Source organism: Vidua chalybeata, chromosome 9 (genome assembly GCF_026979565.1).
Source record: "Vidua chalybeata isolate OUT-0048 chromosome 9, bVidCha1 merged haplotype, whole genome shotgun sequence".
Lineage (NCBI taxonomy): Eukaryota > Metazoa > Chordata > Aves > Passeriformes > Viduidae > Vidua > Vidua chalybeata.
The window spans coordinates 18532508-18789049 of record NC_071538.1 but is presented as its reverse complement, the minus strand read 5'-3'; the positions used below and the strand labels follow the sequence as shown (position 1 = coordinate 18789049).

The 256542-nt window shown below is 38.5% G+C and overlaps 5 protein-coding genes and 2 long non-coding RNA genes across 18 annotated transcripts; 2 read left to right on the top strand and 5 right to left on the bottom strand.

The window, feature by feature from the left end:
- Positions 1–19947: 19947 nt before the first annotated feature.
- On the bottom strand, positions 19948–50959 carry DNASE2B (deoxyribonuclease 2 beta). 4 transcript variants are annotated; one of them, XM_053950588.1, is made up of 9 exons: positions 50895–50914; positions 45659–45715; positions 31828–31971; positions 29158–29473; positions 25292–25469; positions 23952–24033; positions 22788–22949; positions 21087–21284; positions 19948–20532 (listed from the first exon to the last, which is right to left on the bottom strand). In XM_053950588.1, the coding sequence occupies exons 4-9, from the start codon at positions 29268–29270 to the stop codon at positions 20177–20179; spliced, it is 1089 nt and encodes a 362-aa protein (XP_053806563.1). In that variant the 5' UTR covers positions 29271–29473; positions 31828–31971; positions 45659–45715; positions 50895–50914; the 3' UTR covers positions 19948–20176. The 4 variants fall into 4 exon arrangements, with proteins under 4 accessions (XP_053806563.1, XP_053806564.1, XP_053806565.1 ...); XM_053950589.1 differs by lacking the exon at positions 45659–45715 and having other exon boundaries at positions 50895–50949; XM_053950590.1 differs by lacking the exons at positions 29158–29473; positions 31828–31971; positions 45659–45715 and having other exon boundaries at positions 50895–50959.
- LOC128791967 (uricase-like) lies at positions 30216–38706 on the top strand. The gene is made up of 8 exons (XM_053949946.1): positions 30216–30248; positions 30510–30839; positions 31603–31719; positions 31848–31926; positions 35111–35297; positions 35786–35909; positions 36237–36320; positions 37071–38706. The coding sequence occupies exons 1-8, from the start codon at positions 30216–30218 to the stop codon at positions 37206–37208; spliced, it is 1092 nt and encodes a 363-aa protein (XP_053805921.1). The 3' UTR covers positions 37209–38706.
- Positions 44923–55035, bottom strand: SAMD13 (sterile alpha motif domain containing 13). Its single transcript, XM_053950592.1, has 3 exons — positions 54953–55035; positions 50895–51006; positions 44923–46080 (listed from the first exon to the last, which is right to left on the bottom strand). Exons 1-3 carry the CDS (start codon positions 55003–55005, stop codon positions 45937–45939), a joined length of 309 nt encoding a protein of 102 aa, XP_053806567.1. The 5' UTR covers positions 55006–55035; the 3' UTR covers positions 44923–45936.
- Positions 55036–67354: 12319 nt separating this feature from the next.
- Positions 67355–134808, bottom strand: PRKACB (protein kinase cAMP-activated catalytic subunit beta). Of its 4 annotated transcripts, XM_053950167.1 has the most exons (11): positions 104059–104171; positions 102472–102563; positions 85697–85758; positions 84639–84767; positions 81044–81142; positions 79955–80037; positions 79317–79443; positions 77063–77158; positions 75466–75588; positions 73304–73468; positions 67355–69646 (listed from the first exon to the last, which is right to left on the bottom strand). In XM_053950167.1, the coding sequence occupies exons 1-11, from the start codon at positions 104091–104093 to the stop codon at positions 69521–69523; spliced, it is 1137 nt and encodes a 378-aa protein (XP_053806142.1). In that variant the 5' UTR covers positions 104094–104171; the 3' UTR covers positions 67355–69520. The 4 variants fall into 4 exon arrangements, with proteins under 4 accessions (XP_053806142.1, XP_053806144.1, XP_053806145.1 ...); XM_053950169.1 differs by lacking the exons at positions 102472–102563; positions 104059–104171 and adding an exon at positions 134701–134808; XM_053950170.1 differs by lacking the exon at positions 102472–102563.
- LOC128792068 (uncharacterized) lies at positions 94844–97342 on the bottom strand. Its single transcript, XR_008432294.1, has 3 exons — positions 97220–97342; positions 96513–96659; positions 94844–95108 (listed from the first exon to the last, which is right to left on the bottom strand). It is a non-coding gene; the product is annotated as an uncharacterized LOC128792068 (long non-coding RNA).
- Positions 134809–140211: 5403 nt separating the features above from the next.
- LOC128792375 (uncharacterized) lies at positions 140212–152978 on the bottom strand. Of its 2 annotated transcripts, XR_008432389.1 has the most exons (4): positions 152915–152978; positions 143830–143971; positions 141494–141724; positions 140212–140808 (listed from the first exon to the last, which is right to left on the bottom strand). It is a non-coding gene; the product is annotated as an uncharacterized LOC128792375 (long non-coding RNA). The 2 variants fall into 2 exon arrangements; XR_008432388.1 differs by lacking the exon at positions 140212–140808 and having other exon boundaries at positions 141334–141724.
- On the top strand, positions 152868–218561 carry TTLL7 (tubulin tyrosine ligase like 7). Of its 5 annotated transcripts, none has more exons than XR_008432387.1 (22): positions 152868–153155; positions 172236–172411; positions 172566–172697; positions 173609–173730; positions 174422–174489; positions 179495–179653; positions 181169–181385; positions 183815–183979; positions 184772–184930; positions 189594–189688; positions 190335–190482; positions 190565–190638; positions 193532–193667; positions 194478–194564; positions 198875–199070; positions 199776–200056; positions 202988–203122; positions 204795–204875; positions 208599–208759; positions 212855–213028; positions 213399–213517; positions 216276–216363. XR_008432387.1 is itself a non-coding variant. In XM_053950728.1 (22 exons), the coding sequence occupies exons 2-22, from the start codon at positions 172387–172389 to the stop codon at positions 216330–216332; spliced, it is 2712 nt and encodes a 903-aa protein (XP_053806703.1). In that variant the 5' UTR covers positions 152868–153155; positions 172236–172386; the 3' UTR covers positions 216333–218561. The 5 variants fall into 5 exon arrangements, 4 of the variants coding, with proteins under 4 accessions (XP_053806703.1, XP_053806700.1, XP_053806699.1 ...); XM_053950728.1 differs by having other exon boundaries at positions 213399–213438; positions 216276–218561; XM_053950725.1 differs by lacking the exon at positions 213399–213517 and adding an exon at positions 154615–154738 and having other exon boundaries at positions 216276–218561.
- The last annotated feature ends 37981 nt before the right edge of the window (positions 218562–256542 follow it).

Sequence of the window (256542 nt, the reverse complement as noted above, 5' to 3'; positions counted from 1 at the left end):
TCTTTCTTGCACGCAATACTCAAGGCTGAGCGCAGAGCACAGTCACTTCTCTCGACCCACGACATGTCAGGGCTCATTGCTCAGCAGACAGCGAACCAGGAGATAAAACCAGTGTATTTCATGGGGATTATTGCTGCAGTGTTTTTTATAAACCGAGTTAGCTGTCAAAGTGGGAAGCTTAGAGCAAACATGACACATCGGTGGGTTTACATTAATGTAGGTAACATCGTGGCCCAGCAGTGCCCGCCCATGTGCACACTTCCAAATTCAGACCTTTGCTTACAGTGACTTAAGTTTTGGGGAGCACCTGTTTATTAGGAACCATAGGGGTTTTGATGATAATGCTCCCAAAAGTTATTTTTATTCCATTAAAGTCTGTTAAAACTTGATGTTAAAATCAAATTCAGGAACTCCTACTGCAAATTAGAGATCCAATTTACATAAAGTCAGAAATGAGGTTTTTCTGTTCCTGAGCTGATTTTCATGCTTAGAGGTGTGCAAATGTTTCTGCGCAGCAAAGACTACACAGTGTTTTATAGAAATTGAGTACTCAGGGATCTGGGGGGACCTGGTCTAAATTGGAGACATTTTTAGTCTCAGACTGCAAAATTCTGAGCCTCCATGGGACTGCTTTGTTCCATCTGTCCCAAGCATTTTTTCAAAGCTTGTAATTTTATATACAAGTACTATTTGTCCTTACTATGTTTCTCTCACTAGAAAAGGGAAAAGGAAATCTGTTAACATAAACATAGGAAGATAATGAAAAAATACCTAGAAATAACCAGAATAATAGAGAGTGTCTTAAACCTTGTTCTGTCCTATAAACAAATTTTGTTCTGCAACTTAACTTGCTTCACTGAGATTACTTCTGCTTAACACAGAAATGAAAGATCAAAGGCCTCATTATGCACAATCCCATATATTTCTGGCCTCGCTCCCGTTTTTGTCAAGAGAAAATATTTCAGCTATCCTTACTGCCTTAAGGATAAGCAGTTTCCATGGTAATTGAGGTTTAGAGGATTTTGTTGAGAATATGTTAACCAAGGACTGCTGTAACTTTATCTCTCTAGCTGATGCAGATGTCAGAGATTGCAAGGTTGTTTCTCAAAGTCATTAGCAGAGTTTTTCATCACTGCCATTAGCAGAGCATACAGGGAGTTCTGTGCTGCTTGTAGTTCCACTTTGCAATGCTGTTTTTGTTGGGATCACTGAGTGCTTGCATGAGGAAAAAACACATTATCTTCCTCCCTCCTAGCAAGAGGGATGACAACCTCCTAATATTATTCAAATACCTTTCTTCCAAGGACTCGGAGGAACAAAGTAATGATACACAATAATACAAGAACTTCCTAGGGCAGGGAGGGACAACAACAAGACACCAGAAACACACTGAGGATTTGGTAGAGATCACTGACAAGGTACAATTATAACTTCAATAGAAGGCCTAACTAATAAATGCATGCATAGTATTACTTTAATTTTTTCATAGAAGTTCCAAGGTCTTTTTCTTGTTTTATCTACGAACTCGGTTCTGTGCAAATAACTTTTTTACCAGGATACTCCTACTCCTATTTTACAAGTTAAGTAGCATTGTCAAGAAACCATCTTTTGGAAGAAGCTGCCTGGTTAAAAACAAAACAACTGAGAAAAAACCACCAAAACCCAAACAACCCCCCACCCACCCACCCAAAACCCCTCAAACAAGCAAGTTCTCTAGTGAATAGTGACAAATGAAGACATTCCTTCCATGTCAGCACTTAAAAATTTTGGAGGAAAACTTTCTGTAAATTAACCCATCTCAGTAGTGAAGCATCATTTTGAGTTGATCAACAAAGCACTGTTTTGGTTTTTTCTGTTCTGTCATTTCAAACAATTGAAAAAACACTTTTTGATTAAGTCAAAAGGACAAAAATTCATCTAGGGAAAGGAAATTAAGTAAGAAATGATAGAGGTGAGAAAAGCATAAGGTACGTCTGGATTCAGAGAATTATTTTGGAGGTGTGAGGTTTTCCTCTTTTTCCTTTTTGTTGTTTTTTTCTGTTGGATTTTTGGTGTGTTTTGGGGTTTTTGGTTTTGTTTTTTTTTTTTTTTTTTTTTTTGGGTTTTTTTTTTTTTTTGGGGTTTTTTTTTTTTTTTAGTTTGGGTTTTATTTGTTTGTTTTTATGTAATAACCAGCATTTTGCTATTTTCCTGTTTTGGTATTTTTTAAATTTCATTACCTGAAGGTTGAGAGCACATACTACTTGTCTCCTTCCCTTCACAGTGCTGTGTAGATAATGAAGTGGTACCCCAAAGGTCTGGTTTTGTTATGCCTGTAAACACCTCAGCCATGAGACTGCAGAGCAGTTGTACAGCTTTGATCACATCTGAACCCTTAGCAGGCCCCTCATGCTCTCAGCTTCTCCCTGGTAGGTGTTCCCAGGGGCTGCTGAACATGGAATGTGTAGCAAAGTTAGTGATAGTGGCTTTGCTTAACTGGTAGTTGAAAAGTTGAAGAAGGATACAGAAGACAGGACTTTCCAGGCTCTGGAGATTGTCATCTTACCTGTCAGTGGAACAGTTAAACCACAAGCCTGCAGGTTTTTCTGACACGAGAACTGAAGCTACTGTTGTGTGTCAAATAAGATCTAGAAAATGCTGAATCAAATAGCTAGGCTGGGCACTCTCCTTCTGAAGGGAAACAAGATCTGACTACTGGCCAGGTCTCAATATTCTCCCTGTAGTTTACTTTAAAAGTTACACAGCAGAAAACAAGTTATGGAGAATGGATTGTAATCAGCTTCAGTTTCTCTTTGTATGCTCTCATCTCTGGGCTGAAGAGTCTGGTTCCTTCTACACTCCTGGCCTGATGCTGGGCTTTTTGCACAGTGAAAAATGGACAGCGTGGCCTCACCAGTCCGAATGGTGGAAGATGCTCCTGTGGCAGGAGAATCTGTCTTTGAGCCCACTTCTCTTCAGCTGAGGAAAGAGTTGGGCATGGGCCCACCACAATATGCTGTCCTTATGAAAAATGGACATCCACAGCATCATTTTCTGAGAGAAAGCCTGCAATTGTGTTTTGTAGAGAGCCTAAGCCAGTGGTGCTTGGTGTGTATTATTGTACCAAGCCATCTGGGGCCTCCACTGTAGAATAGTCTCTTGTTTACCCAGCTAGGCATAAGCACAAAATAAATGCTGAACTGCTTAGCTCTTTCCACATTGTTCCCAGTCTCAGGCATACCAGAGCTGTTTCTCCAGAGGTGCATTTCATTAAATTACCAGGTGACTATGCAGGAAGTGTGTGGGTAGTTTTTCAGGATCATCTGTTTGAGACTTACAGGCTTGCATTCCTTAGTGGATCTTGTCTACAGTCTTTTAATTTCAGTGTTTTCAGTCACCCAGGGCAATCTCTCTAATGGATAAAATGGGTATCATCCACAATAAAGTTGGGTATTATTTAATATTTCAGGATGAACACTAGATCTTACTATATGCTCTCAATGCCCTGTCCTCATCCCATAACACAACACCAAAAAAAAATTTACTTTCGTATGCTTTTCTGGGTTGCTTTTCTTTACAGTACCTGAGCTGTGTACAAACACTAAGATGCTTATTGGAAAGAAGCCGTGATGTCCATTATACAGATGGGAAAATTAAACTAGTCTGTCAAAATAAAATTTATCAAACATGCTTAGAATGCCCAGTGTAAGACACCTAAAGGTTATTTTACAAATATTTAGCACCATGCACTCAAACCACAACTATATTCAATTATATTCACAATTAATGTCTGCATGCTCAGGATCATTCTAGATACCAGATTCCAGGTACATCACCAGCAAATGAGGAATGCAGACTGAGTGTTTAAAAAAGTTTGGTGTACTATGGGTCAATAAGGAGACCAAATGATTTTTTTCTTAGTTTTTATTTTGTAGTGCTCTTGCTTTTTGAAGTTTCTTTACAATCTTCACACTTTTGTTTAAAAAGCCCTAGGTTTAAGAAAGCAAACAATGGTAAAAAAGAGCAAAGAGCCCTCTGAATAGCAGCTTTATCTTCCTGAGTATTGACTCCCCTGCCCACAAAAAGTATCACATCTGAACATGCTGAGAATGCCATTAAAAAGGACATTAAGAGTTTTAGCTCCTGTATGAGTCCCTGAGGAACAGGATTAGTAACCAGCCTCCTTTTTATGTGGGGTTAGCACTGCTGATCAACAGCCATTTCACTGCACAGCCCAGCTGATTATCCATCCACCTTGCACATTTTTCACTCCCTGTTTCACCCATTTGACTGCAGGGACACTGTGGGAGTCTACTCCAAAGTCCTCTCTAAAGTCAAGGTAAACAGCAAGCACTACTCTTCCTCCTCTGTTGAGCCAGTCTTCCCATCAAAGGTTGGCCCTTGGTAAAGTCACATTGCACCATCTGTTCTCAGTTACCTTTGTGCCCCTCAAGTGCTAGGAAATGTGTTCCAGTAATATTTGCTCCAGACTCCTGCTGGGGACAGAGCTCCCTGGCTCTCCCCTGCTGCTCTTCTTGAAGCTGCAGCAGCTCATAGTGCAACCTTCTTGCTGAAACACTGTGCAAAGAGTAGTGATGTGTTCAAGTGGTCTGTGTCAAATGGCTCAGAGCGTGTGTGTGGTTATGTGCATGTGAGAAAGAAAAAGATGCAAAGCTTTTGGAAGCCTGACTGAGCAAGATTTACATAATCTAAGGAAGAATTAAGCACAGGAGAGGATTTAAAAAAGAAGGCATTTTATAAGGAATTCTTGCAAAAAAAATTGCAAAATGCATTATTTAAAAATTATGGAAATTCCATAGTCTGCTGCATATGAGTGTCCAGTTTTCAATTTGAGTTTAAAAAAATGACTTTATGTATGGATGTCAACACAGTAGTAAACATGTGGTTATAACCAACATTGTAATAATTTCTTCCCACAGGATTTATCAAGATGGCATAGCTGGCCATTATCTTAATCTGGACAGATTGGCCTGGCAAGTACTGGGTGTTTGATTTACTACAAGTGTGTCAGCACTTCTGGTTAGTAGATTAGAAATATTTGATAATGCATTAATTGTATATAAACTGAAAAAAAAAAAAAAAAAAACGATAATGGTGGTTGCTAGAGTTTCAAGTATCTAGTGTAGAAAACTGGAATACTTCCCCAAATAGAAATTCTGTGGACAGTAAAGTTGTGTTTTGAGACATTTAGACTTTTTTAAAAGTTTATCCAATAGTTACCCATGGCAAAGTACTGAAGAAGCATCTACTTTTCAAACCTGGTATTTTGCTGAATTCATTGTGCTGCTTCTGGAGATCCCTACCCTTTTCTAAAGAATTATCCTATAAAAGGGAAGATAGTCAATGGCAACATTTCATCAACCTTGTGGGTATGTAGAAAAACTTGTGTTTCTTGGGAGGTGTGGTTCTCTTTGTAGAAAGTGATGCTTATATCTTTCTGCTGGTGCAATTACACATAGCTTGGGCTGCCTTAATAAAACACTCCTTCATGTATGGAAAAAGAAGGAGTTTATCCAAGATTAGAGTATGACTTATTTCTAGGCAGCTGTTTTTCAGAATATGCTACCTTGTGTTTTTATTTTATTTACTAAATTCCTGTTATTTTATATTAAGGCATATTTGTGCAGTATAATTTTGCTGAATAAATAGAACTTGGTATAACCAATAATTTTGCTTCTTTTCTACATGCAGTTTGCATGTTTGCAGATAGAGAAGAATTTTCTCCTTGTTCAAAATTATTGCAACATAATTTGTAGGTGCTACTACAGAAACAAGGTGATTATTTTATTACAAAGTAAAAGGTGTCAAGTGAAACTGTCATTCCCTTCCCCTTGAGGACTGCTCTTAACCCCATGGTATCAACACACATTTTATCAAGAATAAGCAAAATATTGCTTAAATATTCCTCTGTTTTAATACATTTCAGTCTCTGGCTATATTACATTTGGCTCTTAGTATATACTTCACTTTTTAAATTGAGAAAAAAAGGATCATTTTTTACTTGACATTATTAATACGTGAGAAGTATTTATAAATAGCTAGTGACAGATACTAGTTGTTTTACAAATTTTAAGATAATCTTGTGTAAGAAACAGAAATTGTAAAGTGATACATGATAAGAAATTAGTCCACAATGCTCCCAGAATCTTTAGTAAGGTGAGCTAACTTGAACAGTGTGCATTTTAGTATAGTTAAGTGCAGGCTAATATTGTTAGGAAAGAAAAATGTAATTTAGTTACCTGAGGGAAGCTGCATCATGAAAAGGAGTGATGCAGAAATGCAGTTAGGGGCACACAGAAATGCCATCCTTGTGAATAAATGTGGGGAGCACTGGAGCAATAGGGAGTTTGTTGGTGGAACAGTAGGTCTTGGCCTGATCCCAAGACAAAAACTGAGAAACTGGTTAAGCAGAACTATGTGATTGCTTTGGGACCTAGAAACCCTTTTTACAGCAGAGACTTAAAAAGCTTCATCTCTTTGGCCCATCAATGAATCAGGGAAGAACTAACTCACCTGAAATGACACAAATAATCATAGAAATCTTCAGTTTAACAGACAAATATTTTAGAAGATGCAATGTTTGAAAACTGAGTCAAGAGATATTTTTTGATTAAAAAACAAAATCAAAACAAGCAGAAAACACCTTGGATTAACTAAGCCCTGGGAAACAAATTGATAGATAGGACTGTGAAGTATTCTTTTCCACATGAAATCTTTTAACCAGGGTGGTGGATTTTTTCCTGAAGGACACATCTCTCAATCTAATTACCACCTGTACCATGCAAAAGGTCAGGCTGGAGACTTGTGGTGCTTTCTTCTGGCCTGAAAACCTACGATGCTATGAAACCTCAAAATGAAGTAAAAAACACCCTTTCAAATATTTTATAAGAATTGTAGAATATCTTCCATAATATTCATATGGTAGGGGGTTAGACACTGCAATGAATGGACTTTTAAAGTAATTTAACAGGCTACATTTTAGCTACATTGAAGTTGGGGTTTCTTCCTGTTTGTATTGCTAAATTTTGATGAATAGCCATTAGAATTGCAGTATTTCTTTTATTTAAGCTACCAAACCCCTTTCCCCTGATAAGATTTTCTTTCTTCATTGGTTTATCAAATCTTTTAAGACTGATATCTCAATGTTGTCCATTCACCTCAGGATAACTTTCTGGAAAGCATATTCTCTATTTGGCAGTGATCATAAAAAACATCAAAAGCAAAATTATTGAAGCTAATAAAAACAAATGCTAGTGCAAGAAGTAGTTCCAAAATGTTAGGTGGGCTAATATGAAGGTTTACAAGATTACTTTGTCTTTTATGTTATAAACTCTCAGTAACTGTATTTTTTTCTTATGTGTTGATAAAATATGAGCATGCTTTTGGACATTTAAAAGTGCTAATCACAAAATAACAAAGATAAAAGCAATGTAAGATATTTATCTTGGAACGTATAATCTCATGCTCTTTTTTTTCCAGCATGCATATGTAGCTGTGATTACTGCAACTCAAGCTGCACATAATTATTGGTAACAGAAGAACACTGGCGTTTACCTCCCACACACAAAGCCACACCTTACCCTCCAGGAAATCCAGAGAGCTTCCTAAGAATTATTTCTAGCTGTGGCCTAGATTTCAGCCTCTTTTGTATAATTTTACAGTGGAAGCTTGTCAGGGCCAATCCTGACTGGTGTATAGGATTTGACTGAACAAAGAAATTAAACTCATAATGAAATTTGGTCTCACATTGGACCTTTTATCACAGGTTCTCTTCTGCTTTGTCTCCATGGTTCAACAAGTTGGATGCTTTACCCAACACAGACAATCTCTGTTCTCTGCAGTAGGAGACAGAGGACAGAATTAGAAGCACATTTCAGTAAAAGTTACATACAAATTGACAAGAAGGAATTAGCTAAAATAATATTTCCTTTGTCTGTATTTCCAAATTGATCACATTTTCCTCCTGTTTGGAAAAATACTTTATTTCCTAAGCTTGCATAGAATTATTTAAGGAAGAGAAGGCATGGCATGGTTACCTTTGGCATGAGAGAGTTAGGCTCAGTGGTTCAAACCCCATTTTTTTATTTCACCAGGGACTTTTAGATATATCTGGAAAGAAATGGCAGCATTCAATGTGATCCCGGGATTGTATCCATCAGCTGACAATGCAACTGGCCATGGCCTCTGTCATTCAGCCTCACATGGAATTGTGCAGTACAGTAGTGCCAGTACTGCTGAATTCAGGAAATCTATCCTGCCCTCAGTCTCCCTCTTCACAAATATTTTGTGCTAACCTCTGATACATACCTTTGAACCTTATTCTTCTACAAAATCACTGTGAAAGCATTTTTGTCTTATACAAATAAAGAAGCAGAATATATATTCCAGAAAGAACAAGGGCCCAGCAAATCTCCTAGGAAGTCCTCTGCTGGGAATCAAAGTCACTGAAAAGGAATTCTATCAGATCACAATTGCTACTTCTCTGCCATGGTGACCTGAATATGGAAAGTAACTCTTGATTGCCCAAGCAAGTAAATATTGAGAGAGGATAAAGAGATTTATACTGCATCTTTATCTGGTACTGATGCAAGGAAAGGTGGAATGTTGTTCAGGATCTGTGTCCTAAATTCAAAAGAGTGATGAAAAATTAGAAGGACTTCATAGAATACAGATAAGACATGATTAGAGGATACTCTCCTTCTAATGTGGGGTTCAAGGAGTTCCACCTATTTAGCTTATCAAAGAGAAAGCTAATGGGGGCCCTTTATGTACCATTCTATGGTGTAAATATTCATTTAAAAATCCATGCCTTAGCTCAGGCAGACAAAGATCCAAGACCTATCATCTTAATTTATAGTTACCCATAATTAATCATTGAGAGGGTCACCAAGAATGATGGTAAATTTTCTCTTAATATTTATATCAAGATACATGTGTCCCCCTTAAGATGATACAATCTAGTTTGGAGAGGATGAGTTCAGGAAAATCTGCTCTCCATTATGCCAGAAGTCAGACTAGAAGATCACACAGGTCATATCAGGCTTTCTAATCTGTTAATTAGATAGTTTATATAAATTCAGTTTAGTTGGGTCTGTGTTTCTAATAAACAGTATTTTAATGGGTCATGTTTGACTGCAGCCTCACGTAATCTCAGTTGGTTCTTGTGGTGGGACTTTGTCATTCTACCAGCACCTCCACCTTCCTCCTTAAGTGTTGCATCATGAGCTTGTTACACAGCCTGCAGGGTTGATACTGTTGATATGACCCCAACCTCAAAATCACTTAGAGATGGAGTGATGGCATTGCTGGAGATCCCAACAAAACTGCTCTAGATCCTGCACACCAGTTATTTATCAAGACCAAATTCTGTTGTACATTTTTAAAATCTTAAGTAGAATATACTGTTCAGATGACTGTAGTCTCTTCACACATCTTTGTTGAGGATATTTAGCATGTCATTCCATTTTTTTTTTTTTACAACTAACTGTATCATTTTCCAAGTTTTTATCCAGGCTAAGGCTAATATTTTAAAAAAAGTTTTGTTCTCACTTGTTCTTTCAGTCGTATTTTGCTCAGTAGTCCTGGGAGCAGCCTTCTACCCTGACAAGGATTAACCACACCCGTTGGACATGCTGTTGTTTCTCTGGGCACTCCTTCAGCTTTGCATGGAGAGCAGCATGTCCTTAGCACCTTCTCATCAGGAAGCAGTTCATCCTTTAGGGGACACAATATTTCCTGTCCTTTGGGCTCAAGATCTTTCATTCTTTCAAGCCTGTTGGCAGAAATTAAAAGGGATGCTTCTGCTGTTTCAGGTGAGATGTCAGTGCAATGCCCTCACCTACTGGCTGAGTTTCTAGGTATTATTCTGCCTTAGGAAGAAGCAGGCACTCTACAACTCTGCAGTTTAAAACTCTTTGAAAAGTGCTGTTCCCTTCCTGTTTGCATTCATAAATTGTTTCCATTTTTCTCATTTCAAAAAGCAAGCTGCAGAAGATAACCCTCTTCACTCTTTTTGTTGTGCCATGTTTTGATGCCAGTTAAGCTCCTGCTAACTTCCTGAACCCTCTGGCCTTTAAGTACTTCTTGCTCTTCCAAGAACTTTTAACAGCCACTACCTAAAATGCCAATGCTACTGGATGTTCCAGTGTAGTCTCAAACCAGGCTTCCACCTGCTGTGATTTGGAAAAGACATTGCATATGTGCATTACATATCCACTAGCAGAACACTGTGTGCAGAAACCAAGCCATGTACGGAGGGTGAAAAGCATTTCACCAGGTTTTGAGAAAACCCTTATAACTAAGCCTAAGTAAAGGCTTAGCATGAAGCCGGGATTATCTTGTGACTAATAATAGATCAAACTCAGAAAAATTGTTCAGCAGCAGAATTGCTGCAGTGCACTGGAAGGGCACCCACAGAAGGAAGGAAATGAACCACTTGAGTCTGTTAATATAAAACACTATTTTTCCCTCCATCCATAGGCATACATCTTATCTGTACCACTCCTGCATATCCTAGATCAGATGGGAGAGCCATCATACTTCAGGGAGCTAAGCACTTTTGAATGCTGCATTTAACAAGACCAGAGCACTGCAGGTATAAATTTCTTTTTATATATAGTGTGTTCATACATCCATGTACAAGACTTACTGGAACCCTTTTCAGTATTAAGCTATGTGGGACAGGGTGCTATAGGAATCTGAAGTACTCCTTTTGGGAGTATCCAAATAAGGAAATTCAAAGCACTAACAGATACAAACCTGTATCAGCAGTGAAAGAAATAGCATGGGGGGTTTTTCTTTAAGAATTGAGAATATTGGCTAACTGTCTGTGTGTGAAATACTTTAAAGGCTTGTGCCTTTGAATATATTAGGTCCAATTTCCAAGGCTGTTGAGAATTTGCCAACTGCATAATTTTCATCTGTAATTATGAAAGATTACTGTCAGAAAAGCTGACTTTCATTTTTGAAGGCAATTCTTGAGAAGATACTGAAAAAAACAGCCTCAGTGTTTCTGATGAACCTTTCACAGATTCTTCTGACAAAGTAATGCTGGTAAGATAATAGCTTTGCTAGAGAGCTTTTGAAAACTGGTCTCTCAAGCTTAGAAAATCTGTGTGAAGAAAGTAATAGTTATCATTCAAACTTGACGCCAGACTCTAATTAATACTTCAAACACAACACAACAACAGGATTTTTTTTCATCTCCTTGGTACACTGCAGTAGCCACACCTACATCCTTTTAGAGGAAACATATTTCTCTTCTCCTGGATACTTTGTACAAATATGTATTAATTTGTACAGTGCACTCATAATTTTGTTTAGAGTTTGGCTCTTCTAATTTTTACTCTGTTTATCTTATTGTAATACTTTATGCAGTACTACATTTAAATTAAACTGAACTTACTTCAAATGCTGCAAGCCCTTGAAACTTCCCTTGCTTAAGAAAGACACCTTGTTTATGGTAAAAGTGGTAAGGGCCACAAAGCTGCTTAGTTTCACTTTGCCTTTACCACACTGGTCTAACTGAGCCAATCAGACCAGTTGGGCTCAACAGTGTCATGTTTAGGAGAGTCACTCGATCCCACAAAGTGCTGGGCTCATGTTCCCAGAGAAGATGGGGACCATGAAATACAGATTAGTTTCTTATCTGAAATACAGTGTTTCACCTTTCCTGTACTATCTGTCTAGCTGACAGTCATTTCAGTTGGACTACCAAGCTAAACCCACAGACCCAAATAGCATTATTATATGATTTTCAAAGCAGCCAAACCACATGCTCTGTTCCTCCTTTTTTAGACTGATTATATACGTGCTGGTAGTTAACAATAAAGGCACTGAAAACCAGAGGAATTTAGCATTAAAGACATACTCTATTTTATTACAAAAAAGTATTGAAATCCCAAGTTCTCTGTACCTGCAGGGTCCTGAGCAGTGCTTGCTCTTTCAAAAAACTCCAGCTGTATATTTTGACATACAATATGGGTCTGACCTGTAAAAAGCACAGGTTTTGAAATATTCTTATAGTTTTCCAGGAGAGGCTTTGGATTCCTTAAGAACATTAATGTATGGAAAACATGCATGAACTTGTATTTTGTAGTCATATTTGTGGTTTATTAAAGGCTGTCCACAGAACTCTTTACACCCAGCAACAGAAAATCATTGCTGTATAGAACACAGACATACAAACGTGTGTTAAACACACTTCTTTTAAAGGGGCTTTTCTGAAAGCTCTTGCCATTGCTTTTCTGATATGGCTGCAGTGGTCTGGAGGTGCAGACACCATACCAAATATATGAAATCAATGGAGAGGCCTTAGTTAGGGTACACACTCCCATGGAATGTTTTCCTACTGTTCTTTGGAATCTGGTTTATTTGAAAGAGTCTATGTTGTCAGACTTATTTTGGTGACCAATAAATAATGAAGGACAGAGGGGGACTTTTTCTCACAGAGCTAAAATAGGACTATGAGGAGCAAATAAACTCATCAAGAGTGTAGCAACCTCCCCAGGTTCTACATTATACATATTTTCATCCAGCGACTTGATACCATGTCATATTATACATTCCCAGGAATGGAAGAAGCACAAGGATCACCCAAAGGAAGGACAGGAAAACTAATTCTGCTGCCAGTACCTCTGTTCTTTGAATTTCTGTTTGCTGTATGGTGTGAGTACCAAAATAAGACCTGCAGAGATACCCGGGAAGGAGTTCCTTCATCCTGGTTTTCCCATATTCCCAGCATTTAGCAGGCTGTGTGCACCTAAAATATGTTCTTAGTCTTCAAGGGAGATCTTAAATCTTCCTAGAGAAAAAACTGTTCTTTATATCCACACCACTCATCTTCCTCAGTTCTAACAACACAAATCACAACTGAGGAGACAAAGCTTTCATTCTGCCAGAGACAGACTTTGAAAGAATATCTTAAGCTACTGATATGTAAAAAAATGTACCTGTACAGGTGGGGATATCACTTCTTCCTGATTTGGGCACTGAAAGTACAGCCATGAACAAAGAGAGACAGGAGCTTCACCTGTGCCCAGCTCATGCACCTCAGAGAGGTTCTTCTGTCAAGGCATGAGGCCTCTCTGAGGTCTGTCCTACCACCTGCCAGGGACAAGGTCATGGTCAGGCCAAGGTCATGCAACTCCTGCTGGGGACATTTTCATCGCGTTGGGACTGCCCTACCACCCTCAAACACCGTTTGTGTCAGAGGCTACGGAAGGTTCCGATTTTACCCTTCAGGTTGTATGGGTGATTCCCGTGTCTTTGAAGTTCTGTTCCCACTGAAGATGAAGGCAAATTCCCGCTGATATTAATGGGGTTAGGATGTGTCCTTGTCTCTGTTTTTTGCTGTTGTTTCCTTTGTTGCAGTAGACTTATTCCTTTATTAAAGTTTTTGCCTGGGGGAAAAGCAAAGCCATGTTGCTAAATAAATTATGAAATATTTACATTTGTGAAGCCAACCCCTTATGCCTAGCTCCTCCTCTGATATTAAGATGACACTTTTTATAGAGCTTCAGCTTCTATGCTGCCATTATTCCTCTGTGGGATCCGAGACCAGGAGGTGACAAAACAGCCACCATGAGCCAAGTGACAGTAAGTAATATCCAGGAATGATTGTGATTTTGACTCAGTGCAGTGAGAAACTACTATAGTAGACCAGTGATGGTTTGTTTAGTGCAGGAGAGCAAAGTAGGATTAGAGATGAAACTGAAAAAAACCATAAAACTGGGGAGGTTTCTAAACAAAGCTTGATTTTTAACCTGACAATAAAAGGCCATATGTTGTACAAAATACCCATAATAATAATCATCCCAGGAGCAAAGTGTTAAAGGCAGAAGTTTGCTAATCCCTATGCATGTTCTTTTTACTTTCTTTTGTATTTGTATTTATTTCTTTTTGCCTGTGGTACTCTCAGTGCTACAAGAATGAATGCAGCTCTTGTTAGTGTCACCAGCTGTAATGAAATGACCTGCAGTTACTCTTGTGAATGTTTTGCATCTCTTGTTTTTACTGTATTTGTACATTGGCTTTAAACCTTAATAGAAGCTTCCTTCTTTTTAAAAAAATGGTTTAGCATGCTGTTCAAATATGTATGGTTCAAACTGGTCAGCCTAGCTTATGAATTTCTCCCTCCTACTTTTACCTGTTTAATGCATTTGACTTCACCTTACCCCAGCTCTTGTAGGTTTGGAAACAGAGTGGTAATGACTTTCTCGGGTGTTGGTTTGCACTGTGGTTTTTTACCACTTGGCTAAGTCACTTCAGTTTATGCCTTTTGCTTTTATCTCTGTGGAGTAGCCTCTGGAGACTGTATCTGTAAAATGGTTAAATGTTAGGTAACTACCATGGCAAATGAAACATCCTGTTAACTGGATTTTTGCACAGCTAACTCCAAAAGTTTCTCTGTCACAACACACAAGGCCTCTGACTCCCTTGTTGACCATTATAAAGTTCCTTCTGCTCTTCCCTTGCTTCCCCTTTCTTGCTTGCCTTCAGTTGTCTTGTTCTCTCTTCTTCCTTTGTCCTGCAAACTGTTTTTGCTGCCATTTCTCTGTTTCTTTCCATCTTTTGACAGGTGGGTGAGCAGCTGGGAATACAACTGCACAAATTGTCCCTATCTGCTGTGAAGAGTTTCTTTCTTTGCAAAATGTTCTGTGCAAAATTTTCAGTACCTTCATTCTCACCTTGACCTTCCTGAAAAAAATATTTGGAGTAGTTAGAAAGCAAGAGATTAAAAGATGAGATTTTCCTTGCACAGTGCCTAGGATTTACAAGGTCAGGATGTGAAATGGAGCAGCTTTCAGAGCAGGGAAGAGTTTCTGAAATTGTGCTGAAGTGGAGGACAGTGGTGCTTACCATGTTCCTACTAGTGAAAAAATACATTTTTAAACTGCGTTATAGCAAGAGAAATATTGATATTTGGCTGACAGAACATTACCCCAAAAAAAGAACCCTGGAAAATGGCAGACACAAAAGTGCCCTGGAGCTAAATACTCTCACTCTTTAGAAAGTCATAAGTAAGCAACAAAAAGAAAACACTCGGTGACACAGCTTTTAGTGAGCTTTTGGCAGGTTTTGGAATGTAATAGAGAAACCATGCAGGGCTATAATGTGATACATTTGTGGGCATTAATACATGTGAAGACAGATTTTTGGATTACTGTATTATGATGCACAACTCTCTGGCTAATTTGCATGCAACATTTCTATGATTAATAAATGAGGCAATGCTGGAAACTACTGTACTACAGTGAACCACTTGTAGCAATTGCCAGCACTCCAGCATGCAACATTAAATACTACGCTCTGCTCCTGTAAGCTTTGAGTATTTGAACATCAGTTTGCAGTTCCCAGGCTGCAAAGTGATCAAAGGAGGGGAAGAATGTTCCTTACTTTTATCCCTCTTACAGAGAACCAGAATAGTCAGCAGATACCTTGTGTAGAAATGTCAAGCAAACGCAAATGGAAAATATAAAATCAAAAGGACTTACCAAAATAACTTGAGTAAAAGTGTAACACAGCTCTTTATAAAAAGCAAGATATATTTTTCAAGTCTTAATGTTTCATAGTTAACGATTTTAGTAAAATGAACATATGATATTTGCATAGAATAGCATACTCTCAATACTGGGATAAATCATTTAAAGACCATAAAGATAAACATACAATGGGTCTGCATTAAAAAAAAATATTATGCTGTCTGAATCCAAGGTCTAAAAGTGCTACAACTGATTTCTTCGTTCAAACACAACTTCTTTTACGGCATTCATGCCAAATTTGTGAGGATTATGAGAAAATTCAGAAGATTAGATCTATAATCTGGTATATTCAGTCTAAATAAAAACGTGTCAGATATGTGACACATATGAGTAGCAACTCAGGGTATCCGGATATCTAGAATACACTGATATTGCTATCCTAGCTTGGAATTTCAGATCAGGCTCTCTGCCTTTCACTATGAAGATTTTTTTCCCTGCTACAAAGGGTTTTTCCTCACACTAACACAAATTTTTTCAGCCTAACACAAATTTGTTCATCTCCATTCTCATTTTTAATTCTTGTCTTTTTAAGAAACCTCTTGTGAAATTCAAGAGGTGCATCATATTCTTGCATCACACCCTGAGCACAGTTAGGCTTTGGCTTACTGAGCTTTCAGATGACGCTGCCAGCACCACTCTGCCTCCTGAACGTTTTACTGCAGGCATGGGCAGCTTACACGTTCTGAAGCAATGACTATATTAAGTACCCAGTGATGTATCCTTCCCAGAAACTGAAAATAAAGGTATAAAAGAAATCTGCACAATAATTTATGGGCGTTAACATATGGGTGTAAGTTTCTCTGTGGGTAATTATGTGGCTATGCTAATAACGCCAAGGATGCTTTGATACATTAAAAAAATTTCTCACAGTGATGTTATTGAGCATTTCATTAGTCAGAAATACGCCTGCAGACCCCTGTGACAAGACAAAGCACCGGGCTACATTAGCATGCCTTGAAGAAGATTCCCAGCTCTTAGAAATTGCTCCCAAAGCTTCCTTTGACTTGCTGGCAGGCAGCTGGCATGGAGCCCCAGAGTCCTTGAGAAATTCTCCAATACATTGCTCATCTCTTCCATCATGAGAGCTTCAGTTGCTGTGGAGACACCAGAAGCAATTCCACCACAAAGGCTGCCCTGTGAAGTGGGCTCAGGCTGCCGTGCCTCTGCCTGTTTTCCAGTATTGTAATTGCTCAGCTGGAATTAAACTTCACAGAGTTTAAATTTTTAAGCCTTCAAGGTTTTTTTCTATTTTTAGCTTTTCTTCAATGTCTAATCCTTTCACTTCTTGCATTAGCTTTGTGTAAAACTGCACTGTTCTAACACAACGAACCACTGACACACAATTACCAGCATTAGGGAAGCATCCTCAGGGATACAGGGGTTTACAGAAGAAACAGCCAGGTTTTTTGAGCAGTGTCAGGGAGGCAGAGTCCTGCCCTTGCTCTGGCTGTGGGGAGGGCAGGAGATGCCCTGGTGTAGGGGGGTTGGATTTGGAGAGGCTGTGTCTGCATTTCCTGCGCCCTGCCAGTGTGCCAGGCGTGCTGGGACCCAGCCTCGGCTTGTGGAAATGATTGCAGGGCAATTTATACCAAACAACCACCCCTACTGCTGTGTTTGTTACAAACTTGGCTGCACTACAGTAATGTTTAGTGGATTAATAATGTTTGCTTTTGGCCTCTCCTACTCCCTTGGCAAACAATTTTCATGTATAATAAATGTTCTCATTTAGTCTAACTAGAACAGAGCCCAAGGGTCAGAATAGCCAAACCTGCATGCTGAGAAGAGATTCCAGGTTTCCACACAAGGCAGCAGCTTTCTTCCCTCTCCAAGCCAGGTCCAGTGTTTGGGCCTTCTGCAGGGTCAGTTTTGCTGAGCAGGTCCCCCTGGAACTGCAGAGAGGCCACACCACACATCCCCTTTTGCAGGAACAGTCTGTCCAGTCAAAAGGGTCACAGTGGGCAGCAGAGGCAGCACAGAATCACTGGGACAGGCAGATATTTCTTGAGTGTTTGGTGACTTAAAATAGAACAGCATATTTTAAATTTAAAACCTTATTAATATATCTATAAAATAGGCAAAAAGTAAACATTTCACACAGGGCATGCTGTGAGGGCACACGAGGGTGAGTAAGTGGCTTATGGTTTTGCATTTTTGAAGAAAGCCCTAAGGCTTTTCGAGTTACAAACCCTTTAAAAATCTATACTGTTTATTTTGTTGATTATTAGCCTCTTTTGGGAAACAAAGAGTCTGCCCATATTTCATAACATGAAAATACGAGGATATGCAAATAGAGAAGTTACACAACAAAAGCAAAACTGAATTAAAGCTGTTTACAGTCAAAAAATGAGAGAACCAGATCTGCAGCCTTTTTATTGCTACACCACTGAAATGAGTGTGTGCACAGCCAGGCTGCTGAGGTGCTTACAGTGCTGGATGGTACAGCTGCTTCTCTGCATCTTCTCGCTGCTCTTTATGCCTCCTCAGTTACAGCTAAAACGGAGGCAGTCTTGGGTATAATGTAAGAGGAATGTTTAAGTAGTCTTGTAAAACATTATGACAGCTATTAATCGACCAAGTAATTAAGTACAGCAATCAGCACTTATTTCAAGTGATGCAGTGGTGATTTCTGGCCTGGGGAGCAGGAGGCTGGCAACACTGCTGTGACAACCAGTGGGACAGAGACTCTTTGCTATTGAACCCTGTGACCGAGTATTTGAAAATACTACAAGAAATACAGGTTGTTACACAGATTCAGGTGCTCTCTGACATACATGGTGAGCTTTGCCAGCACTGTCTCCAGCAGAGGATTTCTTGCCAGTCCTATACACTGAAGCTTGCTTACACAAAGCTGTGGGCAAGATACAAGAGCTCAGACAGGCAGGTTAGGTCAGTGTCTGCCCTGAAAAGATAGGCAAGAGAAATTAATTTGGTCTTGGCTTATCTGAGCGATGCCCTACCACGCCATGGCGCAGTGTTCTGTGTCACTGGCAATTTTCACTGCCACAAAAGGTGCTGCTTGACCACAGCTAGCTAAACAAGAAGTAAATATGTAAAACAGTTTGACAGGCATCAGAGAAAGAACATTACATTATCAAACAAATTATTTATCAAATGTTATTGGGTCATATGGAGGGAAAATAAAATAAAAAAATTCTTGCAGGATATCTAAGCAACAAAACTATTTTCACTGAGCCATGAGCTACAAGCTACCTTCAATCCAGACTGGCTAATTATGAAACCTATTCCTGTACAATTCCCTTTGTTATGGAGGCCACATAGATTATTTCTATCTTTTCAAGAAATATGCACAAGTGTTTTCTGAAATGATATAGTTTGACACTTTTTACACTTCATTGTTTGGCTGATTGTTCAGGGTGAAAAGGGAAAGAAATCTTTGGCAACCTCTTGTAGTTGTGGGGCATTTCTTTATACCTGCTTCTGTGGAGGATGAGTGGTGGGGACTACAAACACAGCAAAGCAGGAATATCAGTGGGACAGCCAGATCTTCAGGCTGGAGTTTATATTAGCAATTCAGGAAAAATAAAGATATAAATAGGAACATATTAAACACAAGTAGACTGTTGAAATCTGAACACAAGAGTGTATTGGGATTTTGCAAATCAACTTTGTTTTTACAGCAAGACCATACAAACTTCAGGTCCTAAGCCTGAGACTGGAGATATTAAAAATTTCAGCCACATTTGTTGTAATGTGAAAATGTAGGTTAAATAATATCTTTCTTCAAATACATTCTTCTCTTTGTATTTTTTCCTTATTGTCTCCATTTTTCCTTTGGCAGCTATAAAACATTGTAACCAACCACAAATAACTATACAGATGGAAGAGGGAGAATGTAAACAGACCATTGTTACTCCTTGTTTTGTTTATTCATATTTTGGACATGTTTATTTGCTTATAAAATTGCTGTACATGAATAAAAGCACTAGAAATATTCCCAAGCTCTTGATTACAGATAATTTAAAGATTATTTAAAGTTCATTAATTCTCTAAAAATGAATCATGTAAAAATGAGGCCTTCCTGTCCTCAGATCTACTAATCTCCCTGCCTGGATCTAATTTTCTCAGCTCTTTTATAGATTCAGCCCAAGCTGAGCAGAAATGCTGTGATTTAGCTCAACAGTGTCAGAAATCCAGGGCAATTTTGAACTATTTGGGGGTACTTATCCCTTGCTACCTGCCCAGTGCTGACAGCCCAGCTCATGAGAGAGGTTTCTGTTGTCCCTCCCATCCCAGGTTCAGCTCCACTCCCAAGGTGCCCAGGGATGCCCGTGCAGGGTGTTCACAGAGATGTGCTTTGGTGCAGCCCCGTGCATCAGCATCCCTCCCATCCCATCCCATCCCATCCCATCCCATCCCATCCCATCCCATCCCATCCCATCCCAGATGGTCAGGGAGCAGAGCAGGGCCCAGCACACACCCCCTGAGGGCCCCACACCACAGGAAAACAGCTGCCCTTCACCTGCACAGCACCCGCTCCTACAGCTAACAAGGGCATGGCTCAGCACATCTGGAAACTCACAGGGCTGCTTTTCAGAGTGAAAATACAGTTCAAGGGAGGTATTTCCTACACTTCCCATGTAATAAGGGCTGTGCTGGTTGGGAGGAATGGTTTGTTACAGCTCTCTGGGAGCAGAAGTGCAGCTTTCATACTGGATTACCAAATGCCTGAAGGCTTTGTAGATCTGTTCGTTCTGGGTACAGATGAACCCACCACTTCTCCAAGCCTGCTCAGCAGCACGGTTCAAGTCCCCAATGCATGTCCACTGATCTTTGTATTTCCTTGAAACAGCCCATTTGGAATGATCATTAATGGAATGAAAGGTGGAGTTCAATGGCGTCCCTATTATGTTTATGTTGTAGACGTGGTAGTCAAGAGAGCAATTTGAGTAAAGTTTTTCGCCAGAACGCTGCCAGGATTCAGCCAACAAATCAGTCTTCAGCTCCTGAGCCATCCAGGCCACATAGATATCTGTGGAATAACACAGGGTGTGGGTAATCAGTGTTTCATGTTCCTTCATTTAAGAACAGACTGAAAAGCAGGATCTAAACTGTGCTAGTTTCATTGTAATGCATGAAGTCGGCCAGAGGGAATTTTGCCCTCTCCCCTTATTTTGACTTTTCCAGAAGTTTGTTTCTACTTTTTCTCCTTCTAGAAAACCCATTACAAACAAACAGCAGGAAAAAAGGGAAAGGGCAAAAAAATTGCAAGTCCTCTTCACAAGAAAAAAACCCCAGATGATTCAACCCCCCTATTCTTTGTTGCTGCTGTTGGATAATGGAACATAATTTTCGTGAAAATCTAATTGTTGAATACCTTAGGATGGACCAGACAGCTTTTTACTTTGTGGGGCTGAGAGAACATTAGGATGGGACAGCACACCTTACCCTCTGTTACATTTATTTCTGAAGCTGAACTTCTTTTTTTTTCCCTCAGAGAGAATATGAATTTTAAAATAATTTATTAATTCATATTTTAAGAATTAATTGAGAATGTGTTATATGGAGAGCAAAAGGTTCTCTTACCATCTATGAACAAGTGTGACTTTGCAAAGTGGAGAAAGGTTTCCCCATGAGCTGACTGGAGCTTGGAGAGGTGGTACAAGGGGACTGAGGGCAGCCTGGACTTTGCACAGAGTTTCTGGAGATTTGGGAGATCAGCCTGGAAGATGTCAGGGATGGAACAGCTGTAGATTCCTGGATTATAAATCAGCATCTGTTGGTCTGAGAAAAACCCACAGAAATCAACACATGCAGAATTAAAATGGGTTAAAGAAAAGCAACCAAGAGAGCAAAGTTCTGTCTTGGACAGAAAACCTAAATCCTTCTTAATCTTCACAGCCTATCTCCTGGATGAGTTAAGTGTCAAAGTGTCGTATTTTGGCAACCAAGAATTTGTGTATTGCTTTGTATTCTGACTGGCCCTGCAGCACAAAGACTGGCTGTGAGAGTACACTCAGGCTTTCCACTTACACCTCATTATTTCTAGCAGAACTGTTAACTGGTGGCTTTGGTCCACTGCCACTTCCACCCATACTCATCTTCAAGCCTCTCTGCAGCCATGGAGCACTCAGACATCACGTGTAAATCCAAACCTGTCTGTATTTACAGTTTCCAGTCAGTTACTGCTGCCAAGCCAAATGCAAACAGAGGAGCTGCCAAAGGGTTTTAGGGAGAACAGAACTTTCAGCATCTGGCTTGAATTTGCAGAAGAAATCTCCTTTTCTGAACAGTGCACAGCACAACTGTAGGAAGTCCTTCCATGGATAGCATAAACAGCTAGGGAACAAATGGGCTCATTAGGTGAGTTAATGGAAAACCAGTCCATCAGAAACATTCCAGTCTTTCTGGAAATCCCTGAACCACAGATTAGCAGAAGCTGGAAGGATGAGGCAGTAACAGCATTAGCATATGCATCTCAATATTTGTCCTCTTCTGCTAAACACATGCATAGATGTGTTTCCACAAACAGGAACCTGGGTTAGATAGCTCTGAGGTGTGGCCAGCCTGGCAATTTGCACAGCATGTGTCATTCATTAATTTGATTTGAGGTTTGTAAGTGAGAGAAGAGTGAAAAAACAGTGTGAAAAGAGTTGAAGAACATGCCAATATGACTTCTGGTGATGTCTTTCAATAATCCCTTTTCATGATTCCAGTACCAGTTATCACTGCCAGATAGTTCTGAATCTTGCAGCTATATTTTGTTGGGTTTTGGGGTTTTTTATATATTTAGTATCGGCAATTTTTGTGGCAAATAAATACCTGGGAAAATTCTAGGCGATATTTATTCCATACTTCATACTTCTGATGAGTCAAGGCTACTACTCCAGCTCAAGCAGTGGTTGCCTTACATTTTTAGAACTGCAGATGACTGTTGCTGACTGAGCTATTACTATTAAAGGTGATTAATCATCCTACTTTTTATTTCCAAAGCATTTTGTTTGCGTGGACTGAGTTTAATCTTGATATGCACTTGTGACTATTATTATCCTGATAGTCCCCACAGGGAGATGAAAACAGAGCAGAAGAGTGAATTTCCCACATTCACACAGGAAATCATTGGATAAACACAACTGAAGCCAAGAATGCTCTTTCCAGGCCCCAATTGTTTCCCAATGTCACAAAAAAAAAGGTCAAGAATAAGGAATTTTTGAGGTGAAACCTCAAGGAAAGCAATCAGAGAGGTGTGGTGGGACAAAGGCTTTCTAAGGGAGAAGCTTTTCATACCTATTGCTGTGAACTGATCATATCTGAAGGTTATACAGATGGCTGTCTGTCCAAAGGACTCCCCAGTAGATGGATATCCATAACCATCCTCAGGGATGGGAGGGAACAGGGGCACACTGTGAATCACCCAGAAGCCTTGTGATTTATCCAAGAGCAGAAATCCTGTCAAAATAAAAGTTACTGCAAATAAATAAAGGAGGAAAAAAACCCTGAGAGGATAGAGCTGTGCCCTACTTTGGTTTTGCTGCTGCAGATACCACATTTAAATGTGCTAATGTCTACAGTAAGCTGTTCTAGAGTAGATTAATAAACCATAGGAGACACTAATTTTGTATTAAAATTGCATCAATTCTTTCCTGCATAACTCAAACTGTCATCATGTTTTATTTGAAAAAAAAAATCCATTCACACCCCCTTCCTCTGCTCAAATATTGTCCTCAAGAGTTCCAACAATTTAGTGGTTGTGACCCTCTCTCCATTGCTCATCTTTCTTCACTTCAAATATTTACTGGCTAAGGGGAAACAGATTCTCTCAACACTGTTTCTTCTTTCCCAGACCAAATTGTCCTCCATGGGGAAGCAGCAGAGAGACAGGCTATGCTTCTCCCCTCCAAGGTGGATCATGGCTCCTGAGCTGTGCCCATTGCTGCAGTCTGAAAATACAGCCCTGCAAAATGTGCTCATTTCCACATCGGGCTGGGCAAACCCCATCTGCTTCCTCAGGGGAACATTTAAACTCCACTGAAGTTTACACTCATTTAAAGTCTCGATTTGTGATAACTACATCCTACAGTGCTTCCATGATCTTGGCAGCAGTTTCTTGCCCCAGAAAGTTTGGAGGGGTTTCTGTTGAGGGAATGTTTCCCTTCACATCTTGTACTGTTTTGCCATCAGGCACAGGATGGTGCTAAAAGGATTTGTATTAGGTTCAACTCTTGAAACAAAGAGTCCATAAGCCCCAAGATCCTTCACACAGCACAGGCATAACAAAACCAAAACAGAAGCTGCAGCATAGGTATCTATACAAAAACCACACACCATGCAAATCACTCTTCAGTTTTGCTTTAGGCAGGAATTTTAGATATGCTGATAGACAGACAGACAAGTAGATACTATCTGCAACTTTAGAAAGGAGAAAATAATAGTTTGGGACTCTCCCTGTACCTTTGGTGTGTCCGTGTTTTGACCCTTTGGAGTCTGATTCAGGGATCTCATCGTTGTATATGGCATATGCAGTGGTGTTCTTCTGCAGGGAAACACACATTTCTGAAACATGACATTCAGTAAGAGAAAGGCATTTAAGCAAAAATCTGCTGGGAACAGAAGAAAGGATTCAGGATTCCTCTGTGTGAACATCACGAGCCTAATCCTACTCCCAGTTCAGCTGACACAGTCTCCACAGACATTACAGCAAAATAAACCTGAAGATTCAGCCATAGGGCCTCAGCTGACATGAAGTGGAAGCGCTCCCAATCACTGCAGTAGCCCTTTCCCAAGGGTTGAATATTAAATATGCTTGCTAAGCCAGTTTGCATGGGTTTAGTGGGCACTTGCTTGCAAAGAAGTTCCACTCTCTGTTTTTTGTGCCTCTCTCTGATTTAGCAATCAGATCTGGTAAAAAATATTTGCTGAGTAAAAATGACAACTGTTGTTATTAAGGGCAAGCAATTAAAGCTTTTTTGCAAAATATTTGCATACGGCCACACCTTTTTTCCCCTGAATAGAGAACTTCAAAGGAGTTGGGACATGCCTCTTCTCTCAATGTACTATGAGTTTGTAAACAGTTTATTACAGCTGCACTAAGACCTGGGATTTGACAGGTTTCTGGACTGCCAACATTTGAGTGACTTTTGGGAGTCTCTTCTACATACAAATTAATTGCACCCTACTACAAATCCACAGGAGAAATGCAAAGACACAACCAGACTCCCAACAATACTATATATATGGGAAAAAATAATTACAGGGAAATCTTGTGATATTTTACAAACACTTCACACAAATATAAGTGAGGTGTCTGAGGGTGGGAGCAAAAAAGAAGGTCAACAAGCAGTGTATCACTGCTGGAGCAGTCACAGTGATTTCAGGGGGACAGTGAAAGCCTAGATTTGATTTGAGTCAGAGTATGAAACACATGCATATAGGAGGGCTTAGGACAAGTGTCTGTAACAATTACCACTGACCTTGGTTTGAGTTTACAACTTCAGGTATTGCTTAACATGAATTACAGAAAAGAAGCCAAAGGGAGAATGCATGAACACTCTTTTTTTTCATGGACAATACTCTAACTATATGAAAAGCTTGACTAGAAATCAGAAGTTTGAGGATTATCCCCAATTGTAGCCAAAACTGCAAATAATCTGCCCAGCTGTCAAGGTGCTCCTCCCCTATGTTTTAGCAGATCCATTGGTCAGGCCTGGCCTTATATGCTTATTTTGGCTGCTTTCATGTCATCTGCATATAATATCAAGTAACCACACTAACAAAAATGAAATGTCACTTGCCTTGGATTCATATGTCTCATACAGCTGCTGCAGTGTTTGGCCCAGAGCACCCTGTGTCATGTTGATGAGGTATTTACCAAGCTGCCACTGTGGAGCCAGGGCATCCATGTACAGGTATTCCAGTCCCAGCATGGGAATCTGTCCTTTGGCATGTTTTGGCAGCTTGTAAAGAGCAAACCTGCAAGAGTGAAGAGCAATTGCTTTTTTTTTTATCACCACCCTGTTTGAATGTGTAAATGAGTTTCTCCTTCCCTGAGAAAAAGAAGGGTGAATCCAGGGATGCCTGGGCTGGAGGGGGAGCAGTGTGAACATCTCAGCCTCAAAACAATGATCCAGCCCAGGAACCAGCTGCAGTTTGGCAGCACAGTCCCTGCTGCAGACAAATTTGTTCTGCTTTTTAGCAAGCAAGGGATGCTGATTCAGCACCAAACTCCTGTTGCTGTGGCCAGACTGCTGTTGGTACCCCTGAAGAATTTGAGGTAGCCTTGGTTAAGTCCATGAAATCCCTATTGCTCCTGGTTCTGGTAAAGAACCTCAGGTCCCAAACCCAGACTAACATTCCCCCCAGGTCAAACAATTTCTGCATTATATAAATATGGTTTTATATGAAATAGATAAAATTAGGTATTGAAATAAAAATGCATTATATTATGTTTATATGTATCACAATCACAAAATAAGTATACAGCAAAGTGATAAAATGTAGTTCCAGTCATACTTTCCATAACAGACTTGCACTCTGATGAACTGCTGCAGACTGGAAATTTTCAAACCATTAGCCAGGAATACAAATCTCTTCAAAATTGTGAAGTACTCAATATTGTCAGTAAATGGCTCAGTTCATACTATGGTTCCTGATAAAGTAAACAAGTTTTCCCAGTGTGCAAGTCCATGGGATTAATCACAATGTAATTAACTCAGCCACTTTCTCTGAGGGCTCTAATTGAGTAATTTGCTATTCATGTCAACAGTAAGGACCGAGTGGCATTATTTTCAATCTACACTATTTAACAAAAATGCAGCCTGTGCTTAACCCCTCAAGTATATCAGGAGGAGTAAACCTTGCTCAGGTGACCTACAGGCTTGAGTTGGTCACAAAAGACATCTCCAAACACAGATAAGAAGTGGCAGGAAAACATTTTGCTAGAGAAGAACATTTAATCCATTGGAAACATACATGTACAGGCAGAAGAAAAACACACACCAGTGGTGGTCCTGGTAATCCACCTGCATTGCCACTGACTGAATGATCTCCTAAAGTATCTCAGGAGAAATAATTTCTGATGACAGATCACAGAGAAGAAAGTGATTTATATAACTCGGCTGGGGAGAGTGGTCTGTGCCTATACATGCACCAAGAGTCATACCAATCCCTTCATTTGAAAAAAAGATTTGAAATGAAGATTTGGAAAGGAGAGGAATAGCAGTAGTTACAGTAGTAAGAGCTGATCCAGGAATTAGTAGATGAAGCCTTTCCAAACTACTTTGAAACCTACTGAAAGATTTATGCTCTGGAAGTGTTTACAGCCTTGCATCTGACAAACCCACCTTAGCAGATATGCTTACGAAATGCTAGTCATTGAGCTATCAGGAAATTGCCTGCCAATTCCCAGTAGATACATGTTTTGCCTCTTTCCAGAAAGCCAGCTGAGTGTATTACCAATTAAAGTTGTATAAAATCTTTGGTGCTATTCGTGCACAGGAAATTTCTCAAGAACTTAGGCATTTGTGGGAGCAGAGTAAAAGTTATTTTTCTGAGAACCAAGAAAGAGAAGATTCGCTTAAACCAGATTAGCATTGTCACATTGTTTGCTCCTGACTGAACACAAATTACAAGCAAGAATCACATCTTTACTTCTTCCCTTCCTCCCCACCCCCTCAAAAAAACAAACAATGTGCATGGTGGCTCCAGTCCTTGACTCAGCATTTCTCAGAAAGCATAGTTCTGGCTTTTATTTGCAGGGAAGGCTTCCCACAGAATACAGTGAGTTTAGATGAATAAAGGAAAGACTCTGCCCTCCTCAGAGAGCCGATCCTACGGCTATTTGCCTGGGTGGCCCCTGTGGGAGGTGCAGGAGGACTTGGGACGAGGTCCCAAGAGAAATGAAAACACAGGAGAGATTTCTGGCCGCCCAGGTACTGTGTGCAGGGAGGAGCGGCCAGCCCAGCTGGGGAGCACAGATGGGATCAGGTCAGACAAAGCAAGTGATCCCTCTGGTTCAGTGGCAAATGAAAGGGCGTGTGAATACTGAGTAGTTATGGAATACTGCAGGATGAAACCACTGCATAGCAGGAACACACACAACTGAAAATAATGCAGTGTTGTTTGTTTAAGAGGACATTGACATCTTCTGTTTAAGAGGAGGCTCATCTCAGCAGTTTCAGTTCTGCTTCTCCTGTCAGCTTCATAGCAACCAAATCCAGAATCCAAAGGCTGACTCTTCTCAGTAAATCAGAATGACCCCAGCAGACAGGCAAGTTTCTCTTCTTTTGATCAGGGCATATTCAAAAGGTAATCCCCCTGTCCTACCTGCTAAATTTGTGAAAGGGAACATGGATTTGCCTGTGCAGACCCCCAAGTTCCCTCCTGGATCAGGCCCCACATCACTGGCATTGACACAGAGGCACAGGTGAATTACTCCTAGCCACAGCCTTCAAAGAATTTCTCAGAAACTTTCAATACAAAAATTGTCTTAATCTAAGAAATTGACAGTTTGTATATATATTGATCTGTGGGTTTTGTTTGTTTCGTTTTTGTTTGTTCGGGTTTTCGTGTTCATTTGTTTTTCACTAAAAACCTCATTCTGCAAGGGATGAATCCAGTTTAGGGAGAAATAAAATATCTCATACCTTTAAGTTCCTAGGTAGCTGCACCAACTAAGAGTCTGATTCCTGAAAGAATGACATTATCCAGAAGGGCTTTGGCAAAGGTGACAAGTCACAGGGATGGATTAGACCCTCATACATTTGATGCTATGCCAACAGAGAGCAAAGCCAGCTTTGTGCTCCTGCCTGTGGTAGGAGCACCTGCCTTCCCTGCAATTAGCTCTGAGTGCAAGGAAAGGGATGGGCCTACTTCTTTAGCACTTGTATCCAAACTAATCGTTGTTCACAAGAAAAACATTTTTCTTTTGAAATTGGTTGATATTTATCTTCAGGAAGCACTTTTTAAAGGGCCCTCATTTCACTTTTAAAATCTGGGCTGAATATTATGCAACTGTATTTTGCATCTTTTCATCTTGAAAGCTCATTAATCCAATTAATCATTTAATACCCTAAGTTGAGCTCGCTGCTGGCAGTGGGATGGCACGGGCGGTACCGCGACGGCAGCTCCGGGCACGGAGCGACTTCTGCTCCAGTCACAGGCCCGGGGCGGGCCGGCCTCCGCTGCCCCTCAGCGCCCCTCAGCAAGGGCCCGGGGCCCCGCGCTGCTGCTCAGAACGAGCCGAAGGGACTCGCGGGGCTCTCCCCGCCCGTGGTGCCCGGGCCAGCCGAGCCGTGCGCTGGAGCCCGGGCCCGGCCGTGGCCCCGGGGCTGCCGCTGGCGAGCGCAGCCTTGGCACCCCAACACAGGTTACGCTCCCTTTGATCATGAGACATGAACGCTGCGTAAAACCGTGATTATTTGATTGTTCTGCAGTTAGTCATGATGCAGCACAGTGGTTGATTCAGGAAAATGAAATCAGATTTCAGAAACTTATCCTAGGTTTTTCAAACGCAGCATTCCGCCACTACTCTCATGCCAACAGCGCTGAACCAGCGATTGCCTTTGCGTTGCTTCTCGGTGACCCACCCACTTCCCGCGGTTTAATCTCAATGTATTTATTTACTCTCCCAGCGTTTCTCCCCTGCACGGTATTTACTCACCAATCCACCGTCTCCCCGTCTTCATTCCTGCAGGAAAGCTCGGCGGCCCACAGGGGCACGAGGGAGAGAAGTAAGAGCAGAGCAGGGTGGCTCCAAGCAGATCCCGCAGGCATTTTGGTTTCCCGGCTGCGCAGGGCGAGCCGCGAGCGGCTCTAAAAGGAGAAGTTGTGCTGCGAGAGCTGTCAGCTCCTGCCCACGGAGCAGGGAGCACACCCCGGGACGGCGCAGCCGGCCTGGGCAAGCGGGTTCCACAGCAGGCAGGCCATGGCCAGCGGGGCAAGAGCTCCTGGGAGCCGCCGGAAAATGCTCGCGATTTCTTTGGGCAACAAAATGACAGTTGACAAGTTATGTTTTTGACAAAAAACAGAAAAAAATGTTTTGGCTGTTTAGAACATTCATTATATTCTGCTTTAAAAAAGCTCCAACCTGCAGATACCGAAACCCTTTTTGTTTTCTTTTCAGTTCTCCGTGACTGCCGTACAATTTTTTCACAACTATCTGAAAAAACCCCTGGTGTTCAGACAAGCAAAACATCATTTCCCCCTCACTACTTCTCCGCCCAGCCCTTGCCCCGCGGCCGCAGAAAGGGTTCCCGGTCAGCGCCGCACCCTGCCCGATGCGCTGGGCACCTTCAGTCACCCCTGGGGACTGAGCCCTTAGGGACTGAGCTGGAGAAATGCTCTGATCTCTGAACCAAATTAATTTACTTACAATTAGCTAAAACTTTCTTCAACTATTTTTAAAGTGCATTTACATTTCTCTTAGGAACAAACATGTCTGAATTAAGCGATTTCACATCTGATAATCTTTTAGCAACTCACACATAAAAAGCTTCAATTTATATTTTGGTGTGGAAAATGGTCTTTCTCTATTCTCATTATGTCTACATGAAAAGGGGCTGATTTGCATTAAAAGTTGTTGATATGGAGTATGGGATATTTCAGCCTCATGGAAAGTCTAGTGCAATGAGCTCTGGATGTTTTAGCACAACAGAAATCCTCACACCCTTTGCAACATTTTGTGACCTTGCTATTACAGCCTCTCCAACACTGTAAGAGATGTGTAAATGGGGTGTGTTCGACAGAAGCAGGGTAAAACTTAGTAATAGGGCTTAATGCAAACAAAACAAATGATCCCAGAGAAGAGACTCAGTGAAAGTCTACATAGTCAGGACTAATCCACAGATGACAAATGAGAGACTAGTTCACTGTGACTTCTGTTCTATAATCTCTCTCCCAGAAATTTTTAAAATTTTATCACAGCTGCTACTAATACAATAACAGTCTCCTAAAGCATTTTTTCTTCCCATCAAGACTCTGAAATTTATAATGAAAATATTCTCATTATCACAGGTAACTACAAAAATAAAGGCCATAAGCCCTGTTTCACTGACACTGTGGCATGACAGCATAACTCAGGCTTCCACTGCATTTCTTTACTACTGGTATGTGTTTTCTTCGCAGATCAAGGACCTTGAAGTCCTCAACTGTGAATATGGCAAAAATTCAATTAAGTTCCTTCGCCTCCATAGAGAGGGAAAGAAGCATTTCGTTAAAGAAGTGGAAGTGTGTACGCATCTCCGGCTGACTTCTCCTCAGGAGTACCTGGAAGGAAACAATTCTCTTGTGATACCTACAGACACCATAAAGAATATTGTCCTTGTGTTGGCCAAAAAAAATGGGGTATTTTTAAAATTTTTTTTAACTAGCCTTGCTGTTTCTTACAACTTCATTTGGAAGTATTGGTTATACTAACTTTTTATTTTCAAATTTGCATATCAGATCAGTACCAAAGTAATTTTCAGTGATTTTAGTTTTCCTCCTCCACTGCTTGTGCTGTGAACTCTTTCTTATTTTTTCAAAGCCTTTTTTTCTTAAGAGCTAGCACTGTTTTGTGTCGATTTGTCATATAAAAGCCATCTTTTTTTTTAATTTAATAGCCCATAATCCCACATTATTCCTATATAGTATTTTTAAACAGAAGGTCTCAAAGTGTGAGACTCCTCTTAATTCTTCTGTGTTTTTACTGCCATCAATTGCATGTATCATAATGACAATCCGTAGCACTAAATTTCTCCATAGTGAAATCCCATCTTTAGCCTGTAAAACTTAATTAGAATATCACCATATCAATCAGAATAATCGTGTAAATTATCATTTCAGCATTATATCCTCAAAGCATAAGACTCCTGTAGCAGTTTCTGTCAGTCCAAGGACTACAGCTCACTGTACCACAGAATGGAAGATTTTTGACACAACTGTAGCTGCTATTTGCAGCATATGCTCCAAGCTGGTCAAATGACTGGGCACAGAGAGCCAAGCTAGCTATAAGAGAAATGTGTTTTTAATCACTCTGATTCTTCCCAAATACTTACAACAACCAGAAAGATCTACTTTTGTACATGAGGTAATTGCTTCTTTCTAATAATACTGTTTGCTGCCTTAGATCTCAAGTTTAGAACAATTTGCTATAGATATCTGCAATCACTTCATGACAACATTTTGCCAAGTGGCGTACGTCAAAACCTACGTTCAAGAAGTACCATGGCAACGTCTGCATGAGGTATCTAAAATACTAATACATTCCATTTGTTTATGCTGTAGTCATGCCTCACTCTCTTAGCTCCTGTTTTCAAATTAACATAATAATATTTACGGCACTTTTACTTACATGCCTGCTCTAAATTGCAGGATGGTGTTCCCCACATCCACTCATTCATATGTGTTCCTGATGGGATCCGCTTTTGTGAAGCTGAGCAGTGCCGGAATGGTGAGAAAAGAATTGGCAATATCCCCTACTTCTCTGTAAATATTTCTGCCAATGAGAGATGAAGATGGCTTTAGAGATAGCTACAGGTGTTACAGGGCTTAGGGCACAGCCAGACTACTCCAGAGGTCTAAACCAAAGAATGTTTTTATAGTGTAATTTTGAAGTTCTTGATCTCTGAGACATGGCTGAAGAACTGACACAGCTCACATTTGTATGTATAGCCCAAACATGGAATAGTTACAACAGCACATCCAGCAGAACTGTTACATCGTGCCACAGGATTTAACAGCCTTCCGAGAACAGGCTTTTCTCCCTTATACTTTATGCTTATACCTTATACTACAACCTGCAGTCTCCTATGATCCTTACCTGATACCATACTGCTGCAGGCTAATTGCCTTGTTTGCAGTAATTTTCAAACTCCCATCTACATGCTCTGATTTTATTTCTAAGAAAACAATTTCATTGCTGCAAGCCAGACTAGCTTGAACATGGCGTGCACTCTGGTCTATATGTGAACCATTTTGCACATGAAAATACTTCAGTATGCTCAGTGTTTTTGCACACCATGCATAAACAAAGCAGAATTTGGCTTGACCAAGAGTTCTGTGATACTTAAAAGACAGGCTTTCAAGTTCAGCTGTCTGTCCATGAATTGACATTCCAAAGGGAGTGTAAAGATTATCTCTACTGTTGTGAGCTATAGCTCACAACAAAGGCCCGAGTTCAGTCTCACTGTGATGGTGTTTTGTTTAATGCATCTCCCTGATTACTGGGAACCAAGCTGAGGCCACTGTATCATTTCACACAATGGCTTTAGAGGGTTTAGGCATTAGTTCAGTACCTATCTATACTACATTAATGTAACTTAGAACTATTTCCCATCCTATCCAGAACCAGTAGCAAGACCAGTTTCACTTGCAGACAGGACACAAGTTTTGAAAGGTGCATCTGAGTGCTGTTCCTGTGTTCCTGCTGAAAGAACACAGAAAGCCTGTACAAGTCTCCAGTGCCTCTTGGCCTCCTCATCTTTTTTTCATGTTTCTAGTATTGTTAACTACTGCTGTACTTTTGGCAGCCTCAGTAGTATTGACTGTATTTTCTTGAAAATGTTAAAAAAGACACCTGAATTAAAAAAAAAAAAAAAGAAACAAACAAAAAGAGTCTATACTTTTTTTTGAAAGCTGCTGCTCTTAATGTAGATTGTATTAAATTTTTCATCATCATGAAAATTTAACAAGCAATTCTGCAACTTCAGATTCTACACAAACAGAAAGCTTTTATGGCTTACTGAAGAAACCACCTTTCCTTCTTAGACATCCCTTCATGTTGCCCTTTAGTTGTTTCTTTAGAATTCCCTGCCTAGGTGAATAATAACCAAAGTGAAGATTTTCAAATCACTATTATTTTTCTTCTAAGAGAATGCTCTGTATATTTAGCATCCTCCTATGCACCTATTAGCCAGACATGGGAGTTAATTTCTCAGTTAATCCTATTGTTTAACAATTTTCTTATAATGAAAAAAAAAAAAAACCACCCTAGTGAGGTTTAATAGAATTATGTTTTGCCATTGTATCAGCTGATAAAAGGCTCAGAGTTTTTTGGAAACTCAAAACATTGTAAGTAACTTAACAGAATTAAAATTTGTCAACTGAAGACAGCACGAGCACAAAGCCTCCTGAAAGCACAGCATGAGCTGTTCACCTTGGAAACTCTCCCTGGGTGCTGTCTCCTTTGGAGCGAGTCTCAGGTTGATTGCTGCACAGTCAGCCAGCCTTTCAGTCAATCTTTTGTTGCAAGGAGCTCTTTCAAATAAGGCTAAGTATTTGAATATAAGATAAATATCTCTCCAGGTACACTGAGAGTACCTGCACTACATTAATACCTGTGTGTCACAGTCTTATACCCAAGTAATGAATTATTCAAGATCAGTACAAACTCCAGAATATCCTGTCCAAGGTCAGTCTCTTCTTTAGATTTTTTTACAGCTTTAGTAAATAACAGGGGGACATAGGCAAAATGATAGATACACCTCCTTAGACTCATTCAAAAACAATAATGAATGTAAACAAGAAAATAAATAGATAAGATACAGTGTCAATAATATCCGCTCAGAGAGCAGTTTAAAAACACCCAAACCTATAAATAACCATGCAATATAGAAATGCTTACCACAGTAGAATTATTTCCAGTATAAATTCCTTCAAAGACATCATTTAAAGACAAAATTTGTCAGTCTTCCAAATTAAAGGCAGGATTACTAAGCACTTGACATATTCAAGGATGAATTTTGAACTAGCTAGTGTGAGCACCAAGAGCAGCACAAAACCAGCAGCTTGGGCTTCAGCCCCTGACTATTTGCACAGGCCCTGAATAAGCCTGCATGCCATGAAGTTTCTCTTTTCTGAATAAACTTTTTTGGCAGCTCTGGTCAGTGAAATTTTCAGTTACCATCTTAGTGTGCTCTAAATGACTGCTTGAAATTGAAATAGCTGCTGTTCAAAAGGTGTCAGCAGAAAAAATTCAGGTCACAACTGCTTGGTGTTTAGAAGACAATGATCCACCCATGCAGCAGTGATCCTCGACAGCTCATTTTATAAATAGTGGCTAAGAGCAAAGCCACTGACAGTTTGAACCTGTGGGTGGCATCTGTATCAGTGCCAGCTCCTGCTCATTAGCTGAACTGCAGGGATTTGCATTGGCTCCTGGCTCTCATTCTCAGAGATGCAAAACTCCCAATAGGATGGGTATCTAAAGCAAATTACTGACTGAGGCTCTGTCTTTATACAGAGAATTTTTATATTTGTCTGTGTTCTTGGAAAAGGCCCCACACCTCTCGCTGTGCATCACAGCACTGGTAGCCTATTTCATTTCCCTTTAGAGCCATTCCTAAATTGACATCTGCCATGAGCCAACCCAACACGTCCCAGTTCCAAGAGAGATAAAAAAGTCTATCCTCAGTTCTCCTTAACTGCAGATCACTTGATGGGATTCTCCATTTTCTAGATTGAGCCTGACTTCAGTAGTTTCTGTCTTGTTTCTTACCTTTCTGCCATTATCAGTGTGCAGAAAGTTATTGTCTGCTTTCTGGCTCTGGAGCTATCAATGCAAGTGTGCAACAACCCAAAGGTTTCCTTCTTTGTGTGAAAAGAAGCTCATATTTTCTTGTAATTTTCAATCACAGGTCCTCTGATTGTCTTTGCTGGAATTAAGGACCTGAAACTTATGAAGACAACACAATCTGGATTTGAAGGCTTCTATAAGAATGAACACACCACACTTCCTGAAAGGCATGACAGGATTCTTTGTGGAGAGCTCTTCTGCAAATGGTCATACGGCGAATGCAAGGATTTTGACTTTGACTGCATATGGTATATGTTATATCAAGTAATATTAATTTCCCAATCTATACTCACCAAGTCCCTCTATACAAGACAGAAGGTCTAAGGGCCAGATCCACAGCTGCTGTGCACCAGCCACTCACAGGTCTCAGTGGCAGCACTAAGCTCTTGTTATGAGGGGTGAGAGGCATGTCTTAGGAGTACTTCTCTCTCGAAGGGTACATCATTGAACAGGATTCAAACAAACAGTTCAGTTAAAGTGTTCAGGAGAATAAAATAACTGATCTGTTAAATAGTTTTAACAAAACCTATTTGTGAATTATATATCTGGCAGGGATGGGGAGAGGAAACAGAATTTGGGTGAAAGGACAAATTGCTCTTCCATGAAATGCCATGGGCTATATATTTGTCAGAAAAGACATGCAAAATATGAACAAAATCCACCCCACAGCAGAGCATTACAGATCTAAGCAGAGACAGCTGATACAAGGTTTTGTAAGAACCTGTGTTACCTCTAGGAAGAAAATCCGTGAATGCATCCTTGAAGCCTTTGCCGGACCACCTGACTGTGGGGAATATTCACCCTCTTACCAGAAAACTATCAACTGTATCCAGATGCTTGTCCTTTCCAGAGTGTCACAGGTATCTTCTTTCCTCCTAATGATATTTTACTTCAACAATAGTGAATGTCAATTGCACCACTGAGAAGACCAACATGAGACTGTTATTTCCTTTGTCAGGTCTAAGACTGGAAGCTCCCCAGCTGGGAACACAATGGGGGAGAACATCACTCAGTTCTTGGCAGCACTTGAATAAAAGTGGAAGGCGTACACATGTTCACTAGATTGCCTTTGATCAACTGTATTGGGGGGGTGGCATTGCTCTTTTTTACACAGAGTGAAAAGCCTGCCAGGCTGTTGACTGAAAAGGTGCCCTAATTCATTGTCTCATCCATTTTCATGGTTTCAGGTACAGGTCATAGAAGTCGTCTTGAACAACACTTTTTATAACGTTGTAGACATGAAGAATCTAGGCTTGACCAATGACAAAGAAGTAAGTAAATGCTTCAAATACAACTTGACTGCCCTCTTTAGAAATACTCAGCCTCAAAGCATAGCAGCAGTTCTACATAAAACAGAGTTAAAGCAACCAAACTTTCTCCCAGCCCCAGTAAAAACTCCACATTACCTCTAAAAAATGCTTAAACTGATTGCAAAAGGAGGATAAATAATTGTCTTCTTGTGTTATTGATAAAAGCTAAAGGTCAAGTGGAATATTTTGGACATCAAAAGGATCTGTAACAGAAACTGTCTGAAAAATTCTTCCTGTTTTCTCCACTGAATTTGACTCTCGATTATAATGTCAACCTGTGCATTTTACCCAAGCAGAATGCACTGTGGCATCCCAGATTGGTCCAACAGTGGATGAGGTACAAGCCTGGGATCAGGCAGAGGGCAAGACATAGCTGCCAGCTAGGTCCAGCTGAAAGTCTGTTATGTTATGCTCACATGAAAGAGAAAAACTGGGCTATTCCATTGACATTAATGGTCTGTAGTCTGTTTATGCTCTAGTCTCTCTCCAAAGTCTTGTGATTCTGCTACTGTGCTCTCCTATCCTTTCCCTCCTTCAGGTAGACATTATAGATCCACTTTTACTTGTGATAATGTTAGCATCTACCACTGATGTTCATAAGAGAGAAAAAGGGTCTGGGCATGATTTTATTAAGGAGGTGAATAGCCAGATTTTTTGCTGGCATCTCCCTGTCTCAAACATAACCTTTGTGTTTGTGCTCATCTCCCTCAGGTTTTGATTCCAGTGGAAGCTCCTTATGGCTCCTGTGCTTGCACACTTGGCCGGAAGAAGTTTTTTGAAGCACAAGGCCACATGCTGAGAGATGAGAGGAGATCTCAGTTTGGAGTGGCAGCTGCCCAGGGAAACTAAACCTCTTGGCTCTACTCAACCTTCCTGATAAACTTAATGGCATGGCTTTCCTATCAATGTTTACTCCTTATTGTCCTCTCCCATTGCTGACTACTTTTCCCTCTGTGAACTCCTGAACATGGGATTTATGAAGGACCCTCAGGAAATCAGAAATCAAAGTCTGTCCCTGAATTTCAGTGTGATTTGCAGACTGAAGTGCCCTAAGCTCTTTGGAAAATCCCAGCTGGAAACATTAGAGTAAATTAATTTTTAAACTAGCTATTCCCAGACCTTTTAATGAAACAATTAATTTGATGTCTGTAATATGTTTTTGACATGTAAAATCAGGAAATCTCTATATTCTCTTTATTTGTATTTCTTCAGTAAAATGAATATACAGGCATAAGACCTCTTACTTCATTGACATAACCTGTCATGACCCCTTGATGCCACACTGATCTACAGAGCTGAGGTTCTGACCCAGTGACTGAACAGGGAATCGGTCAGAAACAGGATTTCTTTAAGCAGGAAATGAGAAACAGAAAGAAAAAAAAAAACCTATCTCTTGTATCTCCTTTGTGGTGTGAATAGTTATAGCTGTTGACTACTTTCTCTGCATGTGTTCTGACTGAATGACTGCTTCTGCTACTCATCAGACTACAGTTACTATAGTACTTTTACATTAATTACTGAGGTGATTTGAGGGTTTGGGCTATCTCTGTCGGCTTAATTAAATAGTTTTCTTTAGTCTAATAATCTTATCATGACTTCTGAGCACGCAGGAGTCAACCAACGTAGTCCTATTACATTTGGGAGGGGTAGGGAGACTAGACAGACAGGTAATGCATATTTTACTTTATTTACCCCAGGTGATAGCTTTGAACATTGAGATAAAACAATACAGTCAATGACTCTCATCTCACAAACCGTGGCTACCACATGTGCAACAGGAATCCTGCTCAGCTTCCAACAGCTTCTAACCCTTTCTCTTGTTTTCTCTGAGCGTCATTTTCACAGACTCCATATGACAGAGTACAAATCGAATAGAAGTGCCCAAAGTAACCTCTAAAAACTGCAGTTAAGTTGCTTTTGTGCTTCCTGAGTTTGGCAGACATGCAGCACTGCTCTGGGTACAATTATTAAATTCATAGGCACCAAAAATGGGGGAGATGTCCTGCTTTGTGTGACATTTGATGTGCTTTGCAAGATAGAAAATTGCCTTGATGAACAGATGCAAGAGAAGAACACTCCACCAGCCTGAGCTATCCCCTGAACAACAGGAAAATTGAGACCATGGAGTGAGGCTGTCCCAGCTATGATGGTCTCTGGTCACCAGCCAATTCTGAAAGCTTTATTTACAACACTTCTAGCTTTTCCTGGGGACATTCTTGCTTACCTTCTTAGACTGTGTTGTATTGTACTTGCAGGCTTATGTTTTGCTACTTCTGTCACTTCTAGGTGCTTTTAATTTATTAATGTATCTTTTAAAGGCAAATAAAGAGCAACATCAAAAAACAAACTAGCTTTTGACTATATACTACTTATATATAAATGTGAACATTGTAAGTAAAAGAACTATTTTAATTCATCCAATTTCACCTCAAAAAGTGACCAATCTTCCAAATGACACTTCACTACCAATAGATGAAAAATAATCTTACTGAACATTTCAGCATTTACCTCTTTCTGAAACAAAGCAGATCTGCACAACCAACTTCCTTTCTACCTTATAAGAAATTTACTGCATTAGGCACAAGGTTTCTTTAATTACTGTTTGTGCTTCATTTGTAGCCCTGCAAGGTAGTGGTAGACTAACCTCCATGGCAGAATGAGGAGAGAATGAGCAGTGAGCAGTTGTTTACTGAGCCTTTCCTGTGGTAACAAGCACACACATACACTTGTTCAGTGTGGTTTGTATAAACCCCCACAAACAGGCAGACATTCACTGTCTTTGGAGCATCCCAGTGCAGCTCCATGCAGCACTGCAATCCTGAGTCACTTACGTGGGCAGATTGCTTCTAAAGAAAGCACTTAGGCAATCGGAAGCAGCCCCAATGTCCCATATGGCAACAAGATTAAGGTAACAGTGGCATAAATCATCCTTGAAAATGTGAGGTAGCCAGGCTTACTTGGGAATCTGACCAGATTCCCATTGGCTTCATTAGATTCAGTCTCCATGCCGGACTTGTATTAATTTCATTAAGACAGATGTTTTTTTTAGTTCCTGTCCTAAGGAGCTATTCAAGTTGCTTACTGTGTTTTACTCAGAAGCAGCTGCAATGCTTTGCTGACGCCATCACACGATGGAAAATGAGCAGCAGCTAGCAGGCTGTAAAACTGCTGTTTAAAATATACCTTCTTGCTGATAACATGAACCTTGCTGGTCCTGGGCTACATCCCAGTAGTTCATAGGGGATGAAGTCTCTTACCAAGAAACAGTGCATTTCAAGTGTACAAACATATTATCTTTTTAGTCTTTGATTCTCTCCCATTTTGTTTCTGTTCAATTCTGATAACTGCCCAGGACAGTCCAACACAGCCTGCCTCAGCTGCTCATCATGCTCCACGCACAACCAACGTCACACAGATAAAATGTACCAGCTAAACTCATCAGCCAGTATCTAAGACAGAGAACAGATGTCACTGTCAGGGTCAGGACAAGTCATCTGTCTTCCCTGACTGTATTATTCTATATATATTGCTACATACTTTCCAATATATATTTAAACCTGCCAGTTTTTATTAACTATTACAGCTACTTTTTTTTCTTCCTTAAAGTTGTCTATTTCCTTTCTTATTTTAATCTTGCTTTTATCAAGAGTACATAATCCTGACCCTAAATTAAGCTGAGCTACTTAAAGTAACCAAAAAACTGTTTCTGGCTAAAAATCTCAAAATAAATACTTCTGAATTTAGAATTCCGCTATTTTTATATATACAGCAGCCAACCATATCCCTCCTGGAAAGTACACAGCTGTATCTAGAAAGGAAACATATGAAATGTTTCCAGTTAGTGGATCAAAAATGTCAACTCACATGTCAACTATAATATAAAATGTTTTCTGAGAGCTTCACCATTCATAGCAGCCTGAGAAAGACACACACAAGTACCTGAGTGCATGTATACACACACACACACACACGTGTATAAAATATGTGTATAAATTACACTTACTAGATCAGCTGATGTATGATTAATCTATGGCAATCACATCAGAAGAAAACATGATCTGGGGTTAGTTCTTACTAAAACAAAAAACAACTCAAGCAATACTGGAGAGACTCAAAATTAGATAAATCAGGGGGTAAAGAAACCTTTGATTCAGAGGCAAATACAACAGAAACCAGAGTGCCTGAGTACAGTGGAGGGCTTCTGCCACTTCTCAAATGTGGCATTAAGAATGAATTTCTATATTACATCCAACTGAAAAAGACAAGAGTTCAAGCTTTAATGACCTCATACTCCTGCAATGTTTTCAAATCCTCTAGACACACATATTTCCAGGTAGGAAAGCCCAGGCAAACTGGCGTGTGTTATTTGTGTAGAAGGGAGGAGGAAATTTGAAGAGTGTCCTTGTGAAACAGGGTTGCTACACCCAGGCACACACCCATTTCCACATTTCTCTCCCCACAGTTTGGCCACCAGCTTGTGAACAACTCAGCCACAAGTTCCTTACTTTGACTTCCTCCTTCCACCATCCACTAAGACAAGACAAAGCAATGTTACTCTTGAATCTGAAAGATCAGTGCAAATGATGAGCTTTCTCTCCCTTTTCTGATAAAATTTAGCTGCTAAAATCAGAGGCATCCTTAATATAGTAAGTACCAAAGAGTGTACTCTATAGAGGGGCAGCTGGATTATAGCAATCATCCAAAAAAGGGAAGAGAACATCCTGAGATGAATGCAAGTCTGCCAATGCCAAGACATTTGCTGCTGCCTTATCAGCAGATCAGCTGATAATAGAGCAGTTGTAACTGCTGACTGCTCCTTCAGCAAGGATGCTCACGAGTGCAGCATATAAATACAACAGTGGTCTCCAGGACTCACCAGCAGCCTTTAGCAGCAATGAAACTCTCACATGGAGACCAAGAACCACTTACAGTCTTCAAAGTGCTCCCCTGGGGCTCTGCAGGTGCCTGAGGTTGTGTTTCCCAAATTTTCAGTGACTACTGACCAGTGTTATTCTGGGAATTAGACACACATTGAAGATCCAAATGAACATCACTAAATCAACTCCCTAATTATAGGGGCTAAGTAAAAAGTAATTTAATGACCCCGTTACATTATTAAAAAGAACACAGACTTTCCCAATAGGAATGAAAGTTACTTATTAAATCAGTCTGCCCATTCTTCCAATAGAGACTGCCCCAGCTAGTGGGCTAATGACAGCCACTGTCCTCAGTACTTCCCCTGGGGAAAGTGCTGTCCAAACTGAGCAACACAGAGGTGATGGAATGGGACATGGGTGAGATCTCTTGGATGCCATCTCCAAGATGTCAATCCAAGAGATTGATCCAAGAATCTTCAAGTCCTCTCGTTTGATGAAGAAGCCAATCCATTGCCTGTGTAAATTGCCCAAGGTGAAGGAGAGAGTAAAGCAGACCCTCCTCTACAGTGCTCCACTCACCCTGCTGCTTATGAGCCAGTGATTGTTACACCCTCCAACATGCACATTTACAGTCATTTCATTTCCCACATGACTTTTGGGCCAAAAGCCATTCCTAGAAGAGAAGGAACTGCTGCTTTGACTTTGAAGTAAAAAAACAGAATGAAGACAAAGTAAGGTAGTATTTTTCTGGTCCTACTCAGACTCAGCCTTTAAATGTTCTACAACATTGCCATTTAAAAAAAGAGAAATAAATTTGCAGTGTCTGTCAGACTCACAGAAAATAAGGCACTCTGATTTTAAAACAACTGTCACTGTAACATAAGTGTGATGGTGGAAAGAGGATTGTTGAAGACAAAAGATCAATTAAATGCTGATTTTTTTAAAAAAGGAAGAGTGAGAGGATTTGGTAGAATTTGAACATGCTGGAAAAAGCAGGGAAAAGAAGGAAGAGTTCATTTAGCAATTAATCCCTGACATTGACAGCCTAATGAGACATTTTGCCAGGGCCATTTCTAACCAGGAGTCATGCATGGGGGCCTACTCCCTTTGTTACAGCTGTTGAATCTTGTCTTGTAATTATACGGGCAAATAATCTTCTACAACCTGATCAAGTGCAGCACATTAAAACAAACTGTGACCAATAACATGTAGGGATGGGAGACAGCAGCAACAAGTCAGAACAATTTTTTCTGGGTTGAGAAAGTGATCTTGGTGGACAGGTACTGCCACAGATCCCCTACTTTGCTGACAGGTGCCTTACATGTGCTTCATGTGTGGTACTTGGCTCTGTCTGGATGCAAAGAGAACAAGCCATGTTGTGTATCCAAAGCTTGAGAGGAGAGCGACCAGAGCTGATGAACAATTCCTATATATTTCACACCCATCATACCAGAACAGACATATTGTAATGCTTTAAAATCATTTTAAAAGCGTATGAAAGATTTTGATAGATATGCACTTCTGACATTAGGAGAGAGGAAGGACAGGGAAGACCTTGGCTGCAGCATGACTGTTCTTGTGCTGACTGACAGCAGGGCAGGGGAGCTCAGTGCTGCTTTATTCCTTAAAGCTGCCTCCAGGAGAAGGGCACTCTCTAAATTGTGATTCAGTGTGAAAGCCAAGACCTTCATCACACTCACCCCCTGGATCAGCTGAGCAGTCAGATGCTGGCAGCTTAACCATCACCCAGGGCACAGGCAGGGCTTTTAAGGAAGAGGGACTCTCCCAGCTGCAGGCACATAAAAGGGCATGATTTAAATTGGATTCCTGCATAGCTCTGCAACTCAGAGCTGCAGTACTGACATGGTATCCAGTAATGCCTATCAGTTGCTTCTTCATCTCAACAGCAGCTGTGTTTTCTGCAAGAGGAATGGTAGCTAAAAATAATCTGGCTTTGACTTCCTCTTTTAAACCCTTCAGTCTCTTAGGAAGATTTTTTTGTTCTTCCAGAAACAGCAAAAAGAAGGTAAGAGACAAAACCAGAACAGTTAACTGCACAAAGAGAACAGCAGCATTAGAAAGCTCAGAGAACTGTAGGAAACTACAATAAAAATCAGAGACAGTAAAAAAAATTGTCACCATTTTGACCAATATTTTCCGAATTCCCTTTTGCACTTGCTACGAGATTTCTGTTAGGCCTTTACTTGTATGACTCAGTGGTGCTGAGCAAAGGGGAAATAAAATCTGGATGTTTCTGAATCCAATTCATTTGCTCATTAAACATATTAACTGAAAGAACTTTGTTCAATAGTCATCAAATGCACTCTCATGTCTGCACAATGGAGATTTTTACTCCCTCTTGGAATAAGTATGTTTTACTTCAAATTCTGTCTTCCATAGGACCACAAAATGCCCATACCAAACACGCAAATGGAGAAAAAAAAGAATATTCCATTAATCCTTCAGTAACACAGCACTATGTATTCTCATCCAAAATAATTCAACAAATACAGTGCTGGTTAGCATGTCCAGACTGCTTTCATGATCATTTTCAAAAACATACCTAATTCTCTATTAAAATATTTAGGAATTTCATGTATAATTTTTAAACTGCAGTCCAAAATTAGCAGATATAGACTATAGCTCAAAATTCCCCAAGGCAGGGTTGATGATCTCTATTTGAATCTAGTCTTCCAGCAGAGCCCTACTCCCAGCAGGTATCTCTGGACATGACCAAACTATAAATAAAATCATAAACAGAATTCAGACCATGACTTACAAACCTACTGCTACCAATACCTGAAGTAAGCTCAGTACAAGGGACATACAAAGAAATGATGAATGCATCTCTGTCCTATTGTCTCAAATTCCAAATAAATACATTGTACCATGTAAAGGTTAAGAAGAATTCAAGAAAACACGCTGCTGTATATATTTATATAATTTAGCTTATACCATGAGCTTCACCTATGGCATAGCTATTAGCATGGCTTTGTCCCTTCTCTCTCCTTCCTCCCTTTAACACCAGTAACAGCCACCTCACTCTTGGCCAAGTCCAAGTGAAGATAGGGCCACTACCCAGGCAGGAGACAGCAGGAGTTTCTCATTCCTCTCCCTGAATCGTGGCCACACTTGGCAGAAAGCAGCACCCTTCTCCCTTCCCAGCGGCACTCCCTCACCATTTCCTCCCACACCATCTCCACTTTCACCACATTCTCCTGCTTATTTCCTCCTTCCTTGTTCCTCTGCTCAGCATCACTGATGCAACCCCACATTCCCCATTTCAGGGGTCATGACACAGCTGTCTGGGCCAGAGATGATGGTGAGCCCAGACAGGGTTCAGCACCATCCGTGTGCTGTGTCCCAGCGTTCTGGGGTAAATGGACCCACCCTGTGTACCAGGGCCAGCACAGCAGCTCCGCACCACTGACAGCTCCGGACAGGGCTAAGGGAAACACAGATGTTACTGGTGAGCTGTGGCCAGGGCTTCTCCTTCAACAGTATGTAACATCAGAGAAGAAAGAGCAAAAAATAATTAAATCTTTAAATATCATGGTAGGTGACGTTAAAAGTAATCACAACAACATAGAATATTAAGTAGATTTTGGTACCTTTTTAATAGGAAAATGGAGAAAAGGAGCTCCAGTATACCACAACAAAGTAAAAGATCTGTAAAGTAAACTGAATCCAAACATAAGCAATGTTTTATTGGGATATAGCAAGCAACCTATCAAATAGGGAACCAGTACAAACAGATTGAACATGACTCTCTTTTAACAGAGATGTATGGTGACAAGACAGCTTCTTTCAGTTCTTAAAACAAGTATTCAAAGTGTTAAGTAAAGCATAAAAAAAAAATCAATCATTACAACACCAAAGACAGACAATATTAAAAATGTGCAGAATTTTACTTTTTACAAATTTCTGCATAATGTTAGAAAACAATCATAAATTAAAAAAGGAATAAAATGAAGCTTTTTTGTTTGCAAAGCAACACAAACCCTTAAAAACCAACTATATTTTACATAGGACTACTATTAAAAACAGGTGAAAAGCTGAAAATTTAAAGGACAGCAAAAAATACACAAATCAGTTTCACCTGTCGGCAACACCTTCTGCTATCGAAGGCCTTATGTTAATTCTATGTACAGCTTTAAACATTGCAGCATACCACGAGTAAACCTTAATAAGGTCAAAATAGGACCCTCTGCAAAAAAGGGTGACTTGGCAAGTGTCAGTCCCATCCTGAAATTATAAGTAGTAATAATTTTAGTAGGTCTTATAGTGTAAACCAAAACCTACTTTAATTGGTTCCTCTCTCTAAAGATGCATGTAAACTTTGGGATTGTTTTTGTTTAATTTTTTGGTATCGTAATTAATGAAATCAAGAACATGTCTGGCGCAAAAATGAGAATGACGTACCTCCCTTTTGTTCTGGATACAGTGATGTAGCTATCTCAACATGCTCATTGACACTTCCTAAAAGAGAAAATCATTATGTACTATGTAAAAAATACACACCACCTCTCTCAGTTCAGATTCAGCATATAGTATATTGCCAGCTCTATCCAATAGGATATATATTCTAATTTGGTTTAAACTCTTAATAGATATATTCTCTCTTTACAAAGTTCCATCACATGAAACCAAATTGCTTATTTTTCCTTTGAGGCACAGCATGACCCCAATTAGACAATTAGCTATAAAGAGTTGTTCTTTAGATGTTGTGTCTGTAGAGGTTTTACGTGATATTCATAGATTTTCAGCGCAGGCCCCAGTTTTAATGAAAGTCCAGTCAGTACATCATTTCTTGTCATCAACAGTAATGATTTGCCATCAATTTCCTATAAGAAGAATTAAAGAGTTGATGAAGACAAATATACAAATCTAACAGAGGAGAACAGTCATGCAACAAATGGAATACCACTATAGAGGATCAGTGAGGAAAATAGTAGCCTTGATTTTCCTGAAACCATGTTCACAGCTGCTAAATTCTGCTTGCTGTCTGCTTTTCAAGTGCTCACCTGTGCTGACTAAGGCATAAATACTATTTAGTCAAGCACAAAATCCAAATGAGCCTAATTTCAAAATTCCCTCCTTGTAAACCTTTTTCTAATTAATAGGTACAAGTGAAGAATGCCTAATTATCAGCCATTTAGGGAAGGATACTCCTAAGAATGCAGCTTATGAAGTGCATTTCAGAAGAATTACTATTGACAGCAATATGCAAGTTTAAACTAGTGAATATCTGCTAATAACTTCAGGTGCCTTCTTTAAAAGGCCATGCATCCTGTGGGAGAAAAAAAAGGAAAAGACTCTTGCAATCAGAAAGTTTGGAAGGGCCTAACTGGAGCTTGACACACTGAGAGAACTTATCTTCCTCTACTTTCAAGGGAAGACAAGAAAAGCAGCAACTTGCCAGCTTAGGGCTCAACAACCCCTATGCTTTCCTGCTTAAAATACCTCTTGTAAATCACAGATATGGTAGGATTTTTTTTTCCTTTCTGACCTTGACTTTCTGACCTGTTTAGGTTAGAAATCCTGTAGGCTTTGGATTTTTTTTTTCCATCTCAAAACCTTGACATATGCTTGAAAACTCCCTCCAAATAATTTTTAAAGTCAAAATGGAAGAGAAAGAATACACATCTCTCCACTCCCTTTTATGATCTTGTAAAAATCAGAGATCCCTTCCTTGAGTACAATGCAACATGAAAAGAAGATTTCTATTAGAGCTCAGCAGGAATTTGTCAAGACTGATCTCTCTTAAAATTTGATAAAGTTTATAAATACAAAATACATGGACAAACCACAACATAGTCAAAGATCAGCTGAAAGTGGTATTTTTAAAAAATATTCCCAAGACGTATACAACTACTAATCCCTCAGGGGAGTACAAAGTAACAGTAATTCTAAAAGAAAAGAAGTTTCCAATAACTTTTTACCCAATTATAGCAGGTGCCTCTTTCCAATTACTGTTGAGAATGTTAATGGTTAAAACCAGTTTCTATCCTCTCTTTTCCATTCGTCACAATTCTTTCTGTGGGAATTTTGACACCAGTGAGTGTTTTGCTCATTGCTATGACCGATCTGAAGTTGCCTTTTCTGCTGCTGTTCAACGATGCTATGGAGGAAGAACAGCCTCCAGCTTGGTAGGATCCAAATGGAGTAAATCCAGTACCTGGAATAGGAGAAACTCCAAGAATAGGAAAAAAGCATCTATTCCTTTCCTTTCTTCTTCCACAGGGTTCCCTGTGTTTTCTAGAAATGCTGGTAACTACTAAGACTTCCACTGAATAGAAAACTGATTCTTTAAACACATCTGTATAGGAATGAGTGATTACATATTCTGAGTTCAAGCGTTTTATATCTTTGTGTGAATTGTAAGCTTTACCTCTTTCACTTCCTTTAAGTTTTCCACATTAACCTGCTTCTGCAGAATTGCTACACCCTTTTTTTGCACCAGGTAAGATTTTGTATGCTCTGGTGACTTCTCTGATCTTTTTTCTGCTACCTCTCTATTTTCTGGATTTTTTTCAGGATGCAATTTCAATGCTAGCTCTCAGTATGTCTTTTTAATGTTAACTGCAGAGAAACTTCTCTGCACAACTCAAGCTAACAGTAATTCCCCACTGTGCCAGGATGACCTCAACACCAGTATCACGCTGTCTTCAGCAAATAACCAGGGGACTGGTTAAGCTTCAAGTCCTCCCACCACCTCTTCTGCACTAAGTGACTGAGAAGTGCAAAGTTTTATGGTAAGCCAACACGAGAGCACAGCAGCCAGCACACTCACGTGCTCCTCCCTACCATGGCTCTGCCAGAAAGCAGCAGTGGACACCAGCTGATGTCAAACCCCAGTTTCCCTTCTGGTAAAGCATTGCAGTGAGGCCACCAAACCAGCCCTGGGTCACCTGGGCGTATCTGGCTATCACAACATCATGGTCAAGAAGCCACATGGGCCATAACAAAGGTCAAAGCATGAGCACATCTTGAGACTTTGTAAACAACTTCAGTCTTGGAGTGAGCCACAGTCCCCTGTGCTTCCAGGGCTCCTACAGACAGCTCACAAACTGGCAGGCTGTACTTCTCTGAGGGTGTTCACACCCTTGTCCTGCAACTGCTACTCCTCCCTCTTCAGGTATCCTGTGTCCCCAACTTCTTGGCTTGCCTGATTTGCTTGCTGGCATTATGGATTTTTGTTATTGGGCAATATCCTTCAGTTGAATCTGTTTTCATCAGTGAGCTCTTTTGATTTGCTGACATCAGTGGAACTCCAAGAAGGAATAACAGATAATCGTCATACAAGCATCACTTCTTACCAGCACTTACAATAGAGTTTTAATAAAACATTCTGCAGCCCTTAAAATGTCTTCTAATGATCCCTAAAGTATTGTACAAAAAATTCAGGTCTTAAAGATTTTTAGAGTCACTTGTTTTAGGTGAGTCCAGACGTATTCAGATTCATCAAAAGAAAGTGGGAACTCAGTTATTGCTGTGTAAAAGCTCAGTGTAATAATAGATGCCGTGATTACATTCTGGGCTAAGGATATTTTGTAAGGAAAACATTGTGCTACCCCTACTGAAGCAGTTCAGTGGAAAACAATTTCCCAGTGTTGTAGGTGAAACTGAATACTTTCCTTTACTGCTTACAATCTCATTCCTCTTCCAGTACATATACAGGGCAGTAGATCAAATGAAACTAGGTTTCTGGGGCCCAGGTGACTGCAAATGACAGAGATGACCAGAACTGCAGCTGCTGCCTGGTGCTCTACAGACAGAGGATGGCTAAGGGTTCCAAATGAACCTGTCTGCACTGCCATACCTGGGAGATCCTGACAACAAATACTGTAAGAACACAGTTAAAGTTAGTAGCAGCAAATAGCGTAGAAGAAACTGAACAGCACCACTGATAAGAAGTTAGGGACAGGATTGTTTATGGGGCTATTTTTGGTGCAGACAGGGAAAAGGCTGGCAAACCTGGCATGTGGAACCAGGCACTTGCTGCTCCTCATGCTGCTAATGGAAAGGAGAGGGAAGGAAGTGGCAATGACTTTTGCTGTGATTATCCATCCCTCAGCTCCTGGACACATCCTGGTGGCAGCTGCCAGCCTCTCTTTCCAAGGTTTTAGCATAAGGTGAAGTTGGCAGTGGAATCACAGCCACATTTCAGCACATGGCTGTCCCAGCAGAGTCCTCGGTACCCTACTGAAACCACTTAACCTCATTGCAGAATACTAATAAAGCCTATAAGGCTGTTGCAAACTGATTTGCCAAAACTGAAAAATTAGCCTCACCTTTCTGCTGCAAAATCAGTAGTAATTACTTCAATATTATTGACAAGCCAGCTGTGAGGCAAAGAGGTGAAGATATTTGATGGAAGTCAGAGGTATCTGTCAGTATAAGGAAAAGACTCCCAGAGACCACAATTACTTTGCCTATGTTTTTTTAAGCCACATTTCCAGGGCTGGTGACATGGATGCTGGTATTAAGGAATGGACACACTCATTTTCTTTTTTAGCCTATTCACTCATCTTCAAATTCTGAAAAATGAGCAGCAGCTGCAGAAAGAACCTCTGTCTGCAACTTGCAAGAGAATCACCCAACACCAGGCTTTTCACCCTCAAGAACAAAGAACTAATATTAGATACTTTGTTATATGCACCAGTTACAATCAGATTGGATTTCACAGACGTGGTGCTGAAGGTCAGCAACATTAACCTGACCAACCATGATGTTATTTCATGTGCAATGTACAGTCTCCCTGCAAAGCTGCCATCAACTTGCACCAGCTCGGTACCTTTGAAGGCCGAGCCATCTATTTTGATAACTAATTACAGCTGTGGGTGACTAATTTCCTGGCAGTCACACACAAACCTACAGACTTATCTGGGGAGGTGCTGAGCTGCCAATCTGATGTAAGTTACTTCTCTATGGAACGGGTGAGCTTAGGCCAAATTAGCTGACTTCCCAATTCTGCCCCACTAACACACAGCCCCAGCTGCTGGCAGGTGAGTTACAATGGGCACCCCTGACTGTTGAGCTCTTTGCTGATCTAATCTACCAAAAGAAGCCTTCCATTAGTATCAGCAGTTACAAGGCCTAGAAACAAAGATCCAACCTGTTTCTCAGGCTGAGTCCTACAAACACACTGCTCCTCTGCCAACTTTGTGCCAACTTGTCCTTTCCATATTCACTTGTACTGCCAAGTTCAATGCAACACAGCAGCCCCTTTTTCACCCTATGCCTTCACAATCCCATTGCTGTTTAGAGGCCCCGGGTTTCGTAAGTACTCATTAGTGTAATTACACAATACACTAAGAAAGAAGGAAATTCACATTTTAAACACCATTCACATTTTAAATAACGAGACAGTGAAACTGAGTGGGTTGTGTAGAGAGACTAAGTTCAAGCCAGAAAATTTATTTACATTTCTCACCTTTCCGAATCCTATCTTAAACAAACTTCAACTCATTATCCACAGCTTGCAGAGCAATATTATTACTCAGAGATCATAGTCCCATGCATTGTCACCCAATAACAAATTCAAATCCTGCCATTAATGTGGGATTTTCTCTCCCATTTTACAGTATATAACCAGGCCCACACAGCAAAAATGTGCAATGTGAGAAACTGGTGGCAGTCAAAAGGTAAGATTTACCTGTTCCTGGAAAGCATTGGCTTGTTCTTCAAATCCAGCTGTTCTGAAATAATTCACAACATCAGTAACAGCCCAGTCAGCAGGATCCAGAGGTCTTCCATTCTCTAGTGAACTGCAAAGTGCAAATGTAGACAAGTAATCACTAAAGGTGTGCAGAACATTTGCTGCTGCTTTGTGCACACCTCCTTCCTTGTTTCTCCAGGAAAAGTGTTCTTTGATACATCTCCCCCACTCCAATACAGAACGGTGTCTCCTGTTCTTTTACATTCCAAAGACCTGATTCTGGGGAAAACTGAGACCCCTCTCCTTTCAGAAAACAAGAAAGTATATGAATCTTCACATCAGCTAAAGGTAATCAGTTAGGATCTTCCCACAGGAGTGCTGTCTTTGCTGCTGGAGAATGAGAACTGCCACAACTGGGGCACCAAACTCCTGCCTTTCAAGCCTGCAGCTTGTTTTCAGCTACCAAATACTTTAAGAATTATATGTGGATTATTCTTTACACAGATGAGACTGTCCTTGTAACATGGGTAGAAATTACTAGTAGCCATCTTTACCTTGCTAAACAACAACAAATCAATTACAAACAAACAGAACTCCCCAATCAAAACAAAAAAGAAGCACCAAATGATTGCACTAATTCTCAATATAGAAAATTTCCCAAAACTGTTGTCAGACTCATCTTTGGACCAATCTATGGACTTTTTAAATAGCTGTGCATCTAAGAAAACATCTGTTAAACACAATCAGAATTAATTCCTTCTGTGATTAACCTCAGGCAATTGTTTTCCACAATGGCAAAAACAACAAAACATTCATATTACTATCCTGATCCTGCATTTCTTTTCCTCAAACTGTAATCACCCTACCACAAAGATAACCTTGGTGTATCCAAAAATTTTTGGTAAAAAAAGATACACAGTGAGCTTGACTGCCTTTTCTACTGCAATTTATGAGGATGAAGAGTAAGATATCAAAGAGCTTCTTTTACATGTTTCCCCAACCAGAAGTCCTGAAGTTCATGCCAAATATTTTCCATTGTTATACCTGCTTAACTGTAATGCTAATGAAGCAATATCGAAAATGTACAGATTAGGGCAGGTGTCAGAATCCTGTCCATTTTTTGGTCTGAAGCTTAGAGGCAAGACTTTTCAACAGCACCAGCTGGAAAAGAAACACAGATTATACTCTCCTGACAGTATTTTTTTCTGTCCTTCAATTTTTTCTTTTCCAACTGTCAGCATAGCATCTCTGCCTTGCCTGGACTTGTATGTTTTCCAGCAAAATAACTGGGTGAATCAAGGGCAGACCATTTTTCAAAGCATCAAAGACTGTCTCCCATCATTGTTTCTACAACATTCTTATTTCTACAACTATTTGAGTCCTGTGAAGGAGGACTCATGAAAACAATGATTTTTGCATGTCCCCAAACTCTTGAAATGTGTCTGTCAATATGGCAACAAAATCTGTACACAGGGATTACCTGCAGCCTGTGTTACACTGGACTTTCTAGAAGCAATTTCTTTAATTTATCACGGATCTCTGAGCAATGAGAAACAGTTTCTTACTTTTGCTCATCACATGATGACTTACTTCATGAATTGCTTTACTGATTGTGATTACACAGAGAGCAACACTCAGCAAAATTGAAAATGAGACTATCTGGCCATATCAGAGCTGCACTTTTTTCCTGTGTATTTTTTTTTAATTAAAGAATGCCTTTCAAATAAGATTTTTTGGCGTTGTGCACATTCTGAGGCTTAAGAAGTAAAATGTGAAAACTGTCACACAAAATCTGCATGTATTTATAAAAGCAGCATTTGAGGAATAATTATATTTAAATCTTTGCATTTTCCTTAAGACACAGACTGACACTTTCAATTACTCATTTTTAATAAAAAATAAACAAAATGCCAATCACTCAGTTAAACTAAAAAACACAACTGAATTTAACCCTTCTTAAACAGCAAATAAAAGGTTCAGTCTGTAAAAATATCACCTAATTGTCATTTCCTTACTTCTCCAAACACTTTATTTTCAAATTAACTATGGCCCCAAACCCTCCTTCCACAATTTTTTATCTCAGCCCAGGTGCTTTAGCTTGTAGCTCGTCTTTTATCACTAGGGAACTACAGCTTGGTCCAGGTCCAGCCCCATCCAGGGCTCAACTGCAATGACTTCAGGGGCTCTACCTCACTCATAAATTAATCACAGGAATTAATTGCAAGTTCCTGCCTTAAGGAATAGCATCATGCTGGACCTCAAGTGGAGCCAATTTCCACAGCTACAGCTGCAGAAGACTGGAAGGCATGTGGCAGACTGCTGGAGGCTGGCTGGATTTTAACCCATCTACCCACACAGATGCTCATTTTGCTTGTAGACTTTGTTAGTCTCCTCCTCACACTGCTGCTGACATTGCTTTAGTCAAGACAAGGGAATATATAGCATCCATGGCTTAACCCATACACTGGCTTATGCCTCACATCCTGGATGCTTTAAAATCTTATGAGGACTGGCATTTTAGGCTTTGAAACTAAATACTAGATGCACTGACACTGAATAAGAATTAGGCTTGTCTGTTTTTCACCACTGTCCCTGTGCCTTTATTGCCATCATGTGGCAGAAGCAGCAAGGTCTGAAAGGATATAGCTGAGAACAAACAGATTTTATCCAACCTATTTATAAGCACTTCAAGAAAGTGTCAAATACTTCCTTTGTAGACATGCCCACATACATACAATATACATTCATCTAGAAATCATAGCCCCACAGTTTAAATACAATTTCCATCCACTCTAAAAAGCCACCTTAGCAATCAGTGGTTGAGTCTTTATCACCCAAGCCTTGGGGAAAATGATTAAACGTAAACTGTCCCTGCTTTGACTGTCTCCTTTCTCCTCCCACCCCAGAGTGCTCATTGTAGAAACCAGACTGTGAAAAGGGAAGGTGGTTTCTGAGGGACACACGATAATTATTCAGAGCCACTGAATAGGAAAATGCTCTTTATGCTGGTGTGGTGTAGCCAGTGTCTCAAGTGAAGGGGGAGGATGCTGATTTTAATGGCTGCCATCAGATCTTTTGATGCTTTTCATAATCAGGTGTTTTATCAGTAGCCTGAAGTGGCCATCATTATTTACCTTACTCTAGTGCCTGGTAGCCTACGCATTGTCACATTTTCTTGGACAGCTTATGTAAGAGAGATCTGAAAGAGAATAATGAGGTGCAGCTGCATAAAGTGTTGCAGCTTGACAGAACAGACTAAGAGCTTACTCTAGTACCTTTCCTTATGGTCTTTTTTTTCCTTTAATATATATACATATGTGTACCTCTCTCTCACCATGGCTTCTGTAATCCTAAAGCAGCAAGGTCAGGTTTTTCCACACAGAATTTCACTTCTCAGACCATAATGTCATTCAGAAATGCTAGTCCTAATTAAAGAATTTCTGATCTTAAATAAATGCCTACAAAAACTTCCTATGCCTTAGCCTGTAGTTTACCACACAAAAGAAAGGTGTAGAGCAGTACACACGTCTCTGCCTTATTCCCACTCTAGGTCTTGAAATAAAACCCCAGCAACTTCAGGCTTCTCCAATAAACAGCTTAAAGTATCTGTTTCAGAAGGGAACTGACACCTAAGTGATGTGCTGCTACTACTAGACAGCCTTAGACAGGGTCAGCAGAGAAGGACACAGAGAGGTAACTTCCACACAGACATTTCTCTCATTAGGCACTGCTACTGCAAAAGCCACTAACAGACAGGTGAGCAGAGGCACAATATTGGCTACAGTGCTACCACTTGCTTTAGCTTCTGGTTGAGAGGAAAAGAAAAAAACATTCCCCTAACTTAAGTTACTATCTTCTACATCTCTTCATTGCTATACAGTCCTACCACATAATCAGCTCAGTGCCCTGGACTCTTCTATTTCAAAGCTGAAATACAACAGAAGTCATTAAGAACAGGGAGTGTTTGAAATGAGCAAAGATGGAGATGGCCACTATAGTTCAAAAGAAAACTACATTCAAAATCCATGTGCTGTTTACATAAAAGGAACACTTACTTTTTGACATCCAGAGAGCCATTTTCCTTGTTTTCCATGTCAACAATTAGCATGGGGAGGATAGAAGTTTTACTTCAGCAACTGATCAATAGGGAGGAAAAAAAGAGCTGTGTTTAATAACTGGTAGTATGACCAGCGCAGTGTAACGTAACAGAAACAAGCATTCTACAGGGACACATCCATGTTACCACTTGAGAGCAACAGTGCTGTCAAAGACTGATTTCCTTGGAAGCCTGGCAAAGGTGATAGTAGCTAATGAACTAGAAAATAAAGTTGATCTCTGCTTCAAACACAAGAAATAATTCTTGCCTGAAAATCAAGGAAAGTAATACTATATTTAATCCTTTTCACAAGTGTTAAAAATTTGATCAAACAGTATGTATTCATATACATGGAGCCTGACGTGCAATATATAGCTGTGTATCAAGAGAGCTTGATAGGCCTTCAGTCATCCTGTGACACAGAAGATCCAAACAGATGGGAGATCTTTAGAAAGGTTTGGAAATCCATAGCCTTGTTTTACAAATGTGGACTTGGATACAGATGAACATGTCACTTATGCTCATTGTGCAAATAAAGCTGGTAAAGCAGAGTTACTAATTAAGCCCCAAACTCCTGAGGCCTAAATCGGTATGTTATCCATAAGACCTCCCATCCTGCACTAGAGCAGCTTCTTCTATAGTATGCTACACTGAACTCCAAAACGGAACACAGCACATGAAGGACACAGGAGAAAATCCAGTTCATTTCCTTCCTTGCAGCACGCTGGAGCACTTGCACCACAAAGCTTTTTTCCATCGCTCCACAGAACATGCAGAAATAACCCAAGCCTTTCCTTTCTGTTCTCAAGTAAGCCATTTCTATTTCAGAGAGCACCAGAGAACGGACCAAGGACTCAGGATGTTCTTGCTGTAGCATTAATGGATGCCAGTGAAATGTCTCAAAGCTCTGGGATACAGAATAGGGAAATCATGCTCTTCAGCTAAAACTTTGCAAAAATAGAGAATAGCAATTAATATTGCTGTGAGGAAAAAAGAAAAAAAAATTAAAAAAAAAAAAGAAGAAGATCCTTTATTATACACGTAGAAACGTGCAAAGCACCAAGAACACAGTAACAAACTAATAGAAAAGATGATTCTTCCTGACCAAACAACTCCACGCATTCCCTGGAATCACTTCTCGGTTCACCTGAGGTGACTGCAGACGACACCCGCACCAGCTTACCTGCGGAACGCCCCGCGCCGCGGCCGCGCACGGCCCGGAGCCCCCGGGCTCGGGGCGGGCACCTCCCGCGGAGCCCAAGGGCCCGGGCGGCGGGGGCTCCCGGGGCTCCGCTTCCCGCGGCTGCGCCGGGGCTGTGACACGCGTTCAGCATCTCACGGGCACCCCCGAGCCCGCTCGCACTGCACCACATTGTCAGTTCTGACTGGGGGCGAGGGAAGCAAGGCAGAAAAACCTACCTACGAGCAACTAAACCAGCGCATGGCTACCGGCTGCTGCGGAGCGGCGGAGCCCGCGGCCCCCGCCCCCCGGCGGCAGCGGGCGCTCCGCGGCGGCTCCGAGTGACACCGGGAGCGGCCCCGCCCGGCCCCGTGACGCGCCCGCCACACACGGACCGCCCGCGTCATGGCCGCCGCGTTAAAGGCGCCGCGCCGCGGCACCCCCGCCGCGCCCGGCCCCGCCCGGCGCGGGAGGGCACTCGGGGGGCCGTCGGGCTGGGGCCGGCAGCGCGGCGGGGCACGGAGCGGCGCCGCCGCCGAGCGGCTTACCCCGGCAGAGCTTACCTGCTGGGGAGCCGCGGGCAGCGCCGGGGCCGGGGGGACCGCTATGGGCGGGCGCGGACCTGCGGGCGGCACACGGCCGGAGAGCAGCACTCGGAGCTCGGTTCATGGCTTGAGGTTCTTGGGGCCTCCTTGTGGACATTTCTGCTCCTCCTAACAAGCGGGGTGTAACAGGTAACGGAAAGGAAACAAATCCCTGGTTGTTGAAGGATCCAGTACCAAGCCGAGGAAGAAAGTAGGCGTCGCCAGATGTTGGCAAATTGATAAAGTTACAAAAATTAATTCCTAGAGTGAGTTCGTCAACTCATTCTACACTACGTATGTGTATAGCAGACGCTTGGCTTTCTGTGGAACTCTTGCAGCTGCAGGCTCGGGGTGATGGGAAGGAGGAGTGACCCAGGACAGCAGAACCGAATCACCCCCACCGTGCCACCGCCGGCACTGGGGAAAGAGAGGAGATGGAGGCTCTGAGTCTGCAAGTCTTACTCGTCCAAGCTCCAGACTTCATTTCACAAGGAGACCATACCCACGGGGTGAAGAAAGAATAAACTCAAAGAGCTTACAAATTACTAAGTGTCCCACTGGCAATTAAATCTCACCCACAGAGTTTTATACAAAAGTTGTCAAGTTCTTCTGGCAACAAAACTACTTTTTTTCTTCTTACACTATTTTTTTATCACTTCAGTATTTCCTTGACTGCTGATGTTTTCTAATGGCATATAGGCATTACCTGGATGCACTGTCAGTGCAAGGGAAATCAAGCAAGGACTAACACCCTGTTTCCCGACACACGGGCTTTATAGCCAGGGCTGCATCCCAGCCACTGACGTGAGGCAAATGAAAAAGCACAACAGGGTGATGCACTCAGAAAAACAGTTACAGACAGAAATGTGTCAACAAAACACAAGCAGAAATCTCAACTATAAATCTCAGCTATACTCAGATGCTGTGACTTTTTGATTATCCTTAACAGTCTGGGTTACTTCAAATTTGTGGGATGTTTTACTTGAAAATTTTCCTTCTGAGACAAGCCACTCAAATGACGCTCCTGCTCTTTGCTGCAAGACAAGTGGGACATGACAAATTACCTGGGGATTTGCACAGAACCTACTGATGACTCTGGCCTGATTTCTGCAGAGCTCTGACACGAGTGCCCAGCTGGCACAGACAGACAGAGCCTGCTTGGCCACCAGAGTGGGCACCTGGGGCTGTCCCAGGCATGCTGCACCCATCTTACTCCCAGACAAAGCTTACTGCACCCTGGCTGCATGGAGATCCAGGTCACCTAACTGCTAACTGGACACAGTTACAAGCACTAAAATTACCAGCAAAGTGGACTTTTGGGCAAAGGACTGTGGACATGACTTCCCAAACCACTTCATTTTGTCTTATTTGCTGCCAGATAAATAACCAGAGCTTGCAGGAGCTTTGCAAGTAATGGCACTCAAATATCGACGGAAGCATTGAGAACAGAGGGCAGTAACAGTTCTCACTGCTTTGGGATTTAAATAAATGCAGATAAACAAAATAAATAGAGGATTACGTGTACTGTGCCCTAAACAAAACCCTCTTTACTTCCCATCCCAAAGTGTACTGTAAAACGTGGCATATTTGTGTTGGACAAGAGAGCCAAGCAAGGCAATTCTTTTCTGTCTCTAAAGAAATAAACATTCTAAATGAAGCCATAATGAGTTTTCTGCATCAGCTGGTTTCTAACTTTGGTAATGACTGACATATGAGGATACAAATATAAAAGAGCTATTTTACTCACACCCTCCCTTTCATCATGTTCTTCAGTTAATCCTTTGAGTATTCGAAGTGAGGCTCACACAGTGCATGCATTCCTTCTAGAGGACCTTGAACAGCAAAGAGGAATTTTAAGGAAATGGGTTGTGGAAAAATTCAGTGTGGAATATGATCTGTGGCTTTGATTTTCATTACTGGGGTAAGGTAATTTAATTATAATGAAATTACATCTGGAGGGAGATAAAGCAGAAAAGTGAATTAGCCTTTTATTTGACTATTTGCATCCCGCTTCTGGCCAAAAAAAAAAGTTTCCAAGCCGTGGAGGGAACTAAATGAGACCACGGTTGGTAGATCCAGGGGTCTATCCTGTGTGTGTGTCTGAACTTCTGCTATCACAAGAGAGGAAACACGCAAAGGTCAGCGCAGGTATCAGACACCAGTGGACCCTGTTTTCTGGGTATTGAAAAATGCCAGTTTCCTCCTGCAAAGCTGTCCTTTTGTTTTATCCCTGGCAGTTAAAGAGTAGAAGACAAAATGCACCGCACGTGGCAAAGGAGAGCGTAGCACCCTGCTAGCTGTGCAGAGGGTACTGAATTTCAGCTCCTCAGGGCTAAATAAAACCCTTTGAACCCTCTTTATTCCAATGCCCTGAGTAAAAAAAAACATGGTTAAACACAGGCATTGGGGAAGCTGAGTGAGAAAATAACCCAGGACCTGCGTGGTATTGAGAGGAAGCCCCTCTCAATAAGGTGGCATTATGCAGAGTAGAATGGATCTAGCCCTGTGCAAAACAAGTATTTCTTTGCCAACAACGACCGAACGTTTCAGAGCCCTCGGGGCCCGAGGGAAAGCCGCCCGGCGGCGCGGGGGCTGCTGGGAGTTGTAGTCCCGCGGGGCCCGCGGCGGGCGCGCCTTCCCCTCACGGCCGCGGCGGGGGCGGCTCTGCGAACTGCTGGTGCCGCCGGTGCCTGAACCGCGGCGTGGAACAAGCGCTGGACGGTGTTTGCTTCTCCTCTGGGTTTCCAGGGAGACATTTCGGGGCTGGCCGCGATCGTTTGTGGTTCCTGCTGCTCATTGTGAGGAAGAAAGTAAACCAAAGAGATTTCATCCAGATGTGGCTGGCGGCCAAAAAATCATCAATTCCTTGTAATGCCCAGCACAGGCAGCATGGGAATCCAACGGGGGCACAGGCTGTTTCTAAGTAACTTGTCATGAGTGTGGAAGGGACATGGGTGTAAGATGCCAGCTTGCCCAGCAAACTGAATTAACGTATAGCTATGTTCAGTCAATTACTAACAACAGTCTAAAAATCCCTTTTGCATAATTTCCTTCCTTTCAAAACAAGACCGAAAAGGGACCGTGCAGGCCATGGGGTTTGATCTCCTGGCATCACAGCCAAGCTCTCACACAAGGCCGTTCACACCCAGCGCTGATTTGGAGCCCATGAGGAATCTCAGCCACTCTGCTTGGCAGAAAGGCTCTGTCCAGCTCCTATTTGCTGAGGATTAAGAAATTTTAATCTACAATTTAAAAATATATATAAACAGTTTATCCCTGTTTGTTCCTGTAGTGATAATCTTTAGTTTAATATTGTTTAGTGTAATATTTGACTTCTCTGTTTCTCTGGTATTTACATTCTTTTATAGACTCAAACATCTGAATGACCACAGCCCTTTTGTGGTGCGCCTTCTCTAATCTTGTTCCCCTTTCTGTAAATTCACCTTCCAGGAGAGGACACTTGGAGCTGCACTCTGGGCTGCACTAGGGTCTTAGCAATACCTTCTCCCTTTCCAGTCTGCTCTGAATGGTCCCGTACCCCACACTACACACATCACACCTATATGGTACTGATGATTTGAGACATCCCAAGGGTCTTTTCCATAGTTCCTGGCAGCTCCTACCTGAAGAAAAGAGGAAAAAAATCCCTGTTTCTGGTCCAGTTGCACCTTATCAGCACTTTACTCTCAGAAAACTGTCTTTCCTCTCTTAAGGTCTTTTCCACCCCTATCCATAGTATTTTTAGTTTGCTTGAATGGAATTTTGCCACCTACCTTTCTCCACAATATCAACAGCTTAATACCTTTTGTCCTGCTGTCCCTTTCCTACTTCAGCACTCCACAGAGGAATGAGAGACCGTTCCCAGGCCACGAAGTCCAGCGGTGAAATGTCTCTCTTCAATTTCTGTCTTGGCCAGGAATGTCCTTCAATGAGACCATGCTGTGTCTTCTTCACAGTCCCCTTCTGACCTGCCAGGGTGTTCTGCATGGCTGGGTATTGTCAAATTGCTCTGAAGTTCTGCATAAAGCCTAGACAAAAGCCTAAAGATTGCAGTGGTGTTAAGCAAGTGAGGAGGGAAGGGAAGCAGAAAACCCGTGGCCAGAATGCAGCAGAGCGACAATGCCTTATTCAGCAGGGCGGCTTGGTTCCAGCCTGGCATTCATTTTTGAGGTAGTTTTGTTACAGTGTGTGTTAAACACAAAATCAGAGCACAGCAGCCAGTGGGCCTGAATTTACCTTCCATACAGTTCCCTGGGTACACTCCTCCAAGGTAAAGAAGAGGTCTGTAGGTGTGCACAACCTTTTGTGAAAGCTCTGGCTGCCAGGCTGAGAGCTCTGCAGGTGACCAGTGCTGGATCAGTGACAGCTCCTGGCTGCCAGGCTGAGGGGAGCAGCACTGCTCAGACTCACTGACCAGGCAGGGGGGCAAACATCTGGCTTTTGTCCTGGTGGGGAGGGCCTGAAACCTTTGCTTTAGTATCCTATAAGGTACTTTTGATACAATATGCATTACCTGACCTTTTTCTCATAACCATATGAATCTCCAGTAAGATGACTAGAGTAGCACCCTCTTCATACCAGCAGCTGACTACAATGCAAGGCCAGTGATACCTTTATGCTTTTGCTTCCTCTTTTTTCCAAGACTGAATTGCTTAAATAAATCTTCCTGTACCTGAATTATATCCACTTCACTGAGAATTTCCTGCCCTACTTATTTTGTTGTGCAACTCCTTATTGTGCTAGTTGCTCAAATTTAATAAAGCTTCTGTCTAGACTTAAACCTTTGTTATTTTAAAGCTTATACTTCATATTAAAAAATCATTGTATAAACCACAGCTCATTGTCCCCATACTAGCAGTATTACCTGCCACTTGCCCAGCTTGTAATAATGTAGCAAGAAGCTTATAAAAACTATTCATATGAAATACCAACACTGTTAAAAGGAATACAGCCTGATAAAAACATTTTATATAAACATGGCTCAGACATCTCAGTAAAATAGCTACTACCTCTCTGGGAAATCTAAAATGTAGCACTTGGTTGTAGGAAGTGAGGCAAATGAAAAAGCCCAACATGGTGATGCACTCAGAAAAACAGTTACAGACAGAAACGTGTCAACAAAACACAAGCAGGAAACTATATTTCAAACAGTACATTGAAAAATTAGTGCTAGTTTTTTTCGCCTACTTTGCTGGGAAGCTCTTCTCCTGGGAGTGAAGAACCTGACTGTCAGAAATATCCAGATTTTTAAGATTTGTAAAGGGACTATGTCTCAGTAAATACTGGCATCTTCTCTCCATGTTGTTATTTTGCTGTAACTGCCAGAAGTGATGCTGGTGTGGAAGACCAGAGTCTGGCATTTCATTCTTTGCTCAGCCTTGGAGGATGCTGCTCCTCAGCCCTCTGAAAGCACCCCAGACGCAGGGAAGGGCATTTTCTGCACTCTCACTTACTGGTTCTGTTGGGGGGACTTACAGGTGCACTGTCTGCTCTGAACTGTGAGCAGAGCAGAAGAAATGGCATCCCTATGATTTGTGCATCAATATGCAAGCTCAAAGCATGCACACATTGCTTTGGTAGGACAGTGGTTGCCAAAATAGACTGCAAGAAAGGAAGCACTGTTACAGGGGGGCAAATGTTCCAGTCACACATTGGATCACCCCTCTACTCTCTCCTTTGATATAAACCAAACACAGATGCATCTGAACATGAGCAGACATGACATGCAACAGTTCTGCATTAAGACTGTAACAGTTTAACTGATAATTTAAAAACTTACTCAGCTCTTAAATTGGTTGATGAGGCTCTGATCACGGGTGCTCTCAAGAGCACATTTGCTGTAACTTGTTCTCCAACTGCTCTGGTGATCACATAATTCAGAAAAATATGAACAGTTGTTCTTTTGCCTGTAAACATAATTAGTAGAGATATATCTAAATTTGATTACCATCCAACTCAAAATTTTATATCCACTCTACTATAAATACTATTTACTTAACAAATCAGCATAGGAATACTTTTCAATTTTTATTGGAGACCAGCTTTGGTTAAAAACAGTGTATTTCTGAACTTTCAATTGCACATAAAATAGAAATGTTATTGTGGGCTATTAGTACAGACACTCCCCTCTGGTTCTAGCTTCAAATGAAAACAGGAACTATCAATCAGGGATTTTTAGTGAAATTTTTGTATAGTCCATGCAATAATATGTATTATGAAAAAAAATCTTTCCTTCAAATTAGTGTCAAACCCTCCTTTTTTGCTCATGCTGATATGAAAACCAGTCAAAAATATTGCAACTATTAACTCAAAAAGGATTTAAAGGCAAAATCTACTAATACACGAAGACCAAATACTCATGGTTGGTATAGCATGTATTAATCCCTGACATATTACATGACTGGTACAATCTAAATTTTTCATTCCCTACTGCTCTTAAATATTTTCCAAGTCTCTTGTTCTTACTGTGCTCTGCAGCTGACATTTCTTACACAGCATTCCACACCATGTAAATGTGACATCTACTAACAAATAAATGTAACTAGAGCAGTTGGTTATGGAAAGCTCCTGAAGATGCAATCATAGAATACTTTGAGTTGGAAGGGACATTAAAGATGGTCTACTTTTATGATTTTAGTTGACAGGATTTTGCAGTAACCTCAAACATTAAAAAAAACTTCAAGAAAAGTTAGAGTTGAGTTCTGTTAGTCAATATATAGTAGCAGAATTAAGACGAGTTTAATAACTTCAGACATAATACTAGGTATGCCCTAAAGCAGAGGTTTGTGTTGTACAAATCCCAAGTGAAAAAGCATTTGTGCTGATATTTCAAGTTTCCTTGAGTGGCTTTAAAAAAGACCAAATCAGTTTATGAGACTTTAGGGAGTTATTTTCCTCCCAGCATTCCCTGCAATACTTCTCTTGGCAGGAAACATCCCTTGCAGCAAACTCAGTCCTGCTCTGAAATTCCTTTCCAGAATCCATGAGCTGTGGGTGCTGTGTCCTTGGGAGGTGGCTCTCTGGAGTAGATGTCCTCCTGGAGCCAAGGCCCTGTTTGTGTCCTAAACACAGAGTAGACACTTCTGTGGAAGTAGAACCACTGTGGAGATGAATTCATGTGCTTGCACTAACAATCTGCTAGTGCATGTTACACCACACGTTCCACCACTGTGGTCCTCTTTTCGGCTGCAATGGGATGTTCTTACTAAGGCTGCCTGCTCAGTTCCTCTCTTAGTTTTTCCCACTGGTAAGCAAGTCTGCCAGATGCACACTTCCCAGTGCATATGGCCAGAAAAAAAGGGAAATAAAGATAATGTATTAACTGAGGACACACTGCCTTTTTTTAGAGGGGCAGTTGAAAACAGATACTTTATAAACTGGGCATTTATAACATGATTACATGCTGGTTGCTTAACCTGAATTAACATGCCTGTGAGATAGGTGAATCATGTTTTACTTATCCAAGGTGTTACCTATCATTAATAGAGTCCTGACACTCAGATCCGCAGTTCATGCAAACATCAAGTAGAAGGATGGCAAAGATGGGAGAAAGTGAAAGGACATCCCAATCAAGCATTCATTTTGTTGAACTGTTATTTAGATAACTGCATACACATTCAAAGTAGCAATGTAGATACAATTCAAAAACAATACTTCTGGTATTCTTGTGATATTGCTGTGTAGACCAAAGCATTAACACACCACTAAATCTAAGTGAGGTCTTGGATGTATTTTTTTTTCCCTTCAACTGAATCAAATTACCTTGGTGGGGGAAGAATTTCAGTTAACCAAGCCTTTCCAGCACTCCAATTTTCTCTTTGTTGCCCTAGGCAGCAGTAATTTTTCCTGGAACTGAACACACTTAGAACATACCACACTGCTTGCCAGGCTGAGACCTTGCTCCATTTGTGTCAACATAGCTACAGCTGTGTCCTCTCTAATCTTCCACAGCACTTTGGAAGCAAAGGCAAAGGAAGAAGTCTCTGATAACAACCTCCCAGCAAAGGAAAACACCTGTTACTGTGGTTGCATACAGATGGAACAGATCACTGATCTCCCTCCTCAGACTCCAACAACCTTTCATCCTGAAGAGTTTTTGTGCTGCAGCCTTGCCATCAGACATTAGATTGCCACTGTGTGTTCCATCACAGTCTAGACCTGTAAGCTAAGCAGCAGTAAGAAATGTACAAGTTTGTCACTGGCTCTTCCATTCGTGCTTCACTGACAGCAGCTCATGTCAATGAACACCACAACTATGTTTCTTTAAAGCTTCAAAGCAAAGAGCCATACATACACAATTCTTAGGAATATATTTTTGCAAAGACACTGCTACTTGACCTTCCAAGGGAGGGAACAGCACAATGAAGCTGTGAGGATTCTAAAGGAATTTTTACTGGCTTTGAAACACTGTTGGGAACTGATCCTAATGATGTCATAGAAACCTCGAGCTGTTTTTATCCCTCTGAGGTACTAGACTTTTTATACTAGTCAATTATAAAAATAAAATACATTTTCAGTATATGCAAGTTTCCTTCAGGCATCCCTTTTTTATCACACGATACCCTTTCCCAAATCCAAACAATAAAAAGAGGTAAAAATGTGACTAGATCACAGATTTAATTAATACTTTTATTCACCATCAAATTCAGAAGTTAGAAAGGGAAGATATCTTGAGATCCTGTCTTGCCTCTAGGTATCCCTCTTACACTTCTAAAAAAATCCAACACTTCACATAATCCCTATGTTAGATGACAAACATTTACTATCTATAAGGCATTTAAACATCCTTGTGGAGTTCTAACCCTTTTACTGCCCAGCTTGAAGTTATGTGCTCATATTTTACCTTTTTGTTAAATAACTTAAATCAGTCAATACTTCATGAAAATACCTCTCAATGAAAAACATTTTTAAAATGTATGCAAGACCCACACTTGTAAAACTGTGGTGGTTCAAACTCGCTCTCTTGTTTTTTAAATATCATTAAACAGATCCAGATCAGCTATATGCACCTCAGCTAGAGAATGGAATTGGTTTTTACCAGTTTCTTATGGAATGGTTCTTCAATTTTGATCTGGGATAAGTCTTCCTTCTGCAGCAAATCAGAACAGATTTGAATGACACCTTCAAATCTGTGGCTCAGCATGCTGTGTTTGTTTAGGCGCTGTAGTAAAAGCAGAAGACAGTAATTTTGCAGGTTTTTAACTCAGCTTTAGAAAAAGTACAAAGGTCTTTAAAATGTAATGTAGGAGTAGTACCAGGAAACCAAGAACACAAGACCGCAGTCGCAAGCGTACAGCAGCAGAAGCACAGAGGCCACAGCTTGGCTCAGACAGTGGGAAGAGGAGGAGCTGCATTACAGAGCAGGCACTAGAGCCTCTCCAAACACCACTTGCAGAAAAAGCCTCAAGACAGACAATGCCAAGACCATGAACAGTCTTTACTTCTATCAGTTGTTTCACAGCACAATGAGACACAGCACAAAGTTTGTACAGCGGGATCTGCAGACAGTTTAAAAACAGGCAATTATCTTTAATAAAAAGCATCGAGTCTGAATGAAAATAAAATGAAGACAAACAATACTGAAGCTGATGATCACCTTGCTTGCTTTTGATTGTCTAGGAAGTCCAAGACTTCTCATAGTGCCTTCCTTTAATGTTCTCCACGCCACCTTCTCCAGACACCCTAGTTAGTGTAAAGCTTACTGTGCCCCAACTCATATGTGTAGTAGGTTTCACAACCTTTTCCTCTTTCTCTCAAACCTTGCTCACATGTGGGGAGGTGCAACAACTGTCATCATACAACATTCTGATTCACAAAGAAGCAGCACAAGTGTTGTACATAATTTAATTTGCACTTCTGTATATAAATGTTTACTATTGCACACTATTGCAGCACTTAAAAACATCTAATTATTTGCAAAAATTAGTAAAATACTTTAAAGGATTTAAAAATAAGGGTTTTAATGCAACTGACAAGATAATAAAAAAAGCAATTTACTTAATGAGATACAATCCTTTATGTTGGAAATGAAAGTTACATACAACTAGAGTACAATTAAAATATACCATATAGTTCAACACTTAATTCCTCAAATGTGTAAAATTAACAAGCTTCTACTGTCATAGATATACAATTTTTCCATATTGTGAAAAGGATTTTTCAAATTAAATACAGGTAACATAATATTCTGTAGTTATATTTCATGACTGTGTTTAAATGAGAGGGTTGTATAATACTCACATTGTCAAATGTACTCACTAATGCCTTGGAAATTGCACATTTCCCCTCCTTTTCCAAAATAGAATCTCATTTCCATACTGAAGTCTATTATGCCATATTGGAAAAGTGTTGTACTTTCTAACAGGATTTTCATAAAATTAAAAAATAGCATAATATCATGGCATTATGATGACTTTTCTACTTATGCCAGTGTAGAATTTAATCTGGATATCAGACAGACATGTCAGAACCAATTTCCTAGACTTTTGTCTTATTGTACACGCAAGATGAATGATTACAGTATTTTACAGAACAGAAAAATCTTTGAACCATTCTAGAACTATAAATGTAATGATTAAAAATTAAAATCATAACAGAATCAAATTGTGATCTTCAACATTTATTAAAATCTTTTAAAGTTCATAAACGACAACAAAGTTACTGTAGAATTTATCGCATACAGCTAGCATACAGCAGCATGTCCTTGGTCTAAATGAAATACAAAAGATTTTAACATTTTCATACAAAGGATTTCTTTAAATTTATTAATGTGACGATATATCTTTGTTACATAAAATTTGCTACAGCAAAGTATCTTATACTTTTCTTGCATGTATGTAAATATGGGTGGACAAAGACTGCATTCGGTGTCAGCCTCCTAATGACGTTGTGCAAAAATGCTCAACAACCTAAAGAGACAGAACATTGGGTGGTATGTTTCATACTCTTTTGTAAAATGTCTACAAAGGCCTTTCTTTTAGGAGCGTCGTACAGATTAAAAGGAAGGAACGCCAGCTGTTTATTTGCACTGGCATTCAAACAAATCCAATGGCTATGTATCAATATAGCTCATTTTTTAAAAAAACAATTCATCCTTGTATGCATGTAATTTTATCATAAAACATGAGTCTAGTTTAAACTTTTAGATGTGCTGTTTTAAGACAGGTCACTGAGACAGCCAGAACCAAGTGTTCAAATAAAACTACTATGAATAAGTTTAAAAGCAACCCTGAAAAAAGTGCTGAGCCACTGATTATTAACATTGAAATAAATGTGTAAAAGTGCCCAAAGCTAGCACATGGTAGCAATACCTTTTAAGTCAGTTGGTGAGAGTATACAAAACATAATTAAACCCAAATACTTGTATCTGTGTGACCATACATTCTGATTGATTGAAAGAAAGTAGGTTAGAAATGAAGACACAATGCAACTAAAATAAACTCAGCTGTTGCAGTTTTTAAACTTGATCTCTTTTCTTCATGAATGAAGTGCTGTAATTAAAAAGAAAACGATTGTAGCAGTACTCCATCCTCAGTTTACTAATATAGTATACCAGAATAAAAACTTGGCAATAACCTCTTATTCTTAACAGCTAACAAAAAATAACCGTGTTCATCCAGCGATGCATTTAGAACATTATTTTGCAGTTGCTAAACCATTTGTTTTTCATAGCTAATGGCAGAGCGCATTTTGCTTTCTGTGGCATGATGGTTTTTATTCTAATGGATGCCTTTTGTAATCAAAAAAGGCTTGAAGCAAGGAATACTTTTGGAGCCAAAACATTGGCTACTTAAAAAAAATAAGAAAAAAAATGAAGAAGAAAAAGTGAATCAAAATGAATTCTCTACAGTACTGACCAAAACTTCCTTTAAGAGTTTAGGGTTCTTGATCTTAAACAAGCAATTTCACACCTGCCAACTGAAATGCTGGTAAGTTGACTTGGTTTAACATGGTCCAAAGTCCAGACCAGATGGAATTACTCCCTCTCATGAGACTGTAAGCTCTCCATGGTACAGTCTGCTTATGGCAACTTGCCTACTGCCTAGGTGGGAAACAGAAAGGAAGGAGGCAGTGATGAAAACTGCAGGGATGTAGAAAACCAAGGCACGGGGTCTAGCTACTGTCCCCTACTTAAGCCATCCAATTGATTCTACTGAATTTTGGTCAGCCCCCAGGAAGAAATGTTTTTAAGTTAATTTAGCAGACATTTATATGGCGATAAATACTACCTTCAAAAATGCTAAAAATGTTGGCTAGGTTTAGTCTGAGCTACTAAAAAATTATTATAAATTGTAGCATCAGACACAAGACAGACATGAATTATTGGCTGGCACAGACTAGAAGCAACATTTATCTTTCACTTCAGTCTAAATCACACTAGCCGCAACACCTTCCATTTCACTCACACAAATAATACATTATTCAAAATAAAATGGAGCATTCTTGGGTAAAAAACTACTTCATTTCAAAGGGGGAAAATGAACAATACACAGAAACAAAGAACGACAGAAACCAAAGTTAAGTAGGAAAGTGGTCTATTATTCTGTGTTACTGCACAAACAGTGCTTGCTTAATTGTGCCTAGTTAGAAGGGTTGGTGCAAACTGCACACATGGAAGATGGCAATAAAGACCTCAGTCAGCTTTGTGGAATGAAGTAACTAGGTAACTGTTTTGACATATGATGGTCTCAGCTCCACCTCATCTGTTAACAGAGTGCAAAGATCCCAATGTGAGCCCTGATGTCATCTTGTCCTCTTACTCCTACTAAAAATCAGCAAATTCTTTTGCACATTTTTCTGTTAGAGAAGCACGAATATCTTCTTCTTCATAGTCATCAAAGTTGCTGGTATCTCCAGGACCTCTGCACTTTGGTATGAATGGAGCTTCTACCTGTATTGGTAGGAAACACAAAAAGGCACATGAAATGTTACTGGCCAAATACCAATAGATTTAACATTGTAATAATGAGCACAGCAATACTCATTACTTCTCAGATCCTGCAAGAAATCAGGTATTACAGGTTTAAGTTGTGGTACATAAAACCAATCTAAGAAGGTACAGGCCTAGATGTGTGAATCTAAATTGAAAAAGACTAATCTCTTGTTGACAGACCTCATTAAAAAATTATTTCCACTTCAAAACAAAGATTAGTCCTTTCCTTGCAGAGGCGATCCTGCTCCTTCCAGCTCATTAGCACATTGACTGCCACCACCACTACACAAAAATCTTAGGAAAGTTTCGAATGCCTCTCCCTCCTACTTAATAACAATCTTCTATTTTCAAATAAAAACTAACCTAATACAAGTGGAAAAGAATTTGTTCTGCATCTTTTACGAAGTTCCTCCTAGGACCTAAGTGAGAAGTGAAAGCCTTCTAAAAACTAGGCCACAATGAGACACAAGCAATGACTTGAAGGAGTCACTCAAAGACTGTACCGTAAGGTAAGCAAAATGACAACAAAATTATGCAGGTGATGCAAATTTAAACCTGGAAACACAAAGTAATCAGACAAGTATCTCTCTCCCAAACATCTTAAGGAGTAGGTGTGCCAGAGGCAGAATGGTGGGGAGACAACAAAACGGGCCAGGCACAGCTCCAGCTGAGGCAGAGGATCACACCACACTGTGCCCCCAGGTAGACTGCAGATAGTCAGGGTGTCTTGCATGTGTAGATCAGTAAATTAAAGAGGTACAGAACAGAGTAACAAAACTAAACTCCAGACTGTGGGTAATACTATTATACACTGCCAAGAAATAACAGTAACTTGTGCTTTTGTGTGTGCAGTTGTCAGGTGTATATTCTCTTATTCTTAAAACAAGATTTGTGTTTCAGTGATTTAATCTGAGTGAACAGTGTCTATGTACATACCTAGCCTACAAAGCCACACATTACCAGTATCTGAATTCTGTCTCTGTGTCTTCTTAAACTAATTTTCAGTTACTTTCTTACAACAAAACTCAGAGCACAGAAAATATCTCATTTACTGCTTGACCTTTAGAACACTTTCAAATGAGACACATCAGACCTTTTCCTATTATCTTCATGATGGAAATTGCTAAAAAGAGATTGCAGAAGATAACACTGGTTTTTAGTGGAAATACCTGTTTGGACCCAAGTACAATCATCTTATCAGGCAGTGTGTTAATACATACGGAAACACACAAAGAAAGGAAGACTTGATGGCATATCCTGCAATGGGTGAGCAACTGGCTCACAGGTGGGGCACAGAAGGTTACAGTGAATGGGATGACATAAGACTGGTGAGCTGTCACTAGTTGGGCTCTGTAGGGCTCAATTCTTGGACTTGTGCTCTTGAACATCTTCATGAATGATTCGGGCACAGGAGTGGAAGGGATACTAAGTAACTTCATAGACCATAGAACACTGGGAGATGTTGACTCCATGGAGGGCAGGGAGGCTCTGCAGAAAGACTTTGACAAATTAGAAGACTGGACAATCAGCAAGTGTATGAAGTTCAACATTGGGAAGTGCCAGATTCTGCACCTGGGATGAAGCTACCTGAGGATGTATACACAGACTGGGAAACAAGAGGATGGAGAGCAGCTGTGGAAAGGAACCTGGGGGTCCTGGTAGATGGCAAGTTGAGCCAGCAGTGCCCTGGCAGCCAGCAGGGGCAACCATGTCTTGGGGACATCAGGCCCAGCATCCCCAGCCAGGCAAGGGAGGGGATTGTCCTGCTCTGCTCTGCACTGGGGCAGCCTCACCTCGAGTGCTGGGGGCAGTTTTGGGTGCCACAGTGTAAGAAAGACATTAAACTATTAGAGAGTGTCCAGAGGAGGGCAAAGATGGTGAAGGGCCTTGAGGAGAAGCTGTGAGGAGCAGCTGAGGGCACTGGCTCTGTTCAGCCTGGAGGAGATGAGGGCAGACCTCAGTGCAGTCACAACTTCCTCGTGAGGGGAAGAGGAGCGGCAGGCACTGATCTCTGCTCAGTGAGCAGTGACAGGACCCAGGGAATGGCCTGGAGCTGAGGCACAGCAGGGTTAGGTCGGATATCAGAAGTCTTCACCCTGAGGGTGTTTGGGCACTGGAACAGCTCCCCAGGACAGTGGTCACTGCATCAGCCTGAGAGGTTCAAGATGTGTTTGGACAATGCTCTCAGGCACACGGTGTGACTCCTGGGGTCCTGTGCAGGGCCAGGAATTAGACTGGATTATCCTTGTGGGTCCCTTCCAAATCAGCATATTTTGTGATTCTGTATCCGAAATATTAAGTAATTGACTGATTTACTTATGACTGTAGCATTTACACCCCCCCCCAAAAAAAACAAACCCAAAAAAACCCACCCAAAAAACCCCATTCACATGACATTAGCTGCCAAGGAACACTATGCTTATTCAGGAGAATACATGCTGTGGTAACAGCCACTGTGAAAAACTAGTATAAGTCTAAGGTTTATTGCTGTATTTCTGTGACTACTTGAATGATATTACAATCCACGCTGTTGTTTCAGACCCTCAGTATTTATTCTTTATAATTAGAAGCTTCAAACTTACTCGGTATCAGTTTTCACAACCCTTTAAATCTAGTAATAGCTATTCTGACTCTACTACTTCTTAACATTTAAAAATATTTCTTATTTATGTGAAAGTAATTCACTATAGCAGTACACTAGCAATGCTAAGAGTATGTAGCACAGTATTAAAACACTGTTAATATTATGGGGCCAGGGTGTTCCCAAACAGCATACTGGCAAATGAATCTTGGTGCATAGAAATCTGCCTTGCAAAGAGGCATTAAGAAAGTGAAGAACAGATAATTAGAATTCCACAATGGGGAATATTTTCTTAAAAATATCTATTCTTAATGCAAGGAATACAGGATGCATTAATTGTACCCTGTCTTCTAGTAATTAATACATTAGTGAATAATTCAACAACTGCACTGTCAGTTTGTGTAGCCAAACAACCAGTTTCTTTTTATAAACTATTGTTAGTATTTAGGTTTGGCCCTTAAAATACTGCTGTTACAGCAGCAAGTTCATGCCTCTATAGTCAAGACTGTTAGCATTTCAAATTCAAACCAATTTCTTTAAATATTATCACTTATCTCTAGCTTTTTTTACAGAGGGAGCAGGTTGCTTTAGGAGAAAAAAGAAAAGCTCTAGCTTTGGCATGAGCTTCTCCACACTGAAGCACAGTCTGAGTGCTAAGAGCTGGCTGGAAAGGAAAACAAATTCATTTCTGCTGTGGAGGAGTATTTATAGATGCCACTATAGCAGGGGTTAAATAAAAAGTGAGAGAGGCAGGAGATGCCTTGTCCTGAGATAATCCAGAAATAGACTAATGCACAACATGTGTGTTAAAGAGAACGTGAATGTACACACAGGTCCAGGCTAAAATACCCAGAAGAAACAAACATAATTAAATCTCTACATATCCTTTGGAACCTTAAAAGATTAAACTACTTTCACCCTTTCTCAATTTAAAGTCACAGATCTAGGAAATAAAAATTAAACACAGTAAGTATTAGAAATTTTACTTCAATCCCTTAAAGACCTGTAATAGTTTTGATCAGGAAGGGTCTTACCTTTCTCTGATAAATGGCAATCCAATCTGTAGTTGCAAACCACTTGTGATTCTTTATGTCATTTACACCATTCTTGAGATTTCCATATCGTTTGGTCAAATCTACCTGCAGTAAATTTCTTAGAAGATCCTTTAGGTCTGAACTGAAGTGTGATGGGAACCTCACCTAAAATTACACAGCCGCAACATTAACAAACATTATACAAATTTGATTCTTTCCCCTGTGAAGGGAAATAACTTGACACAAAGGGAAACAATAGGGCAATTTTCTATCTTTCTTCTAAAATCAAATCAAGCAGGAATGCATGAAGAGAGAGATGATTATTGTTGCACATGTATTTCTGTTTCACAAAGCCTTTATCAGTAGCATTACACTGCCCATCTACAATTTCTTGAACTGGAAGTTTCTAGGGGGCAAGATATTAATTTAATGTAACAGTGATCTAAAATTAAGTTTATCTTGGTGTTTTAACAACACATCATCTCAAGACATTCTCAGCTATTTTCTAGGTATAAATTGTTATATATATACACACACAGATGAGACACAGTATATAGCATATATACAGCATATGAATACATAGATATGATCTGAAATAAGTGTACATTCAGCAATCATATATGAAAAGTCAATCTGGAACTTTATGCTGTACTGCAATCTGTTTCTCATAACTAAATGCACCAACATCAGAAGCCTTACATAACAGCACTTTTTGAAGACAGCACACTACTGACTTGCAATTCATTCAAACCTGGCTAAAGGATATTTGAAGATGATTTGTGGGATGTAATTACAAAGGGTTTCTCTAACAAATGATCTACTGACACCATTTGAGTTGGCAGAGAGAAGGAAGGGGAAAAGAACAGGCAGAAAGCTGTATTTGTCATCCTCAGTCTCAGTGTTTGACACTCCCAATATTGAGCTGATCAGTTATGATGTAAATACAGATCATGGAATTAATTAACATAAAAACATTTCAAAAAATCAAGAAGTCCAGTTATCAAGGACCCTGCTTGAGTTTACCTACCAATATGGTTCTATTGTAGATTACGAGAAATTCACAGGTTTAATGACAATAATATATAGACCACTGAGAAGTAAGGAAATATTAACTCAAATGTTTAAGTAGAGAACTAAGCAATGGGGTAGAATAAATGGAAGACCTCAGGTTATAAAAAACTGCCAGACTGAGGACTGAATTGCAGTTTCCAGAGTTGATCTCCAGTGCTGTTTCTGCTGTAGTCCATCCATGGACTCAGTAAAAAAGGTAGATGACCTTTTACAGATGTCAAGCCAATTAGATAAAAAACTACAAAAAACACCCAACATTTTGTTTTTTAGAAGAAAAAGATTTTAGAAGAAAAAGATTTCTTTAAAAATATGTCTTTGTAAAATCATTCCCATATATTCATGGACACAGCTGAAGGTTCACAAGATTAAAACCTTTCAAAGAGGAACCACCAATCACCTTCTTTATTAAATAAGAGTCAGCCTCAGTGCAGTGCATCACAGGCCTGCTGAGCTACTGTCCTTGACTGGAATTACAGAGGCACCTGAGATGCAAGCACAGCATGAGCCTATGCAGGGGCAAGGAAGAGAACAACTGTAACAAATCAAGTGAGCACAAAGAATCAACACTGGCTGGCAGGGAAATAACAGAATGACTACATTTTGCTGCTATCCAGCACACTAAGAGATATCAATGAAAAGTAAAAGGGAAACATTGGAAACACTTTTCAAAAATTTTATATAACAATGAAAGCCAAACAACTTTACACATGTCTACCTATAAGACCATGGAAGTAAAGAGACCTAGGAATGATGGAAACTCTTTAGGGCTTCTCAAAAATTGCATAAACAATTATAGAAAATAGCTAGGCAAATTAAGCACACAGCTAAGTAGTTGTTAATTGTCATTGGATCACTTTAATCGAAGCATAAAATTTAGTAACTTTAATTTTAAAATTGAAGGCAGGGAAGAGATTTTTATAACTTTGGTTTTCAAGTAACAATGTCTGTACTTATGAAATGTACATTACAAACTTCTCCTAGGTCCTTTTCAAATTTCTCATTGTCTAGTGGCCAGTGAATTCTGCATCTCCACCAAAAACCAGGTTCTATAAAAAGAACTGCATTTGAAAACACCCAGAGCCTTAACCCACCTTGCCAGACACAATCTTCTCGTAAATTTGAATGGGCTGATCTGCAAAGAATGGGGGATATCCAGCTGCCATTTCATAGATTAACACTCCTAGTGCCCACCAATCCACTGCCTTGTTGTAACCCTGAATGAAATGAAACATGCCATTAGTACAGTTTCTAACACAGGGTAGGATTTTCAGTACAAATTTATATATTTATGGAATACGAAGAAAGCAAATAGATTATTGTTCATTTAATGCAGAACTTACAACCTGACTCCAACCAAACTGGCATTCACTGATTCCAAAAGCAATACACTTAAAAGCTAATACAGCAATAACAGTGAAACAATGATGGAAATAAAGCATTCTGTACACATTCCTGTGATGAGTGTCAGTGATTTCTTTACACTCCTGTGTAAATGGGCACAACTTATTTATTTAAAATCAAAATAATTTTGTTACAGACTGATAATTCTTCAAAGCTTAAGGAAATTTCTTTATAACAACATACATAACAACACTTCCTATATTGTACACTGTCACCATTTCACTTGATTATCTGCATTTTGGAACATTCAGTTTCACATGTAGTTAACCAGCTACAAGAGCTTAAAAGTTTAGTTAATTAGCTGTTAGAGTCGTTTATGATCTGATCTTAAAAGCCTGAACCTTAAACCATCAGTAGGTCCTATTCAATGTCACGAAAGACAAAGAAACCATCAAACTCCTCCATTTCATATATATTCTCTGAGATTTTTTACAAAGCTCAGGGCTCAGACTCAGTCTTTCAGGAAAATCTATTTTGAAGACATTGTAGTAGGTGCATTGCAATTTCTTCTGCTGCACAGGGAAAAAAACCATGCAAACAACAAACATTTTTTCCCCCAAACAGAAGTATTTTTTTGTTCACTTTTGACGATCTGCAAAGGGTGTTTAATTAAAGCACATGTTAAGGGTGTACTTTAACGTTATGCACTACTATTGTTTTATAGTGTAAGCAGTTCTGTATTTTCCATTTGCAAATCATACAGTGCTACAGTTAAACAGCTATAGGATGAATACTTTTTTATGTTGGAACACTTAATGCAAGTAATAGACAAACAGATCTACAGTCAGCTTAGACTGCATGTGCTTTACGTGTAAAACCAGTGGCTTGTCATGTTTGATTTGATGTCAGCTGCCTTAAACCTGAAACCCTGCAACTAATTATGTAATGACTACTGATTCATCCCATACACAGTTCTTGTTACCTCTAGGGTTCTTGTTCTAGTGTGTTAACACTTCAGAATGTAATCACTCAGATCTGTTCTTCTGATAAGGATGTTAGCTAAATAACTTAATTACAGGTTCTTTAAATCTCTTTGCCCTTCACAAGTTACGTGGCAAGCATATGTAGAAAGTTTGGTACAGTTATGTGAAAATTCCTTATCTGGCATAAGTTTTGGCATACTAAACAAAGCAATGACTGCATTTTGTGTCATTTGTCAATTTGTCAATTGACTAGTCAAGATTTAATTTTTGGAAGTATCAGCAGCTGTTTATCCCTCAGAGCTTGAAAACTGGGTGAGAAGATTTAACTATATCAAATGCATGGCTGAGTAACAAGACAAAGTACCTTGCTGAGAATTATTTCAGGTGCCAGGTATTCTGGAGTCCCACATAACGTCCAAGTTCTGCCTTTTACTCTTTTTGCAAAGCCAAAGTCCGTGACCTGTCATCAGAAGAAATAAATTGATTGTAAGTGCATTGCTACAAAGAAATTTAAAATTAAGTACTTTAGAAATATTTTGGAAAGCTGTTTTTTACAGGGGAAAAATTTATTTCTCAAATCATGTAGTATCATATAGCCAGATGTACCATTGTTAGTCAGTCTTCTTAGTACTTCTAATTCAGATAAATAGGTCTCATGATAAAATTAATAAAGAACAAAAAATATGTATTATTACCCTGACACTAGCTTCTATTTATAATATTAAAAATCACTGGAAACTGTGGCTTACTAATCTTCCACATGTACTGCAATTACATTATTGGTTTTTCTTGTATTTTAACATCAGACTGTTCGTAATGCTGGAAATTTGAAGAATATAAACAAGATATTTATCTTTTCCTTTACTTAACAAATAAGTGAATCACAAAAAGGGTCACTATATCCCCCAGTCTTGTAAATTTAGAATTTTATTGCATAAGCGTACAAAGGTCATATGCAAAATTAGTGTGGGAATAAGACAACATAGAAGAGGTCTTCCAGTAACTTCTGATTTTGAGTATCTTTGAAAGCATCACCAGAGTCAAGTTTGTTTATTTGAGGCCTGGGGGGGGGGGAAATGTAGCAATAACTGTATTCACAAATGGCAAGTACTGGGACATTATAAATTCCTCATTTCACTTGTCATGTTTTCTACAGTAAGTTTTCAGAACTCTGTATGCAATATCTCACTGTCTGTATTTTTTCCTGGACCGTATTGTGGAATACATACAGAACCCAGGTAATTACATGTGGAATTCTGGGATCAGTTTCAAGCTACCAAGTCTATGCTGGTTTCTTTTGTTTCCTCCTTCTTAGTTTCAATTTCAACCCATTCCTTGAGAAACCATACTGTACCAAATGAGAATCACTGCTAATTGTACAATAACCCGTGCTGATGTTGCTGTACATTAATGTCACAACTGAAGAAGCCAAACTATCAATGCAGCTTTACTTCATTTTTGGTAGAAACAACAGCATCAGCAGCTGGAACTGAATGGAGTGGGTGACATGCTGACTGGAGAGACCTGCTTCAGTCAGCAAAGAATCATTTCTGTGTTTGGGAATGCACATCAGTCTATGTAAGAAGAATACGCTGCAGACACAGAACAAACAGTAATGGCTTTAAAATACAAAAAGAAAATTAAGCTGGAGCTGTAGCATCAACAAATGAACACAAACCTCCCTCTGCCACCATCACAAAAACATGCTGCTGCACAGAGAGAGCTGCCAGGGCTGGAGTAAAGCACTCACAGCAAATGGAGTAAACCAGCCGTACATTAATGGTGCTCCCCAACTATGTTAAAGGGACTTGTATTGATCTTCTCCCTACAGTGTTATCTTAGACCCCATGCAAAGTTATTTTACAGTTATAAACAACGGAAGATATTAATCCTTTACACTTCTCTCGAACATTTTTATTATGTATTTTCTTGTTTTGATTCTGCTGTGGCAAAAGGTGACACAATGAGGGAAGAACTTCCTTTTAAGTTTAAGGACCGCACAGCATTGCAGAGTGCTTGTTGCTGCACTCTGCCTTCCCATTTGCCATTTAGCTAAAAACATAAGAGATAGAGGAAGATGAGAAGGTGCCATGAGAGGCTGTTGTAAAACCAAAGCTGTCATTTAAGCACTGCAGTGCTGACCTCAACTCAGCTCCCCCCGAGCTGTGCTGGGAAGGCTAGGACTCTCCAAGGGTGGGATTCATGTGAGGGACATTAAGTATTATCATGCCAGGGCTAATATCTGAGCTGGTTTTCCTAAACTACTGAGACAGACAGTGCAGAGAATCAGACAGTTTAGGGCATCTTTCATCTTGTTCTAGGGCAGATGTATAAAATAGGTCATATGAACGGAGCCATGTAATCACCTACTTCTCACCACAGACCCCAAGGGAAATCCTGACAACTGGCTCAACTGCAGACAGCTCTACTGTGCATACTTAATTTCAGTCAGAGGAAGTACAACCCAAGGGTTTTAACCATTACTAGACAGTACAGCATTTGAATGCTCCACACAAACATGCTAATAGACCATTTATTCTAAACACATTTTCTCAAATTACCTAAATCTACACTGCAAGACAAAACTTCACTCCCTAAATATATGAAGAGTATCATACCTGGATGTATCCTTGCTGATCAATTAAAAGATTTTCAGGCTTTAGATCTCTGTAGATGAGGTCTAATGAATGGAGGTACTCAAATGTTAGCACTATCTGAGCTGCATAAAACCGTGCATGTGGTTCACTGTGAAGAATGAAAAGAATATTAAGTACCCCAATCTTATGCTAAGGTACCAAAACAACCACCTAACTGTCAGGGATAGATAAAGTATCTTTTAACTGGTTCTTTTACTGTGCAACAAGAAAAAGCAAAACCAAACAGTTTCAGAATGGATATATACATTCCCTAAATTAAAATATTACAGCTAAAATACACATACAAATCAAGATGAACATATCCCACAGTGCAGAACTTTGACTTCAAATTTTACTTTTAGAAACTACCATGAATTTCAGTGACAATATGCATAGGAATTCCAAGATTTATCATGCACAGATCACAAATGCCTGTATTAACTAAATGAAAAATAATTAGGAGTTCTTCACTGCCTGACTAATTTAAGTTCACTGAACAAGAGGTAAATGCACTTAACCCTTCAGAATTTTTTCTTCAATGCTAAAAAATTTTACAAAACCCTCTTACCAAATCAGTAAATTAAGCCTTTTTACAGGAATGGTGTCATTAATACTCTTACCTGAACCTTCCGATTCTTCTTAGATGTGAAAACATTTCTCCACCAGGAACATACTCCATTACCATGTATAAATTAGAATTGTCCTAAGGAAATTAAGGAGACAAGTAAACACACACAAATACACATTAGGCATGCTATAGTCTCTATAACTCCTACATGGAGTACATTTTATTAATGAATAAAAATGAAAAATTGTAGCCATCCAATGACATTGACAAATAGAATGCAACATAGGCAGAAATTCTTGAAAAACTGCAAAAGAAGCATCACATATCTCAAAAAATATATTTTAAAGCAAATCTGATAAAGATAATTAGTGAGGTCCAGACGCAGACTGGTGTGAAAGAGACCTGACAGAGAGAGGGTAAGATGCCTACTGCAAGGCAAGGCCTTGAACCCTTCAATACTTCTTCTGATAACCTGAGGTATTCTTGCCTCCACAGCCCCTACCCCAAACCTCAAACCTCTAAAGATTAAGGTAGAACATGTCTGCTTATTTAAAATTTAAAAAAAAAAAAAAAAAGAAGAAAAAAAAAGAAAAAAGAAGGCACATATCACTCCATAAACTAGAAAGCTTCTCAATTTCTTCACAGACTAACTAGTACATACTGTCATGAAATTAGAAGCTAAGCTCAATCTTCATGGTTAAAACTGTCAATAAGACCTGCCTCAGTTATAAATCTCAAGCAAAAAGATCTGCAGAACAATTATAAATTTACCATTCTATATAGTGGTACAGAAGACATGCTTTGGTATCTCTCAAAGGTAAAATGATGCCTTAAAGCTCCCTTGCTGTACAATCCAACTGCCCTCCAAGAGAAGAGAAAACTCTGAGGATTTTAACTTAATTTAATTTTTATTTTTTTATTTGGAGATAGCCTCTCAAACATTACCTGATGAACCGGGGTATATGAAGTGTACACGAGTGCACTCCACTCCTACTCAAGCCCTGGCAACAGTGCCAAATGAAGCATCTTTGAAAACAAAAATACTTGAACTATTGTACAGTAAAAGTTATATATGTTAATATCTAAAGTGTAAGCATACACTTCCCTGAAACCCAACAACTACTTTGAAAGTAATGATTACCTTAAAAGAATACTCCAGTTTAACAAGGAAAGGAAAGTTCACTGCTTGTAATATCCTCTTCTCATTCAGTGTGTGTTCTATCTGCTTCAGTTTGACGACCTAGGACAGAAAAAACAATCTTCAGCTTAAGTGTGATATTTTATCATTCCCGATAAACTTTTCAGTGTTAAACAATTAGTTGAAAGCAAATTTGTAACTTTACAGAAAATGAAAAACCTTATGGATTCCTAGTACAATAACAGAACCAAGAAAGGATTAAAAACTGTAATAACATTTTAAAGAGTAACACTTGTGTAATATGGTTGGCAGACAACTCTACAGTGTTTCTTCCTACTTGCTGAGTGTAAGTGTCAGTAAGGAAAACCTCCGTGCATTTTCTATGAATTACTTATGTTTATTATGGTCATACTTCCTCAGCACTTCAATAAAATCAATTGATCTTTGGACCCTTTGCTACGAAGGCAGGAAACTGTGTAGGACACAATTATGAATTTTGTTACCTATGAACAGAAGTAAACAGGCTTATGTTATACAGCTCACACATTAGTGACAAAACTAAGGAGAATACAAATTCAAAATCTCCATTTTTATAAACAAGTTACTTCTTATAATCCATTAAAATGTTAGGCTGCTAACAAGGCAGCAACTGGCAGGTTTCTGATCATTATTCTTTCTCAGCAGTTAATAATCAATTTCCTTGTGTTAGACCCCAACATTGCATAATGAATTATATCCATTTTATTTAATCCCTATTGCACAATTTACCTATAACCCATTTGCAGAATGGCATGATTTCCAAGTAAAATTAGGTTTTATCCCTTGCTCCATAGGAAAAGAGAAGAAAATGTACATGAGTGATCAAAACAAGTCTGTTTTTATGTTTGGTAATCAAATTTAACTGCTATAAATAAGAGATAATCAAGATATTCCAACTCTGACTGAAATAGTATTTAAATTTAACTTTTAGAAGCAAAATGTAGTAGCTATAAAAACTCACTACTGTTTTGAAATAAACATCATACAAAGGAAATAATGATTTTTAAAAATTAAGCCTCTTTTGAATTCCAGTTCTTTAGGGTACAAATAAAGTTTTGCTGCAATCAATTCATTTGTGGGAAGTATCTCCTTCTTCCCTAAAAAGCTACAGTGCTGGAATGATCTTGTCCATCCAAGCAAGAAAGCCCAGGCTCTTTCTTGTCTGTGAGGTGTTCAGCTGCAGTGCCAGACCAGACTTCCCTCCTGTTCCTGCATCTCCTCCCAGTGAAGTACTGGAGGGGGATGGAGCAACACCTCAGGCTGAAGCTGCTTTTAACACTTCAGAATGTCCAGCTGGGGCTTCAGACACAGCTTTGTTCACACTTCAGCCCAGGCTCAGGGCATGGCCAGTGTCAGCCTCCCATATACCAAATAGTGTCTGGTAATGGCAGATTCTCCAACAGCTTGTTGGTACCCAGGCTCTTGCTCATGATTCTTTCTTTCCAAAAACAATTACACAATTAAACTAGCCAAGCAGTGGCATGTTACAGCCTTCCTAACTCAAAGCAGACAGAGGAATAACATCCTTACACAGAAAACTCCTGGCTGCATTAACATCTATTACATATTCTTCATGTTCCATGAATCAAGCATGAGATTGGATAACAAAGACATACACTGGATGCTTTCCCTTTCTTTCAAGTAAAATGGAAATGAAAAATTATAGGCAGCCTGCCCATTGTCCAATTTCAGACATCTGTATGTTTTCTGTCATAAACAAAGAGATGGAAATGTGTTCTCACCAAACCATCTCCTATTTTTTTAACATTTAATGGAAACTACTACATATTTCTAAAAAAATACATAAATAAATAATTATGCTAAGTTAAGTTAAAAAAGCAGATATTTCATAAAGGAACACATCAAGACTTCTTATTATAGACAGAACCATCGAATTTATGAACAGAAAACTGATGTCTGGATGCAAACATCTTTATAATCCTGTGAATCATTTACTGCAAGTCCACTGCAGTTGTTAAAAATGTAACCTTTTTGCTTTTTCCAGATAACTTTCTATTTTTGATAGGTAGTAATGAATTTAATTAACTTTTTCAAAAAAACTCTTTGAGTATTTTTATGGCAGCTTTCTGCCATAAAATAATAAGATGTTATTTCCAAAACTGCTCCAGTGATCATAACTCAGCCATTCACAAAAAAGGGTTCAAAGTAAAAACCAGCTGAGAATCTGAAGTTTGGTGGTGGGCTCTTTGTGCAGCTCTGCCTGCAGGATGCCACCAGCCATACTGAGGTGATGCTGAGGGCACATTCCACATGGGTGGAAATGTCTTTATTTGTACTATACTGGAATGTCATTTTAACTTAATTGGATTTTTTTTTAAAATACAAGTTAGACACCATTATAAGAGGAGAATGCTTTAAATGCAAAAAATCGTATTTTTCTATGTAAAAAAAAAAAAAATCCTGTCAGGTTTGACACTAAAAGGTAAGTTTGTTTTAATTTCTGTTTGTGAGACCATTATAAAGCAGTCCTTCATTAAATGACCCATTATTCAAGGTCCAGGACTGCAACCACATGTAAAGAGTACTGGAACTGTAACTCAGGAAAAAACTCAGTGACTATGTCACTGCCACAGTCCCATTACATAAAATTACTCAGAAATGTAATAATGCCTAAGTGCAGAAGTCCACACTGAGGCAACGCTGACTTTGAGTTTGTTAGTTGCTGATTATTAAGTTCTTTTTGCCAGATCATATTGTCTTAATATGATCTTTGTTACACAGCAGTGAAGTTATGTAGAGTGTCTTACAAAATCCACTAACCTAAATAATGCACTTTCGAAAAACTTGTCAAATCCATTAAAAACCACTTGTATTGATAAATTCTGTTAAAATACTTCTTTGGATTCTGGAATTCTGTACTGTAAAATTTAAAATTTAAATTTTATCAGATGACATTGCTAAAAAAAATTATCGGGCTGGAGCAGCAACACAGGTTCAGACTACAGCACTGAAGTTTACAACACAGAAAATGTTCATTATGTGACAGCTGCTCTGAGACTCCTGTTCTACCTACAATGTTACTACAGATGCAACAGGACTATTACACAAATAAACATACAGAAAGTAATACCTCATAGGATCAAGAATAGAAAATAAGTTATTTGTGCAGACAATTTTAATTTCAATTATGGTGCACAAATGAAAATTTTGAGAATTTCTGATCTAGGTATTTTTGAACTATCCCGCAAAAGTTTATCTGTTTATTTGAACTACAGCACTACATTTAGCTTTTGCCAAAAAACATACAGGCCACGTTACAAAACCTAAGCAAAGAATATACCCAAAAATATTTTATTACTGCCTTGGACTTGGAGCCTCTTTAATCTCTCAATGTTACTGGCCATTGTACAAAAGTCTACACAATCCCAACAACAGAACCTACTGACTAAAAGAGAAAATAAAGCATTTAAATTATCACTGGTATCCAAGTGTTATAAGAATAAGCACAGTGTGTGCAACTCAGTTCAGCCAGAGCTACCAGATCTTCATCTACATCAAACTCTTCTGTAGCACAAAACCTACTATAAATTATACCAACCTTCTGTTTGTCCAGTATCTTCATAGCATAATACTGTTCTGTGGATTTATGTTTCACCATCATTACTCTCCCAAATGATCCTGTTCCAAGGGTTTTTTGCCGCTCAAAATCATCTAGGCCAGCAGTATTCTATATGTAGGATATAATCACATTGTTTACAATAATACCAAAGACAATTTTACCTGTATGAATTCAGTTATGAAAAAAAGCTGAGAAATACTACATTTAACAAAGACTACTATAGCCAACTATACTGTTATAATTTGATACCTGTCGAATTTTAAAAAGAGATTTTACACTGCACTCATTAAAACAGAAGAAGACTTAACTGAATTATATCAACATTTCTGTAATTTGTCCATACAGCTGTCCATAAATGCTTAGCAAGGAACATCTAGCAGTAAACAGATTATGAATATAACATGCAGATAAATAACCCCTTCATGCTTCACAGTTAAGAATATTAGAATATGCAGAAAACCCCAAGCACTATAGACAGTTCTACATGAGAGTTGTCCAAAGAGCACATCCCTGAGTACAATTTCTCAGACATTCATTGCCATAGCATCTCAAATATTGCATTAGAACAAGAATGAACATTCCCCAAAATCCCAAATTTTACAAGATTTCTCTCTAACAAGCTCTTTAACTTGCTCCCAAGCCCTATACACTAGTCTTAATAGTCTTAATTCTACTTACTATCATGGCAGAAATTATTAACATGGTAAATTACAGATGTGCTAATGCTTCTGGTTATTAAAAAACTCAACTAAAACCATGCCAATAGATTTGGAGTCTTGTCATGTTGATTGTGAACATCATTCTCATAAGAGAAAATGTTCAGTGGGAGTATTTTATCAGCTCAAATCTGGAGAAAACCTGAGAATCTTTGTTGATAAACTTCAATGAAAAGTGACAAAACTGGCATTAAAAAAACCTGAAACTCCTTTACAAATTGTACGAAAATAATTTCTGTTTTCTGCACTACTCGTGACAGACTGATAACATTATCCAAAAATGCAATACAGAAAATTACTGAATGCTTATATGAGTGATACCTGAGGGGGGCTTTCCCATTTTCTTAAAAAGTCTTCTTTGGCTTTGGCTAGGAACTCTTTCACTGAAAACACACAAAAAAAGTACATTTCAATTAATATAATTCATCATGAGTGTAATTGAGATGCCTTGTTAACAAAATACATGAACTTCATTATCAACTTCTTTCTTCAATTGATAATATGCTATTTTCACCATGGATGAAAGCAAGCATCGATGTCTCTAGAACTTCTACTGTATCTCCAGGTGATATCTAAGCCTTCTGGAGTAACTACATCATTCTACACAAATTACTTAAACTTTACCAGCTCTAATAGCTGAAATACTCTACAGGCAAGCAGGCTTTAAGGTGATGTTTAGACATTCTTAATTCAGCTGGGAAAAAACCAAACACCTGACATTTAAAAATAGCCATTCCACAAAGATTGACTTCTTATCTCTTTAATTAAATGCATTTTCTTTCAGCTGCTTGAGTGTAATGTCAATCTCATTGCTTTTTCCCCTCATCACCTTTGTTTAAAGGCTGTTTGCAAGCTCAAGGACCAAATGGACAGCATTACTGCAAGCAAAGACAAAGCACAGGGCTACAACAACACTGCACATTAGGCATGCCCACAGTCAGAGAATATGCAGTTTTAATATTGATTTTCCATTGAAATTGAAAAAATGTACAATGGCAAAAATCTGGATGACTGTTTAAAATGTGCACCAAAATATTTTGTTCAGATCATCTCTCAGCTGTTCTCTTTTTTTGAATATCAATGCTCAGCCAGATCAATGTGGATTACTTCATGCACAGTCATTAATGGGAGGTGTTTCAGACATTGCTGTGATTCTGAAAGAGTCACAGAATCAATAAAATATCATACTGGTTGTGTGTTCTCTGAATCATTTCACATAATACAACATTAATAACAGTGTTTTTCCTGTACTGTGACATTCTGCCACAAGCATTTGCTAAAAATACACAGCAATATGCCAAGATTATTCTGGTCAATATCTAGCACTCTGTGTTTTAGCAACTGTATTTTACATTCTGACAGTCAAAAAATTAGGTTTATAACAGGTTGTAAACAGATCACTTGATGAATCAGAACTTCCTTGTACTTTTCAGTGAATACTAATGTTGACAAAGAAAACTTCAAAAATTCTCTTATTGTACTGGTACATTTCCAGCAGCAGTAAAAACAACATCAGCCCTGGAGAAGGCTGGTTGTATTTTTTTTTCCCTTTTTCCCCCCTTCTTGGGTGTGCTATAGGACTTGATTATCACAAAACACTCAAAGGAGGTTTATGGCTTCCACTACTACTGGCTCTGATAGAGCACCAATAAAATGGTAATTTCATAGAACTTGTCAAAAGTTCTGTCTGACCTCAACATTAGAAAAGTGTTTAAAGCATGATATCCACTCAGCAATTTTATTTTAAGAGAAACAAGCAATATCACAGAGGAGGAACATATTCAGTATTCTAAACTTATGGTTAAGAAGAGCAATAAAAACACAGTTTATACTGAAGAAACTGGTAAAATCGTATTAAAACTGAGAGTTTAACATATTTTAGTGGCTAATCAGCAAAAAATGCTAACATATTTACCCTGTGTGTAGAAGATATTTCCTTTGTTTATAAGTTATTGAGGTTATTCATGTAATGACTTTTAATTATTCTAATTTGAAGATAGGACAGGATTTCCTGTGGCATGAAATAATTTTCAACACAAAAACCGGAAACTAGCAATGTCCAAATTCATGTTTGATGATCCTTCTTCCATTAGGAGAACAGAGATGACTTGATCAAGTGAGGAATACCGATATAGTTTTTCAAACATCAATTTACATCAAAACAGCACAAATATTTTCTCTTAATGACAAGAAAAAACTCAGGAAAATCATTAAGATTACCAAAAAGCTGAGCCTTCCAACTTTAGTGGCTGTAGCTTAGAAGTGAACATTACCACTACATAGCACAACCAAAGCACAAAGTAATTGGTGTTGTTTTTTCATGTTATTACAGTACATATGTTAAATATCCCTCCTGCCATCTCTGTTCATATAAATAAATATTCTAAGTTTCCACTTATTTCACACTGAAGTATGACTATTCAGTATTTATAAAAATATACAATGACATTTACAGTCATTTTTGTCTCTGTTCTACTTATGGAATAAAGAATGCTGTTTATGAACTAAATGTGATCCAGCTGGAAATATTCAAATTGTGGATTCATGAGAAAAATCTCTCATTTCTAGAATACCACTAAGCCACAAGCTCTCCTGCAACAAAACTCCTACCTTGTTCTACTTTACTTTGGCCCTCTTTTCATAGAAAGCAGCATTGAACATACATTTTCAAAATAAAGCTACCAAAGGATAATAACTTATCTGAAAATCACTGTCTTTTAAAAACAGTTTCATGTTTTGTGCTCAGTTTTACTAAAATCAGTTTCTTTCCAATGAGAGAGCACACTGAATTATGCCTGGTTCTCACTTTCAGAGGTCACCTGGGCTCCTACACCTCAACACAATTCTGCAGGTGCTTTCAAACAGAACTTAGGCAATTGAAGTGCATGCACTTCAGTCATTTCTCAAAACACAACTTGGAATTTGAACTTTTGAAAATTATCTCTCAAGCACAAAACAGCAGCTCTTGCTACAGGAGAACACATTTAATTTCTACTTTCAAGTGCAGAATCAAAATTTACACCAACTGGGTAGCAGTGGCCATTGGTATTACTGTGATGATGCAAATAGGTGTAATAGATGATGACTTAGAGGTTTTCCTCAAGTGCACATTTTTAGCCACCTTACATTGTGATGATGTGGCTCTTTGCTTTTCTAGTCTAAACTGTACCTAGCATCTGTGACTTTGGGCACTAATGAAGGAATGAGCATACCAAACGTCTCTATAGGTTCCCCAAGGGTTTGCAGGAACATTCACCCACACAGATGAGATGATGAAGAGAGGAAAGAAAGAGAAGAAGAAAAAAAAGTTTTATGCATTTCCACAACAAACACATAGAAAACACAAATACATTCCACCCTTTCCCCTCCCCACTCAAGAACAGACCCTGTAATAAACCAGCCCTTTCCCACACAGACAGAATGACTCATGTTAAATCACAGAATGTTTGAGCAAAGAAAGAAAAAAAATCACCAACGGCAGCTAAATTCAGTATGAAAAAAAGATGATGCATCACAGAAATAAGCACAGCTTAGAAAACTTCAGGAGATCAAGTTGGCATCTTTAATAATTAATCTATTCCAAGACACACACATCCACAGAACTGTTGCTAACAATAGTGTATCTATCTTCATCACAGCATGCTGGATCACAATAAAACCTGTAATCGGGTGATCTTCCCACTACTTAGCACTTTGTTTCAGAAGACAGCATGTGTGAATTGCATGACATGTGGTAGATAGCAAAGAAGTGGCAAGCAGTCTCCAAAAAAAAAGAAATCTCAATCAGATTTCAGTCCTATTACCCAATAACAGCAACTTGAGAAGTCTAAACTGCACAGCCGAAGTTACTGTATGCAAAGTGGAACGTACTCAGGGGTCAGATATGGACACCATATGAGCATGATTTTATTTTGTAAGGCTGTCAGGAAGAAGTAACTAAGGATGTGGATATACAGGTCCCCATAAACACTGAAGAGCAAGGATCACTTGTCTGTGGCTGAGCAAAGTGAAGATGAGAGTGGGGCAAGGAGCGTATGCACAGACCAGCAACAAACACTGCTCAGACTGGCTTTACTGGTACAGTAGAAGTTGGAGTGCAGGAGGCTGAAACCAAAGCAAGAGGAGCTGCTGCTCAAGAAAGGAAGGTACTAGAAGGAGACAGCAAAGCATAGATAACAGCACCAGCACAACAAGGACCACAGCAGAAACAAGTGAACATGGCAGGAAGGACACCAGTTGGAAGCAGAGAGGATGCACCCACCAGCTGTCCAGGGATTAGGCAAGCACAAACACACAGCACAAACCCAACCCTTTGTGAAGAGCATGAGAAAGTATTGGCAGGAGAGGCAGGTTCTATGCAGTGCAAACACCCAAAGCAGGAAATTTGGTGAGATCCAGAAGAAGGTGGGAAGAAATGGAGCAATGACCAAGGACCACAAGTGAATGGCTTGAAGCAGTCTTACAACTTCCACCTGCTCCGGTTCCCCTTGGTCAGAAGCAGTGCTACAATCACTACAACACAAGGTCTCAGCTACTCCTTGCATATCACAGGGGGCTTGTGGAGAGCTGTACTTGGAACCAAGGCAGCATGAGGATAAGCAGGAAAGCCTGCTGGAACTGCGTTCTAAGGAAAGAGGAACCCAAGATCCAGAGGTTCCTAGGTAATGCCAGCACAGGAGGAATTAAAGAAAACCCCAAGCAAACAAACCAACAACCTCAAACAAATGAAAAAACTCTGCTACACGCAAAACCCAAACACCTCTGAGCCCACCCCCAAACACGAGGAGATTGGTCTCTATTAGTATATTCACACCGTTCACAATATGTTTGCTTGTTTTATTGATCAACTCTTCTATGAAAAGTTAACATGCTTATAAAAAAAATGTTAACTAAGGATATGAGTACTGTAATGAGTACTTTGACCTAAAACACAGTTTAAGGGCAAGTGAATCAGAAGCAAGCTCCTGAAAAAAATCAAGAGGGTGAGGACCTCTCGGTTGCAGGATTGCAATGACAGCAGAGGGAAAGGGGTCACAGATGGAACAGTCCTGAGAGTTACCATGAGTTACTCTGCCTTTCTCCCACCTCCCACATGCACAGTATTTGTTATTCTCAATCACATCTCCCACAAGAGCCAGCAAGCCAGGATTTTTTTTTTTTTTTTTTTTTTTTTTTTTTTTGGTAAGGGGAAAAAAAATATTTGGCTAGGATTCACGGCAAGAAAGCAAGAACTAAACTGATTAAGACTAAACACTGGGCACCACTACAAACCCCCATCTGCTGTGCTAAATGCCAATCTCTGTCTGGTATTTAGAATGCCCTTTATCAAAATACAATTCAAATTTTGTTCCAAAACTGTAATATAATCATTTGAAATCTGGAGTTAAATGGGTTATTTAATTAAATCATTTAATGGAAAAATGAATATGTATGAAGTGATTCTGGTAAATGTATATGTATATTTCATTTTTATAAAAAGTATTTATAGCCTTAAACTTTATCAAGATGTATATAGATACCTCAGTGAATCCTGCAGTTATGGAACCATATTTCAGATGCAAGTGAGAAACTCCTGATTCCTGTTCTGAGTCCCATTCTTGCACCATTAACCTGTCATCTAAATTTTTTTTATATTTTTCTTTTGATTAGCAGGAATAACATAAAAAGGCTCAAAATAAGGTTTCTCTGCCCTGGCAAGTGTTTCAAAATGAACACAGCTAACTGTTAAGTATTATTATACACTCAGAGGAAGCAGTGTGAGCACCAGTTAAAATTTTAATAGCTGGAAAACACTTCAAAGCACAAACTAAGATGGCTATCATTGAAACAGACTGTCAACAAAACCAAAACACTTTGTTCCTCACAATATGGAAACGGTGAGTGAAAGATGTCCAGGTGATATATGCCTGGTTGAGGGCAAGTCCACCTTGTTTGAACACTGCAGTGAGCACAGCCACTGGCCCTCTCATGACCCTCTCACAGCCACTGGCCCTCTCCTTGACGAGCAAGGAGACTGTCTTGTTTCTGCCAAGGCTAGATCAATGAACTGCATCAACTGAATACCTCATTTATCAAGGTTTCGACTACATATTTCTCTTTAAATACTAATTATGATAAACACAGGTGATGCAGAGCAAACCAACTTACCAGCTGAAATGGTTAAGAACCTTCCTTCAGTTAAAAAAACAATCCAAACCAAATCAAATCAATCCAATCCAAACAAAAAAAAAAACAAAATCCAACATTCCCCAGAAACACAGAGCCAAACACATGGAGCAGTTCTGAAAGAGCCCATTTGCTGAACTACAGAACCAGGAAGTTCTTAGTAGATACATGATCATGTAAGAATTATGTATCTACTAATTAGTAGATTAACTGAATTAAGCTTGCTGTTCACCAAATATAAGCTTGCTATTAAAATGGAAGCACTAATTATCTAACTGTACACTGTAAACTTTTCTATGGAATACTGGAAAGAATGGGGAAGAAGTGGAAAAGAGAGAGGCATGGAAAAAAGGGAGACAAACAGGATAAACAGTAAATTAAGACCAGTTACAGCTGTTGTGCCTAAAAACTAGAAGGCAGTGCTAGAATCTGATCTTCGTAGGAGCACCTTCAGGAGTTAATTTAAAATGTGCAGCAATTGCAAAATACAAATTGATCTTATCCATTACAATTCAATTTTGGAACACAGGCAAAAATCTTATTTTAATCCTGTCCATGATTTTCATGTTTTGAACTAAACAGTATTTTGTGAATTTCATAAAAGCAAAGTTAAAACAGTTAAGAGCTCTGTAAAGAACCCAGTTCACTTCTTTACTTGGCTGGCTACACAGCAACAGCCTGCACAAGAGATGTGACAGATTAAGACACATCAGAACAGGAGCCAGGTTTTCAGCCATCAGAGATAAAACTGATCTTTCTTGAATTCTGCGCTGCACACAAGTGCCACAGTCAGACTGACTTCCTTCTATTTTTATTATAGACAATATAATTAATTTCATTTCCAAATCCAATGCTCAGTCTTTCTCCCTTGATCTTTTCTTAAATACCAAAGTACTGCTTAGAGGTGGTAAACCCTGCTAGTGACAAAAAATATAACGGGGGCCATACCCAAATAACAGAGTCACTTAGGATATGAATGCCTGAAATTTTGTTTAATGCCCTCCCCAAATGTATAATGTAAATCAGTAAAGTCACAAAGCAAAGCAGTCGTTTTTCAGTCACAAACACAATCAAATCTTGTACTAGCACTGCTCAGCAGTTGTACATGCATCCATGTCCCAGTTGAATTATTTTCAAAAAAAAAAATACACATATGAGATAAAACTCTGCTTTCTTAATCTAAAAGAGAATCCAGACCCAAAGTTCATCAAAATTTACAAACACATACTTTAATAAGTAAATTCTCTCTTAACAGAAGATATATTCCAAAAGCCCCACAGCAGCCAACCAAAACTTATAATCCAACCTAGGATCTATTACTCAAATCCTAAAGTAATAATAATATGCAAGAATTCCTCAATGCTGACAAGCAGAATATATTCATCTGAGCATCCAGGTCTAGGATGTGACAAAGCCTCCTGCAGATTCCTGGAGGCTGAGAGCTGTTCCACCCCACCTTTAGGTATTTTGGTCCTTCAGGCTGCCACCCCTCTTTATTACCCAAGTTTCCCTTTCAAATTAAAGAGCTTCTGCTGATGGATTAGAGTTGGGGTTTTGTTTCAATTCTCTAAATGGATCAGTTAGAACTAGCATTCAATTAGTTCTGGAATATATTAAAACTAGGCTTTGGCTTAATGAAAGGAGTGTCACTCATACCCTCTTCCTGCCCTTGAAGCATTAATTGAAGGAGATGACACGTTTGTAAATCTGCTTCCTCTCTTGCAACAATCCATGCGATTTGAGGCTTTAAAGTCCAAGAAAAAGCAGTTTGGTTTGTTAGGCTACAGTTCAGTATTCAGTGTGGGCTCAAAAAACCCCACATCAGTCCTGTTCTCCCACAGTCACTCACTCCTGCATTTCTCTAATGACCTTCCTTGAAAGGGCAAAAGCGTTTTCGTGTCTGACTGCCAAGCCAGGTCAGGGAACCAGCCCAGACTAAAAAGTAATGGGCAGAAGGCAGGGAATGAGCAGAGAAGCAGCTCCCTCTTCTCTTCTTCTCATGAATGCTTCCCTGAGGTGAGGGAAGGGACAAATGGGGTGGAAATGGGCAAATATGGGGGACAGAACTGCTCTTTTTCTGAAAGGATATCAGCTTGTGCTAGCATGACTGGACCAAGAACGCACCACACTGGACTGCGGAAAAGGTTTCTCAGAAATAATTCTAATTTTAAGTGCTTGTTTTCATTTATTGTATTGAATAATTCCATTATCTTAATGGAATTATTCAATACAACAATTGAAAACATAATTAATGAATTATGTGTTTAATACAATTACTTTCAAATGCAGTACATAACACTCCCCACTTAAAAATTTTGTTCATACAGAAAAAAAATCTGTGAAGAATCTTAACATGTAATATACTCAATTGTCATACACTGAGGTACTTTGTAAGCAGTTCTGAATTAAGCTGCAGCTGTGCAGTGTCCTCTATAGTTGTGGCTGAACTTTATCCAGGAAATAATTTAAAATGCTACAACTACCACAGGACCGGTAGTGTAAAAGACCACCTTCCACTTGTGTGAAATATAACAGGTATTAACAATACAACAAAGAAAGCTGAAAACTGTGTGACAATTGTCAAAATTCAAACATCTTTTGTTCCTGCAGTGCATATATTTCCATGGTTACCATGTGGGAAGAAAAAAAAAGAATACAGTTTAAGAATGAGTTCCAAGAACAACATCTTCTAGGGCACTACTATAAAGTATTTTGTAAATGTATCACATTTTTGAGCAAAGGTTTTTAGCAAATTCTAGTAATTAATACAAACACATAAATTAATCAGATTTTCCTCTTACAGACAAATACACTTACCAAGAAAAATGTTTTCAGCACCTGCTGTAGATTCCCTCTAGTTAAGCTCTCTGCACCATTAAGATTCTGGCCAACCGGTCAGTACCCACCTCCCCCTCCATAGCACTGCCCCACAATTCCTCTTTGTGGAAGTTCAGTGACTACAAAGGATACCATACTGCCATGCAGCTATCCCTGAGAGCAGGCTTTATGGCTAGCTTATTAGCAACAGTAAGCATAAATCTGCAGGTAGTTCATCTTATTTGCATACTGGCTAATGAATTCCCTGCAAGCAGGGAATAGTACCACACACACTCATGCAGAAATACCCCTTCCTTTTAAAAGTAAACTTTAGAAGTTTTACTAAACTATCTTCTTCCTTATACTCTAAACTAAAAAACTGCAGGAGCTGTTCATTGTATGGATGCATTTAAAAAGTTACTTGAGAAGAGAAACTACTTTGTTGCTTTTTCTTTTTTTCAAATATTTAATACAAGGCACAAAAATAATAGTAGATGCACCAATCTTGGTCTATGTGGACTCAGGTCTAAGCTCACTTCCCATAAGCTATCTTGTTCCAGCCATTGCATTATTAAAGCTCCACAAAAATTCTCATATAGATACTTTGGGATCAGCAAGACATCTTCACAGCTGTCAGGATAAATCAGCAAAATAGTTCTTCATCTCCTCACAAGATCTGAGCTTCTGACACATCGCTGCACTGACAGATCTCCGGCAGAACATGCTTTCAATATTTACAGGAAAGGGTTGCCTGCAGTAACCAGCCAAGCAGGAGAAGTTCATTTATACCCTTAAATAGCAGAGACTGGCTTCCTGAATAAGGATGTCTTATGTAAATAAACACATTTCCCAATTCAACACACTGGGTGAATAACAAGTTTTTGTTTGTCTCAGGATTAAGGCAAGCAAAAAGTAGGTAAGAATGTTTATTATCCATTCTGATAAAGAATGGGATTTTAGAGAGAAGCTGGGTAAATTCAGCACTTATTTGGCATAAAGGCATGCATAAAACTTGCATAGAACTGAACTGCAAAACCTGGAAAAAAAAAAGCTGAAGAAATTAAAACACATTAATTCTTAATGGGCTGGGGTATCTGTCAGCAGCTAAAGATGAATAAAGAAAAATACCAAAAACATTGTGCAAGTTACTAAAGTACCTATAAGAACCTCCACAATTAAAGCTGAGAAACTTCTGCGAACTTTGCCCTACAACAGCAGGACTAACAGAAACTCTCAGAGTAACCACCAACAAATATATAAACAATTTGAGATGTTAACTAAAAACAAGGGCAAAACCCAAATCTTTCTGATAAAAAATATACATAAGTAATGTAATGGCAACTAGAATAATTCAGAGTTCAAGATTACAACATACCAAATACTTCTTCCTTTGGAAGAAATCTCTACTCTGTTAATCTCATTTTTTGCTTCTACCCCAAACCAAGCACTGTGAGGGACTGTTCAGTTTGTGGATGTATTTTATGAATTACGTAAATGCAGCAGCTTTTGTCTTGTCTTTTTCAAATATTTTGTACAAGAACTAGAATAAAATATGAACCCAAGTTAACACCCAAGAAATGGCCATAGTTTGCTGTCAGAGGCTAATGGGTAACAGTGGGGAATTTTTGAAAAGAAGAAAGCATTACTCCCATGAGACACACATAGGAAGATATATAGTTCTGGCACCTGGAAATTCCATGGCATCCTTCCATTTTTTAAAATCTTTTGAGCAGTGGGAATAATCAGTTGCTGCTTATTGTCCCTTGCTGTTAGAAATGTTCCCAGTGCACATAACCGATATATTTATGATATATTTATATATCATTATATATATCATTTATATATATTATATATATATATATATATATATATATATATATATATATATATATATATATATTTCCACATGCCTATCTCTAGTGTGCACAAACTGGACACTATTTCAGCAGAGTCCATCAGTGTGGCTCACGCCCTTTCCATGTACTGCTCCATCTGTCTGCACACACATCTGGTAACTGTCTTTGGAGTGCAAATGTCTGTATCACCAGTTACCTCTATTTGCAGTATTGGAAAGTAGTAGCCCAATCATGTAATTAGTGACATTTCAGAATATTAAGCCCATTCTTAGTGAAACAGAAGATTTAGCAGACTATACCTTTCACCCCTGGGAGCTGGGGCTATTAGTTACTTGACCTTACAGTTTTATCTGTTCAAGCTCTTCAAAACAAAAGTCCAGCTTCAAAGAAATAGAAAAACAGCTTTTCCTTTGAGTCTTTCTAGAAAAAAAATCTAAGCATATAACCTTTTTGGGGGAGGGAAAAATAGGAAGAAATAAAAGGGGAAAAAATTAGCCATGTGTACTTGCAATTGAAGAAAATACATAATTTTTTCATAAAGGTTTCACTTGCATCTTGGCCATCTTTCACAAGGAAAGCATCTGATTTTATCTGCTGACAGGGTGTAATGTAACACTACTGCAGTGAAGACAGCCACAAAAATGCATTGAAAAGCATAAGTGGTTTAAATGGGGAAATGTTTACAGCAAAGACTTAATCTTGATGGAGCAGGAGATAGTTACCTTTTCCTTGTCAAAATTAGACTAATTTATAGGTATTTTTGATTGGGAATCAACACCTGTTAAAAGTTGCTGCTATTTATTTCTATGTTTTAATGGAGCTGGGAGCCCGTATGTCAAGATGAATAAAATCTACAGATGCAAATTGCAGAATAAACCCCCAGGGGAAAGAAAAAATCCCCAACCCTAAAAAAGAACCACCACCCCCCAAAAAACCCACACCACTAAACAAACAAAAAACCCAACATAATTGTTGAGGTTACAAACAACTATAACCTCTTTCTCACCTAGCTTGTGTGAAATGTATTCCTTTATGACTCATAAACCATAAGAGAATGTCCAAACAAAAACCCAAAACTCAGAATTCACAGAGCTGATTTCCACAAATCTCAATTCCTTTGGAGGCTAGGATCTAACTGTAAGAGAAACAGAGGAAAATGTGATGGAAAAGCCAGCTTGGTAACAGCTGGTGAAAAGTGGAGACTTTCTGACCCCAGGAGAGACCTCTCCATGAGCAGAGGAGGTGGCTGTGTGACAGGGAGGAAATGCAGAGGCTGTGCTGAGCAGGGCCAGGTGCTGGCGGGGGTGCCGGGACACCATCGTGTCCCTGCCCGGCAAATGCAGGCCGGCCCTGGGCCTGTGGCCACAGCAGGGCCATGCTGTGCTCCCACCTGCCAGCACCCCTGCTGGCATGTGGGGAGCACACACCAGGGGCTGGGCCACCACTTCCAGGGACAGCCTGCAGTTAGGTTTATTTAAACAGCCATGAATGATGCTGCACCACAAATCTCCATCCTGTAGGTACAAAGTACTGAAACACTGCCTTAATAACTGCATCGGTTTTGACATCTGTGCTTTGTACAGCAAGGAAATGACAGCCACACTTTCCATTCTGGGGAAGATGACCTCAACACATTTGTATGAGATAAGTATAGATAAGCTGGTATTAGATAAGACAGTGGGATAACTCCTCCCTGCCATGTACACAAGTGAAATTTTTGTAAAAATGGTCCTTTAAATTTGTAGTATTAAGCAAAACCACACAGACACACATGCACACAAACACCCCACATACATGATTAACTGCTCTTTCTTTTCAAAAAATCTCTGTCTCAAGTCATTTTCCAAAGCTCCAGACTATCTGTTTGAAACAAAAAGGCATCACTTTGGAAACTAGCATATTTGGGCTTTTTGAAAACAATTTTCAAAGGATATATTTTTCTAAGAAAACAAATTTACAGTCTATATATTGAAAAAAAAAAAACAAACAACTTTCAATAATATTACAAGCAAGACTATAGCACTTCATAACTGCATTATATTCAAGGTACCTTATAATAACTAGTCACAGTGGTTTTGGAAAGCAAATACCTGCCTGATAAGTTTACTAGATCTATTACAGTATCTCATTTCAAATGAGACTCCCCTCCCTTACTTCCATGAATGACCTCAACTATTCTGCCATCCCAGCATTTAGAAGACTAAAAATAATAGCAGAATAAGCTGGTTCAGATGAAATACAAAAGCCTGTTTAGATTTTTCAGGTGATGATTACAATAATTTCAGAAGGCCTCTCTGATTTGTATCAGTTCACAGAAAATAATGTATTATGAGAGACACAGAAAATTAAGTGAACAGACATGTATATATTCAATTACAAAATTGACCAAATCAGATATTTCTAAAAGAAAGCTTTAAAATAAAATTTAAAACACTAAATACCAGTCATGCAAAGCAAACTGTTTAATAAAAAACTGCAAATCTTTAAGATTAATAATTTTACATAGAAACCCACAGTGAGTCGATTACAAAAACAAAGAAATCAGCAGTCGATGCAGCTCTGCAGACAAGAAAGGGAAACCTGGTAGATTTTCCCTGATTGTGAAGACGAAACAAAAAACGTGTCAAAAGGGAATAGAAAAGACTTACCATTCATGCTGAAGAGCTAGTTTTCAGAAACATATTGCTCCAAATATTAATCCAACAGTTGATGAAATATGTTAATCTCTACCAAATCAGTGCTTCAATCTCTAAATACACTTACACACTAACCAGAAAGAGAGCACACAGAATCCAGAGAGCTGCTCTTCCTTATGAGCTCCTTGTGATGCAAAAAACTACGAAGCACAAGATACCAGTAGAATATCAAAATCAATATTCAGGACACAGGTATTTGGTTTTGCTCATTAGCTACTACTGTTCTGACCAATGCTACCTTTTCATGTCTAAAGCAACTCAAAATGGCAGGGGAAAAAAGCATGCAAACACCAGGAGGGTTTAAGATGTTCTCAATTATATCAAGCACTGGTTGTTTCCATGGCAACCTTAGACCAGAATTATCTGTTGACTTGTACCCAACTAGTAGTTATTCTAAAGCTTTAAGCAATTCATACAGTATGCTCTGTACATTATTTCATATTTTACATGTGTTTTTCTCTCTCTACACACACATATACAAGTAACTATTCAGCTAAATCTCTATAAATCATTCTACTGTATTTGAAAGTATACTGTTATCATTTTGAATCAGGGACCAAATGATATTCTTTTGACTGTTTATCACCCATCCACTTTCAATTTAGAGACTATGAAGATGGTAGATGCACTAGTGGTGACTCTCTTGACCATTTCAGCTCTCCAAGTTGTTGATATTCTTATGCAGATTTGGAAAATGCTTTTATTGGTTCAAGAATACAAGACACACTGATCTGACTGTCTCTACATTCAAAACCAAGCAACCTCGTTCTCCTTTCCTTTCGCATTTCAATTTTTCAAAGAGCAACAAGCAACTAAAAAAACAAAGCAAAGATCAAAATGTAGGTTCCATATAGTTGCAAGTGGTCACAGTCAAGACTCCTAAACAAAGAATGAAATGCATCGTTCTGATGGCTCCCATCCTGTCCCTTTCACCCTTGGGCGGTGCAGCACAACTGACCTGGTCACCAGTTCAGGCTGTACCATCACATGTGTGCTCAGTCAGCTTTTTAAAACAGATTTCGAGGCCTGTGATGCCCTTACTCACCTCTGCCCTATTGGACTCTGAGGATATTACAAAACACATTTATAATTTCATGCATCAACCAAGTATCCAAAGCAAGCTGGAGAAACTGTATGCTTTATATATCAAAACAAAGCAAAGATGTTAAATTTCAAACTCAACCACTGAAAATCCCCTAAGGCCATAGACCACATGGTAATTTATTCAAACCATAACACTGACAGCAGCGACTGACAACCCAAAGTCCACCCAAACAACCAGCAGCTCCTTCCCCTTCAGCAAACCCAGAGCTTCTGCAGAAACCGCTTGTAAAAGAAACAGACCTGCTATTGTATTTCATTACACCAGAAGACATAAATACATTCACTTCCTTTTCAAATGGATTCTACCTGAAGCCTAAAACAACAAAAACTCTGGGAAGTCACTTTGCAATTTTTTTTTCAGGAATTAGAGTGGTTTTGCCTTGAACTTCAAGAGTAATTCCTGCTGTCTGCTAAGTAGCTTCACCTAAAACTTTACACTAACATTTCTAAATTGCAGTGATATTGGCAGAATAGTTGAGAATATTCAAATATCCTTCCAAGACAAACACCAGCATGTTTCTAAAACACTGCTTATTCATTAAACTTTCTGTGAAATTAATCTACAAACTGAATTCAATGACTCTAGGCAATTCTATGACATTGCACTCTTGGATATAAAAATCCCCTACAACAAAACAAAATGACCCCCAAACAAACAAACCAATCAAAATGAAATTAACAAAAAACCCCAAATACCTTGTTTCTCTTTCATGTTTTACAAACTATTTTCACAGATGAGGTATTTTTCGGAAGGTCTAATTAGGAGTCAGTAGTAGACAGAAATACTTCCTCCACTGTTCTCTTTTTCTTCTCTATCAGTCTGGCTACAGTGGTAGCAAAATGAGAACCTTTAAATGTGGACTCAGTTCATGGGTACCTACAGTAATTTATATTCTTTTTAAAAAAAATAATCTAGAGATTGAAAGTAGAATTTCAGGATAAAGATTCAGAAATTCATCCCCAAACCAAAGCTACATAGTCACCCACCATTCAGTTACCAGCTCAGCAACTTCAGCTCAGAAAACTGCATGCAACTGCTCTGCTCAATTACGACTTAAAATAGCATTCACAGAACAGCCATTTTCACCATGTTTATCAAGAGATACGACAGTCCATTTCCTCATCAAACATGTCACACTAGGAAACCTGCCTTATGAAGAGGGGGAGAAAGTAGAGACTTGTACACAAACAGGTCGCAATTTGTGAGTGTCAGTAGGTCATTACCATGTTTTTTCTTCATGTTATATAAACAAAAAATGCTTCAGTGTTATTTTTTTCAAACAGCTATTTACATAAAAAAGAGCTTCTACATAAACACAAGTATGTGCCTATTTTTACCAAGCTGAAAACATTATGGAGAAGTGAAAGCTCAGAATTTATGCACTTTCATCATTTAACTTCCCAACAAAACTAGTCAATTCTTTCCTGTCTCATTTGGGAGACCTAGATTTAATCTATTTTAGATCACTGCATTAACACCTTTTTGTTTCCATGTTTACTGCTTATCCTCTGAGAACAGATTCACTCCCTACCCATAAAATATTTTAAATTTCATTTAAATTTAAATTATATAAGAAGTATAAATGCTGATTTTCTTCATGGTAATATTGTGATGCTAAGAATTTCCAACATGGCCTATCTTCAACTGAAATAATTGTGCTATCTCAAATCCATCAATGAATCTGAAATTTGGAACGAAATTATCATAAATTACCATATTGTAACATTTTAAAATGAGTATTTAACCAGAGATAAGTATTGCTTTGCAAAATACTACACAGCTTTAAAATTATAAAGAAAATCAAATGCCAATTTATTTAGATTCTGATTTTTTGAAATCTCTTTTATTACTCAAAATACAACCGTGAAAAATTTTAATCCAAATAATACTGTAAACTGTTCACTAATTAAGAAATTAAAGCTAATCAGCATTCCCACACAAATTTAATATGTAATAGTTAAAATCAAACTCAATTTTATATTGTTTACCACTATATAGAACATTTCTGATGTATATATCCCTTAAAATAAAACTATGAATGATGAACATCCCTTTAATTAGAATTTTAATCCGCACGGCAATGTCTGCCTATTTTGAAGTTTAAACATTCTAGTCTTTAGTTAGAGTCTTCTATTTCTGCTGAACTCACTGACTTAATTTGAAAATGAAATAAGTAATTTAGAAGTAAGAAGTGGGGTGGGGGCTTGCCAAAAGAAGTCAACTGTGCTTTGAAAGAAAAAGGAACGCAGGATGAATTCTCCTGCCAGCCACCAGTCCATGAAGCAGCCCCCATCTCCCCCTGCCTGATGCAATATGCTCTTCTTCCCATGAATACCTTTAGGTAACGAATTACAAAATTGCCCCAGAACGTATCACAGGTCAGTGTTCACACTTCATTCCCGAGGCAAACTGAAGAGCAAACACCTATAAAAGAAACAAACCCCTCCCCACACTTACTTGATGCGTCCCACTGGACAGTGAACTCAGAGCACTGCTGGCTCTCATTTTCCAGAGCCGCTCTCTGCTCATGCGCACCATTCTTGGCGTGCCTATGGAAGAGGCGGTTAGCAAACCCTTCCAGTCTCTGCAGCGCCGTGGCCGTCCCCGTGCCCTGGCTACAAGGGACCTCCTTGTACCCTGCCATCTACACACACCAGTGACTCTCACCAAAGCAAAAGAGAAAACATCTAAAGGGAGCTGGACAACCCAGCGCCACTAAGAGCTATGCATGTGTCGAGCTTCCTGCCTGCAGTGTTTGCTAACCACGACTCTCTTCTACTTCCTGTTAAGGAAAGCTCTATGATGTACTGGTTTATACAGTGAAAAGTTTCTTTTCATGTAAATTAAAAAGTGTTTTGTTTTTTAAAAAACAAACAACCAATAATTTCTCTAGTATGTGCTCTCATAGCTTTTTAATGCATTACACTTCATACTTAAGTATAAATTTTATATTAAGAGTACTACAAACAACCTGTTCAGAAGTAAAGATTAGAAAGTAGATAGGTATGTTTTTAATTTACCACAACCTCACGTGAAAAAAACCCAAAAGTAACTATTCTGCAGTTCCTCTCCTGTTATTAAGATGGAGTACCACATTATCACAGTAAACATAACCAGCTGGAATCTAATCATTAGTACTCTCATGCTTTCAACTAATCAACTTCCTAAGCAAGGAAGTTACTGGCAAACACTACTGAACAAACTTATTTTATTACTGAAGGAAGATAAAACTTATTATTTTACTCCTTTGTGGATAAAATCAGTGAAGAAGTTGAATTGTATTGCACATTTAAACACAACTGCATCGTACTTTTTCAAACTACTTTGTGAATGAACCAAACACATTTAACTTTTTGCTGATAAGATTTCATTCTTTCACAAGAAATCTTAGTGTTTTCAACTGTGGAGTAAGTCTAGAAAGTGTAGCTTTTAGTGGCACAAAATATAAGGAAAAGAAACTGAAAGCTGTATTTAACATCATAATTGCAAATTATGTAATTTTGCGTGCTTACAATGGGTAATACTAAATATTTGTTTTTGTGAAAATGGAAACACATATTTCTGCACATCTATAATGTGGCTTCTTAAAACTTTAGGCTATTCTTAAGAAAGATTGAAATATGTTTTCCACAATCTGTCTCCTGTCTTACAGTCAACACGTGTTAAAGACATATCTCTCATTTTTCACCACCATACTTCTCACTGCATAGTTTTCAAATGTCAGCAGATACCCACCCTTGGACATTATATAACCATTTCATAACAGCCCTGTGCCTCAGAAAAAAACCCTCATGCTGACAAAGTGTCCATGACAGTGCTAAAACAATAAAAATGCCAACAGACAGATTTTACAAATTCGGCTACGTTCTTCCTCATGGGCACTGCTACACTTGTGATGGGCCTCAGCCAGCACAACCCATTACATTTCTAGACTCTACACAAAACCCAGGAATGCCCTGTGCTTGCAGGCTCCAGATACTCTGGAAATGTAACTTCTTTCTCCAGCCCCTGATCAAAATTTGGAACAATTGTGTAAATGCCTACATTCTGCACAGCCATCTGCTAATTTGGGTGAGCATCAGCTAAGGCAGCGGTGCCCAGGCTGCTCTTCCATCAGGGTCTGCTGCTGCAACCTTCCCTGGATGCCATCTCATCCCTTCCAGCCTTTCACCTGCTCTGTTCCAAGACCAACTATGACATCCACAACATCCCATTGGTTCAAGGCTCTGCTGCCAGAAACAAGAGGTAGTGAAGATCAGGACTATCTGTTTGCCTTACCAGGAGTCACAAATAGGCAGAGGGGATATATTACATGCCATATATAACCCAACACTTTAAAACAGAGTAAGGCCATGCACTTCCCATACAACAGTATAAAAAATATTTAAGACAACATCAAGATGCTTATTCCCTCCAAGGTGATCTTTCTGGAGCTGAAGAGCCTCTCTGGAATTGTACAGATGTGCTCCCCCTGTACCTCACTGCAAGTCTTTGGGCACTGAGAGAATCTTTCCAAGAGACTCATATTCTCTCTAACCTTGGCTGTTTTCTCCAGTAAACAAGGCTACCTGGTGTGATGGTGTGCTTATCTTGTCTCTCTGCTCTCCCACGGTTCTGAGCCATTAAGACAACACTGCTGTTCTCTTATCTTTCACACAGGTCTTCAACTAAACCATTTTGTTTTCCTGATCTAAAAGACAATAATTTACAAAAGTCACATTACACAAGTTACAGTCTGCCAGCCATGTCAAGTCCATGGAGAGATGTGGAAACTGCCACAGAGCAACTCTGCCCACCAAAATTCAGAGCTTTTAACGCACCCAAATGTCTAAACTGGACACTTGAGGCAGGGGTCAAAAATAAGAATCATAAATACTCATACTCTGACATCACAGAAGTAGTTTAAGTGAAAACACGTTACCAAAAGGAAATTCTTAGAAGAAATCCTAAGCGAAAGCCTGAATTTTCCTGAATTCTATGAATTACTGCCAGTGTACACAGTTACAGAAGTTTCTGCACACATAAAATATGAAAAGAAAGTGCTGGTCACATTTTCACAGATAGTAACACACTTTCCTAATCTAGGAAATTCTTGGCATTGATTGGCATTGCCCAATGACAAAATAAAAAACTACCATACAGACCCACGTCTCACATGGCTTTCAATGTCTTCAAATGAAGTCCATGATTTTTAAAGGTGGAACTTTCTATTTCCATTTACTTAATCTTTCATCTTATTGACACACTGATCTTCCAATTAATTACAGCAAGTAAATTATATGCTATATAGGAAGAAGAGAATGCAAGAAAGAATTTGAAATTCCTGTTCTGTAAGAGACAACGAACTTCCAATTTTTTGCAGCCAAAGTCAACACTGAAATGTTAATTTTCTTTAGAAATTTTATTTTTGCTATCTTCCTACCACCACATTTTGGGAAAATTTTAAAACACATTAAAAAACTCAGAGCAATAACATTCAACAAGTAACGTAAAACCGAGACATTATATTGCATGTGCAAATTCTGGTATTTTGATAAACAGTATTTCAGCAAAACTCTCCTACAATTTTATTAAAAGCAACATCATGATGATAGTCAAGGACAAAGTCTAACACAGTGGTCCTCTAAGCTGATAAAGGCAACAAAGCCATTTATATTTTCCTGATGGCCAGCCTACTGGTTAGGGAGATTTTCCAGGGGCTGATGCCCTGTGGCATGTTACAACACACAGCATTATAACCCAGCCACAGATCTTCTAGTTCCTTGCTGAAAAAGAATCTACAGGGTAGCTACATGGATAATTTATTTTTAATAATCTCAATTTCTAAGAAGAAACTCTCCTGTACCAGTCAAGCCTTAGAAATGAAGGATTAAGAATGAGAGAACACTCCTCTCCTCAAAGGACCCAGATGGTTGAGTAACAGCATGTTACCATGTGTTGTAACTTTACTTGGAAATCGTTTGCAATATTTTTAAAGGATAATGTGTGCATTTTGCTATATTCAGGCGAAGCAGGACCGTACAAATAACACCATTCTCTAGTGTTTAATGAAGGTTAACCCTGAGAATCTTGCAATCAAGAACAAGAGTTTTTAAGACAATTAAATCTATTCCTTGTCAGGACCTAGAAAAATGGGTTTACAATACAAATCAAATTTCAGATCACCTCTAGCTAAATAAAATTTAGGTTTTAATTCCTTAATATCTTGAAATGGTATTTTTCTGGTTTCATGTTCTATTTCTCTAAATAAAACCACTATTTTCTACCTTCTTTTAAATATGAAACATGTTTTAAATTTAAATATTTATTTTTTTCACAGGCCTCTATCTGCATTAAAGAGACATACTGGAACATTTTCAGCAAATTTTTTTTGTAATCAACGGAAAAAATAATTTATACTTTATAAATGACTAATTAAGAACTTATTTTTCCTAGAGGTTACAGAAAATTTGTTTATTTGCTTTTAAAATTGATGACTTGATGAAATACATTTTCTCCTTTATGCATCAGTTATTTCAAGAATGAAAGATTAAAATCCAACTTCAGCATTTAATATTTATTAAAAAGGAATGAACAATTACTTGAAACAAAGTACTGCTGAAGGATCCTCCATTTTTAAGAGCTTGGGGATCTTGCCAAATTTTGCTGGTCTCTTACTGACCAAAAAGGTGTTTGTAAGTTGAAAGACACAGCCAACAAATTTCATAAAATGAAAAGAATGTAAGTGTCTAATTTTGAATTTGAAAATAAAAGCTTCTAAGCATTTAATGACTCTCGAATTTTTTACACTATATATACTAAAAAACCTAGAGTGTCTGTGCTATAAGCCTTAGGCAATAAGTGTGGCATTTTTCTAGTTGTTATATAAACCTTGAGAGAAAAGGATGTAAAACAAAGCATACAGATAGCCCTTTTGTCACTTAAAAACCCCCCTACATTTTCATCCGAAATTATGTAATTGAAGACAATCCATTTTGAGTCTTGCCAGGCATGCATATTTCAGAAGGAATTATGGGTAGAGAGACAAAAAAAGGCTCTTGAAAAAGCAGATGTGTTTTGATTTTCACTGTACATCCAGCACTATTCCACTGGGTTGCATTTCTTCTTAAACACACGGAAGGAGGAGCAGTATTTGCTCACAGCTTACAGCTTTAATGGCTCTCCATTTTGAAACAAAGATTTTTCAAAACATACATAAAGAAAATAAACACAATCAGGAACCTCATTGTTTAATAAAACCCAAGAAAGCAAACCCATACAGTTTTAGTGTGCCTCTATGCCTACATTTTTTCTAACAAGGTTAACCCTTCCTAGAGAGTCCCTCCGAGAGCTGCACGGAGGCTGGGACTGCAGCATTGCTATAAATAGGACCGCCAGGAGGAAGTTGTTGCTATGGAAACACTAGTCATATTTCTATTTTGACTCCATAGGTCTCTACTGGCATCTACTGTACACCAGTTTAACTGCAGCACACATTTAATACCTTCTCATCAGGAAGCATTAACTTAAGCTCACATGGTCAAACAGCATCATTTGCTTGTTAATCATGATCATACAAAATGAATAAAAAAAAAAAATAAATGAGAACTCGGAGTAAAAAAAAGAAATAAAACCGTCAAATTCAGGATCTGATTTTTCAAATGTAAGCTAGAAGTTCTTACTCCTCCCACAAGTTTTCTTGTCATAATTTGACAAATTCATCACCTAAGATGTTGTGATTCATGTATGTATTGTGGACACATACCATGGCAGCAGATCAAGTTTCCTCATTTCTACCAACACATTATCTGGTCTTTTTGAAATCAAACACCTTGTAGTCACAGTCCCAAATCTAGCACTGACAAGAAGGGGACAGAGAACTCTCTCAGTACAAATGGCAAATCTTCAACCAAACTATCCAATTTGCCAAAGACAACTGGATTTCTCTCCTAAGACCATGCCTGTCCACCTCCTGCTCCACGCCTGTCTCACAGCTTCCTTAAAGGTGCTGTGCTCACTGACGCTGGCCAATATGACAGCTCAGACTGCAAGATCGACCTTGGCTGAATTTGAATAAAAATTACACAATTGCTCCACAGTAAAACAAAGGTTAGCCAGGAACCATCTTTGAAACAGCTGTTTCCACATAAGTACAGGAGATCTGAAAGTACTGGTGAACTCTGCTTGGTATCCATGCCCTCCAAATCACACACTGCTCAAATAACCTTCTGTAGTTACTTCCTAGCACAATTTACGAAAGCTTGACAGCCAATCAGAAGTTTTGTACTGTTATTTTGCAGCCAAAGAGAAAGTACCTATGTAAGTGGTTTTTGTTGCATTTACACAAAATAGTAGTCTGCCAGGACTAAGCTGTTTTTGCTTTTGAATCAATGAGGTCTAGAAAAAACATATAAGTATATGGACTTTTAAAATTAAAATCCAAGGTTAAACTGTGAAGCAATTTAGCATGAACTCAGTTGCTCTGCTTCTCCGAAAAACCTAACAGCAAATAAAGGTTTTGGTCTACTTAATTTACATCAGACTAATTACTACTGTTGATTAATATTGAGCATTAATGGGTTATTGATCCAAAATGAGTAAGATTAAGTTCCTGAATTAGAAGAACCATGTAGACCTTTTGCTCAGTATCTGACTGGGCTCAAGGAGAAGCTCCCTGTTTCCATTCTGGCCATTCTCCATCAGAACAAGGATGCTGAAGATCTGGCTCTCACAGGAACCGTAAAGGCTCCTGCAGGTATGAAGCTGCTGTGGAGAAGATCTTGGCTACAGGAAACTTTGGGTAGAGGAGCTCTCCCTTTTCCAAAATCTACAGGTTTAGTCTATCCTTCCTTGATTTAGCTACTTAGTCAAAGGAACTTGTAAGGAACTGCTCCATACGAGGCACACTTAGTTTTGAAAACTCCTTCCTAGGACACATTAAGCATTATGTGTCCAGAATCAGAGTGGCACACATAACAAATTGTTATTAACCCTGAGAGATCTGGAGTCATATTTACAGATAGTTTTTGATGCAGGATAATGGGAGGAAGGAAGAGAAAAGACAGCAGTAAAATGTTCACCTAAACTGAAGTCTTGTAGGCAAAAATTATTCCCTATATTAGCAGCTACACTTCACTATCAGATCTGTACTGTACAGTAAAAGACCAGAATACTAAATACTAGAGTAACCAGATACATTTTAGTAACACTTTCAGGAAGCCAATCTGCATTTTAAATCACCAGGACACTTCCTAAGGGGAAAAAATAACTCAAATGACTCCACCTTGAGGTAAGTATTTTAAATTCATACCTTTGTTTTCCTCCAAAACTGGAACATTCCCTGATTATATGACACTTAGGTTCAATTAGAAAAATATCGAAATAAGAAAGAAAGCAAACCCAAAGTAACTCTATTAAAAGGGATAGTGCCTTTTCAAAGACTGAAGGAGTAGAGAGTGCAACTGAGAATACAGTAGTGCCTTTCACGGAGTACAGTCTGAAGTACAAAACATTTGTGCTGCAGAGATGCGCTCACCACTACACAGCCCCTGTACTCCAGTGCCTCACCAGACTGCAGGCTGCCCTAGAGGGTCCTGGTCCCTCCTCTCCCACCAGCCTGCTCAGCTTCAGATACCCCACAAAACAGAGGAACAAGTGAAGCACTCACTGTCCCCCACAGCAGCTAGAGTGGAACACGGGCATTAAACCCTGAAAAGTAGAGAGGATGCTGCTGGCCACAGGACAAGAGGCTGCAGAACGTGTAAGAAGGCATTTCAGAGTTCACCAAACACACCTTGTGCTAAATGAGTGGAATCTCAACTACAGGAACTTGCACGCCTGCAGAGGCATCAGAAGCACAGCTCAGAAAACAAGACTTCTCTATATACTATGAGGTTAATTACACCGTGTTTACAAAATATAGGTTAGTCTGCACTTAAACAGAGTAACAAATGCCATCTGCTGGTTTAAGACCAAATAAAGCATGAGGTACAAAAACTACAATACTGAACAGAAAATTTTAGAAGTACTCAGCTATTCATCTGTAATATGTTGTACAAACACAACTGAATATCTCAGATGTTTTAGACAGAAAATAATTCACACACCAACCTTTTAATTACTGGCTATTTTTCTTAGTGAAGCAGCAATGAAGTTCACAGATTGTACTTTTTTCCCTATTTGTGATGGGTTTTAATTTAAAAATTCTAATTTATAACGAGTTTATTTCACATAAGGTGAATTTACTTATTATTAGTCTGAATATATTCTTAAATAGTATTTACATAACAGAAATAACTTACCAAGTTTAAAAAATTCTTAAAATTAAGCATTTGCCTTTAGCTATTTATTAAATACAATTACCAGTAAGCGACAGGACTTTCTTTCTCAGTCCACATTACCTTGTGGCATTCCCAAGTTTTACTTCACAGCAAATGCCAAAAACAACTAAAGCTTGGACAGGTACAATGGTCAAAAGATATCTTTCACTCTTATATTTACAAAGAATGAGATAAATACATGACTACTGATTGTATTAAACTCCTATATTTAATTTGCTTTTATATTTGCTTAAAAGCACAGGAAACAGAAAGCACTTTCCAGGAAAGAAACACTACATGATTAAATCCATAGTGTTTCTTTTCTTTTTTGTGGATTAAACACACCAATCTTTGTAATTCTCTGAAGAACTGTTTGAACAAAGTCAAACAATTCACATGGCATGCCAGCTCCACATGCAATATGAATGTCAGCAAAGATATAATTCCTTAATACTCTATCCTCAACCTTTCAATTTCAACCTTTTCAAAGCAGCATGATCAAAGATTTTTTTTTTTTTAAATCAAAAGAAATTAGTGATTCCTTCACCAGCTTATAGAGAATAAGTTACAAGCTGTGCTGAACATAACATTTTTACTTATTTTTAGTGGAAAATGAGTGCTTGATAATACATAACATTTTTTATTCTGAGCAGTTTAGCAATTCTGCATTTTGTTTAAAAAGCAAATATTTTCTTTCTAAGAAAAAGGTTTTTTTGTTTTTCTGGCTACCTGTAATACAGCTCACTCCATTGGATTTCACAAAGAATAAACTCTTCCATAGTAATACTATTTAAATAAAATAACGAAATAATTTTAAATTAAGTATAATATAAACTTTTAACTGACAGGTCAACCACAGTAAATCGCCTTGAAGCTACTTTTTAATTAGACACAAGAATATCCATTAGTTGAAATTCTATTTACCTTTTATTTTCTCTAAAGAGAAATAAGAACAAAGAGTAATTAAAAATGCATTGTGAAAATCACTGTATTTCATACTGTGAATTGCCACTAAAAGCATCTTCTCAAAGCAGTGACAATCAACCCCATACCCTCCTGAGCAAGGATACTGTGACTCTTGTGTACCACCGTGTGCTTCAGCACACACCTCCACTGCAGACTGCACACAGGGAGAGCAGATCCTTTGCCAAACAGGCTTCGCCATCTAGGGCCTTCCTGCTAATAGCTGGCAATGTCATCCTTCATCTGGCAGTGGTCACATCCTAGGATAGGCCATCCTAATCATGATTACTCCAAAATAAAGAACATGTCTTGACTTTGAAGTCCATCTCATGATAGCATCGTACAGGCCCTTCTTATTTCCGGGAAATAAAAATCTCTCTAATTTAGCAGAACTGGAAGACATCTCTTGAGTTTTTATCTTAATTTACTTGAACCATTTTGAGAAAAAAATGCTTAAAAGTTTGTAACTAGCCAGAGGCTTCATTTCTTCCTCCTGGAAGAACAAACATGTTTCACTGGGAGCTAGTCTCAGATGTACATAGCTCTTCCTAACAAGCTCAATACAGAATTGTTATTTCTGGGAGTCACATGGCATGTGGGAAGGTTCTGGTTTTCTTCCAATTCCTCTGAAGTTAAAATCTACCCAAGAAAGCTGCCAACTGCCAAAATGAGGTAACAGTAGCACTACATTGGGCAATTTTTCTAAACTTATTTCCACTATAAGATCCACCTTCCTCCACTCTAGAGAGGGTGGGTGGAAGGAAACACATGGCATCCCATTTAAGTGAAGTATCAAAATAATGAACTTAGTAATTGCAGTAACTGAGCCCTCTCCTCACCTTTCTAATACAAGAAAAAGCCCATCTAATAAAAAAAAAAAAAGCCCATCCCTTAAACTACAAGAAATAAAAGCCTAAATGAATACTTATCTGAAATGAAAATGAGTGCTTACATATTATTATTAGGTAACATATGACAGTTACATTCCTTTGTCTCTGTGAAGTTGACACTTTCAGAAGAAAATATCAGCTTCATTTAGCAGCCAAATAAGGCAAAGTATTATTGTAATTTCTGAAAATACTCCTGATACATGATTTTTCTGTAAAGTTGTGTAAGGTTAACAATGCATTTACGCATTGCTGGAAAACTTGCAGCCTCATTGCCATTCATGCTAAACACCAAGTTTATCTTCCTTGCTCTAAGGAAAAACAGGTACATACATACTCACACTAAGAAACAGGAGAGAAAGGCTGATATTCTGGGTACAAATTTTGTTCTACTTAAAGCATCCAGTTCAAGGAATATAGATAAGAAAAGCATACTTTCAGAAGATTTGCAAACAAAATTGTAACTAACAACCTTAATAACAAAATGCTTGCAGTCATCTAGAATAGGAATGAAAATAGCAGGGCAGCAAACTCAGCATGAACCTTTAACTCTCCTCCTTTTCTACAAAGACAAATTCTTCTAAATACTATTTAAAAATGTAATTCATGTCTCTAGGTAAATATTTTTATTCTGAATATCATATATGAACATCATTAGATGAATATATATATTACACAGTATTTTGAAAACCTTCCCCTCCTCCTTCCTCTCATTTGGACAGTTTTTGTTGAAATTATTTGTTTCACTCCCTTAAAGGAGTGAACACACATCTAGAGATACAATTACCAGACACAGGACTGGACACAGCCACCTACAAGACAAGAGGCTGCTTATTCATGTCCTGGGCAGTGCTGTGGAGGCTGAGCTCAGATGTCCTCTCTGCCTTTCTTCATAGAATTCTTTTGCACCTATGGTTTTGCAAATACCTCTTTGATGTAATTCTGTTCCACATGTTATACATTCAAGTATTTTTCAGTTCAGCCTGACTGCTCAATATGCCAAAATTTCTAATCATACATTCCATCTGTTCTCATTAATTTATATAGTCTAAAAATAATGGGTAGCCTGAAATTCAACAGAAAACTCAGACATACACATGGAAACAATTTCAAATAAAATTGACTGGTTTTTGTTTAAATTAAGACTTATTTTGCTGTTTCATGCTTAAACTGGCATCCTCAAGTTCAAGCATTGTTGTTAACCTTTTTTTTGCATCAGACAAGAAGGTGTATTAATATCACACTTTTGACAGTAAACAATATAAATTAGCTGATATATTAAAAATTAAGAGAATTATAAGTACACATAAAAAAGACACATTTAATAAAGTCTGATTTTTTTCCTAAATCAAATAAACCGCAAATTAAGGCCTCCTGAGAAAACATATTAAGTGAAATAATTACACCAGCAACTTTAACCATTGCTAAAACAGGTTAAAATATGAAAGATAAAGGAAATTACACTTGCTTCTTTGCTTACAAGTAATTAGTGAGCCATTAAAACACAGTTTAAAATGAAAATATTCTTTTCTCTGCCAGTAAGTGTCCACTTCAGGAACAACTATGACACAAGCATGGGGAACATAACAGTATTAGACTATACCAGAATGTCACCAACACTAGGTGAAAAATTAGAATTTCACAACAGAACTGGGGGGAGGAAAGGCAAAAAAAAAAAAAAAAAAGTAGAGGAAGGGCTAACAGGCAAAGAATTGAGAACTGATGCAAGACTGCATTAGGGAGCTGGCACAGGGCAGAGGTAAAATTGAAACAAGGATTGGAGGAAGGACAGAGTGAGAGCTTTGCATCTGAAACCACTATGGTGAGTGAAGACAAAACCTGAGCTTGAGGGTAAGTTAAAGAGCAGGAAAAGGCATCTTCACCAGCAGTCTCAAACAATTAGAAGAGTTTTACTGTCTCATGTTATTAAAAAAATAAAGTTGTACAATGCAAGGTTCCAAGAGTGTAGCGTAGGCAAAATTTTTTTCTAGATAAAATGGTCTGGCCTATCACTGTACATCGAGAAGAAACTAGCCTAACCCCTTGCTGCCCCAGTTTTTCAGCCATTTAAATTTAAAGAACGATACTCCATGTCTCTATAGAACTTCACACTTAATTCTCTTTTAGACATTCATTTTAGAAGGTGAAAGGCCAAAAACTGATTTAACACAATGTTATTATCTCAACTCTTTTTCAGTTTTCAAACTGAAATGGAAGCTTAATTTAGTTACTGAGTGCCAACTCGGCATAAAGGACAGATGAAACACACGCATCTTTAATATTCTTCAGTATTTTAGCAACTTATGACTTGGCTATAACTGACTTAGGAAATGAATACCAAACTACAGATACACTTTGGGCATGCTAAGAAAACTCCTCAAACACTCATGTTTGCTAGATTTTGTTTTGCTATCCTTCATTTTCATCTGATGTTGCTACAGATACTGATTGAGACATTTAAGCTGTAAAACTTACTGGCTGCAGCATCATTAATATGTTTCATTCTTCATATGAAATAACAAAAAAAAAAAAAAAAATCTGACCTTGGGGTGTGATCTCTTCAGCCAGAGCCAAGACTGCAGCATGAAAATTGACTTCAGAAAAGCACTTCTGCTCCTTGGCTCACAGGCTAAGCAATCAAAACATCCAAAGTTTATCATGGATTGCATGGACCACCTAAGGTTACTCCCCTAGACCCCAAATTATGATGCAGCTCAGACTGCAAAAATAATTAATATTCCTTTATGATGTGTTTAACGTTAAATACTGGTATCTATGGTGATGCTTGTCATTGGTATTTTTGTCTTTGTAACTTTCAGACTGAATTACTACAAGTGGCAATTACACACATTTATGCTCAAAGGCCCAGCCACAATCAGTGTACAACAGCACTGCATGCTCTGACAGAGCCATGGAATCAACAGTTTAGTAACATTTCACCTGCTCTCCTAAGACTCATCTGTTGCATTCTACAGCTGCCTTCAACCTAGAAATGACTAAAATTCTTTATTGCCTTGGGGACTCTTTCTTTATCCACTTTCATGACTGCAATGATTTGGTGAGGCGAGATCTAACGTAACTCGGACCATGTGCAGTGGGGATAAAGAGATCCTGACTGGCCATTACAAAATAAATATTAACCTAAACATCAATTCTGAGCCATGACTCCATGACTGCAGAGTAAGAAAGGTAAAGACTGTTTACTTTCCAATAGTTGGCATATTTTTAAAACGAGGCTTGTTTTTAATAAGAGATTAATAAGTTTTGAGAAGCCTGTCACTTATAAGGAAACAAACATTTTTTCTTTGGTATTGAACTTAGGTTCACAGAGAAAACAATTTCAAAACAAAATACTGTTAATATGATTCTGAGCTCATGACTTTCAGCATAAATTTCATTTTCCCTTGCAGTATCTAAACATTTTCTGAACTGAAATGAAGAAGATGAAGTTTCCCCAGCTTATTTATTTTGAAGAAGAGTTTACACAATTCACCTGACTTTATTTCAGTGTTTTTTAATTAACAAACATAAAAGCTTGAAACATGGCCAGAAAGACGAACGGCTACTCCAGGATCCCATTAGGAGGCACTTTACCCAGGAACACATAGGAAACCTGCTCTGCAATAGAAGCCAAAAGTTTGCGAAGTACTTTCCCAGAGTCCATTTAGGTTTAAAAATAGAAATGTAGTATTATGATACAGCAGTCACATGTGGTACATTTGATCTATTTTGAGCTAAAATTAATAAGCACTTTGAGAACGTGAAGTAAATTGATATACTAATTGCCATAAAATAAGGTATAGTTTTCTCTCTGTAACAGACTGCCAATTTAGATGTATGACTGGCAAAAAATGAAGATACACATTATTTTAAGTTACTACAAGTGTTACTACAAGCCTAGGGTAATTATAAGAAGTCACTTCACTGTACTGCTGTATGCCTAGGTCTTCTAAAGAGTTAATTGTTAAATTAATATTTGCAGTTATTTGCCAGTTTACAGATGAAAGGTGCTTAATAGTGCCAACTAATTTTAAAAGCTAATTATTTTCCCAAAATAATTTCCCTATTTTTTTCCCTATACTTTCCCTAACAGAAATTCAGAAATGGTTAAAAGCAATAGGACTGTTAAGCCTGATTGCATGGCCTCTGCCTTGTTTTTCTGGAACATCGCAAATGGGAAGTAAGGATTTAGACAATCATATGACTCCCAAGTTTAACAGCCCAGATTTTCAGTGCATCAAGCCTAAGTAGGAAGGTCAACAAATACTGCAGTTTGACCTCGGATAAGAGCTGAATAGTATCTACAAACAATTTTCATACCGTGATACCAGAGCATGACACATTTCTGCTATTCCTACAAAACTCTGATGGGTGGGCTTCTAATGACATTTTTAGGAGTACTTCTGAGTTCAGAAAAAACTCCCTAGGAGTTCCAGAGAGCAAAGGCTTATCATAATACCTACTCCCTTCTCATGATCCCAAATTGTCTTTCTTAAACTTGATATAATATTTATACAGATTGATTTCTTCCCAAAATGTTTAATAAATTTCTCTAACTTGAACATAAAAATATGCAAACTACAAACTATGTTACTGAAAAAACTACCTTATTATCTCTTAGCTTTATTGTATTCTAAAAAATAATAACCAGGAATTCAAGTGATACTGGATAAAGTCAACTAGACCGCTATCAACCTGTTGTCATATCAATTATGAATGTTTACGAATAAAGACAATAACTGACTAGTAAAATTGACTGCCTTTTCATAGGAAGACATTTACAAATCAAACCATATAAACAAGTACTTGTCAACATAATTTAAACAGAAAATGATGTTCTAAAGACATGATTTATATTTCACATTTTGGCATTCAAAGGCATTAAAAAATCAGAATTAGTATTCTTTTCATAACCTCTGCATGGCCCTTGTTTACACATTCTTTGTAACAACAGACACAGGCATGTATTTGAATTTCCACAGACTGGTACTTCCTGCAGAACAATGTATGGAACTATCCTGGCACTCATTCAGGATCAGGCAGTGAAGGAAATGTATCGGTTGAGCTCCTTTGGAAAGACCTACAGAACTCTGGAAGAAAGATGAAGTAGCCTTTAGCAGCATCAGGACAAGCTGCTGCCAAAGGCTACTAAATACCATCCTTGAAGAGTAGACACTATCCTTGTTCTGTGACAATAGTGACAATACTGTGACAATACTTAAACCATATCATTTTCAGCTGTAGGTACTGCTGCTTTTTTATCCCCAGGATGATGAAATGTTACTTGGGTGCCTATTTCACAAAGAAGAAATAAAAACTATTAGAACAGGAAGAAAACAAGCAGGGAGGAAAATGAGGCTTTATTTTATTCTCTACCCACTGCATTGGTTAACTTTTAGTAACAAATAAAAAAACTTTCATACAGACCTTCAACAGAAAATAGTTTAAAGCAATGTGTGCATGCACTACTGTAAAAACTCCAATTTGAACAAAACCATAATGGAGACATAAAGCTAATCTGTCTGAAACAGATCTATGTGGAAAGACAGCTTGGGAAAGAGGTGTAATGAAAAAACAGAGAGGGGCTCTGTGTGTATGTTAATTACATCTGAAAGAAGTTCAATAGGACTCATAAGAAGTATACATAGAAATGAGGGAAATAAGTTCAATTCCTTAATAAAACCCTTCCACCCTCCCCCATCATGGGACTGATTTTAATTTGCCTGAGCAAGGAATCCTTCAATTATTATAAGAGCTATATAACCATAAAAATTCATTTTAAGATTACTCTATTATGGACAATAGAGGCCTGACAGAACCAGAATAGTTTCACCAGTTTTTTTTAAAGCTTATAAACTTACACAAGAATTACAAACTTTCTTAGCAGCAAGAGAGTATCAGTTTTACAAAATGAAGTGGCACGTTTTATGTCTGGTGGTGTGTGATCACAAACTCTGAGAAGCTGTTTCTATAGAGAAAGCATATACTGATCTTTAACTGCCCAGGAAAGGAAAATTATGTATCACCCGAAAAGTCACATCTTGGCCTGGTGATAGAAACACTAAACCATAAAACAAAGGCAAAGAACTAGGTGATACAGCAAAAGAATCTTTGGACAGTACATATCATTACAGCTCTGCTAGTCAAGAAAAAAACAACCAAACCCATGCTCCTCACACAAATGCACATTGCTACCTACTTTACCTGAGCAGGTTACCTGTTTTCATCATTCACTCATCACTTGAACAGAAATAAGTGAAATGCTGCTCTGCAGGTTATCTTGATTCAACCCTGGGTATTTATAAAGAATGTATAAAATTCTACCTATACAAAGAAACGAAGGTGAGAAGTCCATAACAAGTTTTCTCTAGCCATGCTCAGTCAAAAAATAGCTTGCTGTGTTTTTCACAGGCTGTCCTCCACTATTTGCTCAAACTCTTTGTGGGGTATTCTTGCTGTGTCTTTGACTCCCCTCAGAAACAACACACACTCATCTTCCCCAAATGAATACAGGTACACAGGTTCTCCCACCTGATTCCACCGGTGAGCTGCCTGGTTTTTTATTTTGAAAACATCACTTTGGCTGGTTTGAGTTTTGGTGGACTTTTCAGTTTATTTACCAAGAATAGGAAAATTACATTTCCAGGCTTCATTTTCACTAGAAATCTACCCAGCCCATAATATCACAAATGTGATAAGAAAGGACGGCATAAGAAATGTTTGAATAATTCTACTCTTACCAAGCAAAGTAAGATACTGAAAATGACCTGAATATACTGATACTGAAAATATATATACTGAAATAGTCTAACCTTTACTTCAAAGCAAAATTAAACTAATATTGAGTAGCTAAAAATATTAAAATGCATAGTTTTTAATCTGCAATAGTCATCACTGTCTACTATTTAAAATAACACTATTAATTATCCTGTAATATGAGATTAAAATATATTCTTGAAATACAAGGTGTTAAAAAACACCCCATGGCACTTGTTTCAACAAAGTGTACATCTCCTTTCTCTTTTTTAAATATTACCTGAACAGATGCAGGATTTGAGGGGTAAAGTTCATTAACAATGACAATGTCACTAGCCCACAATACTTTCTATACCAGACTTTAGAAAACAAAAGACAAAACACAAGTCAGATGCATGGTGTATAACCACTGGTTGGCAAGAAAATATTTTCTTTTAGTGAGTATCCTAACAGTGTTTGTCATTAAAATCACTCAATGAAAAGAATGTGAAGAAAATACTTTACAGCAAAGATACATCTTTTATGTTGTTACATGTACTAAAATAGAAACACTGAATTAAGACAAACTGTCTTGGTCCTCAGAAATTAATTTGTTCCTAAGCTAGATTCTCTTTGTTAATAAATCAACAAGTAATACTGCAATACGTAGCTTGAATTAATGAAAATGCTATACTTGCATTGTGTAACAGAGGACCAGAATATAAGATTTCATTTTAAAAAGATTTTCAGTTTCTTAAAGTGAAAATTTTCTTAAAAATGCTCTTGTTAAGAGGTTAAAACATTCATTAATGTAAAAAAAATGTTAATTGCACCATGCTAGTATGTGCCAATAGAACAACAAAAGAAAAGCAGACCCCTTACCTATTAATGTCTTAATTAAAAAAAAATCAACTTTGAACATACATGTCCAAATTTTTCTACCCTTAACCAGACACCCAAATTCAAAATATTACTACCACACCACCACCATAGACTGCAAATTACCCCTATTTACAGGGGGCTTACATACATATCATTATCTTCAGATCAAAATTAATGCTACTTGGAATAGCAGTATGACCCACACATTCTGAGATTTAAATGGGAAAAAAAAATTCTAAGAGGATAAATATTTCAGATATACTTTATTTCCTTTTTATTTAAATTAATCAAATACATTTGCTTAAAAAAAGCTCCCCACGATATATTAAAAGACCTTCTCTTGAAACAGGCCTCTTATTTTGGCCACTTCATCAAACTTGGTGATTACGATGGGAATGGAACAAGAGCTGGCCATCATCTCCACTCTTTTTTGCCTTTACCAGTAAAAAGATGAACTGATACCTGCTTTCCTGTAGTATGACACATACAATGTCCACAGAATATTAATATATAGTACAGAATTTTGAGCTACTAATGCATGAATGCTTTAAGATGCAGCTGTCAATATATTAACTACTGTTTCTTCCCATTTTCCTAACTTCAATTCCAATGTATCTCTCACCAATAACATCATTGTCAAAATACAATAAAATGTTTACAATGATCTTGCCTAGAGCATAATTATATTTGCTGTATTAAAACTGTTATTCTTCTCCTCACTTTCTCCAACCTGAAAAATCATTCATTGGTGATGGTAGGAAAATCTCTTCTTGCCCTCGTTCAGAGCTTTTCTTCCTTCAGTTAAATGAAGTCCATCTATACATTAAGTATGCATACTTCAGTACAAAGCATCTATAAATGTTAGGCTACTGTTAAGGACTACATTTTTGCCTTCTTAAATTGTAAAAATTTCAAGGACCAGATTTATATCTGCTTGTAGGTCATCTTTCAAAGCTGTTCTAATTTTACTATCCCTTCTTAAATACTATCACCAGTGAAGAAGTACTTGAACAGAACAATTAGCTGGAAGTACTTTTTAAACAGCAATGAAGTCTAATCACAGTATTTTGTTACTTCACATTACAGTCCTCTAAGTTCAGTTCTAAATTATCCAATCTGTGAGAATTACTCCATGTTTGGACCACAAAACCACCCCAGTAAGTACATCTATAAAAATGAAATACTGGTTTTGTTGTGGTTACGTATTGTCTCATAAAATACTGCAAGGTTGATACTGCTGCAGCAGGAAAAGTAATTCTGATTCAGATAACCCTCCTGCAACTACACAAAGAAATGGGAACTTCCCAAACAATAACAGATGTCAGCAGCATCTGCAGTTTAATCGCTCATGAGAGAATACACTCTGCCACGTGATGAAACACGAGAAAAAATTTAATGTTACCTTTCATTGAATAGTTCTTGGGAGATCTAGTGTTTCATCATATCCTTGGAGTGTAATAAAGGTCCATTGGGCTCTTTTCAGCATGGAAAGAAGTGTCCCAAAGAGGAGTAATATCAACAGACATGTCAACAATTCCTTTTTTTTTTTTTCTAACACACAATACTAATATACTTCTGTATTTTGGAAGATGAAAGATGCTCTTCATGCTACAATGCTATAGCTGATACCTGTATCATTAGCAAATACTCAACAGGGATTAATAATACTATTTCTTAATTTTCTCATATCTTCAGTATTTACTATTACTTCGACTCAGAAAGTTGCCAATATTGTGGCTTACACCCATATACTGAATATATTCCATCTTTTGCAATTGAAGTATACATTTTCCCCAAATGTAGTTCCCTCACTAAATGTCTCCTTTTCAATATTAAATGTGCATTCAACAAGAAATCAAAAGTGTTTTTCATATAACTCTTGCCTTCTTGAGACTATCCAACTGTGTTCACACCATTTGAGAAGAATCAAAATTCGCACCCTGGCTTTATTTCTTAAAAATGTACCTATTGTCTCCTTCCCAGCTTGCAGTCACTTTTTACAAACCCCTCTCTAGTGCTGCACAAGTATCAAACAATCTCAAGCTCTGCTACTCAGCTTCTCTGTAACATGTCAGAGAATCACAGAACATCTGGTTAGAAGGGACCTCGAGGCTCACCTGGTCCAACCTTTCTTGACAAAAGCATGCCCTAAACAAGATGGCCCAGCACCCTGTCCAGCTGCACCTTCAGTGTCCTGCTGTTGGTGAGTCCACCACTTCCCTGGTGAGATCATTTCAGTGGCTGACAGCTCTCCTGGTGAAAAATTTGTGTCCAAGTCTGAAGGGACTGCATGTGAAAGGACTGCACTTTCATGCTTTCCATACTGAACATCCACTGCTCTGTTTTCTCAGCCACTGTGTCTTGGGCTAGTCCTCTTAACAACTAGACTGGCAGCAGAACAAGTAAAGTTTGTATGTATTAGTGGAAATGAATGAGTCAATTTAGTTGGTGGAGAAAATTATAGTGTTGTGAATAGAACTGTGTAAAACCAGCCAACTACTATTTTCTGTTTGGAATTATTTTCACACAAAGAAAGGCAGAACTACCATTAAGTTATTTTTGAAAGAAGGGGCAGTAAGGCTATGAACTTTTTTTTTTACTTTAAATGAAAAATACATCCCACAGAAAATCAGTATCTTCACCACTAAGCAAGAATTCAGTTCAACTGCAGAAAAGATAAATGCAAGAGATGCCTTCTTTTTTTTGCCAAAGATCATACTAAATTTCCAATGCTTACACCTCTAGCTTTACCATACCATTTAGGCTAACTTTGGTATTGGATTCTTTCACATCTCTCATTGTGATGCTGCACAATTCTGTACATCTCTTCTTCCTCCTGCTACTCCCTACTCACATGCTATTATCTAAAAGGAATGTACATGTTTTAGTCATATTCCAGTTTTATTTGTCTTAACAAATACTTGAATACATTCTGGAGCAATTAAAATATGAAGAGGAAGGCTGGTGATCTTTTTGATACCTTTGACAAAATAAGTTGTGCTGACAACCATGAGGATAATCACATTTAACAGAACTAAAATGATACAAACACTATTTTAGTCTCAGTTGTAAGCAAAAACTGGGGCAACTCTTGCAGATAGCATTTGAGAATGGCATGGTGATGCATAGCACTACAAAGTCAGTCAGCAGCACCTCTGGATCAAGGAAAGGCTCTGAAGAGTCCCTCAAATTAAAAACCATCTCATGTTATCATATCCAAAAGGTGATATCGACACTATACAACAGTAGCGTTTTCTTCTCCCCTTCAGTGAAACGTGTGTGTTCTCTTCAATGGCAAAAGCCACTTGCAACACCATTTCCCCATTTTGATCCCTCCTTTGTATCAGCCCAGCACAAGGTGGGGTGGTGTTTTAAGATTGGTTCATGACATAAAGGGTTAAAACAGCAGCACCAGGTGGGAGCAAGGGTCTTAACCATTGTGGTGAGACACAGAGCAGTCCTTGAACAGCTGTATCAGCACAGGAGGAGCAGTGAATTGTAGCTATGAGCAGAGCAGGGGTGATAAGGGCAGGCATTTTTCAAGTCAGCTTTACTGCCAAGGAAAATTGGTCATGTAAGTACTGCATAAACAGCAAGTTGAAGAATGGTTCATAATTATAGCCTCAAACCTCAAGCTGGAGACATGTTTTGGGTTTTTTCAAAAAAATCATACCAACAAAAATCAGGTTCTACTCTGAAGACTCTTGCCCAGCAGACACTATAAAATTGCTTCTAAAATAGGTCCTGAAAAAAAGACTCTAAAGTAACAGTGACAAGTAATGGGGGCTATAACTGGTTTGAAAATTCAACCAAATCATCATACATCACTGTCTTATATGTGAAAAGAACAAGTTATTTGGCCAAATTATTTTCTATATTTCTGCTGTCAATTACTTAGCAGATGCTTTTGTTAATAAACTGCATAGTTTCAAGCATCTGTTTGAAAACAGAAAATAGAAAACAAAACCCAAAAACCTCCACCACCAGAAAAATCCCAACTCTTCTGAAGTGAATAACTAATACCATTTTAGCTCCTGAAAGTACCAAGCTTCTAGAGACACTTCCATTAAAAAAAAAAACCACAAAAAAAACCCCAACAAAACAAAAAACCTCACAAAAAACTAACCAACCAAACAAAAACCCAAACAAACAAAACTCGCCAAAACCAAACTAAAAACCCAAAAACCCCACAAGAACTGGCTGAAGCTATACAATGTGCCAAGTATACCTGGCACATCTGGCAGAACAAAGCCAGAATGTATCTTTGGGCATCTGGCATGAAGTAGTCAGGGGTGTCCTCTCTGCCTCTGTAGCAAGAGCTGAACTCAACTACCAGACTGAGGCAGGAGTGACCCCAGCAGAAGACTGCTGTCCCGTGAGATACATGTCTTTCCCATGCAGTATTTCCATAGGCTTCATGGCATCCTATTCATCTTCACACCTCATCTTGGAAAATTCCATTATGCCCTCATACATCACTTTCTCAGCATTTGCCCTGCCTAGACAGCAGGGGATGGGTTCTCCTACCATCAGGAGAGGCACAATGCCAGGTGGATCGGCTTGTACTTTGGGCTAAATCCAGAGCCCAGTCAGGAAAAATACATTAAAGATATGAGCACATCCAAAATGCTCTGCCTGGGGTCCTGAAAGCTAGCTCCCTTGGGGATAAGATGGAACATATGCATGCCACTGTCCAAGTGGGATTAATGGCAACCTCGACTTCAGCTTCTCCAAAACTTCTTATTAAGATGCTCTTGGTTCATCTTTACATTTATACATTTCCTCTCTAGATCTCCACGTGATCTCTTCATCAGAGACTCAAGGATCTCTTCATCAGCGACTCTACTGCTCCGACCAAGCTGCAACCGCGTGGAAGAAACTTTCCAAGACGTCTGGACACCTGTGGTATTTTGACCTCCTCAAGCATCTCTGGCCAGCATTCATCAGCTCCCTTTTCTGGGATGGGAGTATGTGGACAAGACCCAAACCATATCCTGCTCAGAGCTCCCTGTTTTTACATTTCTCGACTCGTGTTCCTTCTTTTACCAGCTGTTGCCTGTTTTTTTCTCCATCCTCATTTTCTGTAGTTTCTCATTCTCAAGGAGAGCTCTAATGTTTTATTAGGAATAAATTGATACCTGTTCCTAAGGAAAAAGCCAATAGAAGCAATGACTCAAAGCAGTTACTTAAAAAAAGTAAGAAAAAAGCAAGCATAGGACATCCCTCACTCCCCATGCCACACAGTTTTACAGATCATGCCCTCTAGCTATTCTAGATAAGAGATGCCACTTACATAGCAATTACATAGACATCATTCCATCCTTGGACATGGACATCACTCCATCCTTGCCAACCTTTTCCTGAGTGTTCACCTGAGATGCAAGGTGTTTGATGTTCATCACCAATACATGGTAGTAAGTATTGCTTAAAACCAAAAATTGTTAATTGAAATTGAAGAACCCCAAACTCTACACATTCTTTAAAGTTCAAGAATGTCCTACCTTGGAGTACAATATAAAAAACCGAAGTTAATATGCAAATAAAATAAATTCTGCATTTGAATATTAAATGAACAGCTGGATTATGAGGTAGGTAGCATCAAAAGAGGAATCTTTTTGGAAGAAAGCATGTCATAACAATAGACCAAATTTAGATAGAAACTGAGCTTTATTAGATATTAGTGCAATCTGTGTGAAAAACAGGCTAATTTTTTCAATGTCAGTTTTGCATCTGAGCATTTATCCTCAAGGAATTCAAGAGAAAAAATTGCTAATTTGCAGAAAAATCAGGAAACACCTTAAGAAACACTACAAAGCACTACACACCCTCACTCTCCCAGGCAATTCCACATCCCATGAAGCTGCTGTACACTTAAATTCCAAAACTTGCTTGTCTTGCAATTTGTTATTCATACATGCCATTATATTAAGCTAAAAGATCTACCACCTAATTTCTCTCTGAAGTTCAGTTCACTACACACATACCATTGCAATGTGGATTTTTCAGCCAGTGGAGAGAATCCAGCTTGAACACACAATGCACTATTGCACTCTACTGCTTTAGAATGCTTAACCCATAGTTCCCAAAGCAGAGGACCAGTGCTGGGAGTTGCAGGGTGTGCTTCTCACTACACAAGTCTTCACAAAAAACAAACATACAACAGAAACATTGAATTTTCAAAACTAGCCAATATAAAACAGTCCTCAACAAGTTAATGAGAACATATCTTCTTTCATTATGGCTGTTCGAGGGAAATACCATGATCCTTCAAATGGGCTTGGCATGATTTTAGCTATGTAATGCTCTTTCTCTCTCTCACCACCTACCCTGTTTTTCAATGAGAAACTCTGATCAAAACCTCCATCCTCCACAATAATCTATGGATCAATTAATAAAATGTTTGAACATAGATAATTTGCATTAAAAACTTTATCTTAATGATAGACTTTGATGCAGTTAAATCACAATTTTGTCCTGTGCAAAGTAAGGCTAGATTATCATATGCTTATAACAATCAGAATTTACATACACAATAAAACTGTTACTGCAGCTTGCTACAAGACAAAGAATTTCAAACTGCCTAAATGTTATAGTAATCAAAACTAACCTTAATCACTATAACAATGCAACTACTGAAGTGGCAGAGTACATACATCCTTAATTATGCCATTTTGTGAGAGGGAAAGCAAACTGATTCTGGGCACAGGCAAAGTAACAGTCTTTTCTATCTTTCAAGTTTCCATCTTCTTGCCAAAAAAGCACTTTGCTTTGTTTTAATTTCTTGAGCCACATAGCAGCTGTGAATGTCTGTGGGTTTACAGACAAGTGCTAGCAGCAAGTACAGTATGTTAATGAGCACATACTTCCTGGAAGCAGCTTAACCTGAATGAAACAAAAGAAACAAAAAGTTCTTGATGTTGTGGCTTTAAATATTACAGTATTTTAGCAGAAGGATACAAATTAACAAGAGGCAGAGGAATAACAAGCTAACAATTACATTTACAAAGCACCAAACAGTTTAGATATTCACTCAGCTAGCAACATTTTAAAGGACACACAGGTAAGATACCTTGCTACTTTACAGTTAGTCTATCACAGAAATACTGTATCTCTCTAAAGAAAAATGTCAGTGCAAGTAGAACAGCACCTCTCTAAGCCCTTCCTAAGGGGAGGATTTGGCTCAAAATTCTCATCAGGCTTTCTCTGGTCAAGATCAGCTATGTCATAGAAATGATTTTTGCTTTCTCAGAATATGGACACCCATTTAGTTTTTACATGCAGAGCATATTTATATGCCTCCCTGATTTACTGAAAAGTATTTCTGAAACCAAAACTACTGCTCAAAACTACAGACAGATGACATCCTAGTGTAGAGAAACTGGTTGTTTATTCAGAAGGCACAAAAACTGTGGCTTTAAAAACCCACACAAAACAAACACCAAGGCATTTCCACACCTTTACTGCATAGCATAATGCTAAGAAGTTAGCCTAACCCTTACTACATGTATAACAAGGAATACATACCAGAACTCATTCTACCAAAAGCCAGCAAACACCTTTTCCTTCTGGGCAGGGAAAAGCAGAAGGTAATTTAATGGAAGAAATAAAAACTTTGTTACATTTATTCCTCTGAATAGCAAATTGGGAAAAAAACAGTAACAATAAAAACAACCAAACAAAACAAACAAATAGATACAAAATGAAAATCTTAAACAGAAAAAAAAAATCCTCTTCTAAAATACTATTGTCTTAAAGATCCATATGGCAAGTGTAGAGATAGAAGTAAGCAATGTTTTGCTCTATTTTTCTCTACCTTCATATAGCTCTAGATGTCCAACTGCTAGGTGCTAGCATCTCTCTCCAAAAACTTGAAGTCTTGAATTTCTCATATAAACAAATGTAGATGAGAAAGTGGTAGTTTGGAGTAATAATTTTTTCAAGAAGTTGTCAGAGTGAGATCTTAAAGGCCTCAATGCTAAAAAATATAGACTCCTTTTTCTTGCCACCTGAGCATTTCATTGCCAATGGTGCTTTCAACGTTTTCTTTGAGTCTGTCTTTTGCCATCTGACACCTCAGTGAATTGATTCCGTGTGCAAAAATAATTATGGATAACCCAAAGAGATAAAACCTGCATTGTTTTCTGCCTATTAAAATATCTTAACAATGGATTGGAGAAAACATTTGAATCATGACCTGTGAAGGGCCTAGGAATAAAACCTGATTTTTCAACAGTGCAAGTCACCAGATGGGCTCAGCTGTTTTGTGAAACCTTACTCTTAGCGGATGTGATTCTGCTGAGATGTGGAAGAAAGAGCAAGGGAGGTGCCAAAGAGAGGCTCAAAGGAGCCCTGAAGAGACTCCTGCTCACCGCTGCTGATCCCAACACCACAGGCAGGCCAGCAGCTCCCTTTAGCTCCCTGCACAGCACACCCTCTAAACGGCTGCATCCCAATTCTCCTGCTACACAAACTAGTCTCACCTTCATTTCTTGTCAGTATTTACCTCATTTTCCAAAACAGTTTCAGTGAAGAAAATATGTTTGTAGAAACAAAATGGGGTCCTAGCTCATGACTAGCCCTCCTGAACACCAGGATAACAAAAAGAAATAAAATGTGTCTAAATCCTTTCCCAACCATTGAAGGGGAAGGTTAAAAAAAAAAAAAAAAAAGCCCAAAAGGAAACAAAGTGATTTTATCTTCTAGTTTTGCAACTCTAAGACAACATACTCCTTACTTCAATTACCTCCTCAGAGCTCCACTGCTACTTTGTTCTCTTTCCCATTTCCCAGGAAACACTTCTACCTCCCAGCAGAGAAACCGCTTATGGTAAGAAAATACTTGCAGTACAGCCTGAAACCACAGCTCTGCTTTTGGCAGCAGCAGTAGGTCAGGCAGCTCCTATTTAGTGCCTGCTAGCCACTCTCTCCTCTGTGCCATACCCCACCTGCACTGGTCCAACTGCTTGTGTGGCTGCTGTGAACTGGATCAGGAAGCCAAATACAGGTTAACTAAAGTCCCTTCTGCTTTCCCTTTTCTGTAGGGTTATTTTTAACCTAGATCAACTCAAAATCAGTTCACCTTGTTGTCACATAGTTACTCCAGCACACTTGAGGGCACAGAGGCAGGAAAACAAGTAGCAGGGGACAGAAAAGCAGAACTGCAAATGAAAGAAATGCTTATGAAATAGCACCTTGTACCTGAAACAAAGTTTGAGAGCAGCACTGCAGGGTAGACTTTTTATCAAGTTCTAGCCCTAAATTTCACAAGTTTATAAGGAAAATCCCCACTGACTCAAGGTTCCTAACACTGAAAACTTTGCAAGCTTTAATGCTAAAAGCACTGATTAAATAAAACAAAACAAACCAGTCTAGATCTGATTCTAGATCAGATCTGATCTGGAACTCACATGCTGTATAGCAGAAATAATATTCTTTATTAAACCAATTGCTGTAGTTTAGAAAAAAAGTGAATCTGGACAAACAAGTCCTTTATGATGTCTAGAAAGTATGCAGGCAAAACACAAAATCTGACAGCTGTCCAAAAGCCTTTCCAAAGGAGCTCTGTCCAAAGGAGGGATGTGTCAGCTCCAGAAGACCTTTCACCCTCTGGAGAAGACTCTGTGCCAGCCTGGCGTGGAACGCAGCTGAGCCCTGCACTCCACACCATAGCCTGCACTGCTGCACCCTTACATTCTGCTACCAGTGAGAGGCTTCATTTTTGCAGCACAGCATAGCCTTAATTAGGCCAAGGAACAAAGCGACTTGAAAGAATATGAGAAATCCCAGCATTATTCAAGATATTACTTTTGATTATGTCACTTCTACAAATGTGGATGGGTAGTTGAACAAACACTAAACAAACCCAGCAAGGAGGGAATGCCAAGTAATTTAAAACACTCTGTCTCTAAAGTAGTCTGAGCCTGTAATAAAGGCCTAACCACAACAGCTAAATACAAATCAATTTATCACTTGGAGGCCCTTCTGACCTTTTGTTATGCTACAATGTGGTTATCTTTAATGAGTGATAACCTCTCTCTTTGCTAGTCCAAGCTGTGAATAAGCATTTTGTTTTTAATTAAAGCAGAATTTTCAGATGGTGCCTCTCTTCACATGATGGTAGTCTTACATTGGTGATTACAGCAGAGGGATTTTCAGATATTCTTTCAGCAAGTAATTACAATAAAATATTTCTTATTTTCTTATTGCTGAAATCTACCTGATTAATAGAGGATACAACCCCAACATAGTGGGAAAGAAGCTTTACATACATTGTTTAGAGATGTTATTCATGCAGGCCATTCCAGCATCACTCCAATATATACTTTTAATTACTCTTTATACAACACATATTTTAGCTGATGTTCTGATCCAAGAACAAGGCTCCAAAAGCTACCCATTTCAAAATTTGAGCACTAAACATAATGAGCAAAAGAAAAAAAAGACTCTCTGTTGAATAAAACTACACTCTGATCAAAAACACTCAAGAGTCTCTGGAAAAGTGACAGGGAATCAGCTATCTTGGGATAGCAATGGATACAGAGCTTTTCACCTCTACCTCACCAATTTTAATCTAACCAAGGTCAGCAGTGATAGAGCCTTGCCTCATCTAGTAGTCTTAACAAGAAATATACTTGTGGTCTCTTTTGGTCTTCAGCAAGAAAATGCAACAGAATGACCAGCAGTGAATACATATAAAAAATATGAAAAAAAAGAGAAATCCTCAATTTTTAAGAAATGCACCCAGAGGAGGTTAAAATCTACTGGAAAAAGAAAAAGTAGAAGGCTGCATCTTCCTGTCAAGCACACTTCAAAGGAGAACTACTTAAACTTTCTACAAATTATAAGAGTTAAAAAGCAAAGAATTGAGTATAATAGGAACTCTGTCATACTGAAGATACTGTAGGGAAAGAAGATACTTTGAGGAAAAGTGGGAGTGAATGAACACAAAACTCACATGCAGAATGCACATCACACATGCTGTATTTGGCTATTTAAAGACCACAGTAGTCAAAGTTAGTGAAATCATGCTGGATTAATAGAACCAGAGATCTGGCTACCAGGTAAGAAGATACATGTACAGAATTATGCTTTGAAAATCTTATATAGTTTCCTTTTAAAATACATTTTAAGAGCAATTTGCTACCACATACTGCCACAGAAAAAGCAGCAAAGACCATCTGAGTCCTGGCAAATAAAATTCAGAAGCCAAGCCCATGTCATTGGAAGAAGACAAAGTTTACATGTCTTCCAGAGCCTGAACAGTGTATTCTAATCACCTGGTTTCTCATCCAGTTTGGTGCTTACAAAGAAACAGACAACATCACACCTAAGTATTCTTGAATCTGTAGGGGAGAAAGGGGAATGGGCAATGGGGGAAACAAAATAACCCAACAAAAACCACAAACAAAACTGCAAGTGGGATTATTATTAATTTATAGCCAGACCTCTTGCTGTCATGTATGACATTCCTTTCCATATCTAATAGGAGAAATAATTCAGAGCCATACATCATAATTACTTTAAAAATCTCTATTATTGTGTTATTTGAAGTAAAACACACACAAAACTTTCTACAAAGTATATAATTTTGCAGGGCTCACATTCATTCTAGTTTAGAAAGCAGTTCTAGTAAAGTTAAAACATTCCTGTTTTGTGTAAGATTAATGATTTTGAAAGTAACAGATTCACTTGCTGAATTAAAAAGTTATGTGACCTTTTTTAAACCTCAGATGTGTTGTAGTTATGCTTCATGCTACTTTCACAAATTATTCCAAGATAATGAATAATAATAAAGCTAACATTTTCCCACATTAACTGCAACAAGTTAAGGAGGACTCCCTGAGGCCTTTTTTAAAAAATGACATTTACTACATGTTGATATTTTTAACTTCTAGGTTGCAAAAGTTCTCAACTACTGTAAATGGAGCAGCTGAAAAAAAAAACAACAAATAACAAAGAGAATAATTAAATGAATATTAGGATAAGGAATCAGAGTAAATTTTATGGCAACTGATAATTGTGTCTCTCCAGTTTTCAAATGAAAGATACTTATATTACTATTCTAAAAGGCCCTCAGAATTTGTAGGTTGCTGTGGAAAACCACCAAAGCATTTAAAACAAAGCTTAAAATGGAGCCGGAACCCTGAAGCTTCTTGTTACCAAAGGATAACTTTTAGTTTTGGTCCTCCAAGTCAAAACCCAATGCATATTAGGAGAATGTGGAACAGAAGGCCATAGAAATAAACCCCTAACAGATTACACTGAAGCTTTCCTTTCTATCCTCTGTATACATAATGTATCTTCCCCTCCCTGCTACACAAGCCCGATTCACTCTTGTGGTGACCAAACTTAAGAAACCACCACCACTCAGAATTCATTCACCTGCAACTTCAGCCCAGAAATACCCCTAAACGTTTCCTCTCATCTTCTACTGGTGTTCACATACTCATGGTTTTATTCCACTTCATTGCCTAAGTGAAGTAACAAGTACTAAAGATATTTCACTATAAATGGAAAGCTACAATAAATGAGAAGGATATAAGGGCCATAGCTGGGTGAACAGCATTTACTGTGCTGACCATAGACAGTGCAAGAGGTCTCAAATTACACTTCATGAACTAGTAAGTATAGTTATCAGGGGAAGCTGTGTTACCCTTCATTGTTCTTCCAAGGACCTTAGCATGCCCTTGATCCACACAATTCCATAAGCTCCATTCATGAATCAAGGCACAATAGCACCTTTAGAATTCAAAGCTGGATATTCTTCTGTTACCCCTACAAACAACTTCATTTTCAGTGTCCTGTAATCTGGAATACAGGCTACTGAGGACACTTAACACGCAAAACTAGAAAACTTGTTTAACAATGCAAAAAAATAGTTCAGAAATATTAAAGCTCCATCTCATTGTATATTTCTTCAGTTTTTGGTTACCATGTACCATATGAATAGACGACAATCAACATTCACTGACAGTAAACCAAACGTTGTTTCTAATAATTAATTAGTTGTTTAGTATCCATATATTATCAATCTTACATGGTAAGTGAATCCTGGTCTTTCCCAGCAGTATGTAAATGATGACCAATTTTTTCTCCTAGTTACAGGAGTTGTATCATTACAGAATTTTGCTGCTAAATATACTGAGTAATTAAACATCTGAGCTTGATGGCTCTAGCAGCATTTAATTTTTAAACACTAACAAAGGGAGAGAGAGATTCTGAAGGAAACTCCTCCTGTAACCTAAAAAATTACTGTATTTTGTAATATGAGAATTAATTAAAATGAAAGTAAACACTGTGTGTTGTAGTGTTATTTAATTGCACAAACTAATAGCAGTACAGTTACCATGAAGTACAAAATGCAGTGTTTTGTCATCTGAAGTACTTCAAACAATCCACTCTCTCCATACTTATCTTTATAGTTAGGCTAAAATACTTCCCATCAAAATTAATGCACTCAACTAAAAAATAAAACCACTAAACAATAACGGTCAAATACTCATAACAGATTTGGATTGTGAAGTCTAAAATAATAGTGAGCTAAGACATAAGAACTGAAAGGTGAAACCAACAATCAGAACTGGGTAGGTCAGCCAGAGACCTACCAGAGCAGGTAGGTCCGTGCTCCCACAGCTGGAGGCAGCCACTGCAGATCCCTGGGAAGCCAGAGGAATGCTGTGTGGGCAGGACCCGGCCTATGCAAATCGGGTTACCTAGTTCTACCCCAGACCTCAATAGTAAATACACAAAAAGTACACACACTTATACACACTAAAAAAAAAAAAAAAAAAAAAAAAACCACAACAACAAAAACAAACAAACAAAAAATCAAAAAAAAACGAGAAAAAAACCCCACCACAAGAACAAAAAAACCCAAAACCAAACCCATAACCCCTCAACTTCAACGCTGAAAGTTATTTCCATTTTAATGCCCTAGGATTTTCCAGTAACAAAGGGTATTGTTGTCACAACACTGAGCTTGCACAACTGCCTGCTCACTACGTCTTGTCTTTACTCTTATCCATCACAAACATACCCAAAGTTTTTCACTAGAAAGGAAGTAAGTCAACATGCAAAAAAATAAAGTCTAGGGTTTTTTTTCCCAAGAACTGAATCAGCTTTATATTGTTTAAAGTTATGCTGAAAAACTCAGAGGGGGGAAAAAACCAACAAAACAACAAAAACAAAGCAAACAAACGAACAGAAACACCAGCAGAAAGCTCCCTGCCATGACGAGTTCAGATCAATGCTTTTGTCTTCCATTTTACTCAGGGCTCAGGAGAGCAACGCCGTACCGAGGGCTCTCGCCGCGCGCTCCCGAGCGATGTAAACACGCCGCGGGGCAGGGGCTGCGCCGCGGGCCGCGGGCACGGCCGCGGGGTCACCGGGGCTGCACGATCCGGACGAGCACAGGAGTTTCTGACCTACATTCCCCGCAGCGGGATGAAAACCCTCCCGCCGCAGACGGAGCGCGGCGGGCGGACGGCCTCCCCCGCCGGCAGGGTGTGTTCGGGGGTGGGGAAAGCGAGCGGGCCGGGGCGAGGATGAAGGCTGGCGGAGGCGCCGACACCTGCCCGCCGACACCGCGGCCCCGCCGCCGGCTCCTCCTCCACCGGGGACGGACACCTGCTGCGGGACAGCCGCACGCGCGGCCCGGCGGCGGCCTCGGCCCGGCGGCCGCGGGCGGGTTTGTCCCGCTGGTTTCCCGAGAGCCCGCTGAGCCCCGCGGCGGGGCCGGGGTCGGGCGGACTCCCCGCGGCGCCGCGCAGGCCGCGGCCGGGCCTGTAGGGGCGGGGGGCTCGGCCCGAGGCCGCGGGGCCTGCGGCGGCGGCGACGCGGGGCGGGCGCGCCAGGCCCGGCCCCGAGTCCTCCTCCGGGAGCGGAGCCGGGCGGAGGCGGCGGCGGCGCGTCCCCCTCACTCACCGCTCTCGATCTCGTTGCCCTTCTTGGCGGTGGCTGCGTTCCCCATGGCCGGGCCGGGGCGGGGGGCGGGAGGGATGCCGGGCGGGGGCCGGGCCGGGCTCGGCTGGCGGGGCGGCGCGGCCCGCGGGCGCGGCGGCGGCAGCGGCGGCGGAGCTGCCCTGGCCCCGCTCTGGGTCTCTGTGTCTCCGGCCGCCGCGGAGGAGGAGGCGAGCGCTCTGCCCCCTCCCCCGCCCCGCACTCGGCGGAAATGACGGCCGGGGCGGCGCCTCCTCCCGCTGCGCCGCCCGCGGGGGCGCAGCCGACCACGGCCGGGCCGCTGCCGCCGCCTCGGGCGGGGGCTGGCCCGGGGCAGGGGCAGCGGGAGCCCCGGGCGGCGCCCCCCGCCCGGGAGCCGCTGTGGGGGCGGGGGCGGTGGGTGCCCGCGGCCGACGCCCGCGGGGTCTCGGCACGCTCCGCATCCCCGGCCTGGCGGGCGGCGGCCCCGGAGCGCCCCCGCTGCCGCAGGGCAGGCCCGGCCCGCCCGCGGGGCAGCGGCCGAAGCGGGGGCGAGGCCGCTCTGCCCAAGGTGACCCCGGGAGGCCGCGCGGGCCGCGGCCCTGCGGCTGCGCCCGCCTCGCGCCCCTGAGCATCCCCGAGGACACCCGCCCGGGCCTGCACCCCGGCGGCCGACGGGAGGAAACTCGCACTTGCCGCCTGTTCAGTGACTGTTTTTACACGGCTCACTAGACTATAGGGAAAAAAAAAAAAAAACGTAGAAAGTAAGCGGGCTGCCAGGAAAGAGTTTTTTTTTCCTCCCCCCCTTTTGCTGCCACCCATCATAAATAGCTACAGCTACACATTTTCAAGCGGTATTGTGACTTTCAAGTTGATGATAGCTCTCTTTATATATTTATCATGTGAAACGCTTTGAGTGTTTTAGCTCTGGAAGGAAATGCTTATCAAAAAAAAGCTCTATTTTATGTGCTTTAAAGTGGAGAGAGTGGAGAGCAGAAGTGCTAATCTTATGGATCACAAACTGCATATATTCTGCCAGGACAATGTATGTGATACCCAGCCTCTTCTGGCAGCATTCTTTCTCCAAGGCTGCAGGAATTGTTCTGGCTACCATCCTTCACTGGGGTTATCAAAATCCTCTCCCAGCACTGTGGGCTGCTTGCTGGTGAAGCACATGCTATCACAGCCTAATACTGAATTACCTTATTAAAATTCAGGGTTTTATACATATACACTAATGCACACTAAAGTAGATACTTCTAGGAAATTTCCAGTTTCCTGAGCCTGTGCAGTGGAGTACAGTATATGGGAACACTGGGCAGATCTAGCCAGAGTGTGGTCTGCCTTGACAGCTGTACAAGCTGCTTGGATTATATAGCTGCAAAGTTTTAGGAACACTTACCTGAATTATCTTGATGTTTTGTAGGTTGTGATCAATGAACTTTTCAGTTTAAGGGACTTTCTCCTGATTTTCTTCACCTTTTCCCTTGCATTATCCTGATGTGTGTGATACTGCTTACTTCAGGGGAGTACCTATGTTTCTATGATTAAAGAAGCTGTCTCTGAGGAAACCAGGTCTCTATTGTTTTGAAGATAGAAACAAGATTCAAGCATCATGAGGAAATAACCTGCAAACCATTGAGGGCAGTGAAGCAGCTATGATTGAAGAGAGCTGTTTCATTTTGCCAAAGCTGGAGTCTGTACATTCTTTATGCACTAAAAAAGAGGTTCAGTGAGTTATCAGTAATTCACTCTGCTGAGGAATGGCATGTAGATTGCAATGGCCAGTTCTGCACCAGGAGGAGAACTTAAGCATGGGAAGAGGAGAGGGTACTTTTGCCATCTGTCGTCTCGATCATTCATACAATGACAACACTCTGAGGTGCTGTAGTATTTTAAAAAAATCTGAAAATTATGTCTCAGATAAAGATTTTATCCCAGTTTAAAATGTTTTCCCTGTTCCAGCCATCATAATTTTCATTTTGGCCAGATTGAGTCTGAGTCAGCTGATTTTCATCCAGGTGCTGACAGGCATTTTGATATCCTTGAGAAGACAGCAGTGGCATCGCTAACAAATGAGATTTGCTGCAGCATCTTTAGCATATTCCTGGTGTTACAGTGCATCCCTTCACTAGCAAATTATGCTGCAAAGGCTGCATACGTGGGAATCCACCAAGGTTCAATAGACATTACTGCCCTTTAGGTCTTGGTGGACAAGGATCAGCTGGTCATTGCATGTACTCCAGCAAAATCCTACATATACATGTCCAGACCATATATATATGTGTGTGTGTGTGTGTGTGCAGCAATGCACTGACACTGGTTCTCAAATAACCACATGCTCTTAATGCACATGCAGCACTGATGGATTTGCATAAATGTTTTTACCCAAACACTCTCTTTATCAGAAACCTAACAAATATAATTCAACAGTGCTGTGAAGTATTAAATTAACCACATCCATGGTTCTAGCATTACACCTGTAGGCAAAGATAACAGAAATAAAGAGTTAGGGCTAGATATTTGTATTCACATTCTCACTGCTCACACATCTTATACTACATTAACAAGTTAATAGTAATTGATTAATCGCAAAACATACCGATGATTTTAGATATTATGTGTATACAATCACTTAGCATTCAGACTGTCAACTATTATTCCAGCCCTAATCTTTAGTTTCCTTAATTTTCTTATATAAAATCCTTTTATGCTGAAATGCCTCATATCACTGCTTATTAACAAGTAGTTTGCCTTTCTTTCAACACAATTGGTTAAAAAATAAAGTAATGCAAATATGAAAAATGTTCTGTTTGTGTCTGTTAATATATTTCACTAAAGGCCCAATCTGAAAATTAAAATTTCATTTGTTTTGCTGACCTATATGAGATTTAAAAAAAATATACTCAAAGAAAGTCAATTGAGCAGTTTTAGAACTGTATGTGATTTGATGATGTTGTTTCAATGACTCTCAGTGGGTTTTCATCTATTTTTTTATGTATTCATTGGGAACTATCAGTTAGGATTATCCTAGCAAGACCAGTCCTTCACTCTGATAAAGCCTAAAGCTCTGTATCAGATGTATAGTTCCCTCATGAAACTCACATATTGTACCCTACATAAACTTTGAACTAAAAATGAGAGGGTCATTTCAGGACAAAAAACCATAAATTTCTTCTAGATTAAAGACACTCTGGTGTTTTTAGGAGAAATCACCTGTTCATATAGTAATTACTTCTGGAGCCACATATCCTTTCACTCCATAATCATTCTGATTTCTAGATGAGATAATGGCATTTCTGTAGCAACTACAGCAGTTGTTTTCAATGCAGATTTGAAACAAGTCACTAAATTTAAATCATTACGCATCTTCATTTTCTTCTCTCGAATTTGAGGTGTGCCTGCATTGCAAGGGGTTGGCAAACACAGACTGATGGTTCAGCCCATCCCTACTGATCATCCTTAGCCTGAGGGTGTAGGCTCTGCTTGCCTTATGACTATGTACCTGCCTTAGCTGGGGTTCTCTTTCTGTGGCCAGCCTGCCTTACCATTGCAGCAGTGCTTGTAAACAGTGGGGCTTGAATACCAAATTAGACTGCTCTTCCCAAAATCCCACATTCCTTCATCTTTGAATATCCCTGGCAGCCTCCTTTTCTCTTCTAAACAGAATGATATATTTGGCATTTAACTCCTTGTTTTCCTTTTGGGTTGTTCCAGGCTACTGGCACATTTCCTGCTCTCAGCTAACCCCTGTTCTGCCAGTGTGGGATGCTTTTCTAGCAGGTTGCTAACGTGCCAAGAAGCATATGTATTTCTTTGTGAATATGGAAGATATTTTCCAAATTTTACAGCTTCTGACCCAGAAACAGGAATATTCATCACTGCAGCATAATTTCAGACCTGCCAAGAATATATCAATTATGTCATGTAGATGTGCTGAGGGAAAGGATGAAAGCAGGAGTACAGCAATTTCCCCTGCTCCCTATACTGGCTATACAGACAGCAATAAACTACATCCTTCTGCAGGGAAGGCTTAATCCTTCATTCCAGTTGAGGACCCACCCCCTCAGAGAGAAGTGAAAGGACTTACATCATGTTTCTACAATATCTGAGATTGCCAGCCCCTGAATCCACTATGAAACTAAAGCAACTTGGCTGAGAACTTGCTCTGCCAGATGTCCTGAAAAATGTTCTCTGATGCTCTTCAACTGTGAATCCAAAAGGAATCTGGAGCTTCAGGAAAGTGTTTGGCACACCATGGATGTTAGAATTTTGAGGGACATTTTTGTTTGGAAGGAGTCTTAAGGTCCAAGGGCAACTTGGGCTCCCTTCAGTGTGACTAGGCAGACTTGAAGCAAAAAGCTTCAAAGGAAGTTTACACCAGCAGCCAATACTTCACCACTGCCACCCTCTCTTTCTTGGCATTAGATGTTTCCCAAATATTTCCTAAGATAACCACTGGTCAAAAAAAACCCCATGTAAACATAGAAAAAATGAGTTTATATATTCCCTTGTTGATTTTTAACTACAGTTCACCACAAGCCTCTCAAGAGCCATAAAGCTGCAAGGTAGGGGTTTTCTTCTGATGTTTTAGACCTAATTTAACAAAACAGCCCCTATGCTTTTGCTGTCAGTATTACCCCCTACAAGAGAGCATTCGATCAAATTTTTTATGGATAGTGGCTACATATTAATTCATCACAGGAGGTGACAGGTTCTGTGTTGAGGTCAATGTCCTGCAGAACAGACATGTTTTTTTCAGAGATAAGCTACAGACTGCCTTAATGGGCAAGTCCAGCTGCTCAGTTCTTGGCCTTTATCTCTTATGATCATTTGGCAGTGGGTGTAGTCTCTTGCTATCAGCCATGCAGCACTTTTTTTTCAGTTGCTTATAATTGTTCTGCAGATTATTCTGTATAAGTTGATTTTGTACATATTGAGTAGAGGAAAGCAAACAAAAAAAATCACTTCTTTTTCTTGTATTTTTAGTACTTAAGCAACATATTTGTACTGCTGCACATGAACTATAGCAGGAATGAAATGTAAGTCAGAGTTGATGGTATACTTGTTTGATATTTGATTCTAGTTTACTCCTACAGATTTGAATAGAAACACTACTTGTATAGTCAAAGTTATTAAAAATGCATAGCTGTTTAAAAACTATATAGTAAGCCACTTTCAGGGTAGCTTACTTAGTTACTTGCATGTTTACCATAATTGAGCGGTGATCAATATTATACCGTTTGTTCTTATTGTATATTAAGACTCTGAATCACCTTCTACAGAATTAAGAAGATTAAAAACAAAAAACAAAAACAGTGGTGTTTTAAATTTATCTTTTTAGGTCTTTACTACAGAGATCTCCAAGTTAATTACAACTGTTAATTTAAAGTAGTCTAAGCTATATTAAATGCCTCAGTATCTATTTTTCCTCAGAATTAAAAATGACCTTAATTTAGTTTAGCCTAACTCACTTTGGAAGTGAAATATGCTAGGTTATCTGAAGGTCATTTTAATTCTAGTGGGGAAAGTTCTAAGAGTTCAGCAAGCTTTCCTACATACTCTGCACCCAATAAGTGAGGAATGATGAGGAACTAGTAGTCTCACACCTAAATCTAGGTTTCACTGTATTCTGCTCAAATGTATGTCCTGTAAATTGTGTCTCTCTGTCACATATTGGTTAAAGAAGTATTGGTTAAAGAAGTCTAGCTAAAAAAGTTCTTAATGCATAATCAGCTCTTCTGCTGTAATATCTTTAGTAGTGCCATCTAAAAATAAGAAAGATGAAAATAAGAAAGTCTAAGATGGTTTTCCTGGTTTTTTTTTTAATTTCTAGAAGCACATTTTTAAAATAGAAAAAAAATGAATTGCATAAATCTGTATTTTTACCCCTTTATATTTCTACAACCTGTTGTTTTTATCTCAGAGTTACAGCACAGTTCCTAGAAATGCTAGGAGCTGTGCATATATGCCTAATGTAATATGTCCCACTTGTTCTTATGTTTATTATTTCTTCTGCATACGTCATCTTTTGCTGCAAGTGTTTTTATTCTACAGAAAACAGTCATCCAAGGCAGCAACATGCAGTTTCTTCATGGTTCAGACCCCTGGCACCTGAAGACAAATAAATACAAGGTTTTGCTTAATGTTCAGAGTCTTCCATCTGTTTTATTTGTGTTGTTATTCCTTGCTCAGGAATTCCAGCTTTGGGTGTTTTTCTGCCTCTGATATCTTTGTCTTATGGTATTTTCAACCCTTGGTAATATCTAAGATTCCAAACTGTCCAGTACAACAGGTAGAGTCCAGTCCAACACTTATTCAAGTACTAGTTTTCTGGCAGATTCTAAATTGCCTCATCTGGAGTCTGCCTCTCCCAGGAGTCTATTTCTATTATTTGCTCCACTTTCTGTTGAAAACCAGTGGCTTTTTAAAGTTCGAAGGGTTTTAAATTTATTTTTTTAAATCTAGAAATCTTCAATAGATCTTACCCTATGGCTGGGTAATGTCACACTTTATTGTACACTTCTAGCACCCCAATCTTATATAGTAAATATAACAGAACCTTGTCATCCCAACCTTATAAAGTAAAATACACTTTTAAACATTCAGGACCAAAGCATATAACTTTAATATGCTTCATTTTTATTTAGAATGTAATACTCCTCATTTTTTGTACCAGCTTCATGAATATCCTCCTTTTCTTGGATTGCTCAGAAGTGTTAAATATGCCAAATGCATCAGCACTTGCTATTTTCAGAAGGAAAACCTTCTGATAGACTTGCTTTTAAATAACACTTACTGTTTCCAGATGTACACTGAAGTGTTCTTGCCTTCTTTTCCAGTAGTTTCTGCTATTTCCAGAGTTTGAGCCTTTAAATGCTTTAATTTCTTCTCAGTGTCTTTTTAAAATTTTTTTTATATTGCTAGTGCCATGAATGAGTGGTCATTCCAGGCTCAGAGGGTTTCAGCAGATTCTTCAGTCAGGTGTCTGCAGTGCTTTTTCCTTACATTTGGAAGCCAAGAAGCTGAACTGATATAAGAATATTAGACCAGTAGCCTTTCATTAGAGGAAATAATAAGCAAAACCAATAATAGTATCATATTCATGGGGTGAATCTATTGAAAAAAAATCCATGCAAGAAAAAAAGAGTAAAAGCCACTTTCCATATGAAAAAAAAAAAAAAAAAGCAGCCAAAAACCAGATTAAAAGTTTATTTACTATTTTTGGATTTCTTTTTGTTTGTCTTTGACTCACAAAACTAAAAGGAGAAATATCTATAGTGCATGCCAAGAAGAACTTATTAATTCTCGTTAGCACAAAGAAGAAGTGGTTATTTCAAGTGGTTGTAATGCAAATGTCAGTGTAAAAGCTTTTTCCCCACAACTTCAGAGCCTGAGAAGCCATTGTCAGACTATACTTTGATACCAGTAGATGTTCTGTATATTTGATAGATGTATGGCTGATTCACCAAGAAAGAGAAGTTGAGTGTTTTCAAGCATTGTTTTAATCTCATGAAACAGAGAACTTTGACTTCTATTTGCATTTAGTCCAAGCCAGATTTTCTATAAACTCAGTTTCACATCTGAAATATAGAGGTAATTTTCTAATAATATCTGAAATAAAACTAATGCTTCCAGTGAAGCTTTTATTTTTTAAATCCCTTTTAAAAGATGCTAACCATGTGCAGTACAGTTTTTGCACATGAATGCGACAGACAGGGCTTTTAAATTGGTATTAAGTATTTTGATTTTAACCATCACATTTACAAGAAGAGAACTCCATTCTTTTTGTGCAAAAAGCAGATGCATCCCCAATTAATATATTAGCCAATATGTGTCTACATATAAAAATTATCCTCAAGCATTTCTCATTTCCAATGCTGTAATTCCTTTCAAACAATTTCAGGTAAAATGAATCAATCAAGGTCTCTTACAGAGGATGTATAGAAATCTGACTCTCTTGGGGATAACATCTGCATTTATTTCTTATGCTCAGTGCAATATTTTAACTCAGAGGTGATGGCATTATATGTGTAGATCACTTGAAGTAGCTAGATATCAAAGCTTATCCTTTGATATTTCTCCTCAGAAATCTTTCCATCTATCTACTTTATCACAGTAAAAATTATTCTGTGATTTAATCAGATATTTTTTGTCCCTCCTAGTTTTAATTTTTTTATACTGCTAAAAGAAATTGTATTTCTATTCCTCCCAAAAAATGTTCTTTTCTATCCTCCAAAGGCTTTATATGCCTTTAGTTTCACACTTTGCTTTTCCCTCTTTCCTATCTCTTTTGGCCTCCATTTGTTTTGTTTGCCACCCTATTCCATTTACTTGGTCTTTCCCTTTGCTGTACTGTAGATTTACTACCAGAACTGTTATTTTGTAAGAGTTCACAAAACCAGTGGAATTCAGCTGCACAGTTTGGTGGTGTTTGGCATCCCTTGCCTCCTCCAAATATTTGGTCTGTTAGATATTAATGTTCACTGATAGTGTTGAACAAAAATGAAGGCACGTTTAAATGAGTCAGGGCCTTTCCTCATCATTACTGAGAAGACAAACCAGGTTTCTGATCCCCTGAGCACACCCCAGCAGGGGCAAAGGCCATAAAAGCCATTGCTGATGAGAAACTATTTTTCTGAAGTCTCAAATGAAGTCTTGATTTCTTCATACTCAAAATATGTTTTGCCATCAGTGACATCAGGATGTTACCTGCAACACTGGACCAGGGTGTGTTTTCTAGTTTTGTGCCTGTTACTCTTCAAAAGCTATCTGAAGGATATATTTCTCTTTCATCCTCTTTTTCTTTTCTGCAATAACATTGCATCAATTTATTGAACAGACAAGAGTATAATTGGCCATATCCAGTCCTCAAAGTTAGCATAGGATAGTATATTAAATAGGCACGAAAGACATGTTAGAAATTATTCTTGGGAAAATAACTGATTCGTGTAATTTCTTAGAAATGTTAAATCCAGGTTGCAATTGCTCTCTTTCAGTTAAAATTCATTTCCCCCTGGATGACAAGGAAGGAATATTTTTTCAATGTATTGTCTGTTTGAAGGGGGAGCTAAATGGTTTATATATGAATCCTTTAACATGCAAATATTAATAACAATCAATACCAATACTTACCATTTATAGAGGGCTTTTTCATCCAGAAATTCTAGGGTTATACAGTTAGAAGTAAAAGGCTTCTGAAAGTTTCAGTGGTGTTGGAGAGCAGGATTTTCATGGCAGCTGGGATTTCAAAGAAGGAGGGAAGAGAAAGGCTGGGCTGTAGGACAGAAGAGAATATTTGAAAATGGTAGAGAGAAGAAAAGGAGGCTGGGAGAATTGGAGCACATATATGTGCAGGAGAGAGGAGAACAAATTAAATAATTATGGAAGAATTGTAGAACTTGCCTCATGCAACAGGAAAATATGCAATATAGTCTTTTAAGAAAGATAATGGGAGATGGTAACCTATCTCATTTGGAGAGAAAAAGTGTTGCTTTAATTAGGAGAAACTGTGATTTTGTTACAATCTTGGCAATACACACACTGTCCAGGTTCATCCCTGCCTGTGTGTACTCCATGTGTGCTGCTGTCTTTTCCCTGATGACTCTGAGAGGAGTAATTTGCAGACTTCTGGTCCAGACACACTCTTTTAATACATGTTTGTACAGCTGCATCACAATGGGGGACTAATTTTGAATGGGGTCTCTCTCTGTTTTCTACCATAATTGAAATAATTAATCATAGTCACTCAGTAATGTTGTCACTGTTACTTCTTGGACATAAAAATCCAGTGAGATCATAAGGAAATGCAAATTATGTTAATATTATCTATTATAGTAAAAAAATTACAATCCATAGTCTGAATCAAAATGCACCATGTCTATGTAAAGTCTAATTGTAGAAGTCTTTTGTTTCTTTGCTACAACAAGCAGTTGTACAAAAGAATTGGCTACAATTTGGAGGATTCTCCTGCCCCAGGCTGTGATTCCCCACAGGCAGGGTTTCTTTCCTTGATGTGAGTTTGGAGCCCACAGCACAGACAGGGCAGGCCCCTTTAAATCTCTGTTTTATCTGGTTGCCTAGACAACCCCTGTAAACATCAGTGGAACAACGTGTGGTCTTCAGAAAGCTGGAGACCTTGAGGAAAAACGAGGTCATCTGGGGACAGACTGATCCAGTGTAGCCTTACCTATATGAGCAGACATAGATCTTTTCACAGACTTGTTTTGCACGTTTCTTTTTGAATGCTTCATGCTCTTATAGTCTGTTTTAATTTGTGATATATGGAAAAAATAAACATGTTTTCTGGCAGCAGGTTTTTTTCCTATTTTCTATATTGCTTTCTGTTGTGACATAAATATATACTGATTAAATATTTATACATAATGAAAGAAGAATATGAGAAAGAATACTTTGACTATACAAAAGTGACAACTCCACTTACCCTTTTTGAGAGTATGATATTTTTTGATAATATTACTTTCTTTTTCCTTTTTTAAAATTTTCATTTTAGAAAGCAATTAAAAGTAATAGTGAAAATCAAATAAAGGTGAAAAAGTTACCATTTCCACTATGTTTTGCCATTAAACATGATAAATAGATGGGTCAAATATTGGTTAGCTGATAAACATTTCAAAGCTTTTCTTACTGATATGAAACAGCACGTTCTATCTTACACAGTTTTCTGAATAAATAATAATTAGAAAAAAAAAAAAACAAACCCAAAACAAGAAAACATTCTGGCAGTTCTGTGTCTCTGATAATTCAGAACCCATTTTTTTCCCCAGGTAATGTTTTAAAATGTGTCCTCTCCTGGTAGTGTTTCAATAAAGTTGCTTCAGAAAATTATTATTATTACTGCTGTGTGTTATTGTTGAAAGTTGTAATATAAAGTTATTATATTACTTCTTTTCCAGATTTAAAATACTATGTTATTCCTATATATCCCTCCTGCTGTCCATAAAATAATTGCTGTCCATGGGAGATATATAGACAGGGGAACTTGGTCATAGATGAACAACTAATTAACTTTTAACTCCATTTTATATCTCTAATGTTTAAGATTAAAATCTCCATTTAGTTTGTGTTGACATGATAGATTTATAACTTGTACTCAATATAAAAATCCTCCTCTTAAACTTTAGCTAGGAACAATTTGTATAATTTCATATGTAAAATCTTTGAGTTTACAATTAAATGATGAAAAAAGTCTGAAGTAGTGGCTTTATTAGGCTACTTGGATCTCAAAAATATTAAGTTATTTAGAACTTTTGGTTGAATCTTGTGAAATTCATCCTTGCCTTCATTTTTCTGAAAGAGGAAAAGGAATACAAAGCAATTCTTGTTTATTTAATCCAAATTCACACAAACTTAAGTCCTACATAGTCTTTAAAATGAGAACGAAGTAATCAGAAAATATACCTGAGTCAAAACAGGGTAAAATGCAGAATAATTATATTGAATGACAATTTTAACCCTCTGTTACTGTGGCTGGACCTCTAAGTGGTAAAATCTTATCAAATCTTCATGGAGCTGCTGAGTCCACTGCACTTTTTATAAAATGTGACATGTTCTTTCTCTTCTACTCACTGGATTGCAGCAGACTTTTAGTCAGACATAGGAGTAGGATGGGACTTGGATTGTAGCAAACCCATAATCTGGCACTATCTGCTCTGGATCATTTCTGGCAAAATTCTTATTTTTAACAGAAGCACTGAGCTTTAAAGACATGAAGGTCAATATTGGGCTGTTTGTTCTACATTTGCATCCCACTCATTATCTTAAAGAGGGATAAAACAGGTTTTGACATATGAGTTATTTTGTGCATGGAAATTTGCATTCTCTCTCAGTTCATAGTGTGCTTCCACAAGGCCTCACTGCACACATTTCAGTTTATTTTATAATCATTGTTAATAGTTCCTGTTGGTGAGTGCTACACAATAGAGACAAATTTTTAATCTCTAAATGTCACAAAACAAGAGCAAACAGATATTATTCTGTCTGTAGAAAATGTTACCTATGTCAGAGTATTTTTAGTTATCCTGCAAGTTAACCCTTATGTTGTTTATCTTTTCTAGAACCAGAAATTCCTGTTGTAACTAGCAAGTAATATTCGATTGAAAGGGCAAACAAAACTCTATTGCTGAACAGGGAAGTTCCTTCTACACTCTGAATTAAATTTCATATGCCTATCCAGTAAATTTTGGTTAAGTTAATATGAGATATACCGTACAAAAGTTCCTTGGGAAAGATAACACAAAAACAAAAGTCCTACCATCTCTACCACAGAATTTCAAATTAAATAAAATAAATAAATTAAATTCCAGGTTCCTCTAAATCCTGTTGTGTCAGGGTATTGAGGGCACTAGTATGTGTTAAAGGTGCTGAGAAGCCTCAACTGGGACCTGCCCACAGCCATGGGCTCAGGAGCTCTATTTAAGGTCGGCCCTGAGTTCCCAGCTCTTGCTGTAGTTACGCTGGAGGAGTGCTGCTCACCTGTACAGCCCCAACGTGGCTGTGGCTCAGGCAGCTCCTCAGCTTGGACTCACGCCTGGTTTTGTTATGGATCTGCCTGGTAACTGCAGGACCTTATCCTTGTCTATTGACTGACTTCCTGGCCTGACCTTGGATCTGCCTTGTCACTGTGGCAGTGCCTTAGGATGTGATTCTTGGTTGGGTTTGAAAATCTTACTTCATATCAAGTAATATTGAAAGGCATACCTGAATAAATTTTAAATGTGCTAAAAATTATCTATGATCTATTATATCTCTATTACCTATTATAATCTATCTATCTATCTATCTATCTATCTATCTATCTATCTATCTATCTATCTATCTCTATTATAATCTATTAAATTTTATCTCTAATCTATTGAGCATATCAATGGGACCTGAGTGGAGTTGGGCATTTCCTTCAGCCAGGGGCTCCTGAGGTCATATTTCAAGTGGTGTATAAAGTGGGAAGTAAATCAGGTAAATGCTGATAATAGATTTTTCTCAACCTTTTGTGTATTCCAGATCACTATCTCCTGGGTGGTTTTTGACAATATACTCATCTGACAGGCACAAATTCATTGCCTGACGTGACACTGAACCAGTGGCCTTGGAATACATTTGAATCTGTATCCATTGCTTTAATAGAAATGCAGCATTTTTACCTGCTAGGAACGTTGGGAGAGTAACTCTTATATATGGTATTGCCAAGTGAAAAAAAGTTTTGTTTAGGAGGTGCATTACCCTATCCAAACAAGTTCTAGCATCTTATGTAAAATGATTTCTTTTCCTCCCAGGCAAAATTTAATTAAAAAAGCATAAGGAGACCATAATAATGCAAATAAATGCAGACTTTTCTGTCAATTGAATCAACATCTTCAAAAGATGTAGGGCTTCTTTAAGCTGTAAAGTTTAGACACCAATTATCTTAAAAATGGTTATGGTGATAGTAATATAACACCCAATAGCTGTCACATTACAATACATTGAAGTACTGAGCCAATCACTTCACACTGATTTCAACAAACCTGTATGGATGAATTTCCACTTATACCTGGTAAGGTAAGGATTGAACAGATACTGAGAACTTTTACACTGTGAAAGGACATGCATGGGAAAAAGCACACGTTTGGTGGGGTGGAAGTCTCATGTCCACTTTTCTCATATTTGACCATATTGCTTAAAATAATGGTTTCATTGCTATGTCCAACTGCAGAGAAGGAGCAGCTCACACACCTCTTTCTACCTGGGCCTGCATGCCAGCAATAGCATAAGTATTTAGTAACATTATATGAACTTGCCCCAGTTTGTGAATATTTACAAAAACTGGTTTTATTTCCTGGATGAACATAGTAACTTAGTTGACCAGCAAATGTAAGTTTCCACTTTCCTTCAACTTATGCCTCATTTGATCCTAAGCCTTCATGCAGTAGAACAATTTTTTCTTCATGGCTGCTCAACAAAAGCAAATGTTTCTCCAAACTGCTGAAATTCTGGGACTTCCTTTCTTACACAGAGGCAGACAGCAGATGGAAACTTGAAGATATTTGAAGAATAACCTCCAAGCTTTGATTACTAAACAGATACAGATGCTCCAAAATAATATTTTGTGTGGTTAAAAGTAGAAGCGCTCCTATCCTAAAGCTGTTCAAAATCATGCCTGAACCAAAGCAATCTCATTAAGCTTGAGGATAATTGACTGTAGTCCATGGATAGCCTTGGTGTTATGGTATCTGCTTACATCAGTACTGAGTTTCACCCAGAGCGTGTTTGGAGTGTTGAGGACTATAAAAAGTTATTGAATATGAAATGCTACATTATGTCAATATCATACTGCTACAGCTTGTAAATTCACATTGATCTGTATAATAAAAGATGTTTACAGCACTAATGAACTCAATCAAGTACATGTTTGCTGATACATAAAAAGTAACAAGCCATCTTGCTGGGCATTTGATTTCCAGGAGATAATCCCAGACAGTACTCTGAAGATTAGAGAGAGAGGAGATAAGAAGCTGTGACAGACTGGCAATATCTGCTTGAAACACCATCCCCTGTTAGCAGGTGTTGGTGCTGCTGGGAAGCTGTTGCATGGATTTTGCTAACACGCTGAGCAGATGGCTTATAAAAGAAATGGGTGTTGCCTTTTGAAGCAAAAATTATGTATGGCCTGAGAAGTATTGTAGCAAGAATCCTAAGGGAATATAAAGTATAGGGATGGAAGTTGAGCTGAACCTTGTTTCTTCATTGGTAATGTTTTCTAGGCTGACACTAGGAAATGGATGGTTTATGACAGCACAGATTATGTTTGGACATGGCTCTATAGCAAGTAGGAAAATGCACTTGTTTAGAAAAGTGTAATTATCTACTTAGTAAATATATTCTGAGTGCTGTGCAAATATAAAAAAACACACTATTTATAGCTATTAGCTAATAGGCATAGATTTTATTCCTATTATAAATCTATATGCTGATTCTGTTTTCAAAGCTTTTGAACCTCATGATTGTCACATTTAATATTTTGAAGACCTTTTTGGAATTTGTGAGTACTCACAGTTGCACAAGGATAGAGCCTGTTTCAACAGCAGAGGTAAAATGCAACTTCAAGTTTTCTGGACCACATCAGACTGAGCATCCTACTGCAGCTCTGTAAGCTGGTGGTTGAGTGAGCAGGAGAAATAGGTCTGCATTTCCAAGTCTGTTTTGTGACTTTGTTCAAATACCAGCGTTCTTTAGACAATTTAATTACCCTCTTTGTAATTTGAGGACATTGTATTTACTGACTTGGAGATGGATTACATATACAGCATTACAGTGCTCATAATTATTCAGGGAATATGTTCATAATAACAGGATTGATGTAATAGGAACTGTGTTCAAATAAATCATTCTTTCTCTCGAAGATAGAACTGATCTGATTGCCCTCACCACTCTTCAACTGTAACAATTAAAATTCATAAAGGAATCCAGAACTTCTGCATGGAAAAAATTGGAAAACACTAAGAAAATTCATAGAAATATGTAGATTTCTGAGAAAGCACTTTCTGTCTTTTCTGTTTGTTCATTTGTGACATTCATAAGATAATCTTCATGCCATGTAAAATGTATATTATTACTATTTCTACTTACAATAATTATCTAGGCACATCTGATCTCAAGTGCATCAATATTCAATATTTAAACTAGCTCAAAATTAAAAATATAATTCTATTTAATGCTCCTAATTAAGCATCTGTGTATTTAATACCCTGCTTTGGTTCCTTACTACATTTTGTTAGCTCTAATGTTTCAACATGGAGGTAGCGAGTACCATTTACTCTCAGAGTGATTCAGAATGCAGATCGCATTAAAAAGAGTAAATCTGATCTGCTTCTGGGAAACAACAACTAAAAGCACGTTCAGGAAGAGATTAATGCCTCCTGCCCCCAGGAATGGGGAGGAGAAAAAGCATTTCTGCTGTGAGGCTCTGGCCTTTGCTGGGAAGATGTGTCCTGGGTTGTGCTTTCCCAGCTGAGAACAGCACCCATTGGTACCAGCCCTCTGAAAAGAGGAAGCATTAGCTGCACCTGAAAGGGGAGGCTTATCCTAAAATCCTCCCAGGAGCCAAGCAGGCCACAACTGTATTCTCAAACTTCAGGTTTGCCTGTGAATCATAAAGCAACAGCTGGGTGCAATCTCTCATCACAAACTCCTGCTTGTGGTTTGCTGCTGTTCCCAAGATCTAATGCACTTTGCTCAGCAGAGCTGTGCACATTGCTTGGGGTGGAGAGGCCTGGTTTGGGCTATGGAATGTGGACACACCGCTAAAACAAAGCAGGCAGGGGCTGCTGTATGCCCAACCCAAGCTTTGACCCAGAGATAACATGCAGTGCATGTCAGCCTTCTAAATGGTTTCATCTGCACTCAGTGGCAGCATTCCAAATGACTAACGGAAGGAGAATCAAACCTTTCCTCAGGAGCATCCTGGAACAGCTTGGCACATCAGGAGCTTTGGCACAGCTCTGAGAATAATGGGGACGAGCTTAAATCCCATTGCTTTAGCATGGGTTTCCTGTCACTAAAATTTAGACCTGTTCCTACAAACACCTACACGAGCATGGGAGTTTCTACCAGATTACATGTTTGTGGCCAGAAATTATATCTCTGCTTTTTTTGGTTTTTTTTGACAAGCCCAACAAAGGTTTTAGTGGTAAATAAATAATGAATTCAGCATATCAGGAGGAACCACAATGTAATCTGTCATTCAACCCAATGAAAACTACCATGTCTGTAAAAAGTAAATTCAACTTTACAAGCTACAAATTGATACCACACATGAGAGAACAGTCTGATATCTCTCTAGGATTTCCGAAAGGATTTTTCATGTGCTTTTCTGTCCTTAACAATCATTTTAGCAATTGCAAGAAGCCTGCAATCTGTTCCTATTAAAGTATCAGTTTACCTTGAAAGATGTTATAATAGAGCAAAAAAAAAGTACCTTAATGCTGATCAAATTGCAATCAAATTTTTGTTCTCATTTAACATTATCAACTTTGTTTCAGTTCTTTCTGACCAAGAAATAGAAAACTTGAAACTAAGCCTACTGAATATATTTATTTCTAACTGCCTTAAAGGGGTAGTTGTAGACATTCTCATGGAAGTCCTTATTTTAGGCAAGATTGTGCAGGAAAGACTAGACTGGAATTGATTTTAAAGGTATGTAGTAGTGAGGAATGTGTGATGTAAGAATGTAATAGTATGAACAAAGTAAGATGATTAATTAATAAACCAGAAGACAATAAAAGATTACAGCTAGTTCCATGGCAAACATAATGCAGACGAAATCAAATGTCATGGTGACTTCCACTGCTTGTGAATTGGGCTCCTAACCTTGATAAACACAGAGGATACCTCATAACCCACTGAAATAATTGACTAAATTTCAGTTGGGGTTTTATTATTTATTCTGTAAGTATTCTTTTTTTGTGAAACTTTTTATTCTTCTGATAAGTTCCTGAAAAATTTTATTTTACAAGCGTTTCTCTATTTTTTTCAATCTTTATGGCATTTATCTGATTAGGTCACGTGCCTTTACGTGAAGATGCGAAGTATTTCAGGAAAAGCCCGAAATGGCTCGTTCAGAGTGGCAAACAGCGGTTGTGCACACGGGAGGAAAACATTTGGCTACGGTTCCAAAGGGGAAGAGGAAAAAAAAATCCTGTTTGCAGCCGTGGGCAGGGGGCACGGATCGGTGGCTCGGGCAGGTGCCGGGCTGTGCGCGGAGAACCGCCGGCGGCTCCGGGCCCGCGGGCGCCTCCACCCGCCCCGGCCCCACGCGCCGTGGGCGCTCGGGGAGGCTCCCTGCGCCTCACCGCGGGGCACGCTCGGGGCGCCCGTGGGGCTCTGTGGCCGGGGATCGCTCCGCAGGGCTCCTAAGGCACTTGACGGCAGCCGGAGCCGGCCCCGGGTCCCGCGGCTCGGCGGGGCCGAAGGGAGACGGCCGTAGTCGGTCCTGAGGGCGGCGCGGCCCGCCTCGCTCCCCCCGGAGGTCGCGGGCCGCCCCGGGCGCTGCCCGCGTGGCCGCCGGGTCCGCTCGCGTCCTCGGGCGGCGAGACAGCGCGGGCCGCTCCACCGCGAGCGGGGGGGGGGCACCGGCGGACCGGCAGCGCTGCCCCCGGCCGCCGCGCCGCCCGCCCTGCTCCGCGGCCGCCGCCCGACGCCCCTCGGCCGCGATCCTCGCACGTACCTGTGTGGGAGGGTCCGCGCTCCCCGCCCCGCCAGGCCGCCCGGCCGCCGGCGGTGCCCCCTCGCAGGAATGGTTTGTCCCGGCTCCCCGCCGTAACCTCCCGCTCCTCCTCCCGCCCGTGCCCGGCGCGGATGCTGCCGCCCGGGATCGCCCCGCCCGGGATCGCGCCGCCCGTGAGGCGCAGCACGCGCCGCCCGCGAGCACCGGAGCGCTGCAGGACCGCCCGCCCGCGCCCCGGCAGGTGAGGTCAGGGTGAGGGGCCGGCGGGGCGCGACACCTCCTCCTCCTGCGGTGGCGAGGGACAGGCTGCCACCCCCGGGGAGAGGCGGCGGAGCGGCGGCCCGCAGTGATTCAGCATCGCCGAAGGGGAGGGGAAGCCGTGTCCGGCCGCGAGGCTGCGGGGCGACCGGGGCTGCCGGAGCGGGATCTGTCGCCGGCTCGGGGCGATGCTGCGGGGCGGGAGCGCGGGGAAGTGCCGGCAGCCCCGCCGCTTCTCCGGTGCCCCGGGGCACACGGAGCAGCGCTGCCCGCCCGGGGCCGCGGGCAGGTGCGGCGGGAGCGCGGGCAGCGGCCCCGCGGGAAGTTTCCTCAGTGCAGCGGGCAGCCCTCGCTCAGGGAGGGAGGATGACTGCGCGTGTCGCAGTGTGAGGAATAGGGAACCAGGAGGCATTTCAGGATGAAAGGTATTAATTTTCTCTTCTCGCCCCCCTCCCCCCCAGTTTTTGCATGCGAAGCCCATCGTCTGTGCGGGTCGTATCGCACGTAGGGCCGGGTCTCTTCAGAACCAGTTAAGGTTAAAATGGGATCGTCTTTCGGCAGTGGTACCCAGTGGAGTCTGAAATGTAGAACAAGTTAAATCTCTGGAGATGCAAGTCAAATATCTTCCTGTGCTTAGCTGGAAGCCCGTAATCTGTGGGATCTTTTTGAATTTCTGCTTCTGAAACCACACATAATTGTAAGCAAAAGGGAAATGCATTGATGCTGGAATTTGAACGTACTGCTGAATTCTGTGAAACTGACTTAAGGTCTCAGTATTGATCGCTTTTGTGCCTTTCTTACGTATTTGCAGTTTGAGTACCAAAATTAGATTTTATTCCTTCTTAAACCCCCTCTAAACCAACCAAACGCCACATCCCACCCACCCCTAGTTCAGTATACTTTTCTGTTTAAATCCCCTATTAATTAACCAGAGTGTTAGTACCTATCTAAATAATATTCAGAGAAATCATGCTGGTTCTTTCCACACATGAATGATTAGAAGTACTTTTCTCTGTGGGAATCGGTTGTCCTCCAAATACTGCAGAATATCTCAAAATATACAGTGACTTGACATCTGTAGAAGCTTTTACTCCTGTTTTAAGTGCTGCGATGGGCTTTTAGTTGAAATAAGGTGTTATTGTTTGAACTAATGATAGTTCAAACAAACAAACAAAAATAGAGAAGCAGGTATTATGCCAGGGGTTTTCCTGTGTGATGAGTAAATATAATGTCTGTGATGACATATGGAACTATCACTTCTGAAGCAAGATTCTCTGGAGGAAAAATGTTACAAAGCTTCAGAAAACTACATGAGCTATTTATTACAGAATATGTGACTTCTTTTATAATGACAAAATATGTTTTTACCTGCAGGTATTTGCCATATTATGCAAGATAGTATAGAAAAATAGTTGTTGGGTTTAAATTTTTTTTTTCTTTAGAAAAATGCCCCTATTCTAGATTTCTGATGGTTTGGATACATTCCACATATTTCCAAAGGGTTCTACCCAGCACTTTGGGAGTGTTAGAAAAGGCCAGGAGATCAAGCCTGTCAGCAGTTATTAGGTAATTATTCCAGTAATCTAACAGTCATTTTAGTAGTCTGAAGCTCAGGTTTGCAATCAAAATAAAATTTGTTCCCATGTTCTTCCAAAACTGATAGTGGTAAATTGGCAGCACAGATTTAGTTGTGGACAAGTCTGAAGAACTAGAAGATTAATTGATCAAGAAGCAGTTAGACACAAAGCCGTCTTGCAGTTTTCTGTATAGTTAAATTTTTCTCCAAGATGTTTCTAATGCTGTATGTTGGTTATGAAGGCCATAAATAGAATTTTGAAGGTGAAATGTGGCAGACTGATGCTGACTGCTGAATGTGCTCACTCTGAATTGTCAACATCAAGAATGACTGAAGTATGATTTCTTGATTTTGAATCTCCATCTGTGGATATTTATTATAAATTTTAAAAGTCTCTGTAGGATACATATGGCAAATTTCTTGAACATCCACATTTTCTAATGTTCTGTGCTTTTTTTTTTCCCCATATTTTTCCTTGCCTATATTTTAATGTTGTGTTAAGGAGTATTTTTACATTTACTAGCTATTTGCAGATGTCTCATACTAATTGAGAACACATTAATCTAAGTATGTAAATCCTTAGGAAACAAGAAATTGAAATGAAACTTTAATGTCTGAAATAGAGAAATGGATAACATCTTCCAAGCTACCCTGCATCTACTTTTGCAAAAATCCTGTCTTAAAAAATGCACATGGCAGCATGTTGCAAGATAATTTTTTGATATGAGTTACTAATGTTTTTTAAATTTTGTGCTACAATTTTATCAGTGTGAAGATATCTTGTAGAAACCAACAATGCTAATTTCTCACTTTTATATGTTTCCACAAATCTTCAGAAAATTACTGCCTTGAAGTGTTGTGGCTTTTTGGGCAATCCTAAATCACGAAGACACTGAATTTTTTTTATAGGCCTCATATCAGTCCCTGACAAAAAAGATGGATGCTTGCCAGACTTTTTCTTTTTGATGAGGTATTTCCATCATCCATAGTTGACACAGTGACTCTACAATGATCTGTGTGGCAAAGGAATAGTTTGGATTTGCCTAAAAGAGGGAGTTAATTTTATTTGGAAAGGTGCATACAAACTGTCAAAGCTAAGAAATCTCACCACAGGTACCACAGCATTCATATTGGAGCATATTAGCTGGATTTTGTTTTTCCCTTATGAACTTCAGAACACTTAACCCTCGATTAATTTTTATTTTCTACATACCTAGAAGTTAATTGGGGCCATTTGAATCCTGCTGATGGAAGTCTAATGGCCCTTATTAAGCTCGAGGAGCCCTTTAGAGCTTCATTAATGCTTACCTAAAGTCCTGCCAGAATGATACTTTGCAACTACTCCTTTTGCAGACATTATGAGCTTACTGGAAAGTTTACCAGAACCAGTGAACCTTTTTAACATTAATGTTTAAAATACGAATGTATTTTTAAATTTAGAATGGAATTTGTTGACGTCTACTACACTGATGGGTAAAAGAATAATTTACAATTGAATGGATATATGAGAAAAAAGGTGGCATTCTAAAGGAGTCAGCCTTGGATCCTGGTGGGCATTAGAGCAAATGTTCCTTTTCTAGGGTTGCAACCCCTTGGAGCCCAAATCTTTCACACCAGAAGATTCCATAGTGCCCCAGTCTACTGAATCCTCTTGTTTATGGCAGTGAAGGCAAGAACCTACAGGTTCTGTAGGGGTTAAATAATAGATTTTGCTAAGAGCATTTCCCAGTTTTCCTCCTTGCCTTCTCTCTGAAGTGTTCATATGGCTGTACAACATAGTTTTACAATTCTATCACATTAATTTATACTCATTTACCAACACTTTTGCTCTGTCTTGATTTCCATTTGCCAGGAAACAAGCTCTATCATTAGAATAAAATTTTGGTGTTGTGTTTTGAAAGGTTGAGTAAAGCAGACATAATGGTTCTTGCTTTCAATATCAGCTTTAATCAGAATACAGGATCTCCAAAATGAAGAACTCTGTATACAATTGTACTATTTGTTTTCCCATTGTTAAAAATTGAAGTTCAAATAATTGAAAATGTTTTAATATAGATCCACATTGTTTCAAAGGCAATATTAAAAAATATAATCACATGGGGTTTTTATGAACATTCATTTCTGGGGACAGAGGAATAGTACTGCTTTACAGAGAGCCCAAATTAACAGCAATAATGAAATAAAGACAAAAGAAAAGATTCTGATTTAGGGATCACTTTTCACTTCCTGGAGTGGAGTGAGTGTCATGCTACTTCCCACTTTTGTGTTTGGTTGTGGAAGGATTCCAAATTGAAGTTTAATATGCACCTTAGATGGCTACATTACTGTTAATTGATAGAAAAACTGCCTAAAAGGATGGAAGTGCTTTACACCGCAGTTCAGGAGCCCTTTGTGGCCAACAGTAGTAACAGAGTACTAACAGTCACTCTTCAGAAGAAAGAAAGATAGACTGAATCCACTTTTCATATATAATAAATGCTGCAGAAAGAGTTGAGTAGGGTGTGGGTTTCACAGTTAGACACAGCAATGTGTTGACATGTTTATTTCCATCCTTGCTTAGTAGCAAAATTCTAAATATATTCTTCTTTGGTTACATTAAAGTATGTTTGCTTTCAACTTTGTCCTTGGGTTGACATGTGTTTGTTTTATTTTTAGCACTTGAAAACCAACACAGTTATATCCCTATAGGGTGCAGTGGAAGCACTGGAGTATAGCATGAGAAAATGAAATCAGATGCTTAATACTGAATTGTTGCAGGTGAAGAGGCAAAGATCTTGATACTGATTACGACCAAAAAAAAAAAAAAACAAGTGGACTGACAGGACAGAATATTGTGTGATTTGATGGGGAAATCACTCTTATCTGCTTGCACAGAATGAACTTCTCTTGAAAAATATAGAATAGAACTATGTGATAGAAGACTGTGCTTTCTGTGCTTTTGTGCGTGGTTGTCAAGTGTTTAGCCTTCATTGAACATGAAATTTCTGTGAATTTGTAATACTGTTTTATCCTTCCAAGCTTATCTTGGTGTTGTGGAAGGTGGGAGAAACATGCAAAAACACTTCATGTGAATTATTGGTGAAAGAAATCTCAAAGATGTGCAATTTACTCACCCAGAAAAATCTACTCTTTGAATTACATTTTACTTCATGGGGTTTTTTACAGGGATATAATATTATCCTAACTTTTTATGTCAACTTGAAGTCTTTGAAAGACTATAAATTACTAGTAAGCATTAACAATTAGGCATTAATTTGAATAAAAAGGGTTTTTTTTTTTTTTTTCTAAAAATGAGCAAGAATGATCTGAGAACATGAGTTTGGTACATTTTGTGCCACTTAAAAAATGGAAGCATTTGCTGAAAATAATGTTTCTGAGGATGAAAAGGAGATATCCAGTGAATAAAATAAAGCATGGGGATACAGGAATCAGTACTGTTTCAAGCCAAACTTGTTTCAAATTCATAGACTTGGGAGCTTTGTAGGATATCGTGCTGGTTTTGGCTGGGGAAATGTTAATTTTCTTCACATAGTACATAGTTTGGGGCTACATTTTGCATTTGTGCTGAAAATTGTGTTGATAAGAGATGTTTTTTTTTATTGCTGAACAGGGCTTACATAGAGCCAAGGCCTTTTCTGCTTCCTGTACTGCCATGCTGGCAAGGAGACTGGGGATACATGGGAAACTGAGACAGCAGATCCCAGCCCAGCAAAGGGGTATCCCAGAGCATATGACAGCCATGCTTGGCAAATGAAGAGGGGTGAAGAAGGAGGAAGGGGGGGATGTTTGGAGTGATGTCTTTTGTCTTCCCAAAGAACTGTTACTCATGATGCAGCCGTGGTTTCCTGGGGATGGTTCAATGCCTGCCTGCCCATGGGAAGTCATTCATGAATCCCTTGTTTACTTTTCCTGTGTATGCAGCTCTTGCTTTCCCCATAAAATTTTCTTTATCCCAACCCATGACTTTTCTTACTTTGATTCTGATTCTCTCACCCATGCTGGGAGATTGAGGTGGTGGGGAAGGGAGTGAGTGGAGGTGTGGTGCTTAGTTGGCAACTCAGCTTAGACAGTGACAGATATTGACCCAGAGCAGCATCCACAAGTGCAGAAATAGAAGACAAGAAAGGGAACAATACAGAGTTAGGTTTGAAAGTCTGGACACCAGCTGAGAAATGATGCAGTTAATGACCCCGAGCAGTCAATTAAAAAAGCCTATATATTACTTTGTTCTGTTGCCTCTAGGTATGAAGAGAAAATGAAAGGACATTGTGGCCTTTTTGCCAAAAGCAACACTCAGGAGTACAAGCACATACAGGAAGCAAGCCTTTGATATTTTATGAGAAAATGAAATAAAATTTATTAGAAATGAAAATAAAAAATATCTATTCTTGTGAATGTGTGTTTGGGAAGGTCTGACACAGATAGTTTCATTGATAAATAAAAAGTCTCAGTCATGTGGTATGCATATATAATACAATTCCAGTTGTTTGAGGATAATAGATTAATGGTACAGTTGAAGCTGTGTTTCTGCAACAGCTGGGTGTAAGACACCTGGAACCAAGACAGTATGAGGAGGCACGGGGAAAAGTCATCTGTGGGAATAGACTTCAGGAGAGATGTCCAGATTTCACTCCAGTTCTATTCTTCCACATAAAATTGTGTCTCAGTTGGCTGCACTAACTTGTCTCCTATAATTTCCTATTGTTTTGAAGTCCATGAAGTAATTTCTTCAATTTTGGAAGATGTACCTGGCCAATCATGACTGAAGTACCGCTACCTTAATCCTTCTCTTGGCAAGGCAAGCAAGAGACATTCTCTGTTGGTCAGAGAGAGCTTCTGCTCCTATCATTTGCAAATTAAGAGGGTAGGAAGTAAGGGGAAATGTCTTTTGCATACACTGTAGCCTTTGCACACTTTGCTACCCACCTGCATTCTACCTGCATTTGATTTCCAAAGGCTGGCATTTGGGCTAGTAGGACTGCAACAGTTTATGTGAATATATCCTTTCCCATCTCACTAGAATCTATCCGTAATACTTCATCTGATGCCTTGAGAGGCTGCTTAGAGCAGAGGCTAGACAGTGGTAAAGGAATAAAGTAGGTATTTCTTAAAAGGCCTTCAAAGGACACACCTTGGGCAGTGCAAGAGCCTGGCTGAGGCTACACCCAAGATGGACGATGGGTCACACGTTGTCACACTTTTATAAGTTCTGGTCCATTTACATATTGGGGTTAATTGTCCAATTAGCTTCAGGTTATGAAGTCTTATCCTCCCAGATTGCTCTCCTCAATTCCCTGTTGTTTACACTTTTTGGGCTGGAAAAGGACTGTTTTATTTAACTAAACTGTGAGGAGAACTTGCTAACACTTTATATGCAGTTCAGAGTTATATACTAATGCAGTGCAGAGCCTGGATAATATGAAAGCTAAAATGTAAGGCATCACATCCTTGTAGGGATAGGTTTGGCAGTAGTTGTGCAGTCAGTCTTGTCTGGCACAAGATGGGCCTGACTCCTATAAAAATAATGCAAAAGAAAGGAGTGAACTTGGTATCTCCAGTTTTCTTCCATGGTTGTTCTTTTTTTGGTGGCTGTTGTTTGTTTATTTTCCATTTGAACAAAGGAACTTTCCCAGCCTTTTATTGTCAGATATCCTTTGTGGCCGACTGTCCATTAAAATGTACTGAGCTGTCAAATCAGAGCAATCTTTTCTTAATGTAAAAGAATAATATGACAAAGAAAAGCCATCTTTTGAAGTGATGTCAGAAAACAATTTCTTATTGGTATAAATTGACATGGTAAAAGGAAATAACCTCATTTGAGGAATATTAATTGTTTCAGAATACTACAGAAACAGCTATGCCAGTAAAGGATGTACCTTTTCTCTTTCCATTACTACACTTAATATTTCATTTGGTTTAAAAATTGATCTGTAAGATTGTAATGCTGGCTTCACTGAAACCAGGTAGGTTTGATTTCAAATCTTGGATCTCATTGGTCCAAGCCTGGAGGAGAATGAGTATCTTTTTTCTTATGGCAAATTATTAACTTCTTTAGCCTTCTTCTATACTAGTGTCTTGTGTTATTGTGATCTTGACCTCTTAATTCTACGTTTGGAGAAACCATTGTCCTGGTTACAGTAGCTCATATCCCTGTTATATCTCTTTCCAGTCACGGAGTCATTTTCTGGTTTTAGATTGTACTTCTTTTAGCTTATTGTTATGACTAAAGCCTACTGACTTTCTTCCCACAACTCTTGTCACTAAGTAAAGTGGGAAATAATGCATTCTTTTCTTACAGCATATATCATGCCTTTGTCTTGCCACCCAAAACACAGGGAGAAAATACCTAGAAAGGGTTAAGAAAGAGATCTAAAAAGTGCTAGAGATAGGCTAAATGGGAAGGAGCTGCTGCTGCAGCCGGTCTTTCCCTGGTGTATTACTGCCTGAAACTGCATCAGCTGTCAATTATTGATAGAAAATCCTGTTTCCAGAGAGCTGGCTCCTCAGATAGTTTCAGCAATGCAATACTAACGGTAAGTGATTTCATTTTGCTTCTACTGCAGAATTATTTTAAATCTGTTTCTATGTCAGTGGGAGGTCCTGGAATGACTGTGTATTCTGCAGTATGTAATCTTGTCAGCTAAATCCATGATAAATTAATGTTTCGCACTATCAGTAATTGTATGCAGAAGAATTTGGTATATCACCCTGCCACATGCTGCTGCAAAGGTTTGGTTGGTTTGTTTGTGTATTTTTTCACTATGACTCTACTGCAGACTATGTTAATTGAAATCCATTGCCTTCAGTTTGAATGCTCATGCATTCTGTCCACCACATATATTTTGCAATGAGTTATTTTTCCAGGATTCTTGTTCCTTTTCTATATTTTTTTCTCATCCATCCTTGAGCTTGCAGTTTATCTTTCCTTAAAACAGAAAGCTAGATTCAGGAGCATCTACTGAATGCAGTAAATTGTGAACCATTAGTTGGACAAAATGTACTTGTGGAGAGCAGCATGAAGCATTTTCTGTGGCAGTGTATCTATATATCACCTGCACAGTAATCCCTGTTTCTAAACATGTGAATCCTGCATGAGCTGTGGAATATGAAGTCCGCCTCTAAACAGCCAAGCAATTCTGAAAGTGATACTTGAAGCTTGTAATCTTTGTCAAGAAAGAGAGAAATTTAGAGGCAGCTCAGTAAGTTTGAGCTGTAATTTCTACTGTGATGAAAGTTCAATTTAAATGGACTCTAGTTTTGAGTCCATTTAAGACTCAAGACTCTGGATGAGACCAGAGTCTTAATTATAATTCTTAATTGTGTCATCAGCAGGTCTGTCCTGGAACTGAAACATCATGATATAAAGTCCACAAAAGTCAATAGAAATATCTATATTTACTTCACTAAGTTACAGAGAAAATCCTGTATGGTTGATCTCATTTACATTACAGACTTGAGAAAATTGTGATTTTTGTACATATCTTTACAACGATGGGACTAGGAAATTTCCCAAAGAAAACTTTTGCTTCCTTTGAGCAATCAAAGGAGCTAAAAAAATTGGGAAGGAATTTCATATTTGTGAAGTAATATTCAGAGTCCTGCATCAACAGCCAACTGTGAATGCCAGTTTATTGTCCTTTTTATCCTGTTTGGTAAGTCAGTGGTGATCATCTCTATTCTTATTTGTATTGACACTTTGCATGAAACTTTTTCTGAAAGATTTATTGTTTTGGTTATTAGGTGTGCTGTACCTTTTCCACACCTTTGGATTTAAAAATACCTTTAACTAAATTTGTGCATTTCCTTTTTTTCCTTATCTGTGGTTATAAGGCAAATATGCTACTCCCTGGTTGCATATATTTTTCTATAGTGTGAAGTGTATGATATATCTGAGAGAGTCAGAAGCACAAAAGAATAAACGTCATCATTTTCTGCCTAAGATAATATGATAAAAAAAAAAAGTATGTGGCTCAGTTCACAGTCATGTTTTATTTTGGCTGGCAGTGATGTATGTTGCTATAACATAATAAAAAATTATTTTATTTGTTTATTTTGAATATTTGAAAAGCAGTTAGCTTTGCAGTCAGCATGCATTTGACTATGTAAGTTTATGCATTTATTTTTCATTATGAATGCACCTTTAAGAAATATAAGATTAAAGCAATTGAAAATACAATTGAGCCTTGCTAAATGAATGGAATATCCCACTGCTCCAACCTCTGGTTGAGGACTATTATTTCAAAATACTTTTCAAGTGTATCTCTTAACTCTCAATCTTAACCAACACTTTCTTTTTAATTAAAAAAAAAAATGAAAATGGTAGCACACATGCCAGAACCTCTTACTTTTAAGTGTAGCTTTTTGGGACTTGACCAAGATGGATAAGGACAGGACTAACTGTGATATTGTTCCATACTTGGAGCCCTGCTTCTGCTGTGATTAAAGCAATGGAGGCAATAGTCACGCTTAGGGCAGTTTTTTCCTCTGGTTTTGGAACTATTTTAAACTACATTAAAAAGCTCTGGTGCTATTGTCAGTATGGGCTCTGCAGCTCAGAGATTGTGCATGATTAGTCAATAAACAAACTACTGAATACTACAGGGTTACCTCAGTAATGCTGTACTTATTAAAAAAGTACATTATCCTGATCCTATGAGTTCAAGCAAATCCTAGGAAATTGCTTTTTGCTTTTCTAATGTTTTAAGTAAAAATTAAAGCTAGTGCATATTAAGTCTGGTACACTTCACTTTTCTCTCTTATTTTGTTATTTTGGGCATTCAAAGTATTACATTTAGGATCAATATTTAAGATGTTATTTTTCTAGGCTTTGTGACTACATGCTGTATTTCTCTACAGGTGAGCAGTATTTGCACAAAATATTCCTGTAGCAGGATAATGGAGTCTCATCTCACTCCTGATGAGGATGGTCACTCTATTTAGAGCCCCTACAATGGATAAAATAGTGTGACACAGAGGGTTTGGAGCCAATCCAGCCTTTTAAGGGAATTTCTATAAATCAGGTCAATTGATTTAAAGAAGCTTCTGAGGGCTCACATCCTTTTGAAACTGCTTGATGTGCTCCCGTTTTTATGTGCAAAAATATTTTCAAATCAGTGGTACCCCACTGAGCCCCAAGTACTAAGCTATGGGGAAGGAAGCATGTTTTTGTGAAATGTTTTATAGCTGCTGGGGGTTCCGGTTCATTTATCAGCTGGTTGCAAACTCTTACTAGCACTGAGTGTTGGCTGCAGTAGTCTCAGTGATATTGTAGGCCAACTGTGACTATTTCTGACTGTCACTTGTTCTTTACAGAGTAGAAGTATATGACAGTCATTAAAATGTTAGAGATCTACATAGATAGCATACAAGTATTGCCAGTGGAGCTGAGCAAATGATTTCATAGTTGGAAATGTCAAGATAATGTGATAAAGAACTTGGTGATCATGTAAGAGCACTTTACTTGTACTTTCATGGTCAAGAAGCCTTTGAAGAAATGGTTCTTGTGATTGCAAGAAACTTCTTTTTCATGATTTATTCAAGACCTGATTATTGTCTTAACATCTGCATATCCAATGCTGAAACTACAGGCCAATGTCTGCCAATTTAAATTTCAGACTGCTGTGGGAGTGTCACCCTTGTTGTTAAACTAGAAAACAGTGTTATGTGGCAGTATGTGAATTAGGATGATGTAGTCTTCAATCAGAGTTGTCGTGGGCCGTGTGTGAGGATTGCAGCCCATGTCTAGTGATGCCGAAATGAATCTATGAATCGCGGGCTTGTAAAATATGAGATGAAACGATGCAGACCAACACAGGGCTGAAGTGTGGCTCTTGTGATACACATAACTCTGTAGAAGTTAATTTAACCATATTTGTGTTCTTGTGTTCCTGAGCTTGAGGTTGTTTTCACACTGAGCCAAAGCTGCCAGCTTGAAGCAAGGGAGGAAGAATTTGATGTGTGAGGGGGAATGGTCTAAAGATATCTTTTTCTCTTCTTTTTTCTTCCCCAAGATCCTTAGCAAATCTCTCCCCAGGGTCTATTTATAATATAATGAATCACTGCAAACATATCAGCTTCATTGAAGGATTAGTGCTTTTTATGCTAAGACAGCTCTGCTGATATATGTAAAATGTTAAATTGTCCTATCTTGTAGATCCCTAAGGCCTCTAGCTCTTACTAGAGAAATAAATCTTATGAGAAGCAAATGATAGAAAAAAAAAAAAAAGTAGTAGTATAATTCCAGCAGTGATTAGTGTGTGGTGTACACAGTTTGAAGGACTGTGTGGTAGCTGTTGGTGTGTGTTGACGTGCTGTAATGAAGAGCATGGATGGCACACTGCGAAGTCAAAAGAAGAGCAGAGATTCTCCCACAGGTGCCACAACTCAAATTCTCTTCTAACTCTCTCTTGTCTACCTTTCCCCCTACCACACCCGTAATGTTAATGTCACACCTCAATATTACTACCAAACAGGATTATTATGGAATGTTGCCATCTCTGTTTCATTCATTTGAGGCCATGGCTGTCTCACCGCAGAGCGCTGGCCCTTAGTGTGTGTGAGTCCATCAGTGAGTGTGGCTTCCTGGCCTTGGTCTTCAACACAAAGCAAACAAATGTCCTTGTGCTGTTTGGTTCAGGGGAATGGTTCGTTTGAGGTGGCAGGGCTCCAGCCCTCCTGTGGCCATGGCTATCCAGCCACTCAGCTGTCCATCAGCTGCCCTCGGCTGATGTGGCTGAGCCTCTGATGGTGTGTGCATTTCTAGCCTGGAAATGTGGGAATGCCTACAGCACACCAGTGCTGTTTTAAATGAAGGTGGAATGGTTGTATGTATTTATCTAAAACCATTTCACACACACACACACACATATATATATGAAATACTAAAAAATTGTTGTATATAATGGTTCTATAATAAATAGAGATTGGCTTCCATTTAGCAGTGTTCAGTGGAACTTACTGTGATCAGGGGTAGGAATACTTTATGTTCCAGAATTAGTAGAATGTCCTGCTGTCAGATTTATGTTGTTATTGACACTTAGTGAAGTGTCTGTGACTGTAATACAAGATCTATGCATTGTCTCTGCTTTTTGCTGGCAGAGAGTAGAACATGAAATCTGATGTTTTTTAGCAGCAAGAGACAGAGATATGTATTTTCTGAAATTTAGATTTTACTGTATAAAAGCATTGCTACATTTGCTTGTTTGAGCTATTTTGTCGATATTTTGCCATTGTGAATGCTAAATAATATTTATTTAAAGTTCACAGCATTTTATTTTTGAATTATTGATTTTTAAGTCATGCAGATTCTTTTCTCTTGCCTTGTCAATTAATATATTTTCAGTGTTTTACTGAACAAGTAAAAGATTCAAACCTTGACCTTTCTGTGCTTTTCTAATTTGGCCTCAGTGGCTTTTATGGTCCTTGTTCAATATTCAAACTGTAACTATGAAACTCTATAGTACTCAATTTGGTAACAGTCTGAAATATGTTATCACATTAGAAAGGGCTTTTGAAGGGTGAGAATGAGCTAACATATAGTCACATTGTATGCTCTGCTATGAAAGTCACTTTGGAAGTAATTTTTTACACAGAAAATCAATCTTCAGATTTGAAAGATTTGACATTGATTTAAATTTGGCCACTTCAATTTGTTTTGAAGTTTCATTTTGGAAAATGGATGAATGAAAAAAAAAGCAATATTGCTTCAAGACAACACTGAAATTAAAAAAATTGCTTCTATGCTCAGTTGTGATCTCTGTATTTTGTGAATAGGAAGTGATTAATGCCTGTGAAACTGTGATGTGAAACTTCCACCATTTTAACAGCTTCTAATCCATTTCCTGTTTTCTGAATCAGACATTCTATATCTATCATTTCATAGATGTTTTGTGATATTAAACAATAAAAAAATTCAATCCAAAGCTGTGAAGTGCAAAGTCAGGAGAAGACCAAAGTAAAATCTGTGAACTAACACTGCAAAGCTCCCGGGGCCCTGTGCCCACTGTGTGTTGCTGAGCCTTGGAGCTGGCACTGAAGGGTCTTTTCCTGGCTGGACTCCAGCCATTTAAAATAATGCACTGTATCTTGGCTTGCTCATTTGGTTTGGTGGCTTAGGGAAATGGAAATGCTGGCCATTCAGATAAACTAGACAGTTGTTTTACAGAACTGCATGACTCAAAAAAAGTTGTGTAAATCATGCTGTTTGGATTCCTTTGTAGCTTGTACCTGTCCATTTAGCAAATCAAACACCTGAGAACTCTGTACATTCTCTTTATCTGAAAGAACTGCTGAATAAATATCTCATCTCTTTGATGGTGGGAATGAAGGATGTTTAAATTAATAGACTTAATTTGACTTGGGAATATTTTGAACCAAGCTCTAATTACATGCAATTTTAAGCCAGCTGACAGATAGCCTTTTAAAAACAAGCTTGTCACTTTGACACATCAAGTCTCAAAATGAAGATTGCTTTTTGCATATAGAATTTCTCTGTAAGAGTGAGAACTTGCCACCAAATTGTCCTTTGAACATGTAACAATAAAACTGGTCGCTATGCTTTTTTGTAGCAGGAACACTTCAACATACTTTTTATAAGGTCATATATTAAAAAATCATGAAAGGGTAGGAGGCTTTTACTTCTGCAGTTTCATTATTGAAAATTGTTATTATCTTGCTGAGCGTGGTCTTGAAAAAGGCATATTTTTCCATTATAATTTCTGTTGATTTCTTAATCTCATTTTGAATCTGCATTTTATATCTTAATTCCAGATCAACAGTAGATTATAGGTTTGCATAACTGTAATAAATGGCACACCCCTCACTATGCTGTGTCCAGACTTCCACACTCTAAGGTCTAAGGGTAATTGACTTAAATATTAGATTGAACAAGCCCCAGAACTCGGATGTTTGCTAGGTCAATGCTCTGAAGACTATGTTCACATCTTTCTTTTAACTGTTTCTGTGAAATTTTTGTTAATTTGATTTTCCAGCTAAGTGAAGAGTGGGGATTGCAGCACTGTGATGTTGTCCTTCCGTCCCTGTGGTCATCTGTCCAGTTCTGTAACTGTATCTCCAGTGTGTCTCCATTTCACTGTGAAAGCTCCTTCTGTCAGGAGCTTTGTGGGTTTCCTTCCAGCTCTTCTGCATTTCCAGACACTTGTGACAGCACTGAGTAAATTGCACTAATGGGCTCAGTGGAAAGCAGTCTGCTAGTTTGAAAATCTGTTCTAAAATATTATTTTGAGTAGTCTGGAGGAAAAAAAATCAAGGAAATTAGAGAGGGATTTGTTAAAAAATACCTGCATATAATCCAGGCCAGAAGAGTATTTTTCAGGGCAATTTACTAACTTATGATACACTTAATTTGTGTAACAGCATGAAATACTACTAATTTTTTGAGTTTCTAGAATATATTACAATTTGTCAAAGAATCATTCTATTAACTATGAAACTGCTTCTTTCCACTGTCCCCTGCTCTTTACCAAGGCACTGTTCCTTTAAATGGACTTGAGCATCTGCTATGTACTCTGTCCATGTGCAACACTTCCCCCTCCAGCAAGAGTATCCTGCCTCTCCTGTCCCTGGAGGAAAAAAGATCCTTCTTTCTTTCTTTTTTTTTTTTTTTTTTTTTTTCCCTTTTTGTCTTCTGTGCCTTTCTAGGACAGAAATGTATCTCTCCTACTGTCACTCTCACACCTTTGCCAGGCAGCTGTAAAGATAACATCTCATCTTTTTTTTTTCCTCTATAGAGCACTTTTAGTCAAAGTGCTTGTTTATATGAGTGTGCTAACCTGATGAAGAAGCTTTCATTTCTTCTTCACAAGTCTTTCTCCATTTATAACATATAAATATGGTTAACAAACCATTTTTGTTCAGCTACCCTTGAATCTGTATGGTTGAGCAACAAACCTTCACTAATTTATGTGTTTCAGGATTTCAGGAGGGAAATGGCATATGCAGCAGGAACTGAATCCTTTTCTGCCAGAGTGTGAATTCAGAGATTTCTGACAGCTGACTTGCTCCAAAAGCCCCAGTTTGAAAATAGAATTCTTTCTCCTATGTTATTAAAAGCAATCTCTTAGAAACAGGTCTCTCAGGTAGATTACGAGCGAGATATGCCTCTGCATTACTGTAGCTGAATGCGCCTTATAGGTTATGCTTCTTTTATAAGCAAAACCGTGTCACAGGTATGAGAACTGACTTAGGATTTGATGTAGTCATTACCTGAAAATGCTGCTGCTGTTACTGAGCATGATCTGGGTGGGTCCTGCAATCAGCTTTGGCCTGTAACTGGCAAAGGCTGCCTGCAGAGCAGTCTGTGCTGCAAGTCTTCTCCTTCAGCTGTGCTCTGACCTGGGAGTAGGTTTTGGCAATAGTAACAAATCAGAAGATGTGAGCTAGAAGAAGATGCCTGGGGAGGACCTGGCTCAGAGAACAAATTAACTTTGGGATGATTTCTACTGTATAGAATTAAAAAAGAGGTGTAGGAGCTTGTAGCTGCCAGGGCCTGTGCACTGCCATGTTGCCTGTCCTACCGTGCTGTCCTCCTTCCAACTATTGCTCTGAGAGATGTATTCCTGTCTCTCCCAAGTGATCCATTCTTCTGCTTAGAGAGTTGGTTATCTAAGGGCAGTTAGAGGAGCAGTTGCAGTTTACCTGGGAAGGTTGCAGCTTCCTCAGCAGGGTGATGTTGGGTTTTCTTGCTGCAGAATTGGAACACGTCATGCTACTGCACTGGGGATGCACAAAGCAGGGGGTCTAAACAGGGGCAAGTCTACTGCTCCCATGACTGAGCCTGCAATTCACAGCAGCAATTCACTGGGTAATGTATCCCCCCAGATGAGATGCAGGGTCTCTCATCTGTCACGTGACATGGTGGGAAAAAAAGCTGAGACTGTTCCATTTCACTGGATCTTATTTGCCCTTTGGAAAGGAACAAAGGGAAGGACTGCATCCTTGGTAAAATATTTTGGAAAACTAATGGTTTAGAACTGCTGGTGCTTTGGTATTCAGTGAAATGCCTGGTTGAAGATGGACTACTGAAGAGAAGTCAAGGAGTTGCAAAACAATTTTTAATTATTACGTACAAGCTTAGGTCAGAATACAAATATTTATTGGTATGGAACGGTGCTTTTGAAAAGTTAAAATCCTAAAGTAAGTTGGAGTACAGAGTACAGTCCCATTACTTTCTTTTCCATATGGCTGAACTACTAATTGTCCTTAGAACACTCCAAAGGTGGCCATAAATCTTTACCATCAACTCATGTATGTCTGCTTAAAAGTTGACTGGTCACAGACCTTGGGTATTGGTACGTGCTATTTAGACCCTAAAGAGTATTCTTTTGAGAAGAATAGAATAGTGTTTATCTAAAGAAAGGCAGTATTTCAGCAGTGTGGTGCAGGTTGGAATTTTATGGTCCACCTTCAGAACACGGTGTGTTATAGTAACTTTGGGCAGATAATCTTCTGTGATTTTAAGGTGAATGAAATTTCTATGAGCTGCTCTCTTTTTATTAGCATATCATAGCTTGTAAGTCATGCTGTGTTGGTAAAGGGCTGGCATTTCTCACAGGGAATGTTAATCCTCTTAATATTCTTCCAAATTTATTACAAGTTTTTAGTCAGTACAGCAAAGAAACAACTGCCATGCAATTTTGTACATTCATAGAAGTCCTTAATTGTCTAACAGACATACTTCAGTATTATTCCCAGGAACTAAACATGTCTTGTACTCTGGTGGTATTCTTAGCCTGAGAAACAGATAACGTGCAATAGCCAGTGAGTCACTGTGCCCAGCACTGCTTTTCCTTCACAGTGGTTTTAAGGAGGACAAATGCTTTGCTTTCCCAACTCTGTGTCTAATTTTAGTATGCCAGTGGGCCCGAGGACTTTCAGGCCACCTTCTCAGATAATGTCATCCAAAATATTCAAACTTCAAAATGGCTGGGTGCTACTGCTGTGCTGTCTGACATTGTATCTGTGTATAAAACGTCTCCCGTTCTTTGTGGATAAATACACAGGGGCACTAAATGGACATGAGGGAGATTTGTCTTGTTACAAAGCAGAATTTGACTCCTGGTGTATTTGTGACAGTCATAAGAAAACGATAATCTGTTCTTTTTATGCTTTTGCATTACTGGGCTGCTAAGGGTAAATGTCTGTCTTGAAAGGGTGTTAAATCTTGGAGCTCAAAATATCTGCTTTTGTATTTTCTTAAAAGGCGGGTGACTTGTCCAGAACATACATCTCTCTCTCCTCTGTTGTGTGTACACACACACAGAAAAAGAAAAAAATGTGAATTTGTAAATAATGTTTTAGTGATTTTGTTAATGCGCATCTTGTCCAGTCTTAGGAGCACATATATTTCGCATCATAAGTCATGGCTGATTTGACTTTGCTGTAATTTTCTGCTGTTTATAGTAGAAGAAATTCCTTGTGCTCTCTATAAGCTATTTTAAATAAGTCTTGCAATCAGCAAAAGCAACAATATAAACTGATTTAAAGCTAGTGTGAGAAACTTTAGCTACACATATAAATGTAGAAAAGAAATGAAAGCTTTTAAAGATCAGTAACATATTATATATGTTTTGAAACTTGTAAATTTGCTTGAGGCAGCCTGCCAAAGACAACATTTATTTCCTTACAGTCTTTGGTATAATAGTGCTGCATGCCCAAAGTCAAGTAGCAGTGTGTTTAGAAGTGATGCATTCCCAAGGTTTTTTCCCTAATATTTTAACCCATTGTTCTTATGTGCTTAAGCTGGACCTAAAAAGCTTCTTAATATGTGTGGCTTTTCATGTAGTGCTGTATTCATGAGGGAAAAAAGAAAAAAAGGAGTTTTGTGTGACTGTAGATGTAAAAAAATAGCATTTTATGCAAATAAGTGTTCACTTTAAAAACTGAAAATTTAAATGTTTGTCAACCCAAAATGTCTTCAAATTATATCTGTTGTGTCATGAAGTAGTCATGAAACTGCAGCCACCTTTCCACATGGTTATTGGACAATTGCTTTTAAAAACATCGAAAAGTGAAAAAGAGGAAACAGATTATTACTGTGATTTCAGTTATTTCCCATTTGGTACTGAAAACCTATCACACAGTGTGTCTAATTTAATTTTTTACTTAAAATATGTTTTAAAATATATAACACTAAATTCATTGAACTTTATGGAGATAGAAAATGGCATTATTGATTTAATTCAGTGTTACCTATTTTCATGTCCAAAATGTCTCATACCCAAATGAAAATTAGAAAAAGAGGTAATATAATTTCATTTTGAAAATTAGTACTGCAAAATTATTTTTCCAGAAAGAAAATAATTGAACTGCAATGAACAAACTTATGTATTTACAATAGCTTGATCAATCTTCTAAAATAAGCAATTCTTTATACATGCAATTAAAAGTGTTTTCATATTTAGTTTCCTGCTAATTACTTTTTTTTCAGGATTTGTCTTTGACAAAGTCTCTCTTACATTTTTTACACAGGTATCTAACCATTCCAGAACTAATATTTTCTACAACCGGAGACTGAAATGGCATGACTGGAGTTTTAAGTAATTTGGCTTTGACAGTTTCACCATTTACTGAGAAGCTAGAACAGATTTTGAACTCTATTTCTGCACTATCCTAGGTTATAATGCCATCCTTTCCTAATGAAGGAGGTATGCTAGTCTTGGATTTTTAATATACTCTATGAATTAATCAGTATGCTTGTACCTATAAATTGTGATGGAGTACTGTTTGTATTTTTAGTTAATTTGTATATGTTATTTGAGATTAAAAAAATGTTGACAGTTACAATATTATTTTTCAAAGATAACCATGGAACTACTCCTCTGACTTTGAGTTCGGAACTACCCTATCAGAGCACAATTAAAAGAAAAGTCAGAAAGAAGAAGAAGAATGGAGTCATCACTGCCAATATAGCTGGCACAAAATATGAAATTGGTAGGAAGCTGCATATTTTGCTTTCATCCTAATAGCGTTTGATGTGAGAGAGTTACTGGTTAATGGAGTGAAGTAATGGACTCTGCATCAAGCTGACAGTGAGACATTTCTGAAGGAGTTTCTTTTATAAGAAACCTGGGGTTTTCTTGTAACGTTAATTCATAGCTTTGGATACTGTGCATCTATTAATCCCCATTTGTTACTCATATTGATTCCCACTTGTTACCTTGAAATGTAAAAACTTAAGTAATCAAGGAGGCTGTGGAAGAGCCTTTTAAATACTTGTTATATATGTGTTTGGAAGTTTACTTAAAGCCTTGAAAGATGAGCAGTGTAAATTTAATGTTAAATACTCTAATTATTATACAGAGGCTTCTCAGTAAAATCCTTTAATGTTTTGTATTTTCATGTTCAGTGCTAAAATATTTTTTTCCTAGAATCAGAGTTATGCATGGCATGTAATCAGTCTTTTTTTAAAAATTAAAATAATGCATGCATTTGCTTTTGCAACACGGTACCTTCCCTAAGGAGACATTTTTGTCCCTATCTGCAGTGACACTTATAATCATCACTGTTTTAAAATTAACTTATGGCATAACCAAGATTAAATCTAGTTGGTGTACAAGAGGATTTTTGCTGACTGATTGGGGAATACCTTGAAGCTCTTTGCAGTTCCCATCAGTGGTTGTGCTGATTCCTGCCTCACTATAAGGTGCTGTAACATTGTAATGGCAGGTTTGCAATAGACTGATGGAAATATTGCAAGATAAATAGCTTGCGATGCTAACATTGTTCTCAGTCAAAGGGTTCTATATTGGAAGTGTTTAAAATCTTAACTGATTTTTTAAATGTTGAAAATTAATCTATTTTAGAGATTCAAAATAGTCCCTAAGAGTGTGATTTCTCCATAGTGCGTGTAGTAATACAAGAGATGGGATTTGTGAAAACGCGTGATGAGGATGAAACAGCAAATCTGATCTGGAGTGATTGTGCTGTGCAGCAGGAGAAGATTGCTGAGCTGCGGAACTATCAGGTGCAGTGGCAGTTAAGATTTTTGACACGTTTCCATAAACTGCTTTACTCTGAAATGTTCAGTAATTGTCAGTAACTGCTCAGTTCCATTTGTGTGGAGGGGAAAAAAAACCCACACAAACCAAACCAAACAGGCTGCATTAAGGCTGTACCACTGCATAGCTTAAAATCCTATTCTCTTTTCCAGAGTTGTTTGTTCTTACTACTTGGAATCTGATGTATAAATATTTGGGGCTGTTCTTTCATGCTTTTTTCTGCCAGTTGGGTGTTGTGAATGATCAATTTAAAGAAGATACAAAACATAATTTTTAAGTTTCTTGTAAGCTTTGAAGCAGTAAGTTAAGAATCAGAGCTCTCTCTCCACAATCCTGTGAATAAATATTTTGGTTTTTTTACCATTATCTTGTGTTTGTGTTCTTTGTTTCTAGATAGGTTTGTGAATAAAAGTATGATAGTCACGTATATGAAATTAAATCAATGGGCATGGATGGAAGAGAATACAACTTGCAGCATCTTTAGCATTGTTAAGAATAGGTAGTATAGTGTAAGATATTGTCTTAAATAATTTAGATGTAACAGGACTTGTGTTTGCCTGAGCATTCAGTTGAATGTTTTAAATGATTGTAATTAGGTATGCCAGAAAAACTAAAACGTTTCAATTAATTTTCCTTTTTTTTTTCCTACTTCCTCAGAGAATTAACCATTTTCCAGGAATGGGAGAGATATGCAGAAAGGATTTCCTGGCAAGAAACATGACTAAGTAATATTTCTTTTAATATTAAGAAGTTTTCCAGCTGTGGTATTTAATGCAATAAGATACAGAACTATTGATTTTGAGGCTTGTTTATTTTTACTAAGAAACTAGGAGAGGACCAAGAATAATTTTCAAAGTTCTGTAATAACTTTAGCTTTGGTCCTGGATCTGTAGTATTGGAGTGGGCTACTTTATTTCTCCAACTGACTTCAGTGGAGTATCATGTGGGTTCACTTCTCTGTCTAAACACTGCAGAATGGAGGTGAGTCTTGAATTATTGTACAATAAGCCTAATACATAATACACCCATGTATGTATCCCATAATAGTAGAACAGAATAAAAGAACTGTATGTGGCTGGATAGTGCATCTGGACTATCCTGTGCAATGTGCTCTAGGATAACCCTGCTTCATCTGGGACACTGGACCAGAGGACCCACTGAAGTCCCTTCCCACATGACCAATTCTGTGATAGTACTTGTTTAAAATAGTTAATGGCTATGTTTTTGTGTATATCAAATTTAAAAAATGTGAAACATCTTACTGTTTATATAAGAAATTAGTCAGTGAGGCTCATTTGTCTAATTACAAATTCTCCTCACTCTAGTGGAATAACTGGGTTCTGAGGAATTATCCTAGCTGAGAATCTGTGAGTAAGACTTGTAAGAAAACAATACTAAATAATGATCTGATAGCCTAGTAAGGAAAGGTTTGAGGGTAAATATATGTCAATACTTTCTTCTAATCTAAATTAGTTTGTAGAGCAGTTATTAATAGAGCTAATCTTTTGGCCCTCACACAACTTAACTGCTAACAGAACAGAATTTGTTTTCATACGAATGTAATTAATGTGATATCTTCTCTCTCTCTCTCTCTCTCTCTCTCTCTCTCTCTCTTTCAATTTCTTTCTCTTTCCTTTTCTGTTCTGTAACTAGAACACATGTAGAATGTATGCAATATTATGGTACAAATATTGTGTGCATTGCTGTGGTGTGTCCATGTCCTACGTGTGGGCTAGAGCTCCCCTGTGTCAGTGGTGCTGCACCAGCACTTTTCACTGTCCCTCTCAGACTGAAAGTAAAACCAGATAGCACATGGAGGCAAACAGCTGTTTGGAAAGGTCTTGGAAACAGTCAGTCAGCTTGGTACACAGTGCTACCCCTGTGTATTGCTGCAGTTCTGTGGTCTTTAAAAAAAAAAAAAAAAAGGAAAATGGACGAAAGGCTCTTGTTATCATGCACTTATTCTTTCAAATACAGTCTGATGTTACCTCTCTCAACCTACTGAATTCTGAGTTCAAAACACAGTTTAAAGTTACTCAGTGCTGAGATTGCACATATAGATAAAATGGGAATAATTTCTCTTACAGTATAACTCTGGGTTAAACATCTATGTTGTGACTTCACTTAGTAGATGTAGCAGGGCTCAATCAGTTGGGTTTTTTTCTCAATACTGGCCCTTACAACTCAATACTTATTATTCATACTTTATAAAAATCAAAATGATATGCCTTGAGATTGCTGGTGAAATCATAAGTCAGTTCTGATACATGGTTGAGCAGGCTCTTTCCTGTAGAATGCAGGATTTTGAACAGGCTCTTGTTCTGTCCTAGAATTTGGATGTGTAGAAACACTAATTCTCTTGTCTTGTTTACTGCAGCATGTCATTTTTTCTATTCCCATTACTGACTCTACTGATTACCATCATGGAGAGATAATGAAAATATATTGAGAATTGGTAGAGAGTAGACTTCTTTTCTCTTTCACTTCCGTGTTTGTTGTTGTACTGATTTCACCCTTTCACCCCTATGCAAGTTGTTGGGAATAAAGTGAAAGAACAAATCTACCTTACTTTGAGAGGAAAATACTATTCAGGAGATAATGCACTTCAAGAGTTCTTTTTTCAGGCAATATCCAGGCACTCTGGATCACAGGACCATGTGGTTTTCACATGCAGAAAGGTGGAAGGGAGCAGTGTAATACATAACATGTGTAATATGAAAGAAAACAACTCAGCAAAGAAAGTATAGGAACACAGAATAATGGAACAGATGGAAAGAGGAATGTAATTGAGAAAAAAAAGGCAGGAACATCATTTTCAAGGATAATAATAACACAGAAAAGAAAAAAGTAATAATAGAAGTGCCATCGTAGGGCCAACTAGATCTTAAGAGACCGTTATGAAGGATCAGTGTGGTTACGAAATGAATTCAGGAAATGGGGGAGAAGGTGCACAGGATGAGTGGGAAGGGGCATGGATCCATCTATGCAATATTGTATTTTCCAGCACCTTTGTTGATTATATTTAAAAGGTTCATGAGCTGATCATGGGCCATGAATCATTCTCATCCACACATACCCACTAACTTTCCATATGTGAAAAGTCAGAGGATTTTGAAATTTAGGTAGTGGAATCTATGTTAGACTGAAGGTTGTGCCTTTAGTGAGCTGTATTTTGTTAAACACCATTTATTCTTTTGTACAGAAAACACTTTGAGATCAAGAGCACAGTATGACCACATTTGTAAGCTAAAATAGTACTCAGAAGAACAATAATTTGCTGTTTGTTTCTCAGACCTCCTGATAAGGGCAGCAAAAGCTAAAGAACAGAACAGTGAAAAAGTGGCTACTCATAGTAGTGCCATTTTTCAACCCATGTGCTGAAAAATAGGGCTATTGTAATGGAATAGGCCTTGATTCCACGGGCTTCTTAATGATGTTCCTAAGGCCCTTTCTGAATAGGGCCTTGCAGGGAAAGAACAGAGCTGAATTCTTTTTTTGAAAGTTTTAGTGAGCCCCAGAACCTATAAACAATGCTGAAGTATTCCACTTCATAATATTAAGTGTTTCTAATCCACCCAGTTATGCATTAAACAGATAAGGCGTATAGAACTGATGTACTTTCAGTCACAATATCAATATATCAGGAATAGCTTGAAGCTATATTCAGTGACTAGGGAGTGTGTGTATTGAAACCCTTGAGTAAGTTAAATGACAGGTCTCTAGCATGTAACAGGATGCATATGATAAATAATCTGGAGAGGGATTAAAACTACAATTTACACAGAAATTGCTTTTTGCCTAAAAATAGGATAATTTCTGCCTAGATAAGGTACTCAGTTGGCAAAGTAATAACATTCATAAAGACAGAGCAGATGGAGAGTAGTTTAACAATATAAATTAATCAGAAATTCAAATATCTACTTCTGTTTTCGAAGTTTTCCTGAATATTTAGTGGCCTTCATTGAACTAGATTTGTAAGAATAATAGTTACAATGAAGCTGCTGAAGCACTGAACCTCATGCTGTGCTGCTGTAGCTATTGTGGTTTCTGCAGTGTTTGTTGGGTAGTTGGCTACACGGTTTGGTGACAGTGTATCCATTATACCAGCCCGGCTTGGCTAAGGTCCTAGCCCTACACATGGGGCTGAAATAAAGCTCTGTTTTTTCCATTAGTATTTTCGCCACTTAAAGGAAAAGTATCTGCCCAAGAGTATTACATAAGCTCATGGTAGAAATGGAAAATGGCAATTATATTGCCTCTTTTATACATTAGTTATGCTGATGCTATTAGTTTTCAATACAAAAGGAGAACTATACCTAAATCTGTATTTAATTAAAAAGTATTAAACTTCACAATAGTGACATTAAAAAAAAAAATTGAAGTTGGGGAATTTCCTGTATCACTTAATTTCTTTTTAAACTTCCAATTCCTTTCTCTTGGTCTGTGGATATTTGTATTTTAGAAATGTCCACTCTATGCTACAGAGTAGTTGTGAGTTACCTGAACTAATTTCATATGACGTTCTGTATGAAGGAATTTTCAGGTACTCTGAGTAGGTGAAATGAGCTAGCTGCACCAGTATGGAACTCAGCAAAGACTAAATTTATCCTGTTGGGAACCATGATGCCAGTGTGCATAGTACCACCGAGTCCCCGTTGCTCCTATACCTTGGCTGCTAACCAGCGTTAAAGCAACCTGTGTGTACCTCAGCCATACCGACAGCGTGGTGTGGGTGTAACTTCCTTTCTGCCACATACACAGCTCTGGGTGATGGAAACTTCTACCACCTGAATTCTTTACCATTCTTCTGCCATTTTTCTTCACAAACAACAGAGGTATAGAATAAGATATACTCACTACCTCAGCTGCTGCAGTTATTAAAGCAGGGAGATCAGGACCTTGCTGCATCCTTTCCCCAGAGTCAGAGTTTGATTCCCTATTTTTATTTTAGTTCTTCTGTTCCACCCCTTCACCCTACTCCATCCTTGCTTGATCTTGTTTTGAATGTCTTTGCTTTCTTTTGATTAAATTAGGTGCTCTTGGAATCTTAATCCAAATATACTAGGACCAAAGACTAATCAAAGCTTGTGTGATTTGTCAATGAATGAGTTGCTTGACCTGTGTCAAAGTCTATTTACTACAATTCTTTATTTTTAAAATTCTTTCAAAAGGAGCAAAAAACTCTTCCTTAATTACTTCCAATTGCTTTTTTAATTTAAAATTCAATCTTTTTTGCACCCAAGAAGAAAATTCAAACTTCCCAACACCTCTTTTTGTGTCTGTTGATCCTCATAGCTCCCCAGACACCTACCAGTATGAAAATTAAAATACTTCCCAAATACCAACCCATCCCCCCCCCAAAAATCCATTGTTTGTTATAAGTTCAGTATTTCTAAGAATAGGAATAACATTAAGTCATCTGAATGAATGGCCAAAAATTGTAACAGGAGTGAGATGGATGCCAAGAAATGAGATGGATACCAGTAACATAATAAGCACATAAGCAAAAATGCTCAAGGTAGTCTGCTTTTGAATATAACACATTCACACTCATATGAATATGTAATGGAGCTCTAACTATTCTTAAAGAAATGCAAAAGTTTGCTTTCATATTACAGAATTTTGCTGATAAAGCTCCCTTGTCAAATTGTCATGAGTGCTTTTTAATCTTGAGGATTGAAACATCAAAAGTAGTCAAAAGATTTTAACTCAATTACCCTTTTTGTGCAGAATGATCAAGAGCCAGCCTCAGGAGTACAGTTTCATTCCTCGAACATGGATCTTTCCTGCAGAATACACACAGTTTCAGAACTATGTAAAAGAATTGAAGAAGAAACGTAGACAGAAAACCTTCATAGTCAAACCAGCTAATGGTGCAATGGGGCATGGGTGAGTTGTGAGTTTATTTCAGTCTTCTTACCTGTTAAAAGTGAAATTCAGTGCTACTTACAACATTAACAATAGCTGTGTATTAAAAAGAAGATTGTATTTGGAGTTGTGTAAAAGTTAGTGTATTGGGTGAAGGTTTCACAAGCCTTAAATAAACTCAAATAATTATTATTAACAGTGTTATTTTATTATGAATTTTTCTGCTGTGCTTTGATTTATAGGGTGAGATTGTACTGGGCATAAATGGCAGGGTTTTGGTGGCTGGAGGCTGCGGGGATGTGTGTGGGAGGTCAGGATCTTTCACAGCTTTAAAACCAGCTCAAACACCCCATTGTGTTCCCAAACTGCAGCCAGTCAGAAAAGCAGAAACGTGTTTGAGAGCAGCAGCCACAAGGTTTAGGAGAGGCAGAGGAAATGCTGTTGGGGATGTGGCTGGATGTGCACTCTTGGAAGCAGGGCACACCCCTGAAGAGACTGCAACCTGCACCTGAGTTGAAGAAGTTTGATTTGTGACAGGGCTGCGCAGTAAAAATCCAATGAGATAAATATTGCAATTGTATTTTCAGTTTTTTAGATATTTTTGTTTTAGCTTTTATTGCTTTTAATATCAATTTGAATTATACTATATAGTAAAGCTTTTAGTTTTTCAGCATATGTCAGAATTACTATAAAAGTAAGGCTCCCAAACTTTTCAATTTCTTCATTTATCAGTCCTCTTGATAAGGGCTAAGGTAAGCTAAAGGGAAAGGTACCAGCATAGTTCAGAGAAATTTCTGCAAAGTACTTCACTCTGTTAGGAGTATTCAATAACAAATGTATAATTTGAAATGTATATATACATATATCTGAAATGTATAATAAATAATAGAGAATAAGATTAAGGTAGCATTAAGGTTCTGGGAATTTTATGTTAATAATTGTATACTGAAAATATTAGCTTTTACAGTTATTTAAAAGTCTATGTGGTTAGAGATTGGAAGTTCACAGTTCATATATAAACCTTTTTTCATTCTGGTGTGAGGGAACTGGAAATACAAAAATACTGAGCTCAATCTATGCCATCCTCAGTCATACACATCAGTGTCCTTCTTTGCAAACTTCATCACCTAAGGTTAGCACTGAAAGTTCTTTGCAGCCTGTGCCTCGGGCAGAAGTTGTGACAAAGACTAGAAGTCTATTTTTAGAGCTGCATGAGGGATAATCACAGAAGCTGGAGACTGGTCGTTCTGCCAAACAATTTCTAAGTGTAGAGCAAACCCATTATTACAAATTGTTGAATCAAAGCAAGCAGAAAGTTACTTTGAAATGGCTCATTGCCTTTTTTCATCTAGTGAATCACAATAAAGCATGGGAAACCAAAAGCCTTGTAAGGGAATGGAACTTTTTCTCTACCCGAAAAATCAGGTATCTCTCTTTTTCTAGGTAGACTTTAGCCTCACTACTTGGCTGGGTGACCATGATAATCTATTTCAAAGAGTAATGTCCAAGTTTTAAAATAACTCTTGTTTTTACCAGGATCTCTTTAATAAGAAATGGAGAAAAGTTACAAGCTCAGGATCACTTAATTGTTCAGGAATATCTTGACAAACCATTTCTTATGGAAGGCTACAAGTTTGATTTACGTGTGTATATTCTTGTAACCTCCTGTGATCCATTGAAAATATTTTTATATCATGATGGACTGGTGAGAATGGGCACGGAAAAGTATCATCCCCCCAGTGACTCAAATTTGGTAAGTTGGAGTTCATTCCAATTTATTGCTTATGGTATAGACTTTAACCTGTGCAGTGTTTGCAGGTGGTAAAATTAAATAAACTGGGACGTGAGTTCATCTGGATAAACTTCTGCATTGTCATTGAAGAGAAAAAATTTTATGTGAAAGATACTTAACACATGGTTTTCTATCGAAATCACAAGTATAGCCCATTATTGCTTATATATAAAATTTTATATGACTTTGCATGTATGTATGCTAAAGAGTTTAAATATATTCTAGAGGAAAGCAAAAGATAACAACCCAAAAAATAAATCACTGCAAGAACGGGCACATTGCATTTATGTTCATCTGAGACTGAGGCTGGGGTGGCAGGTGCTAATAAGGTTTATCTCCTGCTAGATCATTGCTTAGCATCCATGAAGTTTGGAGCCTTTGCTGAGGGTCCTGCCAGGTTTCAGCCATTGTGTTGGGAACTTAGGCAGAAAGGAGAGAACCAGCACTGCAAGGGTCCAGTGCTCACTGCAGTCCCTGAAGATGAGGGAATCTCCTGCTGCTGCTGCTGTTTGTCAGAGACTGCTTCAGCAGGGACAGGAGCATGTACTTGGCAGCTTTGGGGTGATTCAGTAGGGCTGCCTATAAACACAGAGAAAAATGGTAAGGGTCATGCTAAAGATTTTGCACAATTTCCTCCTCTTGTTCCAGTTTATAGCATGTTGCCCTCTTGGGGGGTGTAAACCCTTCTCTTTTGGCTCAGACCAAAATGCAGATGTCTAAGAAAGAAGTAGATTTGCAGCATTGGAAGGTATTAGTAGATTAGGTTTGTTATACCTCACTCTGTACTCCACTGCTTTTAGAGCAGCTTCCATGTGATTATATAACAGAAAACACCATAGAGCCTTTTTGCCTACATCAAACTTAAAATTTTGCTCATCTCTTGGTGTGCCTTTGAAAAATGCAGGTACAATTTGAGGCCCAGTACAAATGCTGTATTTGGAAGTGTTCCAGTACTATATTTGGAATAGTTTGCTTCTAATATTTGGGTATTGCTGCTAATCTCTGCATTAGCAGCATTGAAATATGCTCTGAGAGGATAAACAGAGCAGGCAGTTGTTTCTGTGTTTCTGTGTTCTCACAGAACACAGCTCACGCTGGAGGTTGTCTATTGTGTGAAATAACCTGCTTGTCACTAATGACATTGTTCTTTGGATGACATATTTCCACTTTGACATTGTTCCAAAAAACTTTGGACTATCAGTTCAGATGCCCAAACTTTTTTTTTTTTTTTTGGTAGTCTAACACATAATTACTTTTGTCTGAAATAATTTGAATTTCATGGTATGATGACTCAAAACCAATAGATTTCAGAATGATTCTTAAAGGAGTAATGAAGCCATGGGAGAAATTCATTGCTTCTAGTGTTACTACAATATACTGTTCACTCGTTTGCAATTAAATGGATTGGTTTTGGTAATTTCATTAAGTTTTTTAAAGATAAGAAAGTGTAGTAAGATAAATGACAGCATAAGGCTTGTGTTATCTATTAAAGATGAATTGGAACAGAAGGCTTTTGGTCACCTTAGAATATCATCTACTCTCATGTATCTGATCAAACATGACAGAGAACTGTCACTGTGATGAGGACAGGCATCATCATAGTGTAAGTGAAAAGCTGAATTAATCTCTGGGAGATAATGTAAATGTACAGATCATGTTTTATAAATTGGCCTTGGAAAAGGAATGCTTTCTTTGAATTCAACTGATAACATGAGTCTATTGCTGGTGACATTTTGCTCCATAAAGGAACTGTAGCACTCAGTCATTTATGTAACGTATGTTTTGAAATTTACCTCCCTCTGATGTATGGCTACCAGCCAGTTAAAAATGAGCAATTTTGGCAGATATCAGCATGGCAGATGAGTTTATATGTAAAAGATATTTTAAAGTATCACTATCATGAGAACACTTCTCATAAATAAGCTACAGTGAAAACTGAAATGTGGGATTGTCTATGAAGCAGATGCCATAGTGTCTTTTAGCACTTTTAAAGTAGCACTTCCAAATACTGACTTTATTGTTTGCTTCTTGTGGAATGTAATCATTCTCTAAGTTATGATAATTGCTCTTTACTTTTTTAGGTAGTTGTTTATATAGAGACCTGTAAAAATGGCAGATATAGTGTCTAACCAGATGAGGAGTGGTGGATCAGTTCACTGCAACTGGCTTAAGTAGAAGCCCAGGTTTTGTTGTAAGAAGGCTACAGAGCATTCAGTCATGTGATCTCCCAAAATCAGAAACACTAAATCTGCACGTAGTGTATTTGCAAATATGAGCTGTTTGATTATGTCTTTATTGATTTAATGTCAATTTTTCTATACATGATTTTGAATTTACTATTTTAGAATTGTTTTAAAAGTTTTTAAAATTACTTTTTTTCCTTTTTTTAGAGTCAATTGTATATGCATCTGACTAACTACTCTGTCAATAAACATAATGAACACTTTGAACGGGATGAAACAGAAGACAAAGGAAGCAAACGCTCCATAAAATGGTTTACTGAGTTTCTAGAAACAAATAATCTCGATGTCTCCAAATTCTGGAGTGATATTTCAGTAAGATAGACTAAAGCACTTTATTTTATTTTATGTATTTTTAGAAAATTAATTGCTTCTGCCATCTGCTTTACTGCAATTCAGAATGATTTTTGAAACTTTATTAACCCAAATTCTCAGCAATGGATGTCACAAAGGACATACTATAAACTATTATTATGTTTTTTAAAAGACTAAATTCATAGGCTGATTACAAATTAAATGTTAGCATATTTCTGAGGATCAAAAGTCCTTTCAAACAGTTATTCACGTAAGTAATTCAATACAAAGAAATCATGCCATTAAAATTCATAGAAACTTTATTTTAGTATATAAAGTGAATTTTATGTGTAATATTTACAAAATTGTAGTCAGTGTTGCATATATGATTGTACTTAAGTACCATTGAAGTGGTTGTGTTACAGGTGTCTTTAGCTGAGGAATAGGCTTAAGATTGTTAGAGCTGAAAGCTGTTTGTATGATTCTGAGAACACTTATCAAAAATTATACTGCAAAATGAAATGGATGAAGATTGGCTATACTGTACTATATTACCAATTTGCTTTTATATTTAACTTATTGCAAGTCTCAAAGTTTGTATAAAATATAACAATATTCTAGAACTATATTAAGTTAAATGTGCTACTACATAGGAATAGTTTATTTACTATAGACTATTTATTTGGTATTTTAAATCTTTTTTTCTAGTAGATATGCAAAAGAAATTTAAAATATTAAAGCATGAAACACTGCAGTTCAGTATGTACTGGTGTTTTCTCTTGTGATGAATTTTTCTGAACCAAATCCCTGCAGGAGTTGGTGGTGAAGACTCTGATAGTTGCAGAGCCGCATGTTCTTCACGCTTACCGTATGTGCAGGCCAGGGCAAGCACCAGGAAGTGACAGTGTCTGCTTTGAAGTCCTGGGATTTGATATTCTGCTGGACAGAAAACTAAAACCATGGCTCCTAGAGGTAAACCTCTTCATACAGATGTGAAGTAAATTTTTAGGTGTGAAGTTAACTAAGCCCCAGCTGAATCTGTATCTAAGTAAGAAAACTTGCAAAGAAAGTCTGTGCTCTGTTGAGTATGTAAATGGTGCTTTTCTGCAGCATCCATACAGAAGTGCAGTGATCACCTTGCAGTGGTTTTTGATACTGAAAAAAAGGTAATTGTTTTCCTAGACCAATGTTGCATTTCAGATATTTTTTAAAGTTGTAATGGGAAATGTAATGTTAATGTAGTTCTTATTTTAGCTGGAGGACCTTGATTATAGCAAGTGGGTGCTACATAGATTTCCTTCATGAATATGGCTATGTAGTATGGCTCTGGTAACTTTTCTGAATGTGTGCCCTTTATCTTCTCCTTTTTGTGGCTTTCCTGTGCTTTTTAAAAGCACTGCCATAAACAGAGAAAACTAATTTAATATACAGGAAATTCTGCAAACAATTGGTATGATGGGATTGGAAGAAACGTTTCTTCTCTGATATGTTTGTTAGGGGTACAGTTAAATTAAGTGGTGCTCACACACATTTTCAACCAGAAATGTTTGAACTTTGTCTGTTGTGTCTCTTATATTGCCCTATTACTAACACATAGATGACATTCACTTCTCTTTTTTCAGATTGTCTTATTTCATTCTGTTAACTGGTTGGAGGGCTGTGCAGCTTGGGGAGAAAAGCAAAATGTATTCATATCTCTCTATTGACAGCAAGTCATGGATATGATTTGGCTACTGATGAACAAAATGTACACAATTAACTTACTGAATTATAACCTCATTTGCAGGCCATTAATACTGTCAACAGTTGTTTTGTCATGCGTATTTCTCTCAGGGATTAATTATGATTTTAATTAGAAAAATAAAATTCCTCCACTTTTGCCATACAGACATAGCATATTTGGTGTCTTTGATGTTCTTGCCAACAGCAGCACATGACATGAACTTAGTCTGTACTACATCAACATCTTCTGTTTTTGTCCACTGAAGCTTGCTGTCCCTTTGATTTAGCACTACACTTCCAGATTATCATCTGTAGGTTGCCTGTAGCTTGCATATAACTGTGTCTAGTCCTTTAAGTGCAGACTGAAGGGTCTGTGTAACATTTCATTCAGCCTGGTAGCAAATGCTGACAGACCAATTCTGTGAGAGGTGGTGAGTCAGCCAGCATAGGGAGTCCATTCAGAAGGACACCTCTCTGTCTGCTCTGATGTTTCCATAAGGTATGGAGATTTTGGGGGATTTCAGACCCACTTATGGGTCTCAGAGAAGAATCATATAATCCCAAACTCCTTGTGTATGAGGGACTAAAGCAGTAAATGCTCCTCTGGCATTTTGAGTTGCTGGAGAATACTTCAGGAATTGGAACTGTGTACCTAGTTATTACTTTTTTTAAAAGCAAAACTCCAAGTATTTCCTTTTCTGCTTTTGGTAATACATGTATCCTTCAGCTTCTTTTGCCAGACATTTACCAAAACTAACAGAAATTTCTAACTTTGAAACTTACCAATTTTGCATTCTCATTTACTATTTTTACCTTGCTTGCTCATACTTTTTTGCAGCACTTCCAACAGAGTGTGTAGATGTATGCACAATCTATGTATGCTGTGTGTAGTGTAGTAAAGGTCAAATTTGCAGTGTATATACATAGACTATACATAATATATATAGTCTGTTTATATATGTATGCACATATCTAGATAATTCTTTTTTTTTTTCTAAAACGCTTCTGCTACTTCCACAGATTTCCATCTTATCTCTTTCCACCATTTCCTTTTTGCCAAAACCCCTTAGGGGAGTGAATCATTCTTTCTAACACTGGTAACAAGTCCTAATCACAAGGCCCTGAATGTTCCCAGTGTTATGGGAAAATTGCCAAAATAGGATTAGGATGATTAGTTTCATGTTTCCATGCCTCATGTTATAAATTCTGTTATAAAGATAGCTTAACAAACTATTAAAAGAAATAAATTGTGCAACGTATTATAATGTCTCTGCTTTCCTGAGTTGACTTTTGTTTATATTGCCTTGATGCATTGTAGCTCCCCTGCTCCTTGATGCTTCTGAACTTCCGGAACCTTCTACCGTAGTGAGGGTTGTGGGAAATGCAGGATTGCCATCTTGTGGCACCAAGTGTTTCTGGCAAGCATCTGTGCAGCCTCCATCCTTTCTGAGTAGCAACAATGACCTAGATGTCCCTTTGATTCCCAGGAAATCCAGCTTTACTTTTTGACTAAAATTTCCAAGTTAGTTTATTTTATGTGAAAGAAAATGATACAGTTGAAGTTCTTGGATGGACTGCAGCCTTGTTCACCCTCATTATATTCAGTTAGGATCACAAAGTTGTGATCACTGGAGAAAAAGATAACATGCATTTTAATAACTTCAAGTGTAGGGTACCTAACTTCCTTTGTGATTTATGTGGGCAAGGCATAAGAAACCTTATATTCACATTCAGCATTTATTATTTAGTGTCACTGAGCTAGCAAAATCTGTTCAAAACTTTGTTATCAATCCAGGTCAAATGAATGTGAACATCTTAAACCAATCAATTGTTGCTAATTCCTATTAATGAAGTAGTTCACATATACAAGCTTTCTGGCATCTACTTGTTTCTCTTGTTTTATGCTTGCCCTGTTTGTACCCCTGGAGGTCCAAAGGCCACCGTGGGGTAGGAGTGATGGGTAGGTAGTTATACCAAGTTTTCAGTGTCTTATGTTCTTTACCAGGAAGAACACACTCTTGATGGTGAAGTTTTCTTCATCTTTGATCTTCATTTCACTTTGGGTTCTTTTTCTGTGTTTACTGACACAATCTACTTACTGACTGTTCATTTACTGGCCAGCAATTCCACATTGTTTCCAAGTTTTACCACAAGTCTTTTGCATCTCCTGGAATCATGCCATGTGCTATCTTTGTTACCTCTAGGCCCAGTATTATCTAGTTTACAAGATCGTATTCCTGTAGTGAACACAATTTGGCCACTGGCATCAGTATCTAGATTTTCAAGGCCTTTGCAATCATCATTTGCTTGTACTTTTGGGGTCTCTCATACAATCCTGTTTTTGACAGCAGTCTTCAAGATGTGCCTTGCTGATAAAATTACTGATGTTTTATTAACACAACCTAGTTGTGCATGTCCTGGTTCTCGGGCCACTGAACTCTAAATAACCATCTCCCAGCTGGCAGATGCACAGACAATGGTTTGGTAAGCTGTTATTGTGAATAGCTATTGTGGCATATCACTAGCACATTATCAAGATTACAATGCCACAGTCGTACAGATTAGTCAGCAACTGTATTTATTGTCTTCTTTGTGATATGATAGTAGATGAACAGTCTAAAGAGGTTGGTCAATTAAATATTTGGATGAAAGTCTTCCAAAAAAGAATATGTATAAATCTTTTCACTATTTCTGCTGGATTTTCAAGATTTTTCTTTCAACATCAGATCTCACTGCTCACTTTGCCAGTCTGTCTGGAAAAGCAGTGAAGGAGCTGATTCTCAAAGCTGAAAGGTACCTGTCAATTATGAGCATAAGTGATGGGGCAGCTGGGACTCAGCAACAGGACACTGGGTGGCACAGCAGCCACGATAGTTCTGTCCTACAGCTGTAGAGGTCTAATATATTTAATATATTTAGAGTGCTAAAAAAAAAAATAAACTGCTTTTGCCCTCTGCTTTGGACATGCAAACTGTCTCCCACTTCTAATTTGTGTGGGGCACAAGGTATTAGTTTTCACTTCTGAAGCTCTTTTTTATCTGTCCCTTCTGTGACCAGCACTGCTCATTCACTATCAAGGTGAGATTCCTGTCTGTCATTAGCACCCATTACTCAAGTATAAATTTTTATACCAGCCTGGAAAGAGTTCCTAGAATAAATCATTATTCCTCCTCAAATCTTTCTGAAAACTGAGGTTCTGCAGGGAGTCCAAAACTTGTTAGGATGTTAAATGTATGATTTAGTCTCACTATGAGATTCCCAATTGCATTTTCCTTGTTTCTTTATATTTATGGTACAATTTTTAATCTCTAATCTTGTGCTTATAAGCTTTTTGTTGCGGAGGCTGTTAATTATCTTATGTTTTCACACTATGTACTGATTTAATAACTTAGATCTCTATGTGTTGCTGTCAAGTGTATCTGAAAAGTTATTTAAATATGCTTAAAAAGACCTTGGATTAGAGCCTCTTTCTGTCCTTGTATAGTTGTTACTTTTTAGAGTAGTATTTAAAGTTTTTTTCAGACTGGGAACTAGAAAAGAGCTTGACTCTTTCTGTGCTGGACCACCATAGCATGGCACATCATCTGTTATGATGTGTTTAACAGTACTGTGTGTGGTAAATTTTCTGGTGGCAGCTACCAGGAGTAGATTAGACTGGATTCACAGTCTCAGGACTTGAATGGTGTTCACTGCAAATGTCTGGATGACCTGGTGACTGAAAGGGTACATTTCCCAGCTCCCAGTATCTGTGATACTCAGTACTCTATTTAAAAAATATACAAATGGAAAAGAACTTCTCAACATGTAATCTCTGCTGTATTTGAAAGAGCCATTTCTACAAAGCCTGTTACAATAGGTGTGTTTCCAGTGAACCTGAACATTCCTGAGTCTTCTGTGTCTCATTTTTTTTCAGATTAATCGTGCCCCAAGCTTTGGAACGGATCAAAAAATAGACTATGATGTAAAAAAAGGTGTTCTGCTAAATGCATTAAAGCTTCTCAACATACGGTACCTTGTCCTCTTTTCTTCAGTCCGGCTCTATTTCTGTTGCTTTAATTTTTTTTTTTTTAATTGGAATTGGACTTAGAGGAAATGAAAAACCTTTTTTCCACCTTAATAATTTCAAAATATAAATGTTTTCCTTGCTGTCAGTTTTGCTGTAGAAATTAGCCTAAACTTAATTTTTCTTCATGCATATGTGCTTGCAAAAAATGAATGGTAATAGTAATTTTTGTACTTATTTTTAAAAATTTTTCAAATCTTGAAAAGTTGGCATATGCATGCAGTCATGGGTATGTGGCCATAAAGGAAATTTTCTTGAATGATAGTGTCACACTCAGTCAAAAGCCATACCCCTCTAGAGGAAAACTTTGTAGCTGAGATATTTTGAAAAAAATCTACACCTCAGGAAAATAGATACAATCATGTTTGTACATTAAATTATAGCACAGAGTAAATACAGTATCCCTTAAAGTGTTAAAATATTGTAGCAATGAATGTTAATATTAAAAATAAACTTAATTAATGTTTCAGTTCTAATTTTATATGGTAAACACATGACTGACTGGAAAATACAGATTATTTACTTGATATGAAAGCACATCTCATTTTGGCTGCATTGAATTGACATTACTTAATATCATCTGTGTTTCAGGACAAGCGATAAAAGGAAAAATTTAGCCCAACAGAAGGCTGAGGCTCAAAAAAGACTGTATGGTCAGGGGCCAGTGAAAAAACTGTTGCCAGGTTCCTCAGACTGGGAGAAGCAGCGCCACACACTGGAAAGGAGGAAACAAGAACTGGTAGGAATGGAAAAAAGTGCTGTTTCTTGCTTATGGTTTATACTCCCTTTTGTTTTAATTGTCTTACTTTCTTGATTTGTAGAAGGAAAGACTTGCACAAGTACGTAAACAGATTTCCAAAGAGGAGCATGAAAATAGACACATGGGGAACTACAGGTGAATGTTTTTGACTGTATTAGTAGGAAATACTCAGTGTATTCTTTAGGAACAGTGGAAACAAGTATTTGTGGTAGATGATAATTTTCTGCCAAAAATGTGTAGGCATTTATAGAAAATATATACATGTACATCAGGTATCTTTTTTCAGATGGTTCTTTTCTTGATTCCAATTTTTTCCATGCACTTAGGAATTTTTATGGCATCAGTCACCCTATTGTTTGTGCAAGACATTTGCTTCAAAGACATGATTGTTCACATTCAGTGTACCAAGAATCATCATTGTTGTTATGGACCTGTTCTTTAATCACATATAATCATTCTTATCTTGGTGGCAGGGGGTGCAGTATGATATTCCCCTGTAAAAATATAATATTTGAATTGTATCTCTGAGGCTTGCCAAAATTATGGGTGCTTCCATAATTTTGAATAGATTGGCATTTGAAATACTTTACTTTTATTTTGACACTTGAATTTTGGATCTTGGTTGGCTGAAATGTAAGTACCTTCAGATTCCTTGGTAAAATATGTCCAAAAGAGAGCTTTACATTGTCAGTTATAACAGGTATTGACCAGAAAACAAAAATTTTGTTTTGTGATGTTTTTGTTACTATTTTTTGTTGTTTGCTTCATTGAGAAGTGAAAGCGTGGCCTAGGAATATTTGGTGAAAGGGAGCTGAGTATGGCTAGCAAGAGATGATGGGAATATTTGCCCACTCTTTGTAACATTCATCCAGAATGTGAGAATATCTGAGTTCACATATTTTATTGTGAACTAGTCAGAATGCCTTTACTGCTGTTCTTTATTGCTGCCTTTTTTTGAGCAGATGTTCTAGATTTCCCAGTAAAATTCTCATTTAAGCAGATAGATGTTTCTGTGAAATTCACATTTTTGATGACTTAACATTTTTACAAAGGGTCTTTCTTTGTAACTTTGAATTACATATTTTCTTGATGTGTGGAGCTGAACTTGTAAGTAAGAAAAACCTCTAGATGTATAATGAAGTGACAAAGTGTTTATTTTCATGCTACTAAAAGAAAGAAAAGCACCATGATGCTTTAACAGATTTTTCTTTTTGCTAACTTAAATGTCTAGCTTATTAACTGATCACATTTTAAGTTGCTTATTCAGTTCTTGACTGAAAATCAGACACATGGTCTCTTTATTTAGCTTTTGGGTTAATGTAAATCAGTAAAAACACAAATTTTTTTCCCTCAGGAAAAAGTGTCACTTTATGAGGAATCTGCACTTTTAAAAAGGCAGAACAACTTTGTGTTTTCTTATTACCATGTCTTTGAGAAAAGGCTGAAGGATCAGCAGAACATGAGAAGGGAAGTAGTTTTGGCTAGAGAGGAAGAGGAATTTTACCTGAGAGTTATGCAGCATTTCCTCCATGTGATTTTCCTCTGTAGAGCAGGACTAGCTTGTCTCAGGCATTGACATAGAACCATGGAAATTTTGGATGCTAGTATTGCTGAACGGATTAAAATTGCACTCTGAATAAAAATCCAGAGAAACCTCAGTGAAACTCAGGAGGTTTGGATTTCATCTGTGGATTTAGTCCATGTCTGTCTGCAAGCACAGCAGGCTCCAATAGGAGTCTTGGGGCAACTGGAGTAGGTGCCATTCTTTTGAGGTCTTGTGAAATCATGAGGAATTGGAAAGGATGTACATGGCCTTTAGCTGCAGTCTATTTCTAAATACATTAAGAATATTACCCTTTCTTTAAAGCATTCTTGTATGGTACTTTCTCTGCAGTAGAATCAACACCATTAAAAGGTGTTGAGTTAAATTAAATTAAACCTAAATCTCCTTTAGATGTGTAATGCAAACTGGAAGCATCTTCATTTGGTTCTACCAAATGAGACTAATGGTATCAAATCATCCTTTTTGTCATTGCAACAAAATCTTCATGATAGATTCCTTTTCAAGGAGAAAATGTCTAAAAAGGGAGAATGAGAAAATAAAGAAACTTGTAAAAAGTTTAGAAAAGACTCACAAATACAAAGAAGTCACATAATGCCATGCACTGTATAAATGGTGTCCATGCCTTGCACAGTGCAGGCAAAATTAACTTATGGGTTACTCCTTACAATACATTAAAAATTAGTCTTCCCTCTTAGCCATATTTCTGGCTGTGTTTTGGGTATTCATGACAGATGGATTGAAGTTGTTTTCTTCAAAGCCCATTGTTACTTGATGAACATGAATAAATCAGCTAGTCCTGCTTCTGATATTGTCATAATCTCCTTACCTGTGATTTTAGAGAATAATGGCATAGCTGCTCTAATGGAAAATCAGTCACCGTTTATGTCCGTGTACCAGGCTTTTTTTCTTTCTTACAGCACCTATTTCTTCCTGTTAATTTTTTGGAGGACTTAGCATTCAAGTGAAGTACATACTCAATCTTTAATTCATATCCTGCTCATGGGATCAAAGCTGTTGTTCAGATTTTCAGTGTTTTGTGTCCTTTGATTGCTAATACAAATTGTTTTGTCTCCTTTTATTTGCTAATACAAATTATCTTGTGGCTTTGAATTTGACATAAAATATTTTGTTCATATTTCATGAATCATTCACACCTGTATGCCTCACTCACACCCACTGAAATTTCTGAGCACTGCAAAACTGGGTTTTGGTATTCCTCTGGAATGACCTACGTGTTATTTCTTTTGTCTGGCTAATCGCTGGTTTAAACATGAATGTATTCACTGAATTAGAAGTAGATTTAGAGAGCAATGGTCAGAGTATATGTTTTATGATTTGATATTATGTAGTTATTATAGATGGGATGTGTACAAGTTAAAAAAGAGATTGTGTATTAGTGACATTACTTTTGTGTGATGAATACCTCAGCTTCTATCTTAAACTGTTCTTTTTTTCCTTTCTCAGGCGAATTTACCCTCCTGATGATAAGACATTACTTGAAAAGTATGAGAGTTTGTTAGCCACTGCTTTCCAGACATTTCTTGCTGGAAGAGCAGCTTCACTTCAGCGGGAAATGAATAACCCCTTAAAAAGAATGAAGGTACTGGAGTACACCGAGTACTGGCTTTAGGAGTTACTTTGAATTCATGACCTCATGGATGAGTTTCACTATAATCATGTATGACGGCTAATAAATAGCATTTGATAACATTCCATGATCTTATTATTATTCTTTGTGCAGCTTGTGGGCCAGATCCTTGAATCTGGATGAACTGCAGTGGACCCAGGGTGGAGACAGGCTAGATGGCTTTAAGCTACTTTACCATATCCCTGATCCTCAGCCTTACCCCTGGCCAAACCAGAGGTTGGCAGAAACTGCTTTTGAGCTGGTAATTGCCTCCTTCTTCCTCCAGTAATGTTCCCAGCCTGTTCATCCACTTGTATGGACTGGAACAAGAGGTACCCTAAAACCAGCTCCACTAGTTTAAGGATTTAAAGCATCCAAAAATTTTACCTGATTTGCCTATTGACTTAGTCAGAGACAGTGGAAAACAGCTATATTAATAACCAGCTAACATGATGTAATTTGAAATTTGAGAAATAATTTTACGTCTTTGTAGATGGCATCATCCAGCAGTTTTACATGAATCTTTGTTCAATCCTTTCTTCAGACTTGTTTTTTTAAATATATGTTAAGACTTGATTTTAACCCTCAATTTCATGTTGCTTGCAAGGAGAGATGCATGCATGAGAAGAAATATTTCTATTTCCTCCTGTGGAGGAATTCCTAGTCCTATTTCAGGAATTAGTAATCAGAGTAATTTCAAATTTCTACCACTTTCTGCTTGAATTTTTGAAGGACAGGGTATGTCCTGCTTTGAATGAATAGTAATGAAATTCCCATTTCTAGGAGGAGGACATTTTGGATCTTCTGGAGCAGTGTGAAATAGATGATGAAAAGCTAACGGGAAAATGCACCAGGCAGCGAGGACCTAAGGTATTTGACTTCTAGATACCAATTTTTTATTTCACTCTATAGACAGGTTTTCTGAGAATTTTAAGTGGGGAATTTAGTTAGCTGATCCTGCTGGAAGTTTTCTTCCTCAGACTGCCATTAACCTTTTTTTATTTTTTTATGAAGTATGAATTGAGGTATGACTGCCATTTGTCCAACTAAATCCCATTAAATTTTTAAGGGGATATGCAATCCTTCTTTCCCTCCCTAAGCTATTTGGAGGAATTGCCATGCATGACATCGTCTGTTGTACAAGAGATTGATTTCAGTGTGTGAAAGGATTTTTATATCAATAGTGGATCTCAAAAGAATGCTTTCATCTTTAATTGATTAGTGCCAAAATCAGGATTTTTGAGATCATGGGATAAAAGGCACTATGGAAAGTCAAAGAATTAATTATAATTTTGATCTATCTGGAGCTTGCTCCCTTGCTAAGAGGGTTGTACAATATATCTTGGAACGCCTTTTGTATCCAAAATCTGCTTTTAATGTGAATGTATATTATTTTTAGCTTAATGCTTTCTGCTTGTGTGCATAATTCATGTGAGTCTTTGCCTTAAATAAACTGCATATCTCTAAGCCAGTAAAGATAAATAGTTTGGACTTGATTAGAATAAGTATGTTTTTTATATCCTGTAAACATTTTAGGTCAAGTCTGCTTAGAAGAGCCTACATCTCTGTTCTGAGCTTTGATGGATTTGTTTATAGATGCATGTAAATTTTTTTACAGCATTTTATGTTTCTGACGACATGGTGTACAAATGTATGGCTATCTGTACAAAATGAATGCTGACAATTGTTCTGAGCTTGAAGAGGTACTTTAAATATATGCAAGAATCCAAAGAGCTACATCTTATTATAGGCATTCATTCTGGAAAGAGGATCTACATGCCCGATCTGGTATTAAGATAGATTTGCAGGGACCTCATTAAAATATGGGGATTTTGTGAGCTTGTGCTTTAACAGCAGTGGATTCATTTAAGCAAGAGAAAAAAAAAAAAAACCCAATCCACCCTAGCAGTACACTCACTCCATGTTCTTACAGAGATTCTTTTCCTTGAAATTTTGTTTTCAGTTCTTTAACGTGGGGTCAGTTATTCAAGTTTAACATCTCAGTCACATTTTTCCCTTTTTCCAGAAGCCTGTCTTTTCCCAGTAACCCTAGAGAGCAGCTATCTGGTTGCCTGTATGCACACTGACTTGTTCTATTCTGCCTCTACACTCCTTGCTCACAAGACATTCCCAGGCTGGAGACTGCAACATTTAATTAAACATTAATAGGGTACTAAGCCCAAATTGAGAAACCTCTCTCAATTAGTTTTAAGATGAATTTTGATTAATTTATGAGTAAGACTATATGCCATGGTCTTATTTTATAGCAGGAAAATGGATTGTGTATCTTATAGCTGCCTTACTGGTACAATATTGTTTGCACTTAGACGAGAAAGAAAAAATTGCTTATGACCAAAATTTCTTCTTTTTCCCCCCTAAAATTGATGAAGTCAAAAGAGAAAACAATGAAACCAGCTTATCCAGGGAGACTGTTTCTTTTGCTTGCACTGTGCACACTTCATGCTATACAGGATTCTTATTCCTGCATCTTTTTTGTGGCCCTGATACATTTCTCAATCATTTAAACCTTGTCTACAGTGAAGCCATGTAAGCAGAGATTTCCCTGGTTGCATAATGTCCTGTGTGCTCCCTTTGAAATACAGATGCCCATGCAGATGGTCCTGGTAATCTTTTTCCAAAAGAGCATCACCTCTTCCCTGTAAGGGTTAAGGTGCATATGGCAAATCATATGCATTAATTGACCACCTCTTTGTAAAGAGGCTGCTATGAGATATGTAATGTCTAAATATATGTCTATACAAAAGTTTGGTGAGTGAGGCAGGCAGTAGAAAGTATTATTGCCTATCAATCTGTCAGGTAAGACAATAATCCAGCTGTAAACCTCATCTTGTAACCATAAAATCCTACAAATAAAGAACTATTTGCATATATATCTAATAGAAAAAAAAATAAAAAAAAAAACAACCACAGGACTGATACTTTTCATGTCATGTAACTCAACATGAAAGGTTCTTTGAGGAGGTCATGGAGTCTGTCCCCCCTTAAATTCAGTGGCTGCCCTGCTGACTGAAGGTACTCTTAGGTCAGATGCTCTGCCTTGAGTTGTACTCTTCCTTGAAAAAAACCCATCAGTCAGGACTCAGAAAACTAACAAGACAACTGGAATAGTTAGGGGAGAGATGTGTGCTCCTCCTCATGCTCTCCATACATAGAATCATATAAACATCTACATTTCCAGATACATATCTCTACATAGGAGACGTTGAGGGCTGTGCACGTATAAATAATAAATACAAGCTTTGTATCTAACAATTATTCCATATTTGCTAGGAATTTCAGCCTTGTTTTTATTTGAATGTAATTGGAAACTCAGTGTAAGAAAAAAGAAATCAAGAATTTCACAGAATGAAGGCATTTTTTCCTGCACTTAAAATATCACTGAATTTTGCATAGATGGAGAAGGGCATTCTGGAAACGTATTTGTAGCCTCTAGAGGGCTCCTGACACCTACATACTGTCCAGGTTACCCAAGTGTGCAGGACAATGGACTAGAACTAAAATAACAGCTATTGTAGAGGAATTGTGAAATTAATTTTAATTTTAATTCTTTTGGTATAAGATCAGATGAGTTTAATCACCGAAAAATTGGGTTAGCATAAGGCTAAAATCAAGGTGATGATCTAGGCAAGATGTGCTAGGCAATCAGATGTCTCTTTAAGAGATCATTTTATACCCAGATTCAGCTATTATTTGTTATTATTGCTTTTTGTAATTTCTGTGATCTTTCTTTTTATTCTTCTTTATTAATTGATATTGTTTACTGTAGAATGTGTGAGGAGCATGTATACCGCTGTGAGCTATTACTGAAAATGTTTGTTATACCTTGTGTAACTCCTCAGGAATGTCTGATCAATATGGCTCCATCATACACAGCATTTCATGATAAGAAGAGCTATTTTTAATAAAGTAGTATGTGTTGAGGCACCTTACTTTTATCCCTTTGGCAGACAGATACATATCAATCTTATATATATTCACTGTGTAACAACAATTGTCAGGGCTCTCCTCAATGCAGTATTCTTCTCTAACTCCTTATCTGGTCTAACAGCTTGGGATGGCATAAACATACTATTAGTTAGTGACAGAAATCCCTTCCCTTCCTTGTCTGGAATAGAAGTTTAGGTAGCATCTATTTAGTTATAAAGTGTATCTTGCACCAACAGGAGATTTTGGGGCTTTTTCCTGTTACCCTCATAATAAATCTAGGTGCATTACATCATGCTAAGACATTAGGAAAATTTAAATTCTTCCTGAGAGTTCTTTTTCACTTTGACTCAAAATATGTCCAGAAATTGTGATTTTAATTTTTTTTTTTAAATCTGATCTTTAATTGAAATCCATTTGATAGATGAGGCTATCAGCATAGCTTCTTATAGCTGAGACTTACTGGAAAGAAAGTGTATAGGAAAAAAAGGTGACCACATAAGCCTACTTAGGAGAACAGAAGTAATGGAAGATACTGCATTTTTTTGTGTCTGACTAATGGTAGATGAAAGGCGAAAAATTTTCAATTGTAGTTTCTGTTCTTGGATCAGTTTCTCTGTCTCCACCTTTTTGGTTTTTGTCTTGCAGTATCCTTGGTAATAGCACAGGATTAATTAGTTAATGACACTGAATCCCATGTGCATATGAGGCATCAAGAACCCCCAGCACAGCTTGTTATATATTCTTTGGTTTCTGCTCTCTGCAGGGTTTAGATTAATCACTTTCTTTTTAAAAGTAAAACAGACAAAGTTCCCTGATGTATTTTTCTACTTATGTCGATCATTGTTAAGCCGTGGTTTCAGTTATTGCAAATATCAGTGAGGAACCTGAACTGATTGTAAATGGTATTCTGAATCAATTGATTTATGATTTCAAACCATAATTCAATATGTTTGGTAGTGCAGCCCATACTTCAAATAACTCCTCCCCCACCCTTACTATATTATGCTGCTCTTCATGTGACAAAGATCAGAATTACAGTGGAATGAATTTAGTGAAATATTTAAGCAATTATTCTAAGATTTAGGACAAACTTCCAACTAATTTGGGAAAGTTTGTAGCTGTGCAAATACTGCCTGAACCTGCCTGAATCAGGGATCTAGTGTGATAGGCGGCTGTTTCTTTGGGATTCAATTCAATTTATTGGGTGTTTTTTCTTTTTTTTTTTTCTTCAGCCCTTGTGTTCAATGCCAGAAAGTGCACATTCCTTAAGGAAACCTAAGAACCACAGCAGTGACAGTAGCTGTGATAGTGACAGCAGTGTGTCAGAATCAGGAGAAGAAACTGAAAAGGAAGATCACAATGAAAAAAAAGAGAAAAAAGTTTCATATGATCTTGAAGAAAATAAATACAAATCCTTGGAACGATCAGGTAAGTTAAATGATCATTTTTCCAAGTAAGTCTGGCATTGATGATTAATTATATTAAATTCCTCAGTCTTTTAGAATGTGTCAACTTTGTATCTCAGGGTTAAACACTGGTTTGTTTGTTTCAGTTTCTTTAAAATGTTTTCTAAATTAATAGATATATACCATGTTATTTTTTGTTTTAGTGATGTATTGTCTCAAAGAATTTTATAATGTAGTTGCATATGTATAATGCTGCTTCTAAAATCTTATTTTTCATAGCAGCATTTGTTTAGCAGAAAACTGAATTAAAAAATGGTGTAACTATGCCTTAGCAAATGAGAGATACTGAATCTGCAAGTATAGGATCCACTGAGCAAATTTTCTCTCCTGTTTCCATATCTTTAAAGTCAGAAAACCACACACAGAAGTCACATACATTTTGACCTAAAGAGCACATACCCTTTCTCATAAATCTCATGTGTGTTATAGTGGATTGGACTCTGGTTAAAGCTGGATATGAGGAAGAAAAAAATGTTCCTATAAGAATGTAAATTCTGTATTATTAGGGGATCTGATGTGACTGACTTCTACATAGATGTTAGTCAACACACATTGTAGTACAACATCTGTGCACACATTGATCATATGTGTTGTTAGTTACAAAGACTGAAAAATGGGTATTAAGAAAATAATAAGTAATAACATCATTCATTTGATCTGTCTGCAGGTAGAATGAACTGCAAACCTTCAAATAAAAATGTAAAGTCTCCATCATCTTCGTCCCCCACCCAATCCACGGGTCCAATAAGGCGTTCTGTGAGCTGCCCTCGTTCCATATCAGTCCTCACTATGCAGTCCCAGGGAGCTGAGCAGCGCCCCTTTTCAGCCAAAGCCTCTCTCCAAATGCAGCGAACAGCCTCAGTGAACAGGTCTCACTCTTTAAGTCGTAGCCCATCTTCAGCCAGATTCTCTCACACAGCCACCTTGGGAACAATGAACTCTTCAGGGGTGAGTTAACACAACGGTTGCATTCAAAATGTGTTCCATTCTTCTCTAAAACTCAATAAATACACTAGTAATTTTTGCAACATCGGAAAACTTGAGGTACTGTAGTCAAGATTGTTTTGACAGACACTTGAGCATATAAAATCCCTAGACCTGTGTGTGATATGGGATGAGTGCCAGCTGTGATGTCTCAGTGTTCGTGGTGCAGCAATACAGATGTTACATTTTGTGGAAACGGGTGTCTTAAGAGAATGGGAAACCTTCACTTTGTGAATGGGAAACTTTCACTCCTAAATAGGCTTTTGAAGATAGAAAGAATCATTACCTCTCCTAAAAATTTTCTGTGATTTGTTTGGGGGCTCCTGGTTCTGAAGTAAGGCTGTACCCCCTTCAAAATCTTTACAGTAACAAAAATACGTCCAGATTTCAGACTCAGTGTATAGTCCAAGGGTAAATACATTGTTCCAGAACAAAATACTAGTTAGTAACTTTTTGTATGGCTGTCCGTTGTAAAAGATGGTGAGATTAATTTTCAACCTACTGGACCTCTTTTGCATATGCTATACCACTGCAGTAGAGCTCTACTTCCAAAGTGAACAGCTGAAAATTTATGCAGTGTTTGTGGTCTTCAGGATACACCATTGCAGTAACTGATTCAGAAGCCATTCTCTTTTTTACTAAAGAAGATAAAGTATCTTTCATTTGAACCCTCTCCTTGAGACAGACAAGCAATTGGCCCAAATAATTAATAGATCAGATCAAACACTTTTAATTGTTTAGAATTTGTGTGGTTTGTTATACTTTTCACAGTGTATTTCTGGACCATGTATATTTTTTCATTTTGTTAGCAGATTGTCATCCTCATTGGTATCTCCTTCACAGCCCAAGCATTTCTTCTTTTGTGTTGGCATGATGGAGCCCACATTCACTTATCCCTAGGCAGTGTTTGCAGGGATCAATCCCCAGCCTCATTCAGGATTGCATTGCCTGCTGGTGCCAGAGTGTTTCCATTTGTGCTTTGATGCCTGACCTATATATTTCATCACCCAAATAATTTGTGTGGAGATGGGGCAAAACAAATTGGCACTTTTAACCCGTATTTGCTGCCTCTCTGTATTGTGGTGAGCTTTGATTGTGAGCAATCCTTTGTAATGCTAATTAACTTGCTTAGTAGTATTTACTGTCTCTAATCATCATTTTTATCTGGTAGAATGCTCATTGTCTGTTTTGCCTGTGAAGTTTTGTCTAAAGGATGAAAAAAGGTCCTTTTAAAATTGTGTGCTGTCATCTTGTGAAATACTCCTTAACATGGTTTTCCATCTTTAAAGTCAGCTAATAGAATTGGAAAGACATTAAGATTGTGTCTTCACAACAACGTGTAAAAGGTATTTTTTATTGCATTAGCTATCTCAAGTTTAAAAAGTACCCTTTTATCATCATGATGTACCCTGAGAGTTTAATGAGACAGTGCTAATATGGATTTTTCTATTCACATTAACTTTATATCAAATACAAATTACTGAAAGATTAAAAGCAGATTTTTACCATCTGATGTTAAAAATGGACTACTCGTTTAAACTAACATTAGTAAGAAAGCATACTCTCTTTTTCATTGAGAAAGCTCCACCACAGAAATGATCTTGATCTTGATGTGCAGAACAATTACTTTGGGTGATAGAGCTTAGGTCATGCTTCCTAAAAATGATGTGAATAAAATTACTTACAGAATGGATAAGAATTACTTATAATTTAGCACTGTATTCTGAATGGAACTCTGTTCATAATTATTTTTGCAACTAAGAATAATATATTATATATTATATATTATATATGATATATATATTGCTGCTAGAATAACATTAAAATTGATAAACTGTGACTTACTAAGAAGAAATAATTGGATAAAGTGTTAGTTTATCTATCCTTGGGCAAGAAAAAAGCCGTTTTGTGAGTCTGCTGAGATCCAAATGTTCTAAACATAGGGAAACAAAATTTGAAATAAATCATTTATAGTTGGAATTACAGACATATTCTTATAGGAGTTATAAACAAAAGTGGATTTCAAAATATTTGCTATCTTATTATTTCAGCCACATTAACACATACCAAATACCAAAGTATTTTTTGTGCTTGAAAATATTTATCACTCACTTAAATAAAAATACCCTTAAGTATTGTAGTTGTTACAGGATACAAAGATTAGAAATACCAAAAAAATTTGAATTTTACTCTTGAAAAACATTAAAATTAGACTGACTTGGTCTTGCAAATGTGAAAATGCAAAAGTATGTGAAATTAAAGAAAGAGGATCAGAAACACTTCTAACTAGTGTGCCATGTTTTAAAGAAGACCCCCAAATCCTCCAGGGATGGCCTTTTGCAGACGCTGCAGGGATTCAGATCCGCGTTGGTGTAAAAAGCACTGACACTTTAAACAAAACTCTGGACAACTGGAGGCCCTGTCAGAGCCCTTACTGACTAAAGCAGGAGAACAGTGTCCTTTTTAATGCTTCCTGAAATGTTGGCCCTGTGATATACTGCCTGTTTACGTTAAATTGTTGAAGTGACGAACTGAAAGGATGCTTTTATGACTAATAATATTTTTCATTATGTTGAATTTAAATTCAAACTCTGTTATCTCAATTTCAAATTTATACTTTAAATTGTGGGCGCCATAAATACATAATATATGTTTGTTTATTCTATTTCAAACAAGCATACATTTTAACTGTTTTTCTTGGATTTCTTGACAACTCTCAGTAATGGTGATGCATTAATGTATGTGATATATATTAGTTCTGTATTAGATAATATGTCTATGCACTTTAATATATTTTATGTCACTCTAGAATTTTTCTTGATCAAGCAAACATCTTTGTAATGTGATTTAATGGCACGCTTGAAATGTTTTCCTCTGCTTTGTGTTGGCTTTTAGAGTGAGTCTTTGCTGCAACAGAAAACAAAAGAGCAAGAAGTTGCTTTGACAAAAGAGACTCTTCTCCTTATCAATGACTTGAGAATAAAGTTCCCAGGAAAAACAAATGAAGAATCTGAATTAATTATAGAAGATGTAAGTATCTCTAAATAAGAAAGAAGAACAGGCTAAACACTGTTTAGGCTACTGAAATGAAGGAAAGTAAAAAGCTCAATCTATGATTCATTAGCTCCTGTGGCCCTAAAACTTCCAGAACTCAGGATAACTCAAAAGAATTTGAAAGCTTGGAGCTTTGCATGCTTTCTGACCTTAAAAGAGCAGCACTGAAAACATTCCTATGTCCTTATAAAATATGTGAGAAATAATCAGGAGGGTTAGGAAAATTCAATTTTTCATTGTATAGAGAGTTCAAACTTTCAAGTAAGCCAAGAAGAATGTTACAATTCATATTTCATCTGATATTGTTAAAACAGACCCTGACCTGTTTAACTTGCTCTCAAGCAGGCATACTAGTGATCACAGTACAGTATACTGCAGGCAGAATGGAGGTTTGAGGGTCATAAAGAACACGAGTCATGTTCTTTTTGGCTCTTGTAGTCTACCAAATTCGCCTCTCTCACATCTAATGTTGTCCTGAGCCTTGGTATCAAAGACATGTGAAACAATGCCGAAATAAAGGTCAGTTAAACCCCAATACTTGATATATAAGCAGAAATTGCATGGTTTCTAAATACCTTGTAAACATTTAATGCAAAGAAGCTAACAGGATGGAAAAGAAAAAAATAAAGATGGATGTTCTCATTTTAGAAGGAAAATAAAAGGATTCAAACTAACACCTGTGCTCTGATATAGTGAGCACAGTCCTTGATATGTTAAAATTAATCTGATTTATTATCTGGCCAGAAATGTCCTGAGCTCTGTGAGCTTCCAGAATGTTGATTATGTTTCTAGCAATCTCTACAGCTACATTGGAGTGGAAAGGAATTCTTCTGTAATGATGGTTGATTTGGTGCTGGTGGAAGATAATATTCAGAGCCAGCAGGTTGGGCTTCGAGCAGCAGGGCTAGAACGCTCCGTGAGATGCTGTCCGTGATGCCCCGAGTGCGCACGGTTCTGTGCGAGCCGGCTGCGAGCGCTCCATCTGGCGGTGCTGCCTCGCACAGCGCCGGCCTGGGGAGCCCCGCACCTTTCTGGGGCAGAACTCTTCTGAAATTCGTCTGGCCATAACCAATTCCAGATGGGAAAGAGTTCATCACGGATGAAAACGAGTGCTGGCGAGACAGAACTTGTTGAAGGTCTGGAGTAAAGCAGAAAGATAAAATAACAAAATGAGAATAAAAATGTATGTTTGCAGCTTGAGCTATTTTGGTAGCACTTACATTTTAGGAGAGTGTAGCAGTTCATATATGATTATTTATAGAAAGGATGATTTCCAGGTATGTCTAATGTCCCATATGCAGCAAAACCCCTCACTATTTAAATAGATCAGCTGTTATGCATTACTGAACTTACTACTCTCAAAAATCCGAGCTGAGTCAGTCAAGACAACTTTCTAACTGCTTTGTAGGGTAAGATTGTCAGAATCAGGTAGAAAAGAGGGTGGTATTAAACTGAAGCATCACACAGAACTTTGCAAATGTTGCCTTACATAAATTTGCACATATTTTGCTATTTCTTTTAGAGAAAACTTCTCACAGTGGTCTTTAAGATGCTCACATTTTTAAGGGTTAAGAGTGCTTGTGAATGAAAGACCAGCTTTCAGTTGTTTTCATGTGTATTTTTATCCTGTGTTTTACAATGACCACAGATTATGGATAACTGGAAATATCATAAAACAAAAGTGTCATCCTTTTGGTTGGTAAAACTGGATTCAGCAAAGCAACGAAAAGTAAGTGACATTTCATTTTCAGAAGGTCATCTAAAGTAGATGCATAGCAGTGTTTCTACTGGTGTTTAGCAGCAGCTGGGAGTGACTTGAGATGCCAAAATACAGGCTATTGGTACTAACACAGATACACATTAATTCTATTAAAGGACATTATGTTGCTTCATATTTGGAGAAGCATGATTGTTCTGGATTATAATTTAAAAATCAATTTCTCAAAAAATTAGTCTCCTAAAAAAAGCAAACAAATAAATGATTAGTGCTTACATACCTAAGTTCTAGCTAACATTCTTAGAAGGTTATTCACATGGCAGATTTGATTGATAAGGGCTGCACCAGTCAGCAGTTTCAGAGCAGGCATATTAAAACTCCATTAGAAGTAGTGATACTGCACTTGGCTGTTGGAGTATTTGACCCACAGCATTAGAACAGATCACGTGGAATAAAAAATGGACCTACCAAGCAAAGAATTTTCTCCTTTAAGCGTTGTTTCAGAAAGCCTGCAATAGAGGGTGGTTCTGCCCTTTATTTGACTGGCAGTCATGTTAAACCAAGGGCACATGTACAAAGTCAGGATCACAGAGACTGATGTGCCAGGTTGTTACTTGCAAAAACTGCACAATCAGAAATGTGGACTTTTTGCTCTTCTTGTGAGGACATCTTTTACAACTTTAGGAGACTTATAATTCCTGAAGCACTAGTGAGTCCTTCATCTTTGCTTGCACTGGAAATGATTTGCCTTTTTTTTAAACTGCTTTTAACCTCAATCCCTTCAAGCAATCAGATAGTTATTCTTAGAAGGGTAGTTTATAAAAACGGATTAACTTTGACAATGACATTGCAGCTGAGGACTGCCAAATGTCTTTTGTTGATTTGAAATAAGTATGTTTTATATTCCAATGAGGTGAGTGAAGGAGAAATGAGCAAGGTGGAGAATATTTATGCAAGTAAGCAATCTGTCTCAAAGGTACCTTTTGCAACTTTGTGAAATACAAAACAGAATCTCAGTCCCCTTCACTCTTACTTACTGGGAAATTCTAACAAACAAGAAGAAAATACCTGGGCAATGTACTAGATTGCACAGTGTTCATACCCGACAGCTCTATTTGCTTAAAAATTATTCAACACGATGTAGAAAAATAAAACTTACACTTATATTCTTAGTATGTAATGTTCTGGCATTACAGCACAGGTACAGGAGGCACTGAGAAGTAAGTTGAAAGTAAACCAATTAAATCAATTCATGTTAAAAAGAAATTTAACCTCTAAGACTTTCAATAAAAAGAGATATTGATATGGGAGGAGTTATGACTGCTTCATGTTGCATTGCTGTACATAATTTCTTTAAATGTGTTTTGATGGTTACCAGAGGGTTTTGAATATGCCCTTTCATAATGTCTTGTTCTGTTATACCTAGATAATTTGTTTTGTTAAAGTAAATGTTATAAATTAAAGTGAAAAATTAAGGCAAGCTAGGGAAATTAACTTAGAAAAATGAAGATATAAGTTTCATGAAGTTCCAGCCCTGTGCAATGCCTTGTCTCTATTCTTAAATGGATGATTTTTTTTGCCATGTTTGCAAATTAAGGACAATTAACCGGCACATTTCCTGCTCTGGCATATTGGCAATATCAGCACAGTAAAAACAGCAAGAAAGATTTTTTTTTCCAGAGTACTTGGCAGTCTGTGGCTTGCTCTAAGATGTTCAGTTCTTAGTTTTCTTCAACTTCAGGTACTACAGTAAAAGAAAAAGCTCTACACTGGCATCGTTGTCCTTAGCTTATGTCTTTTGGACTAGTGAGAGAGTCTATATAGGGTGGAATTGTTCTTTTTCACACAGGGAGATACTATTAGTGAGTGTAACATTGCAAAGAAATGTAGGGCTGATCTTGATATGCTTTAGTGACTGAGTTGTTTCAGATGTGTGTTTGACCACAGATAACAGCCATGTGTGTGGGAATGCCTTGGACAGGTGAGACACAAGGAAAAGGGCTTGAGAAGCATGAAGGCTAGTGCTACTAGGAAGAGGAAGTGTCTGAAAGTCTGAGCCTGTCCTACAGGCATGGGCCAGTCCAAGACCTGGGCTTAGCTCCTGCTGTCACAAAAAAGATCAGCACCCTTAGATTTTAATATCTTGCTCCTTCTATCTCACTCTTTGGGTGGAGTAGGCCATGGATGTGGGTTTTAGTGGGTTAGACACTTGCATTCATAAAGGTTCCCAACAGAGAGGGCAGTATTGTATTTACTTTGGGCTATTATGTACATGGAATTACTGCAAGACCTGTGCATGCAGACTAATCCCAGGTCTTCAAAAAGTGTTTAAATAACATGGGAAAAACCATATTTCATCAAGGCTCTCATTATTAGGTATCTATAGATTTTTCTGCCCATTAGGCATACTACACAGCTTCCTTGTGCTATTGCAAGCATTTTGTTTATTTAAGCTTTGTTTCCTTCATTGTCAGACAATTTATAAACAACAGTTTGTTATGTAGGATCTAAAAATTGCAATTCCACACCATTCTTCCACAATTTACTGTTCTACTAAATCTCTTTCACCTTTGGAGAACCATGATTCACCATGTGAATCAGTTTGTCTACATATCTGAAAGTTTCCAGGGAAAGCATTGTACCTTCTAATTTATAAAATCTTATACCAAATTAGCAAACACCTCCATCTGTTTACCACCCACTTGAGTGTGATTGCTTTTTTGGAAGAAGCTCTTATGCAAAAGAGGCAGAAAGGATGTCTCCTTTAAAGGAAATGTCATGGATTTAACTGGCTTTTTTGTTGATAGTTTACATGCATCGTAGGCTTTTTTGTAGGACAGATTTCACACTGTTCAGAGTGTCAATATGTGGTCTAAATACTACTTTGGTCACAAAACTACTCCCAGACTTATGGATAGTATCTAAATAGACAGAATCCAAGACACTCTGGAGTCTGATTCTCTCCAGGGATCATGAAAGGAACATAGAAGACTGAGTTAAGAGAACATCCAGATATTTAAAAGCAGGCACAGTTAATTCCCACCTTCCTTCCATGCCCCAGTTCAGTGACAGGACTCTGGTAAGCTGGATGTGCAGCTGTCTAGCACTATACTGAATGCAGCTCAGCCTTTATGCTCTTGCATTTAAATGTAGTCTGTATGTAATGGCGTGTCTTTAAATGTTTCTATTTTAAATATCTTGCTGATTATTTTCTTACTTACTGATTTCACTACTGTCTCTTGCCAGATACACTAATATGGTTTGATCCAGGGTAACAATGAGCTTAAACAGACCTTAAATCAAAGGCAGTTTGTAGTTTTTCAGGACATTTTAGTTCTTTATAAAATAAATGGTATTTTACAAGGGAGTGGGAAAGAAGATATACAATACTTGGGTTAATCAAGTTGCTTCTAGTCTTTAATTGTATCCATTTTGTTTCTTTTTATCCTTTCTGTCATTTAAATGAGCTTATATTGAACAGACTGAAAAAACAGAAATGACCTTTCCAGTAATAAAAATAAAATATTTTGATTTGGCTTTGCAAAATGTTACTAACAGAAAGAGCATATAATAAAAGTTAGCTGATGAATGCACAGAAATGAACCCCAGACCTCTGTAGGAATGTGCAGGTCATATGTACAGGGATAGCTGTCTGTATGCATGCAGGGCATCAGCCATCAGCTGGCTTTTGGTTTTGCAAAATGCCTTTGATTTACTCAGAATGCTCTTTCCTAGGTTTTGGATATAGTCAGGACAAGCGTCCGTGCAGTTCTACAGCATGTCTGGAAAGCTCCAGACATTGAAAATTTACATCTCTACCGTCTTTTTAACCGTGTATTTAATCGCTTACTTTGGAGCCATGGTCAAGGCCTATGGAACTGTTTCTGTAGTTCAGGGTAAGCTGATTTTTCTTTTCTTCTTTTTCATAACTTCATAATTACAATCAATGCTGGCATACTTTGTTGCTCATTTTCATTTACAAGAGTGATGTAATACATTGAACTTGTTTTAAAAGCACCTTAAGATATATAGTTGAATGAAATCTAGCAATCAAGGCCAACCTTTTCAGAAATGGAATCAAACATTTAGTAATGTATTTACAAATTTAATAATCTTAGTAAAAAATCTAATATTCAAAATATTTCAGCCTTAAGTCAACTCTTTCGCTGGATGGTGCATGGTTTTTAGGCCAGACCACTGTGTCTAATGTGGACTTGCCATCCACAGAAATCATAGTATCTATTTGTGCTCTAAACTCATAAGGAGAGTTCAGTCACAAGTGCAGCTGACATCTCATGCCAGGTGCAATGTCACTTCTGTGATTTACTAATAAACAGTTCAAATTTCTGTGATTGATTACATTCACTGTTTCCTATACTGGTAGAAAGTTAAGTATATGCAGAATATGAAATGTCCATGTAAGCAGGCCTTTTGGTCTGGGTAGCAAATACAAGTTTTCTATAGGGAAGAAAAGATCTGGCCATTGTTGGGGGATAAATAAGTTCTATAACCTCCGCTTCAGATTCCTGAAATCAAAGGCATTGGTAGAAATATAGATGTGGGGGATCACATCAAGGGTATTAAACAATTCCTCCCACCCACCAATTTATTCATAAAATAAGAATAAAATTTTTAAAATATTAAATATATTGTATACAAAAAAGAGCATTTTCTCTGTTACTATATAAAATGTATAAAGAATGGGAGGGGGTTTTGTTAGCTTGTATAAGGTGTTCTAAGATACGTATTGAAAATGAATTACAACAATTAATATGCTGTTGGATATTGTATGTACAAAGGAATCAAGTCAATATGTTGTTCACATATAGTCATTGATCATATATGGAGAACTCGCACATTACCCTTGTTAATTGTTTTCCAAGAAAATAGAGAACAAGAAGAAAAGAGATCTGAGTGGTCCAGAAGATCAACAGGTCTTTTATCATCATCTCATTGCTGAAGGCTTGTTGTTGTGCAAGCTGTTAGGATTCTTTACAATTTTTTCTTTTCTTCATGCTAGCAGAGGTGTGTGAAGTCTGCAGTACAAGCTCAATTCTTTTGTTGTCATAAAATATTATAAGTGGAGATATTCTTTGACGAAGATCCAGTTCCTTGTAAGAAGACTTGTTACATAAAAGATACTAAAAATACTGTAAAAGTAATATACATATGTCCAGTATATGTAACAATCACTCTGCATGTAAAACATCTGTTACAGATAATACAGAATTCATGGAAGAAAACAAAAAGGCTGTTTGCAACTTGCCAGTGTCTTGTTTATTCAGTTACAAGCTTTCTTCTTGCCCCATAACACACATGGGGCAGCACTTCTGTAGCAGAGAGGTCAACTTCTCATCACTCTTCCCCAAGAGTTCATTGTGCCATTTTAAGGAACAGATTGGAATAAACATAGGGTGTGTGTAGAATGTAGAGAAACAGAGGTATAAATGTGCTGATTCAGAAACAACATTACTATATGAAAATACATTAAGGAGTGTAGTGTGTTCACTATTCATAAGATAGACGTCCTGGGAGAAGAGTGAAGCTAATGGCCTTAAGGTTTCCTCTTGCTGGTTAGATCTCTGCTAGGTATGCGCTATTTAAATGAAAAGAAAGAACAAAGAAAATCTGTGAAAAAAAAGGTGATGTAAAGGGTTTCATAAAGGTTCATTTGTTTTACTGTATAATGAACAGTTAAAACCAATAGAAGAAAACTAGAAGAACTAGTTGACTTCAGATTGCTATAAAAAGAATAACACATGATTGACCACATTGCACAATCCAGTATAATACTCTTTTTTGTATCTAGTGAGGAGTCTGTGATTTCTTACTAATGTATGGAAGCTAAAGTTACAGCATAACCAATTAAACTTAGGAAAAAGAATTCTGATCCCTGTTGATTGCAGTGTAATGGAGAATAAACTGAATCTGTCTAACACATGGAGGAAGTTGCACAGGCACATTTATATGAAAGCTCATTAAAATTCATGTACATGTTTCCAAATCTCAGCTTATGTTATTAGGGTAACTATATAGTACTAGTTCATAGTCAGTCACAGTTGCAGCAGGCCATATATTATTTGTCACTGAAAAAATGCCACTTAACTGTAGAAAAGTTATCACAAAGTCCAGAACCTAAGGAATTTATCAGGAAAGTTTCTTCTACAGGATTTCTGAGTTTTATGGAGTGAATTATAATATAATTATGTGTAGCAATGTGAATCTGTTGAAGGAATGTAATACTTAGACTGTCATCTTGCTACTTTCTACCAACATGACTTCATGAGGAAAGACTGAAGACAATAGATTAATTTGTATATAAAAATACATGTGGACAGTTCCCAGACAGAAAACAATTGAGAAAAAATACATTAAAGAAAAGTAATAGTATGACTCAATGATCTTAAGAGGTCATTTCCAACCTCTAAATGATTCTATGATTATTCAGTTTGTGAAATTAAAGTTTTGATGTATACAAACAATACTTAAACAATTGTATGAATAATAATTAAGGACAAATGCTTGCAGCATTGAAATTTATGTTTGCAATGAAAATTCTGTAGGACTGAATGTTTTCAGCTGGAACATACCATCTAGACAGAGGAGCCAGGCTGACCAATCAGTTAGCTATACATACAGCTCATCTTTTAGTCATTAATGGTCTTAATTCCATCCTAATCATAGAATCATTGACTCATACAATGTTAAGGGGTTGGAATGGACCTTAAAGATCATCCAGTCCCAGCTCCTCAGCCATGGACAGGGACACCTCCCACTAGACCAGGTTGCTCAAGGCCTTATCCAACCTGGCTTTGAACACTGTCAGGGTTGGGGCAACCACAGCCTCCCTGGGCAACCTGTGCCAATGTCTCACCACCCTCACAGTGAAATGCACCTCAGTTAAAAAAAATCTTACTAGGCAGGAGTGAGCTTGCTGGTTCTATGATGTTGTTTGAAGGATGAACTTTCTACACAGGCATTGTGAAATCTACTACTGCTCTCTGTGGGCAAGGCTAAATTGGTCTGGATGCGATGTCGAAGCCAGATGCAGGAAATTTTTCTCACTCTGTGAAGTGCTTCTTTCATACACAAACAAAAAAGCTCAATCTTACAAACCATCTGTGCTACTGGATAATAATTTTGTCCAAAAAAATTCTTCACAAGCACCATGTTGTCTTTTAAAACTGATTGAATTATTTATAATTTGCTCAGAATTTTACACAAACAAGAATGCTGAGATGTGTGCAAAGAACTACTTATTGTAGTCTTCTGTGCTGAAACATACCTGGTTTATATGGATGTGGTAGGCCTTGGTGGCTTTTTTCTTCTCAAAGAAAAATGGCTTCTTAAGAAAACAAAAGGAATTTTTCTATAGATGTACTCTGCAAGTGGCACTTAATTGTAGACAAAACCCATGTGACGAAAGGAAATAATAAGCAGTATTTGAATGACTAAACTGAGAGACTCTCTTCCTATGATTTTTTTTGGATAAGGAAACAGAACACATACTACTCTCCTGTAAATCATATTTGTTTCTTAGTATCACGTACTTAAAATAAAAGTATTATTATGCTGTGTGGGCATTTAGAAATAATTTATTACTTTTATTAATTCCTTTAATATAATAATTTCATTCAGGCCTGTTGAATAAGTGTTTTGTGTTATTCCTGTTGTAAGACAAATGTACAATTTTGTGACTGTAACTCTTTATGTGCTAAACCTAAGTAATGGCTCTGTAAACAGTTCAGGGAACAAACCAAAAGAAAAATGGCAGTGGACATTTCCCATATAAAGATTAACTTCTTACTTTGTGTTTTGGACTCAGCATCTGCCAGTATTTGTGGTAAATAGTATAAACGTTTCTTGTACCTTTCCTGCAAGGTTGTGCTTTTTCTCTTATTCCTCTTTTGTTAAATATGATATAAAGCAATGAAGCTCTTAGATTGCAGTTTGTGACAGAGACCATGAATTTGTTTCTTTTTCCATCATAGGAGCTCTTGGGAAACCATATTCAGTAAAGGCTCAGAGGCGGTGACTCCGGAGCAGCTCCAGTGTTGCCAGCGAATAGTACAGCTTTGTAAACACTGCCTGCTGGTAGTTTACAAACATTCATCAGATTCAAGAGGATCCCCAACTGGGATGAGCCACCACTGGGATGATACAAGGTATAAATTGGAATATTTTCCTCCTAAATTATACATATAAATGATAGTACTGGAACAGGTTTTATTCCATGTTGCTACCACTAAACTTTTCTTTAAGTCTGGTTCCCTCTATATTTAAGAAAAAAAACCACCAAACTTCCCAGCATTTCCCTTGACCCTGACTTTCAGTCATTCTAATCTCACTACCCCAGTCATGTAGTGCTACCAAAAGAAAACTTGACATACACATCTCATATGTCTTATTAAACTTCTGTAAACTTGTGTACATCTTGTACACTTATTAAAAACTCTTGATTGCCTACTGCCTAATTAGCTGCAGCAAAGGCTTTCCATAAAGTGAACTGAAAATCTCCTTTCTTCCCCTTCTCAGATCCCTCAAAGTCACTGTTTCCAGATTTGCATTCCTAGAGGTATCCTAACATGTCAGATACTTCTGGCTTCACATTCGCAGTGGGCTGCTATAGGGGCACAGCTCCAGCCAAGGGTCAGGTAAGTGCCATCTGATTTACTGTATTGCACAGTTTTGCAAAGTTGATTTCCAAAACCTATAGATCAAAAGCTTTATTATTCCATCTTATGGAGCATAAATATATTTTCAAACCTTGCAAAACAGCATCATATAGTAAAAGAATTATTTGGCACTTACCTGATTCTCCATTGGCTGGTTTAGTTCCCCAACTGGATACAATAGGGGTTATAATATTATCAGTGTAGGGATTACTGAGAATGCTCCAACTGTGGCAGTCAGTAATTTGCAATTAAACAATCATAGATAGAGAATTAAATGTCAGTTTTATATTACTTAGTATTCAAATTCTATCCCATTTTAATTATTGTGTATATAAAAATTACGAATGTTTTGTTTATATAAAATATCTTACATATATTGTTTCATAGAAGGGCTTTGTGATTTAAGCATTATGTGAAAAACAAATTTTTGGTATATTATCTATGAAACTTATTTTATTACTTAATTGCTTACTTGTTATATCTCAGATTAGTTATTTGATACACTGGACCCATACATTATTGACATGTGGATCTTAAGACACTCTAACATAATTTAAAGCCAACCAGAAACTAAATTTGTTTGATCACAGCAAAAGTAGAAGTATGTTAGCCACAAACCAATCATGTTCAATATTAACATCTACTGATTTATAGCAGGAGTATGGTAAAATCTTTTGGATTAGCTAAAACTAGAAAATCTCAAAGTTTTTATTGCCTTTACTATTAGTACTGCAGAAAATTTTACATCATGACCAACCACAAGCTATTCAAACAGATCGGATTTCTTTAATGTACTCAGCTAACTGACTTGCTTTTGGAATGCAGTGAAAGGGATGGTCCAAGACAACTTTCTCATCTCCAGTTTCTGTATTTCTTTGGATGCTGAATAGAAGTTATTCATGAATTTCATAGGCTGGAGGAATCTAAGCCCTCTATATCCTAAATATCAGTAATGGAGTGTCATACTCTGATTAAAGTTACAGTTAAATGTTTCATCTAGATATGAATACAGCAATATGCCAGTTAACCATGGTAGTCTGAATTTGTGAAATGAAAGACATACATGGAAATAAATTCTCTTGTCTGTTACAGCCCACAATTGTAAGGGTAATGAACTACTTTTCTAGAAGTGGGAGAACCACAATACCAATTCATTTTTTCACTTAGGTTTCTGTTTTTAATGGATCTCCACTACTAATAATAGTTTTCCTGACTCTCCATAAAATTGTGTGGTGCAAGAAAATATTAGAGTATAATGTAATAAATGTATGAGAAGTCAATTTTTTCAAGACATTATAAAAACTAATTTGAAGAACTTTGCTTTTTCTGAGCACAAACAAATTTTTTATTTTGTTTGCGTTTAAGAAACAAAAGTTTATGAAACTAAAGTGTTCACAGTTTACAAATAGATAGCTCTTTAGCTAGGAAAATTTATTTGTACAGGGAGAGATAAAAAGATAATGAAAACTGACACAAAGTTCTTTAATAACTTCTCAAATTCCTTTTCAATTCTATCTCTTAATTGTAAATCCACTAAGTAAATGAAACAATAGGATTGCTCAAAAACTATTCCAAAATCTCTTAAGAAAATTACCTAAAATCAAACTGTGTAAAAAGTCGTAAATTAACCTGTGTTACAAAAAAAAAAAAAAAAAAAAAATCTACCACTAGGTCCTTACAGCTTGCTAAATGACCTTGTCTATTACATGGCATATTCTCTGGGAAGCACTAGAGTTTTTTACTGTATCACCAAGCAAAGGGTGGACTTGTCTGGTGACATAGTGAACTGTCAAGCTCGCCACCAACCCATTCCAAATGAGACTTTATTTTTTCACAAATTCTTTAAAAAATATATTGGTGATAAAGTTTTTCTCAAGCTTAAACAAAGCAAATGTGTACACTTTCTTATATAGATTGTTCCCCTTGACACAGTGCTGCTGTTTCTATCCATGAGATCAGTCTAACCAGTCTTTTAACTTATTTGTCATTAATCAGTATGATTCACTAGAATTGCACAACAATTTTTAAGCAATAATTTATACAACGTGTTCTGTTAATCCATCCTAACATTGACATAATTCATTGTGAAATTGTGATTTAGTATGGATGTTATTTTTTGCACACTGTATTGACTTCTACAATTAACTTTTAGGTAATTACAGCATGAAAATATCTAAGAATTAATATTAGGCATATGATAAACTGCTGTTTGTATTTTTGGAATAAATACAAGCTAGACAGTTGCCTGAATTTCAAAGGTAAATAGTCACTGATGTGAATTGAATTAATAGGTTCTAGGATAATTTCTTCCTTTAACTACAGTAGTGATAACATGTCTATTCTTATGACATTAGAGATGGAAATATTTTTTGGTGTCTAACCAGTTTTTTTTTAAATTTACAATCCAACTTTTTATAAGATGCTTAAAGTCACTTGCAGTTTTTGCCCAGTTTAAATTAAACAGGATTCTGTTATTTACACAGGATTCCATTGTTTATTTATTTCATGGCTTGAAACATAAAGGACTGGAAAGCTGTTTGATCCTCATACAACAGAGTTTAGATTCCTTTTCTGGGTTAGTTTGTGCCTATTGCCCTCTGTGTTTCTTAAATAGTATTTACTGTACTGAGTTTCCTGCACACACCAATTATAAAGTCTGGCACATTAACAACTAGTTCTTTTGCTCTTGAATGTCGCTTTGTCTGTAAACTTTGCTGTATTTTCATATCCTTTCTAGGTATTTATTGCCAAGACCTTCACTGTTCATCCTGAAATCATCCTCATCCAAACCTAGCTGCAGTCCCTCTGGAACGCCTCGCCCTAACATTTTGCTCACACACAGATACAGTCACTTGTGAAGTAAAAGGAGATGGCTGATTGTAAATAATAGCACTCAATTTCTTTTTTTTTAACTTGTGATGGAGCTAAACATAAGCACTGTTATATATTTCCTACCATCATATTATAATAAAATTTAGCTGAAAACCTACTGTAAAAGCATAGCTTTTCTGGGAACATAATAAACCTTGTTGTTTACACACACGTGAATGTGTAGATCTTGCTAGGTTTATAAGTAACTCCTTCCTATTAGAAATGTTATTTTTGCTGCAGAATATATAAAATGGAATTGTTCTTGAAGATTCTATTACAGTATTACATTATTTTGTAAGTACAATACTTTGACTTGAAAATTATTTATTGTAAACTATATTATTTATTGTCTCAAATGTCCTTTAACAAAGCAGATAATTAGAAAACTCTTGCAGAACAGTAACAGTTATCAAAAATAATCTGATCAGTTCTTGGATATGTTTAAAATAAACCGCAAACTCTGTAAGCCAAACCTAAAGCAGACATATTTTTATTTGTCTTCTGAAATGAGATCTATTTAATACTGCTATTTTTCTTAAAGGACATGATGTAGTATCTTTTAGCCAAAGCGAAGGCATCTAATAAACAAACAGTAAAATATCAGTTTAGGCATTCACTTCCTAATTGGATTCTTGTAATAAAATGGAAGCCAATGTTTGTTTCCAGGTTTTCATTCACATTACCTGTATCCTGTGCCTTTAGGTTTCCTTTGGGAGCAAGCAGTCATCCTCACCTCCACACGCATGCATAGTGCATAGTTTTTCTGTTACACTGCCTAAGTGGTAAAGCAGACATTTTTAGGAAATACTGCAGCTGTAATGTATTATTTAAAACTTAAACTAATTGGTTTGTTGTAGTTTTTAGCATGCAATCCAATACCTACTGTAGAATGTATCTTTGCAATGGACAGCATTTTCTAGATTGCTGACACCTTTAAATGTTGGAAATCTAATTCATTAGAAAGCTCTCATTCAGATCTAGATTCCTGAGGCTGGCTGAACAGCACAAAACCAAAATTAGCCAGAGCAGGAGCCTAGCATTTACAGGATTTATAGCCTGAAAACATCATTCCAGGTTTGATACATACAGCCATTCATCCCACTCAGCATTGTGCCATGTGAGCCTTATTCATTAGAGAAATAATTATTAAAGAAATTAGTTACTCTAGATTTAAAAATAATTAGGTTTTTTATTTGAGTAAAGAACAGAATAGTTATTATTCACCAAAGACGCGTGTGCTTACGAATCATTTAACCCTGAAGCGTGTTTGTAAATTATCAACGTATTTCAGGTATACTTTAAAAATAATTTGGGGGCTAATTATCCTCAGGAGCAAGTATGTTAGTGTTTTTTGATATCCAGCAATTTAAGAGACTTAAGAGATTTGAGATTGAAGTTGTATGGAAATTATTTTTTAAGAAGTTTTAGTCATAAGATATATAAAAACTGGGAATTTGATTGAGATTTTTGATGCCTGTGCTGTAGTGCCTCAGCTCTAGAATTGCAGAATATATAACAAAAATATTTGTAAACAAATAAAAAATCCTCTTGAGATTACCAGATCAAAGCCATCTTTTGGTCTGGTAAAGCCTTTTTAATTTTTGTGGTAATACTAGTTCAGTAATACAGTATGTTCACATTAATTGTATATCTCTTTTGGTCCATACAGTGACTATTAAAGCATACTCTGGTTATCTGTAACACCTAATAAAAGCTATAAATTTTCTCTTCTTGGAGGAGGCTTCCATTGTATTCTACTTTTTGGCCATAAGGATAAGATCAGCTTCCAGCTTAGCAGCTTATCTTGCCAGACTCAAACAGAGCTTTAGGATAGGAGGTTCACATGTCTTTTTTTTTTTTTGAACTTCACTATATCATTTCTATTTTCAAATGCCAGTGCTGGGCCAGGTCAGCCTGTACAGAATACTCTCCCAAAAGAAAGAGGGCTACTCTCCATACCTATGAACAAATCTAGGAAAACATTTCATTTAGCATGTACAAAAGTGGACCAGATGGTGGTTTATGTCTGACATGACTTAACATATTTGTATTTCTGATAACCTTTCCTAAAGCGGTCATGTGTTCCTAATATAATGTGTGAATCAGCACTTTCAATAAACATCATGCTACACTTTGCTGCAGCTCCTCAGAACCAGCGTGTGTGCTCTGCGGGTGAATTTTGGACTGCACCTGTAGCCCAACTGCAGGTAGTGCCCTAGGTGGAAGCAGTTACCCCTTTCCTCTGCAAAACAGCAGCAATTTGCTTTGTGATCAGACCAGTGGTTCTAAAAGTCTTAATTAGCGACCTTGAGCTCCTGCAAGCCCTGCTTTGGCTGCACCTGCAGCCTTTTGACCAGCAGGTCTGCCCACCCCTCATCCTGGCCCTGCCACCCGGGCTCTGCTTAGGGAGCAACGAGCTCATGGAGCGCGGCCGTGAGGGCAGCCCCGCAATGTCTTTGGTAGCGCAGCGAGGTCCCGGCTCTGTTTTCAGGTGCCGTGGGAGCTGTGATGCCAAGCAAAGGAGCACAGAGATGTTACCAGCGGTGATCTTTACCCGGTTCCGACACGACTGAAGTGAGGTAAAGGGTTCTGTAGGGGTGTGTCAGAGCACGCGGAACGCGCCCGGTGCGTGTCCAGCCCGGCCCGCCCGGCGCTGGGAGAGGAGCGGGGGAGCGCTGAGCTCCTCCTTTATCAATAGCGGCACCTCCGGGAGCCCCGCTGGCAGTTAGTCAAAAGTATCTCCCTTTTTCTTTATCATTCCCCGCGGTTATTACAGGTACACGGATTTTACAGTTAATTAGTCGAGAGCGGGGCAGGGACCCGGCAGGGGAGGCCGGCGGGGAGCGGCCCCGGGCGGGGCTGGGCGGTGGCAGCGCTCACCCGGCTCCGGGGCCGCGCGAACCCTGCCCCGGCGCTCGTACTGCCCCAGCGCAGAGATGGGCTCGGAAATGCCAATTATTAAAAATTACAAAGACTTCACGCGTTATTTGAGGACCAGAGCAAGGAAAATACCTTTTTGAAACCATTGTTTAGATGATGTTGGAGGAAATGTTACTTGAAGTACATCATAAGGACACCTATTTGTAGACCTTGGCCTTGGGTTATTGTCCTGCCTAGAAAGAATGTCTTATACTCATTATAGAAAAATTAGTCTCTAAGTGCTGATTCTCTGTACTGAAAAGAAAACAAATTACTCAGAGCTTAAAATTATATCTAAAAGGTTCCTTATCTGGTCTAGGAGTTCTAGAACAAATTCACTTTTATATATAAAACCTTAAGTTTATGGTTTATGACCTTCCCTGTATATTCAAGTGAAAATATTAAAAATATGCCCAGAGGGATATGGACAGGCTGGATTGATCAGCAGAGACCAAGAGTATGAGGTTCAACAAAGAGAAATGCTGAGTCCTGCCCTTGGGTCACAGCAAAGCCCTGCAGTGCCACAGGCTTGGGGCAGAGTGGCTGGAAAGCTGCCTGGTGGAAAGGGACCTGGGGCTGCTGGGTACGAGCCAACACAGGTCAAGAAGGCCAATGGCATCCTGGCTTATATGAGAAGTAGCATGGCCAGCAGGCCTAGGTCAGTGATTGTCCCCCAGTCCTTGGCACGGGTGAGGCACCTTGAGTGCTGTGTCCAGTTCTGGGCCCCTCAGTGCAGGAAGGGACATGGAGGTGCTGCAGGGTGTCCAGTGGAGGGCAGTGGAGCGGGTGGAAGGTCTGGAGGGTAAATCCTATGAGGAGCAGCTGAAGGAGCTGGGGTTGTTTACCCTGGAGAAGGAGGGGGCTCAGGAGTAGCATTATCTCTCTCTGCAGCTCCCTGAAAGGAGGGTATAGCCAGGTAGGGTCAGGCTGGTCTCCCAGGGAACTGGTGACAGCAAAAGAGGACATAGTCTCAAACTGTGCCAGGGCAGTTCAGGTTGGACATTTGTGGGAATTTCTTGAGAGAGATGATTAGACATTGTAATGGACTGCCCAGGGAGGTCACCTGGTGACTGGTGGAGTCACCATCCCAGGAGGTGTTTAAGGAAAGGCTGAACATGGCACTTGGTACCATGCTCTAGGTGACATAGTGGTGTTTGGTTACAGGCTGGACTTGATCTTGGAGGTCTTTTCCAGCCTAACTGATTCTGTGAAAAGACTGAATTACATTGAAAGTTATAGCATCTGATTTAGGTGTTAGCAAGTATAAGTATTTGCAAGTTAGCTTTGCATGCATTTTTAAAACAGTTAACTTGAAGCTGTTGCAATGGGAATCCATTTTCAGGAGGAGATAATTTGCTGTTAAATGGCATTCTTACTGACAAATCTTTCACTTCAGCATTTGCTAAAAACATTCGTAATTTTTTTCTATATGTGGTAAAATTCCCGTGTGTTAGATTGTTATTCTGCATCTGTGTTCTTTGTTCTCTGCCAGCCACCTCTGCGCAGTTCCCTACATTATTGAAATCTCTTGTTAAGACAGAAGAGTTTTTGTTAGTGTGTAAATACCTGTAGCACTTTAGGACTCTTAAGGAAATGGGGGTAATTTTACCTTTTACGTATATGAAACAGAAGACTCTGCTTGTAGGGAATCAAGGCAGATGGATTCTTGATGTTTTTAACATATCCTTAAAACAAAAGGCAACATTTTTGCAGAAAGGAGATCTGTTAATACTGAACTGAGTCCTGCCCTCCTTTCAATAGAGATGCTATAGCTTATGCTGGAAAATGACGCAGTTAAGGCTACTGTGTGTGGCCCCAAGTACCCACGGCATGGGTCAGCCGGCTTTTAGCACCACGGAGTGAAGTGCAGCCCGTGCCTGGCTGCAGTGGTGTCTGACACGGGTGCCCAGAGCCGCCTCAGCGTGCCATGGTGGCTCAGGTGGCTGCACAGCAGTCGGTCCCCTCTGTGCTGGCCCCTGTCAGGACTGATCAGCAGCGTTCTGCAGGGTAGGGGAGCGTAGGGAGGTGACCCCTATCCACCCTTGCTGCTGTGCCCTCACAGCACCACTGCCCCCAGCTCCTGTCACACAGTGCTGCCAGAGGGATGTGTGAGCACGGGCAGCCCACTCGCTGCCTTTCAAGGCTGAGGGGGCAGTCATGAGGTAGATTGGAGCCCAAAAATAGTATAAAAAGTAAGGGGATATGGTGAGAAAAAAGCATTATCCTGGAGATGGTTTCACATTAAAAGTTTTCTTTGTGCCCACCTTTATGGAAATAATTTGCTGTTATGGCAAGTAATTCTGCCATGGCAGAAGAGATGGATTCACTAATGCTATATATTGTTTTTAACTAAGTGGTGCAGTGTCATCTGACTATCCTATATCATTAATACCCAGTCAGTTGTTCCTTATGAAATTCCCCATAAATCCACTGTCTCTTTTGGAAGCTTATCAGAAGGACATAGAGGACCTTATTTTCTAAATAGAAGCTTTCAATTTCAAGATTTAAAAAAAAAAGTAATTCAATACTTGTATTTCAAACTATGTAGTACACAGATTTCTTGATCTGACCCAGGTATCAGACTATCACTCTGGTTGTCCTTGCACAAGAGGGATGGGATTAATTTACTTTGCAAAGAGAAATACAGCTCTGAGTGACGCAAGTGGATTCAGCAAAGGTGCATCTGGCACAAGAATAGACAAATATGAAAATTCCAAATGTGTTTCTAGGAGAAAGTACCCATGCCCTGAGCAGCCCTTGTGTGCAAGCACCTCTCTGCTGAGTGCTGAAAGGTCTCGCTCAAAATTGAAGCTGCTCTTGCAGCTCTGATGTTGCTTGCTTGTCTGGGAACTTGTGGGTCACATACAGCTACAGGTTTCATTAGTTCTATTGTTTGTTTGGTAAAATAACTGGCTTACAATGTCCCTTACAAAGATATTAAATTTGTCAAACAACTAAACATAGACAATGAGAAGTAGTACAAATTGTCCTGTGCAGACATTTGGACTCTTTCTGTTAACTAATGAACTGGGGGCACTGTGCAGTGCAGACACATTTTTGGTAAATAGTTGGTAATCTCAGAAATACATAAGTGTTGGAAGACTTCCCACCTATCCTTTCCCATTCAGCCCTGTTAGGTGATTGCAGGTGTTCTGCTGAGTTAGGCCTCTTTCCTCCCCATGCAGGGTTTGTAGTCTTCATGGGTGTGATGTGCTTTTTCACAATTGTGTGGGATTCAAGCCCACTGATTTCTTTTATTCTGATTCAGAGACTGAACAAAGTAGCTGCATCAAAATGGCACACTGGTAGACAAGTGTGCTGTGGGGCAGTTTAACTTCAGTCACACTGTTGGTTGCTTTGGTGCTTAGTACATTATGCAGCCAGAAGCAACTGAGAAATCTTACTGGTGTGGTGAAAGATATGCTCCTCTGGCACTCAAAATAACTTCTACAAGTATTGGTAAAATGGACCTGACAGCATCTTTCCAAACTTTAATTCAGTTAATCTGTGGGATGGTTTGCCAGATTAATCAGAATGACTGCCTAAAGCTGTGTGGTTGGATTATACTCACTAAACTTGATTATATGGCACACTGGACAGAGTTGGTGCTTTCCTCTATTTCTGTCTGCAGTGGATTTAGCCTGTATGTTCCTCTCCTGTCACCATGGCCCTCTGCTTTTGTTTTGAAACACAAGAACCCCCAACTTCCTTCAGCTGTGATGTGCCTTTTGTCCAACTGAGAAGCCAAATGCTTTGCCCCACAGGTGTGCCACTGAGTATGAGAATACTGGTCACAATGAGGAATACTGGTCACAGTTATTCACAGCGGTGAATAATGGGAAGGTAGGTAGCAAGGGAATTTTTTGAAAAGCAGGCTAAGTGCAGTAGTAGCTGCCATCTCCCAAGCTGTTGGTGCCTCTTGCACACGTTGTAGTAGCTGTCAGAGTAGGGTGGCTGTTTGCTGTAGTAGAGGAAGTTGTTGCTAACTCAGACTGTTCTTCTTAAACTTTGCAGTTTTTCTTCTTTCTTCCCTCCCCCAACTCACTCAAATGGAGGAAACAGTAAGTTTTGTATATCTTATAACTTCCAAATGCTAAAAAATCTGGGTTTGAGGAAAAAGCTTTAATAGAAATATGAATCATCATCCGACGTGAAACAGTGTTGAAACTGTCCAAGTATATGTGCTTATCTGAGTTTGAATATACCTCTTTTACAGAAAATATGTTTCAGTTGCCCAAATAGTATCCAATTAGTATACTGTGCAACACCTCTGCCTGTTGTATATTTTCTTTCAAGTACACCAATTCAGGTATTATTAATGATAATAAAAAACCTACTTAGGATTAGAATGTTGAAGTAGTTGTATGTCTACTTTTGCTTGAGAAACACCTACGTTGTGAAGAGGCTTGGCTCTCAGTCAAGCTTTCACAGTGATTACATCTATTTCACAGTAATTTTTTTCTCCTGTGCAGGGTAGCTTTATTGGTTATTATAGTAAATTCAAGTAAATAAAGTTGGTATACACATTTCTGTGAGTTGGCAGCCATATAACTTGTTTTACAATTTTAGGAGGACAATTGTGTATATATACATTTTATCAATGATAACAACATCCAGTAACTCTAATATGCATATTGTCATGTCAGCATTTTTGTTATTTAGGAATTTGTACCTCACCTGAGTTGCAGCTTAGCTTGCAGAGCCTCAGCAGGAAGTATAACACTTTAATTATTTAATCAACACTAAATTGTACTTTCCTGTGTAGTGCTATTGCATTTTATTACTTTTAAATAAAATGTCACGTTTTTCGGAAGCAACTTTCCTTTCTCTGCACACTTACTAGTGAGCCTCCTCTGTCTAGTAAGTGCAGTCCAGCAATGCTCCTTTCTTGTGTCTGTACACCCATAAAATTCAATATCAAGGTTTGCTATTCTGTGTGGAGAAAGGATTTCACATTTTGGTCATGTTGGTCTTAAACTACTGAGTGTTGAGATTATTTCTAGCTCAGGAACTTTATGTGGAAACCTGACAGCAATGTGTCAAACACCACAGCACTGCAGCTGTGCTCTCTCTGCCAGCACTGCACTCTGCCTCCGTCCTCAGCAGGTGCCAGCAGCGTCGCCTGTGTGCCGCTGCAACCAGCGCTTCCCGCAGCGAGCGTGCTGAGAGCAGGGTCTGCGTCGGGCAGAGAAGTCCTCTTCCTCCCATTCCTCTCCCATTCCTCTCTTTGTATTTCAGTTTTGTGAGTCTGCATAAGAGAGCTTGTAAAAAAACAGTGATCCTCTCTGAGCAGGGGGGGCTCTCTCAACCTGCAGATTTTGCTTCTTCAAGACACTGGTGAAATAATCCAGTTCCAACTGCAAGCCACTCAGAACAAAGGTTTTGTGGTGCAATGGAAATTACTTTAGCACTACCAACGATGATTTTTCTTACCTATTATTAATTATTTTCTTCAACATTGTTGGGAGAGATTTTTTTCTTAACTTAACATTTTCTTGTTGCCAAGGCCAAGTGAGAGAGCAGTCTAATAATAATTACCCTGGCCTTTTTGTACTGGTAGTTATTGTTTCTGGGAAAATTTTCTTCTGTTAACACTCTTTCATCAAATAATGCAGATAGCCCTACCCCTACGTAGCTGAGAAGCAATTCTTAAGATAGCAGTAGTTTTCTACAAATCAATATCAAGTAAGTGGTTTGGTGTTTATTTTGTTTTTTTAAACTTATGATCTTGCATGATTTTATCAGGTAGAATATGAAGGCCAGCAGCATTTGTGCAATCAGATGTTGAAAAATGCAAATCAAAGGTGCTTTCTTTAAGTTTTCACCTTTTAAAAAGCAGTTTGCTTTTCATATTTTTTTGTGTTGTGGGACATCACAGGAAAACTTTTTTTTAGTATCTTATAATGCAGCATAAAATATTAGTGTTATTCAGGATTCTGAAACATCACTAATGTGTGACTTGTATGAACTAAGTATGTCACATGTAATCTGGGGTTTAATTTACAAACCCAGTTCATGTCATCACAGTGATATGGGAAACTTGCAGTGGTTTGGAAGAGAAAAAGGTAGATTATCAGAGGGATAGAAAAGCCAAGTATTTTCTAATTACTTCTCTAGTTAAGGAAGAAAAACCCTTCTTGAGCTGCCCCCAAAGGAGTTCTCTAGTTTAAACCAGTAATTGCAATTAAGAACATCAACTAAAGAATTATATAATGCTGCTCCACTTTGCTATTAAAAGCTTAAAGTTTTGCTCCATTAAAATTGAAAGAGAGGGGGGAAATCTAAAAAGGATTTAATTAACTAGTAAACTTGATTGTTTATCAACTGCAAAAATGATTTGATTTCTGTAGCAATAGGATACAAATCAACTTGGAAATGTTAAAGATCAAAGTTAGAATAATTGCAAAAACACTGATTGGCTATTATTTATTTATTTCTATTTTTGATTTAATTTTTAAAGCTCAGTATTTCAGGGTATTTTTCACCACTTACTATGGGTTATTGGGATTTGGTGTTTAACTTTGCATTTATTCTGTAAACTGTAAATTAAAAGGCAAAATAATATTTGTGACCCTTAATAAAACCTCAGTGGTAGAAAGTTGCTCTTGGATATATCAGCTGTGTCAAGGGACTGTAACCAGCAGATTTCTGCCTTCTGTTTATGTTTGGGCTCAACTGTAACTGAAATCATTCCAATGAAGGAGTTATTAGATCAGCAAGAGCGAATTGACTGGTCTGAGCTGTGAAGGGTCATGGATGTAACAGGCTGCATCCCACCATCTGCAGAGAACTCCAGCCTAAAGAGTGTACAGAGCCTTACTTTTCCCTTCCCCTTGCTCTCCAGGCTGGGACAGCTTTTCTTCTGCTCTCTACAGCTGGCTTGCAGGATGGTAGAAAAGGAAGACATGCAGGGTGGTGAGCTGTATGGGGTGGGCATCAAGACACAATTAATGGAGTTGTGCAGAAAATTGTCTTGCAGTTTGTTGGGACTGGTTTCCAGAGCGATACAGCAGTGGGTGGTATTCAGTGGAGCAAGGGATTTGACAAACTCAGGGCAGGATGAGTAGACATCACTGAGACTTGGCCCATGTTAGCAAGCATTAGACTTGTGTTAAGTGTTTGAAAATGAGTCCTTACACATTGCAGTGTGGGTTTAAAATCTTCCTTGTTTTGGAATTTATCTCACAAGTGGCAAGTCACTCTCTGAGGGAAGCAGAAAGCAAAAAAAAATATTTGTTTTGTGTTAGATTGTGGGAATTCATACACTTTTCCTCTTGAACAGCACTCTATTCTGCCTAGCTTCAAGTGATTGCATGACCCCCATCGAGGTGCTGGCAAGCAGTGTTCAAGTGAGAAACAAAGAATTATGGCTGTATAACAAATTGCAAGGGCACCCTGGGAAAACATGTGACCAGGGAGTGTAGATCTCAAACACTTATCCACAAGGTTTGTCCTTGTGCTGAGCCCAGGTGTCTCCTCCTTGGTTTTGCCCCGATGTACTCTGAAGTAGCAGCAGTCTGATGCTAGGATTGAGTAGGATGGAGAGGGCTGAGAAGTGCTGTAGCAGATAATTACTCAGGGTTCTCTCAACTCTTCACATCTGTTTTTCTGGTGGTTAGCCTGGAGAAAAAGAGGCTCAGGAGGGAACTTTCTGCACTCTCTAATTACCTGAAAGGACAGGTAATTAGAGAGAGCAGTAGGTCAGTCTCTTCTCCAAGGTGACAAGAGAAGACAGCCTCAAATTGCTCCAGGGGACATTTAGAATGGATATTAGGAAAGATTCCTTCACTGAAAGGGTTGTCCAGCATTATGACAGGCTGCCCAGGAAAGTGGTGGAATCATCATCCCTGGAAGTATTCAAAAAATGTAGATGTGGCCCTTAGAAATATGGTTTAGTGGTGGATTTGGCAGTGCTTGGACTTGATCATAGAGGTCTTTTCCAGCCTTGATGATTCTATGATTTTACAATCATTCTGTTCCTCTTGAGACCTGTTTCTATTATTACATCTTATCTGATATCCTGTCCCCTGAGTTACACTATTGTTTTGATTCTGTTATATGTTGCAAAGATACATGTTTGGGCCATTAGTTAAAACAGTTACTACAATTTCTGCTCCAGAGCTGTGTTGCTGTTTATGAATTATTCAATTTCACTTCTTACCATTCATTACTTTGGTGGAATCATTTGACTGAAGTATGGCTCCATTAATCTCTGTCTTCACTATTTATATGTAATAATTAGTTTAAAATTTCACTCATCATGATATCTGCATTAGGTATAACTTCTAGTTACTCCTGGGGCAGCAGCTGTAGTGGGAATACTAATCAAATGGCATGGTCACAATAATTCTCCTGCTATTACTCTGTTCTGTGTATGGATGCAGCAATTGAACTACACAGGTTTCCTCACAGATTTTTAGGGAAGTTTTAAAGAGGTTCAGAAACTTTCATTGGTTTAACTCTCACACTTCCATGTATGATTTCTTTGATTTACCGATTAGGTAGGTGTTGCATCCTGGGATTCTTTTAGGGGTCCTTATTTGTGTTAGCTAGCTGAGTCCTGTGTACCCCCGCATTTCCCCTGTGTTGTTTCCCCCCGTGGTTTCTGGCCCCGCGCTGCCTGCTGCCGGATCTTCCCCCTCTGCCGCTCCTGTAACCACCCGCCCGTCCGGCCCCGGGAAACCCCGTGCCTGCCACCCCAATCCCCACGATCCCGCTCGGCCCGAGGCTCGGTGCCCGCCCCTGCGGGGTTCTCTGGTTGGTCGCTGTTGCTGGCGTCACCGCCACGGCAGCGGCCCCTATTGGCCGGCAGGCCATGGATCCTCTCGCCCCGCCCCTCCATAAAATCCTACCCCGCCGGCACCCAGGGGCCATTTTCTCCCATGCGAGTGCCGGGAGCGGTCGCGTCTTTCCATCGAACCGCGCCATGTGTCACCAATAAACCGTTCCTGCCCAGCACGGAGTAAATGGACAAATTCCTTACCTCTTTACCGGATCCCTAGCACACGGTAACAGAGGCTGGCCAGCCCATGCACCCGAGACACGGAGCCGTGTCCGGGAACCCACGGCAGCAAACCCCGGCAGCACGTGGAAGCTACGCCACAGCTGGGCTCCCAAGAGCCGTGTGCAGCCGGGGAGAGCAAAAACCCACGCCGCAGGTGGGTGCATCTGGATCAAGTGCAATGAGTAGCTTTTTGAAATATGTTAAAAGATAAGATTTTTCTAAATGTCACTAAGTCCTTAAGTAGCTATTCTTTTTATACTTATGCAAAATCGATGGATTCCTTTATTTGTTGTTCACAGAAGAAGAAGGACAAAGCTTTCAAACTGTGGTGGCTAAAATTATATGTCACCACAGTTAATACATCTCAGTAAAAGAAAGAGGATTTAAAGATGCTGAGCACTTCATTTTGTGCCACTGAAATCCAGGAGAACCAATAAGTTTTCTGTCTTGTTAATGAGGAATGATTTTTGCTTATTTTTATTCATATAGGTTTGAAAGCTTCATTTTAGGTGCTTAAATTAAGAAGACTGTCCTTTGATGATTAGACTTTTTCACAAAAATAAATGGAGCAAAGTGTTTGCCCTCCTTTAGTACCTTAAGTCCATGTGTACCCTAAGGATTAATCTCTTTAATTTAGATTATTTGTCCTGAATGAGAAATAGCCTGAAGGTTACTGGGCTCTGTATAACTACCACACAGAACTGGTTATAAACATTATTACTGCAGTTTTGTGCAGCCCAGGTGGAAAGGACAGGGATTACTATTCAACATTTTTATAGTGCAACATATGTACAAGCAAACAGGCGAACACAGAAGAGACAAAATAGGACAAGAGATGAGGAAAACAAGGATCTAAAGATATCACTGGTGAGAAGGTGGCTAAGGAAGAGTTTAAACCAGGAGGACAGAGAGGATGAGGTGCAGGAGAGTATAGGAAGTGGGAAAGACTGTGTTATGATGCTGTGCTAGGTCTCTGCTCTATGGACTGTGGTGGGGGTCTCTCAACAAGCATAAAGTGAACAAATCCATTTGCTTTAATTTTCATATCCTCTTTATTCTGCCACTACACACAAACAACTGTATTTACACTGAATTTTTCAGTGAATGCTTTACTGTTTGCTGGCCTTTGCTTCTCCTTAACTTCCAGTGCGATAAAGTACAGCTGCCATTGCCATGTTAAAAAACTGAAACAATTTATCATAGTATTTTTTCCAAAACTATTCTCCCCTTTCAACATACGTATTTTTGATTAATATTTTTGTGCATGTAGATAAGGTATTGTAAAGTATTTGAGCCACTTTGGTAAAGTAGCTTGTGGCATATAAGCCTGGTGAAGAGGCAAGGACAAGAACAGCTAACTTTTTACATAATTAACCTTTTCTGAGATGTAATAACAATGAAAAAATAATCAGCATTTAAATAGGATTAAAATCAGAAGCTAAAGGTTATCTGTAAGATTAGTTTTGGAATCAGAGTGGAATAAATATTTTTAAGGCTGGAGTTGTTGCACAGAGAAATTTGTGTCAGTACTGCACATTCACCAAAAGAGAGCAACATAGGCACACTGTACGTGCTGCAGGCAAGGGGCCATTTTACACTGTGAGCAGGAACATATTGTCCTCTGTTTTAGTCTATATTTTACCTGCCTCTGAATGTGATGAATGTGGTGTAATTATTATTTAGGTTTATAGTTATTGATGATGTATGTTTTATGGATCATATTTTTGTCTTTCAAATGTTTATGTACAATATGTTTCCTAATTCATTACAACTGCATTTAGGATACATGCTTAGACATTTACTGAAACATTGCTGCTTTTCTTTCCTGCTAGAAACTTTTTTCAACAACAGAATTTATATTCATGAATTTTTTTTTGGCTAAAGCCATTAAAATGTACTTAACATTTTTAGTTTTATTAAATGCTTTGGCATGGGATCAGCTACGTGTTTGATTGACTTGGAAAAAAAGCACTTGTAGGCCTAGAAATGAGCTTTTTTTGACATTAGTATTTGGCACCATCCTGAGTGTGTAGACTGTTTTATTTAATATTCATATTTATTTTGCTAAATAATCCTTCTAGCCCCAAAGCTAATAAATGCCCTCAGAAATTCTTATTTAGGTAAATGTTTGGAAGTTTCTTGAAGTCCCTTTCCTACTATTATGTCCATCTTGAATTAGCAGCTGTGAATTTTTTAATGCAAAACTAAAGATAAATGATCCTCAAAAGAAAAGAACAAGGACATTGTAATGCGCAAGGCTGTTTTTGGAAGCGCTTACCTGCAGTGTCCAAAACCTACCTGTGTCATTTCTCATAACTTGGATTTGGGGGTGGTTATTAGCAAGTTGGTTGTTTACATTGTCTATGCATTTGTGTACCCTGTGGCCCTTGGCTGGCATCAAGGTATTTGGGTGTGACCTTGTTCAGAGCAGCGCTAGATCCGGCCATCTTCATAGGCTGAAACGAGGGGAGATCTCATTGCAGTGGGAAAGGGAAACGGGAGCAACAAATCTGTCCTGTACCAGGCTGAGAAGGGAAGTTTTATCCTCCCCCTTTCTTGTATGCAGGACAGAAAGAATCATTTGACTTTCCCTATTTGTTCAGAGATTGAACTAAAAGAGATCCAATATATTCCTGCTAAACCACTAGAAACTAAGATCTAAACTTTCCGGTCACTTCCAATGTCCCAGTAATAGACATTTCCTCAGTACAGTAGCACTGTTTGCACGCAGTAGACCCATGTTTGGGAGGATGTTCTGTAACCTGGGGTCTTCAGGCATGGATGGGGCCAGAGTTCCAAAGTGCAGCTTGTGCCAGTGGCCCCCCATGACTCAACGGCATGTGCTGAGCTCCGCAAAGACTCTGAACAGATCCTGTTGACCAAATGGCTTCACTAGGATTCACTTAAGAGGGGCCAGAAAATAGCTGAACAACATCTTCGGGCTTGTGGCAGGATGGAGAGAGTCAGAGTACAGGAAAAGAGGAAAAGAAAATCCTGAAAAATTGCTGTAAGAAACCGTCATCCCATCATGATTATTAGGAATGTGGATGATACATAGTAACAGAAATGAAATATGAGATGTATGTAAAATAGGAGTGTGTTTGAATTTAAATGTGGCCAGAGGCAAAGCAAATGATGGTGTTTTTAGTAGAAATATTGCATGAAAGCCTTGCTGAAGCCAGGAAGTGCTAGATGTGGGTGTCACTGGAAAGGAAATTGTAGTGCACTGTAGCCTGGATTCTTGAATGTATGTGCCCCTATTTACTTTTGTTGAAAGATAAGTAAATAATTAATTTCAGACTTCGGTATTCTGTGGAGGTTCCCTGTGAAGAACAAAAGGAAAGCCCTGATAGATGCTCAGTGTGGGAGTGAGAGTACATTGGGTTCTGGAGAGCTGAGCAAAGATGCAGCAAGATTTGGCTGTGCCGGAGGCTCTGAGCCCATGTTTGTTTGTTGTGGTGTGTCTGCTGGAATGAGTAGCTCTTCATCTGAGACCCCTGTGCACAGAGAGTGACCCTGTGTGTGCCAGACAGACTCTGCCCCTGAAGAGCCATGATCACATCTCTTTGCCAGCTGCTTAAAAACATTGGATTGAACCTGTTTTTCAATCCCACTAGAAGAGATGTCTGCATAAACTGCCCAAAGTCTAAATGTAAGGGCTGCATGTAAATAAGACAAAATGTATATATCTCTACAGATCTGCATGCATGTACACATGAATTTTGCTCAAAATAATTAAATCCAGATTTCTGGAATACTAGAGTGTTCAATAAAGATTGTTTTTCTGACTATGAGCCAAGGCATCATCCTTTTTCCAAATATTTTCAGACTAAATAATCATTTGAAAGAAGCATAGACTAGTAATTCCAGGGCTGCTGAAGCTTTCAAGTCTTAGGACTCTGGATGTTTCATATCTCAGATTGAAATAGAGCATTTTTGAAATGCCTGTTGCAAAGGTATGGGGTCTTGCAACAAAATTTTGGCTAGTTTTCTGCAGAGTTGGAGTACAGTGATTCTGTCCAAATGAGAAGTGTTGGCATAGTTTTAGAAAGCTGAATTTCGGAATGCTGCTGTGCAACCTTATGGGTTACTTGGTCTTATAGACTGAACTCACTTTCCTAATTCTGACTTACAATATGAGGAAAGAGTATTCCCCCTTTCCAGATTAATGAGATTTATCAAGGTTTATAAAGTCAGGCTAGGGAACTCAGCTGAGGGAAGATTGTTCGCACAAGAGACATGTAAACGAGAGACCCTCATGGATTTCTGAATCAACATTCTGGTACATAGTTTCCTAGAAACTATTTTTTTGTGAAGAATATTGTTAATGAACTGACTGTTTTCTAAACTGACTATAGTTGCTGTCTATGTATGTACATCATCAGCCATGAATGGTATTTTAACTGTGTTAAATTATCAATGAGCATTAAACTGACTTCAGTATGAATGGCAGTGGTACACACAGAGACAAAATATGACCCAGTGTTTCCAGACTAAGTTTGTACAATTTCTGTGAACAAAAGGTGCTTATCCTTTATTAGCAAGTTATATATTCATCAATATAATCTGTCATGTTCTGAACCATTCTTATTTATCATGGAGTGTGTATTTTCATGGCTCTTGTTGCTCTGCTCTTTGGTTCTTGTAAGCCTGCTACTGAGGATGCTATGGTTTACAGAAATGCCACGAGTGAGAACATGGAACTGCGAGTCATAGACTATAAATTTGGGGAAATTTTGGTGCAATGATTTTGTGCGGGCAAGAACACCCCTCCTTTAGCTTCCAACTCACAGAAAGTGAGGAAAAGAGGAGGAAACAAGGGTCCCACTGTAAGTGGGATGATGTTTTTGAAATGTTAAGCAAATGAGTGTGTCAGTGCTGAGAGCTTCCTGTGCTCAGGAAGTGCCCTAATATACTCTGTGAAGTTGCACAGGAGTTTCTTGCTGTGGCCTGCACCCTTTGGGAGTAATGGGTCAGTTCTTGAGACTGGAACCCTGTAGCTCCAATTTGTGATAATGTCAGTATAAAAAAACAGTTAGAATTGATCCTTGAGCAGGGATTACTTTTCATGGTCATACTGTGCTTCTGTGAAGGTCAAGTTTGGGAGAAACTTTATATATCTATATCTATGCGTATGCCTATTAAAAAAAACAACAACAACAACAAACCAACCCTTTCTGTTCCCCTGATCATAATCTGTAGTGGTGTTCCAGGTTTTTGATTATTTTTAGTTTGCCTCTTTCTAGTTTCTATCTATTGACAACTATTTTCTGTTCATGTCTATGCAAAGTAAAATTTGAAGTGCTTTGTGCAGTTGGTAATGGAATTCCTGGCAAAGGTAGATTTCAGGTGCTAGGAGAGAGAAAATTTATTGGAATAGGAGAAACATCCAATTCAGCTCTTGCTGTGTTTGCCTCTGTGACTTGTTTGTGTAGCACAGCACTGTAGCTCTTACCACCTAAACAGCCCTGCATCATCTGGTCCCCTGCTGTAAGGGCGAGATGTCTAAAAGAACTCAGCAGGGGCATGGGAATTGCAGAACTTGAAGATCAGAATGGACCAATACAGAACTTACAATAATTGTTTAAATCTGTAGTATCCAACTGGTGGTGGATGATGGCTTCAGACTTCTGCTTCTCATAATAATTTTAATGAAGCTGCAGCTTTCCAGCCATGTGTGATGTGAATTTGGAGATTGGTTGTTGCTCTGCAGTACCCTCAGCAGCAGGATGTGGACACTGCTGCCACACCACAGACGAGATGTAACTGTGTTACCCAAACAAAGCGTCTGAGCGGTAGGATGATATTGGGTATTTTTCATAAAATTATTTTGGCTTTTGTTTTAGACAGAAAAGCTTCCTAAGTTTAGCAGTCATTTAAAGTGCTTTTAAGCATGTAACTGGAATGTAACATGAATTATCATTTCACATTTCATTGCAATTCTTTGCATGCTGTCAGTGATTCCTGGCTCTGTAAATTATTGCTAAGTTAGGCCAACCTACAAATCCTGATATCTTTGCATAATCTCTGTTGTGAACAGTAAAAGCATGTGCATTCTGCTAATCCATATTCAGATAGAAGTCTGCAGTCAGAGTGCTAAATATAATTTGGTTTTAGGCCAGGAAAAATAAGTTATCTTTTTTTTTTCTCCATGAAATAAAAACTATGAAGCAAATATTGCCTTTTTGTGTTTTTTTGTTTTAATTTTTAAAAAAATATTTCACAGCAGACATTTTCCCCACAGAAAACAGCAGGAAAGTTTTCTTACATAATAATCTGACAGATGTGTCATGGTATCTAATCCCTTAAACCTCCAAAGCCCTCTGATAGTGGATGTTTTAAAAGGCCAGATTGAAAAGCATGCTGCTCTTTTATTGAGTCTTTGCCTTCAGTGCCCATTCCACACTTGATCGCTTCATTTTGCTAAAGCACAGTATGTGATAACTTGAAGTCAAGAGAAAAAAAATTATATCTTGGACAGCAGAATTAAAAATACCATTGAAACAATTAATGCCAAATGAAAATACCATTTAAAAACTACATTTACACCTGGATTTTTTTTTTTTGTGCTTTCTCTGAGATTGAGTCAAGAAATAAATCAATAATAATTACACACACAAAATGACCAGCAGAATTGCAACTGAACCATCAGGATTTTCACATTCCTGAATTGTGCAGCCGTGTAATCACATTACTGTAACTCTTGTACCTCGTGTCTCAGGCCGTGCTGTGCCTTCCAGCATCGTGTCCGAGTGCACCGTAGGCCATTCCAGCTGGGGCACTCTGGCTTCTTCTTGCCTAGGTAATCACCTGGCATTCGTTTTAAAATAACAAAGTAATTAGAAAAGTCTTTGCCTCTTAGCTCATTTTAGCCTTTTCTTTTTCAGAGCAGTTATAGCTTTAATAATCCAAATGTCAGAGGGAATATGAATTCAGAGGGTCAGGGTTTCAGTTAATCATGTTAAATAAGTTCCCCTGATAGTTAGGTACGGCAGCATACGCCCTTATTTCAGCTACCAGGAATTTTAGATAACTGGGGTTTGGTAATAAACATTAGAATACCTGTGCCTAATGCACCATTTGCCATAAATTTGTGCTCTACATAATTAAAAAAAATCGTATAATGTACTATTACATGGGTGTTGGATTTGAACTTGTACGGAAACTTAAAGGAAGCAAATATTTAGAAAGAAAAGCTGACTTGTTTGGGATTTTGATTTCTGCAAAAATGCAATGTGGTCTTAAATAGGTAAAAAATGATGCTTTAGAATATGTAAGAATGCCTAGAACTGATTTCAAGAATATTTTTCGTATTTGTTTTGATAAAATCATGGTTTTCTGGCTTTCATAATCCTCATTACTTTTGCTAAGGCAATTATTTAGGGCTTTATCTTTGAAATGTGAACTGACTTACCTCACCTGATGAGGTTATCAATGATTTGTGAAATGACACTCTGGGACTGAGAAACTAATCATCATGTTTGATGACACAAACCTGTCTGTCTTTTTCATGAATTCAGCAGCTAACCTTGACTAACCTTGACACATGGTCAGTTTCTACATTTTTTGCAGTTAAAAAACCCTGATATTCAACAGATTAATCCTATAATGCAGTGATTTCTTTTTACAGTGAGGATTTTTAAGTGATTTTTAGTTTTGTTCATGCTAAGGTTCTTTATATAACAGCTGTATACACACAGAATGCAAGATAAAAACAGAAGAGGACAGACAAGAAATGAAGATTATACACAAAGACTTCTAGGTTAAAGTGGTTCTGCCAGTCTAGCAAATGTGAAAGACAAGGTTAAAAATAGATATCTTTAGTATTTAAGTGGCACATGCTGCATTATGGACAAGAGCTTTTTTTTTTTTTTTTCATTTAGATTACAGTGCTGTCTAAAGATGGTCTCCAGGCATTGTACATCCCTTCTTGTGGGGTCAGGCTTCCTCTGCTTTTCTTGCAGAGAATTGACCATTGTCAAATTATCACCCCTCTATGATTTTTTTTTGTTTGTTGTTAATTACTGTGTATATAGTGAGGAAATCTTGATGATTCAAATGAGCACTTTAACATTTAGGCTTAATCTACAGCGTGTGTGTTTCTCCTATACTGATAAGATTAGATAGTGGATTTCAGACCCTTGTCTCAATGTTGACAGACCCTCTTTGGGAAATCAGTAATACAGTATAAATGTCTAGGCAAATCTGACAGCGACTTGCTTGATTTGTCTGCTCAGGTCTGTAAAGAATGAGGAATATGAAAAAAGAGAATGGTAGTTTTTTTTCCCTTTCTCGCCAACTTATGGAAGGGAAACTTCTGTTGGTTAGTTTGATGTTAATTTTGCTGTCTGTTGAATAGTGAGAGTTTTCAGGAGCAAGGATTTACCTTTTCATGGAAGCACTTCATTCCAGAAATGGTTGTTTATTCTGCAATTCCTCTCCTTTCAGTACTGTCCTAATCCCTCTGAAACAAGCTAGGTGTTACTGGGGAGTAGAGAGCCAGCCTGGAGAGTTCTTATAAAACCACTGCTGTCCATTCTTAGGCAGCTATTTTGATCAGGTTGACCTAGTTGATGTGTCTCCAAGGCTCATACCTTTTCTATTGCTGGGAACACTCTACCAGTTAACCAGTTAAGGGGACATTGTAGACTTCAGTCCTGCAGTAGATAACAGGGTGAGGGGTCTGCTCAATTTTGTTGTCTTGCTAGAGTAACAGACATGCCTTCTGCTTGTGTATGGAATATGCTAAAATAACAGGTTGTGATTAAAATGCTTTGATTTTTGGAGGCTCAGACTTTCTTTGTGACTTTTGACTGATAGTTTGGGCTCAGAATCTCACATATACTTAACAGCTACGTAAGCTGTTAGGCATTTGATCTTCCTTTTAAGTGGCAATGACTGTTTTAAAATCATCCTGCCCTTGCTACCTCAACCTGTTATTGATACCTCATAGCCAATAATTTGTTTGAAACCAGAGCTCTGCAACAAGATGAGTGAAGTTGAATTGCAGAGGCACTGTTTGAGCAGGCAGCAGCTGAATGGTGCTCATGCACAAAGCAGCTGAAACCAAAAGCAGAGGAACTGTGGTGTACTGAGATGTGACCAGAATACTTGCATAGTGAGAAATTTTCTTCTTTTATTATTATTTTTAATTTATTTTTGGTTTTTACCTTGCAGTACAAATCAAAATTTGACTCTCTGGTATCTTAGGATAATATCCTGGATACTGAGCTGTAGATGAGATCTCTTTTTTCATTATAAATTTTACTTATATCACTCAGAGGAGTTTCAACAAGAAAGAAACACCTTCTACTTAGCAATATTTTGATGGAGTGGGGTTTTAATTCATGCTTCACCTTGATGGTTTGAATACTTACTCAAGCTTGTGAGATATTTTAGATTTGTTGGTGGGTTTTTCCCTCCCCTAATTAAGCAGTGGTGAGCATTTGCAGGCACTGGTGTTGCACTGAGGGTCCTGTGCCTGGAGTTGCACAGCCCTAATCCAGGCACCTCTCCTCTCCCCTGGCAATCAGAGGGCACCACCAGCCTGTGATTCAGGAGGTGCTCACTGCCTTGTGCTGGTGGGGTCCATGCAGGCATTACAGCCAAGGGAGAAATGGCTTTGCAAGGGCAGCTAAGGTGTCAGATTTCTATATAATTTAGTTCTGGGTTAACCTGCTGTTTTTATTTGGCTCTTTTTTGCTTGATGAACACCCAACTTTTGCAATTGGTCTGAGTTTCATGACTGTGTGCAAGGTCTGACTGTTTCTGTCTAAAATACATAATTGCTAGGGAAAGATATTATTAAATGAATAATTGCATTTTCTTTTCCTGTGTAGCTACCACACAATAGTTTCTAATATTCTGTCCTCTTAATTTTGATTTATATTTTGATATCCTTTATGGACCACATAAGACCTTACTTCTATGACTTTCTAGACCTTACTTCTATGAGTTTCAATTTTGCAAAAAAAATCACGACATGATTATTGTAAATAGTGCTGTTTTGTTTTGTGAAGTGTTTGCTACTTGTTGAAGTTCTACTTTTAAAAAACCTCAAACAATAAACCTGTTCCTTGATTCTAGAATCATGTTACAGCACTTCCAGATGTTGTCATATACAATGCTTTAGTGAAGGAGCCTTCAAGAAGGAAACATAAACCAGGGAATCTACACTAGATGACTTGAAAATTATTTCACATGATATATCATTATGTTCCTTTAAAAATGGAGCAAGAAACTCACTGGTCCTGCCTAAATATTTAGAGAAATTAGGGGCAAGAGGTACATGGGGTACATGCCTCAAGTCTGTATTTCACTGGATATTTAACCATTTCTATTTTAAAGAACTTTCACAGGTTTACTGCATTTATTTATTAGCAGAAAGGTTGCCGTCACTGAGAAACTGTTGAAATGTGCCATGGTCCATCTGCCACCAATTAGATTCACTGTTATCTCTCTATGTCCAAAATTTGAATGCCCAAATCATCAAGTCAATTGTCTGGCCATGAAATGTTGCAGGAGAGAATACATATAATTTCTTACACTGAAACTCTTTACTTTTTTACTAATGAATTAATTGTTCCTGTAGCCAAAGTGATACACTTGAGACCAGACATTAGAGCAGCTATCTAGAACTGCTCTAATTACAGTTTATTTAGAAGAGGGTATGTTACTCTAACTGGATGAAAGAAAAAAGTGGCATTCCTAATCTAGAGCTCTGGATTCCTTCAGGTACCTAGAGTTTTGTGGAGAGTTAGTAGGAAGGGTGTGCAGCAGGAAAGGCCTGGCTTCAGGGGAGGGCAGCTCTGTCAGCCAGGTATTCCCTTCTGAATTGGCAATTCTCCACAATTTCTGTGGGATGCTCTTTATATGCCATCACAGCAGATCAGGCCAAATTCTGATATTGCCTGCTTCTATGAAGAGCACATGGGCTTGTGCAGGTGTAATGGGTTGGAAATTAGTGAAATTAGACAATAATTCTGCTGGCACTTCAGAGGGAAGAGTACACAGTGCTTTGCAGTTGGCTGAGGTGATTACCTACAAAGGGCTAGCAGGAAAATTATCCATTTGGACAGACACTTTTGCAAATGAGACCGATGGTTAAAACTGGTATTATCTCAAGACCTCTTCTAATTAACTATTAATCAGAAAAACTAAAGATCCTAGGTTCAGTTTTGCTATGTGACTCTTTGTCACCTACTGGCCATGTACTTTGCCCTGTTCAGTGGAAAGGCACATGGTGTGACAGCTGGCAGTGGTACCATTGTTCAAAAAACCAGATAAACTGAAAAATCCATGACATCTTGTGTTAAATGTGGGACTTGCATTACAATACTTTTGAGGGGTGCTGCTTGAAGTGGTGTTGTGGTTTGAAATCAGAAGAGATCAAAAGTATCAGAAGATAGGTAGCAGGGAAACGTCCATGCCATGGATGAGTAACAGAGGTTTCTGACTTTGTGGAGAGGGGGTTTGTTGCTGCTGTTCTGCTGGGAGACTGAAGCAGTGGATACCACTATTATAACAGTTGCTGCAGAATCAGAGAGCAATTGGGGTAGACTGGATCCTGAAGTGCAACTCTCCTGCTCAGAACAGGGTCAGCTGGAACAGGTTGCTCATAGCCGTGTCCAGCTGGGTTTTGAACATCCTCAAGGATGGAAACACTGCAGTCTGTCTGGGCAATGTGTTCCAGTGTTAAATTGCCCTTACAGGACACAAAATAGGTTATTCATATGATTAAATGAAATTTCTTGTCTTTGTTATGGACAAGTCCTGTACATTTTGGGTAATAAACCCTGTGTTTACAACACTGACAGTCTTTAACAGGAGTCTTTAATGCTTCTTCCCTCCCCGACCCTCTCAGCCATTGGTTATTGCAATGATTGCAATTTGTACACCCAGGAAGATTTCAAGATAGTATTTTGCTGTGGAAAAGGCATCACTAGGAAGAACTGGACTTGATTCTAATACTGAAAACCAATATTGACAAGTGTATGCTATTCAAGACTTAGTACTGCTGCAGCTCTTTGCTGGCAACCTCTTACGTGGTGAAGGTCAAAAAGAACACAGCTTTGTAACAGGCAGAGCTGAGGTTTGACTGTTATTAATTTAATTATGTAAGAATAAAATGGCTGTAGTAGCCATTAGGAGATGTTTAATGTGATAGATATAAATCACTTCAGCACTGTAATGTCATTGAAATGAGTGGAGCAGCTATAGCTTGTAATGTTTCCTGTCCCATCAATTGCAGTCAGAGTTGGTTTCAAATTACATTAAAGTTGCTTCCAGGGTTTGGATGCTTAAATGCTAGTAGTTTTGGAAGGTGGCTGTGGAGGTCTCCATATATGTTTTCCGCTGTGGTCGAGCTGGCATATTCTTGCAGCTGCTGCTTTACAGTTTATTCCAAGAGTTTTGGGTTTTTTTTCTTTTCTTTTTCCTTCTGAAGCTGTGTTCTGACAGTGCTTCTCTCTCAGTTCACATGGAGAAAACCTGTCTCAAGAGCAGCATCTGAATTGGGACCAGTGGTCTGTGCTTATTAACAAAAATGCTTAGGGGGTGCAGATAGGTTAATTGAAGTTAGTTGTGTGTGACCAGGTTGGTTTGTCTTTAATCTCCTATGTTTAAATTTCATATGCATGAAGACAATTAATCCTCTTAACTGCTGTAGACTTTGAATGCTTAGTAAATAAGTGGCCTTTTTAGTTGATACTATGATGTTTGCCTGTTTAAACCAAAATAAAAGCAAAGAGTTACACTGGGCCTTGAGGGAATCTTCCTCAGTGCAATGAGAGGTTCTATTATGTAAAAGGCTTAAGAGTCTTCCCAGCTCATTATTTTTATTGTAGTGTCTGCTTTGCTCTTTTAAGACAATGCTCTTTTTTTTTTAGCATCAACAATTTTGAGATCAGAGAGCACTTCCTAAGTCAAGGCAAATTGAGCAAGATATTTCAGCACCTGGCAATCAAAGAAACACTTCTCATGTATGGAAGTTAACACTGCTTGCTTTCTCTTTTTTTTTTTTTTTAACTGAAACCCAAAAAAATTCCTCTCAAGTGAAGGGCTTGTTATATTTGCAGTGTGTACTTATTTCTTCATAGCAAATCATGAAGTGCTTTACAGAGTGTATGCCTAGGGATTAATCACTGGCCAAGTGACCAAATTACTGATATTCTGTACCAATAAATCTATATAATAGTTTTAATGAGATGTGAAGAATATGTTCGTCATTCCAATTGAGTTATGAATTTTGTTCAGGTAGGATGTTAACACTTATTCCATTGAATGCCATGTTACTGACACTTAATAAGCACATCCTTTTTTATACCAGATTTCAGATCATAGCTGTGTTTCTTAAATCATTGTTTAGATATTGTTTTACTGTGGCCTGTGTGATGAATAGATGAGGTGTAATAAGAGGGAAGGATCTGACATTTTAGAGATAATTTTTCATTCATGAGGTATGGTAGAGAAAGGGATTGTTGTCTGATTCGCAATGAAATCTAAATTCAGATGAGTTTCACAATAAATACTTTGCCAGGCTGCAAATGTCCTCAGTACTGTGAGCACGGATGAGAATTGTTAGTGCCTCAGAGAGGCTTTTTCCTTAGGTGCCACACTCACTCATTGCCTCAGCCTGATGCTGCATAGCTGTGCCCTGAAGTTCTCAGATCTGATCACACTTACTTATGCATGTAATTGTATTCATATGTAATTTTTTATTAAATTCACTCATATTTAATAATTTTGGGGAACAAATAACCTATGTTAAGTGTAGTCTGTATTTTTGAATAGCTTTTTTTTGAGGTTCTTAATTTTTAACATAACTTTTAAGGTCAGTGGTCCAACTGTGTAAATTATTAAATACTTCTGAATTTTTTATAAACTTTCCTAGCGATGCAGACTGGATTTTTCCACCTCTTCATAATTCCTGGATTTGTGCATTATAGAGGGTGATACTGTACATTCTTTGTTATCTTTCAGAGCATAGTTGTTAATGTGAAATCTAAGCGCTCATTTTACAAATTATAGTAGTAACATAGCAAATATTTTGCTCCCTCCAAATAGAATTGACCCGTGTCTAGTCTTTATGAGACTGAACAGCAAGTGTCATGTTCATGCCATTTTTTGGGCTTCCTCTTTAGTGGACCCCAGGTACTTCTGTGGATCAGTTCTGAAGGCAAAGCAGAACTGTTGCAGCAGAATTTGACAGTCTGCACTTCTACTGACTCTAAACCTTAAGATTCTGCCCTAGGTCAGACATTGCTCCTCTGAAATTGTGGAGCAACGTGCTAGTTCTCATTTTAGTAGGGTGACAGTACAGGGAAACATTTTTCAAGGCAGGAACATGTCAAGTTGAAGTCCATTTGAAGAATTACTCCACAGAAAGATGTAGCCATAAGTAGAGAGACACATTTCTAGGGTACCTCTCAGACTGCTGTAGATTTCTGTAGGGATCATGTTTGTTTTTATCTGAGATGGCTGACTGGAGGTCCTTATTTTCTCTGTGTGACTCTGGCTGTTTTACTTCAATATCTATGTCACTGTGCTAAGGCAGCCCTTTGGAATGGGTGCCCTCTCTATTCCCTTGCTCTCTAAGCAAGAATCGACCTATAACAAATCGTTGGCAACTCGTGAGAAAATTCCTTGTGGTTGGGCAGGAACATTTATAAAGTATCTGTTTAATATGGGGAATGAAATGCCAAATACCTTTAGACTGTGAATTCCATGGACAAGTCACCCCCCTCATCTTGACCCTCCTCCCCAAGATTCCTACAGACTGTTAAGAAGTCACACCATGACCACATCAGTGGCATGGAGTGACACTGAACTGAGCTTCCTGGGCTGCCTGCATAATTTACAGACCATATTGCTTTCCCCTTCATAATTCTCAAGTGGAAGAGATTAACACGTCTGTGTGCTGGCAGCTTATTTTTTTTTTTTTTCAAATTTATTTATTGGAGAAGGCAGTGCTGCTTATCCTTCCTGAGCCCCTTCTAGAGGGAGTAAAAGGGCTTACCTGGTAACAGCATATTGCAATGGGCACACAGGATATTAATAATTTGTGGAGCGGATAAACACACTGCCAGTTACTTGCTGTAGCAGTGAAACCTGTTAATCACAATGAGCTAAAATTTTCCCTGTGCAAAATTTTCAACTGGACTAGTTTATGCTCAAGGGAATTGAGAGCTATCCCTTCTGGTATTTCAGTGCCCACACCCTTCCATGGATTGAAAATGTTTGTCTGTAAAGCAACAACTCTGCTAGATAAGCAATAGCTTTAGAAACATTTATCTGAATTTTGAAGCTTGTTTCACTTTCCCTAGAGCACATATCTGAAACAGTTCAAATAGTTCTCAGTTGGAGACCACCATTAGAGGGTTTGGTGTCTAGAGCCCCCTCAGTGGGTCTATTTTATTATTGTGCCCACATCACCTTGTAGGCAAAACGTAAAAATGTGGTTCAGTAATTGAAAGCATTTAAATTCAAATGTGAATTCAAATCTTTGCAGACATGATGTTTTGGTTTAGGTCAGCCTTTAGATGCTTGTTGCCCTTAATAAAAATCAGTGCAATATCTTCCTATCAATGACAGTCACATCAGATACATAACCAGCAGCTGTAAAAGAACTATAAAGCAAAAATACCATTCATTAGATTTTCCAAACCCAAATATTACTCCCTCACCAGGAAAAAGTTGCCCACTCTCTAAACCAAGAACTTTCTTATCTGACTTTTCTAAATTTGGGAATTTTGGTGATATAAATATTCTGTGTGTTGTGTGACACTCTGAGTGGATGAAATGTGACTAGTTTTGTTCTGTAGTCCATTGTAGCTGTCTTTACATCTTGCTTCTTCTTTCCCTTCTTTTCAGTAAAAAAAAAAAAAAAAGAAAAAAAGAAAAAGCCAGAGAAACATATATTCTGAGTTCTGGAGGCAATGGAGATTCTTTTCCTCTATCCCTTTAATTCTAGCATTATTATTGAGGCATTTGGTAAATGTACCTAAATTTCTTGAGTTTCATTCTTGTTGCATGGAATACATTCAAGTAGTTGCTGGATGTCCCTTATATTTGAAAAATCACAGTTCTATGCAAAATCTGAGTCAAAGATATAGAAATTAAGAACAACTTAAAATACAGAGACTATGCACCAAGATAAGTGAGTCTGTATATGAGATGCTGCTTATGCTTAACTCGACAACAGATGTCACAGTCTTCAAAACAGCAATTCAAATACGATCCAGAGCTTTTTAATTTTGCTTGTCTGTTAAAAAAGAAGCTTAATTTTATGCTGATGGAATCAGGCAACATGTAATGTTTTCTGTTGCTGCTGGGTGTGTGTTCAGACTGAAGTGACCACCCATCCTGTGTCTTGTAATGTCTGGTCTTGTGAAGCATCTCTGCCCTTCAGGCAAGCTACCTTGTGCTGTTTCTGATCCAACATGAGCTATGATTGTTCAGCATCTCTGGAAATCAGACACAGATTTTCTCAAGTTGGGTGCCCCAAATCTTCAGAAAATGCTGCTAATTAGGCATTTTGCTGGAGGGTGCTCTCTGAAACCACCATGAGATAGGGTTACTGTGATTGAAGTCCCTTCTACTTTGGTATCTGATTTTAAAATGAGTGACAATAAACACAGTGCCTGATCAAAAGACATGCAAAGCATGGGGTCCCCTCCTGCTGCATATTTATATCTTGCAATGTGTTATAAATACATTTAACTCAGTAGAAACCATTGTAGTTTATATAAATCAGCTGTTCTTGAAGAGCTATCCAGTTCATTAGTGTATGTGCTTTTGCTGCTAGAGGCAGAGGGTTTCTAGAGTGTCAGACCTGTGATGGTCCTCTTGCATCCTTCCATTCAAAGCATCAGCAGTTAATTGTTGAAAACTGCAATAGCTTTTGTAAATAAAATATCCAAATCTTTGTCTTACTTATAAATACCTTTAAATCAGTTACAGTGCAAGCACAGAAACAATTATGATACATGTTTGACTTGTGAAAAACATTTCTGTCTTTCAGAAAAAGATGGTCTCTCCTTTTAATGTCTTTTTGGAATATTTTTTGTCAAGGTTGAAGAAGGAAGCTTTGCCTTTGTGGCTTTATTTAAATTTACGTGTCAGGTGAAAGGAAGGCTCGGTGATTCAGATGTGGTTTTACCTCACAGATAAATGTTATTGCATAGTGAAAGGAAGACCATGAGCCTTACTTGCCCTCCCTGACATTAGGACCAGTGCCATGATGTGGAACAGAAGTTATCCATGGACTCAGTAAAATATTTATATATGACACAGTTTTATCTGAGCTGTGTCAGAGTCAGAATTGTGCTGCTGGAGCTAGCTGTGCATTTTAATTCTTTTGCATTCCTGGATATCTGTGAGAACAAAATTGATAAAGCCAAGAAATACATAAGCCAATGAGAGATACAAAATATAATTTCATTTTTCATCTACTGTACAGAAACATGTTACTGTCCAGCTGAAGCACTGACCGAATATGTCTCTAACATTTGCAAGCTTCTTGAAAGGAAAAAAAAAAAGGCAAAAATAGTTATGTAATTTTTCAAATATAGAAATATCCCTTTTGTTTTGAATGTGTTCATTTCTCCTGGGTATAGCTGTTGATTTGCTCAAGACACATTAATACTTTCTTCTTTTTGTGAAGTTAAATGTTAATCGTAGGAAAATACCTGTCAAAACAGAGAAGTTACTTCTTTGCAGGGATGGTGGTAAGGGGAAAGAAGGCTCTTTCTCACCATCTGTTTTCCCTAGGAGGTGGCCTGTGTGGAAAATTGCATGTATAACTGTAAAGTCAACTGCTAATGAGCCACTGGGGTGGTCTTGGAGTAGCATTAGTAAGTCTTCTCAGTCCCCTGCTCATTGTGCTCTATGGATATTAATGTTTGCAATATTCCACAAGTTGGTGAAATGTTGTGCAAATATTATCTGCTGATTATATATCAGCAACAGAGCCTAGAAACAAAATAATTTTCTTACAGATCACGGCTGGAACTTGGTGCAACTCTTAGGGAAACAAATCTGCCTGTCCTGTACTCGCAGATGCATCAGGAGAATCCTTCTGTTTCCTCAGCATATCTGCAGTGTGACAGCAGCCCACTGCATGTGCAGCCCCTCTGCACCTCTGCAGGAGCCCATGTGCAGCCCCTCTGCACCTCTGCAGGAGCCCATGTGCAGCCCCTCTGCACCTCTGCAGGAGCTGCTCTGGCATGCAGAGCACTGTGAGAAGAAGCAGACGCTGAGCAAGGCCTCGAGTGTAGCTTTAACTTCAAGGCCCTGTGATCTTTGTTTCTGGTGAGACTCTTGTCCTGTTGAAAACAGCATACAGATCTGAGCACCTTGTTGAAGCAAGGTGCAGTCATAAACAAGAATCTAAAAATCTAGCTTTAACAAATCTGTCATCAAGTGGTTTGCATCTCCACAGAAGTACAGAGGGCAGCTGCTACCTCTGTGCCTTGTTATCAGGAGTTGTGTGCTGGCTCTGGAGGTAGCAACATCCACTAAACCAGAGAGTCTCTTGACATACATAATTATCAGCTTCCACCGAGTCCTGATTTGGACACCTGGTTCCCTTTCTAGCTGGAGAACTCACATGTTGATAATAGCTGCTCATTTTACATAAGAGAAGCAAAGTCTGGAGGAGCAAAAAAAAAATTCTAATGGTAATGTTTACCAAAATCTGGTTAAATGTGTCCAAGAGTTTTTGTGGTCACAGACAATGTGAAGGGATACTATTTGTGGGAAAATGGGAGCAACTCACATTTTTTCTTGGTTTACTGGCTCAGATAAATTAGATTAGTCTGATGGAATAGGAAGATTAGTGCAGTTCAAAGTATTTATGGAATTGTTTACTCCATACTTTGTTTTGTTACACTCACTAGATGATAACCTATATAAACCTATATAAACTGTGTATATATCTTACAATTCTCAACTTGTTTATTTAATATTTCTGCTGCACTGTTATTAATAATTTCATGTATGCTGTAATCTCAAAAAAAGATTAATGGACTCTTTGCTGGATATAGTAAAGAGAACAGTTTTGTTCAGAAGTGTTGTAAGACACACTGTGTAGAGAATATTTTCACATGTTAGGCAGCTGCCTAGTGGATTACATTCTGTAGCAGAGCCTTGATCAGATCTATTTGGTGTCAAGCTGAAGGGCTGGTGGCATCACTGCTCACTAAATAAGTACATCCTGATGTGTTTAATGCAACCCTGAAATAACAGTTTGGGACGGTGGTAGGACTGGGAAATGGGCAGGAGCAAGTTTTGACAGCAAAGACTGTGCCAGGGAGCAGTGTGCTTTGTTTATATATTCTCTTTTTGTTACAGATTGCTCAGCCTCACCAGATGAAAGGAGGTTGTGTTTTTAAACATAGTGATACTATATGAAGAAACTTCTTACCCACACACTGATTTAATGAATCTGTAATTTTAGGCTTGTCTATTTGGAGAGAAGGGATTTTCTGATGTTTCCTGAGGAGACTTTCTGAAAAGCAATAACTATAATATTAAAAACCTCTAAGTCACCCTTTTTCCCCCACAGGAAATAACACATCTTTCATTGCATCTCTAGCAGTATTTAATTATACCCAAATTCTTACAGAATGGCAAATGGCAGGTTGTCTTTGTCATGGAAGATTTGAATTTTTAGATGTGAAATGCAGATTTTCTGGGTCCTGGATTATGTGGGCTTTGCCTGTGTATTGGAGCTCTGACAAAATTTTCCACTTATCTTTGTACTGTAGAAGACACTGAAAGAAATACTGCTTATAAATGTGAACTTAACAGTGTGTATCCAAAGTTTGCTGTGTGCTCCTGACCAGGATACCTCAGCCTCATTTAATGCCTGACACTGGACAACCCCAGTCCCCCATGGGGTAGGTGTGCTGGCTGGAAAGTGGTGCTAGATACAGATTTATTTACACAAAGCTTCCTTATGCTTTCTGTGTGGTTTTTTTCTGCCTTGGTAATTGCATGCAGAACCTTTTTTAAGATAGAAAGGTGCTTGCACCTTGGTCTGGGGTTCTTTTTTGGACATTCCATGGTTAACAGTTCTTTTGGCAATTAGCTGTCAAAGAAAGAAAATTTTCTAACCAGAGCATTCTTGGTAGCAGGGTTAGGGAGCTTATTGCCACAGGAGAAAGCTGTTTGCAACTTGGGTTCCCAATTCTGACCTTTTTAGGTATTTTTTCAGCATGGCACCAAAAAAAAATTGCAAGTCATCACCTCTTCGGGGAGTTAATGGTTTGGATGTGACAATCTGTTTTATCCCCCCCCAGCAAGCCCTTTTGAGCAGTGTTGGAGCTCCAGCTCCTGCCCTCTGTGCTGCCCAAGTCCTGGTGGCTCAGAAGTTGTTCCAGAGCTCACTGAGCCACTGGGGACACCCCATCACAGGGCCCACCCATCCTGCTGGTGCAAGGCAAACCAGGCCATTCTGCAGGGGCAAAGCCACCTGTGTGCTGGGTTGGTTTGTGCTTGGGGCTGTGTGTGCTGCACACACATCAGGGGCTGTGGGCACTTTTTTGTCAGAATTGGAAGAAAAAAAAAATGGGGAAAAAAAACCACCACCCCATTAAAGCACTTCTTTTTGTTATAACTGCTGAGAAATGTGAATGCCTGCACAGACTGGGGCTGACTGAAACTCTAATCATTATACTGCAAGAATATTTTTGATGGATTTTGAACAGCTCCAGAGTTCCTGTCAGCATCACTATGTGGCTTTTGAAAGTTCTTTCCTTTAATGGGTCCCAGGACCCATGAAAACATTCAGGTCAGTTTAGTACCTGAGTCTTCCCAAGTAATTAGCAGGTAGAATTACCTGGTAGCAGTCAGTGTTTTCTGCTGTAATCTATCCACAGAAGCTGCAGCAGAGTAATTGCTGTCTCTGGCGGCCCTGCAAACATGTCTAATTTAATGTGTCAATAGGGATTTTTCTCTCAGTTTTTTTTCATCCTCAATGCCAGGCTGTGAATTTTCCTTTCAGAAGGCCAGACTCAAAGTGAGATGGATATATTGAACATGTGGATTTAAAGGCAAATGTTTTCCCCAGCAACTGTAAATGTGTAAAAGCATTCAGAGCTCATTCTCCTCTCCGCATGACTTTTCAACAGGTTAAATAAATGTATGTAGCAGATGTATTCCACTATGTGTTCAACAGTTACTGGAGCAGATAAATGCTGGACTGACCGTGGTGTCTCCTTGCCAGCAGAGCAGTGTTTCAGTCCTCCTGACTTCTTTGGGGATGTTCTGGTACTCTCTGATGCTGAGTCAATGATCTCAGCTACTGGTGAGACACAGGTAGCCTTTTAGTCCTCCCCTGGTGAACATTTGCCAGTGGTGAAAGAACAGATGGGCTCAGATCTGCCCCGAGTTCACATGTGGAGTGAGGGTATGTATTTCCAGGGTACTCCACAGGTGGGTTTTGCACCAGCAGGTTCTGTGTCAGGGCTGCCTCCCTGGGTATTTGTGCAGCTGTGTGCAGGAGCAGTGCTGGGTCTGAGGGCTGCAGTTATCTTAACTGCTCCATTTGCCTAAGTACCACCCTCTTTTGTGTCACATTGCAGGACTCTGAGCTTTTGTTCTGTATTGAGAAATCCCAGGGTCTTATTCTGCATGAGGGAAAGCATTCTAATGATAAAAGGGGTTATTCCCAAAAGAAAGATCTATGTGTTATGTATTCTCTACAGATCTGTCGATAGTCCTTTGACAGTCACATCATGCTGTGAGTCACTGATGTTACCTCTTTAGTTTTCAGTGAAGACCCTAGCATCTCAGTTGTAGAGGAAAAATAAAAATAAAATAAACTTATCTTGACCAAACCCACTGGCCATGATTGTGAACAGTCCTGGATACAAAACACACAATATTATTAGATATTAAAGGAGAGGATCCTGAGAACTGGAGCCACATTGTGTCAGGGATTCCAAGCATACAGAGTAAAACTGTCCTTCCTGACAGCATCAGCAAGACCTGATCCTTGGGTGACCTAACTGGCACTGTAAACTGAAGGCAGGAGACCCATATTACATTAGCCACTTGGTAGTATGGTCCTCTCTTTATGTTACAAAAATTCCCTTTTGAAGGAGTATTTACTGTAGATTTGAGATGCTAGAGGACTGTGGTGCGCTACCCAAGGTCTTATTGCTTTCCTTTTTTTAATCTGAATTTTGCAACTTTAAAATTGACCCTTTAAATTTGAAATACTGGTTCCAGTGGCTAGCACTCAGGTATGTAAATGCTGCAATTATGGTGTAAATGGATATCGGGATTAAATAACTCTGTCAGGATCTGTAGTGAACATGAGCAGAACAACTTTATTAATGAATTAAGACTGTAATTCGTACAAAACAAAACTGGACCCTATGTCAATTGAAAGATTCAAATGCTTAAATAAAACCAAAATTGCTTGTCATAAATAGTGATATTTTTAATAAAAAAAAAATTGTATTTTGAGCCTTAAGTCTATGCAATATAGTACTGCTTGAATGTAGGCCTTTTCAGAAGGAAGACCTAGAAGTTTTACAGGGAACTCACTCGAAACTGCCTTTCTGCTCAGCAGAATAAAAACTGAAGTTCCTCTCTGGTTTAAATGGCAGTCAGAAAATCCAAGGTAATCCCCGTAACTTTTCATAAAAATTTGATAACAAAAGAAAGGTGTTCTACTGGTATCTCTATAACATAAGTAAGCTTCATTGCATAACTCAAACCATGATGGAGGTTTTGACATGCTTACTGGCAACCTGACAGATGTGTCACAGTGTCTAATCCCCAAAAGCCCCAAAGCTCTTTGAAAATGGGTGTTTCTGAAAGACTGGATTGGAAAACATGCTACTTTTTTATTAAGCTTTTTTTCTTAGTGCCTGCATTACTTCCAATGTCATCTTGTTGCCAGGCTGATTTTAAAGATCTGCACTAACCAGGCTGGTAACTCTACATTATTAGCAAAGAGGTAAAATATCTATAGTTACATCCACTTAAACTATATTTTTTATATAAATTATGTCAAACCAATTTGCAGTATGAAAATACTGAGTTTGGAATTTAGGACTTTTTTATGCCTGATTTCCTGTTCTATGGAGATGTACCTCTGGTGTGCCCCATCCTCAGTATTTCTGGCAAATAAGACAAAAAAAAAGTCAACATTAATATGGATTTGTATAAGTTCAGAAAGTATTCTGGAGCAATATTTGAAATGCCAGTTGTAGGGAGGAAAACAAACTATGTGCTTAAAAGTGTGCTTGACAAAGCAACCCCTCAATCTAAATGCAGACAGCATCTCTAGTGGGGAATTTGCCAGCATATCTCTAGGCCAGGCTCTTGGGAGACTGAAAGGAGGTTTCATGCAACACCACTGTGTCCTACATATTGTGTTTAGTGGCATCTCCATTATTTGGATGACATCCACTGTTGGTAAAAAGAGGAAATTGGGCCAGTTTGCATTCTGTTACAGAGCAGCTTCCTGAATGACAGAATAATTTCCAATAAAAGTACCCTGGATTACTCCCTGCTGTGAACTAATAGGGTGCTAATTAGCATATTTCATTTATTTACTTAACTAGGATAAAAACAGTTGGGCACAGGTCCCATTTCCAATGGTTTCCTGGGGAAGCTGCAAACTGCTGTAAGTGTAACCGTGCTGCATTAAAAAGATGTAAGCTCACATAAACATAATGTGCAGATTCAACACAAACTGGCATGGCTGTCCAATCTCCTCATACACAGAGAGCAGTTTAGAACATTAAATAAAGCTGTATTTCTGTTTCCTCCAAATCTTTAAGTGGGCCAAATGAAATGAGAGCAGTATTTTTCCAGTCTTTGCAGGTCTGCTGGCGGCAGTGCTGAACAAGTGCTGTGCTGTGGACAGCATCATGCTTTGCCTTCTGCTCTCCTTTGTGCTCACTCTTTCCTTAATGTCTCTTGACTATTAACAGTACTGACCCCTTTTGCAAGTACAGGGTTACCCATGAAATGTGGATTGGAAATTGTCCTGCAACTTTTTTCTGACTTCCTCCCATGTATTTCCATGTTAGGTCTCACCTGCCCAGCCCACTGTGCCATTCTTGAAGACATTTCTAGTTGCACAAATGTTGGAAGTGCCCATTTATTTATGCTTCACGCCCCCCAGATTTCCCATGTTTCTAGTTTACTGCATCTTCCATAATTTATAAAATTTTAAGTGCCCAAATTAGTAGCTCATCTTGAATGTATATACTGAGATTGTAGAGGGTGAGGTAGGAAGGTAAACTCCTCTCCTTTGCTGAACAAAGGTCTTTTTCCAAACTGTGTGACGTTTAAAAGAACATTTTTGCATTTTTATATCTTAAGTAAGAGTTTTACTTAGGATGCAATTTCTTATCCATTTTGATTCACGTTCTGCTTAGTTATGAAAATCTGGATTTGCCCTAAGGCACTATAATATCTCTCTGCATCTAGGAGGCAAGTTCATTAAATGAAATGGAGAGATTTTGTGATCAAGAGACCTGGGGTCTGCTTCTTCCCTCTTTACATCTTATTGTGTGACATTGAGTAAGCTGCCTTACCATTCTTGTTTGCTTATTCATAAACTGGAGAGAATAATGCCTTACTGCTCTTCTTAAAATGCTTTAAAATTCTCAATTGGAAGATGCTGGTTTTGGCAAAGATGTGTTCACCCCTAGGCTGCTGCCCCATCCCACTACTGGCTCATCATTTCAGCCCATGTTGACCTGCTACCTCAGTATTTGTGTCAAGACCTGCTTTTTATAGTATGTTTTTTTCCAAATTCAGCTGGTGCTAGGGTTATCAGTCGTGTTCAATTGTTCTGGTTTATATGATCTGTCTTCCTTTCTCTCCAGCTGGCTGAGAGGTTTCTCTTACTCTTTTCTGTGGGAGAATTTTGCTCTTATTTTTCTGTGACTCAAAAAGACCCTGAGCTTGTAAAACATATTTCAGGCATCCAAGGGTAACAATATATAAACCAGTTAGAATAGAGATTGGAGCATCATAGGAGCCAGCACCTTATTTCAGCCTAGTAAGACCTGTTTCTCAAGAGGTGTGTTTTGTGTGTTGTTCTTATTAAAGTTATTGTATATTCCATTAAAGCATCCTTTCAACCTTTCAGTATCTGTCTTCTCCTTGGAGGAGGTACTATTCATCTCTTTCAGTGCAGTGATATATACTTCAGAAACAAATATTGTTCCATTATGGGGTTCTATGAATGGACCTAATTGCCAAGAGTTACACTCTGAAATGAATTTAAACATGAAATGACATATCTTTGTTTTGTTTCTCCCAGACCCACCTGAACATTGCGATAAAGCAAATGGAGGAGGCCCCGTTGAGGACTAGTCCCACAATTTGAGCACATTAACTAGCATTTCATTGCTATAGTATACTGTTAAAAAAAACAGGGGAAAGTAAAACTAAAAAGAAGAAAATTCTGCAAGGCTTTTGAATTCATCACCACAGGGCCAGAAATGTGGCTGTTGATCTGTGTGCTGAAGAAACTACTGGTCATGTTTCTAGGGCCATTTGAATTCCATCAGGGGCCAAAAATCTGGAGGGTGGTTCTGTGTAATTTTAGTGTGCACAATGTTGGACAGCTCATCATTGGTGAGTGAACCAATTTTTCAGTAATCTTTGTCACAGCAGGCAAGATAGAAATTGGTCTGTAATTTGTAATCATTACTACTTTGCTTGAGATTAGTCCTGGATCACCCACAGTGAAAAAAGATGCCTTCCAACCTTGGGAAAGACCATTCCCCATTCAGAGGGCCACTGAGGCTTGCTGTTCACAAAGCACACTTTGTCTTGACCATCCTTCTTTTTTATGGCAGATGAACTTTTATCTATATTCTGTTTTTCTCAACAAGAGAGAATACTCCAGACTTTTTACATAAAGCAATTTTCTCAATTCTTAACACTGAAAGAGATTGGAGGGTAGGGGGTGAGCTTTGGAGTTTTCCTATTGATATATTTTTCAGAAGAGACAAAAACCGCTGCTATAATGCCTGCAAGTGGGTGGGGGCGGTGAATAGAAATATCCTTTATTAATGCAGAAAGGCTCTATTTACTAGCAGGTAGTTAATATGAGGAATTTGGGCTGGAGGATACTGTAATTCTGAAGATCTGAGCTCGCTTCTGAAAGAAAAGCATTGACAAAGCAAACCAGTCCTTCTAGCACTATACTATATATAGTGAAAGCTGTGCATTGGAAACCTCTGATATTAAAAATGATTTCTTAGCTAACCTCTTTAATATAGTGCCAAAGTTTCTTATACAATGTTGTGGGTAGTTTTTTTGTTTAGTCTGATGTTTTGTTTTATTTTTTTTTACCCTCCCACCTTTCCCTCCAGTTAAAAGCCTTTTATGCTTGGTCATTGATTTCCTTCCTTACCTCTCCATGCCAACTGTCTCCACAGAGAAAAGGAGCCCTGGCCTAGCGTTCAGTATTTGGATATAAAATGCTCTTCTTTTGACATCAGATTGTTTGCTTTAATATTGAAGGGCTTCAAATTAAAGAGATTATAGAAAAGGGAAAAAATGAAAAGAAAATTACAAATATGTGAATCAGCTGCAAGGATAGCTGTGGGATACTGACATTGTAAACAATAACAGAGGTCATAGTAGTCATCAGATATTGCATTGTTGTATTTCCAGTAGGAAATAAGTATTAAAACTAATGTACATTGTTGATCAGCCCTATTCAAGAATGTTAAATTCAGTGTAGGACAGGTGAGAGAATTCTTCTGGAGTGCTAAGGATGGTGGAGAGCCAATCTTATGACAAAAGAAAGAAGCTATGGAACTTGAAGGGCAGTGTTGAAATACAAGCATATATGACTGATCTGCAATTAAACTGGAAATGAAAAGGTTCTTCCCATCATGTGCCATTGCTGGTACGTGCACATATCTGTATGGTGTTACAGCAATCACTAAATAATCTAGAGGTGGTCTTTTCCAGTGTATTTCCTATACGGAGGTGCTCCGAAAGAGCTGTATTCATGTCTATTTCTTGGATTGGCTGAAATTTCAGAGTAACGTGCTGAGATCTCAGTTTTCAATGAGTGAGTATGTGAATTGAAATACATATGTAATTTAAAGCAAGCTTTAGGATTAGGAATATTTGAATAGCTGGTTTTGGTTAACTTTTCTCTTGATCTGTAAACATCAGATTTACTGAGCCTACTATAAAAAGAGCTGCATGAAATTCTGGAAAAAAGTCATATGTAAATTACTGTCATCACTTAATAACTATTTCTTTTATTTAATTGAGAAGTTAGAAGCATCTATCTTGTACTTCAAATTTAATATAGTTACAAGCAAGTGATACTGGTAAATTCAAATTTTTATAATATACCCTTTTAACCCATTATTGTTAAATTAATTGTTGGAGTGTAGCTTGATTTTAAATTTACATTGTTTTTTGTGTTTGACATGGGATGACTAACTAAACTGAGCTCCACACAGAACTGGGGGAAATGTGGCACCTTCCTCCTCAGTGTTAGAAAGGTTTTTTGTCTAACTGGGATGTCTCTGACTTGGAGACCTTCCAAGATGACCGTCATTTATCATTTGTGGCATGGTGCTCTGTTATGGCTTTCTCACAGCCCTTCCTGATAGATCTGTTTATTTAATTATGCACCACGATGAGAGGTAAAAATGTCTTGGATATTTAGGAAGAGGGTCTGTGGCTCTGACAGTGGCTGGACATTGTCCTTACCTATGTCCTGTTCCTGGCTCTGAGTGAAGGGGTGTCTCTCCAGAAGGACAGGGCAGGAGCGTGCTGAGGCAATGAATGCTGTGGCTGTTTGGGGCATGGATTGAATGTGTGAGTACCCTCTGTCTCTGCTTTTCTCTCTTTATGCTCCAGAAACACAGCACATATCAAACAGAAGTAGAAGGAGATAGAGCAAAGAGTGTCTATTTCTGTCTCATTTCTTCAAATATTTCTAGGTATAATGATTTTGCATGCCTGTCCTTGTTGCCCACTCTCTCTGCACATCCAGACTCAGGGAGGTGTAGCTGGGAGGAACTGAGTAGTTCTTCCTGGCTTTAGGTAATTTATAATGTGAATATTTATCTAGAAAAATTGAGGGGGGGAGGAATATTGTGGCAGCAGAGTGCTCAGAGGGGAAAACTGGACATTCACAGAAAAATGAAGTTTGTTTCTGCTTCCATGCACACAAGAGATGCTCTGAGGTATATCTACT

Excerpts from the sequence above, each read along its gene's own strand:
- LOC128791967 (XM_053949946.1), top strand. The coding sequence starts at position 30,216 with ATGTGTAAATGGGGTGTGTTCGACAGAAGCAGG. Across the intron at positions 30,840-31,602 it reads TGTTGGCCAAAAAAAATGGG|ATCTCAAGTTTAGAACAATT; the intron begins GTATTTTTAAAA and ends TTGCTGCCTTAG. Across the intron at positions 31,927-35,110 it reads AGCTGAGCAGTGCCGGAATG|GTCCTCTGATTGTCTTTGCT; the intron begins GTGAGAAAAGAA and ends TTTCAATCACAG.
- DNASE2B (XM_053950589.1), bottom strand. The coding sequence starts at position 29,270 with ATGCCTGCGGGATCTGCTTGGAGCCACCCTGCTCTGCTCTTACTTCTC. Across the intron at positions 25,470-29,157 it reads GACGGGGAGACGGTGGATTG|GTTTGCTCTTTACAAGCTGC; the intron begins GTGAGTAAATAC and ends TCACTCTTGCAG. Across the intron at positions 22,950-23,951 it reads AAAACACGGACACACCAAAG|GATTTCTGCTCTTGGATAAA; the intron begins GTACAGGGAGAG and ends TTATTTTGACAG.
- TTLL7 (XM_053950724.1), top strand. The coding sequence starts at position 172,387 with ATGCCATCCTTTCCTAATGAAGGAG. Across the intron at positions 172,412-172,565 it reads ATCCTTTCCTAATGAAGGAG|ATAACCATGGAACTACTCCT; the intron begins GTATGCTAGTCT and ends TATTTTTCAAAG. Across the intron at positions 173,731-174,421 it reads CTGAGCTGCGGAACTATCAG|AGAATTAACCATTTTCCAGG; the intron begins GTGCAGTGGCAG and ends CTACTTCCTCAG.
- PRKACB (XM_053950166.1), bottom strand. The coding sequence starts at position 102,658 with ATGGCAGGGTACAAGGAGGTCCCTTGTAGCCAGGGCACGGGGACGGCC. Across the intron at positions 84,768-85,696 it reads AATGGGAAAGCCCCCCTCAG|AATACTGCTGGCCTAGATGA; the intron begins GTATCACTCATA and ends TCCTACATATAG. Across the intron at positions 69,647-73,303 it reads TTGCCATTTATCAGAGAAAG|GTAGAAGCTCCATTCATACC; the intron begins GTAAGACCCTTC and ends CTACCAATACAG.
- SAMD13 (XM_053950592.1), bottom strand. The coding sequence starts at position 55,005 with ATGCTAATTGTTGACATGGAAAACAAGGAAAATGGCTCTCTGGATGTC. Across the intron at positions 51,007-54,952 it reads GGCTCTCTGGATGTCAAAAA|TTCACTAGAGAATGGAAGAC; the intron begins GTAAGTGTTCCT and ends TGCACTTTGCAG. Across the intron at positions 46,081-50,894 it reads CCAATGCTTTCCAGGAACAG|GAAATTGATGGCAAATCATT; the intron begins GTAAATCTTACC and ends TTCTTCTTATAG.